General features: G+C 35.2%; 4 protein-coding genes and 2 long non-coding RNA genes across 10 annotated transcripts; 3 read left to right on the top strand and 3 right to left on the bottom strand.

Annotated features, from left to right (window-relative positions):
* The first annotated feature begins 11,302 nt into the window (after positions 1-11,302).
* LOC136034885 (E3 SUMO-protein ligase NSE2-like) lies at positions 11,303-246,368 on the top strand. 2 transcript variants are annotated; one of them, XM_065716375.1, is made up of 6 exons: positions 11,303-11,314; positions 204,160-204,291; positions 218,761-218,915; positions 227,484-227,589; positions 233,855-234,023; positions 245,905-246,116. In XM_065716375.1, exons 2-6 carry the CDS (start codon positions 204,189-204,191, stop codon positions 245,996-245,998), a joined length of 627 nt encoding a protein of 208 aa, XP_065572447.1. In that variant the 5' UTR covers positions 11,303-11,314; positions 204,160-204,188; the 3' UTR covers positions 245,999-246,116. The 2 variants fall into 2 exon arrangements, with proteins under 2 accessions (XP_065572447.1, XP_065572445.1); XM_065716373.1 differs by lacking the exon at positions 11,303-11,314 and having other exon boundaries at positions 204,107-204,291; positions 245,905-246,368.
* On the bottom strand, positions 42,015-51,497 carry LOC136034882 (uncharacterized). The gene is made up of 2 exons (XR_010619265.1): positions 51,376-51,497; positions 42,015-44,484 (listed from the first exon to the last, which is right to left on the bottom strand). It is a non-coding gene; the product is annotated as an uncharacterized LOC136034882 (long non-coding RNA).
* LOC136034886 (uncharacterized) lies at positions 58,890-61,324 on the top strand. Its single transcript, XR_010619269.1, has 2 exons — positions 58,890-58,975; positions 60,433-61,324. It is a non-coding gene; the product is annotated as an uncharacterized LOC136034886 (long non-coding RNA).
* Positions 66,937-119,577, bottom strand: LOC136034881 (G patch domain-containing protein 1 homolog). 2 transcript variants are annotated; one of them, XM_065716368.1, is made up of 9 exons: positions 119,492-119,577; positions 108,987-109,115; positions 104,177-104,400; positions 96,841-96,980; positions 87,604-87,895; positions 81,317-81,623; positions 74,958-75,094; positions 72,264-72,379; positions 66,937-67,821 (listed from the first exon to the last, which is right to left on the bottom strand). In XM_065716368.1, exons 2-9 carry the CDS (start codon positions 109,039-109,041, stop codon positions 67,044-67,046), a joined length of 2,049 nt encoding a protein of 682 aa, XP_065572440.1. In that variant the 5' UTR covers positions 109,042-109,115; positions 119,492-119,577; the 3' UTR covers positions 66,937-67,043. The 2 variants fall into 2 exon arrangements, with proteins under 2 accessions (XP_065572440.1, XP_065572441.1); XM_065716369.1 differs by having other exon boundaries at positions 119,503-119,574.
* On the bottom strand, positions 123,208-153,604 carry LOC136034880 (uncharacterized). Of its 2 annotated transcripts, none has more exons than XM_065716366.1 (5): positions 153,368-153,604; positions 150,695-150,779; positions 148,739-148,866; positions 138,804-138,887; positions 123,208-131,060 (listed from the first exon to the last, which is right to left on the bottom strand). In XM_065716366.1, exons 1-5 carry the CDS (start codon positions 153,512-153,514, stop codon positions 130,926-130,928), a joined length of 579 nt encoding a protein of 192 aa, XP_065572438.1. In that variant the 5' UTR covers positions 153,515-153,604; the 3' UTR covers positions 123,208-130,925. The 2 variants fall into 2 exon arrangements, with proteins under 2 accessions (XP_065572438.1, XP_065572439.1); XM_065716367.1 differs by having other exon boundaries at positions 150,695-150,781; positions 153,418-153,598.
* Positions 162,838-197,288, top strand: LOC136034879 (quinone oxidoreductase-like protein 2 homolog). Of its 2 annotated transcripts, none has more exons than XM_065716364.1 (8): positions 162,838-162,890; positions 168,348-168,443; positions 174,453-174,557; positions 176,272-176,499; positions 185,264-185,455; positions 187,611-187,792; positions 196,023-196,169; positions 197,092-197,288. In XM_065716364.1, exons 2-8 carry the CDS (start codon positions 168,399-168,401, stop codon positions 197,252-197,254), a joined length of 1,062 nt encoding a protein of 353 aa, XP_065572436.1. In that variant the 5' UTR covers positions 162,838-162,890; positions 168,348-168,398; the 3' UTR covers positions 197,255-197,288. The 2 variants fall into 2 exon arrangements, with proteins under 2 accessions (XP_065572436.1, XP_065572437.1); XM_065716365.1 differs by having other exon boundaries at positions 162,852-162,890; positions 168,356-168,443.
* Positions 246,369-252,586: the final 6,218 nt, after the last annotated feature.

Genomic DNA, 252,586 nt, shown 5'->3' with positions numbered 1-252,586 from the left:
AAGCTCATATAAAGAAAAATGTGGAATTTCGATTATTTTTCCAGAAGCAAGATCATGGATGTGTGTTGGATATGTGCAAGATCATGGATGTGTATTATTATTTTCTTTTTTACCAAGGCTGATCGTAAGATCGAGAGGGGGCTCATTTATATTGGAGGGCATCTGGCCCCCTTCCACCGCCTTTTTATCCAGAATTCTCAAATCAAAATTTTGAGATTTTCATTTTCTTCAGCATGGTCGAAAGATTTAATAACTGTGTCTTTGAGGATGACTTGACACACCACAGACCCCAGGGGAAGAGTTGCAAGCTCTGAAGTTTGCCCACTGCTTCTATGTAGTATTAGCTATTGGGAAGTATAAATGTATTTACGGGTACATCTCTGGCGAGGGTGCTAATGCGGGAGGATCTTTCCATGGAGGAGTTTTGCGACAGGGAATTTTCTATGGGGGAGGAGCTAGACTTCTTGGCATTTGTTAAATAACTATCATAAATTAAATAAAGAACAAGTCCTTTCAACTGAAAATAAGAAGCAACTTTAAAACTTAAAACGAACAAAAATTATTAGGTATATCAGGGGTCCCCCTCCTCAGTACCTCATTCTTTACGCTAAAGCGTTTTCTGAATTTTTAAAATAGTTTATTGTTCCAAATAAATGGGCCTTGTGTGTCAGGAGTAATTTTTAAATAATCGGAACAAAAAGCCAAACCTTACCGTAAAAAGGGAGGTACCTCCTCATATACGTAATAATTTCTGTTCGTTTTAAACTTTGATATTGCTCCTTATGTGTAGTTGAAAAAACTTGCTTATTTTGCTTAATTTAGTATACAGACCTGTCTTCAACCAGAGGATAATTACATCCCTTCCCTTCACAATCAAATAGTTCGTGGTAACGAACTGTAGTAAGGAGCGACCGGGCTCAATAGTAACCGAACCTCTAAAAAATGGAATTTTGATACCAATAGTTACATCAAAAGAATCGAATTTTAATTCTGATTTTAAATATATAAGTTTACTCAAGATCAGTTATATTCATCAAAAGTTACGAGCCTGAGAAAATTTGCCTCATTTTAGAAAATAGGGGGAAACACCCCTAAAAGTCATACAATCTCAACAAAAATCACACCATCAGATTCAGCGTATCCGAGAACCTTTTTGTAGAAGTTTCAAGCTCCTATCTACAAAAATGTGGAATTTCGTATTTTTTGTCAGAAGACAGATCACGGATGCGTGTTTATTTGTTTTTTTGTTGTTGTTTTTTCGTTGTTTTTTTCCCAGGGGTGATCGGATCGACTGAGTGGTCTTAGAATGTCGCGAGAGGGCTCATTCTAACGGAAATTAAAACTTCTAGTGCCCTTTTTAAGTGATCAAAAAATTGGAGGGCACCTAGGCCCCCTCCCACATTCATTTTTCCCAAACGTCACCAGATCAAAATTCTGAGATTGCCATTTTATTCACCATAGTCGAAAAACCTAATAACTATGTCTTTAGGGACGACTTACTCCCCCACAGTCCCCATGGGAGGGGCTGCAAGTTACAAACTTTGACTTATGTTTACAGATTATAATGGTTACTGGGAAGTGTACAGACGTTTTCAGGGGGATTTTTTTGTTTAGGGGGAAGATTTAAGGGGGGTTACGTGGGAGGATATTTCCATGGAGAAATTTGTCATGGGGAAGATAATTTCAATGAAGGGGGCGCTGGATTTTCTAGCATTATCTGAAAAAACAGTGAAACACAAATATGAAAAGTTATTTCTACTGAAAGTAAGGAGCAGCATTAAAACTTGAAACGAACAAAAATTATTACGCATATGAGGTGCTTACTTCTTCGTTATACCTCACTCCTTACGCTAAGGTATTTTTAGTAATTTCAACTGTTTATTCTACGGCCTTTGGGATTCAGAACTCATTCTTAATGAATTGGGACAAAATTTAAGCTTTCGGGTAAAGAGCGAGGTATTGACGAGGGTTGAACCCCCTCATACACGCAACAAAAACATACGAATGTAGAAGTTCGTTGCGTAAATTAATTCATAAGTGACGTATATTTTTTACCAATGAAAACGTTTGTAAAACATTAAAAGTTCTAGTTGTTTTTTTAAGTAATCAAAAAATTGGAGGGCAACTAGGCCTCCTCCCTCGCTCCTTTTTTCTCAAAATCTTCCGATTAATTACAAAAAATTAATATACAAATTTCGTTTTAATTATTTATGTGCGGAGAGCCAAGATCAAAACATGCATTAATTCAGCATTAATTCAGCAAGGAGCAACATTAAAACTTAAACCGAACAGAAATTACTCCGTATATGAAAGGAGCTTTTCCTCCTCAGCGCCCCGTTCTTTACGCTAAAGTTTCTTATTGTTTTAAAAATAGAGTTAAGAGAAAGAGTCAAACTTTAGCGTAAAGAGCGGGTTGTTGAGGAGGAAAAGCCCCTTTCATATACGGAGTAATTTCTGTTCGTCTTAAGTTTTAATGTTGCTCCTTACTTTCATTTAAAAAAACTTGTTTTTTTATTTAATTATGTAAAAGGCTACTGCGATATGTCTGCAATAGTCCCCAAGATGTCATTGTTAACCTATTAAGTTGGGAGAAATGTTGCATAAGAGCCTAGTATATTCATCTGAATGAATGGTATGTTCATTCAGTAGAGATGGTTAGAAAATTGGAGGCGTGTTACATCTTGCTTGAGGTTAAATTTCGCAAAGATGAACAACAATGTGTAATGTAGAAGAAAAGTGGGGCTGACATAGTGTTTAATAGTATTTGAATAAGTGATAATGGAAGTCTATGTTTTGGAAGTATGTTTGATATTTCATAACTGGTTTATACCTTGCATGTTGCGAATACCTGGGCTGAATACCTTGCATGTTGATGAAAATGCAATTTATTTTCGAAATGTTTTATTGAAAAATCATTTTTATTTGAAGTTGATTCCCGAATGGTGACTAATTTTAGTGCAAATTATATAGTAATTTGAGAGAGAGAGAGAGAGAGAGAGAGAGAGAGAGAGAGAGAGAGAGAGAGAGAGAGAGAGAGAGAGAGAGAGAGAGAGAGAGAGAGAGAGAGAGAGAGAGAGAGAGAGAGAGAGAGAGAGAGAGAGAGATGCCTTTAAAGATAACATGACCCCAACAGCGCCTGGGAATAGGTCTCTAAGTTATATGAATTGCCCATAGTTTACGCATAATATTCGTCATTAGGAAGTATACAGACATTTTCAATTAGGGGTGGATTTTGTGCTTGGTGAGGGCTTCCATGGGGATAATTTTCCTTGGGGAGGGAAATTTCCAGAAATAAATTTTACAGGGGGAATTTTACACTGAGGGTATTTGACAGAATTCCTGTACGAAATTCTTTTTATTTGTCTTCATTTTTCTTGGCCAACTCAATTTTGCATGTGGAGATTTTCTGGCGGAAATGTCTCGGGGAACATTTTTCAGCGTGTTTTGATTTACTGGAAAATTTTCCATGGAAGGGGGATATCTGGAGTGATAAAGAAACAATTTAGAGCTTGGAGTCTTTTTTTCAAATGAAAAAATGCTAAGGATAATTTTTCAGCATAAATCGTTTGCAAAATTTTTTACGGAGGATGGATTTTTCCTAAAGCAATCTTAAAAAAAGTTTGTTTTTCGTGGGTGACAATTTCTGTGGGGGAGTTTCCCACAAGGGAAGGGAATATTTCATTGAGGGTGAGCTAGGTTTACCGGCATTATTTGAAAAAGGATCAGAAATTAAATAAAAAAAACACTTTTTTCAACTGAAAGTAAGGAGCAGCAATAAAACCCAAAACCAACAGAAATTATTCCATATATGAAGGGGTCTCCCCTTCCTCAAATACCTTGCTCTTTACGCTAAAATTTTACTGTTTGTCCTAATTTCTTAGCAATGACTTTTGAAACCCAAGGGCTTTTTAATGAGAATAGGAAGCTTTTTTTAAAAGTTCTAAAAACTTTAGCGTCAAGAGTGAGGCATTAAGGAAGGGGGTTACCCTTTCATATACAGAGTAATTTTTGCTTTGAGTTTTAATATTGTTCTTTACTTAGTGTTGAAAAAACCTTTTTCGTTATTTAATTCCTTACAAACACGCACAAAGTGCTCTAAGTCCTTATTATCCCCATTTTGTATCAAAATAGGAATCACTCAATGACGAAAACCTACCGAAATACTTACCTCTTTCTTCGAGTTGCATAGGGGTTACTCCATGGCCAAAACCTACCGAAATACTTACCTCTTTCTTTAAGTTGCATAGGAATCACTCCATGGCCAAAACCTACAAAAATACTTACCTCTTTCTTCAAGTTGCATAGGAATCACTCCATGGCCAAAACATACCGAAATTCTTTATTTTTTTCCCCAGGGTTGATTGTAAGATCAGGAGAAAGCTCATTTCATCGGAAATCAAAAGTTTCAGTGCCTTGTTACGTGACCAAAAATATTGGAGGGCAAGTATCCCTCCTTCCCCCTTTTTTACCCAAAATTGTCCAATCAAAATTTTGAGACAGCCATTTTCTTCAGCATGGTCTAAAGATCTAACAACTATATCTTTGAGGATGACTTGACCCACCACAGCCCCCCGGAAAAGGGTTGCAAGTAATGACCTTTGCCCATTGCTTATACATAGTATTAGCTATTGGGAAATATAAAAAAAAAATTGGGCGGGGATTTCTGGCGTGGTAATAACGTGGGAGGATCTTTCCATGGAGGAGTTTTTGTGGAAGGGATTTTTCCATGGAGAAAAAGCTGGTCTTCTTGGCATTAGTTAAAAAAACTATCAGAAATTAAATAAAAAAACAAGTTTTTCTTAACTTAAACCGAACCAAAATTATTACGTATATGAGGGGGGTTACCCCTCCCCCCCTCAGCACCTCGCTCTTTACGTTAAAGTGTTTTCTGAATTTTTAAAATAGTTTATTATTCTAATTATATGGTCCTTGTGTATCTGGAGTCATATTTAAATTTTCGGAACAAAAAGCCAAACTTTAGCATAAATAGCGAAGTACCTCCTCATACACGTAATAATTTTTGTTCGTTTTAATTTTTAATGTTCTTCCTTACTTGTAGTTGAAAAAACCTGCTTTTTTTTTACTTAATTTAGTATACAGATCTGTCCTAAACCAGAGGATAACTACATCCCTTCCCTTCACAATTATGTAAAAGGATATGTGTATAAGGAGATATGTAACTTATTAGCTTAGTATATTCATTTAAATTGAGTAGAGATGGTTAGAAAATTAGAGGCGTGTTAAATCTTGCTTGAGATTGATTGCCCATAATTGCCCATATCCCGAATTAAATAAAAAAAAAACTAATTTTTTCAACTGAAAGTAAGGAGCAACATTAAAACTTAAAACTAACAGAAATTATTCCGTATATGAGGGGGTTTCATCCTCCTCAATTCCTCGCTCTTTCTGCTAAAATTGTCTTTGGAACTTTTAAAAAAGCTTGTTATTCTAATTAAACGGCCCTGGTATTTCAGGAGCCGTTATTAAGGAATTGGGACAAAAAGAATAACTTTAGCATAAAGAGCGAGGCATTGAGAAGGCAGTAACCTCCCTCATATACGGAATAATTTCTGTTCGTTTTTGGGTTTTAATATTGATCCTTAATTTATGATGAATTTTTTTTTTAATTTAATTTCTGATCGTTTTTAAAATAATACCAGTAAATCTGGTTCACCCTTCATTAAAATTTCTCTCCCTTTACATAAAACTCCTCCGCGGAAATTTTCTCATATTTAAAAGACACCCCCCTCCCCAATCAAAATCCCTGCGGATAACTCCATTCTCGCTGAAAATATCCCCCTCCCCCGACATAAAATTTATTTTAAACGATTTAGCCTGAAGAATTCTCCCTGGCATACTTTCATTTGAAAAAGACTTTAATTTCTAATCGTTTTCATGATCATTCTGGAAATCCTACTTTCATGGAAATGTTCCCGGAAATCCAAAACAACTGAAAAAAAATCTCCGGATAATTCCTCCAGAACATCTTTACATGGAAAATTGATTTAGCCATTCTCCCTCCCTAAGGAAAATTCTCCCTATAAAAACCCATACAAAGCAAAAATCCCCCCCCGCAGAAAAAATCGGTGTGTTTCCCAATAACAAATATTGTCTGTTAACAATGGATAAATTCTAAAACTTGAAGGTCTCTCTTTAGGAGCTGTTGGGGGTCATGTTACCCCTAAGGACATAGTTAATTGGATTTTCTAAACTATGCTGAAAAAATTACTATCTTAAAATCTTTATCGGACAACTTTGGGGAAAAGGGGTGTATGAGAGTCATTAATTGTCCACAAATATTTTTGGTCATTCAAAAAGGGCCTTAGAATTTTTGATTTCCGTTTTAATGCATCCTCTCCCGATCTTCTAGGACCACTATTTCGGTACTAACACCCATGCGGAAAAAATTAATAAAATATACAGATGCTTCCGTGATCTTTTTTCTGGCAAAAAAAATGCAAAATTCCTAATTTTTCTATATGGGAGCATGCAATTTCTGCAGTAGGGCTCTTTGGTCCTTTGAATGTGATGTTGTGATGGTTCTTATTCAGATTCCTTGAGTCTTAGGGGCTCTTCCCTCCTTATCAAAAACAAGAAAATTTTCTTAGGCTCTTAACTTTCGATGGGTAATACTAAACTTGATGAATCTTATATATTTGGAATTAGTATATTAAGGTGATTCTTTTGATGCATCTACTGATATTAGATACCAAAACAATCTAAAGAAAAATTCTGTTTTTTAGAGTTTCGATTACTATTGAGCCGAGTTGTTCCTTACTCACAGTTCCTTACTACGAAGTGTTTGATTTCTTGTTCACAATTCTTCCTTGATATTTTAACCATCCTCTACTTTTTTACCCCAGTCCCCAAAAAAAAGATCCCTCAAATTCTTCAGTCAAACAGTTCATGGTAACGAACTGTAAGTAAGGAGCGACACGTCTCAATAGTAAACGAAGCTCTAAAATCGGAATTTTGATATCAGTAGATATATCAAAAGAATTGTCTTAATATGCTGATTCGGAATATATAAGATTCATTAAGCTTGGTGTATAAGATTCAACAGTATTGAATCTTGTACGCTTCGTTAACCTATAAAAAACTTCGAGCCTGATAAAATTTTCCTGATTTTCAAAAAAGCGGAAAAATAGCCCCGAAAGTCAAAAGTTTTCATGAAAATCACACCCTCAGATTCAGCGTATCAGAGAACCCTACTGTAGAAGTTTCAACCTCTTATCTGGAAAATGTGGAATTTTGAATTTTAAGCCAGAATCAAGGCCACGGATACGGATTTATTTGTTTTTTTGTTTGTTTTTTTTTCCCCAGGAGTGAACTAGAATATCAGGAGAGGACTCATTTGAACCGAAATTAAAAGTTCTAGGGTTCTTTTTAAATGACCAATAAGATCAAATGGCAGCTAGCCCCCCTCCCACGTCCCTTTTCCCCCAAAATCACTTAAATAAAATTTTGAGATAGCCAATTTGTTCAGTATAGTTGAAAGGTCCGAAACTAAGCCTTTGGAGGTAATATGACCCCCACAGCCCCTGGGGATAGGTCCCTAAATTATAAAATTTGCCCACTGTTTACGTATAGTGTCCGTTAATAGGGTGTATACAGACATTTTCAAGGAGGGGGATTTTGGGTATTTTTCTCTTCCGATTATTTATTATAGAGTGTTGAAATAATATACAGAATGTATTATAGTCTTTGTATTGGAAACGCCTTAGCGATTGCTTATTACTGAAATAGATTTTGTTTTTTATCTGCCTCAATCCCTAATGATCGGTTTTCCTTTCTTAACGCAATTTGTTAAGAAATGCTAATAAATTCTAAAGCAATGTTAACAAAGCAGTAATTGGATCCTAGGACCACATACATTCAATAGTCTGCTTTGAACAATGTGAAAATATCAAGCATGAGTTATGGCCTCTATCGAACTTGCAAATGATACTGACAAAATGTATTCAAGAAACGATTTAATCGTAGATGCATCAACAAAATATCTATTAGATAAGCAGAGTTAAAACTAAATCTGAGTCCGTTAAATGGACATTGAAATGCACGTTATATATACGACACATTTGCTTTGAAAGTGCCACAAACATATCGCCTATCTTGATAAAAAAGAAAAGAAAAAGACCACCGGCTACTGTGTCATCACCTTTGATCTGGGATGTCATTTTTGGTAAAGGAACTTCTCATATTTGAAAATAGAAAGCGTATTAGCAATAAACTTTAAATCACGTATTGTTCAAGGGGATACAGATCGAACTTAGTCACACATACCGCTTTTTTGAAATAAATTTTACTCTGATAAGTTACTCCACATGTAAGTTACTTTTGTTAAATTATCTGTATATGAGTTATTAACCTGGTGGAAGTGACGAAAGACTTAGAGCCATGGCTACCTAGAGTAAAGTCAATATATATATTGAAAAGGAATGCGCTTGGAATAATACAGTACTCTTAAACATATCAGGAACTCTAAGCTTGAACCAGTATACATGCATATTGATACAATGAACAGTATTAATGTAGTTTTGTTTGTATATGACATAATTTGCTCAATTTCATTGACATTAATAGGCTGTTTTTGCTTGATTAAGGATTTGTATCTAATAAAATTTGGACTTGACAATAAAAGACTTCGAGTCCACATGAAAATTTCATTATCATGCTCCTTACCTTTATCTATAGCTTATTTGATTTATTATTATGTTGGTATTTTTGGACAGGATTGTTTGACATTAGCAGTTTATGGACGGTTTGTGAGTGCAATAATTGCAATTACGTATAGCACTTTCATTATTGTTGTTTTAGTTTCTGCGTATCATTCCAAAGAAATTAAATGGAAAATTTTCGTTTTTATATTTCTGTGCTGCTCAATTACTTGTGCTATCCCGTTTAAATTATATATAAGTAGGATAAAAACAAATCCTGTGTATTGTATGTGTTCCAAACGTATCCAAAGTTGTGAGCAGTCAGAATATCAGAAACTATTCTTCCTTCTCTTTCTATTGTCTTTTGTCTTTATAGTCATAAGCTGTTATTTAGTTGCAATTGAACAAAGAAGTTACAGAGCACATGAGCCTGATCTTCCTGTTTTCCAACGCTTTCGGTTGGCATTGCCGCTGATTGCTTGGTGTCTTTACGGTGTCTATGGTGTTTTTCAAAAGAAATTACAATTAGAAGTGATAAGAACATTTAAAATTGAAGACTCAATTATTGTTTTTCATTTAATAACTCCGTTCCAATATTTTTTCGGTTCATTTGGCTTCCCATTCTTCGTGTATTTAATCAACAGACGACTAATATCTCCTATAGATCTCCAGAGAATATCTCCAGAGAATCTCCAGAGAATATATCCTATTTTCAGTTGAAATTCCTTATCCACCTTCATTTTATCTTGGAATTTTTCTTCAACTCCCAAAAATGGGTTCAATTATCACTTGGACAAGCACTGTATAAAGAATGAAGATGAAAATGTATATGATACCACTGCTACAAACTCGTCCTAAACTGTAAAAAAACAAGTTCGAGATTCAACAAAAATTTTTGTGATGTTTGTGAACAACAATAATTTTAGAGATAGCACCAAACATCTGATCTAGCCAGTGCTACGTAACAATACCAAAAATGTCTATCCACGATAATATTTTGATTTTTTTTCCTTTTTTTTATTAGAAGTCAATTACTTGTTCTCTCTGTTCTTTTCTAGAAAGTAAAAGAGAAACTGAACGATCCTTTATCTTGAAACAAATGTGTCTAGAACTTTCAAAAATACTATATCTAGGATTTTCACCCTGTTGAAGAGGATACGACAGCTCCTTATTTTTTTCTTTCTTTTTTTTCATTAAAGATTAGTTGAAATCATTCCTATTAATTGTGCTGCGAAATGAGTTCTAGGGGACGTCTTTGGACCATTGTAGTAGTTGTAAGCTTATGTTGCTTATTTTAGATAGTTTGAGTAACTCTTTGGGCAATAACAATCGGCGAATCGCCGCGCAGTCTGGTGGTAAGTGTCGTCGTGAAGACAATAAATAAAATTTTATTTGAACTGAATTATTCATAGAACGAATTCGCTGTTAAATTTCTTGTTAAGGTGATGTAATATCTTAAAGAATCACCTTATGTAGTCCATTATAAACATTTTTAGTTTTTGTGGTGAAACTATTTAGACTTGATAGAACAGTCTTAACATAACTTGTAGAGCTTGGATAGAAGATACATCTTAACGACACAATTCTGAAATCTGTCACCTACATTCCTGCAATTTTTTGAAAAACAATTTAACTTGTCCCGTTTTTTGTCGGAAATTTTAGGTTTTAGTGAAACTTACATCATTAGAAAGTGTGAATTTTGTTGTTTCTTTCCATTAAATGGAGCATAATTTTCTTTTTTTTAAGTCCAGGAAAGGGTGGTCCCTTAGGATATTCTAGCATACCTGCTGGAAAAACACTAAAAATCAATTAAAAGGAATTATTATATGATCTAATTGATTTGGGAGTTCTGTGTGGTGTCATCTGCTTTGACTAACATAGTGACAGAAAAAAGGAAAGCAAAATTTAACCGTCTTTTCTGTGAAACCTCATTGTCAAATCACAAATTTTGGACGGCTTTCCGTGATAGCTAGTCCCCTTAAAAAAATTCGTTCATGAATCCTTGTCTTTGAAACGATCAGCCGACATTGAGGCTCACAAAATTATTTGTAGTTATCACTTCCCCTTAATAAGGAAAACTCATTTGAATAAATGGTTCAGCTGATTTTGGCACAGAGAAGAAAAAAGCCATATCTATACCTTACCACACTAATCATTTGTTCGATTTCTACTTCCTTTTTCATTAAAAGGACTTGTCTTTTCTTTCTTTGACTTGTCTTTTCTTTCTTTCTTTTCTAAATTTTGAATATGGTTGTGATAAATGAACAAAACAAAATAAATGCATCTATGACACTTCTTTTTGCATAATTTTGTATAATTTTCTGCATGAAGTTTCGAGAACACAAAGGCTAATCTTGACCATACAATCAATGTCTCTATACTCACTTACTATTAACTATCTTATTTTTTTATTGTCCTTTGTTTTAACGTTTGAAGTAAATGTAATAGTTGTGTGCATACCAAGGCCAGTTTGGAAATAACTCGAACCGTGTTAGGGACAGATTTCTTAATTCCATATGGGTTTCTACGTGTATTCTTGCAATGGTAATTGCTTGTGATTAAGCTACATTTGAGATTCTATTTCTTATCATCTACTTTCTCAAAAATGCTGTTGATTTCTCACGTTTACGAGCTAGAAATTTCATGAAAAATTTAAAGTTAGAACATCACACTAGCCTCTCTCTTTACTACTGACTTACTGTAATACTATTCATTTTTATTTAAGTTTTGGTGTAGACAAATATAGTTACTTTTTTGATTATCAAACCCTCCCCCAGTAATTGCAATTTAATTTTGTGTAGTAATTCATTTTAGGTCTCCATGATTTTCAGAAATCCTTGATAGCTGACCTACCGTCTGATTGGCTCGATTTAAGTGTCAAGGAAAAAATTGCTCCTGTGTTGCAAATCCGCGATGAAGTAAACGCAAGTTTAACAGGAATGAATACTGTTCTTTTAACTCTAGACCTTACTGGGAGGGAGTTTACTGATAAAATTCAAGAGGTTAGAGTCCTTTTTATAATATGTGTGTAATGTGCCTGCATATGGGAGAAAAGGGGCACACCATCCCCCTCATTCACAACTCTCACAAGAGTTCCTCATATGGATTTTGTAAAAAAAAAATAAAGAAAATATGTGCAGGTTTTGGTTTGATTTATGCATCAAATCCTGAGCCTATGAAGAAAAGATCATCTTATCATCCCTGAAACTATAATCTTCCGTTTCTAGGGGCAACAGGGGTCAAGGGCTCAGTTTTCTTTATTGAAATTAATTTTTTTCGGGTTGTGCAATCAAATTGGTAAATGGACTGTTTGTAGGACGTTCCGTGACTACTTCAAAATAAAGTTTATCGACTTCTCCAGTATTTCATCCTATTATTTGAAGTGGCTCTGGAACTCTTTAACATTGATATCAACCAACGCGTACCCCAAAGCTTTTTGTACAGCCCAAATAAATAAAAAAAGAATTTCTTTTAGATTTCTGTTTACTTCTCATGAATTGATAAAAAGAATAAGTCTGATGGGTCTAGTCCTGGCAAATAAAGATAGAAGACAAACAGTACCTGAATTTTAAGAGGTCTGTTAGTAGAACACTGATAAGGTAATGTGTTCTGGGGTGTTGTCATTACGAATAGACAAATACCTTTGGCACGAACTTTAATACACTTCTGTCTCTCCTAAAAATTTTCTATATATTTCTCCGTATTTATTACACATACTATTCTACATCAATTTTTCTACATATTTATTTCATTATTTGTCGTTTCTTCTTAATTAAAGATCTCCAGAATAAGCAAGATTTTTAAAACATTTTGCCAAGTTTATAGCCTCCAACCCCTTCATAACCTTTGGTAAAGGTGACAGCATTCATTTTGGAAGCTATTCAAAGCGCTTCATAAGCTTCTTTAAGTTTTTGTCGGGTTTCGTAAGCTTTCACCATGTCTCTCTATTGTTACACTGGTATTTAAGAATTGTTTATTTTAGAAGAAAAATAGTGAATTTTATTTTTGATAATTTGTGGAAGACCTGAGACAGTGAACCACCCAGTTAAAGCTGGATAAAGTATTCCCAAAAGTGAAATAATAAACGATTTTACAAAAAGTACCTTTAGGGCTTTAGAATATTATTTTAGAACATAGTTTCTGAAAAAAACATAACTTTACCTAGATATATGTTTGGGGTCTTTCCTTGAGACATTTAACAACGAATTAAATGTTGAAATATTCTAAGTTGAAATTCTTAAATTTTCTGTTTCAAACAACACTGGACATGACAACATTCAAGTCGCCATGTGTTACCGCATCCCTCTGCAATATAAGTAAATTAGAGCAAATATGGAATAAACATAGGTAAAAATAAGTCAATTGCTTGGGATGAATAATCTGATTTATTAAAGGGTTGACTCGCCACTATCAGTCGGCGTTCCACAATCTTCACAATGAGCTGAGTGAAATAAATTGATTTCTATAAATTCTAGTAAAATTGCTGTTGAGTGCTTTAAAATATTTCAGTTAATCAGTGGTTTATTTCCAATAATTTAGCTATAAATTTTATGAAAACTAAATTTGTTTTCAGATAAGTTGCGCCTGTTAACCGCCGGATAAGTGAGGATAAATGACGCCAATAAATTTGTCAATATGTAAATAAAATTGGATTTTTTCAAAAGCCAAAAAAGTATGATATTATATGCAGAGAGCTAAAAGGGACAGTAATTGTGAAACTTGTCACATATAAAGGAATTTATAAATAATCCGTGCTTTCAGTAGATTACACGTGATTAATATTTTTTTTTAGTCTAGTTACCCATAATATTTTAGTTAAAAAGCTGACTGATAAGTACTTGTTATTACCCTTTTTCTGAATATATCTAAGGAATTTTGTGTTAAGCCGATAAGTTGGATAAGGGATAAGTCGAAGGAATTTTTAACTTCGGTTGTCAAACGACCCTCCACATCTGCCAGTTTTAAAAGAAACATTGTCGCCTTACTGGTTGAAAGGGTTCTGTAAGCTTGCTCAAAAGATCGTATAATCAATCCCCTAACTATGTCATCTAAAAGATATTCTTTTCTGGAAGGGTCGTGTTCTTTGTCTATGTGGAGTTTCTGGGTCTAGATATAAAGTACATCTCAGAAGATGTTTCCCAATTCAGTTTTAAAACTTCTGTTACGTTGAGTAGAACGTTCAAAACTAAAAAGTCGTTGCGAGAAGCGCTGAAAATAGTTGTTAAACAGTGACACAATTTGTTGGTCTAAAGCCGGTAGAAAATACTACCACATTAATGAAGTACGAATATACCTGCATAGAGGGACAAGAAAGGAGAGGAACCAGAAAACTAGTCCGAGAGATATAATTTTTTTCAATTCTGTTGAGTTCTTTTCAAACTTTAATGACAATCGTCTGTACTTTTAAAAACTTCTCTTTTATTTCATTGCTGCTTGTTTCTAATGAAACAGTTCGTGGTAACAAACTGCAAGTAAGGAGCGATGCGGCTCAATAGTAACCAAAACTGTAAGAAACAGAATCTTGATAATAATAGATGCATCAAAAGAATCAAATTTTGATATTTATTCAAAATATATAAAATTAATAAAGTTTAATGTTGCCCTTCAAAAGTTATGAGCCTGAGAATATTTCTTCAAGTTTTGAAAAAGGTAGGAAACACCACTAAAAGATTAAGAGATTTCAATAAAAATCACACCATGAAATCAAGTATATCAGAGAACCCTACAATAGAAGTTTGAAGCTCATATAAAGAAAAATATGGAATTTCGATTATTTTTCCAGAAGCAAGATCATGGATGTGTGTTGGATGTGTGCAAGATCGAGGATGTGTATTATTATTTTTTTTTTTTTACCAAGGCTGATCGTAAGATCGGGAGAGGGCTCATTTATATTGGAGGGCATCTGGCCCCCTTCCACCGCCTTTTTATCCAGAATTCTCAAATCAAAATTTTGAGATTTTCATTTTCTTCAGCATGGTCGAAAGATTTAATAACTGTGTCTTTGAGGATGACTTGACCCACCACAGACCCCAGGGGAAGAGTTGCAAGCTCTGAAGTTTGCCCACTGCTTCTATGTAGTACTAGCTATTGGGAAGTATAAATATATTTACGGGCAGATCTCTGGCGAGGGTGCTAATGCGGGAGGATCTTTCCATGGAGGAGTTTTGCGACAGCGAATTTTCTATGGGGGAGGAGCTAGACTTCTTGGCATTTGTTAAATAACTATCATAAATTAAATAAAGAACAAGTCCTTTCAACTGAAAATAAGGAGCAACTTTAAAACTTAAAACGAACAAAAATTATTAGGTATATCAGGGGGCCCCCTCCTCAGTACCTCATTCTTTACGCTAAAGCGTTTTCTGAATTTTTAAAATAGTTTACTATTCCAAATAAATGGGCCTTGTGGGTCAGGAGTAATTTTTAAATAATCGGAACAAAAAGCCAAACCTTACCGTAAAGAGGGAGGTACCTTCTCATATACTTAATAATTTCTGTTCGTTTTAAACTTTGATGTTGCTCCTTATTTTTAGTTGAAAAAACTTGCTTTTTTTGCTTAATTTAGTATACAGACCTGTCTTCAACCAGAGGATAATTACATCCCTTCCCTTCACAATCAAATAGTTCGTGGTAACGAACTGTAGTAAGGAGCGACCGGGCTCAATAGTAACCGAAACTCTAAAAAATGGAATTTTGATACCAAAAGTTACATCAAAAGAATCGAATTTTAATTCTGATTTTACATATATAAGTTTACTCAAGATCAGTTATACCCATCAAAAGTTACGAGCCTGAGAAAATTTGCCTCCTTTTAGAAAATAGGGGGAAACACCCCTAAGAGTCATACAATCTCAACAAAAATCACACCATCAGGTTCAGCGTATCCGAGAACCTTATTGTAGAAGTTTCAAGCTCCTATCTACAAAAATGTGGAATTTCGTATTTTTTGTCAGAAGACAGATCACGGATGCGTGTTTATTTGTTTTTTTGTTGTTTTTTCCCCAGGGGTGATCGTATCGACTGAGTGGTCCTAGAATGTCGCAAGAGGGCTCATTCTAACGGAAATTAAAACTTCTAGTGCCCTTTTTAAGTGATCAAAAAATTGGAGGGCACCTAGGCCCCCTCCCACACTCATTTTTCCCGAAAGTCACCAGATCAAAATTCTGAGATAGCCATTTTATTCACCATAGTCGAAAAACCTAATAACTATGTCTTTAGGGACGACTTACTCCCCCACAGTCCCCATGGGAGGGGCTGCAAGTTACAAACTTTGACTTATGTTTACAGATAATAATGGTTACTGGGAAGTGTACAGACGTTTTCAGGGGGATTTTTTTTGTTTAGGGGGAAGATTTAAGAGGGGTTACGTGGGAGGATATTTCCATGGAGAAATTTGTCATGGGGAAGATAATTTCAATGAAGGGGGCGCAGGATTTTCTAGCATTATTTGAAAGAACAGTGAAACACAAATATGAAAAGTTATTTCTACTGAAAGTAAGGAGCAGCATTAAAACTTAAAACGAACAAAAATTATTACGCATATGAGGTGCTTACTTCTTCATTATACCTCACTCCCTACGCTAAAGTATTTTTAGTAATTTCAACTGTTTATTCTACGGCCTTTGGGATTCAGAGCTCATTCTTAATGAATTGGGACAAAATTTAAGCTTTCGGGTAAAGAGCGAGGTATCGATGAGGGTTGAACCCCCTCATACACGCAACAAAAACATACGAATATAGAAGTTCGTTACGTAAATTAATTCGTAAGTGACGTATATTTTTTACCAATGAAAACGTTTGTAAAACATTAAAAGTTCTAGTTGCTTTTTTAAGTAATCAAAAAATTGGAGGGCAACTAGGCCTCCTCCCTCGCTCCTTTTTTCTCAAAATCTTCCGATTAATAACAAAAAATTAATATGCAAATTTCGTTGTAATTATTTATGTGCGGAGAGCCAAGATCAAAACATGTATTAATCCAGCATTAATTCAGCAAGGAGCAACATTAAAACTTAAACCGAACAGAAATTACTCCGTATATGAAAGGGGCTTTTCCTCCTCAGCGCCCCGTTCTTTACGCTAAAGTTTCTTATTGTTTTAAAAATAGAGTTAAGAGAAAGAGTCAAACTTTAGCGTAAAGAGCGGGTTGTTGAGGAGGAAAAGCCCCTTTCATATACGGAGTAATTTCTGTTCGTCTTAAGTTTTAATGTTGCTCCTTACTTTCATTTAAAAAAACTTGTTTTTTTATTTAATTATGTAAAAGGCTGCTGCGAAATGTCTGCAATAGTCCCCAAGATGTCATTGTTAACCTATTAATTTGGGAGAAATGTTGCATAAGAGCCTAGTATATTCATCCGAATGAATGGTATGTTCATTCAGTAGAGATGGTTAGAAAATTGGAGGCGTGTTACATCTTGCTTGAGGTTGAATTTCACAAAGATGAACAACAATGTGTAATGGAGAAGAAAAGTGGGGCTGACATAGTGTTTAATAGTATTTGAATAAGTGTTAATGGAAGTCTATGTTTTGGAAGTATGTTTGATATTTCATAACTGGTTTATGAATACCTTGCATGTTGCGAATACCTGGGCTGAATACCTTGCATGTTGATGAAAATGCAATTTATTTCCGAAATGTTTTATTGGAAAATCATTTTTATTTGAAGTTGATTCCCGAATGGTGACTAATTTTAGTGCAAATTATATAGTAACTAGCTGTTGGGGTGGCGCTTCGCGCCACCCCAACACCTAGTTGGTGGGGGCGCTTCGCCCCCCCCCCCCCCAAGCCCCCCCGCGCGCGTAAGTCGTTACGCGCCATAATAGTTACGCGCCATTGTAGTTGTGTCCCTATGTCCCACCTGTGAATATAGATAGATAGATATATATATATATATATATATATATATATATATATATATATATATATATATATATATATATATATATATATATATATATATATATATATATATATATGATTTTAACTACGTAAAACTTGCGAATATACAACATTCTTTGCTGTCCCATTGTCTTTGCATATAAATAGATTGTCAGGTTTACCGACTCTTGAACATGCAACATATAATGGTCCATGGGAAAACAATCTGTATTCAGATCTATACCTCATGATTCTAATGATTGCCCTTGAGCTTTGTTGATGGTGATTGCTAATCGACCATTCCCTGTCCCGGTGTCCCGGTCGTCATTTATATCCCCCTGTTTCCCCCGGTGTCCCCGTTGTAGTTGTGTCCCTGTGTCCCGGTCGTCATTTATATTCCCTGTGTCCCGGTCGTCATTTGTATCCCGGTGTCCCGGTCTGTATATACATTCGTTTTTTAGTTTTGTTTTTCTCCTTTTTTTTTCCTTTTTTTTTCTTTTTTAGTTTATTTAGATTTTTAGATTTTTTAGTTTTTTTATTAGTTTTTAGTTTTTTTTTCTTTTTTTTTTGTAGTTTTTACCTTCTTTTTAGTTTTGTTAGTTTTTTTTTTACTTATGTCCTGGTCGTCATTTATACTCCCTGTGTCCCGGTGCTTTGTTGATTGCTAATCGAACATTCCTTTTGTCCTGGTCGCTTTCTCTTTGAGTGTCGTCATTTATTTTTTTCTTTTTTAGTTCTTTTAGTTTTTACCTTTTTTAGTTTTTTTTTTAGTTTTTTAGATGAAAATTTTTTTTTGTTTTTTCCTTTTTTTCTTTTTAGTTTTTTATTGGTTTTTACCTTTATTTTAGCTTATTTTTCAGTTTTTTCCTTTTTTTTAGTTTTTCTTTATTTTTTATTTTTTTTAGTTTTTTACCTTTTTTTAGTTTTTTTAGTTTTTTTAGTTTTTTAGCTTTTTTACTTTTTTTATTAGTTTTTAGTTTTTTTTGTAGTTTTTGCCTTTTTTTAGTTTTTTCAGTTTTTTTTTAGTTTTTTATTGGTTTTTACCTTTATTTTAGCTTATTTTTCAGTTTTTTCCTTTTTTTTAGTTTTTTTTAGTTTTTAGTTTTTTTAGTTTTTTACCTTTTTTTAGTTTTTTTAGTTTTTTTAGTTTTTTAGCTTTTTTATTTTTTTTATTAGTTTTTAGTTTTTTTTGTAGTTTTTGCCTTTTTTTAGTTTTTTTAGTTTTTTAGCTTTTTTATTAGTTTTTAGTTTTTTTTGTAGTTTTTGCCTTTTTTAGTTTTTTTTTCTTTTTAGTTTTTTTGTAGTTTTTACCTTCTTCCTGTTTCCCCCGGTGTCCCCGTTGTAGTTGTGTCCCTGTGTCCCGGTCGTCATTTATATTCCCTGTGTCCCGGTCGTCATTTGTATCCCGGTGTCCCGGTCTGTATATACATTCGTTTTTTAGTTTTGTTTTTTTCCTTTATTTTTTTCCTTTTTTTTTCTTTTTTAGTTTTTTTAGATTTTTAGATTTTTTAGTTTTTTTATTAGTTTTTAGTTTTTTTTTCTTTTTTTTTGTAGTTTTTACCTTCTTTTTAGTTTTGTTAGTTTTTTTTTTTACTTATGTCCTGGTCGTCATTTATACTCCCTGTGTCCCGGTGCTTTGTTGATTGCTAATCGAACATTCCTTTTGTCCTGGTCGCTTTCTCTTTGAGTGTCGTCATTTATTTTTTTCTTTTTTAGTTCTTTTAGTTTTTACCTTTTTTAGTTTTTTTTAGTTTTTTAGATGAAAATTTTTTTTAGTTTTTTCCTTTATTTCTTTTTAGTTTTTTATTGGTTTTTACCTTTATTTTAGCTTATTTTTCAGTTTTTTCCTTTTTTTTAGATTTTCTTTATTTTTTATTTTTTTTAGTTTTTTACCTTTTTTTAGTTTTTTTAGTTTTTTTAGTTTTTTAGCTTTTTTACTTTTTTTATTAGTTTTTAGTTTTTTTTGTAGTTTTTGCCTTTTTTTAGTTTTTTCAGTTTTTTTTAGTTTTTTATTGGTTTTTACCTTTATTTTAGCTTATTTTTCAGTTTTTTCCTTTTTTTTAGTTTTTTTTAGTTTTTAACTTTTTAGTTTTTTACCTTTTTTTAGTTTTTTTAGTTTTTTTAGTTTTTTAGCTTTTTTATTTTTTTATTAGTTTTTAGTTTTTTTTGTAGTTTTTGCCTTTTTTTAGTTTTTTTAGTTTTTTAGCTTTTTTATTAGTTTTTAGTTTTTTTTGTAGTTTTTGCCTTTTTTTAGTTTTTTTTCTTTTTAGTTTTTTTGTAGTTTTTACCTTCTTTTTAGTTTTGTTAGTTTTTTTTTTACTTATGTCCTGGTCGTCATTTATACTCCCTGTGTCCCGGTGCTTTGTTGATTGCTAATCGAACATTCCTTTTGTCCTGGTCGCTTTCTCTTTGAGTGTCGTCATGTATTTTTTTCTTTTTTAGTTCTTTTAGTTTTTACCTTTTTTAGTTTTTTTTAGTTTTTTAGATGAAAATTTTTTTTAGTTTTTTCCTTTTTTTCTTTTTAGTTTTTTATTGGTTTTTACCTTTATTTTAGCTTATTTTTCAGTTTTTTCCTTTTTTTTTATTTTTTATTTTTTTTAGTTTTTTACCTTTTTTTAGTTTTTTTAGTTTTTTTAGTTTTTTAGCTTTTTTACTTTTTTTATTAGTTTTTAGTTTTTTTGTAGTTTTTGCCTTTTTTTAGTTTTTTCAGTTTTTTTTTTAGTTTTTTATTGGTTTTTACCTTTATTTTAGCTTATTTTTCAGTTTTTTCCTTTTTTTTAGTTTTTTTAGTTTTCTCCCTTTTTTTAGTTTTTTTAGTTTTTTTTAGTTTTTTAGCTTTTTTATTTTTTTTATTAGTTTTTAGTTTTTTTGTAGTTTTTGCCTTTTTTTAGTTTTTTTAGTTTTTTAGCTTTTTTATTAGTTTTTAGTTTTTTTGTAGTTTTTGCCTTTTTTTAGTTTTTTTAGTTTTTTAGCTTTTTTATTTTTTTTATTAGTTTTTAGTTTTTTTGTAGTTTTTGCCTTTTTTTAGTTTTTTTCAGTTTTCAGTTTTGTCACCTGATCCAGTTTTTTCAGGTGACGTCACCTGATTCATCCACAGATCCACACACAGACAACTTATTTTTATATATATAGATTTGAGAGAGAGAGAGAGATAGAGAGAGAGAGAGAGAGAGAGAGAGAGAGAGAGAGAGAGAGAGAGAGAGAGAGAGAGAGAGAGAGAGAGAGAGATGCCTTTAAAGATAACATGACCCCAACAGCGCCTGGGAATAGGTCTCTAAGTTATATGAATTGCCCATAGTTTACGCATAATATTCGTCATTAGGAAGTATACAGACATTTTCAATTAGGGGGGGGGGGATTTTGTGCTTGGTGATGGTTTCCATGGGGATAATTTTCCTTGGGGAGGGAAATTTCCAGAAATAAATTTTACAGGGGGAATTTTACACTGAGGGTATTTGACAGAATTCCTGTACGAAATTATTTTTATTTGTCTTAATTTTTCTTGGCCAACTCAATTTTGCATGTGGAGATTTTCTGGCGGAAATGTCTCGGGGAACATTTTTCAGCGTGTTTTGATTTACTGGAAAAATTTCCATGGAAGGGGATGTCCGGAGTGATAAAGAAACAATTTAGAGCTTAGAGTCTTTTTTTAAATGAAAAAATGCTAAGGATAATTTTTCAGCATGAATCGTTTGCAAAAATTTTTACGGAGGGGGGATTTTTAGCAAGGATGGATTTTTCCTAAAGCAATCTTAAAAAAAGTTTGTTTTTCGTGGGTGAAAATTTCTGCGGGGGAGTTTCCCACAAGGGAAGGGAATATTTCATTGAGGGTGAGCTAGGTTTACCGGCATTATTTGAAAAAGGATCAGAAATTAAATAAGAAAAACACTTTTTTCAACTGAAAGTAAGGAGCAGCATTAAAACCCAAAACCAACAGAAATTATTCCATATATGAAGAGGTCTCCCCTTCCTCAAATACCTTGCTCTTTACGCTAAAATTTGACTGTTTGTCCTAATTTTTTAGCAATGACTCTTGAAACCCAAGGGCTTTTTAATGAGAATAGGAAGCTTTTTTAAAAGTTCTAAAAACGTTAGCGTCAAGAGTGAGGCATTAAGGAAGGGGGTTACCCTTTCATATACAGAGTAATTTCTGCTCGTTTTGAGTTTTAATATTGCTCTTTACTTAGTGTTGAAAAAACCTTTTTCGTTATTTAATTCCTTACAAACACGCACAAAGTGCTCTAAGTCCTTGTTATCCCCATTTTGTATCAAAATAGGAATCACTCAATGACCAAAACCTACCGAAATACTTACCTCTTTCTTCGAGTTGCATAGGGGTTACTCCATGGCCAAAACCTACCGAAATACTTACCTCTTTCTTTAAGTTGCATAGGAATCACTCCATGGCCAAAACCTACAAAAATACTTACCTCTTTCTTCAAGTTGCATAGGAATCACTCCATGGCCAAAACATACCGAAATTCTTACCTCTTTGTTCAAGTTGCATTAAATTACTCCTTGCTGAAACAGTTAACCCTACATCTTCCCCGTCAAGCTCAAATTGTTAAAAAAGCAGTAATTGGATCCTAGGACCACATGTATTCAACATTCTGCTTTGAATCAAGTGAAAATATCAAGCATGAGTTATGGCCTCTATCGAACTTCCCAATGATACTGACAAAATGTATTCAAGAAATTATTTGATAGTAGATGCATCAATAAAATATCTGTTACATAAGCATAGTTAAAACTAAATCTGAGTCATCTTAATATATATGTTACATTGGCATGGAAGTGCACGCTGTGTATACGACATATTTGTTTTGAAAGTGCCACAAACCCATCGCCTACCTTGATTTTTAAAAAGATAGTTTTTGAGTGTAATGAATGCTGAGGAACATAACAGATAAAGATCATGGTAATTACCTTTATAATATGGAGCTTATCTACAATGGTGCTCCAGGAGAAATGCCATCGGACACTGTGTCATCACCTTTGATCTGGGATGTCATTTCCTGACACCTTTGATCTGGGATTGTCAATTTATCTTGGAATTTTTCTTCAACTTTCAAAAATGTGTTCAATTATCACTTGGGCAAGCACTGTATAAAGAATGAAGAAGAAAATTCCTATGATACCACTGCTAAAACTCGTCCTAAACTGTAAAAAAAAAAGCTCGAGATTTAGCAAATTTTTTTTTTAATGTTTGTCAACAACAATTATTGGAATTTCAGCAGCTGAGATAGCTGAAATGGAATATTAAAGACCCTATTGAAATTCCCTCATCGTTATCGAATATCCAATTTATTGTAAAACAAAAATGTTGGATTAACATACCTGAATTGTGTTTTCAAATTGTGGAAAATTAAACTAGTTTTCTCTAAAGCTCTTTAATTTTCAGTTTGTTGGCAAAATTTCATGTTAGATCTTTATTGAATTTCTATCTTGTTTGTTGGATGCTTCATTAGGTTTTCATTACTAGCATTGTTCAATTTTTTAGGCCTGTTGTTGGATTTTCAGCTATTTTCCCCAAGTTTTCTATATTAATGTAATAAAATCTCCTAGGTTTATAATCTTATTTCTAGTTGTAGAGATTCGACATCCATTTTTTAATCTTTAAACTAAACAATAAACACCAAATAAATAATCATTTATTTGCAAAAAACCAATGTCTTTCAGAAAAATACGATATCTTTAACCTCTTGGGCCTCTCAGGCTCGCAGCCGACACTTTTGTAAGAAATTTATGAGCGTCAAAAAAGGCTGGTTTACCTTCCATCTGGAAAACAAACCTGAAAAGGAAGATGAAATTAAACTAAGGCACAATTAAGATGGAAGACACTTCTTCTTATTCCCTTTTCCTATGTCCTTTTTAAGAGACATAGAACATACATGTTTCAATACTTATGATACAAATCCAGTCTTCTCCGGACACCTATGATCTATTGATCCAACAGTTCTAGATAGTTATCTTAAAAGTTACCTTCCCCTGAAAAAAATTTTTTTCTTTCAACTGATATTAGGGAGCAACATTAAAACTCAAAACGAAAAGAAATTATTGTCTATAGGAAGGAGTTGCCCCTTCTTCAATACCTTGCTCTTTTAGCTAAGGTTTCTAACACCTTTAAAAAAGCTTCGTACTCTAATTAAGCGGCTCTTTTGTTTCAAAAGTCGTTCTTAAATATTGAGACGAACAGTAAAACTTTAGCGTAAAGAGCAAGGAATATGCTGATAAACATGGCTATCCGTAAATTTCGATCAGAAGTTTTTGGGGAAAAGACCTGGGAATTAGACCTTTAAGGTCTAAGCCGGCGGTACTTATCTCCATGTCGTGCCCTTCAGCTAGGAAGTGCAATTGAGAGGGGAATTGGGTCCAGCCATCGTGTGCATCCTGGGTGGGGGAGGTGGGCTAGTTACTCTCAATCTTTTTGGTCAGGACACTAGACTTTTAATTTCCGTTCAACTGAGTCTTCTCCGAACGGCCTTGGATCATTTTTGCCCCTAAAAAAAAAAAAATTAACAGCAAGTAAACTTGTATCCGTAATCTTTCATCTGATACCACGAAATTCCACATTTTCGCAGACAGAGCTTGAAACCTCAACGGTAGGTCTCTCTGATACGCTAAATCTGATGATCTAGTTTTGAATGTCTCTTTGACACTAAACATAATGAATCTTGAATATTTCGAATCAGCATAATAAACCAATTATTTTGATGTCTTTACTCAAAATTCCGTTTTTTAGAGTTTCAATTACTATTGAACCGTACCGTTCTTTTCTCACAGTTCGTTACCACGAACTGTTTGGTGCTTCCATAAACGTTAAAACGACCATATTAAGGGAGATGTGTACCTTACTCTTATATTGATAGCATCCTCTCACTGCTTTTAAGGATGACCATAGCCACTTCCCGTTTCTTCCTTTAATTACTTAAGATTGCAAAGAAGGTTTAACAGCAATTCCCTCAGGACAAGACACAGGTGCATGTTATATCAAAGGGAATGTTTTCTAAAATAAACAGGTGTTAATAACGTAATTGAGAGGGCTTTCTAAGCGATGGACATGTTTATTACCTACTAGTTTTTCTTTGATTCTTTGAACAACCTTCAGGAGGCCGCCACATCAAGATTTTTATGGTTGTTATGCATTAAGGTTTGGGTGTTACTTAATAGAGGGTATTTAAAAAAAAAAAAAAACCTACGAGAGCCCACCAAATCAGGATTTCTATGGTTGTTAGGAAATAGGGATTGTGTATTACATAAAAGTGCTTTCTCTTAAAAAACCTAAGGGTGTAGAGAAAAACCTAAAGAGGTCCCACCAAATCCTCTTTTCCTTTATAATTATGGTTAAAAAACTAAGGGTATAGTAAAAACCTTCAGGGCCCGCCAAATCAGGATTCCTTTGGTTGTTGCATAATAAGGTTTGGCTGCCACCTAATAGAGAGCTAAAAAAGCCACGAGGGCCAGGGGGAAACCTTCAGGGTCCCGTCAAGTAAGGACAGGGTCCTTATATTACCAAACATTTTTGTTTTTAACCCACAAAGAGTCTTTGCTTTCAATGTTGGTAACAAAGAAAGATAAAATTCAAAACCTTTATCTATGATGCACTTACTCAATTTATTAACATATTAATTGAAACAAAACAAAACACTATTGTGGTTTTGCTTTTAAGCGCTACCTAGACAGTCATTTTGCAAGGAAAGAGAAATAAATAGAAAAATCATGTGTAAACAGGTTTGGTAACGTCACTCGATTGCTCCTTCTCCTACAAGACATTCATTTCATTGATAGTAAGTCAGTTTCTTTTTTAGCAGTGAGATAGTCTACATTGAAAATGTTTTACACAATGTCCATTATGTTTATATACATTGAACAGTTGGTCATCCTTTGAGAATTGCACTACCGTTGATAACTTCAATGAAGCACGCAATCCATATAAATTGTATAGCAGATAAGGAATGCAAATTAAAGACTGTAATTTCTGTCTTGAAGAAATTTATTACTCTCATACTAGAGGTTTCTTCTGCTCCAATTGCCACTATGATATATGCGATCAATGGGACAACACTCACCCTGGCAAGATTGAAAAAAAAAAATCAAAACTCTATTTCAGTTTACTTTTAAGAGATATTAGTGTGAACGGACATATCATCCAAGGTATTGGCCTAATGTACAATATAGCACCAGTCAACCTCTAGAATCCGGGACCTCTAGAATCCGTCACTAGGGACCTCTAGAATCCGTCCAGCGCTCTCCCAACTAAGCTATTTCGGCTTATTCAATTCAATGTTACAAATAGTTTATGGAGAGAATGGTTAATTAGAAATAAATCATAGCTTAATTTCGAAATTTTAAATGTCTTGAGCCTTTATTTTGGGAGGATCCAGTATTATTTTGGATCTGGGAACCCAATAAGGAAAGTGTATATAATTTTCGAGTATGGTTTTGCTGTTAGCTAAGTTTGGCTGTTAGCTAATAGAGAGTGCTTAAGAATTTACAAGGGCCGGGAAAAAACCTTCTGGGCCTTCGAGTAGAGACATCGTCCTTATATTACTCAATATTTTCGTTCTTCACCCGCACAGTTTCCTTGTCTTGAATGTGGGTAACATAGAAAATAAAATTGTCCGCCATTTTGTAAAATGCATTTACTCAATTTATTGACATATTAATGTAAACAAAACAAGATGATATTGTGGTTTTGCTTTGAACCACTTCCTAGATTGCCATTTTGCAAGGTAAAATGAATTAAGTCCAAAAATCCTGCCTAAACAGGTTTTTGGCGTCACTCGATTACTCCTCCTCCTAGAAGACATCCATTTTATTGATCGCGGGTCAGTATCTTTTTAGCAGTGAGATAGTCAACATTAAATTTTTTTAAACATGTCTGTTATGTTTGTATACAATGAGGAGTTAGTCATCCTGTTAGAATTTTGCTATCGTTGATGACTGTAATGAAAAGCGTAGATTACTCAGTCCATGTCAGTCGCATAGAGGATATTAAGGACTGTAATTCCTGTCTTATGGAGATTTATGACTCTCATACTAGAGGCTTCTTATGCTCCAACTGTCACTGTGACAAATGATTTTAATGGGAAAATACTTACCCTAGCATGATTGCAAAAGTCCCTAACCATGATTTCAGTTTATATTTAAGAGACTAGTATCGTCGTGGTTTTAAATTGTTTTGGGAAGAAGAACCTGGTCTAAGCTCCAATCGCTGTGTTTACAGTCTGTTTTTTACGACATAACTGTGAAGATACCGCCTACTATGATCATAAGCCTACTGACTTTTATTCAGGTGTTACAGAGAATTATTGTTCGTATCAGAACTCTTCGTGTGACATTGTTTCAAATATGTAAATTGAAACATGTGAATTTCAAAATTTGAATCAAAATAGTTCCCTTGACTTTACGAAGCGATATAATTAAAATGAAGTTAGATTATGTTGTAGAAATGTGACCCTCACCGTTTTACGTGTGCCCATAAATTAGAATTTTTCAGGCAAGCATTCATTTCGTCTGCAGGGGTTGATCCCTGTGTACCACCTATGAATATAGCTAGATTTATATATGTGTTTTGAACGACATAAAACTTGCAAATATACAACATTCTTGGCTTTCCCATTGTCTGTGCATATACAAAGCCTTATGTACTTATAATGACGTCATATGCAAACGCTCTTTTTACAAACAAACAAACATGCATACACACAACTCGTTTTTATTAAAATGATAGCGATGATGATTGGGTTTGGGATTTTGACTTGGATAAGGTCATTAATGCCTACAAGATTTTAGTTAAAAAAACAAAGGTTCGACGATATGTATTTACGTCTGAGAAATAAAGAAGAAAAAGAAAACTGAAACTATAAATGTAAAAACTGGGAATTGCATAAATATTTCAAAATATTTTGACAATAGATTAAAGTAATTCGAAAACCTTAAAACAGATACTTAAAATTTTGAGGTTTATTATGAATTGTTGAACTTTAGCATGCTTGGCACGTGAAGATTTTTCCAACTGTCAATGTTAGAATGAAGATTGACAAATTGAAAAACATTGAAAAAGATAGAATGTCACCAACTGAAAAAATTAAACTGAAAAAAGAAAAAGGGTGAAAAACTAAAAAAAAGACTAGAAAGAAAAAACTAAAAAAAGAAAAAACTAAAAAGAAAAAACCTAAAAAAATAAAAATATAAAAAAGGTAAAAAACTAAAAAGAAAAAAAACTATTAAAAAGCTAAAAACTAAAAAAAAAACTAAAAAAAACTGGGAATTGCACAAATATTTCAATGTATTTTGACAACAGATTGAAGTAATTCGAAATTCTTAAAACAGATACCCAAAAATTTGAGGTTTATTATAAATTGTTGAGCTTTAGCATGCTTGGCACGTAAAGATTTTTCCAAGTGTCAATGTTAGAATGAACATTGACAAATCGAAGAAAACAAATGAATAAAAAGAAGAAACTAAAAAAAAAGAAAAACTAAAAAAGAAGAAACTAAGAAAAGAAAAAACTAAAAAAGAAAATAACTAAAAAAGAAACTATATCTATCTATATATATAAAATAAATTGTCTGTGTGTGTGTGTGTCTGTCGAGTGACGTCATGTTTGTGTGTCGACTGACGTCATGTTTTCGACTGACGAAATTACAGACCGGGACATCGGGACACAAATGACGACCGGGACACGGCACATAGGGAATATAAATGACGACCGGGACACTCAAAGAGAAAGCGACCGGGACACAAGGAATGTTCGATTAGCAATCACCATCAACAAAGCACCGGGACACAAATGACGACCGGGACACAGGGAGTATAAATGACGACCAGGACATAAGTAAAAAAAAAAACTAAAAAACTAAAAAAAGGTAAAAACTACAAAAAAACTAAAAAAAAACAACTAAAAACTAATAAAAACACTAAAAAAGCTAAAAAACTAAAAAAACTAAGAAAAAAAAAGGAAAAAAATGAAAAATAAAGGAGAAATGGAAAAAATTAAAAATAATGAAAATAAAAAAACTTAAAAAGAAAAAAAGGGGAAAAATACAAAAATTTATTTCATCATATACCATTTCAAAAACGAATGCATATACAGACCGGGACACCGGGATACAAATGACGATCGGGACAAAGGGAATATAAATGACGACTGGAACACAGGGACACAACTACAACAGGGACGCCGGGGGGCACAGGGGGATATATAAATGACGACGGGGACACAGGGAATGTTCGATTAGCAATCACCATCAACAAAGCTCAAGGGCAATCATTAGAATCATGAGGTATAACTAAAAAAAACTAAAAAAAGGTAAAAAACTAAAAACTAAAAAAAAAGACCAATTCAAAAACGAATGTATATACAGACCGGGACACCGGGACACAAATGACGACCGGGACACCGGGACACAAGGAATATAAATGACGCCCAGGAAACTCAAAAAGAAATCACAGACTGGGACACAGGGACACAAATGACGACCGGGACACAGGGAATATAAATGACGACCGGGACACAGGGACACATCTACAACGGGGACGCCGGGGGGCACAGGGGGATATATAAATGACGACGGCGACACAGGGAATGGTCGATTAGTAATCACCATCAACAAAGCTCAAGGGCAATCATTAGAATCATGAGGTATAGATCTGAGTACGGATTGTTTTCCCAGTTTGTTTGTGGGTTTGCATTTGACGTCATTATAAGTATATAAGGCTTTGTATATGACGTCATTATAAGATGACACTACAGAACGGGACACCGGGACACAAATGAAGACCGGGACACAGGGAATATAAATGAAGACCGGGACACTTAAAGAGAAATTACCGACCGGGACACCAGGACACAAATGACGACCGGGACACCGGGACAGAGGGAATATAAATGACGACCGGGACACTCAAAGAGAAATTAAAGACTAGGATACCGGGACACGAATGATGACCGGGACACAAGAAATATAAATGACAACTAGGACACAGGGACACCTACGACGGGGACGCCGGGGGCACAGGGGGATATATAAATGAAGACGGGGACACAGGGAATGTTCGATTAGCAATCACCATCAACAAATCTCAAGGGCAATCGTTAGAAAAATGCGTTATTGATCTGAATCCGGATTGTTTTCCCATTGACAATTATTATGTTGCATGTTCAAGAGTTGGTAAACCTGTCAATCTATTTATATGGACAGACAATGGGACAGCAAAGAATGTTGTATATTCACAAGTTTTACGTAGTTAAAAATATATATATATATCTATCTATCTATATTCACAGGTGGGACAGAGGGACACAACTACAATGACGCGTAACTAATATGGCGCGTAACGACTTACGCGCGCGGGGGGGCTTGGGGAAGGGGGGTGCGAAGCGCCCCCACCAACTAGGTGTTGGGGTGGCGCGAAGCGCCACCTCAACAGCTAGTATAAAAATAAGTTGTCTGTGTGTCGAGTGACGTCATGTCATCAGGTCGTCATGTCGCCATTATGACGATGACGTCATTAAAGGTATTTAAGAGATTCGTTCACGGGAAAATGTTTAATTGTAAAATGACTGAAGAACCTACAATGTCAACAGCCGAGGAAGCTGCTCAAAGAGTCTATGCCAAAAAACTTGCTGCTAATAGAGAAAGTAAGAAAAGAAAGCGTTTCGAGGAATCACAAGAGCAACGCGAAACCAGACTTACTGCTAAAAGAGAAAGTGAAAAAAGAAGGCTAAAAGTATTTAAAAAAATTGTTCGAAGACAAATTTTTAATTGTAAGAAGATCGTGGACGGAAAAATGTTTAATTGTAAAATGACTGAAGAACCTACAATGGCAACAGCCGAGGAAGCTGCTCAAAGAGTTTATGCCAAAAAACTTGCGGCTGATAGAGAAAGTAAGAAAAGAACGCGTGCCGAGGAATCACAAGAACAGCAAGAAAACAGGCTTGCGGCTAAAGAACGCAAAACCGCGCAGTTAGATGAAAATCCACCTGGACAGCGAGAGTCAAAACTGAAAATGATAGCGATGATGATTGGGTTTGGGATTTTGACTTGGATAGGGTCATCAATGCCTACCAGATTTTAGTTAAAAAAACAAAGGTTCGGAGATATTTATTTCATAGTGACGCTGAAAAATAAAGAAGAAAAAGAAAACTGAAAAAAGAAAAAAGGTAAAAAACTAAAAACAAACTAAAAAGAAAAAACACTCAAAGAGAAATTACAGACCGGGACACAAATGACGACCGAGACAGAGGGAATATAAATGACGACCGGGACACTCAAAGAGAAATTACAGACTGGGATACCGGGACACAAATGACGACCGGGACACAGGGAATATAAATGACGACCAGGACACAGGTATTTGAGAATATCGTTCAAAGACAAATTTTTAATTGTAAGAAGATCGTTGGAAGAGAAATTTCTAATTGTAAAATGACTGAAGAACCTACAATGGCAACACCCGAGGAAGCTGCTCAAAACGAATGTATTCAAGCCGAAGTAGCTGAGTTGGTAAAGCGTTATGTTTCAGGTTCTAGGTCCGAGAGGCTCCAAGTTTGAACCTTGGCTTTAGCAATAATACAAAAGAAGAAAAAAACTAAAAAAGGTAAAAAATACAAAAAAAAACTAAAAAGAAAATATTAAAAAACTAAAAAAGCTAAAAAACTTAAAAAACAAAAAAGGTAAAAAACTAAAAATTAAAAAAGAAAAAAAACTAAAAAAACTAAAAAAAGGTAAAAACTACAAAAAAACTAAAAAGAAAAAAAAACTAAAAAAAGGAAAAAACTGAAAAATAAAGGAGAAAAAGAAAACTAAATGCCGGGACACAGTGAATATAAATGACGACCGGGATACTCAAAGAGAAATTACAGACAGGGGCACTGGGACACAAATAACGACCGGGAGATATAAATGACGACCGGGACACAAATAACGACCCGGACACAGGGAATATAAATGACGAATGGGACGCTCAAAGAGAAATTACAGACTGGGACACTGGGACACAAATGACGACCGGGATACTGGGAATTTAAATGACGACCGGGACACAGGGAATGTTCGATTAGCAATCACTATCAACAAAGCTCAAGGGCAATAATTAGAATAATGAGGTATAGATCTGAATACGGATTGTTTTTCCCATGGACAATTTTATGTTGCATGTTCAAGAGTCGGTAAACCTGACAATCTATTCATATGCACAGACAATGGAACATCGAAGAATGTTGTATATTCGCAAGTTTTACGTAGTTAAAAATATATAGGCCTATATCTATAACGAAAAGAGAAATCTTTTCTCTTTTATCTATATTCACAGGTGGGACACAGGGACACAACTACAATGGCGCGTAACTAATATGGTGCGTAACGACTTATGCACGCAGGGGGGCTTAGGTGGTGCGAAGCTCCACCCCTACAGCTAGTTTTTTCATAAGTTTAAAGGGTCAATTTTAATGTAAACTAATATTTTACCAGAAAATGCCCCAAAAATTCCATATTCGCGATAATACCTGCTTGAGGGTGCCACATGTCAGCCATTCAGTGTCACAGGATGGGAATTGCCATGGGACATAGCAATCTAGCAATGAAATAGCAAGTTTCCACTGTTCAAATAAAAAGGCCATTTTTAATTAATGAAGTTATTTTTGCGAGAAAAATGTTACAAAACCCTAATACGTGGTAATTTGTGCCAGTTGGATCCCATTTGCCAGCCATAGATTACCGCAGAGGCAGCCATGCACAAAATCTTGGAATTTGTGGAACTTGGAGTGGAATTGACGGAATCAGAATTGTGGAATCGGGGTGCAGAAGTGGGGAATCCAGAACTGACGCAACCAGAGCCGGATTTAGAGTTCGTATTGTAGGGGACATAGTGGGAGCTGAAATCGGTTGAACTGGGGTGGAAGTCATTAGAATCGATGATGGAACCGTTGCAATCAATGGTTAGAATCGGGTGAAGTCAAATTAGTTATCACCTTATTAAAAAATATTTAAAAATGTCTTAAGATTTATGAAGGATGCCAGAGAATCACAGATAAGGTGAATTGACATGGTTTATCACGGAGGGCTGGGTGGCAAAAGCATGAACCAATGGATTTAATGCGTGATTTTTAACAAGAGAATAGCTAGACAATGTCATAGGAATGATGAGGGGTGCTAGAGGATGCCAGTGAATCAGTAATAGTGTGGCATGGTGGTGTGAATTGACATTGTGTATCACGGAGGGTTGGGTTCCTATAACATAACCTATGGATTTAATGTGTCATTTTTAACAAGAAAATTTCTGCAAAATGTGTAAAGAATGATCAGGTGATGGTAAAGGGTACCAGCGGGCCAGTGATAGTGTAGCAAAGGTTAGAAAATTGTCGGAAAATTAGATCACCAAAAATACAAGAATATATCTATCGGGGTATTCAAATGGCAAAGAACGCTTAAATGATAATGATGGGTGCCGAAGGGTACCACGAGGGGTTTTGCTTATAAAAACACGAGCCAGCGAAGTTAAAGGATTATTTTTATCAAGAAAATGTCTTAAGAATGACGAGGAAGTGTCAAGGGACCAGTCATAGTTTGAAACGGTGGCATCAATTGACAAGGTGTATCACAGAGGGTTGGTATATGAAAAACATGAATCATCGGATTTAAATCATATTTCAATATGAAAACATCAGGGAAATTTCTTTCAGGGTGCTCTGAAGTAGCCACATCTTACCACGGTGGCGTGAATGGCTTGGACTGATATGTTCTACAGTTTCAAATTAAGGTGGGAGGTGTTAAGTGAATTTTTCGGCGGTAGGGTGACTGAAATCAAACACCCATTCAATGATATGAGATACTTTCATTAATACCCATCAGAAGCAACTCTTTATAAGGTTCAGATCTATCTCTAATAGCAATCCTCTCCCTCTTGTATTGGTTGTTAGGGTGCATTACCACATATTGTCATGGTGGCTTGAATTGTTTGGATTAACATTTTCTAAAGTCTAAATTTAAGCTGAGAGGCATTAAAAGAATTTTTCGACTGAGGGGGGGGGGGAGTGAAATTTAAGGCTCAATCAAAGAAACAGGTATTGTCATTAAAAGCCCTTAAGATATTTTAATGTGGCTCAAATTTACCTCCAACAAGATTATGTGAAACTTGAAGAGAAAATATTATTCAAATAGGCATTTGTCAATCGGGGATGCATAGTCTTGGCTCAAAGAGATAAGGCATTTTTATTAAAAGCCCTAAAAAAATTGTAATGTAACTTAAATTTACCTCTAACGAGATTAGGTGAAATTGTAATTGAAAATATTATTCAAATGTGCGCTTGTCAACCGAGTGTACATAGTCTTGGCTAAAAGAAACGATACATTTTAATTACAAGCCCTCAAAAATACCTTAATTTGGCTTAAATTACCTCTAATAAGATTTGCCAAATTAATTGGGAAAATATTATTCAAGTCAGCCCTTTCCAACCGGGGGTGCACAGTCTTGGCTCAAAGAAGGGCCGCAATGTCATTAACAGTTCTCAGAAATAGCTCTTAAAGGGCTTAAATTTAACTTTAACAAGAGTATGTAAAATTTGATGAGAAAATATTATTCAAGTGTGTGCTTATCAACCAGGGGTACATAGTCTTGACTCAAAGAACGAGGCAATATCATTAGAAGCTCTCAAAAACATCTTCGTGTGGCTTAAATTTACCTCTATCGAGATTATGTGAAATTTGAAGATAAAATATAATTCTAATTTACGCTTGCCAACCGAGGTTGCATTCTCATACAGAATATTTACATACAAAAGTTTGTATCCCTTAGATTTATTGATCGTAGATAAAACTGCAATATATTTCGCTTTGTTTCTGTTCAATATATGTTCACTCTTGTAGTTTATGCAAATAGGTATGCTCATTCAAGAATGCCCTTAATAAAAGTGTAAATTCTGTGTAGTAAAGAAGAAAAGAAAAAAGACTTTTGATGGCTAAGAAAGGTGTAATATATTCCAGTCTCGTAGCATAGTCCATGCTCTCGCTTATATTTCATCTCTAATAGCAACATTATCTGATAACACTCTCTAAAGCATTACTTAACATGTATGTGCATACCAAATGTAAGCAATTTCAAGTAATCCATTTTCCCTCTGTTATCAATTATTGCGGCCATAGTACTATTCAATAGCTTAATCCTTCTAGTAAGCGGGACAGGAATTTCTATATGGGTCAAACAGGTTATCAAATAGTCAATTGGCAGATGTCACTTGCGCCGTCCGGCTAGCAAAACATCTTACCACAGTTTAGCTTTATATCTGTGGGCGAAAGTTGTTTATTCATGGTGAAAATGATATTGACTTCTGTATTTTTTTTCCGCTCTATTTTTGAGTTCTAGAATCACTCCTGCTGAAGCCGTCGCTGTGCCAAAAACTGACCTAATAAAGTTGCGTTTCCTTTCCACCGTTTTGGCGCCATATATCTTGACTACGCTAAGTGCATTTCACTTACTGCGAGAAGTCACAGATGGTGCATCGTCCACCAGTGGAAATAAACCGACACGAAGGAAACGTCAAGAAGGCATACAGAATGTGCTATTTCTGTACTAATGAAAAACCGTGACAATTGGGATTTGCCAAAACAAGCGTTTGAGCAGAACCGGGTGAAAATCAAGATATCCAGAACATCTAAAATACCCAGTTTGAAGAGATTTGACCAAACTTCCCTGCGCCCCATCTAAGACAATCCGCCTGTTCTTAAGCCGATAGTGTCCCATAGGCCCACCATGCCTAATTTCCTCTTGGCTAACTGTCGATCCCTTTTTAACAAGATGGAAGACTTCGAAGTCCTGCTCCGTAGCAGCAACACAGCTGTTGCTACTGTGACGGAAATTTGGAACCTCGATGAGACTACAGGACGGATTGCTGGATAAAACTCATTTCTAAGTACTCGAAATAGTCGAGGTGACAACAGGCTTGGTGGTGGTGTGGGAATCTCTGTGAGGAAAGAAATTTCGTGTAAACTCCTACCTGAGCTCACAAATCCAGATCATGAGGTTATATAGGTAATGCACAAAATCGTGGGCTTGTCTTGTCGATTTTCATGCGTGATAACGGCATCTGTATATTACCCTGAAAGCGCACAAAACAGGAGTGATCTAGTTTTCTATCTCCAAACAACGATTGATACACTTAGAAGCCGATATAGCAGTCCTGCTTTTATAATTGCTGGTGATTTTAACCAGACAAAGAAAGCTTGGCTAGCCTCCAGTCTTTTTCATAATCAGATTGTGAACATTCCCACTTACTCGTCTGGCAGTACCCTCAATCCGATTCTTACAAACACTGAGGACCTATACCACCCCCCGACATCGCTTGGACCAGTTGACTTGTCTGATCACTACCCCCTATTTCTCAAAGCCAAAAGTTCTGTGAGAAAACCCAAGCTCTCAAGGATCACTACTAGACCAATAACTGACTCTGCAATCCGTGCATATGGCCGCTGGATTGCCAAATATGACTTCCCAGAGGTTTCAATGGACGATTCTCTTGAGCAAAGGGTGTGTTCTTAAATTAAAAATTTTACTCCAAGTACCTTGAGATATTTCCAACAAAGACTATGGTTAAAAGTGAATACGACAAGCTATGGATTACGCCCACTATTAAGACCCTGATTCGTGAACGCAGCCACCTTTACTCGAACAGCAAGGGAAATCAAGGAGTGACCAAAAGAAGCTAATAGGTAATATGATCAGAAATGCAAAACGCAAGTATGGTCGTGAAAAAGTTGACCCCCTGCTCAGCATTGAGCCTGCAAAGTGGCATCGCTCGGTCAAAGCGATGAGTGGTAATGTTTTGAAAACCAGTGTCAAAATATCTGACGATAATGGGCCGAATACTGGGGTCTAATGACGTTAATGCACTTCTCACCTCCATTTGTACCACTTTTTCAGCCGTTACCCCCCCCCCCCAGGAGAAAGCCTCGCTTCTTGATGATTGCCTCAACGAAGGCACAATAGCGCTCAGTGAGTTTGAAGTGTATAGTGAAATCAGGAATGTGAAGACAAACGTTTCTCCTTTCCCAGGCGAAATCCCTGCAAAGCTTATACGTGAATTTGCTTTGTTCCTAGCCATACCACTCTCGGTTCTTATAAACCAGTGCTTTGCATCTGGGACCTTCCCTAGATCGTGGAAAAAGGCCCACATCCATGCAATTCCCAAAGTGAATCCACCCAAGTCGTGTGATGATTTAAGACATTTCTTACCCCAATGCCCAAGCAACCCTTGAACTCCGAAGTTTGGAACTCCGTTTGAGGTTTGGCGAAACGCTGCTGTCTAATCCTGCTCACCGTGATATTTTACCACCATAAGCCTTGACTGTCAGCCGTACGAGTCAGAAGCTAAAACTTGTGCCTGAGCGTGCTCCGACAAACCGCTACCAGAACTCTTTTGTCCCTTTTTTAGGTCAACATATAACATTGCATAATAACATGTTTTGTATTTCAACATACAAAACATGTTGAAAACGCATCCAGTTATGGATGCGTCATAACTAAAGGTATCCCTTTTACATAAAAACTAAAGAGATCATGAAGAAAAACGCCTTAAAGGAAGAATATTTTAGAAAATTTCTTGAAATGTCTTGAAACATCTTAAAAAAATATTGTGAAGAAAAATGTCTTAGAAAACGTCTTGGGATATCTCGAAGCGTCTTGAAGAAAAATGTCACCTTCAGATGTCTTGAAACGTTTTGAAAAAATTTCTTGAAAAAAAAAAAAAAACTTCCCTGCTTGACTAGTGGGCCTTAACAAATCATATTACACAACACCCCAAACATTATTGTTTAACAACCAAGCTAAATTCTCCCTATTACTTAACAAAGAAAGTAAACCTCCCTATTATGTAACTGACTTCTGTATCTCTTAGAAAACATTTCCTATTGCGTAACATGCACCTGTTAACCTTACAAAAAAAATCCCTTTTAAATAGGTGTTCTATAGTATTGCGTCAGACCTCAAGTGTGTGCTGTCATTACGTAACACCCACGCCCCCCTCGTCATTATGTAACACACACTTCTCTGCCGTCCTTAGTTACAGGCTGGGATTCTCCACGGACCCCTAAAGTCTAGCAGTTCACACAAGATTGCTTCACTCCTAATAAATCCATCAAGTCACGCAATATTGCGTTCCCTCAACTTGAATTACGTAACAGACACCTATTTCTCTTAGTAAACATTCCGTATGATGTAACATGCACCTGCTGACTGTCATGGAGTGACGAAAAAGGGTTGCGTTTAAAATTTGCTGATAGGTCACTGTTTTTGGGTTCTTAATCTCTTTTGCATTGGCTCTAGTTTCTAGAAGTGCAGTTCCTAGTTTTGTCCAAAATTTTAAATATAAGTTTAGAAATCTTTAAAGCCTCCAATCCATATTGAACAAAGCCCTAAAGCTTCTTTTATGCATGATTTGAGCAGCACATTTGAGAATTTTTCTGGTTTCTCTTCTCTTTAGCATAAATAACCCTTTCCCGAGGAAAATTCCTTTAATATTTTAAATCAAGCAGATAAGCAGCTCAATTAAACTAAGGTTTCGATAAATAGAATCTGAGCAGATTACTCAGCTTTCTACACCTCAATCGGCTGCTTTCTTGAAAGTATTGATAAGGGAGGACAGAAAACGATTCTTGTTACGTTATTACCCATTTTTAGAATCACATAAAATAACATATAAAATCTACAATTCAATTGCTCTGCTCATAAATGTGGCAAAATTAAACTGTCTGCAGTTTAGACTGCGAAAACAAATTTCATCAAATAATTGATCAGGTATCACAAAATCAACTAAAGCCAAAGTATATTACTAGGTGGGCGCTACACCTTAAGCACAGCAATTTTAAAATTTAGAAATAGCTAAAAACTGTTTTGATAGGGATGTTAACATGAACAAAAAACACATTGTGCGTTCACTTTATCAAAAGGGTGTATATGCAATATCAAGGAGCGGCTAAGGTTATTAACTTGAAACTTTCAGGGCCACTATTGCTATTGCAACTGTAAGTATAACTGCTTTTGACTACGACTAATAGGGACTGTGGCTATGACTACATGTAAGTGTGACTACTCACGACTTCGACTACCTGCTACCAGGAATACATGTGACTACGACACCTTGTGACGGAAACTGCAACTATTTGTGACTACGAGTGCACCAGCTTGTGACTACAAATGCAACAACGGATAATTGCAACTGCTAAAACTTGCAACTGTACTGTAACTGGTGCTATTTGTACTGCTACTATTACTGTAATTGCAAATTTGGCTGCAAATATACTATTGCGATCTCAACTCTTACAACTTAGAAGTGTCCCTAGGCCACTCAGCACGTCCCCAAGTGGTAGATAGGGGACCAACTGACAGATATGTAGGGTACCTCCATAGGAGGCTTGGACGAAGGGGGGACCTTGTCCCTGGTGCTTCACACAAGCGACCAGGGTAGTATCACCCGGGGGTCATAAACACAGGCGGAGGAGGAAGAAGATCCTAAAATGTACGCTTAAAAGGCCCAACGGCGATTGTACACGTCCTGTGAGTTACACACATTCTCCCAATAATGACTCAAATTGCATGGTGACGTAGAACAGTTTCGTAGAAGTATCTGCTATGGGAGGACAACTGAGGAAGGGCGTAAGATCCATATCTTTAATTGATAGCCTCTGCAAAGGGCTACCTTGACTAGTTATAATAATGGATGGGTCTTTGCGGGGATTATAAAGACATTTTAGGGTCTTAAAAACTAGCTGGTAATATAGTGTTAGTAGAATTGACCCTTTTTTGATTCTTGTAAAGGATATCAACAGGACTAGCCTAACTTTGTTTGTGTTGGAAATAGATATATGAAATTTGTGCAAAGAAGACTCTAGAGAAGAAATTAAATCTGCCACAGGAACTTGTTTTGGAAAAAAAGAGATTTTTGGACTTTTTTCGAGAGTTTGAATTTCCAATGGTTCGGCGGTCTAGAGTACAGACTAACAACAGCCATTCCAGGAGTGAATCTTGGAGTATAATTAGGGTTATTCATCAAAGATTGATATCGTAGGTTTTCCAGTTTCTTAATAACTCGTTTTCTTGATAAGCAGAAATCATGATTTCAGCTATTTACTTGTCACATCAGCAAGGCTAAAAGAGCTGTCCCTGTTCCAAAAAATTTTGACGACACAAAAAGTACCAACAAATTGGAAGCGCAGCACGCTCATAAAACTCTTCAAAAAAGGCAGGCTACTTGGCAGTCTGGAAATGAAGAGGAATTTGTCTCTCATTCATACCTGATAAATTTCTTGTACTAATAATCCTCCACAGAACACAGAGTCCAATCGACAAGTACTTGAGAGAAGAGCAAACACGGCTTTAGACCAGGACTTTCATGTGCCAGTTTGATCTTCACCCTAAGTGTGTTAATAGATGATAGTCGAAAATTGCAAAGAAAATTGTGTATGGCATTTTTAGACATTAAATAGGCCTTTTAATCGCTGTATCGCGGGACTCTATGGAAATTACTAACCTTTTATGGGATCCTTAGAAGTTGGTAGCCCTCATAATAACTCCATACGAAGACTGAATGTTTTATTACAAAACGACAGAAGTAAGGACAAGATACTTTCGTGTCCTTTCCGGGGTTAAGCAATGCTGTGTCTTGTCTCCTCTCCTGTTTGCCCTAGACATTGACCATCTGCTTCGTAACACTGGCACCGTAAGCATACATTTAAATATAGAACACCAAATTAATGATTTAGACTTTGCCGGCAAAATCACACTCATTGAGTCTTTGAGTCCGCTAATTGTATTATTACTCAATAATATAGTATATTCAATTCCGAAAAGACTGTCCCTGATAAAGTTTAGTTCTACTGTGATGCAGGAATCAGAATGAATATTTTAACTTTATATTTAACTTTTAACAAATATTTTAACTTTAACTTGTGGGGGGTGGTTTGATTTAAAAGACAAATATCAATTTTTTTTGTTTTGGATTTCAGTAAACGTTAAAATTGAGTTTATCTAAGACGTATTATTAACACATCTAGGAATGAGATTTTATTTGCAATTTCAATTTCTAAGGTAAACTATAAATTTTTATCATATGTATTATGGTGATCTAATTTTTTGATCACTCCTGAAAAGTCCACTGGTATCTTTTCAGTGTAAAAAAGATGTCTTGTACATGCCCTCTAAGAAGGGAATTCCTAGTCCTCATTACCCAAGGAACATATTCGTAGGATATTGAAGTTTATCGTATCTAGAATTCACATTTAAAACGAGCATTTTATCAAGGCGAGTTCAATAAAAAAATGTTTTTCCATCTCTCATTTAACTAGGACGAACCCAAGGCGTAGAGTCTGTAGTCTAGGCAAGCTTTAGTGCCTAAATAAGGATGTACTCTCTGCAAAAAAATGTCCCCTACGCTACTTTCATTCACGTACATTTCCTTGAAAAGCAACTTACACTAATATTTATCTAATTCTTTGAGATGCAACAAACATTCATGCTAAAGCTGCTTCATTGAAAATTCAGCTGAAATCAGAAATCTAGTCATCTAAGTGCTTGTGTTGATGACCAGCTCCTTAAAATAAACTTAAACTGGATGAGTCACTGCTAGCTCAAGAAAGAAACTCATCAATACAGTCTAACAAACTAAAAACCTGAACGATTAACCATATCGATTCAACCCATGGCAATTGGAAACAATGAAAATACTGCTACTACTACTACTACTGCTAACCACTTATGGCAGCACCAAGCCGCCTGAAGCCGGCAGAGCTACTTACATCCGTCTTCCATCCAGATCTATTCAAAGACTCCCTCTTCAAGCTCTCCTAAGAAGTATCATTTCCCTTAAATCTTTCCTTTCGACATCTTCCCACTCTATTCGGGGATGACCTACTTTCACAGAACATATATTATCCATGTTGACGTTTCTCTCCTTGTAGTCCTAGGAAGCATGATCGAAGCATATTTTTCGTAAGACTTATTGTTAGATGCACGGTCATTGAAGTGGAAACCCAAAACAAACTGTAGGAAATTTCTTTGGGAAACATCCAAAGAATTCTATTCTGTCTTTAAGAACGCCCATGTTTCTCGAATACACTTCATCATAGTTATCACTGTGGCTTCGACTATCATAATCTAGGTTTGTAGACTTGTTTTCATATTCTTCAAAACTTTTTTCATCTTTGAAAAAAGATGTTTCATCTTTTTTCATCTTTGGCCTTGACTATTCTACTTTTAGCGTCTTCACTATACCAGCTTTCTATTCTAATAATACTACCTAGGTAAGTGAAGCTGTCCACTTGATTGATCTTCCCGTTACCCAGTATCACCTATTCACCTTCACTTATTCCTAGTTTTAGCAACTTAGTCTTTTAAATTTTCAAACCTCTTCTAGCACCCTGAACTCTTGAAATGTTCAAAAATGCAATTATTATGGTATCGTCCTCATCTAGAATGGTTAAATCATTAGCCTAATCTAAGTCAAGGAGTTTATTTTTCATTTATTCAACAATAAGTCATTCAAAAATAAATTATTACAAAATACACCAGAAAGCACATACCCCCTCCCCATCTAAAGAACCTATGGCTAGAGAAACAGGAAATAAAGGGAAAAAATCGTAAAAAAAGATCGTAAGCCAATTAATTAGCTGCCTACATTTCATTAATTACTTTTAGACCACACGACGTGAGAAACCAAATCACAAAACCCACACCTTCAGAATAAGATGAATCCGATCAGCACTGGTCAACAACTTTATCTTCACGATGTTAAAACATAATCATAAGAATTAAAATACATCGCAAATATATCAACAATAATAATTATAAACAACAAAACGTTTACTATTTAACTGATACAATCACTTAAAACTTATAAATTAAACTTTTCTAAAAGGATAGCCATCACAACGTTTTGAAAGTCCTAAAAGAATGACTACCTCGTGTTGCGGCTGGTATCGAATTCTACTTCTTTAAGATTGCGATTACTGGATTACTGGACGAAAAATGAGAAACTAAACATAAACTCTTGAAAGCAGATGGCAGTTGCTCGTGGAATAAAGAGAAAGGAAAATATGTACAGGATGCGAGATACAAGGACCAAAGAGACTTGATTGAAGAAGCATCCGTCTCTATAATAATCTTTCTGGCCCTCTTGTGAGCAGATGAAAGTGAACGTGTAGAAGGCGGAGACATAGGCATCCAAATTAGCACAAAATAAGAGACATACAATTGGGTCAGTGAAGAAAAAAGAAGTCTAAGAATAGGAATTGAGTGTTTAAGTTTCCGGAAAACACCAAGATTTCCTGCCAACTTCAGCTTGATCATAAATCATTATGGTCTTTACATGGTGGATTTTCAACTACCAAAGTTCTCAGGGAGCGTACAAAATTGTCATTAGGCCTAGAGATGTATCCTTGAGAGATCTACTTTTCTTTTAAACCATGGCAAAATTGAAAGACTCTAAGGCAAACTAGAAGCTGTGATTTGTAAACATTTAATATAAGATGGTTCACCTCTAACCGAGATAAAACACGCTCTAAGAGTCTAAAGGAATGACAGATTCAGCAGCAGACTACAATTTACTATTTTTAACTAGAGAAAAAGGTCGTTATCATAAATTAGAAACAACAGTGGACCCGAAAATTGATCCTTCTGGTAATCTATAGCCTAAGTGGTGAGGCTTAGACAATAAACCATCGTCAGATCCAGACCTGCGCCTTCAGATATCCTGATTGACTGATCGGCTTCTTGACAAAGATGACGGCACACTTTTGATTTACGATGTTTAACTACAAAGAAAAGGTCATTAGCATAAATTAAAGACAACGTTGGATTCAAAATCAATCCTTGAGGTACTCTGTATTCAACCTGATAAGCATCATGAAAAGATTTACCGATCGAGATAACACATCCCGACAGATATGACGAAAAATAAGAACGAGCATGTGGCCGTACACCGCAGTAAGAAAGATTTTCAGGAAGAATCAGATGTGTCATAGAATCAAAATCTTTGGAACATCTAAAAATAAAGTAGACTAGAATTGAGAGCAGAATGACTAAAATCATGAAAAGAAACAAATCCAGTGGAAAGTTAACCCTGAAAACCAAACTGGAAAATTGCACTCTCCCTTCTCTGTCTCTTTCTATGTTGTTCTCTTTGTGCTTCTCTGCTATCTGGCTTTATCAATCAAAAATGTTCAATCAAGAGTAACACTTTAAAAAAAGTGTTACTTAAAGTAACAAAAATAAAAAAAAACACTTTTAAAATGTTGTATCTTATACCTAAGTGCCTACAATAGAAAAAAACAAAAATATCAACAGAATTTCTTTAAAAGTTTTGGAACAGGTACAAGGGATAAAATAGGGCAAAAAACAAAAATCAATAACTATTGTTGAGTTTTTCCCCAACTTCATTTAACTTTCTCAGATAAACTAAACCCCTCCAGTTATTTAAATATTTCTTAGAAATAAAATGAACACGTCTTTTACTTTCAGTATTTCTTCTACAGGCTATAAGTAATGAGAATTCACCCTCAAAACGTAAAAAAACTGTTTAGTTTACTAAAAGTAGAGCTCAGCATAAGGAGGAGGTAACACTTCGTCCACACAATCTTTATATTCCGGTGGATTGTCCAGTTGAACACCATTTGTTGAAATTATTATAATTGTAGTTGAACGACTATTCTCTTGCTCAGCACTTAGTCGCTGCCTGGTGTCGCTAGCTCGAATGCAAGGACCTGAGGGAACAATGGTAGATTGGTGATATTTTTCAGCCAACTTCAAAAGCTTAACCATCAAGGTCATAAAAGAAATTCCAGCGACAATTCCACCGCAAAGTAGTAACAACTCATTTTCTCTCCATATTGCCATGACAGCAACGCCAGTTAAGACTGACAGAGTTGTGAAACAGCAAGATAGTATATACTTTTGGTTTTCATTCATCCTGAAATATGAAGATATTAAAGAAATGAGAGGTTGAAGGCAAATTTGTCTACCTTAATAACGTATTCCTATCACAGATATGTAAAATATAAATATAAATTGTCTACTTAATGTGGATCCCAAATCTCAGTACTTATACTTTTGTTCCTTTTTAGTTCAATAGGAAATGGTCGTCACCCCGACTTACCCGGAAGACCAATTGAGAAAGGGAGGTAGGCCCTAGGCCAAATTTTTCTGAGTAAGGCTTTCTTGTAGCTTTTTATTGGTTTCATTTATTTTCATTTGTTCCATTACGAATTTCTCATATTTTAAAAATAGAGCCCGTGTAACTGAACCCTCGTTTCACTCAACCCCACCCCCATGCACCTCAGCCCTTATTCGACACAGTCCTTAGGCAACATAAATTTATTCAACTGAATCTCTATTAATTCTACTCTTCTTTAACACAGCCTCCTTAGCTGAACCCTGCTTAAATCGACAATATAACTAGGAAATGTAATCCAGCCCGATTTTTTGGAGGTGATAAAAGGTGACTCGAATGGGATGGTCTTTATTCATTGGCGAATTCTTATAAAAAAAAGTATCCTGCTTTAATAATAAATTATTCCTCCCCTTCTGATAATTTTATTTTAGTTTTCAGTTCAGGATTGCTAAATTTGTTATTTAAACTGCAAAAATATTAATGGTGTCTGAGAAATAATATTAATTTTTTAATTAAAACTACTAAAAACCCTGAAAATTTTAAAGTGAGTTTTTTTTTTTTTAGGTTCTAACTACCCGAAGTGGGATTTAATGTGTATTTCCATAAAAATAATTCATTTATTTTTTATTTTAGTTTTCAGTCCGGGATCGCTAAAGTTACTATGTAAACTGCAAAAATATTTATGGAGTCTGGGTACTAATTTTAATTTTGTAATTAAAACTAGAAAAATACTTGAAAATTTTTAAATTAGTTTTTTTTTGCTAGATTCTAACCACTCGATACGAGATTTTATGGGAATGATTTAAAACATTGACAAAGTGTCAAGAAATGAACTGAAGAAAAGAAAGTATGACAGAGAAAAGTATCAAAGTCAGGAAATCCCAATATCTATTTAAAAAAAGGAAACTATAGAAAAAATAGGGATAAAATCCTGAAATATCAGAATATATCAGAAAAGTCTATTTAAAAGAAATGAAAAGACCGCCGAGCGGAATAGAGCTTGAGCACACTTCAGGATGCCTAATAAGTTGAAATCTGACCCAGGTTTTAGGAAAATGAAACACGATATAGAGAAAAGGAGAGTTAATTGACAGAAAAGGGGAAATACAGATAAGCGAAAATTGAGAGAGCCAAACAAGAGATCAAGGACCATTATCATAATGATAATTACTGTAAAGAACGAATATAGCCAACAGTAACTAAAATATTTAAATAAATAATAAAATATATGATAATACAGCACATCTTATTTAACGCTTATTTAAACTAGGTTCCCGATTTACAATCTGGTTGAAATGACGACCAGTATTTAGACTTAAGACCAAAGACTGTAGCTGAAGATGCAGTCATGGCTGAGCATGTCTGCTTGATTTGCAGTCAAATGAGTGACCTAGATGTTTTGTATCATACTATAAGCTGGTAAAGGTCTAGAACACAGACTATTGACTAGGAAACTTGTTAAGGGAACAATTCTTAGTTCAGAATGTGGAAGATGATTTTTTTTGTCCTGAGACAAAATAATTTCACGAGCGAATAACTTTTAAAGGTGGAACTTTTGATAGGAGAAAACTTCCATAGAGGGATGAGGTGGATTTTATAAGACCGAGAAATCCATAAAGAAATTTATACGATCAGAAATAAAATTTAAAAAACAGGTTTTTCAACTAAAAATAAGGAGCGGCATTAAAGCTTAAAGCAAACAGAAATTATTCCATCTATTAGTGGTCATTCCCCTTTCTGAATTCCTTGCTCTTTATGCTAAAGTTTTACATTCTGCCCCATTCCTTTGAGAACAGCTATAGCACAAACTAGGAATTAATTAGTAACTAGAAGCTTTTGTAAAGCATTAAAAAAATTAGCGCAAAGAACGGGGAGATTGAGGAGGGGATGACCTCCCTCATATATTTTACGCAATTATTTCTGTTTGATTAAGTTTTGTGGTTGCTTCTTACTTTTAGCGTGCTAGTTTTTTTTTAAATTTTAACTAAGGTATAAAATACAACCTTGGCTTTATCAATTCACTATCTATCTATATATATAAAAATAAGTTGTCTGTCTGTCTGTCTGTGGATCAGGTGACGTCATGTTTCTGTGTTGACTGACGTCATGAAATTAGTTGTCGTCATTTTTGCTTTGACGGTGACGTCATTAGACCGAGACAGACGGAATATAAGTGACGACCGGGAACCTCAAAGAGAAATTACAGACTGGGACACCCGGACACAAATCACGACCGGGACACAGGGAATATAAATGACGACCGGGACACAGGGACACAACTACAACGGGGACGCCGGGGGCACAGGCGGGATATATAAATGACGACCGGGACACAGGGATTGTTCGAATAGAAATTACAGACCGGGACACCGGGACACAAATGACGACCGGGACACCGGGACACAGGGAATATAAATGACGACCGGGACACTCAAAGAGAAATTACAAACTGGGACACCGGGACACAAATGACGACCGGGACACAGGGAATATAAATGACGACCGGGACACAGGGACACATCATTAGAATAATGAGGTATAGATCTGAATACGGATTGTTTTTCCCATGGACAATTATATGTTGCATGTTCAAGAGTCAGTAAACCTGACAATCTATTTATATGCACAGACAATGGGACAGCGAAGAATGTTGTATATTCGCATGTTTTACGTAGTTAAAAACATATATTTATATCTATCTCTATTCACAGGTGGGACACAGGGACACAACTACAATGGCGCGTAACTAATATGGCGCGTAACGACTTACGCGCGCGGGGGGGCTTGGGGGGGCGCGAAGCGCCCCACCAACTAGGTGTTGGGGTGGCGCGAAGCGCCACCCCAACAGCTAGTAATATATAATAAATATATTTAAGGCAATTGCACTAATGGTACAATAAATGTACGACAAAAAAGGGTAGACCCTGAAAAAATTGCTACAGAAATGTTTTGATTGCCATTGAATAGAGAAAAATGCGCTTATTAACATATCAGATTGGCATCACTACCCCGAGACGAAATGAGTTAAACTATTCCTTAAAGTGAGGAAGAAAGGGCAAAAAGAGGAAATGTTTATTTCGTAATAATTTATAAGACATGTCTTCTATGGAGCTATTGCGTCTTCTATGGAGCTATTGAGGTTGCGGAAAGCAAGAATGAATGTAAAAAAGGGTCCATCACCTGTAATACAATTTTTTTTTTCAAACTCTCCCTTGGAGTTTAAAGTGTGAGGATTAAACTTCAGTAGTATGCCAAGGATGGGTCCAACAGTAAGACCCCTGAGGCACTAAAGCCTGCCTATATTCAAAATATTGACCAACTAAGATGACCATACTACAATAGAGATCCATCATTAGCATAAAAAAAGAAAGTAAACCGCTTCATTTAATATCAAATTGGACTAATGGAATTTATTATATAGCATTGAACTGTACATGAGAGCATCTATAACACGGGTATAGTGTAACCGCTTGTATCGTCATATTCATGGGAATGAGTGCTTATATCAACACTTCTTTTGAGGGAACTTACGATAATTCTTGCCCCACCTCCAAAGGCCTCGATGCTCTTTCCCCCCAACTTTTGCCCCCTGCCCCCCAAAAATAAAATTTTAGGATTTCGAATTTTTTGAACTTTTTGGACCCAGATGTTTTTGGTCTCAGAATTTTTAGGACTCAGAAGTTTTGGGATTCAGGGCCTGGTGGCTGGTAAATGCAAAAATATTTGTATATATGTTAACAAGGGCGTTATGGAGGATGAAAGGAGAACTGGAAAATGTGAGTTAGGGTATATAGGGTGTCTAAGTGAGGGTTACATATATTTTTCTATCTACGTTGCTTATCAATCTATTTTCGGTGTTTATAGCTGATGTAAAATTGAAGCTGCCAGACTTTTGAACATATTTAATCAATCCGATTTCATCCCCCCCTACCGTTAATTTGGAGTAAACCCCCTTTACACACTTCACTGGGCTTAGGTCCAATGGAATTTTCTTTACATTTCGTAGAAGGTTTATGGGCTAAAGTTTATTTTTCTTAACGACATACTAATACAATGGGAAAGAACGATATTGAATGCATCGTTGGTTATGCTAAGTGGTGAAACCAAGACCAGGGGATTTTTGAGATTTTTGATTGGCCAGAGTTTTATTTTCTTAATGACACTCAAATGCAATTGAAAAGAACGATTATTGAATGCACCGTTGTTTACGCTAAGAGATGAAACGAAGACCAGAAGATTTTTGAGATATTTCATTGGTCAGAGTTTTTTTTTCTTAATGAAATTCTAATACCATGGAAAAGAATGACTATTAAATACCTTCCTATTTACACTAAGAGGTGGAACCAAGAGCAGAGGATTTTCGACATTTTTATAGATATGAGTTTCACTTTTCTTAATGACATTCTAATACCATGGAAAAGAACGACAATTGATTACGTCGCTGATCCATTTTCAATTTTTAGTAATTGTGTACGCAATACAGATCGAAATTGAATATTTAAGTAAGACAAAACATGCGTCAACAAAATCTGATCGTTACAGCATTTTTCAACAAAATTTGTCAACAAAATTTGTCAACAAAATTTGTTCAACAAAATTTTGTCAACAAAATTTGTCAACAAAATTTGATCGTTACAGCATTTTTCAACAAAATTTGTCAACAAAATTTGTCAACAAAATTTGTCAACAAAATTTGTTCAACAAAAATTTGTCAACAAAATTTGTCAACAAAATTTGATCGTTACAGCACTTTTCCTAAAATTCATTTTAATTCCACTTTTTAAATTTATCAATTTTGTGTGCAATACAGATTGAACTTGAATATTTATTTTTTTCAATTTTGTGTGGAGGGGGACTGGATATTCTAATATTTTTTTCCTTTTTTCACTCTGTGGAAATATCGCCTTATCAATTCAGAAGAAAAACCTCATAAAAGATGTTTTCCAGGATTGTATTTGTTTTCAATTTATGATTTAATAAAGCTTAGGACTGAAAGCAGAAAAACTGAATTTACTTAATTTCAGATTTCGGAAGCATTCTCTAGAAAGACACAACGCATAAAGTTGGTAAAATGTACATCTCTTGGACTCTAATAGGATTAATGGGGGGGAGTGGGAAGTATTTGTTTTTCTTCTTGTACTATGAGGAAATATCGTTTTATCAAACCAGGAGAAAAACCTCATAAAAAATGTATTCGGCCACAACGTATAGAGTATTTATTATTATGAAATACATAGACATTTTTTGAGGGGGGGGGGAGAGGCTTGTGCTCGGGTTGGGTCTTCATTGGGAGAATTTCTCTTGGGGAGGAAAATTTCTGTGGGATGAACTTTCCAGGGGAAATTTTACACTAAAGGCATTTGACAGAATTCCTAAGCGAAATCCTTTTTATTTGTCTTACTTTCTCATTGTCATCTCAATTTTGCAAGTAAAGATGTTCCGAAGGAATTATCCGGGGTCAATTTTCCACGTGTTTGGATTTCCAAGAAACCAATTTTCACGGGAGGGGGGAATTCTGGAGAGATCGATAAGACGATTAGAAATAAGAGCCTTTTCAAACGAAAGTATTAGAAGGAAAATTTTTCAGGCTGAATCGTCCGCAACAAATTTAATGGGGGATTTTCAGTGAGGATGGAACTGTCCAGAGGGAATTATATGGGTGGGTTGTATTTTATTAGGGAGTCAATTTCCGTGGAGGAGTTTTCCCAGAGGGGCGGGGTCATAAAGGGTGAGCCAGATATACCGACCGGTATTATTTGAAAAATGATCAGAAATTGAACAAAAAAAACAAGCTTTTTAACTGAAAGTAAGGAGCAACATTCAAACTCAAAACAAAGCGAAATTATTCTGTATACGAACGATTTGCTCCCCTCTTCAATTCCTCGCATCTTACGCTAGAGTTTGACTGTTTGTTTTAATTTTTTAAGAACGGCTGCTTAAACATAAGGACGTTTAATTAGGATAGGAAGTTTTTATTAAAAATACTAAATGCTTTAGTGTAAAGAGAGAAATATCGAGGAGGGGGGCGGATGAAACCCTTAACAAACAAAATAATTTCAGTTCGTTTTGAATTTTAATGTTGCTGCTTACAATCAGTTAAAAAAATCTTGTTTTTTTTTATTTAATTGAGTCAAAGAAAGGAATGATTGGAATAAAAGTAGACCAAATGGGGGCTAAATTGGATGGAGGTTGAGCTAAGCAGGGTCCGAGTTTCAGGGGGGCTGAATTAAATGGTTTGAAGTTTTATAGCGGTTGAGTTTAATGGATTGGACTGAAAGGGGGGTTGAGTTGAATGAGGGCTGAGTTGAATTGTGGTTGAGTTCAACGAGGGTTGAGTTTAAATGGATTGAGCTAAGCAGAGGTTGGGTGCAAACCACCGAATTCCTAAGCTGAGGTGTCACTTACAACAAAATGAGCCGGCAACTAAAGTGGTGGCGCTGGGGGTCCCTGCTTGGCGGGAACAGCTAGTTTATTATCATCCCCATCCACAAGAATGGTCCTTTCGATTTCGATTAGACACGGTAGGGAATAGTACCTAATGTTTTTGTTGCGCCTTCGGAAAAAACAATAAAGGAAAAAACAATAAACAATGTTGATTGCACCCTTCGGCAGCTTTGCTAAGATTGTTTCAACACAACAGTACTTTTGCACTAAAGGTCTAGTTATATTCGATAGGAAAAGGAACTGTACCTCTATGCGAATGCTTGATTTTTCACTTGGACTTTAAAACTTAGAGTGTTGTTCAATCTTATGAATTTATTCCTCGTCTCTACTACTCTATTCAATTATATTGCTTGCATAAAGTACTTTACTGTGATAAGAGTTATCAGTCTTAATAAAAAGACTATCATATATGACGTCTATAATATTGAGAAATTTACGGAAATCACTTTATAACAGCTTTATTTAGTGGATAAGGATAAATAAAATTCTTGTAATTTTAATTTGTATTATCAGATTACTTAAAGAAAAAAAACTTCAAATTAAAATTATAGTCGAGAATCCTTTTTACATCAGTTATTTAAAAAGGGACATTTTGAACAATATTTTGAATAGTATAAAAAAAATTAGACCGTAAATCGATTATATCGAACACAGTGGAGATATTACATTAACTGCTATTAAATCTCCTAAGAATTTATTCACTCACCCGAAAAAGAGAACACGAAAGCAACAAAGTATAGAAGTAAAAAGCTATAAATAGACAAAGTTCGGTAACGAACAGCGATTCTTAGCTGATTCATGAATGGTAATTATTCTTTAATTAATTTTAATAATGAATTTTTTTCAAGCGATAATAAATTAAGTTGATTAGAATCGTTCTTTAAAAATTTGCATCAAAAAAATTTTTAACTGATGACTATGCTGCCTCTGGTATTTTTGCCGCTCGGAATCCAACATATTTAGAATTTATAAGACGGTGCTGGACTATCCATCTTAATACTCTCCCAAGAGCCCATTCCGAGCATGACCGCTATTGACTATGATGGCATACTTAGGACCTAAACAGCACCTACCATGCTCTAAACACCACCAATTCCAGAATGCTTATTCCATAAAGTAAGCATTCCAACACTCTCTTCTTGTAGAATTGTTTTCAGCTCTGCAAGTGTCACATCTACAATAAATCAGAGTAATCGTAAATAAAAAGATGATTAAAAAGGTCTTTAAAATCCTCAGCTCGTTTTTCGTCCGTTTCATCACGACAACCCAAAACAAAATTAAGCCGAACTCATTCTTTTAACTCAGCAAGGACAGCCTGCCACTTGCTAAAACACGACATTATCATCAAAGCAAGGTCACCCCCACAAGACTTGGGCCACAACCACAACCAAAGATTGGGCTACAACCACAAAACTTCTCATCCGCTTATGCTAATCTGGAATTTGTTTTATTTTCAAAAATCCACACACATTACATGGAAAATGAATTCTATTGATCCTAAGAGATATGTTCCAGATAGAATTTATACGATTTTCAGCCCAGGGGGAGTTTACCACAAAAGTATCAGCAAATATTCCAACAAATCTATTTAATTTCACAAAAAGTCTTTAATATCCAAGTCTAAGGCTGCTAAAATTTTTGCTACGGGCAATTGCTTCCTTGCTGTTATACGTTGGGAAGTTTATGGCAACCCTAGCCAGCATGTCTGTACTAATTATAGGGTAATGAACAAAGTACCTGATTTTTGCTCAAGAATTTGAACAGAGTAAAAGTAAACGAATAGGCCCATCCCATGGTGTCTATTAACGCATCTGGTATGTGTACAAACAAGGCCTCAAGCCCAAGCCAAAAAGAACCTAAAGTCACACAGTGTCTGAACGAGATGTTTCACCGCTTCTACCTCGACCCTTCTGTTTAGATATTCGAACTTCATCGATTTTCTATTTTGACTTTAAATTTTCATTCTGTATTTGAAAGCAATATTTCAGGAGGAGCAGGATTATCAGTATAGAATATTATGAGGTCATTCCGATTCTGTTAACCTTCCTCAGTCACTCTGATTGCACACCACAAGACTCGTTTCCCTCCTCCTCAAGCACCAAATTGTTCGTGGTGGCGATGCTAACAGACACTTTAAAAAACAAAGAAAAAACTCTCGAGACATCAATCAATCCTGATTAAAATCACACCATTAGGAAATCACGCCATTGGGGGTGGCGGTATTTCCAAGAAAAATTTTCACGGAGGGGGGGACATCCGAATTGATTTGGAAAATGATCAGATATTAAAGTGTTATTCATATGAAAGTATTTTGATGAGAACTCTTCAGGCGGAATAATCCCCAAAAAAACTCCTTGGGTTTTATTTTAGCGAAGATGGATTGACCGGGGGGAGTTTTTCGTTAGGAACTTTATTTGGTAGAATTTTTTTCTAGGAAGAGTGAATTTTATATGGAGGGAAGCTGAATTTCCCAGTATTATTTGACAAACGATTAGAAATCAAAATGAAAAACAAGTTTTTTCAGCTGAAATAAAAAGCACTAAAACTTAAATGAACAGGAACTTGAAATGAACAGTCCGGTTCTTGCAGCTTCTTCCAGAAGCGTGTTCAGAGCCATGAGAACTATAACTTAGAGTTGGCACCTAGTGCTATGTCATCAGCAAAGTCATTATCAGTGACAACTCTATCCCGTACTTGAGTCCAAAGCTTAGCTATGAGTCGTGCAAGTCGTAAAATAGTCTTTAAAACAGTCAAAGAGTTCAAGGGCAACTGTGCATCCTTACCTGATTACTATTCTTACGAAAATGAGCGTGCTGCATCTACAGTTCACGTGCATACAGCTGTCAGTTTCTTCATGCATGGGCCAAAGTAGGGGCATATATTTTGATAGGAAGGCAGCATTCGAAAGGACATTACATAGAGAAACTTGATCATCAGAATCGAATGCTGCCTGTCGTTCGTCTTCCCAATGATTTGTCATATAGAGAATATCTGCTCTGTCGTTGGTCGGCTAGGCATAAGACTAGCATGTTCAACTCAGTACTTTCATCGACGTGCTGAAAACATCGCTGCAACAAAACCATAGAAATGAAATTGTTTTCATTTCTACTCCAGGAAAGAAAGTGACGTAATTTTGATCTTGCAATGTATACGAATTTGAAGTCACTCACGCGATTTTTTTTTTTATCCAAATTTATGGCTCTAAGCGATTTTTCTCGAACTATATTATCTAAATTGTTTAATCATGCAAGAAAACCCCAGGGCGCAAATCTTCAAAAATATAGATGTATAAATACAGAATATTATTCTGACCAAGATTCGAGACCAGGCAGTCATTTACAAGTCAGTCGACACAGTTCTGGAATCAAATGAAGCGGTTAACTATCCATCAGAATTTTTAAATTCCCTGGATATCCAGGAGATCTCTAGGCGTCCCAATAATACTGTCGCGAAATATCAACCCACCAAAGCTTTGCAACGGCACGCGACTTGCCGTAAAAAAAACAATGGAAAATATAATAGAGGCAACAATCTTGACAGGGCCTTCCGATGGTGAGGCTGTTTTTATTCATCGCATTCCCATGATTCCAACGGATCTGCCTTTTCAATCTAAAAGATTGCAATTTGAGGTTCAATTAGCATTGGTAATCACCATCAACAAAGCTCGAGGGCAATCATTAGAAAAATGCGGTATAGATCTTAATACGGGTTGTTTTTCCCATGGACAATTATATGTTGCATGTTTTAGAGTCGGTAAACCAGACGATCTATTTATATGCACAGACAATGGGACTGCGAAGAATGTTGTATGTCCCCAAGTTTTACGCAGTTAAAACGTATTACCTTGCATACGTGTTGCTTTAGGGGAGGGGGTTTAGGCTTGCGACTCAGAGAGAAATTATCAAAAGAAAGCGTGTCGATGTATTGCAAGAGCAACGAGAAACCTGGCTTGCGGCTGAAAGAGAAAGTAAAAAAAAAAGCGTGTCGAGGAGTTACCAGAGTATACCCGAGGAATTACCAGTAGTATATCCGCAAGTTTTACGCAGTTGAAAATTAGCACCTTGCACACGTGTTGCATGGAGCTGAAGGAGAGCAAGTTGTTAGTATGATTCCAAACAATGCACGAATTTGACTTGGAATTGACGTTTTGCACTTGTCATTGATGCAGTTATCCCAGTGTTGGTCATTCTCCAATAAATTTATATCTTGGAATGCACTACGGTAAGTGTCATGTATAGTACCGTTTACAGTTCTCAGATACTCAAAGGACGTCGGACCGGGTACATTCACCAAAAGCAAGCGGAGAAAGAAGCATTCTTGTTGATTGGGGTGAATGGTGTAGAGTCTTTCTATCATGATATCTTTGAAGATGGTAGGCTGGCCGTCGACTGACTTACCCTGTTTTTGACGTTCAAATAACGTATTTTTAGCATTCCACATTTAATACGAAGGCACTTCAGCATACAGCAGTTTTTTGCAAAAGAATTATTTTGACATAACAAAAAGAAAGCAGTTAACGTTGTATCCGGTGGATTCAGGCCTCTTTGTTGCACGTTGGATTCCGAAAAATAAACACGTTGACCATTCTGTAAATGTACCGCTAAGTGAAAAACAGCTGGACTTCGTTCATGTATCGGAAATGAAAGAATTCGCCAAACACCTTCATTACTGCTTATGTATCTTCCAGCCTGATATTGTACGATTTCGTCGAAATCTTTGATTTCGGGCTGCAAGCCAAAAACTGCCATGTCACTGCCTTTGTTGACGTATTTAAATATGTATTTGATTGCCTTTACGGAGTTACAGTATTCAACGTTTATGTATGCATTAAATGTTTTTGATAATAAAGGTGAATATGGAACAACCCACTGGTTATCTACTTCGACGGTGGTACCGTTACGCTTATTTATTATTGCTGTTTTACCGCCATCTTCAGTAGATCTTGTTCTTTATAGTGGGTATTCATCATTGCCGGTAATTGTGTCGGGTACTAAAAGTCGAGGATATTGCTTTGTACACCTTCCTTTGGCCACGCATGATGATTTTTCATTCAGTGCACCGCAAGGTCCATGTATCATATTTTTTACCACAATATCATATAAGGCCTTATCGACATTTTCATCAGGTACTTCAGCGGAAATCACATCGTCAATTTCATTAGAAGTAATTTTATCATGTAGCCAGATTAGTATATATGCGTGTGGCAATCCTCGTTTTTGCCATTCCACTGAGTACATCCAGCATCGCACTGACCCAAACACTTGAAGTTTTACTATATAGTTTATCATTGATTTCAAAATTTGCCGGAAGACATGGGCCGTAATGTCATGTCTATGAACCGCCGATTGTCCTTGAAGTAAAAGCTGCTGTATCTCGTCCAAGATGGATTACATGTAAATGTACTAAATAAATCTGGACGACCATAGAGACGAAAATACGCAATAGCATCTTGAGCATATTCATGCATATGACGGGGACTACCAGCATATGATGAAGGTAAAATCGTTAATCTTCCAACGTTTGTGGTATTACCGTCATTTACAACTGCATCTCGCAAATGAATGTATTGTTCAGAGCGGAGCTTGGTCTGATTCATACGGATAAATAGCAAACGTTCTGATTCAATCTTTGCATACATATCAACGATGCATCGGTGAAACAATTGACGGCATTTAAAAATATAATTATCTTCATTGTGACGAATCATTAGTCTATAGGAACAATAATTCATTGCGCTGCATTTCTTATCCGTTTGTTTGTTAGTGGATGGATCTATCAATTCATTACTAAAGTGATAGCCGTCAGCTCTATCCCAAAAATGATAGGATATTGTAGGGCGTCGTAGCATCGATGAGTTTCAACAATTCTTACCAACTGAGCGTTTCGCTTATGAAGAATAATATTTCAAGGTAAAAACTGATCACCGACCATAAGGATTGCGACTTCGTTGATAGTTGGAGCATTGTATCTACCCACATGTTCGCCAGTAGGCGTTTTGTCAACGGAAATAACAATTTTATGCGTATTTGTAGGCGTCAAATCGATTGCTGTTTTGAACATGCGCACTAAATCATTATTTTCGTGGAAAAGATGTTGCAATTGGGAAACGATAGTCCTTTCAACCTCGGGAGGAATTTCGCAACGTGCATTCAATTCAGAATTGCTATCACTGATGAAGTACAGTTGCAAAAATTTATGATTCTCACCTGAGAATGATAGAAAGGACCCTGCTCTATGATAAATTTGCCCTTTTATTTTCAAAGTAGGCACAAATTGATCTTGATTTTCGATTTGGGCATCAAACGACGTCATTTGGAAACATAAGTTATATTTTGTGATGTTTAATAAAAAAACGCTTAGATTCTGACGCAGTTCCAGTAAGCAAAGTCTTCAATGGCTCTGGTGGTTGCAGCCAGTTGAGAAACGCATTTCCATTGTGTTATCTTATAATGGCGCCCATTGTGTTAGCTTATGAACCGCCATTTAGATAAGATAAGATGATATTTATTTCAAAAGACTATCCCAAGCTCTATAGAGCCGAATTCGCTTAAAATTTAATTCAGGATAGTTGTAAGGTCCAATAACTATGTCTTTAGGAATGATATGATCCCCCGTGGTCTTCGGCGAAAGGGCTGTAAGTTACGCAATTTACCCATTGTTCGCACATAGTATTTGTTATTGGGAAACATACGAAGATTTTGTGGGGGCGGGGGGATTTTCTTACAGGGAATAGGATGGAACGTGTTTTAGGGGCGTCAAGCTCTCTTCTCTCCTCTTAAAACAAAAACAGTAGTTTATTCTGGAAAACCAAACTAATTTCGAAAACCAATCATGATAAATAAGTTATTTTGTCGAAACTGCGTTCAGCAAAGTTAAACCTTGGCGTAAAGATTGGGGTTTGAGGGACGGTAACCTTCTTCCTAATTAGGGTAACCCTGAGTATGGTATTAAAAACAAACGAGGATGGAAAAAACACAGTTTTTCAAAAGAAAGCGAAGAGTAATATTAAAACTTAAAGTGAACACGAATTTTTTTTTGTATCTGAAGTAGCTACCACCTCCTCCACCCCTCGCTCTTTACTCTATTTTTTTGCCCCAAATTATTTTAAGAAAAGCTCCTAAAGAACAAAGACGATCGGAACGGGATAAATAGTATTTTTCATGTCTCACTCCATGCCTCAAGACTGGAGAGCAGATTGATGTGTAGGCTACTCGCTTTAAACATTAAAAATCTTAGCTCAAGCGTTTTAAAAGACAATCAATAAATAAAACACTTTCAATAACCCATTAAGTGCATTTGCTGCGCTCATAAATATTTTCAGTAAAGTACTATAGAACTTTGGGTGAAGAGCAAGGGGTTGAGGAAGTGGTAGCCTCTCTCATATATACGGAATAGTTTTCTAGTTTTAATTTTCATGTTCCTGTGTAGTTTCAATCAAAAAGCTATTTTTAGTTAAATTCAGTTAAATTTAAATTTTACTTGCAAACTATGCTCTTTCATCAAACAATGATGCTCTTTCACACTACTTTCATCTGACAATGTCATTGTCGTTCGAGATGGGGCCAAATTCATCGTTAGTAGGCTAGTAACACCTAATGAGATTTGAATTAGCTTTATTATGGGAGAAAACCGTTGTTATTTATTTCTGCAAATTTCGCAACATAAAATACGTCATATGCGTTAGTCCTTTTATTAACATGATAGCTCTTATCAGAGGAAAGTACTTTTATGCCGGCAATATAATTGAACAAGATTTATATAGAAAAGAACGAGTTTCTAGAAACCTAACAGTACTTGAAAGACTAAGTTTTACATCTCACTTGAAGAATAAACCGTAAACATAAAGGTATTTTTCTTTTCTGCTGACGCAAAGAGAGAGAAAAACAACAAAAACGATATTGATTTATCATTCAATGAAAATTACTTGTAATGAATATATGTGTCAAGTGGTGCCAGGTTGAGGGTGACAGGTGGTGCCACCATACCAAGCCCCCCCCCCTGCAACTAACTAGGCTAAATATATTTTGAATTACAATCACGTGTGTTATTTTGGGACTTTGCGAGGGGTCTCACAGAAAAAGCCGTAGAATGCACGGCTGGGAGCTCTCTTTTATGTTGAGCGGGGCAAGCGGTTGTAAAATTGTCAAAACTCCGTAAGACTTTAAAATCCCCTTTTACCCTTCAAAACCCCCTGATTAACAGATAAATGTCCTCTTCTTTAGTGTCTATAGTTAATTTGATTTATTCCCACTCTGGGACACACTGTGGCAGCCCGCCCTCCATTTTTCTTCTACTTTATAATCTCTGGCTTTTCTGTTTAGTATATTATTCTTCTCCAAAATGAATTAATTAGCTTATACCCTAGTAATCACATTGTTACTGCTCCTGCTGGAGGCTACATTATTACTGCTTCCATTACACTATGACCATGACGCGAGACACCACGCACTGGTGGCTACACAAACCCCCGCAAACACTAGTTCTTAAGACAACTACAAAGGAAAGCTGCCTTTTATTGGGCTTTTTAGTGCCATATGTTCTTAGGTCATTTTCTCCATGTTTTTTGACCAGACTACTTTCTTTTAATTTGATTGCAACTGTATGCGAAAACTGCTTAACTGCTTATAAACGTTTTTTTTGTTAAATACTGAAATCCCAAATTCCCTTTTTTTTAAGATATGTATGATTGTGTGAGTTCTTCTATAACTGGTTTAAGAGATTCACCATATTTTGCAATGTCCAGGGTACTTAAAGGTCTGTTCGCAATCATAGTTACTGATACTGAGACTTAGCAAGCGTTAATTTGAAGCAGTCTAATTTTACACGAAATTCTCTGATTGGACAATATATCTTTGTGAAAAATTCTGATTGGCTTAAATTAACGATACCTAATCCTCAGTAATAGCAAAATCTCATTGTGAATGGGCTTCAAATTTAATTGTGCTTGTCTTGTTAAACACTGTGCTGAAAGAGCTCGCCGCAGTCGTAAAACAATTTTCTAATCGTTTGTGTGTGTGTGTGTGTATTGGGGTCTGCTTAACCCAGGTCCTTGGGGTTTTTCCTTTTGCACAGAGGTATCTTTGACACGAAAAGATATAAGTTCCAAGCAGATCAAACAGAGCTTTTTCTGGTCTTTTCTGGCTCATCTTTTTAGGGGGCCCTGCCCCAAACCAAGTTTTTTGGCACATTACGGTTCCCTTCCAAAATTATTAAGTATAGGATTCAAATTGATCTTTTCTGTCTTTTAGCAAAAGTTTGATTTAAGATACGTTTCCACGTAGTTAATTATTTTTCTCATTGCAGGATGCATGAAAGGCAACGATATTATATTATATCTTTCTCCTTAACTATTCTGTCACTGTTGACTGGCATCGCCATCATGGTAATATTTGGAGAAGATGCATTTTTATTGCTTTGCGGTGGGATTCTGACGGCAAGCTCTTTAATTATTTTGATTGTTAAGTTTATAAAGCTGGCAATTATATTATATCAATCTCCCACCATGTTATCAGAGAACCCAACTAGCGTGAATAATACAATGCAACGCTTGAACCCTGAGCAGGAACACAATCATTTGACCACATATTTGATAATCTCGACGCATAATGTTTATAAGGACAGCCCACCCACTTATAAGGATTGCGTTGATGAAATGTTGCCCCCTCCTTATGCCGAGCTTTACTTTTAGTTGAAAACAATGGTTGTTTTATTGTTTGGAGGATTGATCTCATCTATATATATAAAAATAAGTTGTCTGTGGATGGATGGATGGATGGATGTGTCAGGTGACGTCACCTGAAAAAACTGGATCAGGTGACGTCAAAACTGAAAAAACTAAAAAAAGGCAAAAACTACAAAAAAAACTAAAAACTAATAAAAAAAATAAAAAAGCTAAAAAACTAAAAAAACTATAAAGGTAAAAACCAATAAAAAACTAAAAAAAAAACTGAAAAAACTAAAAAAAGGCAAAAACTACAAAAAAAAACTAAAAACTAATAAAAAAAGTAAAAAAGCTAAAAAACTAAAAAAACTAAAAAAACTAAAAAAAGGTAAAAAACTAAAAAAAATAAAAAATAAAAAAAAACTAAAAAAAAGGAAAAAACTGAAAAATAAGCTAAAATAAAGGTAAAAACCAATAAAAAACTAAAAAAAAAAGGAAAAAACTAATAAATGACGACACTCAAAGAGAAAGCGACCAGGACAAAAAACTAAAAAAAAAGGCAAAAACTACAAAAAAACTAAAAACTAATAAAAAAAATAAAAAAGCTAAAAAACTAAAAAAACTAAAAAAAGGTAAAAAACTAAAAAAACTAAAAACTAAAAAAAAACTAAAAAAGGTAAAAACTAAAAGAACTAAAAAAGAAAAAAATAAATGACGACACTCAAAGAGAAAGCGACCAGGACAAAAGGAATGTTCGATTAGCAATCAACAAAGCACCGGGACACAGGGAGTATAAATGACGACCAGGACACAAGTAAAAAAAAAAATTAACAAAACTAAAAAGAAGGTAAAAACTACAAAAAAACTAAAAAGAAAAAAAAACTAAAAACTAATAAAAAAACTAAAAAATCTAAAAATCTAAATAAACTAAAAAAGAAAAAAAAAGGAAAAAAATAAAGGAGAAAAACAAAACTAAAAAACGAATGTATATACAGACCGGTACACCGGGATACAAATGACGACCGGGACACAGGGAATATAAATAACGACCGGGACACAGGGACACAACTACAACGGGGACACCGGGGGAAACAGGGGGATATAAATGACGACCGGGACAAAAAAACTAAAAAGAAATAAAAACTAAAAACTAATAAAAAAAACTAAAAAATCTAAAAATCTAAATAAGCTAAAAAAGAAAAAAAAAGGAAAAAAATAAAGGAGAAAAACAAAACTAAAAAACGAATGTATATACAGACCGGGACACCGGGATACAAATGATGACCGGGACCCGGGACACAGGGAATATAAATGACGACCGGGACACAGGGACAGAACTACAACGGGGACACCGGGGGAAACAGGGGGATAACCTGACAATCTATTTATATGCAAAGACAATGGGACAGCAAAGAATGTTGTATATTCGCAAGTTTTACGTAGTTAAAACCATATATATATATATATATCTATATTCACAGGTGGGACATAGGGACACAACTACAATGGCGCGTAACTATTATGGCGCGTAACGACTTACGCGCGCGGGGGGGCTTGGGGGGGGCGCGAAGCGCCCCCACCAACTAGGTGTTGGGGTGGCGCGAAGCGCCACCCCAACAGCTAGTACTTTATATTTTACACTAGAAGCAAAACAGAAAAATGAGTGAGAAAAGAATCACCTTAGTGACCTCAATGGAACACCACAGATTGACATTTAGTGTCTATTTCTGAATAAATTTACTTCCTATTATTCAAATAATGTTACTTCTATTTCTAACGTACTTATACACATGGATTTAGGCAAAGAATACAATTCTTATGAATGTCATATTTTCATAGTAATAAAATTAAAAACTGGTTATGCACTCCTAATTTTTTTAAGTTATGCTCTTCTTCTTCTACACGAGTTGATCCCCTCAGAATGTTATGCATAAAATAGCCTACCTCATGGCATTGGTACTGCCGGAAACCTTGTTTTCCCGATTGACTTCTTGAAGTTTCAGCAAAAATTCTTTACGGATGCCAGAAAATTCATAAACTCTACATAAATAAAATCTGCTGAAATAAGAATAAAACTTCAAATTAGGATCTTGGTTATAGTGTCTTTCAGGCTCCAAACTGACAGGCTCCAGGCTCCAAAAGGATCAATTTTAACGTAATTATTCCCATTCTCTTTTTCAACACTTTCAGCTTTTCCTCGGCAAACTACAAGGCATACGTTTAACACCATTCTATTTGAAAACATCTATATGCCACCATCTGAACTAGACTTCCCGTACGACTTTTCCCTGGTGTAGACTTTTCCAATGTAAACTTGCTTAACAGACTCTATTTTTTTCCTGACGCTAGTCTTCAAGGGCATTTGGCTTTTTCAGGTTGACACAAAAACATCTAACTTTGCGTTTTAACCAATGCTACATGTTGTTTGTGTATCATACACACATTTTTCATTTTCGCAGAAAAAGATAATTCAACATTAACAAGACAATTTTCCCGGGAGAATGGGGGAAGTTTGACATAGATTTGTAGCATTTCGAGTGGAACCTTTGACGACTATATTTTTACTCATATTTCTAACCTTACCTTCAGAGCTTTTTAGATTGACACATTCATGCCTTTGCATTTCACAAATTAGAAAATTCATTCTAATTCTTAGTATATTTAGTCTATTAAGCTACAAGATGAATCAACTAACTATCAAATATTTTGAGGATGCGTTTCTCTTTAATTCTCATGGTGCGCTCCTGAAGGGACTGTTTTTAAATTTGAATATCACAAAGAATACAATAAACATGATTCAAAGCTTATTAATAATACTAAATCGCATCATTTCAACAATTATTTATGAGAAAAGAAGATATACAAGAAAAAAAACTCAAAATGCTTTTTCCTTTTATCTAAGAGATATTTTTGCATAAAAGGGATTGTCAAGAGTCTACATGTTTGTTGCTACTGTAGTATCAGTTTTGAAGCAATATTGTCGTTTTGCAATATGTCTGTATTAGAAATTACTCTGTAGAAGAAGAGTAAATGTGGCGTTTCGTGACATTTCCTATGCATTTGTTCAACAATATTTTTTTATAAATATAAATTAAATAAATAAAAACTTTTTTCAACTAAAAGAAAGGAGCAACATTAAAACTTAAACGAAAAAAATTAGTACGTATATGAGGGGTTCACTCCCACGTCAATACCTTGCTATTTACGCTAAAGTTCGAATTTGTCCCAATTTTTTAAGAATGACCCCTGAATCACAAAGACCGTTTAATTAGAATAAATACCTATTCTGAAAGTACTAAAAAAAAAATTAATCTAAAGAGCGAGGTATTGATGAGGGAACGAATCCACTCATGCACGTAATAATTTCTATTCGTTTAAGTTTTAATGTTGCTCCTTGCTTTCAGTTGAAAAAACTTGTTTTTTATTTATTTAATTTCTGATCGTTTTTTAAGTAATGCTGGGAGATCCGGCACGCCCTTCATGTAAAATTCCCTCCCTCCTAAAAAACACCTCCATGGATATACTCTACCCCATAGCCCCTGCCCCCAACCCCCTCCCTCCCCCTCACCAGAAAAATCTCCCCTGAAAACGTCTGTATACTTCCCAACAACCAATACTAAATGTAAACTATGGGCAAAATTCATAACTTGCAGCCCTTCCTCCGAGAACTGTGGGGGATTAAGGAAAAAAGGAGGATGGGAGAGGGCCTAGTTACCCTCCATTTTTTTGTCACTTATAAAGGGAACTATAATCTTCAATTTCCATTCGAATGAGCCCTCTCGCAATATTCTGGGACCGATCACCCTGGGGAAAAAACAAACAAAAACAAATAAACACACACCCGTGATCTTTTTTCTCACAAAAAATACAGAATTTCACATTTTTGCAGATAAAGCCTTGAAACTTCTTCAGTAGAGTTGTCTGATATGCTGAATCTGATGGTGTGATTGTCAATATGATCATATGACTTTAAGGAGGTATTCCCTTTTTTTCGAAAATAAAGCAATTTTTTCAGGCTCGTAACTTTTGATGGGTAGAACCAAACTTGGTGATATTTATATATTTGAAATCAGCATAAGAATCCGACTCTTTTGATGTATCTATTGGTATCAAAATTCCATTTTTTAGAGTTTCGGTTACTGTTTAGCCGGGTCGCTCATTACTTATAGTTCGTTACAACTAATTGTTTGATAAGCGTCAAAAAGTCTTGTCACAATGTTCAGTGTCTTGAAAATGGCATAAAAAACATGTATAACCACAGGCAAAACTTGCAAAGAATACTGGCTTTCAGACATTATCTAAGTTTAAATGCTGTAGTGGGAGACAGTCTTTCACAAATGCTGATTGCTCTTCCACTCGAACGTCCTGTTTAACCATAAGAGGATGCTGTGAGAAGAGCTTGAAGATCATCATACTACAATTTGTCATGCGAGTCCAATGCCGAAGGAGATCTGCATCTTTTAGTGGAATTATTTCAGAAAAGAAGTATTGACTATACCCATCACGCATGGTTGCTCGCACTGCCTACAACGGCCTTAACCCCTTCGAAGTAACAGACCTTTTAGGTTTGAATTACCTGCAAAAGCCTCCCATGATGTTTATAGCATTCGACATACAAATGCTTCCCCAGGAAGAACGACCATGGAGAATAAGGCTTCTACAATTACATCACTTTTTCTTCTTATAAGTAAGTCTGAAAGGTGCTTAACAAAAAAACTACACAAGTAGTCTGCTAGCTTTGTTTCTCTTTAACTGCGCTTAACCACAAACAATCCCTAATTAATAGTTTCTCATACTAGCCCAACTGATAATAATTCACTTGGAATTCCATTTATTTTAGTTTCAATAGCCGGTTGAATGATTTTGCATATTAGATTGACAAGGGAATAGGTATAACTCGGCTTGTCTCACTACCGCTCTCTGTATCTGTGCCATTTGATTTGGGAATGACATATCTGTCATTAATTAATCTCTAATTCCTTCGTTAATTAATCATTATCCATATTAATTATGTTATTCATTGTCTACGTTTATGTAACACGGTTTGCAATACCAAACCTCAACTTTACAGCGGTCTCCTGATATCTTCAAAAGGGATTGTATAAATGGAATGTGAAGGAACGAATGTATTCCATAGATGCTGTCACTAATGTCTGCAAGAAGCCAACTTACAGGAGATAATATTACTCCTTAGAAAACAAGGAGAGTATTGAGCAGCTAGAACAAGTTTTTTGATCGTCAAGTTTGAAAAATTCCTAATAGGCTGTATTTTAGGGAATAAAGGAAAAATTTATTTAAAAAATGAGAGGATACAATTTTAGCCCGTAAAATTATATTTTAAAACACCTTCCTGCTCTTCTTACCCACCATCTGCACCTAATGAATAGAGAACATTCGAAAATTTTTCAAAACCGCATTGTACCACCAGAGAAAGAAGCCACTTCTTCAGTCAGAGAGTAGTCAACCTATGGAAAGAGCTCTTAGAAGTCATAGTGTCTGCTGAGTCAACAAACACGTTCCAGTGTAAAATAGAGTCGGTATGTTAAGACATTCAACTGAAAGACAGCCGAATCTTCAGCCAAGACTTAACAAGCAACGAGATGCGTAAAACAGGGCAAAGAAATCATCGCAGAGCATAACAAGGACGGATATCCTAATTTTGCTTCAAGCTGCGATTAACGCAAACATGATGTAATTAAATAGAAAAATATGGGGTTAATCATATCAATTTCAGTACTGTAACTAGGATTTGTCAGTAACAGAAGAGAAATTATTGCTCAAATCAAAGCTGTGATAGCGATGCAAAATGAAAAAAGGAAACAGTCTTTTCTTGAATTGCTAGATACTCAGAGTTTCTTTTTGTGCACTACAAACCGACGTCAGAATTATCATAAAATACAAACTGTAAGTGATTTCTGTCAAAATATAACGATAAAAATATTTTTTTTTACTTTCGATAAAATTTGGAAATTTATTTTCAGGATTCTTTTCAATTGAAGCATTTGAAAAAAGTGATTTTAAATGCATTTTTTTTTTTTTTGGTAGCCCAGCCCATGTCCAGAAAAAAAACTCTGGCAGTCTTCCATCCTTCCTCAATATTTTTGGCTGTGTGAATCTATCCATACAATTTAAAAGAAAAAACTACATTTTCTGAAGTCATTTAATCAAGCAAACAAGAATCCATCAAAGACATATTCACAAGAATAATTCACAGGGAACACTTACACATATTTAAAATGAAAAGGTGCCAAAATTAATATTTTTTCTTTTTCTCTTTTTTCCTTTTTTTCTGTTTCTTCTTTTTCTTATCAGATCGGTCTATTTCCACCCACTCATCTTCACTTTCTGATGTAACAACTTTACGTAAGTCATTGACTTCCTCCAAGTCATCAAACTCTTTCAGTCGTTCCAGTATTTCCAATCTCCTCAATTCGTCTGACTTCACTTTCGATTTTGAAGTTTCTGCTAACTCCTTCTTGTCCTTCATTTTACCTTTTTCGATCAAAGCATGATCCTCCTCTTCAACTTTATGCATCTGCTTAGAGAAGGTTTTTGTGAATATTGGTTTTTCTGTAATAGCTGGTAGATTCTCGTCTATAGTTTCTTTTTTCATTTCTTCACTGTAGGCTTTATCTTGTCCCTTTCCTACATCTTTTTTTTCTTCAATAGCTGGTACAAGTGTCATATTTTCATAAGGTCCACCAACTTTAGATTCGACAGTCCAGCTGCCTAATTCTGCTGTTTCTGTTATAGAAGGCTGAGTAAGAGTTGAAACTTCATCTTCAGATTCTGAATCTGCAAATATAGCTTTAAATAAGTCTATTGGAGGTCTTTCATGAAATTGTGCGGTCACTAAATCTGCTTCTTCCGTTTTAGGGAGCTCCCTTTCAGGTTCACGCTCAGGAGGGGCTTCCTGTGGGGCAGGAAATGATTCAACTCCACTGGCTTGCTGTTGTTTTTTCTCTTTTGCCAAGGCTAAAGCAGTGAAAAGAGGCAAGCTTGTTTTCCTCTCAGTCTTTTTCTCAGGAACACTATAAAAAAATAAATACAAAAACAAGAATAAAAAACAGTAATATGAGAGAACCGTGAATATGGCTAAAGAGATATTTAATGATATTTTCAACATATATAACACTCCCCAAACAGTTAATCACTTTATGTACCAATTAAAAGGTACCAGGGATGGCGGGGTAGTAACAAGTTAAAATCATAGTAGTAACAGTTGCAAATAATAAAAACGAACCTCGGCAAATAGTAGCTTAAATAATAAAAAAAAACAGGTTCTAAAAAACAGTTAACCAAACTTCTCATTAAACAATATTTTAAAATAGTAATTTTCATCCAAATTCAATGGAATAAAAGTTTGTAATTACGAGAGCAAACATTTGAGAATTTTCAAAAGAGGTTGAAATTAATCAAAATGAGATCCAATTGAAATGGGAAATTCACCATTGAGATTACCACTGTCAAAACCCTTGACTGAAGGTTTACAGCCCTCACGTTCAACAACATGGAAAATCATATTTTGCATGGGTAGCACTTATGTGTCCCCCTTTTCTTTTTGTGTCACGGAAAGAGAGAGAGAAAAAACATCATGTTCGAAGAAACTTTGTTGCTAAGAGGGATAATGTGTGCTAAAAATTTTGCGCCAGAAATTAACATGTCTTCCTATATAAATAAATCTTTTTATTAGTTTAACCGATAAACCAAGATCCAATTTCATCTCAATGACATGATAAAAAATTGAAAAAGTACCGATTAAAAATTAGCAGCGGATTCATCTCTTACAGCTTTTTAATCAGTTTCAGTACTCTAGTCAATTCCAAAGAATCTTAGTCGAGTATTCAATTTAAAAGAATTAAGTGTCTTCAGTTAAAAAAATAACTGAAAGAATTTATCTTTGGCGTTAAGTAGGTTCATTTTATAATTTATTTTTACACATCAAGATCTTAGCAGTTCAACTTCTTTTAAATAAGGGCAAGCAAATTTTTCTCATTTACTGACAATTTTGCAACTTCTTAGACTAAAAACTCTATATTACGCCCATTGCAGCCGGTCTTTCAATAAGAAAATTATAATAGCGGTGATTTATAACCTAATTTTTCTAACTAAGAAGCTCAAATTTTTCCCAGTCAACTCGTTCTAAACTCCTTACAGAAAAAAGCTTTCTTAATTATGATTTATATACTCTGCAACGGTCTATTCAAACTCAAAATCATATAACAATCTTTAATGATAGTAAATAGGCGTGACTCATTTCTAATTTTTTGAGCTCTTCAGTAAAATATGCGACTCTATTTTGAACTGCAGCAGCTGAACTATACGAGCCATAAGGCTCGGCTACGTTAGCCATATAGGCAAACAATTATAGACTATGACCATACTGAATTAAATGAACCACACATGGAAACTACATATGAATTACATGCAGAATGTATATAATTCAGCAATAAAGTTTGTTTATATTTTGTAAGTTTTGCACGAAAAAAACTAGCACGAAAGAAGCAAATTTTGCACGAAAAAAGAAAGTATCTTGCACGAAAAAAAAAAATTACACGAGAAAAATAATCTAGAGCACTACAAAGACAAATTCATTCTCCTGGTTCAGATCAGCAAAACTTTGGCTTGAGAGGACATAGGGATCAAGGCGAAAGGTGCAGGTAAGGTTATATTAAAAGACTACCAATGGGTTTTTTTTTTAAAGTCCTTTATATCAAATGGAAAATAACATGTTTTCAGAAAAAATCATTAAAACCGATTAAAAATTCATAACAATTCAGATTTTTTTCGATCAGAATAGGTTGTCAGGCAAGATCTAGGTTTAAGCGTCGTGAAGTAAATGAAATACAAATGATGTCCAAACTCAACACTCAGAAAACTTACCGAAACCCAAGTCGGCCCATGCATAACTCAACTTAGCGAAATTCCCTCAACTCGAATGTGTGGTTGTTTTCAGATATTTTACTTTAATAATACTTGTTCCCTAAGGTATAGAATTGAAAAAGTTTATTTTGAAAATAAAATGAATTTGATTTGCAAGAAACCTTACTTTGATGATATTCGCAGTTCCGTACTGACATCATCCTGAGCTGTCGGCAATTCAAAAGCAAGAACTATCTTATACATTAGCAAAATTAAATCCCTTTACACAAACAAACAAATTCAAAAATAAAGTCCAAGAAGAATTTGTTGAAATCTACCACAAGTGCCAAATCGAAAAGTTTTTGATTTTTAAATATCAGACTACAATTTCTATAGCATTTAACAACTTAAAATGTGCTTTTAATTGCTATTTCTTGTTTTTGTCTTCTGTAAAACTTAATAAATAGATAAACTGAAAAATTTGGGATCAAATTGAAAAGTCCAGGCAACTATTTATAGCATGTCAAGAACGATTTTTGGTATGAGAAATATCCCAAAACAAATCAAATAAATTAACAAACCAAATTTAATTTGAATAAAATCAGAATCAATTAGTTTAACTAATTTTAACTACCTTAATTGGTTTAAAGTCCATCAACTTAGGAATACCGTATAAAAACAAAAAAATTTAGTTAATCAAATGAACCAATTAGATCATTAAATGGCTGGGTTAGTGCAGAGTTGAATTAAGGAGATAATTTGTATTTTCGACGTAATACCTTTAATTAGGTTTTTTTTCAAAAACATACTGCCTTTCCATGACAAATAAATGGGGATAAGTCCATTTATTAGAAAGTGAAAACAGATGCAAAAATCTGGATATTTCGGCGATACTTTCAGCGATCGTCATCATCAGATACCTGCTGATGACGATCGCTGTATATGTAGTCGAAATATCCAGACTTTTGTATCTTTTTTCACTGTCTAATAAATATACTCATCCCCATTTGAACGTTTATTTGTTTGGAAATCAATAAAAAAGGAATTCACTCTCCAATTGGAACATAGAAGTTATTTTTGACACCAAATGACACCATTATTTTTGACTAAATTTTTTTTATTACCATTAAAAATTTTAAATTATAAATTTAAATTATAAATAAAATATAATTTTATTTTAAAATTATAATTTTATTTTAAATTTAATTTACTTTAAAATTATAAATTATAATTTTAATTTAATTATAATTAAATTATAATTTTTAAATTATAAATATTTTAAAGTTTATATATTTAAATTTAAAAAAAACTATTTTTTTTTATTTACCATCATATTTTTGACTAAATGACACCATCAAACGACCAAATTTGAGTCCCACACTTAAAAGTTAGAATTTCACACGAACTACAAATAATCTGAAGAGTAATTACAAAATTACCCTTACTATTATCACGAAATTAGCATATTATATGGGGTTAGGTGGCACGTAGTTGAGTTCTGGGCCAATTTATTAAAGGGTAGACAAAATGAAATTGCTCTTTAACTGAATTTGACCATTACGATCAAGGAAACAATGAAAAAAGGGACTCAATCTTCAAGTGGACAATATCTAGCAAAGTCATTCTTAATTTATAAACTAACAAATCTGAACGAATAAAACGGAATCCCATACATTGGACTATAATTTTGTGAGAACTGAAAAAATTGGAAGAGTAATTTGCAGTTAAGAGCCATACATGACAAGACAAGTTGTCAAGACAGCATTGCAACTTTCAGGTAAACACAGAATAATATGTTAGAACTATCCCGTGTGCATTTGGTTTATTCTTTTAGGTGAGTATATAACGGTGAAGATGTAGAAGAACGTGGAATATTCACATTAAAATCAAGCTGACAAAAGAAAGGAGTTAAAAGACAAAAGAAGGTTACAAAAGAAAAACCGATTTGAAAAAAGAACTGATTTAAGTAATTCAACGCGGAACCACCTCAGAAAAGTTTCCAAATGGCATAAGCCATGGCATATCAGTTAATACCGGTAAGATTACTGACCGTCACTACTAGTCTGGTAATTATTTTTTCTTATCCCAAAATAATTATTCTAAGTTCTCCTAAGGAAATTAAAAGAATGGGAGGTTATTTAACATGGCGACTGGTACGTCGAAAAAAACCTTCTCGTTGGTACACTTGGCGAAAAAATTAATGACAACCAGTACTATAGCGAGTGGTCTCATTGGCAATGACCAGTAAGGTCTGACCTCCGACGGCCCTCCAATGGAGGGTCTATCATATAGAGATTATAAATGAGGACCATCTGGCCACCACGTGATCTTTACATAGTATTGCATCCCTTAATATCCAAATTGTAGTTGATGTTTAGTGGTTAAATATTAAATTGTAAGCAATTCAATTGATCAATGAAATTAAATAGTATACTTTAAGAGGAGTTAAGAAACTGCAGAGATAAATAAGCCAATGCACAAATTAGAAATTAGTTCATGAATGGTTAGTTCAGTTCATGAATTAGTCCAATTTTACACAGAACCCTTCAACTATCCCAGATTGTAAAGCCTTATTTTTCTGAAATAATAAAAATGAGACAGTCAGGATTACCTTAAATAAGGACAAGGAACGTTAAAGCGAGTGCAAAGGAGCTTATCAGGAAACCAATCTACTGTAATTCGTCCACCTCTCCTTGCTTTTGACAGCGACGTCGGTAACTCAGTTTCCTGAAAGAAAAACCTAGCATTGAGATCCTTTCAATACGTTTCACACTTAACTTACTCGCAAAATAACTTAAATTATTTAAAGAATTCAGCTCTAGTCAAATTTCAAAATACAGTGACTTATTTTATCTACTTCCATGACGCTTTCAGCAGTTACTGGTAATTCAGTTAGTACTAAAATGTAAAATTTTTGTCTTTTTTTAAATGGCGGACAGAGGTTTTTCGTGATAAGTTAAAATTAAAAGTAATTTGATTGATAACACTGCCGTTCCATTTATGGATAAAACAGTAAATATTGGACGAAACTCCCATATATCTTTAGCTGTTTTAATTCAAATACCAAGGATATCAAAATAAAAGCATTTTTTACCCCTCAGACTCCTCATTTTGGGTATATTCATACCTGAAAACGACGGCTTTTTTCATTATTTCTTTTTTACGAGTTATCAGATTTTTAGGGAAGGAAAAGATTTTTGTCAGTGTTGCCACGTTAAATCCTGAAAATAAATAAGCAAAACTAATTAGTTAAATTTGACAACGCCTGTAGTTCGTAAAAATTCAAACATTAACAGTATGTTAATTCCCAAAGACAACTACATCTTCAAACGAAAGTCGCATCTTCTTAAGCTGTTTGGTGCCGTATGATTTTAGCTGATTTGTTGCTGATTTTTCTTCTACGTTTCTTTTTTTTTAATTTGGTGCCCGCAACAATCAAAAACAACATAACTACATTTGGGAGGTCTTTTTCACCAAATATATATGGTTCTATACATTCCCATTTATCCAATTAAAAAAATCAGATTTCATTTTCATTGTCTTTAAAACTTTAAAAGTTTCAACCATTATTTATATATCTTCATTACCTGCTACCTAAAACTTGAAACAAGTCATAAAGAATCACAGTTTTCGACTGGATTTATATAGATTAAAATTAAAATTTCGATTATAACTTAACAGTGTCATAATACATGTTATAATACTAAATTACGTTAGATACCAAGTCATAGCCTTAAAACTTGGAAGTAGCACTACAGCTAAAAGAAAAATTACTGATTCATTTGAAGGATAAAGATTTACTAATAATATTGATAACCCCAATAAACTTGTAAAATACCTTAAAAAAATGTGTAAAATGAATGATTTACGAAATAAATTAATTTGTGAAATATGTTGTTTCCGCAAAAGCTTAGTTTCAATTCTAACTGTTAGGCAAAAGATTTGGTTGATTTTGATGAATTTCACCTTAGAAGAGGATAGAATGGGATTCTAAAGAAAGGCCCTTTTTTTATTAAAAATTGTGATATCTGACTAAACTCCGACGTTCTCAGCTTGGAAACAACTTTGAATCCACTTTGATATCAAATTAGTACTATCATTAAATCCCTGATAATATGTTGCTTATTACAGTAATTCAACAATTATCAGTTGTGTTGGTTGTAAACCAATTCAAAAGACAATAATTTTCAAGACACAAAATTGATTTACAGCTTAAGGGATGGTCGGTTGACAATGTCAGTAGACAATATCAGTAGATATTACTGCTACTACGCAGCCTTGTGCCAAACTTGGCCACTGGACTAAGTCCAAAATGAAAGTGCAATCAGTGTCTTCAGTTCACTAAAATTTAGAGCAAGATGCAAAATACATTTTAAAATTCCAGTTGGGGGAAAATTTGTCGTTTTCAATTGTTTCAGTGAAAGTACAAAAACAGTATTTTTCTATACAATGAGGTGTTTTCCAAAATATATAAGGGGTTGGCAAGAAAATCTATGAAACACAATAATATCATTATTATTCTCTTTCGAGTTATTCTTAAATTGACTCGTGTGTCTTACCAATCGTTTACAGGCGAAGGAACCTTTGCGAGAATTAGTGTCACCGGTACGTAAATTGGAGAGGGGATATGTACCCTTCCCTAGAATCCCCCTTCCATAGATTAAAAACACCATTTTCTTAGTATTCGTATCGAAAAAAGCCTTTCTTCAGTGTTTTCATTGAAAAAATTGACAAAACAAGAACATTGCTCCCCCCTAGATTTTTAAAAAATGCATTTTGTCCCCCCCCCATATTTTTCGTGAATTGACACCGTTTAGTACCATGAATTATGGTGTCTTCAGTATATTATGAGTTTAATACATAATGGTTCATGTTCTATAGAATGTCTGAAGAAATTTTCTAGAAAGCGAAAACTTTCTAGTTATTTTACTGTTATAACCCTAAGATTACCGAAATACACAACACCAGAAAAAATCTTTTGGGGTGCCAAGAACCAAAGAAATCCCACATCGCATATGCGAAACAATGTTTGGCCTCTATTTATCAATTTCTCTATTGCTACAACACGCAATATTTTAATATGGGCACAATTTTTCAGGTATTTTTCTTAATTTACAAAAGAGTCTCGCTTTATAGAAATTGCCAAGTACCATAATGCACCGCTTATATTGCCTGAGTATAACTCTAATATACCAGTAAACAGGAGGGAGAGGACTTAACGTCTAAGGGTCAAACCAATCTACAACTATGAACACATCACATCATAATTCACAATTTAAAAACAGGTAGAAGATAGAAATAATACCTTTTCTATTCCAGTGGCAGTCTGATCAGTACCTTTGGAGACAAAACGAGATGAAAACAATTTCTGAAGAAAATCCTCTTCTTTTGGTCTTTCCTTTGCATCAACTTCTTTTTCTTCCCATTCAAGGCCAACGTTCCCTAATCAAAATAGAGACCATAAATTGTTCTTACGCAGCTGTAGAGTCATATAGAATAATAGCCCCCTTGATTTTTCCTGTTTTTTTTTTATAGAATGAAAATAGAGGCAACTAACCTATATCCCAGTCAGGATGGATTAGCCACTAGGCCTACTAGGCCCAGGCCTAGGGGCACACAATGCCAGCGGGCGCAATAAATTAGCACTGAGTGATTTTCTTTTCTTAATAAAACTGGACTGACGTGATTTATCATCAAAGTGTCAAGTGCACTCTGACGCCACGATGATTATTCACAGAAAACCGATCTTAAAACACAGGAATTCCGTGGCCATTTAGAAACTGTCAGATCTTTCCCAAAATGGCACCTGACAGTTCGGTATCACCTTTCTCTTTCATTTCGGCTATCAATTGCGTTCTGTTCAGTGCTTCCACTAACCCCGAATTTTCGGGGAATCCCTCGAAAACCTTGCAAAATCACTCTGGTCTAGAAGCGTCAAAGCTTAAAATCCGGCCCGATTCCAAGTGTAGTAGATAGTGCTTTAATTTCATTGGATCATTTTTGTGAGGTTCCTTGTAAGCCATTCACGTTATTTCTCATTTCCAGGATGAATCCGGCTTGACAAAGAAATATAGTTTCTAGAGAAACCAACAACAACCTTTTTTAAAATCTGATTGGTTCTTTAGCAAGAAATATTAGTCAATAAAAAGAAGGAAAATTTTATGAGGCATGACATTTTTTACAGGTAAGCTCTCTATTGTCCTACATTAAAAACTTAGTTTTCTTGTTAGAGTGGCAATTCCATTACTGAAAGTATCAAATTTAAAAATTATACTTGTTCAGCTAAAGTGGCATAATATAAATTTGTCGTCTTACATAGTCTAAAATAGTTCTTACTGTCACAGTGTGGTTTAAGAAAGGATCTCTTAAGAATATCGGATCCGATAGAACGAAATGAAAAGAAAGAGAAAAAAGAGAAAAAACATCTGCAAAAGGCATTTGAAGGATTTACTTTGAGGGAAAACGAATTCGGGAGCTAACAAAAATTGGGCATATGACCGTTTAACATGGCTCATTTAACTAAGATATTAAGCTAATTTCGTTATTTTTTTTTCTTTCGATGGGGACCTGCCATGTCCGACACCAAAGGACCCTGGAATAATTTCTGAATACCATTTTATTCGATCAGCTATAGCTTCTTCGTCAATCTTCAGTCAGTCTTTGTCTTAAGGTTCTGCATCATTGTATTAAGATTCACATATAATGAAATTTAGCTATATTGCTTAATTTTTTTTTCTTTCGATGGGGTACTTGACCTTTCTGACACCAAAGGACCCTGGAACAACTTCTGGATACCATTTTATTCGATCAGCTGTAGCTTCTTCGCCAATCTTTGTCTTAAGGTTCTGCATAATTGTATTAAGATACACTTATAATGAAATTTCGCTAACTTTCTGAATTTCTTCTTTCGATGGGGACTTACCCTTCCCTGTCCGACATAAAAGAACCCTGGAACAACTTCTGACTACCAATTTATTTGATCAGCTGCAGCTTCTCCGCCGATCTTCGGTCAGTCTTTGTCTTGAGGTTGTGTATAATTGTATTAAGATTCACTTATAATGAAATTTCGCTAACTCGCTTGATTTTTTTCTTTCGATGGGGACCTACCCTGCCCTGTCCGACACAAAAGGACCCTGGAACAACTTCTGACTACCAATTTATTTGATCAGCTGCAGCTTCTCCGCCGATCTTCGGTCAATCTTTGTCTTAAGGTTCTGCATTTCTGTATTAAGATTCACTTACAATGAAATTTCGCTAACTTGCTTAATTTGTTTCTTTCGATGGGGACCTGCCCTACCCTGTCCGACATCAAAGGACCCTGGAATAACTTCTGATTACCATTTTGTTCGATAGGCTGCAGCTTCTCCGCCGACCTTCAGCCAGTCTTTGTCCCATTTTTGACCATATTCACCCCCCTTCCAAAACTGCTGATCTTCATTTTGTTTTTACCACATGTTCTTCTTTTGACATCTTTATTTTCGTTTCAAGGACGATTCTTCTTCGTAAACAAGGAAGTCTCGACTTATTGTGCCAACAGGATGATGCAAGTTGGGGCCAAGGAGCTTCAGGCGAAATCTTTTGATGTAATTAGTGAGAGTTCTTCTGATTGGGCACAAAGCCTCCCAACTTAACCATTTATTGGTAAGGAGACTCCTGCCTCTTCTGCTTTTATCGGTCATGTCCCACAAGCATATAGTAGTGCAACTTAGATATTTTCGGTATAAATAAGAAATTTGTTTTGGTTGAGATAACTCGTAGAGTTATGTAGATGAGATACGTAGTGTGTTTTTTTTTTTTTTTTTTTTTTTTTTTTTTTTTTTTTTTTTTTTTTTTTTTTTTTTTTTTTTTTTTAGAGGTAAAACCTCACTGGCATTTGCTATGCGGCTAGAAAATTCTCTTTCCGCTAGACCTTCTGGTGTTATAATAGAGCCAAGATACTTGAATTCAATGATGGTTTCTATTCGATTGGCAACAAGGTTAACCTGGCTAGAATAAGATTGGCTGAGAGCCATTAACTTATTTTTAGGACTACTAACGGAAAACTGTTTAGATTATGCTGATGATTTAAGCCTCCTAGGTTTAATTATTATTTTTTTGGTGTTCCTTATTCATCCTAGAAGTAAGTGTGAGCAAAATGAATGAAATTTTAGAGGTTTTGCGAGTTCAGGGTGCTAGAATAGGTTTGAAAATTCATGTTAAGAAGACTAAGTCAATGAAAAGATCGATGAAGTGGACAGCTTCACTTAACTAGGTAGTATTATTAGTAGGGACGGTGGGTTTAGTGAAGATATTAAAAGTAGAATATTCAAGATCCAGGGCGTTTTTTTCACATTCGAAAAAGTTTGTCTGAATAGGAAGAAAAGTCTGCGAACCAAGATTAGAATATTAGAAGCTACAGTCATGACAGTGGGCAAGTATGTTTCTGAACCAAAGGCACTCCGAAAAACAAAGGGAGATTTGCTCGATGTTTTCTAGTGATTACATAAAAAAAACTAGTTTTTTTAACTGAAAGTAAGGAGCGACATTAAAACTTAAAACGAACAGAAATTACTCCGTATATGAAATGGGTTGTCCCCTCCGCAATCCCTTGCTCTTTACGCTAAAGTTTTTAATTGTTTTAAAAAGCAGAATTGTGGCAAAGAGTCAAACTTTAGCGCAAAGAGCGAATCAGATAAATTGAATTGCCTTATCTGAGTCATACAAATGTTCAAATTAATTGGTCTTTGCTGCTCGCTCTATCAAGCATAGGAATTAAACCAAAAGTTATTATGGATGGGAGGGTGTCTTCGTCCCGTTGATTGGCTAATGTTTTCAAAAAAGGACCAATCAGATCTCAAAGCGCGAAACTATTAGTCTCTCAGGAAATTGCATTTCTTGTCAGTCTTGTTTTTTTCTCTTTAGTTAAACTAATAAACAGTAGATAGACTGAGGAGACTGATAGGAATCATTAGATGGCGTCGATTCCTTTTTTGATTTGTTTTCTCAGAGACTAGTTTGAATTTTCATTTTGTTTAAAGATACTAACATACAGGAAAAAACATACAGTAATTGTCCGAATTTTCTTAGCCAATTTAGTTTAACTCTTACTGCTAGTGGATCTACACAGAGAAGAATGTAAATCTCTGCCTCCACTACAAACAATCCTGTACCACTGTATTGGCTTGTTCTTGTTCGCTATCACTTGAAAACACCACTAAATATTTACAGTACCGTTCAAATGAGTCCCATCCCGATATTCTACGACCAAAGGTTCGATAGGATCATCCATGGGAAAAAGGAAACACATCAATAAGACCGATACTATCAAAAGAGGACTTCAGTCTCTTTTTTGAAATTCTGCAACATTAGTTTTCGTAATATCAGATTAGAGTTTAGTTGAACCTAATTGACAATTACTCTCTTTTTTAAATATCATTACTTTAGAAATATATATATCACTGGAATGTTTAATGGGGAATTGGGAAACAATGTCATTAAGGAGTTATTTTTTGAAGCCTGTTTTTCTACAAAATTATGCTACAATGGGTAGTGGTTCGTGCTTTACTTGGTTGCACTAGCCCACAACTGATTTGAACACACAACTGAGATTTTGCTTCGATTGAGTCAGGCCTAGTATGGAAGCAAGGGATAAAAAAAAAATCTACAGCTTTGACTGTGTGAATAGGTATGGAGAACAATGAAATTTGCCACTGCGATTTTTTACATCCTAAAGATTGGAATATAGTTTTTATATTTAAAGATAAAGATGACTTTAATAAAGATTTCTTGTCCTGCCTGTGTAAATATTTTCAATAATTTTGATTTGATCTGAGGTCTGCTTATAGGTGTATCATCATCACTAGAAAGCATAGTTTTTGGCCTAAGAGAGCTCCATTGTCGCTTTAATGCATCTTTTATAGTGAATTTGAAAATCCCACCGATTTTTTTTTGTGACTCACGGGTTTTGAGCCAATGACTATTTTTAAGTTTGTCTATTTTAGAAATTGTTTCAAATGTTCGTGACATTTCAGCGTTTTTTTTTTTATTTTTGTGACGTTTAATTACGCCTATCAAATTGTATAGCACTTGAAGAGTTAAAATACATATTTTTAATTTAATCTTCCCAATCCTAAGCAATTAGGAAGTATTTCTTGGAATTCCTTTTCCTTCCAATATTCAGTACTAACGAAAATACTTCTAGGAAATCTTTCTTTCTCTTTCTTTAATTTCGTTCTATCAGCTCTGAAATTTTAAAGAGATTAAATTACGAGTTACATTAAATTGTCGATATATTTTTTTTTATCTCGAAACAATCCTTCAAACCGATAAAAGAAAAGCCAGAATAAAAACAGCAGGAGTGCGTAATGCCTAGTTAACTTAGTTGTAACTAAGCATTAATGCCTACCGTAACTATTAGCTACCATTAACGGTAATGCCTAGTGACCTTGTTGTAACTAGGCATTAAACGAGTGCGTAATGCATATTTGTGTTCAGTTTCGTCACCAATGTTTGGTAGATCGTCACGAGGTAAATATCTGATTCCTTTTCTTATCTAAGGTTCCCTATTATCACTACTAAACAGGGATTGACATAACTGAAATTTCAGATTGCCCGACTTGATATTAGATCCAACTTTTTATACCGGTCAGGTGAAATAAAGGAACTGACAGGATTCAGTACCATTCATCATGATGAATGGAAATTGCGTTAATAATCAGAAATTGCATCTGTAATAATAGTAACGTTATATTCATAATTAAAATAAATTGTGTCATAATACTAGCCGGAAATCGAATTTAATATTCGGAACAAAAAGACACGAGTTTTTGCTAGAGATCATAACTGACATAACTGACTTCGAATTATTCTTTTAAATTTTTTTAGCTTAGTTCCAGCTCCTTCTGACAATATGAGAATAGCTACGTAAAAACGCAAATTGATATTTTGTTTGCAACTTAGACACACAATGTCAAATATCACTAATATCTTTCACCATTCAACTAATATCATTCAAGAGCTAAGTAGAACATTTTTAGCCCACAGCGCGATAGGAAATTAATGACAAATTCAAATTTTCAATCTTACGTGATATTACAAAATTTAAATTATTTCACAAAACGCAAGCTTAAATTATCTAACAAGTGGCCATGATTTTCAATCAATAGAGATTATCACTTCATTTACTCATTTATTCTGCTACTTTAGTTTAAAATTAAAGTGGATAATAACTTATAATATTTCATTATTTTTAAAAAGGCTGCTTTAAAAAGACCAGGGGAAAAATCCCTTTGGAACAAAAGTGAAAAAGCTAATTTCTTATTTTTACTTCTTTTTTTGTTGACTTTCGTTAGCTTATTGCCTTTAATTTCCCTTCCTCGCCTTTGATTTTCCGTCACGCCCAATAATATGGAAATGCCTCATCAAAGGGTAAATTTTAGCGGTTTGCCAGCAATTAATGTTCATCTTGTAATTGATTTTCATCTTGGTAAGTAATATTTAATGTAATTAATGTGCCAGTAATTAATATTTATCTTGGAAGCCTTGACCAAACTCATTTTGACCTCCATATTAAAATTAGAATACAACTAATCGGATATACAGGTAAATTATTTAGCCTGGGAATTTGAGGAATTTGAGCAATCGCTGAAACTACTATCAGAGAAATATAACAAATCCGAATTTCACCTTTTTTTAGTAGATTAAATCTTTCTTTGCGCCCAACTAGCCCTTCACTACTAATCGTGTCCTGTTTCACTTCAACTTCTTCTAAATGTGGTTTAAAATCCTTAGGTACATCAGGGGGCTTGTAGTATTTTTGAAAGAGCCATGGCTTGGATGCCAGCACAAACCTATCCTCCAGCTTTGTACTGAACATTTCCTTTTTCCTAATGTCCGGTTTTGCAGGCGCCAATTCAAAATCATACTGTGACAAATCTTCTTTTGAATAAACGTCCATATCTTCATTGTCCTCGTCCATGCCAACTCCGAATGCCTAAGAGAGAAAAAATACGGCTTTAACTCCATACCGTTGGCCAGAAAGGATATGTACAGGTTTTGGAATTAAGAAAAGACCACGTATTATTTAAATCTTTAACAACCGTGAAGTATATTTTCCCTAACATTGATTGAAACGATTTTCAATCCAGGAATAGGTGTGAGATTTGGACCTCAAAATTTATTTTTCATGTGAATATAATACTAGGTATGTATGTAATTAATATGTATCATAAATAAGGTATATGCGCGATAAACACAGTAACATGCCAACAGGCACCTAGCATGTTCGATATTGGACATTTTTTTTAATTATTATTAATAAAATCTTAACTTATGTAAAAAAAAACATAGGAGTCGTTTTTTCTCTAATTTCAATATTGAGATAAAGGAAACTGGGTAAAGGAAATGTTCCACTATTTGGATTTGTCAAATAGTCAAGAATCAAATAAACTAACCGCATCACAAATATGGAAGTACACTGAAGGCTCTAATTCATTGATATTATTCTAAGCAGAGAGCTTTGATGTAAAACGATGATTTACGCTTGGTAGCTCTACCTTCCGAAGACCAGCCGACCTCAAAAAACAATAGTCAATCGAACAGACTCAAAATGTTCCTGTTTCATAGCCTAGTCATCCACATACTCATGTATGGATGTGAAATATGGACACTCAAGACCAAAGACGAAAGACAACTTTCAACTAGCATTCGATATTAGATGCCCCCGTCACATTACCAGAATAAAATACACTGATGACATCACGTCTATGGAAGTACGCTAAAGGCTTTAGTCCATTGAAATCATTCTCAGCAGAGTCAACAAACAAAAGCAGGGCTGGTTGGGCCTCGTCAGGCGAATAGAGTCAACCCGCCTCCCAAAAGATCAACCTTGAAAGATCCCTACATGGCCTTCCTCCAAGAATCAGGCAACGAAAAGAATAGACGGAGAGTTTCAAGTGAAACCAGAAAATTGACAACTTGAATTATTGAATAAACAAAATATTGATTTTTTAGATGTTAATTTATCTACTTACCTTCACTTATTTATTTTAGTTTACATTTATTTCATTTATGAAACAATAAATTAAGCATTGAGTCGCAAAACAACCAAAAATGCGAGTGTCAAACATTCCAGGTTGTTTCTGAAGTCCATGGCATTCTGTTCAAGAATCTGTTTTATTCAAAAAAAAAAAAAATAATATAAAAAAGACAACTCAAGTTCAGACATTCAGCCACCCTTTGTTAAAAATATCAATTTATATCATTTTCGTATATTTCCAGACCATGCCTAGTTAAAGTACCAAGTGTATTAAAAAAGGAATCTAATAGTTTGAAATAGTCAATTGAAAGCTTACAAGCCATATAGGTTTTAACAAATTTGAAAAAATAATCCAGAATTAAATCTTAAATGAAAACGATATTCATACGAATGTTTTGGTAATTTTGGGTGCATAATTAAAAAAAGAAATATGGGTGAAAATTCAGCAACAAAAGATTTGGCTCCAAACAGCTGTATAAGGTATAGCTTTCGTTCGACGGTGTAGTTCTCTTTGGCATTCAACAGACTGTTAATTTTTGACTCTTCAACGACAAAAGATATGATCAAATTTAACTAATCGGTTTCGCCTATCTATTTTCATTGTTCAACACAACAAGGCTGACAAAATGAGGTATTGCTCTTGAAACTTCATATTTTGAGATAACCAAGAAAAAATCGTAGGAAACTGCAGTATTCACATACTAATAGACATAAGACGAGTCCATGGGGATAAAAATGTTAAACATTTTAAAACCTTCTGGCAGTATTTGGTGGTCATCAACGTTATTTTCTAGTAAAAGCAAAATAACTCGGCCTTTTCTAGCCGTTGTTGCATTGACTTATTTTTGCTATATCTTATTTTAAGTGACTAAAATTCAAGTCGGTCAAATATTAGGTTAGTAAAAGTCAGTAAAATTTTCAGATCTGAAGAACTTAAAGGACGAAAAGCTTTTGAGCCAGATTGTTCAACAAGTAAACACTCTGCTTCTTCGTGCTTGATTATACAACTGATTACATAACGACGTAGTTATGTATTCAGAAATAGCGGAAAGACAATACAAATTTCGAATCGAAACAGGGGTCTTTGGTCAAAACTAGGATTTCCAATAAGAGTCACAAGGATCTCAGAGACCCAGGTCTTCTTCTCAGACCTTAAGGTCTGAGAAGAAAACCCCAAGATATTAAATAACAACAATCAATGTGCTTAATTTACTTTTCACTGATACCTTTTAAAGTATACACTATTCCCAAACTCCAACCTTAGGACTAAAATTAAGAAATCCTAGTAAAATCACAAGGAGCGGCAGCCCTGGTCGGAAAAGTCTAAGAGGCAGCGGGCTAGCATGCAAAACAAAAATACATTTGCAGGAAAAAACCAGGACTGATAGCTCCGGTCGGGAAAATCTAAGAGGCAGTTGGCTAGTATACAAAACAAAAATACAATTGCAGAAAAAGACCAGGAATTCACTGTGTACCGTTGTTTACCGTCAATACCCAGAGCTACTGCTACATTCAAAACGCATAGGTATTGCTCTGGAAGCCGTATCCAGGGGGGAGCCCCCCCCCCAAATGTTTGTCTGACTCGTAAAGACGTAACAGAATTGAATATAAACAATTTTTGATGGGATTTGAAGTTTTTTTGTACACCCCCCCCCCAAAAAAATCATTTTGTACCCCCCCCCCCCCCAAAAAAAAAAAAAATCATTTTATAACCCCTCCAAAAAAAATCCGAGATCCGACCCTGATTGCTCTAAAAAAATATCGAGGAAAATATGGAGGGAAGGAATGTTTTTCCCCAATATGTCAAGGAGCATTCTGTCAGCTAAACCCACGATCAGCTTTCCACGGCCCAGGGTTGCTCGTTATAGCCCCGGTGACGCATCGCGTCCTCCTACGATGTTACTCTACGTGGTTTTTGAAAAAAAGGCGATAGTAGTAAAATGCGCAACAGATCGCTCAAACTAATTGGATGGACAGAACTATATGAGCATAAAAGTATTTTACTTTAGTTTGCTATGAAGTTATCAGTGTCTTTGTTCATTCATAATAAGTGAGGGGGAAATGCATGTATTAAAAGACCTATTTAAATACCATTCTGCCATAACATAACAAATTGCATTTGACCAGTAGATGGCATACCATTCTGAACAACTTCTGAAGGGGTTTCTGCTTGTTGGAATAATGAATATGTTTGACTTGCGATGAAGCACGATGCCAAAAATTTCAGTAACTATAATTCTTGACAGAAATATTTCAAAAGTAAGATAGTTCAGCACCCAGCTTACTCTAGCACTTGAACGTAATGTATGTTAGCAAAAGAAGTCTCCGTACAGGCTCTATAAGGATTATTGTACATCAAACAGTTCTAAGTAACAGCTCGTGAGTAGAGAATTGGAAACCTTTAGAAAATCTAAAGAAACGAATTTTAATAATAATTAATCCATCAAAAGAATTAGCTTTTGATGAAAGGCCAAACATGGTCTTTTCTGGCATTTTTAGATGCCAACCTGTGACTTTCCCCCAAAAAGGGACGATTCTGAGATAGGAAATCAATTTATGAGTATCAATAAATATATCTTGAGCTTCTCAGTTGCAGAGAGAGTAGTGCCGCACTGTTGGGCATTTGTTCCTAAAAATTCATTTAGTCTAGTCCATATAAAACGTATGGTAAACATAGACATCTATTATTTTTACTCTTGTCTGCTAATTCACTTTATTTTTCATACAATTAAGTGCGTTGGAACATAACAGTGCATCAGCCATTGTGAAGTACAGATGATGGGTAGGGCATTTGGTAGAAGGGGGAGGTCTTACATGCATGAAATAGCGCATTTCAATGCCTAAATTGTCTAGCCCTCCACGAACCTCCACATAAATATAGGTATGGGTATGTTTGCAGGGGGGATCCCACAAAGAATACATTTCAATGGCCTGATTTTCTAGGTCTCGTTGAGCCTTCAGACAAATATAGAATGAGTTTAGAGTAATTGTGTTCCAGTATCTCCTGATTTCCACGGATATTTTGAGTCTATACCTTTAGTCTATCCCCACAGAACTTTCCATGGGGGAAGTTTTCTTGTAAAAAGAGAATTTTTCGTAGGAAAGAATTCTCTGGGTGAAATTTTCCACGGAGGTGGAAGGGGTTTTTTGGAATGATTTGTGAAAGCAATCAAAATTAAGAGAAATCAATAATCAATTAATTCAGCAAAAAGTAAGAAATATCATTAAATCTTAGAATGAACTATAATCACTCCGTATATGAGGAGGGTTTTACCCTCTTCTACCACTCGCTCATTAAACAAGATTTTTTAATGCTTCAAAAAAGCTTCCTGTTCCAATTAAATGGCTCCTGTATTTAAAGATATTCTAAGAAAATTGGGAAAAAAGTAAAACTTTGGAGTAAAGAGCGATGGGTAAAGGAGAGAAAAAGCCCCTTCGTACACGGAATAATTTCTGTTCGTTTAAGGTTGCTCCTTACACTCGTTTAATATTACTCCTTACACTCAGTTGAAAAAGTTTTGGTTCTATTTTATTTCAATTTGAGTCAGCTACGGTCAAGAATAAATGATTATTTTTTAGCCTGTGATGCTCAAGATTTAGTTTCGGCTGTTTCTATCGGTTTCCAAGGTCCATTACGATTAAATGTTCTAGTTTCTTAAAACAATACCTCTCAGATCAGAAAACCTTGTGTAGAACACCACTCTTTAACGAAGTCTTAGTCCAAAATGTTATCTTTCATAATTTTAAATAAAAGTAAACAATAGTTCCTAGAACTGAATAAAATTTTCAAAACTTGCGTTTACCGGCTAAAATAACGCACCCGCCATTTTCTGTGTTTACTAAATTTGATTGCGCCAATTGCAGTTTTGGAGTCCATATTGCTTTTCTTTTTATCTATAATTTGCTATTAAAACAATTTCAACCATGAGGTACACCAAGTTCTTGCTGCTGTTACACATCATGTTTATTAATCACGTTGAAAACAAAAAGGACGAAGTAGATCAGCAAACAAGCATAAGAGCCTACACAAATATGCCTCCATCCTGGTTTATAAAGGAATGCATTTGGTAAAAGTTATTTCATCTACTTTTAATTTATACCTCTGTGTACGGAAAGGCAACCTTATCTCTCTCTTTTGATAGGCGAGTTCTCTCTGATGTCTAGAGAAACACGACGAAAAATTCAAAATTCCACATCTTTGAAGATGTGGACAAAATTCCACATCTTTGAAGATGGGAGCTCGAAGCCTCTACAGTAGGGTTCTCTGATAAGCTGAATCTTGGATCAGGAATCTGATCTGAATCAGGGAGTGTTTCCCACCTTTTTGACAAAAAATCAGGCAAACTTTCTCAGGCTCCTATTTTTGATGGGTAACAATAAACTAAATTAATCTTATATTTTTGGAATCAGCATAGTAGACCAATTCTTTTGATCTATCTAATGGTATTGAAATTCCGTTTTTTAGAGTTTTGGTTTCTATTCAGCCGCGTCGCTTTCTTATTTACATTTCGTTACCACGAAATGTTCGATGATTCTAAAAATGTTTTATAAATTTAACGCGTTAATCTAGAATTTAACGTGCTAAAAAAAAAACGCGTTAGTCATTTCATGCTTTTGTCAAGCCCCATTTCTCAGTTGGAAGTTGGAAGCGCCAGTTTGAAATGCAAGAGAAAGCAATTAGAAGATGATAGAATTAGAAAATGATGAAAACGAATTGATGTTGAAATTGAAAAAGAAACCTATTAGATTATGAATGAAACCTATTGTCATCGTATACACTATACACATACGTATACGTATACACATAGTATACACAAAATACAATAGTGAAAAAAAGTGATTCTTCCATTTACTTTGCTACGCCCTCTCCATCTTATGCTCGAAATTATGACACCAAAGTATATATTAATAAAAAAAAATCTGAAAACATCAGTACCTGTCCAGATATTCTAATCTTTTTTCCTTTCTCCAGCGTACCAAACACGTGATTCTGGGAAGATGGTGCTACAGAAGAAAAAGATGGCTTTTCTAGTCCTTGATATCCAAGACCAAATGTATCTTCCTTGAACTTAGTGATGATGGCTTGAATATCTTCAGGTGAAATCGTTGTTTGATTTGAAGCTACCGAGCTTAGTAGGGGGTTCTTTCTCTGTAAAGAAATCTTCTTACCAATTCCTTGACCTGGCTTCCACCCCAAACTCTGTAGCAATCGTTCACCAACTGTGTTGCTAAAAAAAATTGTTTGCTTGAGTCAACTGCTAGGTCAATTCTAATGCTTAGCTAATTAAAAACAAATAAAAGACAGAATGGGCACCCATAAGCTGAATTTTAGGAAGGGGGGCTTATCTGGTCTAATTGGCACTTCCAATGCTGTATAATAGAAATCTTAAAACAAAACTTATCATTCAGACAGGGGGGGCTGCCCACTGACCCCTTATGGGTGCCCATGCAAGAAAGGGCTAATCATACGACCATATACACATAAACTGTACAATTCGCAAAATACAATTCAAATCGTAAAATCATCATTTCGTAAAACCTATTCGGTTTTTATTTATCCAGCAAGATTTTTCCATAAGATACGACATAATGTCTGGATTGCGAGCTTTTTTAAAGTAGTTCCCAAATTCTTCTCGTGTCATTTATCGGAGGAAGATTTTGGAATTTTTAAGAAAAAATAAGAAGAAACTTCGTGTTGCAATCCAGTTTTTCCAATAGGCCGATTGTTCCTGTTTTATTTCCAAATTATTTATATATAGGCAAATTTGTGAAGAAAAGGCACTGAAAATACAGAAGCCTTACACAATACCATTTTCATGTTTTGCATCTCAACTATTTAAGTTTCTCTTTATTCCTAAGGCTTTTGAGGACTTAGGTCAAGAACTCTTCCAATTTGTCCCTAAATTTATTTTTTGTGAGAGAGTGACGGAAAATAAATTTTTACTTTAGGGTATAAAATTGTATCCGCATAAATGTTGTAGTCTAATATACAGATTTGTAGGGCTAATGCACAATAGAAAATATGAACAATTTGGCTATTACAAATGAGAGGAACAAGAGAGAAAAAATATGGCTGTAAAATCGAATGGCTTGGAAAAAGTTCTTTTTTTACCATTGTTGAAAACCTCGGAGGAATTAACACATATTTATATATATACATATATATATATATATATATATATATATATATATGTATATATATATATATATATATATATATATATATATATAATACTAGAAGATCGGCGGCGGCGTCGCCTGTCCGTGGGACGGCCACTCGGCAAGCTTTTATATATTGATTCGCAGTGACACTTGTCTTCTAACCGAGGCTATTGTCCCAGTAAATCAGCAGGTTGATTTTCATCATTCTTCAGTGCTCGCATTTTCATATAGCCTTTGGTATATTTGTTTGTGTCTTGCAATATTTCTTCTAGGAGATCCGTTAGGTTACAAGAGATCCCATAACTTAAAGGATATGCAAGGTGTTCTTTAACACCTTTATTGGGTCTGAAAACTACATTTGACTATACGAAGGTGGTTCAAAATCATCTTTAGGGGTTTGTGATGGATGTGCCGCTGAATTGGCTTGGTGAAAAATTTGTCCAGCTGCTTTGAAGCTGAAAAAATTACGATTATTGATCGTTCGATCATCGCTTACGTTGAATGAAGATCAAGCAAAACACGAGTTCAAGTTTCAGATTTGTTTGTGGGACTCTTTAGAGAGCATGTGACGTCCTATAAAAGGCCAAACAAATTCATTTGTAAATTGTGGAGGTGGCAATGCAATTCGCCCAGGCAAGCAGCAACCTCAAACTTTTAATTAACATTTGCGTAGTTTCCTGCATCTTTATTCACTTTTACTGGGTTTTACGCCCCAGTTTGTTGGAGTCAAAGATTGCGATGTCGTTGTTCTTCTAACGTCATATTTCTTTCTACTTCGCTTTCATTTTTGATTCGTACTAATTCTCACTGTGGCTTCAATTCTTTGTTCTTCCCTTTCACTTTATACGCGTTCTGATACTCGCTTTCGCGTGTCTGCTGAACGCGCAATTCTTTATTCTTAACTTTCATTTTGACACGTTCTGATTCTCGCAGCTGCTTACCTTCTAACCACACATTTCTTTGGCTTCGCTGTCGCATATCTTCTATTATGCTGAGAAAAGTGAACCATATATTTCTTCCTTCTTCATTTTCATTTTGGATTAGTTCTGATTCTCGGTGTGGCATGCCTCGCAACCGCATATTTTCTTGTGCTTCACTTTCGTTTTTGACTCGTGGTTCTCGCTGCCGCTTATCTTTTAACAGCATTTTTCTTTGTTCTTCAATTTTGCTTTTCGATCATTGTAATGTCGTTTTCGCAAGTATTCGAACCACATACTTCTTTGTTCTTCATTTTCGTTTATCATTACTTCAGGCATTTTTTCAATTCCCTTTACTTTAGCAGCTCGGATTGATCTAGTCACATTTGATGGTCTAGGTTGTTCATTTGTACCCGTGAATTTATATTTCTCAGGTCGTCCTCTTGATCCTGTCTCATTTGATGGTCCAGTTTGTTCATTTTGAACAATTGTTAATTTGCGTTTTGTCCTCTAGGTATTATGAAACTTCTTAAAACGCCTTCTTTATTTTTCAATTTTATTTTTGATTCGTTCTAATCATCTTTGTCACATGTCTTACAATCGCATATTCCTTTGTTCTTCTCTTTCGTTTGTGACTTGTTGTAATTGTCGTTTTTGCAATTATTCTACCGCAAATTTCTTTGTTCTTAATTTTTGTTTATCATTACTTCAGATATTTTTTCAATGCCCCTTGCCCTAGCTGCTTTGGTTAGTCTTGTAACATCTGATGGTCTAGGATATTTGTTTTCACCCATTGTGAATTCACATTTCTCAGGTCGTCCTCCACTGAAAAGGTTTATCTCAGTTGATTTCTCAGTTTGTTAAATTTAAGCAATTGTTAATTTTCGTTTTTGTCCTCTAGGTATAATGAAACTGCTGAAAACACCTTTTCCAAATAGAATCATTAAACTTGGTTTTTTGTACTTAGTTATATTTCTTATGTAATTTTCGATGCGTCACAGACACTAAAAATGGTACAACCACTCCTAAGGCAAAAATGACATTTTCATACTCTTGAAATGTGCTCATAAATATCATGTCGCTCACATGAATTTTTTCGCGTGGTTTATATATATAAACATATATATATATATATATATATATATATATATATATATATATATATATATATATATATATATATATATATATATATATATATATATCCATACTGGATCCATACTCTTGGTACAGCTTATCCTTTTGGGCTAAATGATCGTGTAGCAAAATATGGTGACATGTCTCATGTTGTTGTTAAATGTATTGATGGTTTTATGGACCATCCTTCTTTTACTTGTCCTACTAAACGTAAAAAACGATCGAGAGGACATAGGAAAAATAATAGAAAAAATGAATTAGATGTACATATGCTTTCTATAGATCTATGCCAGCTACTTGAATCTAGGGGTATGATTTCTGTAATAAAGTGTCTAAATAATTTATCCAAGAGGAATTTAATCAAACTTTTCTGGATTGTTAAGAATAATACAGCTCTTGATTATAATTTTAAAGTAATATGTGATACAATTTGCATTCTAACTAAAACGAAATTTATTTCAAAAAAGAAAAAGTTCGATAAGATTAGTAATAAGGATAACAGATTATATTTACCTATTAATTTTACTTGTAAGCAGATTGAAGATATTAATTTACCAGAAATTTTAAATCAGCGGCATGTGAAACAGGCCCTTCCTAGTAATTTAAATTATAATGATAGTCCAGTTTTAACTTATAAATTTTCAAAAACTATAGGGCAAATTATTTTTAATTATAATTTAATACTAAAAAAACTAGATAGCGATATAAATTGGAAACCGGTTTGTAATTGTAAGCAACTTGGCCCATTTGTAAATCCTACTTACAAACATGTTATAACAGGGGACTTGTCAATAATAAAGCAAGATGATCTTCAAATTATAATGAATAAAGGGGCTAATTTCCGTCTTTCTCATCATCTGAAACCATCGAGTGTTCTTGATGGCTTGGAAAATGATTTTGATTTATTTATTGATAAGTGGTGTAAGAAAGAGAATAACAATAAAGAGAGTTTTCAAAGTTGGAAGAATTTAATTATTAGTAGAGTAAGAAATAAAATATATTCTAACTTAAAAAATAGTAACACTAAATCATTATTTTATAATGCGAAGATTAAACAAGCAATTGCTAATCTAAAGAATGAATTTGTAATTGTGCCAGTGGATAAAGCTAATAATAATTTTGCCATAATTTGTCAGAAGCTGTATTGTGATATCTTAAAAAGGGAGTTATGCACAACTAATGTTTATGAAAAGGTAAATATAGAGGATGAGAATTTAATTGAAAAGACTGAAGAAATACTTTTTAAAAATTTTAATATTAAAATAAATGACAATGATAAAAAGTTCCCTTTCCTATATTGGACTGTAAAATTTCATAAGAATCCCCCTAAACCACGGTTTATTGCTGGAGCAGTTAAATGTCCAACCCGCATTGCTGCTACTGACCTCTCTTTAATTTTAAAGGAAATTGTAAATAAACTTAAAACCTATTGTCCTGGTATTAAAAAATTTTCGAATTTTAATCCATATTGGAGTGTTAATAATTCACTGCAGGTGATAGATTCTTTAACAATGGTTTCAGCTAAAAGAATTGAGTCTTTCGATTTTGCGACAATGTATACTAATTTATCACTTAATTTAGTGTTTGATAATTTAAAAACTGTTATAAAGAAATCTTTCCTCTTATCTAGTAAAAGGTTCTTGAAAATAGACAGTTATAATAAAAAAGCCATATGGACAAACTGCTTTAGTACTACAGTTAACTTGAGATGTTACAGCTTGGATATGATTTTTGAGTTATTGGAATTTGTTTTATACAATACTTATATAAGATTTGGGGGTGATTTGTACAAGCAAATTATGGGAATTCCCATGGGGGGGAATGCCAGCCCATTTATAGCTGACTTGTTTTTAAGTCAACTAGAATATAAATATATGATGGATAAGAATAATCCAATTAATTTAAAACATGCTTTGTCAAATAATAAAAGATATTTAGATGATATTTTGGTCTTAAATTGTAAGGATTTCATTGATATTTCTAAAAATATATATCCATCAGAGCTTATTCTTGAGACTAGTCATGGCGCTGGTCATGAAGATCATTTCTTAGATTTAAATATTAATATTTGTGATAATAATAAATTAAGTTTTAAAATGTATAATAAAACGGATGATTTTGATTTTGAAGTGATTAGTTTCCCATTCCCTGAAAGTAATATACACTCAAATATCACATATTCAGCGTTTTTCTCACAGTTACTTCGTTATGCAAGGATTTGTAGTAATTATATTGATTTTAAAAATAGATGTAAAATCTTAAGCCAAAAATTGATATCAAGAGGTTTTTCTGCAAATAAATTAACTTGGCAATTTAAAAAATTTAGTTTTTATTATAACGAACTTTTAAATAAATATCAAAAGAATTATCTAGAAATACTTAAAGAAATTTTTAACTAATTTCGGAGGTTCGAGAAATGTTGTCACAGCGCCATTTATTTTGAATTGTGTTTCTAATTGAGCAGATTTTTTAAAAAATTAGCCACATGGTAAAGATGAATTCTATAATTGTTTAGTTCATTCAGGTTTTTTGTAATGTGTTAATATTTGTGATTTGGTAAAATTTATAATATTTAGTTTACCTATTGTTGCTAATGGGAGGGATATATTAACAAGATAAGCTTGTTTTGGTTTTACTTGGTTGTTTTACATTTGCTGTTTTTTTTTTCATAGGCATGTATTTTGGGGGTGATACCTGACGCGGGGATGCCATGGATATTCTGTGGTAGCCACGACACTGTGCTGGGTAGAGAATTTAGAGTGGCGAAACCCTATATAGGCCAGTGTATTCTCCTAATGAGCCCTTATGTTGGGTGTTGCCTCTGAATTATTTGTCTATATTATTTTTTCTATTGTTCGGTAAATGACGACTTATACTTATTGACGACATGACTGCCTGTCCATGGATTATTCTTTATGGTTGATTGTGTGTGGCTATGCTGTTTGACCTATGTGATTGTATGGATGAGTAGGGTTAAGGCCTCATTCAAGTGCTGGTCTATATTAATCACTAATTTAGGAAAACAGTCTTCCTTTTCTCCTTCTGTCTCTTTTTTTTTTTTTTTTTTTTTTTTTTTTTTTTTTTTTTTTTTTTTTTTTTTTTTTTTTTTTTTTTTTTTTTTGTGTTTGTGCTGTAGCATTGGTGATTTCTCTTTTCATGATATATATATATATATATATATATATATATATATATATATATATATATATATAGATTAATATAGATTGTGAATTCGTAACATAAGTTGTTACTTAGGTTAAACATAGGTTAAACATAGGTGTGTTACTTGGTTGTTCTAAATTTGTTTTTTCATAGGCACATATTTTGGGGGTGATAGGGAATTGGTTGATAGGGAAACTTGCCTGGGTAGGGAATTTAAAGTGCCGAAACCCTATAGGCAAGTGTGTATTCTCCTGATGAGCCCTTGTGTTGGGTTGTTGCCTCTAAATTATTTGTCTTTTTTTACTGTTTTTAATATTTGGTAAATGACGACTTATTGATTGTGTAGGGCTATGCTGTTTGACCTATGTAATTGTATGGATGAGTAGAGAGAGGGAGAGAGAGAGAGAGAGAGAGATCGGTGTATTTAAAAACTATTGTAGCATAGCTAAATTCAGTTTTTTCACAAAAATTACACATTTAAACAAAAATCACACACTACGACTCAGCATTAAAAATTGATGTGAAGAAAGGCACAAATGAGTTGGCGTAACGATTAGTTCGTACTTTAGGCGGTACAAGTTTATTTTGTAACCGAGTTCGGCTCTTGGGAGGGGCTGGTTCGGGTAGTATTGATCGGTGGCTCTTATTGGCTAGGAAGGATTTTCCAAATTGCTGAATAAGGTGTTCAAGCCGGGCTTTAAGTGGAGATAAATTTAATTTAGCGAGGTCTTGATCATAGGGTATGTCGTGGTTTCGGAGTATGATCCTTGTTGCTCTTTTCTGGACGCACTCTATGTCGCGTACGCTGTGCGGATAGCAGATGAACCCCACACCGGGCACGCGTACTCGAGCAACGGGCGAACATAACACATGTAGGAATGGAGAAGACTTTCAGTATCACACCCAAAACGCCTTATTTTGGTAAGTGTCTGAAGGCTTGCATTAGCCTTGTGGACGGTTAAATTAATATGGGCACTGAAACTACAGTCACAATTGAAAGTTACTCCTAAGATTTTTATTTTGTTCACAATCGGGAAAGGGACTAGAGGCATATCTATATTCCGCTTCAGAGGGTTGAAACGAATTATCTTCGACTTGGCTACGTTAATGGTAAGATCATGACTTGAGCATTCGGTATTTAGCTGATCAAATAACTGGTCTGAAAACTGCTTTGTTATGATAGTGTTTTCGACCAGGTAAGCGATGGACAGATCATCTACATACTTGTAACGGTTGTCGTGATGATTAAGTAGGGAATTAATTACAACCAGGAAAATTATTCCAGCTAATTTCGTGCCTTGTGGGGCCCCGCAAGAAGTATCAGACCATGATGAATCCGAATCGTTTTCGTGGAGTGCAAAGACTTTTTGTTTTCGGCCAGTTAAGAAGTCAAGTACAAGGCCAAGGGTGCGTCGTTTGGCCCCCATTTCCTGGAGATTCATGCCTGCAGTCAGGTGGCGGATTAGGTCAAAGGCCTTTCAGAAATCCACTGCGCAAATGTCGACGAAACAGCTACCTTTTTCAAGCCATTGGAGGACACAGTCAAACATCCGTACTAGGTAGATTGTAGTACTACACTTGGAGAGTCCACCGTACTGGAATTTATCAATGAACAGTGAATTTGTTTCAGAAGAAACTTGAGTATAAAGGCCTCAGTTACTTCCGCCAAACAAAGTGTAAGTGAGATCGGGCGGAGATCGTCACATGCACTAGGGGCGCACTTTTTTGGAATAATTCTAATATAGGCCCTTTTCCACTGTGACGGGAAATAGCCAGAAGCAAAACACTCGTTAATGATGCTGGACAGTGGTAATGCTATGAAGGCTGCATATTCACGTAGCAGTTTGGCAGGTAATTCACCAGGGTATGAAGATGTATTCGGTTTGGTCTTCCGTAATTCCGTGTAAACGTTAAACTCACTGACTATTATGTTGTTCTCAGGTTCACATTTTTCAAGTATGGTGGACTTTTCATGAGCCGTAATAGTTGGATAGGTAGTGCAGATCTTGGTGAAGAATTCACTCAGTTCTTCTGCACTGATTAAGGACCCACCATCATTGCTAATCTTTACACTGCTGTCAAAAGCTTGGCCGGCCACTTTTTTCACAGCGTTGTGCCACTTTTTGGGGTCTGAAGTAAGTAATTGGGAGGGCATGGTTTCACGACCATAGCGAGCTTTGGCTTTCTTTACCAACGAGACTATTTGATTTCGCAATTTCTTGCCGTTGATAATATCACCACGGGAGTAGAGGCGAGACCTCTCTTTTATTAGTGATTTAATAGCTGGAGATATCCATGGTTTGTCGTATTCATTAAAAACAAATGATTTTGTTGTAAAGATCTTTAAGTATTGACTGTATAACTTGGCACTGAAATCGGATACCTTATTTTCCAAGAGCCCGGTATTGTACACTTCGGGGAAGTCATATGTGCCAATCCATCGACCGTATTCACGGATGGCCGACTCCGTACAAGGACGAACAGTGACACGGGATAGTTTGGGCTTTGGTAAAGACTCTCTTGCTTTCCAAAGAATTGCGTTGTGGTCTGACATGCCAACGGGACCAAGAGAAAAGGGAAGGGAGTAAAAATCATCACAATTTGTGAGTGTAAGGTCCAATATGCCCCCCAAAGAGTGGGTGGGTATATGTACTACTTGTTTTAAAGACAAACATGCATTGGTGATTTTCTTTTTTTTCATTATATATTTTTATTGTCTGTAATCTTGTTAGTTTGTAATATCTGTGATAATGGCCTTTCAAAAAAGAAGTACTTAATGATGCAAAAATATATACCTTTGTGGTGCTAATAGCTTTTCGACTGAAAAGGCCAGCAGCTGTCTTTCAGTGTGGGGGACCCGCTTTACCTCCTTCTCCTTTTCATAAGACTTTTTCATTCGAATCCTACACGATGAACTACCAAAGGCCTCTTCATCCTAAAATATTGATCAAGCAATAAGTGATTTAAATACATAGAAATAAATAGTCTGGGGTTACTTACAGGGTTGTCAAATACAAACCCAGAAAATAAACTATATATAGTCTAATTCTTCACAGGTAAGAACAAACATTCCCCCTTAAGAGAAAAAATTCGAAATTTCATCCTTTTCAAAGAAAATCTACTCATTTTCTACGTAGATTCGAAACGTACCGCAATTTATAGGGCACTAATTGAAATTTGAAATTGCATATCGTTGTAGAAAGTTTTATGCTATATAGAACTTTATTCTGAACATCCTCGTATTTGCTGAATTTTCGTTTTACCGTAGCCTACATGTTTCGGTTAAATTTTCATGGAAATAGTTTTCATTTAGTTTGAATTCTAGGATGCACACAAAAGTTTGTTTTTACAACTAAACCTTACTTCTTTTTTTTTTACACATCATTTTATTAGGGCAGCCTTTTAAAACTTTGAAGTTGCCTTCTCCCCCTAAAAGAGCATTCGTCCCCTTAGCTTGATGTCTTTTTCTCTTTTCGCTCTACCAAATCAAAAATTAAAGAACATTTTATTGGTTCACAGTAATCAAGATACTGATTCAAAAACCTTGCAGCGGACATCCAGTATATGCACAGAAGTATATCAAGGTATATGAAGTAGGCACATCAAGCTCTCCATCTTGTCAATACGCAATATGTCAATAATGGTAAGATTGATGGCCTCGATGGTTGTTTAATCTTGGAATCTGATGATTAAGGGTTCTTTTTTAAGACGAGCCTCAAAAAAAAAAAAGATTCAGCAAAAACGTGAGAAGGAGTGCTTAATAGTTGGGTCGGCTCATTCTAAACCGGAGAATTCGTCCTTGAAAAATTCTCCAAGTGTAAAATTAAGCAGCCAAAGGGACATTAAGAAATATAAAAAGGACGAAGAAAAGAATAGATCGTTGAAATTCTATATATTTGCAGAATGCATGGTATATTAGAATGCATATTAGAATTTTGATATATTATTAGAATGCATATTAGATATTAGAATGCATGGAGTAGAATGGAACAGTTCGTGGTAACGAAGTGCAAGCTAGACTTGGGCCTATGCTAACCAAACTCTAAAGAAATTAATTTTGATAACAATTAATACATCAAAAGAACTAGTTTTTTATGCTAATTTCAAATATATAAAATACATTAATTTTAATATTACATATCAAAAGCCACTAATCTCAGAAAATTTGTCTAATTTCGGAAAATGGGGAAAACACCCTCAAAAAGGCAAAGTGATCGTAACAAAAATCACACCTCTAGATTTAGCATTTTAGAGTACCCTACTGCATAGGTTTCAAGTTCGTATCTACAGAAATGTGGAATTTTGCTTCTTTTTATTTGTCAAAAGAAAGATGATGAATTCAAGGCTCTATCCGTAACATCACCCATATCAGTCGATAAAAATAGGAGCTACTCAGTAAAACCTGCCCCCCCACCAAAAAAAACGGATTTTTGTTGGTGATGTCTCTGGTCGGTACCAGACCAAATGCAAGGGAATTGCTCGTACTTCTAGGTCCCAGCCTGTTATATCGGTGTATTTCCATCATGTGGCAATTCTTCAACACTTGCCCCTGAATTTATATTTTAAATTATTTTCTTTAACTTGTATTTTACCATACTATGACAACTAAACCCCACAAATCTCCAAAAAATTAATTGAAATAAAAAATATAGAAATAAAAAATATACGATAGAAGACCTGACATTATGCATATATTTCGGAGTGTAAGTAGAATTTTCCAAAATTTCTCCTTTTCTAAATTTTTGTTATTTGCATTGCATTATTTTAGGCTGCTTAATTTTACGTGTTGAGTGATTTTTCCACTAAGAAATTTCTCGCAGAGGGAATTTTCCACGGGGGAATATGCCTAGTACCCTGAATAGTAAATAAATCAGCATACAATATTGGCCGCATAATACATAGAACTAGCAATCAAGGTAAAACTAGCGGCAGATGTAGAGAGTATTTTTGCCAACTTAGAAGGCTGGTGTAGTGCGTGAATGACACTTTAAGAAGTGGATCAACAGCACAATTTATAGCATGGAAAGAATTTTTCTAAGTGACTTTTCATGAAAAAATTGAATAAATTTGGTTTAAGATCCAACTGAAAACTCGAGAACTGAATTGTCAAGCTCTAAAGTCAAAGAGAAGTGAGCTCTACAACAAACTTAAAAAAAAATATATTTTTCAGTTTTAAAAAAGTTTTAAGCTCTACAGGCAAGGACAAGTTGTAAGTAGAAGCCAGAAAACCCACACAAAAATAGATCCACCAAATCAAAGAAAATTTTTACATTTTGTTTAAGCAGCAATAAAAAATTAAGTGTTAAGAGGTACCAACACTGTCAGTTCGTTATAAAACTTTATTGCAAACCCGAAAAGCAACAATTTAAAATTAAGTGTTAAGAAGTACCAACATGGTCAGTTCCTTATAAAATCTTTATTGCAAACCTGGAAATAACTGCTGCCTGAAGAAAAGCTGATACTTTATTATAAGCATTTTTTTGCGTAGGTAAGACTCCCCTATACTTTTACAGGCCCTTCAGCGGATACCACCTGGCCAAAGCCCAATATTTTCAGACTGAAACAGAACATCTAAACCTCGATTACCCATTAGTATCATTTGTATATTAAGAAGCTCAAGAGACTGCTAGGTAGAAGATCAAAAAGATTCAGGTTTTCAGAATCTTCCTATTGAGGAGGTATAAGAATCTTCTTATTGAGGAGGTATTTATATTAAGAAGATAATTATATTTTATAATTGCTGATACTTTATTATAAGCATTTTTTTGCGTAGGTAAGAATCCCCTATAGTTTTACAGGCCCTTCAGCGGATACCACCTGGCCAAAGCCCAATATTTTCAGACTGAAACAGAACATCTAAACCTCGATTACCCATTAGTATCATTTGTATATTAAGGAGCTCAAGAGACTGCTAGGTAGAAGATCAAAAAGATTCAGGTTTTCAGAATCTTCCTATTGAGGAGGTATAAGAATCTTCTTATTGAGGAGGTATTTATATTAAGAAGGTAATTATATTTTATATTAGCCCCTCGGGGCTTTCTTAGCAGGTGCAGCAAAATGTTTTGTATACATGTTTTTGAAATAAATTAATCTAATCTAATCTATTGAGGGGGTATTCTTCATCAATATAATTACATAGATTTAGTACTTCCCACGCGGCAACGATAACTCTCCAAGATGACCTCTCCTGCGTCTTCGGTCAATATAATACTACCGTCAAATATATCTCTAATTGTTTCTTCCTAAGCTGGATATATATATATATATATATATATATATATATATAATTTGCACATCTCAAAGATGCATGTGGTAAAATATAACCTAAATAAGATTTTTGGACGCACCTTTTTCAAATAGCATGTGTCAATCATCGTACATAAGAATAACTAGATCTACGTTGCATGGGCAACGTGAGGTGTTGCGGCAACGTTTGTTCGGCTTCGCCGAGTAAAGTGTTGCGAGAGCAACACTTTGGTTTTGTTTCCTCGCTTAGATTAAAGGCTGAAGTTGTTAATCTGTAAGGATCTTAAAATAAATACTATAGACACCTGCATCATAAAGTTATCCGTGAGTTTGTAGAGTGAAGAAAACATAGCTGCGACTCTACTGAATTGTTTCCATCTGTATTGGTTGCGTAAATAGTTGGTTTCTCCGAATAAGGATTAAAGTCAACTGCAGTATTTGCTACTGGGATTCATCTTATCCCTATTTGATATTAATCTTATCTCCGTCGAGATAAAAATAGTTCCAGTAGCAAATACTGCAGTTGACTTTAAAATCTGTATAATATAAACAGGGAAAATCTATAACAGGAAAACAGATAAAATGAAGAGGAGGTCAACATTCGAATAAAGAAGTCGGTATCTAGCATACTTTGGTAGAAATACTAAAACTGAATGAGCTCTAAAACAAAGAAATGTGGTTTCGGCTAATTTGTCTCTAGTGCTACGATAACTGAAACAAAAAATAGGTACACCAACTAGTAAGAGTTGCGAACCCCTCATTGCCGAGGATGATTATGAACTATCAGCCGACTGTTGCTTACAACTCCCCTATATGTCTCACAATTGGTATCGGCCTATTTTAGGTTTCAGTGTGTACCTTACTACTGAAGTTGTCAACCCCTTTAAACTTTCAAACTGGTATATCTCATGAAGGAATTTTTGTACAAAAAAATGGATGACATATACTTTAATCAGCTCATCAAAAGCTATCGACTGCCGTCAAAAAAAAAATCTATCTGTCTTAGTTCAAAAGTTGACTTTTTTGCCGTAGGCCAACTTTCTAACGTCATCACTTAGAAAGGAGCAAAGGATAAACTCTAATTTCTTTAGCAATGAGAAAACTTTTAAAGTTTAAGAGGCACATCTGATACCATTTCTCTACCGCAATCCCAAGTGCGAAAAACCGAATGATAAACTCAGCCGAAATCACGGCAGCACTTTCGGACCCGTGGGAAAATGCCGCTTTTTTGCTTCTCTAAATTTTTCTATTTATCACCCAAAGAAGATATATTGGCTGTGGGGCAGGGTAACTGTCGGATATATTTAACACTTATAGATTTTAGTCCATCTTCAATTTGAAACTGGTGCCTGCCTGCTTGCCTACTAGAACGGAGCTTTCCACTCGAAAGCAGAAACATGGTTTCATGAAACGAAAGCTTGGCTGCATAACTTCAGATAGTCCTCTCTGACATAGGCTATACAACTCCTCTTCACTTCACACACTAAAGGCTCTGGCTCAAGGACAAGCAAAAACCATCCTTTTTGGCCCCAGGCAAGAGTTCTACGAAGCTTTCCAAAATGTAAAGTCATATTCATCAATCCGGCCTAAGGTCCACACTTTCCTTAAAAACCGCAGAGGTTAGACCCTTACCACTTTCTAGGAATAAGCTGAAATCGGGGTGCTAGGAACAAAAAAAAAAAAAACACGACAAAACCAAAGTGTTGCTCTCGCAACACAATAATAGCTACTATACCTTTAATTTGAACCCAAGTATTGGGCCTCCAGCTTTTTTATCAAGTTTGACTTATATTATAGAAAAGTTCCTTAACTCCACAAAAAGGCAAATTCTCGACGCGCTGTTTTTTTAACCATAGAGTAACAAGGAAATGTGAACTGGCATATGGGCGTTATTTCTGGTAATTAAATAAAAAAAAACAAGTTTTTTAACGGAAAGTAAGGAGCGACATTAAAACTTAAAACGAACAGAAATTACTTCGTATGTGAAAGGGGCTGCTTCCTCATCAACGCCCCGCTCTTTACGCTAAAGTTTGACTCTTTCTCTTAACTCTACTTTTTAAAACAGTAAAAAACTTTAGCGTAAAGAGCGAGGCGTTGATGAGGAAGCAGCCCCTTTCACCTACAAAGTAATTTCTGTTCGTTTTAAGTTTTAATGTCGTTCCTTACTTTCCGTTAAAAAAACTTGTTTTTTTTATTTAATTTCTGAACGTTTTTGAATCAATGCATGTTTTGGCTCTCAACAGATGAATAATTAAAACGAAATTTGCATTTTTTTTTTTTTTTTTTTTTTTTTTTTTTTTTTTTTTTTTTTTTTTTTTTTTTTTTTTTTTTTTTGCTAAATGGCTTTCTCATAATTTTGATCGAATAATTTTGAGAAAAAAAGGATCGGGGGAGGAGGCCTAGTTGCACTCCGATTTTTTGGTTACTTAGAAAGGCAACAAGAACTTTAATTTTTTACAAATGTTTTTATTAGTAAAAGATATACATGACTTATAAATTAGCTTACGTAACGAACTTCTGTATTCTCATGTTTTTATTACGTATATGAGGGGTTCACCCCCTCGTCAGTACCTCGCTCTTTACACTAAAGCTTAAATTTTGTCCTAATTTCTTAAGAATGAACCCTGAATCACAAAAGCCGTAGAATAAATAGTTGAAATTACTATAAATACTTTAACGTAAAGGGCGAGGTATTAGGAGGAGGTGAGCCCATCATATGCGTAATAATTTCTGTTTGTATTAAGTTTTAACTCTGCTCCTTACTTTCAGTTGAAAAAACTTTTTCATATTTATTTTTTCATTTTTTTTTTTTTTAATAATGCTAGAAAATCCTGCACTCCCTTCATGGAAATTTTCTTCCCCAAGATAAATTCCTCCAAGGAAAGTTCCCCCGCATTTCCCCTCTTCTCAACCCCCCCCCCCAACCAAAAAATCCCCCTGATTACGTTTGTACACTTCCAAATAACCATTACTATATGTAAGCACTGGTCAAAGTTTGTAACTTGTAGCCCCTCCCACGGGGACTGTGGGGGAGTAAGTCGTCCCCAAAGGCATAGTTATAAGGTTTTTTGACAACGCTGAATAAAATGACTATCTCATAATTTTGATCCGGTGACTTTTGGAAAATAATTGGCGTGGGAAGGGGCCTAGGTGCCCTCCAATTTTTTTGGTCACTTAAAAAGGGCACTAGAACTTTTCATTTCCGTTAGAATAAGCCTTCTCGCAAGGTTATAGGACCACTGGGTTGATACGATCACCTCTGGAAAAAAACAACAACAAAAAAACAAAAAAAAACAAACAAACAAATAAACACGCATCCGTGATCTGCCTTCTGGCAAAAAATACAAAATTCCACATTTTTGTAGATAGGAGCTTGAAGATTGGAGATTGGAGTTCTAAATAGGATTCTCTGATGAATCCTATGACTTTTATGACTTTTAGGGGTTGTTTCCCCATGTTTTCTAAAATAAGGCAAATTTTCTCAGGCTCGTAACTTTTGCTGGGTAAGACTTAACTTGATGAAACTTATATATTTAAAATCAGCATTAAAATGCGATCCTTTTGAAGTAGCTATTGGTATCAATATTCCATTTTTTAGAGTTTTGGTTACTATTGAGCCGGCTTATTAGCTGGATTCGGATTTTAAAACTACTCCAGATAAACACTGACTTCAGCTACCCGTTTACAGCCTCCCATAATCGGCTTGATGTTACCACAATTACCAATTACCTAAAATACCAAATACCAAAATACTAAATACTTATATACTTAAAATAAATTAAAATACCAAAACCAACCCTTACCAACAAAAATTAACTCCAGTTACTTTTTAGATATCTGTTATGGTCTCAACAAGTACTTTCTAATATAAAAGGTTAAACTTACTTCTGAATCAATGAAATCTTCAACAGTTTGTCTGATACGTTCCGAATGATTTTGATCCTTTCTTGAAGACTTGAATGTTTTTGGTTGAAAGCCTTCTTTGGATCCAACAGTTCCAAAATGTCCAACTGAAAAGCCCCCTTTAAAGGCTCCATGAAACAACTGTCTTTCTTTTTCTCTTTCTTCTCGTCTACTAAGCTTTCGTTTCTTTCGTGGGACATCTTCATCTGAAATTACTGGTAGCTTTAAAGAAACAGTTGTAACCAAAGTGAAAAAATCAAATCTTTGACACTTTAGGATTGTTTATGAGAATTAAAAGCCCTTACTACCACAAATACTCTTACCAACTAAAAATGGAAAACAAAGCAAACTACATAAAACTACCTATAACAACAATCATGCAAATAGTACCCAAGTCCAAACGGGCAATTGGACATTGACTTATGGGATACCCTTTTGCTTCCTAAAAATTCTCTAGCTTTGTCTTACCCTCGGACTTCTCCAGATCTTGGTTTTAAAAGTTCTTCAGCCTTTGCATATCGAGAACAACATTGCTACCTGCTCAATTATAATTAAATTTTCTTTAAAACCTGCATGAATGGTATTTATCACTAAGTCCGTATATTTTTATTTATTTTTCCAGGAAAGAAGTAAGATTTAAAAATGCCAACTTAGGAATTTTTGCTAATTAAGAATAGATGAAATCGATTATGTTTTTTCTTTTCTCTTCTTCTAAGACTAACTTGAGCTTCTATTAGTAATAGTTTCCTGCTCTTCTTCATGTAGCTTGTCATGAAGGAGAGCATTACATTTCATGTAAATTTTAAGTTCTTGAAAAAAGAAAGGTAAGCGTTCTGAGCACAATTCCAGCAATCTGAATTCCAAGTAGGTATAATATAATAAGAGAACCTGTAGAATAAAATGCCAGTACGATGACAGAGTAAAAAAGAAATGAGAAACAAAACAAAAAGGGCAAAAAAAATGTAAGGCACTTAAAAAAAGAGCAGCAGTTAAAAATCAATAGCTAATGAAAAAAGGCAAAGTAACGAACGAAAATTGTTATTGAGGGAAAGGTGTTTGAGAAAAAAATTGCTTTACTCTTTAATCACTCCCCCCGAAAGACGGTCCCGTATTTCGTAACTGAATGTATCATAAGCGAATAAAAATTACAACAAGGAAGAATGTAACGCAAATTTTTTACTTTCTTTATAAAACAAAAAAACACAAGGAACTAACACAGATTGCGTACAGTACACATAGTATCTACTATAGTGGAGACTTGGAGTAATTGGTACGTTTATTTTAATGCGGCTGACTTCAAACGAGTTTAGCTCCAAGAGTTAATCCTTGTTGATAATATAGACAACTGTAGGAAGAACCTTTGGCCCAAAAACCCAGCTTTTTAAGTTATCTTGAACCCAGTCAAAACAGCAATTCAACTCATTTGAGGAAGCCCTCAAATGTCACAACTATAAAGCTAGTTTAGGAAAAGGGACACTAGGTTTTCCATCTCTTTTTAAATAACATTTAATTACTCATTTGTTCATACCAAATGCGGCAAGTTTTGCTGAGTTTATCACATTTTACGACGTTGCAATGAGAAATAAAATTTTCATGCGTGAAAATTTAGATTACATTGCATTCAGACATGTCTATTTGAAAAATGAAGTGACGGGTTTGATGTTCAGTTAGCCAGATGGTTCTAGCTTTGGCAGCTCCTTCGCAACTTGTTACTTTTCAAACTGGTGCTAAGATTGTTTACAAAAAAAGAAAATCTGAGGAGAAGCAAACCTTTTCCAGCAACTACACTTCAACCTAAGTCCCACCAACATTGGCAAAATTCTTACATAGTAAAATCTCTTTCCTCATTCTTCAGCGTCCATGACAAGGATAAAGTCGCCATTCTATGCCTCCATTTCTTCACTCAGATGCCCCTTAGTTTTATGACGAATTTATGAGAACCTTTTCTAGTTTTACTGCCAGCCCTTTCTTCTTCACTACTAACGCTGTTTTGTTCTTCTCAAAACATATCAGATAAAGTAATGGCGGCATATCTCCGTTTTCCACCAAACTTATTTTCTGGCAAACTATTCCATCCTTGGCGCATTCTGATTTTACTTCATTATAGATTTTACATTTTGATTTTTCATGGCCAAGTTTTCAGGAATGGTCAAACTTCAACTGGAAACACAGCAGTGGAATGGTGTATTGTTTGCTGCGTGTGGGAGTTTTAGGGGTGATTACTTCCAGGTGTGAATTTTCATTGAGTTGCGACTGTGTAAATATCATCAGCAAATTCTGCACCAGTCCTAGGGTGGCTGTGCTGCTCCACTGCCAGATCTAGTTTCAGATTCTATAGTTTGTATAACCAATAACCAACATCAGTAAATATGTCGTTTTTAATTGTGAATTCCGGTTCAAAATCCCTTTGTTATAGTGAAGCTTGAAAGGGATTTAAAAAATAAAAAACAAGTTTTTTCAACTGAAAGTAAGGAGCGACATTAAAACTTAAAACCAACAGAAATTATTACGTATATGGGGGTTCACCCCTTCGTCAATGCCTCGCTTTTTACGCTAAAGTTCGAATTTTTTCCCAATTATTTAAGAATGACCCCTGAATCACAAAGGCCGTTTAATTAGAATAAATAGCTCTTTTGAAAGTACTAAAAAATAACTTTAGCGTAAAGAGCGAGGCATTGACGAGGGAGCGAACCCCCTCACAAACGTAATCATTTCTGTTTTTTTTATTTTAATGCTGCTCCTTACTTTCAGTTGAATAAATTTATTTTTTCTAATCATTTCTGATCGTTTTTTAAATATTACTGGGAAAACCGGTGCTCCTTCATGGAAAATTAACTTCTCCCATGAAAAATTCCGCCATGAAAAGACCCACTTACGTAGCCCCCTCCCCTTTCCCAATTACCCCACCCCCATCCAGAAAAATCACCCTGAACATGTCTGTAAACTTCCTAATAACCAATGCTATATGTAAACAATGGGGAAAGTTCACAACTTACAGCCCTTTCTCCCCCCCCCCAGACTGTTAGGGATTAAGTCGTCCTCAGAGACAGAGTTATTAGATTTTTCGACAATACTGTAAAAAATGGCACTCTCAAAATTCTGATCCAGTGACGTTGGGGAAAAGGAGCGTGGGAGGAGGCGCAGTTACCATCCAATTTTTCAGTCACTTAAAAAGAGCATCAGAACTTTTGATTTTCGTTCGAGCAAGCCATCTTGCGACATTCTAGGATCACTGGGTTGATACGATTACCCCTGGGAAAAAACAAATAAACATCGGTTACTATTGAGCCGGGTCGCATCTTACTTACAGTTCGTTACCACGAACTGCTTGAAACATACAGTCTTGCCAAGTAAATGTATTTTGTGTGAAATGCTAACATGACAATGCAATTTTCTTTTGCCAACAATATTACCTAAATTAACACTTGGGATGGATTATTGTTAATGATCAAAATATTGGGATTATGCGCTTTCGGATGTACATAGTATGCATTGTTTCGTTCCCATAAGGATGATTAAAGAATTAGTCAATACATTTTCACCTCTCCACATCTTGTTTTACGAAAACAAGCACAGGGAGAATCGTGTTTCCAAAAGCTGGTACAGTATACAGTATATTTTTGATTGGGGAGAAAAGAAAGTATCAAGGGAGAAGCTAGAATCTATTGCTTATCCTATGTGTGGATCTCAGGATGAAAGTTTAATACATTTTTTGTGTGAATGTGTCGAATTGAATGATTGGAGGCGAGAGATGTATGATAAAGAAAAATTGAATGAGGTATGGATGGTAGATAGAATGAAAGAGACAAAATTTCTGAGTATTAAATGGATAGCAAGATTTGTAAGGATTGCAGCGGCACATCGGGAGCGTTTTCTTTAAATAGTATTAATTTAATTTAGTTAATTTGTTGTTTGTTTTTTGTTATGTAAATTTCCTATGGCCCACTGGCTTTTTCTGGAATAAATTATTATATTATTATTATATTATTATATATTACCAAAGCTTAGGAAAAAAAACAGAACTCGAGATTTGGTTAAAGATTCATTATATTTGGTGCTAGGGAATTGTTTCAACAACTTCTGCTAGGGTCCATGCTAAGAATAAATTGGTGTGTTGATCGACACAAAACAATACAGCTCAGTTTTCACAGTAGTTGATGCATGAAAGCTGCGTAGGCTGCTATACGTAGCCTACGTAGACTGCTATGCGTAGGCTGCTATACGTGCTATACGTAGGCTGCATCATTTCAATATTCATTGCCACTGCATAGTCGTATTTTTCTCTATATACCAGCAAACGCGCATTCACAACTAAATACACAGTTTTCAAAATCTTAGAAAATAGCACGGTTATAATGACAGCTGCAATATAATAAATCAGGGAACCTTGGTCTACAGTAAACAAAAGTTAAAAATACGTGTAGTAAAGGCTGAAACAAGAATGGCAGCTATTATTTTGACTAAAATAGCAAAATTATGCCTTAAAAACAAATTTACAGGAATTGAAAAAAAATTAAATTCTCTCTCGAAAAGAATGTGGGCTATTGAAATACAAATTTATAAAGACCTTATGAGAGAAGCTATTCAGGATTCTAAATAATAATGCAAATATTCGACAGCATCTTGTAAATGAAGGTGCTGTTCCGAGTGCTTTAAGGTCCCCCTATTGAAGAGGCTAGAGAATTTTTAGAACCCATCAAGACAAATGTACTGAAAGAAAGATGAAGAACTTAACAAAAAACAGCAAAGATATCATTCAAACATATTTGAATCAATAGCTAATAAAACTTACCATTTGGTTCATATATCTCTTTACCATACCTAGCTCCTTCAAAGAAGTCTTCCATTTAAACGAGCTCTTAAATAGTAATCTTCTTTTTTTTCAAAATACAGTTGCCTCAAACCAGAACTTTAAATTAACCTTAAAAGAAGAAGAAACATGACATAAGAGCCTTATTCTCGAATATTTTTAAAGAACACTTACAGTCAGTACCATGGATAAATCAGGAGAAAAAAATACCCAATTGCTATCTGCCTTTCATTACAAACATTTTTTTTTACCAAAGCAGCTCTAACTGAAACGTTTTCATGAGAAATTAAAGTAATTTGATTTTTGGCAGACAAACAAAGCTAGATTTGCCTTCAATAGTGGTATTTCCCGTTTCTGTTCTCAACAGCTACTTAAAAAACTGCAGTCCTGCAATTACGTTGATAAATAAGAGCTCCTCCTCCAGAACGATAAAATAATTCTAATCTTTAAGCTGGAACTCTCCACAAAAACACTAAAAGGAGCTTTGAAGCCAATCCTAAACAACAGATTCAACTAATAGTTTAACACAGTCTAACGTTTTAAATAAATTCCGTACCGTGCAGAGCAGGCAAGAAGACATGCTCTCTTCTATATTAAAAATGAACTGCACACTAAGAAATAATGAATAAGATTTTTACTGCGCAACGATATCCTTGAATTTCTAGAAGTAACTACTTTTCTAAAGAAGATTTTCAAGGTTTTAAAGCATAAGCAACATGTAACCTGAAAAATTAAAAAAAAATTCACTGAAAAAAATGCAAATAGGTTTTTAACACTATGATTTCTATATAGGTCATACAAATAGTTCTATTCTCTCTATTAAATAGTAAAATACGCAAATAATTTGAATTAGAAAACATAAAAGTAAATGATCCTTCTTTTAACATACAGCTTTGAGATGTCCGTGAACCACATGCCTGCACTTCTCAAACCCCTTAGTGGCAAGGGGTTGCGGTCAGGTGAGTAACTTTTTATGAGACAGAGGGGGAAATTTCACCTCCCACGCCTTAATCTCCCCGCTCAAACCCCAATTCCCCCCTTTCAAAAATTTAGTTTCTCCAAAAAATACTGTCAAAACTTAGATAAGCCCATATAATGTAACCATCGGTATTTGTTTATTATTAATTAAAAAAAAACTTTTCCATAAGACAAGTTTTTTTTAAAAAAAGTCAAGGGCTCCATTAAGCCAAGAATGAGTAAAATTTGCGCTTTACTGAAAAAAAAACAGACAACTGACCGTGGATTGTCAGTTTATTTGACATATACTGACATTTCTTCCTTGAGGTTTTGATCATTTTTCATTTATGAAAGTAAGAAGGCTGAAAACTTTTCAAACGTATTTTGTTTTCAGTAAAGCGCACATTGTGTTCAGGCCATGAGTAGCCATAGGTGTTATCAGCCCTACACTCATGTTAATTTTTGCTCATTTCGAGTTTGACTCGGCTATTTATTGTAATTTCTAATCGTTTTAGTTTCATTTATTTAGTGAGGGTGATTTGCGGTAGTTTCACGCTTGGACTGAAAAATAAAACTAATATCATTCCCAAAAATTCTATCTATGCCCTATGACAGCCTGGATACACTTACACTCTTTTCATTTATTCAAATTGTAAGAGCAGAGGTAGTAATAGTAGTATCCGCAAAAGTTTCAACGTAATACCCCCAATCGTTCTCGATATATTTCTGAGATGTGTTATTGGCAATCATAGACACAATGCCTTTTGATTTATTTTGAAGCAACATTTAGTTTCAAAACATAATAGAACAATTGCATAATTGTGGGGGGTTGACATGCCTAATATCCCTAAAGATATAGTTGCTGGACCGTTCTACTATGCTGCACAAAATGGTTGTTTCATAATTTTGACTACGAGTTTGGAAAATGAATGGGCTTCAGAGAAGGATTGCTTGCCCTCCATTCTCTTACTACTGTTAAAAAGAGCACCAGACACTCGCGCTGTAATTGGAATGCAAGGGGGGGGGGACTTCTCCCTTCATATATCTAGTAAAAACATTTTAAACAGGTAAAAACAGAGTGAAAACATTTTAAATGTATTTTGTTCTCAGTAAAGTGAAAATTATGTTCTGGTCTTGATAAGGAATGGGGGCTGTCAGCCCCACTCATATTAATTTTTGCTCGTTTGGAGTTTGACTCAGTTACTTATTGAATTATTTAAATAAATAAATACTTTTAAAATGTTTTAACCTTTTTAACTTTAATAAATTAAAAATGATTAAAACTCCAAGGAATAGGTTTTATATCAGTATATGTGTACTAAACTGACAATCCATGGCCTTTTTTTCAGTAAAGTTCAAATTATGTCCTCGTCTTAAAAAGGTATGGAGGTTGTAAAAGACATAATGTTCAAACATTTCAACTACACTGAACAAAAAGGCTGAACAAAATGGCAAAATGACACTTTTGACTAATAAAAAGGGCACTAGCCTTTTCAATTTCCAATCGAAGGAGCCTTCTTTGATGTTTCTACGATAAAAAATGGCCATCACAAGATTTCTATCAGATACATTTTGGGAAAATACAAGGCTTGGGGGGAGGGTTTATCCACCCTCTGATCACTCTGAATCTTGAAAAGGGCACTATAACTTTTGATTACCAATCCAACGACACCCTGAAAAGTTTACACGATAACCCAGGGCATCCCAAGGGCATAAATTACCTTGCCCTGAGAGCTGTGTGTGTGGGGGGAATTGTCATCCTCAAAGACACAATTTCCGGTCTTTTTAACTACGTTGAACAAAATGGCTATCTTAAAATTTTAATTAAATGTGTTTGGGGAAATAGCGAGCGTGAGAGTGGGGTTAGTTGCCCTCCAATCACTTTCGACTATTATAAACGGCACTGACCCTTTCCAATCGAATTAGCTGTTTTCAAAGTTTCTACGACAACAAATGGCCGTCTCAAAATTTCTATCAGATGCATTTCAGGAAAATAAGAGGTTTAGGGGGGTATCCACCCTCCAATCGCTCTGAATCTTAAAAAGGGCCCTAGAACATCTAATTTCTAATCAAATGAGAAAATTTTGGAGATTTTATGATCACACTTTCTACATATACCTTATATTCCCCCAGGACATGACATATAACCCTTGCCCTGAGGACTTAGAGGGAGGAGTATCATCCTCAAAGACATAATTTCCGGATCTTCCAATTACGGTGAGCAAAATGGTTATCTCAAAATTTTGATTGGATGTGTCAGGGGAAATGGTGTTCATGGTAGGGGGTTAGGTTGTCCTCCACTCACTTTTGACTATTAAAAAGAGCACCAGCCCTTTCAATTTTCCATAGAATGAGCTCTTTTAGAAGTTTCTAAGACAACAAATGGCCACCTCAAAATTTCTATCAGATGCATTTCGGGAAATACGAGGCGTGTAGGCATACACCCTTTCTAATGCCCCCAGGGCGAAACTTACAACTCTTACCCTGAGGGCACGGGGGGGGGTTATCCTCAAAGACATAATTTCTAGACCTTTCAATTACATTAAAGAAAATGGCAATTTTTATTGAATGTGTTTGGGGAAATGATAGGCGTGGAAAGGGGGTTAGTTGCCCTCCAATCACTTTCGACGATTAGAAAGAGCACTAGCTCTTTGAATTTTTAATCAAGTGAGCCCTTTCCGAAGTTTTTACGATAGGTCCTTTGATACAATGTCCCCTTTTCTAAACAAAAAAAAATTTAATAAATAATACATTGTGCCCACATTGCTCTTTACTTAGGCAGCACTATTGCGCAGCCTATGATATCCAAAACAGACTCAAGAAAATTTGATATGTAAGATCTGAGAAAAATCGGTTTAGCTGTCTGTCTGACAATTAGCTTAGGTTCAGTGGAAAATCCATGTTGTAGGTATATTTTAATTAAATATCATAGGCAGCCTATGTAAAGAACAATGTTGACAAAATCTTTTTTGTATTAGATCAGGGCACTTCGTATCAAAGGGTTGTCATAGAAACTTCGAAAAGGGTTCATTCGATTGGAAATTGAAAGGGCTAGTGAAAAGTGATTGGAGGCCAACTAATTCCCTCTCATGACCACCATTTTCCAAAACGCATTCAATGTAAATTTTGAGATAGCCATTTTTTCAGTGTAGTTAAAACGTCCGGGAAACGTCTTTGAGGATGACAGCCCCCTACAGCCCTCAGGGCAAAGGTTGTAAATCATGCCCTGGTGGCATTTAAGGTTTTTATAGAAAGCACTGTCGTCGAAACTTCAAAGAGAGCTCATTCAATTGGAAAATGAGAGGACTAGTGCCCTCCGAATAGTTGAAAGTGATCGGAGGGCAGATGTCCAACCCCACGCCCATTATTTGTCCGAACACTTATAATCAAAATTTTGATATAGCCATTTTGTTAATAATAATAATAATTAATATTTTGTTAAATGTAATTGAAAAGTATTAAAATTATGTCTTTAAAAACAGCATTTCCACAACCTTCAGGTCAAGGGTTCTAAATTATGCCCTAGGGGGCAGATAAGGTTTTTATAGAAAGCGGTGTCGTAGAAACTTCAAAAAGGGCTCATTCGATTGGAAATTAAGAGGACTAATGCCCTTTTTAGTATTCAGAACTGATAGGAAGGCAAATGCCCCCTGTGCCCATTATCCTAAAACTCTTCTGACCAAAGTTTTGAGACAGCAATTTTGCTCAACATAGTTGAAAGGTCCAAAAACTATGTCTTTAAGAATTTGAGTGTCCCAGGGTGAGGGTCGCAAGTTATGTCCTGGGGACATATAAGTTTTTATAGAAACTTTGGTCATACAAACTTGGGAGGGGGCTAATTGGATCGATAATCAGAAGATCTAAAGCACTTTTTGAGAGTCAAAGTGGTAGGAAGCCCCCCCACACACACGTGTGTCGTCTTGTTCCAAAATGCATCTTACAGAAATTTTCAGATAGCCATTTAATTTAAAATAGTCCAAATATACCATAACAAGGCTTGTGGGGCTGAAACAAACCCCCAGAGCCTGGGGACAAGGGTAGTAAGTTATGCCCCAGGGAAATTTAAGGTTTTTATGGAAGGGATGATTGTATTAACTTTAGATGAGGCTCATTTTGTTGAAAACTAGTCTAGTTCCCACTTAAGAATCAAAAGTGATGGAGGGCAGCTAGCCCCCTCCCCCCCCCCCCCCACACGCCTGTCATTTCCCAAAACCAACATCCAAAGTTTTGAGACATCAATTTATTTCAGCATTGTTGTAAGTTAAAGTAGTTCGTTTGGGGATTTCGACACCCCTCCCCTCCCCTGAGGCCTTAGGACAAGGGTTGTAAGTTGTGCAATTTGTTTATTGTTTGCATATAGTATATATTATTGAGAAAAGGTATGCATGTTTCACTTCTAATTTCTCAAAAAATGAAGGATATTAAGATGAGTCTTTCAGGGAATGTTGAGGGGAGTGTAGAAATAAATCAAAACATGTTGTGAGTATATGGGTTGTCAAAAGGGTTTAACTCAGGAATGACTGAGTATAGTAATTTGGAATTTTCAGGAAATGATAAGGGAGATGATCAATTTACCTAAGAGGCAATATTTGAACACTACTACTGCTACAACTACACCTGCTTCTACTGCAACCACAAGTACTATTACTACTACCACTACTATCACTAAAACTACTACTTCTGTAGCGAGTACTACTAAGGCTGAGGATATTGAAAAAAAAAATATCTGAGTAAACGTTGAGGGGAAAGTTAAAATAAATCAAAACATAATATGAGTCTACAGATTGCTAATACGGGCGGATCAACAATATTTTTGGAACGGCTTATCATATAAAGAGAATACTTCAGGGGCATCATGAGTGAGATATTTAGTTGACCAAAAGCCAAAATGTACATGCTACTACTGCTATTAATAGTGCTATTACTAATAATGATACACTACTACTGCTACTACTGTTCCTAGTACTACCATTACTACTATGATACTAGTACAATTAGACTACGCGTGTGAAGGTGAAAATTTGACAGAATATTGAAGAGGGATTTAGAACTAAATCAAAACACACAACGCGCATGCAGATTGTCAAAAGCTCGCATCTCAGGAATTGATTTGGGTAAGGACTTGTAAGGCTTAGAGTCTTGAGGCGAAAAGGGCGTCAAAAACGCGAATCTATAATATTTTTGGAACGGCTTAATGTCTTAAAGTGAAGCTTTCAAAACATCATTAAAAGAAGTGTTCAACTGACCAAAAGGCAATATGCACATGCTACTACTGCTATTAATACTGCTACTATTACTGCAACAACTACTACTACTGATACAGCACTAACACTGTAACTGCTTCTACTACCACCGAAACTACTGTGATAATAGTATTATTAAGGCTAGGTCTATGAAGGTATTAAATAAAAAAAACTAGTTTTTTTAAATGAAAGTAAGGAGCGACATTAAAACTTAAAACGAACAGAAATTACTCCGTATATGAAATGGGTTGTCCCCTCTGCAGTCCCTTGCTCTTTACGCTAAAGTTTGACTCTTTGCCACAATTCTACTTTTTAAAACAATTAAAAACTTTAGCGTAAAGAGCGTGGGACTGCGGAGGGGACAACCCATTCCATATACGGAGTACTTTCTGTTCGTTTTAATGTCGCTCCTTACTTTCATTTAAAAAAACTAGTTTTTTTTTTATTTAATTTCTGAACGTTTTTGAATTAATGCATGTTTGATTTTGGCTCTCCGCACATAAATTATTGAAATGAAATTAGTATATTAATTTTTTTTGGCTAAATTGCTTTCTCTTAGTTTTGATCAGATGATTTTGAGAAATAAGGGGTGGAGAAGGAGGCCTAGCTGCCCTCCAATTTTTCGGTTACTTAAAAAGGCTACTAGAACTTTTAATATTCAACGAACGTTTTTATTAGTAAAAAATATACGTAACTTAAGAATTAACTTACGTAACAAACTTTTATATTCTTATATTTTTATTATGTGTACGAGGGGGTTTGTACCCTCGTTAATACCTCGCTCTTTGCACTAAATCGTAAGTTTTGTCCCAATTCTTTAAGAATGACCCCTGAATCAAAAAGGCCGTAGAATAAATAGTTGAAATCACTAAAAATATTTTAGCATAAAGAGCGAGGTATTTATCTCCTCCTAAATACCTCGCTCTTTATGCTAAAGTATTTTAAGAACCCCTCATATGCGTAATAATCTCTGTTCGTTTTAAATTTCAATGCTATTCCTTACTTTCATTTGAAAAAATGTTTTCATGTTTATTTTTTCATTGTTTTTTTTATAGTAATGCTAGAAAATCCTGCGCCCTTTTCATTGAATTTTTCTTCCCCCATGACATATTCCTCAAAGGAAAGATCCTCCCACAAAGCCCTCTCCCATCAACCCCACCCCCAAACCAAAAAATCCCCATGAAAACGTCTGTACACTTCCCAATAACCATTACTATATATAAACACTGGTCAAAGTTTGTTACTTGCAGCCCCTCCCTCAGGGATTGTGGGGGAGTAAGTCATTCCCAAAGACATAGTTATTATGGTTTTCGACTATGCTGAAGAAAATGGCTATCTTAAAATTTTAATCTGTTGACTTTTGGAAAAAAATGAGCATGGGAGGGGGCCTATTTGCCCTCCAATTTTTTTGGTCACTTAAAAAGGGCACTAGAACTTTTCATTTCTGCTAGAATGAGCCCTCTCGCGACATTCTAGGACCACTTGGTCGATAAGATGACCCCTGGGAAAAAAAAAACAAACAAACAAATAAACACGCACCCATGATTTGTCTTCTGGCAAAAAATACAAAATTCCACATTTTTTAGATAGGAGCTTGAAATTTTTGCTATAGAGTTCTCTGATATACCGAATACGATAGTGTGATTTTCGTTAAGATTCTATGACTTTTAGGGGATATTTCCCCCTTTTTTCCAAAATAGGGCAAATTTTCTCAGGCTCGTAACTTTTGATGACAAAGACTAAATTAATTGAAACTTATATATTTAGAATTAGCGTAAAAATTCGATTCTTTTGATGTATCTTTTAGCATCAAAATTCCGTTTTTTAGAGTTTCGTTTACTATTGAGCCGGGTCGCCCCTTACTACAGTTCCTTACCACGAACTGTTTGAAAAGAAAATAATTCGGTATTTCGAGGCTTCTGACATTATTACTCCTTTGCGGAAGTTAGGCTCAAAAATGAAAAAGGATTATATTTTTTCTCTGGGCCCCTTCCACCTCTTAGTTTGCTTATTTTCCCGTTAGTTTTTCACCTGTTTCTGCTTTATAGTTGTGTTATCTCTTAGCAGTTCTTTCATTAGTTAAGTTATGGTTGTGGTACATGTGTTTTATCGCTCGTATAGTTGTGTTATTTTCAAATTATAGTCCATAATAGAGAGGCTCCGAACACCCAGCATTGTATATTAAGCTCTTAATTTGACGTTTTTTTCTAACGTGACCAGATTCGTCCTGCGCCCTTTTCATTGAATTTTTTTTTCCCCCATGGCATATTTCTCCAAGGAAAGATCCTCCCACATTGCCCCCTCCCTCAACCCTACCCCCAAAACCAAAAAAAAATCCCCCTGAAAACGTCTGTACACTTCCCAATAACCATTATTATATGTAAACACTGGTTGAAGTTTATAACTTGCAACCCCTCCCCCAGGGACTGTGGGGGAGTAAGTCATCCCCAAAAACATAGTTATTATGATTTCCGACTCTGCTAAACAAAATGGCTATCTCAAAATTTTGATCTGTTGGGTTTGGGAAAAAAATGAGCATGGGAGGGGGCCTAGATGCCCTCCAATTTTTTTGGTCACTTAAAAAGGGCACTAGAACTTTTCATTTCCGTTAGAATGAACCCTCTTGCGACATTCTAGGACCACTTGGTTGATACAATGACCCCTGGGGAAAAAAAACAAACAAATAAACATGCACCCGTGATTTGTCTTCTGGCAAAAAATGCAAAATTCCACATTTTTGTAAATAGGAGCTTGAAACTTCTACAGTAGGGTTCTCTGATACGCTGAATCTGATGGTGTCATTTTCGTTAAGATCCTATGACTTTTAGGGGGTGTTTCCCCCTATTTTCCTAAATAAGGCAAATTTTCTCAGGCTCGTAACTTTTGATGGCTAAGACTAAACTTGATGAAACTTATATATTTAAAATAAGCATTAAAATGCGATTCTTTTGATGTAGTTATTGATATCAAAATTCAATTTTTTAGAGTTTTGGTTACTATTGAGCCGGATTGCTCCTTACTACAGTTTGTTACCATGAACTGTTTGAAAATTTGAGGGAATAATGATGGCAAATTCGAAGTGATAAAAGGCACTAAGTACATTTAGAATGTCAAAATAGCATATCTTAAGAGTTGATTGTGTATTAAGTTGGAATTCTCAGAGAATACTTAAAGGGGAAGATGAATTGACCAAGTGGCAATATGTAAACATTACTACAACTAATACTACTTCTATTACTCAAAAATTTACTAGTTCTACTACTACAATTACTATTGCTCCAACTACTACTTCTACCCCAACTACTTGTAAGGTTAAGAGCATTAAGTTAAATATTTCAAGAAGTATATGAATATACAGGTTATCATAGCACTGCCTAAGTAAAGAACTATATTGGCACAATGTGTTATTTTTATGGGAGTTTGGTCTGTCTTCACATTTCGTATCAAAGGAGTTGCCATAGAAACTTCCAAAGGGTTCACTCAATTGGAAATCAATGCCCCTTTAACAGTTAAAAGTGATTAGAGGACAACTAACCCCACTCCCATCATTTCCTCAAACACATCCAGTCAAAATTTTGAGATAGGCATTTTGTTCAACCTAGTTGAAAGGTCCGAAAATTATGTCTTTGAATATGACATCCCTCCCCACAGCCCTCAAGGCAAAGAGTGTAAAATATACCCTGGGGGCATAAAAGGTTTTTCACAGAAAGCATTGTTGTAGAAACTTCAAAAAGGGTTCATTCGACTGGAAATTGAGAGGGTCAATGCCCTTTATAATAGTCAAAAGTGATTGGAGCTTAAGAGATATATACTTCTTATTAAATAGAAGTAGCAGGCCAACCAACAGATTGCTTATTTTATAGTCTTTTTCAACATAGATAATATATAGTGCTTTTATAATATATTTGTTTTGTATAGACATGCATCCAAGAAAAATATTTGTGACCATCAGAAGGGGGGTACATTTAGGCTTCATATAGAAAAATTATTATACTTGGGAAGAGCCTAGCTTGAAAAAGGTACTGAGCAGGCTTAGTAGTTAGTAGCCTACATCCACTATATCCCTATGCAATTTATTGAATTGTCTCTATGTTAAACCATACGTTTTTGGGGGGATAAGAGAGAAAACATTGCCAGTAGAATATCAGATGGAACACATTATCCTGATGGCAGCCACTTGTCTCAACCAATTTCTATTTAAAGAAAGTATAGAGTCTTGCTCGGGAATCTACTTTTTCATCAGAAAAAGTGTAACATTACAACCACATAGCCTATGAACAATATTACCTTTAACCTACAGGCTAACTCCAGTTTATCCAAGATCCATCCCAGCATTTCTCATATTTAAAAATTGCAAGCTGGACATTGCCAACTATCGACATTTAAGCGAATAAAAACTGAAGCCGCGAAAGAATGATTTTGCCCGAAAAAAGAGAATTTAAATGAGTTTGTCCTTACTAAAGTTGGAATTTTTCAACTAAAAAGATGCATTGCAGCTTTTGAAGAGAGAAAACTAGTATCACATATTCAAACAGGATAGAAACAAGACTAGGGTAAATCAGATCCTATACGCCAAAACAAATATTCAAAAGAATAGCATGCATTATCTGGGCTAGATATGCCTAATAATAACATAATTATTACTTTCTAGTTTCATTCCCCTAGGAGTGTTTTACCTCACCCAATGGATAATATTTACCTTGTTCTTAGTCATATATTAATGGACAATTTATGAAAAATATATTAAGTTTTTCAGATATATCTATTGAATAGTCAAATGAAGTTCAAGTCTAATTAGATTGATAATTCTTGTAGTATTATGTGCTTGCACTTGCTGCCATTGGTTAAAAACAGTCCAAAAGGTCAAAAATGCCTCCGGGATTGACACAACCCTCAAAGACCCAATGACAAGGGCTATAAATTTGTGCAAGTTGTCCATTGTTAACAGATAAACTATATTGTAAAGGATGAGGATACGCTTGATCTTGGATCTCCAAAAAAAAGGTTACGGTATTAAGGTGAAATTTCAACATAAAATATAAATTAAAAAAAGAAGCCGAAAAGATATAAATTAAAAAAGCCATTTGGTTCAAAATAAGCGAAAGTTGTAATAATTATGCCTCCGAGGATACCATACCCCTCCCCTTCCGCTCCAGAACTGGGGTAAAGATTATAAATATTGCAGTAACCTTATCGTTCACATACATAATCTTAAACTACTGAAAGGAAGAGCCTTGATTCAGAAATTCACGGAGTGTTGAGGAGTACGTTAAACTGAACTAAAAGACACCATCTGCATCCACAACAGCACAGAGTATGAAGTTGGAATTTTCAGAAAATATTGAGGGGATGTTGAAAAGTAGTCCAAGACAACCATCCTCCCTCTCATAGTCTTATAAGGTACCATCTCCCCAAAGATATCTGATCAAAATTTTGAAACAACTATCTTGCTCAAAATAATCTAAAAGTTATATAAGTATGCCTTCAGGGATGACAGAGAGCCCCACAGCTCATAGGGAAGGGTTTGTGAGTTATAAAAGCTGCCCTCTAATTATATTTAAGGATTATAATTAGAAAAAAGGGAACATTGTTTGATCCTTAGTCTTTCAAAATACTTAAGAGTGCTAAGGTGAAACTTTGAGGAAATGTTGAGAGGGATATCGAATACAATCAAAACACGATATGTTCATGCTAATTGTCAAATGGGTGTATCAGCAATATCTAAGGAACAGTTGAGAGTATTAAATTGAAACTTTCAGGGTATGTTACGGGGCATTTTGAAGAATGATAGGACGGCAATCAAATACCTCCTTTTTATACTAATTTTTATACTACCACTCCCCTTTACTGATTGTAATTTTGAACAAGCCATTTGGCTCAAAATGTTAAAATCTCTAATAACTATACTTCCAAGGATGGCATGCCCCCAAAAGGCACAGGGCAAAATAGTAGCAACAAATGTTTTAATTGTTTTAAAAAGCGACTGTGTTATTCATTAAATAAAAGTCACCCCGTCCCTGATAGAAGAAATTCATACTGTCACCTTTTTTTGGCGACATGTTAATTTCTGCTCGTTTTGAGTTTGACTCGGTTATTTACTGTAACTTCTGTTCATTTATTTACTAATGCTGATTTGTGATGGTTTTACGCTTAATAGATTGTTTTGATTCTACTTTTGCTCATTTTCGGTTTAATGGAGTTCTTTATTCTTCCTTGAAAAACTTATTTTGTGGAGAACAGTTTTATTAACTAATTTTTGTTCGTTTTATATTGACATTTTCTTTTTAAGGGAAACTAGATTGGAAGGCTGATTGCCCTCCACTCAATTTTGACTCTTAAAAAGGCACTAGAACTTTTAATTTCCAATCAAACTAGCTCTTTTAAAATATCAATGATATTACTAGTTATGATCGAGCAGCACTGCCTGTAAGATAGAATATATTGCCTTTTAATACGGTCATGAATGTAGTTTTTTCGTTTAATTGAAACTATCCCTGAACATACCCTAAAATTTCCAACTTATTGCCCTTGGTGGCATTAGCTACAGCAACCATAGAAATAGTACTAAAAGTATACATAGATTCTTCTGGCTGGTTCACAACTTAATCCGCCACGACTTAACCTGAAATGTCTAACTTAATAATGTAAGCCATTATTATGATATTGCTTTGTCACCCTTTTGACAATCTACATGATCATAGTTCGTTTTGATTTAGTTCAACATCTGCATAAATATTCCTTGAAACTTTCCAACTTAATAAACAAGTCAATTCTTAAGATACGCTCTTTTGACAGTCTAAGTGCACATAAAGGCTTTTGTTAGTTTGAATTTTCCATCAATGTTCTCTCAAATTTTACCTTCACAGACTCAGCCCTAATAGAGCTAGTATCACAGTAATTGCGGCGGTAGTAGAAGTTATTACAATGGTAGTGATGCTTTAGTAGCAGTAATAGCAGCAGTATTAATAGCAGTAGTAGCATGTACATCTTGCCTTCTCATCAGTTGAAAATCCCTTTCATGATGCTCCAGAAGTTTCACTTGGCACCATAAGCCGTTCCAAAAATACTGCTAATTTGCACTTTTGATCCCCCTTTACATCTTAGTACTCTAAGGCTTACAGGTTGCTGCAATTAAAGTAGCAGTTGGAGTAGTTTAGCAGCAGCAGCAGTATTAGTAATAAGTAGCAGTGGTAGTAGTGTTAGTAATGACATGCATATATTACCTTTTTGGCAATTGATCTTCCCCTTTAAAAATTCTCTGAAATTTCCAACTTAATATCCAAATTCATTCTTGAGGTACACCCTTTTGACAATCTGCATGCACATAGTGCGTTTTGACCTAGTTCAAACACCTCTTCACTATTCTGTCAAATTTTTAACTTCATACACTCAGCCTTAATTGTTCTGGTAGCATAGTAGTAGTGGTAGTAGTAATAACAGTAGTAGCAGTAATAATGTATAATTATTATTAGTATTAACAGCAGGAGTAGCAGTATTAATAGCAGTAGTAGCAGGTTCATTTTGCCTTTGGTCAACTGAATATCCCACTGATGATATCCCTATAAGATAATCCGTTACAAAAATTGCTGACACGCTCGTATTATCAATCTGTATGCACATAACATGCTTTGATTTAGTTAAAAGTTTCCTCAGATTAGATTACTTCAATATCCTCAGCCTTAGTAGTACCCGATGCAGAAGTAATAGTTTTAGTGATGGTTGTGGCAGTGTTAGTAGTAGTTTTGGTAGCAGTAGAAGCAGCGGTAGTTGTATTAGTAGCGTACAAATATTGCCTTTTTGGTCAATTGATCATCTCCCTTATCATTTCCCGTAAGTTATAAATTAATATACTCAGTCATTCCTGAGTTACGCCCTTTTGAAAACCCATATACACATAACATGTTTCTAATTCTCACCCTCAGATTCCCTGGTCTATAAAAATAATCTAGATAAGTTACGAGTTTGAAAAAATTCGATTATAGTCTAAATTTTAAAAAGAAACATTTCTCATGTACATAACGTTATATTTATTATACATTTAAAGGACAAAAATTACATCATTCTTTCCCAGGGTGGTCATATCATTTTTGGCATTTTACGATGCAGGCGAAATTTAACAAGATGACAAATTACTCCGAACAACTAAATGATCAACGATTTAAAAACTTAAGCATGAAGTTATATATTAAAAAAATACTGTCTAACAGCAAAAATATCTCCTATTTAACGAATTAACGTTAGAAACGGGAAACTTCCTAAAATAAGAATAATTAATTAACTCTTGGTGAGCGTGAATCAGCTATAGATAAACACGTATTGAAGATCTTACTTCCAAGGCAAGGGTAAACTCCTTTTTATGGGATGGGGGCAAGTGGGATATAAAGCAGAAAAAAAAAGACAAAACATACTTAAAAATTACTATGAATCCTACGATAAGGATACTTCCGCTCATGAAAGACCATGCAGGTGAAAGAATTTAAATACAATTTTCGCTACAATACATATCATTCATAGTATTTCATCAATAATAATTACTAGGAGTTATCCTACCACAAAAAACAGTTGAATACTTCAGTATTAGACCCATTCTAAAAACTAGAAACTTTGGAAATGGAAGCTCCAATATTTACAGAATTACCAATAAACTTGTTTACAAATACAATTGTTTGCAAGGACGCCTGAGCACATCTTTTTATTCGTTTCTTCTCTTTATTTCTAGCACCACAATATCTGCTACACTTGATTTTCTGTTTTCAAGAACATCAACCCACTTTCAAGATCTCAATGACGAAAATTTACAAAATAATTATTAATACAACTTACAGCTCTACAAAATACAGGTGATTGTGTCCAACCCAATCAGGATGAAGCTAGAAAGTTTCTCTAAAATGGGCTGGACATGAAAGTCATGTATCTAGAGTTAAATAACTGCAGAATACATAGTTATTTTACAACTTGAAAAAACAACTACGTATACGACTACCTAAAAATTCGAATATGAATTATAAAAAATCTCGGTCTAGAAATTGAGTGCTGGTTGAATTTTGTTGAAGTAGCGATTCTGGAACAGTTTTAATTTTTCAATTTTAGTTTTAAAGGTCCAATTTTGTTGCAAATTTTTTTTATATATGTAATTTGCTTAAGACGGCTCTTAAATATAGAGCTGAAATATTCTTAAGGTTAAAAGAATTTCACTATCATGAGTAAATTCCCAGTTGTTTTATTACAGAAAAAAGTACGGTCTTCATCGTAAACAAGAGTCAATCCGCTGTTAAAAACAAGCGTCAACTTTAAATTATAGAGAGTAGTGAAGCTTTGACTTCAAATGAGGAAAAGATCAAACGGTAGTATTAATAATCTTTTTCTTGAAGTCTGAATTATTTCTGTGCAAGTAAGGAATTGGTAGACTATAAGCTAGGTAAAAATGGTTTTTACTGCCAAGTGAAGAAATGGGGTCAGAACCCAATGATAGAAACATGTTCAATAATTCCAACCTGCGTATTTAATGGATTTCTTCAAAATGGGCAACCCATGTACATTACTGCTCCGTCATCAATGACTGGGACCCAAATTCAGATATCTCCAATCAAATATACTCCATTGAATCCCTAGCCTGATTTATCACCAACGAGAATAAATAACCGATTCCCAGAATCTTGGGCAAATGACCCAGACTTCCCACCACTAACACAGATGGAAGATTGTGATGAAAATTTAAGTGCTATCAATCCTTTTGTAGCTGAAGGAATCATTACAAACAGTATGAACCAGGGTAGTTCACCCAGGCAAAACATTCCCCAAATACCACTACGGTACAAAATTATCAGGAGAAAAGAAGCCGTTAAAGAAGTGTTAAAAATAGTAATCAGTTACTACAAAAAGAATATCTTTCTGACTATGAGATTTTTCCTATTGCAGTGAAAGTGTCCCTAAATGAAAATGAAAAGCAATTCCCAGAAGACTCAAAAATTTTCAAATTCCTAACTAGCGTGGTTGGTCACAAAAAGTTTGCATTTGAAATATTCAGTAAAATTCCGAAAGTGGTCATACATGTAGATTCCAACAATACAGCAGAGAAACTATTATCATTAACCTCAATTTGTGACCGGAATGTATCAGTTAAACTACAGGAAAAAAAAAGTTCTTGAAGTGTCATCAAAGGCATACCAAAATACTTATCTGAAGAAAAAAATTATCGAAAGTATTTACTCTACAGTAAATGTAGAATCTGTAAAAAGAATGAAACGTTTTAATAGAGAATCCAAAATCTTAGAGGATAGTTTGTCAATACTAATTGTATTTTGTGGCAACATTCTATCCCTAAAAGTTACCTGCTTTGGAAGAGAAAGAGAAGTTAACAAATATAACAGAAAAAATCTACAGTGCATTAAATGTCAAAAAATGTCCACATTGCTAAGAACTGTAAAGCAGAACACTTTATTTGCTTGCAGTGCTCTAGCAAACATACATCCAAAGATTGTCTATTGAAATTTGAGGATGTCCAGAGCAGGGCTTCTAAATATAAATGTGTTAATAAAGGGAAATCATTCATCAACTTCTTTAACCTACCCAGAAAGACAGAAAAATCAGCAAAACTAAATATTGCTGAAAAATGTCAATTAGTGTATACAAGTGCCTCTGCTGTACACAAGACTTATGCACAGACTGTACACAAAGAAGCCTATCAGAAAATCGTCTCAACCCACTCAACATCGAACCCCACTCTTGATGCAATTATTAAAGAGATGAAAAGAGAAATCATGACTAAAATGGCTATTTCAGTGGCATTTTCTGAAGACTTCGTAAAATTTGATAAATTTAGTCTATCTAAAATAATCAACAATGTTTGCTCCTTTTTGAAAAACCTAAATGTTGGTGAAGTAGATGCTGCCCAAATCAATTCAGAATGTACAAGAAAATGACCAGTTCCCTAAAATTAATATCTTGGAATGCAAGATTAAAACAAATAAATCCTGGGTTTAAAATAAATAAAGATATGCTAGTAAATTATTGCCTGAAATGATGTAAACATCTTCTGTATGCAAGAAACACATCTTAAGCCCCATATTAGTCCAACTTTTAAAGAATACAATATTGTAAGGAAGGATAGAATCAAGGCAGATAAAGGGGGAATCTTAGTTGGCACAAAGAAAAATATCCATTTAGTTCCAATTAGAACCCAATACCTTGATAAATTTGAAAAAATTGAGGTTCAAGGCTCTAGAGTATTATTAAGTAACAATATGACTGTTAATAATTTCAATGTGTACAACCCTCAAGGTGATTCTTCCCAAATTAGAGACATTTATACTATACTATAGTCACAAATATCCCCCAAGAGACATGTTTATCATTGTTGCTGATTTTAATTCACATTCTAATGCATGGGGTAATTGTGGAAGTACAAATAGAAGTGGAAATCCTATAGAAGACCTTTGAATGAATAGTGATAATACTTGTCTCCTAACCACAAACAATTTACCAACCCGACTAAATAGTAAAACAGGCTAATATACCCCAATTGACTTGATGTTTTCTTCCCCTGCAATTTTGAATAGATCCAACATATCCTGTTATAAAGACAGCTCATCACATAGTGACCATAAACCTATCCTGCTAGAATTAGATAAAAATGATCATGTGCCAAATCTTGATAGGAATAGCGACAGCAATAGATTATCTATGTGTCAGTTAAACTTTATGGATTGGAATGTATTTAGAAATGTACTTAATAGATCTAATGTGAATGTCCAACTAGAGCAAACTGCTACCATCGATGAAAAAATTGCAATATTTCAAAATTTATTAGTAAAACCTTGAAAGGAAGCTAATCACATCAGAAGAGATGGGAAACATAAAGTCAAAATCTGGTGAAATAAAGAATGCTCTATTGCCAAGTGTAATTTATACATAGCCAAAAGGCTTTACAAGCGATACAGAACCTATGAACTATATGTAGAAATGCAAAGAAATAATACAAAACTCAAAAAGACAATAGTCAGATTCTGATATACAGGTGACGATTGCTTCTCCTTGCCCAAAAAATATTTCTGTCACAACAGAGCAGAAAAAGATTCATGGATCAAATTCTTAGACGCTCTGGATTTTTGTACACCAGTGACTAACACATACAACACCATCAAGAAACTGTTATCCAGAGACACTCAGGAAACCATAAATCCACCTTTAGTTTATAAAAACAGGCTTTTAATATCAGATACTGAGAAAGCAAATGCTGCTGCAAAGCATCTTGCAAGCACTGTTAGTGTTGATGATCCTTTTGTAGAAGGAGCCATTGCTCAAAAATCCAAGGTAAAGTGCATGTCTTAGATAGACAACAACACTCCATATAACAGCCCCTTTTCTCTCCATGAATAAACTACTGTAACCAAGTCACTCCCAGAAACTTCGCCTGGAGATGATGGTATATACCCTCATTTTATTCAAAACCTACCAATAGACTGGGTGCACATTCAACTAGACATCGTAAATGAAACATGGGATCATGGTTTGTTCTCCAAATTATGGAAACACGGTGCAGTAAAGCTCATACCAAAATAAGGTAAAGATATAAGTAAGATTGAAAACTATAGGACTATCACCTTACTACCTGTTGTTGGGAAAATATATGAACGGCTTGTCAAGCAAAGGTTGACCACAATGATTGAAATAAATAAAGGGCTACATTATTTATAGCGCGGATTCAGAAAGGGCAGAAACACAGATGATATCATGTTTAAGTTCTTGAATGACGCCCTGTATGCTCTTTAAAACAAAAAAGTTCTTGTTGCTGTGTTTCTGGATGTAAAGGCAGCATTTGCGACCATGATCCATCGTCAAAGCTTGGATGGAGTCCTCGAAGCAAAGATAAGAAGCAGATTATTGGCCTTTTCCTTGTCTTTCCTTGATGATAAAGATATGAAGATCAATTTCGGAAAAGCTACATCATCAAATCTGATACACAGAAAAAGAGGGGTGCCTCAAGGGCCAGTATTGGGTCCTATTTATTATAATCTTAGTGAGTTTAACATCCCATTGGAGCTGGAAATGTCAGAGTGGGTGTTTTTGCAGATGATAATTGCTTATGGGCTGCTGGTAAATCAGTTAAAGATGTAGAATCAATTTTTCAATATTCACTTGATCAGATCAGCCATTGGGCTACGGAAGTACATATTTCATTCTCAGTAGAGAAAGCCAAAGTAATGATAATTACTAGGAAATCAAAAATTAATAATCCTAAACTCTTTTTAAATAATACTCTACTAAATGTTGTTGATGAAATCAAGTGGCAAGGATGACACTTTGACAGGAGACTTACATTCAGAACTCATATAAATTAAACTAAAGCTGCTTGTATAAGGAGGTTCAATATAATGAAGGATTTTTCTGCCACAAGTTGGGGTCCAAAATTTGACTGCTTAATTGAATTCTACACAAAATACATTAAGCCAAAATTGGAATATGGTTCAATAATTTATCAAATAGCCAGTAAAACCACCCAGAAAAAACCGGAGGGTATTCAGAGTTCTGCCCTTCGCATAGCATTTCGTGCTCGAAAAACCACACCTGTGACATGCTTAATATCTGAAAGTGGCATGGAAAACTTAGAAGTACGAAGTCTTATAAGTGGAATTAAACACCTCAAGAAAACAAACTCGACTGAAAAAAAATCATCCTCTTTAATCTTGAGAGCTGAAACACGGACAACAGTGATTTTCAACAAATGATTGGTCAGCTGGCATTAATGCTCTAAAATAAAAAGGTGTTGAGTCCAAACTACCTGAGATGCATCATATAGAAGATCTGATACCTACCCCCATATGGGACTACCAGAGTATAGAGTTCTTCGAAGACGTTGAAAACTGAGAAGGGCTGGATCTCGCAAATTCATTCAAGTACCTTATAGAAGTAAGTTTTACTGACCATATTGACATATATACGGATGCTTCCAAAAATGAAAATGGGGTTAGAGCCGCATTTGTAGTCCCATCCAAGTCGATAGTGCCAAAAATTCAAGCTTGATAGAAACTTGACTGTACTTGAATCCGAAATAAATGCACTTGCCAAGGCTGCAAACTTTTTATCTCTCTCCTTTGCCCCTGGAGCTACTGTAAGAATCGGCTCTGACTCTAAAAGTACTACTTAGCCCTTAAAGGTTTTTACTGGTCTAAGAAACCAGCCCCAGAAACCATTCTATGCGACACATCATTACAACAAGTAATATGGTAACATTACATCAATCATAACAAGTACACATCATTACAACATGTCAATATGGGTATACACTTAAAATTTCAATGGATACCTGGTCAAACGGGCATACCAGGAAACGAACAAGCAGATCTGACAGCCAAAGATGCAACTATAACAAGTGAAGAGACATCCAGAGCTGTAACACAATGTATAGCATATGCTATTAGTTCAATTATACAAAAGTTGAAACATGAATCTTTCATAAACAACCAAGCTAAGTTCAAACTGGTTTTTTACCGGGAAGCAGAAAAGGTATTTTGAAGAAGACCTTTACAGCAAGTTACCAAGACAACAAGGTAAAATATTATTCAGGCTGCGATCAGAACATGCGAATAAATTCATACTTAGCCCGCTTCTATAATGAAAACCCAAAGTGTAGCTACTGTGATCAAGTGGAAACAGTACATCACCTTCTACTACAGTGCCCAGTCCCTGACTGGGATAGACGAAAACTTTATGATCTTATGCGTGTCAACAAACTTAAAGACTACCATGACCTTCTTGGCAGCTCAGCAGCAACTGATGAGAATATAATAGTGATTTCAGCAACAATTTTTACAGAATATCCCAAGGGATAAATCTCTATGATTATTTTTTTTTATTTCAGTAGTGTTCATCCAAAGTGCATGATCCTCAAGTCACGGCAGTGAGAAGGAGGATAAAACTCGTCATCGTCATATTTGACTTCAATTTATATAAAAGCCAGTGAGCAGGAAAGAAAATTTAAATATCAATGGAGCCAAATATTTTTATTATTTAAAATATTTTATTAATATTTTATTTTAACTTTGAAATTATTTTTCGGTACTTTACGTATAGCAGTAATTGACAAATAGTCACACCAAAAACAAATATTGTTATTTTTACAACAGGTTAGCAAACAGACCAGCTCGTTCTTTTTACTAAGTAGCGAAGTTTATTTCTGCATTATATTTTTTATTCTTAAACTTTGAAAAATTTGAACTAAAAATATTTTGATAGAGAACAAAAAGAGGATAATGTTTAAACGAAAGAAGGCAGACAAAATGCTTTGGAGGAGCCCGTTGATTGTTAGATGGAGAACTGTTATTTTGAAAAATAGAAAAGCACATCAGCTCATTTTCACCAAGTTAGGAAGTTAATTTCTACGCTGCATTTTTTTCCTAAAAATATTATCAGAAATTTTGTTTTAAAAATCATCTTGACCAAAGATTAAGCCCATATTCACAAATTAAGCAAATTACACTTCACAAAAACATTTGGATGTTAAGTAGCGCTTTTATAACCTTCAAAATTAGCTCCGGGACGTGGGACACAAGAGAGAAAAAAAAATTCTAAAAACACACAAAAAGCAACAGTAAAATAAAATCAACAACGATTACAGCGACTTTTAAATAATTGGCTAAAATCAAATGCTAGAAACTAATGGCTTGATTTTAAGAACAAGCCAAATCTAATTCCTTAACCTCAATAATACTAAACTGGTTCCTTACTCAGGAAACATTACTACATCCAGGCAAGAAGTGGCATGATTTAATAAGGCCTGGTCAGTTTGGAAGTTAAAATGACACTGAGGACAAACAAATCTTTGAGATGGCGTTGTCAATCCTCCCTCATTCGAAATCTAAAAAGAAAACAGTATTTCTGTTAACATAATAAGGAAAACATCTAGACTAGAACGGGTCTATATATATATAGGCTATATTGAATTGTTATAAATGACCAAGTCGACGAAGATTCGAGGAACCAGCCTCATCTTGTCTGATATCAAGAAATTTCAGCTAGCGATTGATAGTTACATGTTTTATAACAACTGCCAATACCGATCCTCTAAAAATCGTTAGGTACTCGAAAGGCTGAGATTGAGCCTCAACATCAGCAAGAGAAAAAAGCTTTTGTATTCTGTAAAAAGCTAATATCTACATGGATAACATAAAATCAGCTAAAAAGGGCTATTTAAAGCTACTCGGATTTCTTTAACATAAACTCTGCTACATGGGAAAGTTTGTCAAAGTTATTAGTTTATTGAGATTGAAAGTGTTTTGAAAGCCGTATATCAAACAGTTCGCAGTAATGAACTGAAAGTAGGGAGCGACACGGCTCAATAGTAACCGAAATTTTAAAGCAGAGTTTTGATAACAATAGATGTATCAAATGAATCGAATTTTTATGCTGATTCCAAATATACAAAGGTCACTAAATTTAATGTAGCCCATCAAAAGTTACGGGCCTAAGAAAATTTGCCCATTTTGGGTAAAAGGGGACCCCCCCCCAACAAAAAAAAATTCAAGGAATCGTGATGAAAATCACACCATCAGATTCAGTATATCACACAACCCTGAAGTAGATGCTTCAAGCTCTTATACACAAAATTGTGGAACTTGTGGAACTGTGGAAACTATCTGTTTGTTTTCCCGGGAGTCTTGGGATCAGACCTTCTGATATCAAAATACTGCCGGAATTCTAATGGGAAATTCTTTTTCCGCCACGGAAGTATTTTCTCATACGAAGATATTTTATAAACATGCTAAATTCTTTTCATTTGTTTTACTCTGTCTTTGCCGACTATCTTTAACATGTGGAGATGCTCCAGGGGAAGTTTTCAGCGTATTTATTTGTTTTTCCCAGCGGTAATCGTACCGAAATAGTGATCTTAGTAGATGGAGAGAGGGTTCATGTTATCGGAAATCAAAAGTCCTTGTACCCTTTTTAAATAGCCAAAAAGTTTGGAGGGCAGCTTCCACGACCATTTTTCCTTAAAGTCGTTCAACCCAAACTTGGGATAGCCATTTTGTTCAGTATAGCTAAAAATTATAATAACTATGCCTTTGGAGATGATATGACTCCCAAAAAGCCCCGTGGAAAAGGCTGTAAGTTACGAAATTTACCTGTTTACGTATAATATTTGTTATTGAGAAGTATAAAGACATCTTTTATTTTAGAGGGGGATTTTGTGTTGGGGTGATGTACTATGATAAAAAATTCCGTCGGAAGAGAAGTTTCCGGGTGTGACTTTTGCAGTGATACTTTTACACTTGGGAATTCCTTTATGAAATTCCTCCTTTACGAAAAGAATTTCGCAAAGGAAACGTCTAAATGATTTAGAATTACCTAAGTGCGCTAAGTACACTTTTAAGCGGGTCAAGTAAGTTTGCAAATGTAATTATTTGTGCATTTAGCTGTGCTTATCGAAAGGAAGCGATGCTATGATTAAACATTGAAGAAACCTAGGGTTTAAATTTGTAAAATACCTTTGAGCCCTGATTCATTGCGGGGGTGCAGGCAGGGATTCGGTAAAATACCAGATTTTTTATTAAAAAAAAAAATGATAATAGTGACTAGATTTTATGACTCAATTTGCGTTCTAGTTTCCCCCGACAATGGAGTTTTTTTTTAGTGAAGTAGTTGGGTTTTGTCGTCCATGAATTCCTTTACGAAATTCCTTTAGGAAATTCCCAGAATTCCTTTATGAAATTCTTTTCATTTGTCTTATTCATCTTTGCCAACTGAATTTAAAACGTTGAGATGTTCTGGGGGAAACTTTCTGCGGGGTTGGGATTGTCGGGAAGGGGTTTTCCACGGGAGGGTGGATTTTCACGGGACAGATTCTACATGGGAGAATTTTCCACAAGAACAACTTTAGATTAGGGGTACGGCATTTCCGAGAAAAATCTTCCACAGAGGAGGGAGAGATTCTACATGGGAGAACTTTCCGCAAGAGCAACTTCCCACTAGGGCGGCATTTCCGAGAAAAATTTTCCAAGGAGGAGGGATATCGAAGATGATTTGAAAAAAAATAAAATAAAGGCTAATAAAATAAAAGTATGTTAAGAAGAATTTTTTAGGCGGAATCGTCTGCAAGAAATTTCCCTAGGGGATTTTCAGCGAGGATGGAATTGTTCATGGGAAATTTTCCAGGGGGGGGGGACGGATTTTATAATTTAGTTGTGAAGAACCTTAATTTGAGGAATTTTCTCTAAAAAAAAATATTTTTTTTACAGAGGGAAGCTAGATTTCCCTTCATTATTTGAAAAACGATAATAAATTAAACAAAAAACAAGTTTTTTTAGCTGAAAGTAAGAAGCAACACTGAAACTTAAAAATGGACAGAAATTACTCCATATATGAGGGGGGTTACCCTCTCCTCAATACTTTACACTAAATTTTGACTTTTGTCCTAAATCTGTATGAACGAATCCTGAAAAATAAGAGCCGTTCAATTAGAATAAGAAACCTTTTTAAAAGGTCTAAAATACATTAGCTTGAAGAGCCAGGCACTGAGGAGGGGACAACCATCCTCATATACAAAATGATTTTTTGTTCGTTATAAGTTTCAATGTTGATCCTTACTTTCTGCTTATTTTTTTAAATATAATAGTGAAAACGAAGAAAAATTGGAAAAACAGATTTTTTGGTTATGATGCGTACAAGTTCGAAGAAAACTGGTTATATAAATAATAGATATTTTGTATTGCTTTAGACATGTAGAATCTAATTATTTATTTTAATTGCCACCATATTTTTTTTTTTTTGTCTACTTTTCGACAGTGAAATTTATTCTTCATTTTCACCATTACTACAAATGCATTGAAGAGTCAGCAACACGCAGTACAAATGTTATTTGTTGATATTCCTATTGAAATTAGCCAGAGTTAGCCGGAAATAAAAAAGAGAGTCAAGTGTGAAACATGGCTTAAATTCAGTCTTGAGTAAACAATCACTTCATTAATCTTAAACTACTAAATGTCGCAAAACATTTTTCCATTGCCTATTTCAAAAGGCCTGCTAGTTGAACAAAGAGATTACACAATGTCAACAACATTAACCAAATTGTCAAATACAAAATAAAACACTTTAACAGCGCACTTTCTTGAAAAATAAGCAAGAAAGTGGGGAAGATCTTTCTAGTGAATCTTAATCTACTATTAATTTTGTGGAAATATACCACAGTTTGTTAAATACCTTTTAATTGGCAGTATTATTGCAGAGGTATTTTAAGGTATATGGTACGAGAGACGAGCCATATCAGTGGAACAAGCGTTCGTTTAATTACTTCTAGCTGAAAGACTAACAAACAAACCTTATTTAAATATACACTAACATGAAGCCATATCATTTGGATATACAGTCTAATGCTTACAGATTAATTTTTAATTTTGAACCAAAAAACAGTACGTGCAAAAAGCTAGAAAACCCTGTTTGCGGTTTCTTAAAAATTGAAATTCACCCTTTTTTGTGTAGTGCAAATTTTTGGTTGAGATTGGAACAAGACTAATGTGATCATCCCTCAATGAGCTGTGATCTCTGGCTCAAGATCGTCCGGTATGGAGGTCAACCATTACTGCCCTCTACGCCACTAGGCGTTGGAGCATCTAAGTTTAATTAAGTGTGTTGAGCCATCTAAAATAGTAAAAAAAAGATATTTTGGCCATAGTAGCTAGCGGTAAATAGAGGGCAATCCTTGTTAATACGAGCCAAAACTCCGGAAATACAGTTTGAAATAGAAATAAATACATAAAAAAAAATACATTTTTACGCTCATTCCAAAGAACAAAATTCAATATATTTTAGGTTATCAATAAAAAAGTTATTAACATAATCCAGCTTGAATAATTTCAGAACAATGGTGAAAATACGCCAAAAAAAAACTTCAAAACCTTTGATCCGAGGCTTCAGCCCCCTACCTATAGAAACCCAATAGTATCTGTTTTCCTGAAAATGAAAGTTATGTACCCATATTTACTTGTTTTCAGGGCTGATCGGACCAGTGGCCATAGAGTATCGAAGTAACGGATCGAACTGAAATTTAAAAGTATAATCGCCTTTTGCGCCAATAAGAGACTGTACCGTAACAAACTGCAGATTTCAGCCATTCCGTGCCGCAAAGCAACAATTTTGCTCCAAATAATCCCAAAACATCATCAATCGAAAACTTTGACTAAGTTAATCAATTTAGGGCTCTTCAAAAGCTATTAATACATCCTCCGATTTTTTGAAGTTGTATTGGCTTGCTGTGGCACATTCGTTTTATGTGGATTCCATACGATTGTTGATTCCAAATTCCATACAATCGCTATCTGAGTCAGCTAAAGAATTTTTCAAGTTTAATACTTTCAAAAGAATCATACAAAGTTTTTTAATGTCTTGATGACTGATGTTTTGAAAAATGTTTTTTTTATTAATTGACGGTCGACTCTGGGCTAGGTTAGGAATTTTTGTTGTGAAGGGTGTTTGACCTATGCTCAGCATTTCTCGTGGCTTGGTTTCAATTATGTAATTTGAAATAATTTTATTTCATGGGATAGTCCATGCAGAATAAATTGATTGTTGTATTGCTTGGTAGTCTCCTGCTTAATTTGTGATTTTTGGATTCTTTTTTTTGTGGATAATTGCATTTTTTTTAAATTATTATTTTATTTATTTTTATTTTTTATGTGTTGAGTCTCTTAAAGATGTAAATGCATAATGTTAAACATGCTTTTTTATGTATCTGTTCCATTTTTGTTTCTCTCCTGTGTTTTTCTTGGCCATACGGGCCAGGACAGGGGAAATTACACTTAAGTGTTTTTTTTTAGTGAGTTAATTGAATGCATAAATTGGTTAATTGATTGACAGATTGCCTCGAAAATTGTATTTTTAGGCCAATATTTTCAGCCTCAAAAATCCTTTAGTTAAAGTTTGAAGGTAGAGTCACGCTCACCCCTCGCCTTACTTACAGGAACAAATTTGGGCTAACTGCACACAATATGGGTACCGAGAAATGAAAAAATCCCCTCTTAATACATAAAAAGTAGTTTCGATCGAAAGGCGCTGGAAAAAAGCTGCTCTTTTTAGAAAAATTTTGAAACTTAAAATTAACAGAAATTATCCTATATGCGTGTGGAAGAGACTTTTGGCCATTTCAACCTTTTATTTTTCCGGTAGAGTTAATTGCTCTAAGAAAATTTATCTTAACAAACAAGAATTTATGGAATACTTAGTAAACAAAAATTAAGTAAATAATTAGTAATTTTCTCAAAAGAATACCTATGAAATGTGTATCATGGCTTTTAAGATAGCATGGACAATAAATCTCAGGGAATAAGATGATTAACTTAACGATAAATATAAAAAAAGGTTTCCTGATGAAAGAGCAAAATTGAGACTTAAAAGAATAAATTACTGCTTCTTAACCTGAACAATACGTATCTATTAGAATAAAACTGCATGAAATGCAGTATCTACTGACTCCTGAAATAGTCTTACATTTGTAGAGTATTAACTTTTTTATTTTACTTGAACTGAAATCAATATAACGGAACTTACAACCAATTTAAAAGGTCGATTTAGCATAATAACTGCCCAGGTTTCGTAGCCGCATTCTAAAATGCTTTTTTGAAAACACTAGTCAAAGTTTAGCATAAAGAGGGGGACAAGAAAGAGACCGGTCTTCTTATAATTTCAGTTCAATTTTAATTTTCAGTTTAATTCTCAATTTTATTTTCAATTTTAATCAATTCAGTTTAATTTTCAATATTTCTAAAATATAAACTTTAGATGTTATTTGTTTTTTGGATCTTTAAAATGCTACAAAGAATAATAGGTTTCTGTCGGAGGATTTAAATGAGAAAAAATAAACAAAATTTAAAGTATGTATCTAAGCAGAATGGAGCCTCTAGGCCCTATGAGCATTGTCATAAGATTTGCAATCAAAAACTGCCTCAATTCAATCGCTAAATAACTGCATAAACAATTTTCCTGACGATTGAAACTGATGATTGTTTTAATTGTTTTAATTTCTTTTCAACTTAATAAATTTTCAAGTGAATAAAAGGGTTTCAAACTCAAAAAGGAGCAAGTAAGCAACTGGACGAGCAAAAAATTCATATAATTTGAGCCTTTACCACTGGGCCTGGTCCATTTTCCCCAAGTATACTAAATTAGATGGGAGATTATTCAGACCTTTCAACCATTCTGAGTAAGATTGTTATCTGATATTTTTCTCCAATATTATGGTGGCTATGGACAGCCACGGAGTAGGAAGGGCACGAAAAAAGATCAGAATTAACTACTAATACAGCGATTGAACTGCCTATGCATGTGCCTGTACTGAAGATCTGCTTATAGAATGCCTCTACCAAAAATTTGGTTTATTCCCATTGGCAACACCAGCAATTAAAGAAAGTTCAGTAAATTAGTACTAATTAGCCTAAGTACTAATTTTCATTAAAAACGAACTAATAAATAAACTGTATACTACTAATAATAAAAATGAACTAATAATAAAGTTCATTAAAATGAACTAATTAAGTACTAATTAGTACCATAAACGAAAGTTCAGTTAATTAGTAGTTCAGGTAATTAAAGAAATTTCAGTTATTTAGTACCCGTTCCATAAACGAAGGATTGGTGGCAATGCAAGACGGTTCCAATAGTGTACTTTGTGTTTCGATCTGACACGTTTCTTAGGAGCTATAGGCTATTGTATTTCTTACTATGGGATGTGATCGCCTCTTAGTAGGTAACTAGGTTTTATTCTGATTGAAATGATACAAAATGAAGTGCAGACCCTCGAATGTAACACAAAGAAGGTGTAACAGAAAGAGGTTATTATAACAGAAGATTCGATAGAAGTCAGAATATCATAAGGGGAAGCAAAGAATGAAGCTCAAATAAAATTGAGATGGATGAGGCATGCACGGTTATTTACACAGCAAGTAACTTTGTGGACAATCTCGCAAATCAATAACTGAAAAATACCGAATTTTCATGGAACCCCAAAGAAATTGTAATTCTCTTGGGTTTCCATGAGACTCACTACCAATTTGTAAGTTGAATATAGCACTAGAAGCGAGGTTGATTTCTGTTATTGGCCTTTTACTCTTTATTCGATGTTTTATGCCAGCACTTCCTTATTATATCGATTTTATGCCTTTTCCTAATGGTACACCCCTTAGAAAAGACTTTAATCGTTCAGTACCCCTTCCAAGTAGTCATACTACTTAGTTTTATTTTCTTCATTATCTTTACAAATACTGAGTTTTAAAGGCACAAATTAAATATACAACATATATGAAAACAGAGTATATTCGCAATAATGGATAAAATGACAAAATAACTGAGTATGTTGCTAACGTAACCTCCATAGCAAGCCTGTCCAGATTTTGATCCCGCCATTGTTGATGTTTTTTTCGTGTACCCCCTAAAAGACTTCCACATATCCCTGGAGGTACGCGTACCATATGTTGGGAACTCCTGTTTTATGCTCAATAAGCTCATATGTCGGCTTTCTTTCAATTAATCTCACAAGTGGCATTTTTTCTTTTCGCTAAGACGCAGCTTGTTTCGAACGTTCCGGTTAAAGAGGAAGGTTCAATTGTATTCTAACCTTTTTTGGGGTATCTCTACAACATTGACAGATGCATTTTGCTTCATTCAACTGTTTCCTTAAAGACTGGTTTTCTGCTTCAGCCTAGAAGAGAGAAAAACAATTAATAAGTAGCTTTAAAGGTCATAACCTTTTTGATCAGTGAATTTGTATCATCAGAGACTTATATCCATATAGATATAGTCTTCTGATTAATTTCCCGTCTTCTTTACATAATTCATATTATCTCAACTCTGTACAGATCCGCGAGTAAGCAGCATGAACCATATTCTAAACCTCAAGATAGTTGCCAGCCCAAATTTGAATTGAAGTTGTGCTAACTTTTATTTGGATCAATTCCACATTATGTTCTATACTAATTCTAAATTATTCTTTACTAGCTGTTGGGGCGGCGCTTCGCACCACCCCAAGCCCCCCCCGCGCGCGTAAGTCGTTACGCGCCATTGTAGTTGTGTCCCTGTGTCCCACCTGTGACTATAGATAGATATAGATAGATATATATATATATATATATATATATATATATATATATATATATATATATATATATGCTTTTAACTACGTAAAACTTGCGAATATACAACATTCTTTGCTGTCCCACTGTACCTCATTATTCTAATGATTGCCCTTGAGCTTTGTTGATGGTGATTGCTAATCGAACATTCCCTGTGTCCCGGTCGTCATTTATATATCCCCCCTGTACCCCCCCCCCCCAGCGGCCCCATTTTAGTTGTGTCCCTGTGTCCCGGTCGTTATTTATATTCCCTGTGTCCCGGTCGTTATTTGTGTCCCGGTGTCCCAGTCTGTAATTTCTCTTTGAGTGTCCCGGTTGTCATATAATAATAATAATAATTTATTTTTAACCCACATCATAACAAGTTATGGCACTTGTGGAGTAACAAAAAGAAAAAAAAATGAAATACACTACAAGTAAAATACACTACAAATAGAAAAAACATTACGCTACAATGAGATTAACCAAACAGACGGACCAAAGGATGATGAGGCGATAAACGATAAAAAGCTGATTCCGACAACCTTCCATACATGAGGGCCAACTTTGCACTTATATCAGGGACATCAAACTTACGAATTATCTTCCTATTGCTATACCAAGGGGGGAGATAAAGTAAAAATTTACAATATCTGAAATAAAAAATCCGAATCTGATTAACATCTTTTTTCTTTAGAAGGGGATAAAGACCAGAAAGATAAAGAACAGAATGATCACAAAATGTAGCATATAGTCTACCGAGTGCAAGTCTATTATACTTCCCTCGATTAGCAACTATCTTAGAATAGCCCGTTTTAATTTTCTTTTGAACATTACGAACAGTGCACTGCCGTAGGCAAGAAATTGAATTCGTAACAGTAATACCCAACCACCGAAAGGTGGAAACAAAGGGTATTGAAAAACCGCGACAAGCTAAGGGAGCATTAGAGGAAGTCGGACCATTAAAAACTAGAAATTCACACTTCTCAACATTAAGAGAAAGACCAATATTAGAAAATAGACGTGAAACTTTTGAGACCATAAACGAGAGACCTTGCTTATTTTTACACAAAAGTAAAAGGTCATCTGCATAAGCAAGATAAGAAACATCTGAGAGTCCAATAAAATAATTTGATCTAATTTCATCTAAAATACCAGAAATGCACATTTTGAACATACTAGGTGATAAAACCCCTCCCTGCTTGACACCTCGACATAAACGGACAAACGGAGATCCAGATTTATTAATTCGGAGAAAAGAATTCTCATACCAAAAACGAAGAAGAAAAATGACTGAAAGATTTACACCATTATTAAAAAGGAAAAAAAAGCTTGACTGTGAACTACATTGTCAAAAGCTTTAGAAAGGTCCAAAGTACACATATAAAGTGGCGACTCCTCAGCCATGCTATTCTTAAGGGCGGAAGAAAGAACACGGTCTGCATGTTGACAACCAATACCAGCTTGAAACCCGAATTGATTCGATCCGAAATTTATATTTTCATTTAAATGAGGAATTAAAATATATTCAAGGATTTTACTCAAGTTACACGTAGTGGTTATAGGGCAATAAGATGAACATTGAGAAGGGAGTTTTCCCCGCTTTAGAATTGAGGTGACATTTCCACAAAGAAAGCTATCCGGAACCAGAGAAGATGTTAAACACATTTGGAACAACAACTGCAAATGAAATAAAAGAACAACACACTTTGGATTTATATTATTTACACTAATACCATCAATATCAATGGATGAAGATTTCAGTTGCTTAATTGCATTTTCAACAGCAGTTATTGATACTGGAATAATATGGCCCTGATGAAGGCGGTAGAATTTTAGAAAGTAACCGAGAATAATGTGACTGCACAAAAAAATTAATTTTGGAAAAAATTCCCGAATAGTAAACATACCAGGTTGAACTAGAAATCGAATCACCATTATAAAGATCACTTTTATCCAGCTTCACAGAATTGATCAATTTAGACCAATCCTTTTTATAGGCTGGAAATTCCATACCCTTATAATGAATAGATTTAAGGTACTTTTTATAATCATTCTTTGTTTTCTGCTTTATATCCACAACAGACCCCGTTATAGGTCTACCACAATCAACCCAAATTCGAAGCCAAAGTTTTGCCTTATTTTTAAAATTCTTTAATTCAGGATCGGCAGCCCATATAGATTTCCGCGTTTTTATACGAATACGTTCCTGGGGAACCGCAATTTTTTCAGCTTCTTTCATACATCTAATTATATCATCATAATATCTATCAAGATCACGCTTACTACCCTTTACTTGCAATTGGAGTAGATGATAAGGCACACGAATACAATTAAGCAGTGTAGATAAAGACAATATATATAAAGCAATATCGGCTCTTTTCCAATTACTACATTTAAACCATTTAGAATTCCCAATAGGGGCAACATTGCAAAGGTTACGTTTCAGTTCAGTAGTAAATGAAAGCGATAGATGGTCAATGTCATCAGACTCAATATCAACATGAATAATCGAGCATTTTAGCTGTGATGAACTGATTATATGATCAATATTAGAAACACTACCAGATTGATGGATATAGGAGTATGATAAATCTTTCTTCAGAATCACGTAAGGAGGCATGCACTCCAATATTTCCCGGGATCGATAACTTTGTTCATCCAAATCCGTGTTAAAGTCACCAAGAACTATAAAATCAAGTTTATTTTCCTTGACACGATTCATCACGGACTTTAAAGACTTGCATGTAATAGCAAATTTATTTATTGACTCCACTGTATTATTTTTATATGGAAGATAAACATTAGCAAACACAGTACTATTTACTCTAACAGCAAGAATGTGCTTATCCGAATAAAAAAGGGATGGGTTCGAAAGATCAATACTTTTTTTAAAAATACAGGCCAGGCCTCCAGAAGGGCGGCCACGCGTGGTAACAGCATCAGAAGTAAAAACCGAATGAACAGAGCTTCGATGAAGGAAATTTCTGCTAGAGGCAGTTAACAAAGTTTCTTGCAGGCAGATAACGTCGAAGTTCTCGTACAGATCGTCAATATAAGCATCTTTATTTTTTGTGCCATTGATATTGTGCGATATGATTGAAATTTGTAAAGTCATTTAGAGGTTTGTTGACTAGAAAAACCACGGAGAACGGAGCATGACATGCTAAAGGACACGTGTTCACCATTGCAATTGGCACATTTTGGTGAGGCATTGCATGGATTTTCTTTTGAACTAATATGAGGGCCGGCACAACGAGCACATTTGGGCGCAGGACTGGGACAAGAAGACTGGAAGTGATGGGGCGATCGGCACTTAAAACAACACTTTGGAATTTCCTTAAACTCACTCAGTCTAAAGAATTCATAACCAATTCGTACACCGTCTTTGAAATAAGCTGCTTTAGCAAAAGAATCCACAAAATCAAGCTTAACTGTTTTCGAAGAGCCAAGCCTTTTGGCAGCAACAATACCGCTACAATTTGTGAAAGACTGAATCGCATAATCCTCTGGAACACCTTTTATAATGGCCGAATATGTCTTAGAAATTTCTTTGGTTGACGTACGGGCGAGAATGACGGGAACAGATGCACGGAAGTCTTCGGCAGCAGATTTATCAATATTTACATACCACTTATCGTGAACCGGGCGAATACTGGATACAATTTCATGGCCACTGATTTTATCAATAGCGTCTTTCCTTTTAATTGGATCCGATAGATGAGACGGCACTTGAGAGACGACAATAGTGGTTGACTGGCGTTTAGAGCCTATAGGTTTTGGTAACTGAGGGTAATTGAGGCTATAATTGTCCAACTTTGCTGACACAATTTGAACAAGTTGATGAACTTTAGAAACTTTAGAGGCCAATTGTGAATAGGCAACAGCCGGCAACACTGGAACTTCAGTTGGAAGTTTAATAACATAAGTTGGCATAGAGATACTAGCTTCATCACACTTCTTCAAAAGATCGAGCATGTCTTTAATATTACTGGTTGCAGACTTTGCACCACTGCGGCAAGGGGGAATTTCATCAGGCGCAAGTTTCGACCATAAATCAGCCTTAGCTTCAACTATTTTTGGTGAAGCAAAAAAATCCACTCCATATTCAATAATTTCCTTCTCAGAAATCGAATTCTGCCAATTACTTTGGACAAAATTTAACACAGGCGAATATATAAGTTCAAAGTCATTCAGATCCTCCGATTGTTCGCTAATACTTGGCATCTTTTCAATGCACCTGTTTTCAACCACCACACAATTTAAACCGTTCAATTTATAAATATAGGTCACTGATATATGACATTACAAATTCCAAGCCAATTGTTGCGAAATAACAAGGTTACTGAATTAATTATGAAGCATAGGTCAGGATTAAAAGTCTCTATAATTCCAAGGCAATTGTTGCGAAATAACAAGGTCACTGAATTAATTATGAAGCTTAGGTCAGGATTAAAAGACTCTGTGATCCCAAACCAAATATTGTGAAATGTTAAATTAATTCACTTGACAAGAAACTCACTGATTTAGCAGTGTTCATAAAATATCCAATTTTAGCTGTTAACGCATTGAACTCCGAAACAAGACTGATATATATCCCCTGTGTCCCGGTCTGTAATTTCGTCAGTCGACAAACACGAGGTCAGTCGACAAACAACTTCATGACGACATACAGCTCAATCCTTATAATGACGTCAGTCGACAAACATGACATCAGTCGACACACAAACATGACGTCAGTCGACAGACACACAAACAAACAACTTATTTTTATATATATAGATATTCAATGCTCAATATTTTGCTAATTTAGTCACTATTTTTATCTTTCATTTCATCAAAATTTTCGTCTTGCCTTTTTTTAAATTTTGCACATGCCCAAAAAATTACTGTTGTATGGAAAGTCCTTATATTGCTAGACCTCCAATGTTGGTAAAAAAGCAATACGAAGCTGCCGGGTAGAACGATTTGATGCTACAATAGCAAGAACAACAGTCGTAGGAATTGTATTGATTATTTTTTTTGTACTTCTGATGTTTGAATAAGCTAGATTAATGTGTTCTTTATCCAAATTTAGAGTTGATTTCTTTTACGTTCAAAAGGATAGATGAATCTCATCAAGTGCATATTTTTAGGGCTTAATAATTGTAAAAATCCACGTGTCCAAAACTAAAGGGTCTGTATTCTACTTTCTCTAGAAATCAGTTATTCCACTCCTAAATATTTTATAGTGGTGATAACTACTGGTCACATTTGCAAGATATGTTTACTTCATATATACCAGTAGACGTGGCCATAATCACTATAAAAATGATTCGGTACCTCTAGATTTGACTGCCTGACATAATTTTATATAATAAACCTAAAATAAAATCACTTTGTTTAACCTAGCATTATTATTTTTTCATTTTACCATTCGAGAACAACTATCAAATGCCGAGAAGTTTCAAGGCAAAAATTGAGAACTCTGAAGGAGCTCTTTGATGCTTGATACTCAACAAGAACTTTGATACTCAACAAATAGATTTGATTAAAGTCTCCTTTGTAATTAAAAAACTATTTCGGCCTATCTCCAACGTTCTGCTAAACGAAACTACACTCAGAATTTTGCTTTGAGAGAGGGGGGGGGTACATTATATAAAATTACTTAATATGAAAACAGTAAGCAAATCAATAGCTGCTGATTCCATTGAAAGAACATTTGCAATTTTATATTTAACTACAGCAATAATTTCTACCAAAACATATTCAAATGAACATGTGTTCATTTATTTAGATAAATTTGTCTAAATGAAGAATTTCATTGGTATTTCTCAGGACCAAATAATTAACAAGCAACTAATTAACAATTGAAAAAGCTTGTCGAAGCAATGACATAATTATTTCTGCAAAAGATGGTAGAATTGTAATGTTATCATCAACAGCAGTATTAAAACCCTAGCACAGCTATAACTTTAACATAGCTGAAAGTTAAATTAAATCAATTACTTTTCTAAGTATACAGAAACTAAGGTTTATTTCGTCCGTAAGTCTAAATATGATGGTAGTTTCATAAGTACATGTCCCTCGCAGGAAATTTTATCAGAAACACGCAATGAATATCATTTCTGTTTCATTTCATCCTTTAAATGAACATTTTAAGAGTGTCAATTAGCTCTAATCTAGTAGTTTATTAGTAATTAGAAGGAAAATCCAAGTTATCAGCTATAAAACACAAAATAATTTCAAAAATTCATGTGCAAACTGCATTTAAATGTTTTAAGAATTGTTTTCTTTTTTTACAAAAACGAGGTGACAATATGTATTTTAAAAGGCTATCGCATGGTTTATTTTTCTATTTTTGTTCTTAATACAAATAATTAGCTTCCTACAAAAGTTGAAAAAGCTCCAGCAAGTTGAAACCATTTTGTTTCGTCAAACAAAAAGTATTATAAAATAGTAAGAATAACTACATACTATATGAAATTGTATTACTGCAAGAATAATTACAATAATTTTCTTTTCCAATAAAAAGCCTTAGAAAGTTACCAAGATACTCTAGGGTATCTGATTTGAGATGGAATGTCATATTTATATATCTTTGATTTCATTTTAATTAATTTAACATATTTTAATTTAAGTAGGAACATTTGTATAATTTTTGCAATTTTGGACATTATCACTATACGATTGTACAAAAGTTTTTTTTTCAAAGCAGAAACTAGTCAGCTGGTGATCATATTAGTTTAGTATTTTTAATTACAATAATTTTCTTCTCCAATAAAAAGCCTTATAAAGTCACCAAATATACTCTAGGGTATCTGATTTGAGATGGAATGTCATATTTATATATCTTTGATTTCATTTTAATTAATTTAGCATCTTTTAATTTAAGTGGGATCATTTGTATAATTTTAGCAATTTTGGACATTAACACTATATGATTGTACAAAAGTTTTTTTTCAAAGCAGAAACTAGTCAGCTGGTGATCATATTAGTTTGAGTATTTTTAATTACAATAATTTTCTTCTCCAATAAAAAGCCTTATAAAGTCCCCAAATATACTCTAGGGTATCTGATTTGAGATGGAATGTCATATTTATATATCTTTGATTTCATTTTAATTAATTTAACATATTTTAATTTAAGTAGGATCATTTGTATAATTTTAGCAATTTTGGACATTATCACTATATGCTTGTACAAAAGTTTTTTTTTTTTTCAAAGCAGAAACTAGTCAGCTGGTGATCATATTAGTTTGAATATTATAGCATATGAAAAACGCTAAAAACTTTGAAAAAAGCTACACAAATAATTGTTTAGGTTGGATAATCAACAAGGGCAAACCAGATTTAGACTTTTCAATAGTATCAAACATTCGATGAATTACTCTGTGAATATCTCATATCCTTTTGTGACAACATGAACACAAACAAATGGATTGTTTTTTCTTGTTATTCTGAGCAGTCACTATGAGTGACAATACATCTGATTCCAAAACTTAAAAGTTGAACAGTTTATAAAATTAGGACTGGTAGAATTAGTTTACTTTCCAACCACTTATCTTGAGGGTCTGTACCTAGAAATCCACTATTATGAAGTATAACATTCCGAAAATTTACCACAAAAATTTATTAATACATTAATCAAATTTACTGGTAATTTCATAACTATTTCAAAGTTGCTTTTATACATATAAATACTATACAGACTTCACTGATATGGGCTGTAATATTAGCTAAAATTGCCATGGCGATTTAAGTCATGGTTTTTGTGTAGTAATATTTGCACTGGACAAAATTAAATTGACATGCCACTAGTTGAGTCAGTGATATTTTTTAAAATGATTGGAGAACCTCCTGATGGAGCTGACAGAACGTCTTCTAGGAACATTTGTTTCAAGTCTGCTTCACATGGGAACTGATTTCTGGGTGGATCATTATGACACAGGAAGCTACTACAACAAAGGTACTTGGCAGTACCTTTGGCACAACAAAGTAGGTGATTTGGGCAAATTGTATTGGCTTCAAAGTAAGAACAGGGAAGACACAATTTATGGCAATAGATCACACTGATCCTCTTTTGCTAATTGTAAATCAAGTACAGTTGGATCAGTTCAACAGTTCCACATACCTTAGCTCTCACTTTGTACTGATGGATCTTCAGGCGTCAATATTCAACAGCGATTGCAGAAAGCACAGACAGCCTTTGCCTCCCTCAGAAAACTGTTGTGGAACCGGCATGAAATTAGCGAACACACCGAAGATTGAGCCTACCTGGCTTTGGTTTGAACAATCCTTCTTTATGGATGCGAAATTTATTCAGTGAAGCAACTACATGAAAATGTGCTGAAGGTGTTGAGCATACCTGTCTATATAGAATCCTCAGGATTCCCCTGAGTGATTGAATATCAAACGTGGATATATAACAAACGTGTGATATCAAGATATGTGTTGCCATCACAATCAAGGAACATTGACTGAAATGGTTGGGCCATGTCTTACAGAGGCCACCAGAGTACTTGCCTCACTAAATCCTTTATGTTGATCCCTTCAGCTCACAGAAGAAACACCAAGGAAGACAGCAGAAAGATTGGTAGAACTTGGTTAAATTAGATAGTAGAACTTGCAAAGTAGCTGGTAGAAGACCTTTCTACATGGTTCAAACAGGTCTCAAAGATCCTTGCCTGATTCCTACCACAAGTAAGTAGTACCACAACAAAGGTTACAACAAGCTGATTTCTTAACCTAGACCTGACAGGAACTATAAAATAAATTCCTTGAAAGGGGAGTCAGATAGCGTGTGGACTCTTTACTTCTAAATATTGACACAGTAGCCACATCCAAAGACTTCAAAAGTAACATAAAGAGTTTTGAGTGACTATTGTTAGAAAACTACATATTTATTACTAGATGATGTAGGAGTTCAAGTAGATCAGTAAGAGCATTTGATCTGGTATGACCCTTTCAGAAACCAATTGAGTGAAAAAAGCTTTTAAAAGCAAAATAAATCCTTCAAAAAACAAGTCTGAGTGATGGATGTTTAGCATGAAAGCACTTGATTATCCCTTACTGTTGAAAGTTACAAAGGTATCCACTACTGTAAACATTAACACAAAAATGACAATACATTAACTAAATTAGTTTTAGATGTGGTAAAGAAACATACTTCACCCTGAAGCCCATAAGCCAACACTATAAAATTGTGAAAGTTTTTTCCTGCTAGACAGTTGGTGCATCAAAAACAAACCATTTATCATGAAATTGCATAGTCCTGCAAGACAACTGATATATATTAAAATCAAATCTTTGATTTTTTTTTTTTTCAAACTGGCCTACAAACAGATTTTTTGAGGTTTGGGCTCTAATGTTTCTTGAGTGAAAATAGAAAACGTTGGTGCAGTGCTTTGTAGTATAGTAGGCTGTTGTACCAATGACTATTTGTTTACAAAAGAAATACAAACCTTTTCAAGGGATTGGGTTATTTCTTCAATCTTTTGTATGTATGTTAGATTCAATCTTTCAAAATTGTTTTGCCAACTTGATAGAAGCTCTTTTTGCTCCATCATTACCAAACTTGTTCTATTCAATTCTGAAAAAAACAAACCTTCAATAAAAAAAGTTAATTATTCCTGAAATTAACAGTTTCATCAGAAAAAAACAATATTCCAAAAATTGATATCAAGAGGTGAAATTGATATGTAATTGAATATATATTAAACACCTGTTTTTGAGAGGCAACATAACTTATTTGTTAGCAAATTTGATAATAATAATAATATAAAAAAATTATCCTTGGCACCAATCAAAATTTTTGTTGTTGTTTTATATTTCCTAATAGGTTAAAGCAGGAGATACAAAAACTGACAATGTTCGTCTATTTATTACCAGTTCAAACTTTACCTGACTTTAATATTTTAGAATATAAATTGACTAAATCTGAAGGAATAGCTGTCTCTACCAAACCCTCCACTCTATACACAACAGCTTAGCATGCACTACTTGAAAACTTATTTGAATGTGACAAATGTAGCAACTTGGTAAATGCTACTCCATCCCATAGCAGTGACTTGCAGACCATTTGCTTTACCAAATTTCTGTCTTTAGAGTAATTGAACTGGTTGCAGCAATCTCTATGAACAACTGAAGAAAATTACATAAGAAATTGGTAAAAATATTTTTTGCAAGCATTCTTTTCTGGCAAAATACCTTTAATCAGAAAACCACTTCCACCTAATGGCATTTTTTTTATATATGCTTGCCCACTTGAGAAAAATAAAGGCAGTCATCTATACTGATATGTTGCTCATCTTGACAACTATCAATTAATCTAAATAATTAGGCAATTTAGCAAGAATAAGTAGTTGGCCCTAACAACACAGAATTAACACAGCTGAGATGACATTGCTTCAAACAAGGCAAAACGGTCAAAGATATTACATTTATAAACAGTGCCATCAATTTACAGAAATGCGGAGGAAAGCCAAATGTGCTTTCTAAATCTGTGGGTGGAGGGGAGGGTAGGTTTTTGCAGTTCTTCCCAATAAAAATACCAAAAAAGACATTTCCAATAAAAATATATCAAAAAAGGTAATTTTTCAAAATAGCCTATAGGGGATAGGACAAAAAATCTAGGGGGAAGGACAATGTCTAGATGAAAGTCTCATCATCAAATTTATAATATCTGAGAAGCCTTCAACACAAATTCCAGCTCTTTGCCTACAATATTATATTAGCTTTTAATGATGACACCATCAGGTCAACCTGAGAGAGGGAGAAAGAAATTTACCACTTGCTATTTTTTTCCTTTGAAGGAATGTATTTAGACTAAATATTAGGAATAAGGACTAAGGGGCTACTCATGTTGTTATTAGGAATAAGAAACAGGAGGGGATAACCTTAAAGGCAAAACATTTTCTTTACCTGTCCCTAAATAAAGGACTGCAGTTTGGACTTCACTGCACATACAATGTTGAAGCTTTATAGGCAAGGTTGCCAACTTATCTCCAGTAGACCGAGAGCAAACAATAACAACACTATAGCATTATCTACATTGTCTTTTTGCAGGATCAACCTAATGGACCTCTCCCTCCCCCATAAAATCTGAGCAAATTAAATAGAAGCATCAAGTTGCTACCCCCCAGAGAAAACCATTGAGTCTGTCTTCTCTCTTTAGATACCACTTGTGTGTACTTATGGTAATAGGCATGACTGTGTTTGGTGGTCAGGGGTAATATCAAGTCTCCTCCAGAACATTTCAACATCCTTTGCATAAACCTATTTATTCCTCATTCAATCTATCTATTGTATACCTTATTTACCCCTCTTAAATTAAAAACCAGGATAGATGTATGAAAGGTAGACTTCCATTAAGCTTTTTAATGGCCTAGAAAGAGTGGCATAGACAATTTAGGAAATACCTTCCAAATAAATGTTTTCCTCATTATCTGTCTCAAAAAATTCATCAAGACCTTCTTGTAACTCTTCTGGCAACAATACAGACTTCTAGAATAAAACAGAATTTTAATGGCAGCATGTTTTCTACAACAGCTGAGAAAGAATAGGACAGGGGAGTCTTTGATTGATACAATTGTAAAAAAAAATAGCTTCTTTCATTTCAAACATACCCAAAATAGCCAAATATAAAACATTTGTCTGACACCTCTCTATTTAAATTAGCCTAAGAAAATAGTTCAAAATTTGTTGATAACATATTGACTCTTAAAGTTCCCTGTACAAACAAAAGACACTAGTAATCAATCCAGTAGTAATAGATGGCAGCAATCTAACACATGTATACATGTGGTAAAAACCTAAAAAAAAATTATGGATTTTATTTTAAAGGAGATTGGGTTTGAAACACCAAGTAAGTTTTTGGCTAAAGCATCCATGATTTTATAATGAGTCCTTTTGGAACCACTTGTTTCAGATTACACCTGTTCTTTGTTTTTACCAATAGGATAATGTGGTTAATTAGTAGGATAGTCAATAATCTAGAAAGGGATCCAACACAAAGCCAAAGAGTAAATAATAGTTATAACAATTAACTGCAAGTAATTTCTTGTTACTATTTACTTTCATCAAGTTTAACTTTTCTTACTTTTTTATTTAGGGTTTACAGTGTTTTATATTTAGAAGATGCCCAGGATTGCTCAACTCTGCAATTTGACTTTTCTACACTGCGATTTCCTTCCCCACCTTTTCTTGCTATAATTATTTTGAAAGTCTTTCACTATAACAAAGCAGAGAAAAACAAAATTTTTAACAATCCAAAAACAGGTTTTAGAATATACAGAGAAATCAGAAAGCTCATCCTTCAGATCAATTCAAAGGAATCATCCTTCATATCAGTCAAAAAGATCCACTCCTGGCAAAAAAAAATTAAAAATAGGTGACCAAAAAGGTGCAACTCCTGATTTCAGATGATCAGCCTATAGAGATACAAGGTATAAAAGTGCTTTAAAATTAACTCATAAGACTGAATAGAATCAATCAAAACTGCATGATAGTTTTATGGATGAATGGAATGACACTATTTATGTTTATTGATCCAAAAGGCTCTACTAGCTGCTTTAATAGAAATAATTTATAGTGTTTAAAACAATTCTTGTCTTCCATGGCTTATTTTACCATCTAAGACACTTACAAACTAAAAGTTTCTCACCTTTCCAATTGATCTACTTTTGCATATGAATTTGTCCTTTTCTTAACCCTCTTTCAGGGGGGAGAGGGTATTTGATTTAGCCTTTGATGATATGTGCTGCAATTGATAAAATTTTAACTGTTTGTCAATGAGAACTACTAGGTCCTTTTCATCTGAACTAGTTTTCAGAAAATAGAGTCTGACTTTGATTCAAACATTATGTTTGAGTGGCAAAGATTATATTTGCCAAAATGGAAGACACTGCACTTAGATATGTTATATTCTGGCAGCCAGTCTGCAGCCCATACTTGAATTTTGAATATATCTTATTAAATACTAAATCTCTGACCAGATCTAAAAATTTTTGAAATATCAGCATAAAGAGTCATACTGTTTTATGTTCCTTTATTTAGTCATTTACATAAATGAGAAAAACACTGGGACCCAGTGCTATACCCTGAGGCACACTGCTAATTACCTCACATTTACAGGGGGGGGGGGCTGGAGACTGTGCTGATTGGGAGATAAAAGATTATTGTTGAAACAATAGGCTAGAAGCTATAATTATCTCTATAGCCTTGGCAACAGCAGATATTAGAACAATAGGAAGATAATCCTTGGGCTTTTATATAATCACATTTCTTGAAATTTGATGTTACATGTGTTTCTTTCAATTCTGAAGGCATTTTCTCAACTATTGATGATTCTTGAGGAAAAGAATTGGGTGTGGACTCTGATTAGTGTAGACTGCTTAACAAGTTTTTGGGAGTGTAAGCCTTCATTAACTTAAAGGTTAGAATGGCATCACCTCTATTTATCCTGTATAAAAGTGTTGAAAGTTTCAGCTTAGGTAGTCCTGAAGGGTAAAAAAAAAACTCCTGAATGCCAGATATTGTATTGGTGGCATGTCTCTACACATCTTCCAAAAACTTTTGTCTATTTTAAAATATTGGGAGGCTAGAGACATTCCAACATTGAGCATGGGTTAGACTGGTCCCTTATGCAAAAGACTGATGACTTTGGAGGAACAAGTAGAAAGAGTACACTTTGTAGGCTAGTTCTAGATTGCACTCATCCAGTTCTAAGTGGCCTAGCCCAGTCTCAACCATCAGCAAATTTTAAGAAGGCTAGCTAAAATTATCTACATCATTTCCCAAGATAAAGAAATGTCAAGACAAGACAAAATTAAACATAGCCTACTAATGAAATTGGCATATTGTCAAAACATTTGGGTAAATACAAAGTTTACAACACTTTATAACATGTGTTAATATCCTTCAAATTAGACAATACATGGACTATAATATAAGACTAGCATTTATAATCAGCCTAGGCTATGCTTTCCAGGCCACAGCCTAATTTTTACTAGTCTACTTAGAAAATGATGAAGAAAAACAAAGCAGTTTTTGATGTTAGAATCGAATGAAAATGACATAAATATCTTATTAACCCCAAATGTGTCACTCTTGCAAAATGAATCAAGGCTAGTTAAGCTTCCCTCATTTACAACAATGATAGATGATGATGGACTGGTCTGATAGTTAAATTCTGCGGCTACTGGTTGGTCTTTTTCATCAAACAGCTTATTCGATTCCATTTTCAATGCAAAATTGTTGTTATTCTAACAGTTGCAAATGTCACAATTGCAACACTAGGCAATAGACACGTTTCAAAAATATGAATTTTTATGCTGTCAGCTATAAAGCTGCGTCTACATAAGATTTGTGTAGCCGAAAGAGAATTGTTAACAAATAGAAATATTTGGCATTAAATTCTTCAACAAGTATTCGATTTGTCAAAGATATAAGATATTCTTTAACAATGATAGCTAACATTTTTTTTACTGAGGAAAAACCCCTATGGTGTCTTTTGTTAAACTCTAGGTACTTACCAAGGACAAAAAGGATGATATATATTTACGTCTATGTACCCTTTCTCACTATGTTAAAAAGAATTGGGTATCTGTGTGGCTTTAGGCTATGCATGATGATGTTCATTCATGCTAGCAGCCTGAAATACTTAGGATAGACGAGCATAGGGACCAAATTTACTGTTGCCATAAAATTATTTCACTTCGATGTCTCTATTACACACATTTTGCTTGTGTCAATGATCAAGGCCTTTTTAGCATCCGTTTCCTTTCACACACATTTTGGATTCACTTGTTCAAATTTTTTTGCACAGTATGTCTAATTGAAATTCTAAAAGAAACTGGCAAGGCGTTCATTTTTGTTATTTTTATTCCTGTTCCTCCAAACGAACTGATTCCTTAGCTTTGTGGTGTTCTGCTGCAAAAAAAGAAATAGCACGTTAGGCAGCTTGTAAACCAAACAGTTTGTGGTAACGAACGGAGAGGAGAGACCCGGCGCAACTGTATTCAAGACTCTAAAAAAGCCAAAAGATACATCAAAAGAATCAGATTTGTGTGCTGATTTCAATATATAAATATCATCAAATTTAGTCCTACCCAACAAAAGTTAAGAGCCTGGAAAAATTTGCCTTATTTTCAAAAAAAGGGGAAACACCTGGTAAAAGCCATATAAACTTATTGAAAATAACACCATCAGATTTAGCGTATTAGAGAACTCCACTGTAAAAGTTTCAATGTCCTATCTGCAAAAATGCGGGATTTTGTATTTTTTGCGAGAAAAAAATCGCAGTTACGTGTTTAATTGTTTTGGTTTGTTTTTTCCCCAGGGGTGACTGGTCCTAAAATGTCAGGAGAGGCCTTATTCAGCATAAATTAAAAACTATTGTGCCCTTTATAAGTAACCAGAAACTGGTGGATAGCTAGGCCCTCTCCCATGCTCTCTTTTCCCTTAATCCCCCACAGCTCTCGGGGAAGGGCTGCAAGTTATGAACTTTGGCCATGATTTACATATAGTAATGGTTATTGGAAAGTATAGAAAGTTTTCAGTGGGATTTTTTTTTGTATAGGGGTGGGGGATTGGGGGGGGAAGGGGGTAGGGGGCAAGAGTTATGGGGGAATATTTCCATTGAAGAATTTTACAGCGTGAAGACAGTTTTCCATGAAGGGTGTTCATGATTTTCCAGCATTACAAAAAAAAAAAACGATCAGAAATTAAATAAATAAAAAACAAGTTTTTTTAACCGAAAGTAAGGAGCAACATTAAAACTTAAACGAACCGAAATTATTACGTATATGAGGAGGTTCTTCCCCTCATCAATACCATGCTCTTTACACTAAAGCTTTTTTTAGAACTTTCAAAATAGCTATTTGTTCTCGTTAAGCGGTCTTTGTGATTCAAGGGTCATTCTGTTGCAGTTCCGAAAATTATAGGGAGGTATATGGACTACCAACAAGTCCTTTCACCTCTTTGACATCTTCTCTAGAAAAACTAGCTACTGGAAGCGCTATTCTCCTCCAATCTGCAAACAATGGATATATACGATTATGAAGAATAATACACTATTATTGATTGTGGGAAGTACGAGTACCTGAGCTACCTGTCCCCAGCAGTTTAAGGCACTAGGCACGCCAGTGCCAATACGGCTCTTCCTACTCATTCCTGCTCTCTTCTGCACAATCAAAAACTATGGATAAATCGCGTCCCTTTAAAAATTGACTTCTTCAAGCTTTAATCTTTATTAAACAATATTTCTCTTCTTTAAGGTATCAATTGCTGTCTTAAATATCTTACGATCAATTTCCCATGGTAGGTTAGAATCCAGGATAGCTGTATAAGTATTTGGAATCTTAGCAAAGGAGCAGAAACGCTTAAGAGCAACAGTCTCCTCACTCTGAGCCTGACAATCAAATAAAATATGCTGGATTGTTTCCTCTGCTGAAAAGCAGATTCGGCATAAAGGGGAATGATGTAGCTTCCAATTAAATAACAAGCTATTTAGAAGTAGGGCACCTGATTTCAGCCGGTAATATAGCACTGTATTTAATCTTGTATGAAATGGAGATAACATTAATTTACTGTGATTAACTTTGGATCTTTGCCTGATAATATCTCGTGAATTGAGGTCATAGGAAAGACTAGGAGATAACAAGGAAGCCTTTGCTGCTAGAGAATCAGCCATATCCTTAATAGAATCAGCCATATCCATAGACATTAACCTTCCTTAATTGCGGGGTAAGGGTTCAATAGCCAGACGAAATTTCGAGCTCAAAACACTCGGCGCTACTACTTGATTTGCAACTAAACAAATGAACCAACCACCATGTTCTGTTTGCAGTCAAAATGTAACCAAAAGCAGCGGCGGTGCAAAATGCACGAAATGCCATAAGTGGTGCCATCTGACGTGCGGAAAGACAAAATACTCACGTGAACTAGCAAGCATCTTTGTTTGCCCTAGCTGCAAGCCTGCGAATACAAGCTCACCTGCATCGGGAGTCAAAACCCGATCGAACCCAGAAGTAGCCCCTAGTCCAAATCTACCGCCGAAAAACAACTCAATTCCGATCAGCAAAAACAACGATATGCCAACAACATTCAGAGACAAAAACAACATCTCGGATCAGAGCTTGGGACAGGGAAAAGCCACCTTACCTGAAGCGGTCGAGCTCAGCGCTGCAAATGAACTATGCAGCTACTGTCATCTACAGACAGAAAATTCCACGGCCATCAAATGCTTTTTCTGTGGTGAATACGAGCACGCGGGATGTAGACAATTAAACGCCGATCTATTCCTAATAATTAAGAGCCTAGATCCTGATTCACGTCTTTTCAAATACGAATGCGAGAGCTACAACAAAAGAAACGTATCGTTCCTGCAGCTAAAACTGAGGGAAGCGTTCCAGTTAAATGCACCCAGTCCTTCGCTCCCAGCTCCTGTTCCAACGGAAAGCACCATCCAAAGCTATGATACTACTGTTGATGTGATACTGAAGGCTGATAAGGAAAAACAACTTAGAGAAGGAAAACGGACAAATGTTGCGATCTTTGGTCTCCCGGAGTCAGAAGACACCTCTGACAAAGACTTGGTGATTAACCTAACTACAGAGAATGATTTGGGAGCTCACCTGCAGGACGACGACATTCGTGAGGTCGTACGCGTGGGGAGTCAAATAAATGGCAGTAAGCCACGCGTCTTAGTAGTCAAACTGAAGGACTCAATCGACACAATCAAGAAGCGACAGAAGATTCTCAGCGCAGCCCCAAATCTAAGAAAATCGACCAACGAATTTGTAAAAAACCAGGTCTACATAAACCCTGATCGAACACCAATGCAAAGGGCACAATTGGCACAACAGCGTCGAGCAAAGTCGAGCCAAGGTCAGCAAGCACAGCAACACTCTAATGTTACTGGAAGCACCAATTCCAGGTCCAACGGGAACCAGAGAATGAGACAACAAGCGAGACCATCAAATGGTCCCAGCCAACGACAGCCCCAAAATTGACGAGAAAAAGGCCTAAGCCATACAAATGAATCCGAAAAAAAAATGAAATGCCTCTATTTCAACGCTGACTCTCTCTTAAGCAAAATGGAGGAAGCAAAGCAGGTTATCAAACTGGAAAATCCGGATATTGTGGCAATAGTAGAAGTTAAACCAAAAAACTACAGATACTCACCTACCGTCACAGAGCTCAGTATCGAAGATTATTATCTGTATGAACAAAATCTGGAAGAGAATACAGGTAGAGGGATAGTCTGCTATTGTCGAAAAGGCATCAACGTGCATCCAATATCGAGGTCAACCAACACGATCGAGCCCAAAGAAAGTCTGTGGATCTGCATTAAGTCTAAAACGACCAGCGACACTGTTCTTGGGATCTGTTATCGTAGCCCCAACAACACTGACACATCCGACGAAGCTCTGTTCTCGCAAATAGCAGCATTCGCTAAGAACACCAACCAAAAGCTTGCTATTATAGGAGATTTCAATCTCCCTAAGATAGACTGGAATAGGCGATACACCACGGAATCTACCGCAAGCTTGACGAGTAAATTCCTGGACGTTATTAACGAACACTTTCTAGAGCAGCTAATATCTGAGCCAACAAGGATGTGGGGATCTGACACACCAAGTATCCTCGACTTGTTACTGGTAAGCGATGGAGACCTGGTATCAGATATTAAGCAGTTGTCACCAATCGGTAAATCGGATCACTCGGTAATTGTGTTTAGCTTGGAAACGGAGGTTTTGAAGACACGTGTGGCACTGAAACGTAACTACTACAAGGGAGATTACGTTGCTATGAGAAGAGAGCTTTCGGATGTCAACTGGACTGAAGAATTCAGTGGGTTGGAGTCGTTAGACACCATTTACACAAGGTTCACTAAGATTGTAGCCTCAATGGAAGAACAATTTATTCCTATGCACAATAAATACACCCGTGTTGCATTAACTAAAGCCAATATTGAACTGATTAAAGCAAAACAAAAAGCATGGAGAGACTACAAAAGTAATCGACTAAGTAACGACCGAGAGAAAACATTCAAGAGGCTCCGCAACAGGGTTCGAAAAGCAACAAGAAGAGAAGGAAAGCTTAGAGAACGTAAATTAGCTTTCTCCTTGAAAGAAAACCCAAAAATTTTCTGGAAATACGTGAACAGCAGAAGGAAAAACAAAGGTGGAGTCTCATCTCTTTACGATCCCGTGAAACAAAACCTGGTACACGACCCCATGGACAAGGCAAATTTTCTCAACAGCCAGTTCTCTTCTGTTTTTACTCAGGAACCTGAGAACGAAGACCACTTTAGCCGCGAGGAACCAATTCAGGGTATAAGCGAATTGATAAGACCGATAGAGATCAAACATAGCGATGTTCTAAAAAAACTTAGAGAACTTAACCCAAGCAAGTCCACAGGCCCAGACAATCTACATCCAAAACTGCTCAAAGAACTTGCAACGGTAATAACAGAGCCACTAGTCTACATTTACAGAAAGTCTCTTGAACTCGGTGAGCTTCCCACTATTTGGAAAAAAGCTATTGTCGTCCCAATATACAAAGGTGGGAAACGAGAAGACCCATCAAACTACAGACCGATAAGCCTCACTTGTATTACGTGTAAAGTACTCGAGTCTCTCATTGCAGACCACACCCTAGAACACTTAAAACGAGAAAAAATACTTACCGAAAAGCAGTTTGGTTTTCTTAAGGAACGATCTGCAGCGATCCAACTGCTTTGTGCCACAGATGAATGGAAGAAAAACATCGACAAGGGGTTCCAGATTGATCTCATATACTTGGATCTCAAGAAAACCTTTGACAAAGTTCCCCATAAGCGTCTCGTCAAGAAGCTCAGGAAATACGGTCTCTCCTCATCCGGGTCCTCATTCAGTCTTCTTAAATGGATTACGGACTTCTTAACTGGCAGAAAGCAAGTTGTGTGCGTAGAAGGTTGTCTCAGCAATGCCGAAGAAGAAGTTCTTAGCGGAGTACCCTAGGGGTCAATTCTCGGCCCCCTTCTGTTTAATCTCTACATCAACGACCTAGTTGAGGGCATCAAATCTGACATCCTTCTCTACGCGGACGACACAAAGCTCTATCGCGTCATCTCGTCATGTGAAGACATTCACCATCTGCAGGCGGATCTCCAACGAATCGATGACTGGATGAAGAAGTGGATCATGGAAATCAATACCCAGAAAAGTCATATCCTCACTCTGGGTCCACAAAACTTTTCGTCCTCATACTTTCTTGGTTCCGCTGCACTCACTCTTAGTAGAGAAGAAAGAGACCTAGGCATCTTAGTGAATTCTGAACTGAACTTCAGTAGCCACTATGAAGCTGTCGTCAAGAAGGCTTCCAAAGTTGCTGGTATGATCAGAAGAAACTTCTCGTGCGAGGACGACAAAATGCTTGCTACGCTCTATAAGTTCCTTGTCCGCCCGATTCTTGAGTATGGACATTGTTCTACAAGACCATACTACAACAAGGACATAGATGCTCTCGAAAATGTTCAGAGGAGGATAACTAAATTCTCTCCCAGGTTACGCTTCCTTCCCTACGAAGAGCGGCTTAGAAAGCTTGAAATCCCAACCCTCGCATATAGATTCCATCGTGGTGATCTTATTGAAATGTACAAGCTCTGCAATGGAGCCTATGATAACGTACCAGCCCAGAGAATCGTGCAGTTCAATAAAAATCATCTCCGAGGACATCAGTACAAAGTGAGTATGGAACGTTTTTACAAGGACATGGGCCGATGGACTTTCGGCAACCGAGTTGTTCAGCATTGGAACAACTTACCAGAAAGAGTAATCTGCTCCACAAACCTACGGACATTCAAGAAGGAAGTTGATGAATATTATTCAAGTGACATTTTCTCCTTATGCAAATTTAGAAGAAATGCAAATTAATATTTTTGTTTTGTAGAGGCTTAACGGCCTGCCATCAAATTTGCGAATATATTTTATTTATTTTATTTTATATCATTATATTTTATACCTTTATGACTAGGAACATGTTGAAAATAAACTTCATTTTCCTTGATCTTAAGATTAAGAAGCTGTCTTCTAATATTATATAAATCTTTGCCATTAGCAATTCTATTAATATTTTGGATCAGTAGTAATGCTGATTTAGAGTCGGAGAGACAGAATATGTTTTCGGATTCCATGTTATAATTTATAAGTGCATCCAAGGCCAGGCGGATGGCACATAATTCAGCAGACAAGATAGAAGATTCCAATGGGAGAAGAGAATAAATATTCAAATTCAGGGATGGGATACATGCTCCTGCTCCAGCTCTTTCCCTCTGGACAGATCTATTTGTATATATTTTTCTATAGTTGGGTAAGCCCTTAAGATGTGTTCAGCCAAAATAGTCTGGATATCGTAATTAGGAATCAAATCTTTACTAATAGAGATAAGTTCTACTTGACAGCTTGGACGACTCATTTCCCATGGGGGGGACTCGGTAAAGGGATTTGCATAAAGCGAATGTTGATTCCAATTTGGGACCTCCAGTTGAAACTGATTCCGTGATGAATGGGTATTGGGACAGGCTGACTTCTCAGCAAAGGTGTGTGCATATACAGCATGCTTGGCTCCATAAGCCTGGATTTGCGAGAAATACTTTATCCTTAGACTAGATGCTCTTTCACTTAGGGACACCAATCCCGAAAGTGTTCTTAACTTTGACAGAGGAGTATGCTCATGCACACCCAAATCTATTCGAATAGCAGAATTTTGTAAAGATTCAAGGATTTTGAATGAGGATGGGGGACGAGCTGAAAAAATTTGAATCCCATATTCTATATTTGAACGAATATATAATTTGTAAAAATCCAAAATAATTTTTGGGTGACATCCCCACTTACTTCCAGCAAGTCTTTTTAGAATACAAAGTCTCTGAATAATCAGAGATTTCAAAGAATTAATATGTTCATGCCACTGCATTTTAGAATCCAATAATAAACCAAGTAACATCACTGAATTGCAATATGGGATCTCCCTTGAGAAAATTGTCAGTGGATTAGGAGGATCTAGAGTACCATTAGTAAATATAATGGCTTTAGTTTTACTGATTGAGATTGGGAAGCCAAATGCTAAAGAGAATCTCTGGACTAGACTTATATCCTGTTGAATAAGGCTTTGAAGAAGGCTAATATCCTTTCCTGACTTCCAAATGATCAAATCATCTGCATAAAGGCCAAATGATGCATGGGATGCTTGTAATTCAGAAACATACAAGTTGAATAGAAGAGGATTCAATATTGCACCTTGAGGAAGTCCTCTCGTAATGGGGCATTGCTCACTTCTAGACTGTTTTACTTGAACGTAAAAATATCTATCAGTTAGAAAAAACTTTATAAAACTTATAAAAGGATACGGGAAGTCAAGATTTATTAGGATTTTCAATAATTTGTTCTGGACTACATTTCCATAGGCATTCGACCAGTCAAACAGAACAGCCATTGTGACATGTCTTATTTTGAGAGAGTTACAAACATCAATTTCTAGCCGGGTAATGTTGTCTAAAGAACTATGTCCTTTTCTGAAACCTGTTTGTTCACTAGGAAAGAGATTGTTGACTTCAGCAAGCCACTCAATTCTTGATAAGACAAGCCTTTCCAGAACTTTACTAAAGGAAGGTAATACCGATATAGGACGGTAAGACTTGAGATCATTAGATGAATAAGAAGGTTTTAAAGCTGGGAATACCTGAGCAATCTTCCAGGCATCTGGGAACTTTTGACTTGACCAAATAAGATTTTAAAAACTTAAGAGGGCTGTATTAACCACCTTTGGGGACTCAAGAATCCACTTCATATAAATACCATCATAACCTGGGGAAGACTTGATGTTAAGAGAATTAAGTGCTACGCAAAATTCATCTTGGGAAAAAGGTTTCATCAGAGTACCCTTATAAGAACAAGTAAGAGGGAGATTACAAAAAGGAGGTCGGCTGGGATGAAAATCTGAGCAATCATTTTTAAAAACGTTAGTAAACAGATCTGCCTTCTTTTTATCTGAGACAATTGGATATCCATCCTGAATGATATCATATCTACGGTCATCATTAGGCTGCTTTCTACTATTTAGTTGGCTAATGAAATTATGGACCTTTGCAACGGGGGTTCTAAAACTGATACTTGAGCTGAAATTCAGCCATGTACTCTGTTTAGCTCTCTTACAAATTAGTTTCACCTTAGCACATGACTGCTTAATTCTTAGCACATGACTTAATTAATAGCGCATGACTGCTTCATTCTTAAAGAATTGGTATAAAATTTAAACTTAAGCGGAAAGAGCGATGTACTGATGAAGGGCCGAACCCCCTTATATACGTAGTAATTTTTGTTCGTTAAAGTCAAAATGTTACTCATTTTTTTCAGTTGAAAAAAGATAGTCTATTGTCTAAGTTTTGAAAATCCTTTGTAGGCTAAATAAACACCCAAATGCCATTTAACTAATCTAAGCTAACCCACCTTACCTTACTTAACCTAAATCATCAGTATTTGTCCATTAATGTGATATTTGTAGACAATGTTGATGCTGTCTAAGTATGAATTTAGATTATTTGAAAAAGGAAAATGCGGTCAAATTCATGTTAGTTTTTCAGATTTTTTTAACAAAAATTGTACATCAGTTAAAGAAGTAGATATAGGTTCTCCCCTTGCTAAATATGTTAATTAGGGTTGTTCTGCATATTATGAAGCAAAAAAAGTTATGTTAACATGTTTCCTTATGTAGTGGACTGATCTTAAACATACATCAACAATTTTACTGTTTGATTATAGTTTCATTTTGTTAAAGTTATATAATCCACAGGCATTGACTCATCATAATTAATAGGAAAATAATTTACAGGCCTAGACCTTTAAAAATGGTGTCTTTACCATAAGCTGTTAGAATCACTCTTTTTTAAATTTATGCACATAGGCTATAAATTGAATTGACACTGACAATATCAAGAACCAGAAATAACTTAAGAAATATATAATTTGGCCAATATATTTGCACATTAGGGGGGAAGGTAAAGTAGGCTATTGTGAATCTGCTGTCAAAATGTGTTAACTATAATTATTCTGCATATTATGAAGTAAGAAATATTGTTTTTACCCCTTTTCTGTAGCCAAAAATTAAAGAAGATGTATCATCTTCAATGGTAAAGAAAAGGCTTAAAATTGAATTTGTAAGTAAAACCAGTGGCAGATCTAGGGGGCAGGACCTAAGCCCCCCTTCATTTGTTTTCTGGTCCCCTCATTCCTTGTTTTTTTTTACTCTTTTTCTTAGAATAAATCTGGGTAAAATTTATAGTGTTTAAAACAATTCTTGTCTTCCATGGCTTGTTTTGCCATATAAGACACTTACAAACTAAAAGTTTCTCACCTTTCCAACTGACCTACTTTAAGCAAATCTGTCAATTTTGTGAATTATTGGCACCTTTGTCACATTGCTCCCACCCCAAGAGTTTGCTCATTAGTGCCATTCTCACATTAGGCCTCCCCCAAGACTATTCTGTAGCTCCACTTCTGGTAAAACTACTATTATATTAGGATATAAAACAAAAAAAGACATTGATTTGTCTGGTCACCAAATTCATAGCTCAGATGCTATTTATTGCTAAAAAATTCTAGTTCTTTTAATTCTTAGTTGTAAAAGCAGCTGTAATACTTTGAGCAGAAGCAGTAGCATTTGGTTGCAAATATATTCTTTTGATTAGTTCAACACCCCCCACAACAACTCATGTTAAATTCAACTTCATGCACCAGCTGTTCCTAAGATAATTCTGTTTCACCCTTATGACAACCTACATGCATACGAAGTGTTTTGATTTAGTTCATCTTCCCACCTCATAGTTCCTTGAAAATTTCACCTTCATTATATTATGAATAGTTGTAATAGTAGCCACATTAGTAATAATGGTATTACTAGTAGGAATGTTAATAGTAATAGCGGTAGTACTAGTAGCATCACTATTATTAATGCATTGCCTTTTGGTCAGTAGAGCATCCCTCTCATCAAATCCTGGAAATTTCAACTTAACAAAATTAGCCATTGCTATGACATTGCTGATATGGCCTTTTGATAACCTGTAAGTTATTATATTTCTTGAAATTTTCATTCCAGTACTCATAGCTTTAAAAGTAGTTGCAATAGAAGTTGTAGTTGAAATATTAGTAGTAGTAGTAGTAGTAGTAAATAAAGCAGTGATATTAGTATTAGTAGTAGCGTGTACATATTGCCTTTTGGTCAGATGATCTTCCCCTCTAAACGTTCTCTGGCACTTCCAACTTAATACCCAAACCAATCTTTGAAATACGCTCTTTTGACAATGTATATGCGCATAGCATCTTTTGATTTAGTTCAAATTCCCCCTCAATAATGTAAATGGAGTAGTGTGGTAGTAGTAGTGGTAGCAGCAATAGCAGTGATAGTTGAAATAGTATTGGTAATATGCAAATAATACCTTTTTGGTCATACCCCTTATCATTTCCTGAAAGTTCCAAGTTAATGTACTCAGTCACTCCTGAGTTACACCCTTTTGATAATCCATATGCGCATAATGTGTTTTGATTAAGTTCATCACTCGCCTTAACAATCTCTTAAAGGTTCGCCTGAATGCCCTTCGTCTTTTTGAAAAGTAAAGTTTAAACATGCATACCTTTCTCAGTAACTTATATACTATATGTCAACATGATCGAATTTCCTAGCTTACAGCCCTTACCCTGATGACTTTGGGAAGGTTGAAATCCCTGAAGACATATTTACTAGACCTTTCTACAATGCTAAACAAAATTACGCTTTTAAAATTTTGATCAGATGAGTAGAGAAGGATAGGCTGGGGGAATGGCTTCCCTCCATTCACTTTTGACTTTAAAAAGGGCACTAGAAATTCCGATTTCCAATCAAATGAACCCCATCTGATCCAAAGTTTATATGACCGCACGTTCAATAAAATATGGCACAGGGCATAAAAAACCCTTACCCCTGGACTCTGGGGGGGGGTTGTGTTCACCCTGAAGACATTGTTATCTGCTCTTTGGACTATTGTGAACAAAATGGCAATCCCACAATTTCGATTGGATGCCTTTTAGGAAAAGCAAATTTTGGTGGGGGGCTAGTTGCCTTCCATAACTTTTGAATTAAAGGGAACTAGAACTATACATTTCAAATCAAATGAGCCTTTTTTAAGTTCACACGACCACCCCTTCCATAGAAACCTTATATACTCATGGGGCATAACTTACAAGTCTTGCCCTAAGACTCTGGATGGTCGTGCCAATCTCAAAGACCTTGTTATATGATCTTTGACCTTTTTTCAACAAATGGCTATATCAAAATTTATGTTGGATGTATTTGGGGAAAATACAACGTGGGTAAGGGGGGGGGGTGTAGCACAGGATTGCCAACTTGCACACTTTATTTGTAATGTACTCTTCCTTTTTTGCTGTGAGGTAGCATATCTTTTATTTTTGCTGTGAGGTAGCATATCCTTGTAGTTGTAAAAGTGTAGTTGTTTACAACTACAATCCCTGTAGTTGTAAAAAAAGCTGGAAGTAACTCGTGATTTATTGTTGACTATTTTTTGAAGATATAATAAAGAATTTTGTTTAATAATTTTATTATTGTTTGTAAAATTTGTGTAATTATTGGTTGGCTCTGACTTCTCCTTGATCGACATTGCAATTGCATCAAAATAAAATGTTACGTCACTTGTATCATTGAACGTTCTTGCAAGCTATTAATGTGGTTTTTATACTGAAAAAAAAATTAAAATTTACACTTCTGTGTTGTTGGGATAAACAACGCAGAAAAACATTTATTTCTGATTCACATGATCTTAAATACCCTTTTTGCAGGACTGTTGTCTCATTCACATTTATTTACATTCATTAACTTGCTCAAACTTAATGTACTCAAAGCAAAGCAGTACATTCGCCAAACAAGCAGCTATCCACTTTCTAGGAATGTCCCAGAAAACTACTCATTTCACATAAAATTGGACATAAATTTATAAGAGAAGAAAAGAAGGAGAAAATCCAGTAGAGGAAGAAGAAGAATTATTTTGTGTGACTAAGAATGTTTTTATCATTTCTTTTTTGCTGCTAGGGTGTGGTACTTGACTTGTCTACGGTGAAGTCAGCTATAGTTCATAACTTGTTTCTTGGACCTCTTATATTCCTTTTAAAACATTTGGACAAAATGGAGATAAAACTTTATTTAAACATTTGATGAAGTCAATTATAGTTCAGTTAAAGATTCGAGCAATCGAAATAAACACCTGCAAATTTCAAGCAGAGCAATACCTTTCAAGCCAAAAAAAAAGAATGATAATCATTATCTAAACCATTATTTAGAGGTTGATTCAAAGGTAATATGTCTATTGATCGAAGGATAACTGGTAACTATTTGTAAATGGCGTAAGAGTGGTCAGAGCAGTGAAAGGGGCGCAAATTTTTTTACTTGCACTCGTTTTTGGCCTTGATTTGCACTCTTTTTAGACGTCAGCAGTTGGCAAACCTGTTGTAGCCACCCTCTGATCCTTTTGACACTTAAAAAGGGCACTAGAACTTCTGATTTCTAATCGAATGCGTACCCTTCGAAGTTTATAATGACCACCCGTTCCATAAAAACTTTATATGTCCCCAAGGTATAACTTACAACTTTTGCCCTGAGGGATATTTGTGATCATCGTTAAAGATATAAATTTCTGACCTTTCTTGTAAGCTGAACAAAGTGGCTATCTCAAAATTTGATTGGGTGTGTTTGGGGAAATGATGGGTTTAGGGGAGCTGGGTTGCCGTCCAATTAATTTCGACTATTAAAAGGGACACTAGAGCTTTTAGTTCCAATCGAATGAGCCTCTTCCAAAGTTTCTAAGACGACTCCTTCTATGCGAAGTGCCATGGCCTAAAAAATAATAATAGATTGTGCCCCCACTTAGGCAGTGCTATTGTGCTGCCTATGATTTCTGATCGGTTTTTGAATAATGCCAGGAAATCTTGCCCCACTCCCCATGTAAGTTTACCTTGGACATTCACCCTTAACATCTCCACGCGTAATATCGATTCTGCAAAGAGGAAATAAGATAAATAAAAATAATTTTGCATTGGAATTCTGGCAAATTCTCCCAGTATAAACATTTTTATGTCAAGTTTGACCACCCGAAAACTTTTGTCCCCATGGAAAATCCTCCCAGCAGAAATCCCCCCACCCCAAAAATTGAATGCATGCTTCCCAATAGCAAATACTATAAATAAAAAACGGGCAAATTTATGAATTTCCAAGGGCTGTGGTGAATTACCAAAGGCATAATTATTGGGCCTTTCAACTATGCTGAACAAAATGGCTATCTTAAAATTTTTATCAGATGATTTTCGGGAAAAGGGGCATGGGGGGCCTTGTTGCTCTAATATTTTTGGTCACTTAAAAAGGCACTAGAACTTTCAATTTCTGTTTTAATGAGCCCTCTCTAGATATTCTAGGACCATTGAGTTGATACTATCACTCTTGGAGAAATCATAAAGATAAACACGCATTTGTTATCTTTCTTCTGGCAAAAAAAAACATGAAATTCCACATCTTTTTCAGATAGGAGCTTGGAATCTCTACAGTAGGGTTCTCTATTATGCTGAACTTAATGGTGTAATTTTCATTAAGTTTCTTTGGCTTTTAGATGGTGTGTCTCCCCTTTTTTGAAAAACGGGTAATTTTTCACGGGCTCGTAGTTTTTGATGTATAACACTTAACTTAATGAATCTTAAATATTTGGGATCAGTATAATAATCCAATTGTTTTGATATATCCATTAGTATCAAAATTTTGTCTTCTTAGAGTTTTTGGTTACTAATGAGCCGCGTCACTCCTTACATATAGTTTTACCACGAACTGTTTGATAAAACTGTAATAAAAGAATCTGAGGTGCATTTACTAGCAAAAGTAAAATCAGTTCCCTATTAGTTTTCAAAATTATATAGCTTGTTCTGCTGTTGAGGTCCCTAATAGTGTTTCTGTGTTGTTTCTTCCTGTAATTGATAACAGCCAAACATTTATTTTTAGTTTTTCAGATAAACATTGGATGAAACAACTTAACAAATAGAACTATCGAAGATGAGTAGCTTCTGCCAGCCTGTAAGTCGCTTAGTAAGAAAGAAAGTAAGTATTGCTCTATGTGGCAAAACTATTCGAAGCATCACAAGCTACATGTAGGCTACATAAGCCTGTTACTTTTCAAATTAGTCTGCATTATAATACAAATAATGCAGCTTAAAGAGAACACAGAGAGAGATGCCAAAGCTAAAAGAAAGAGAAAACTAAAAATTGGCCTTCATTAGTAATTTGAATTCTTGCATTGACTGCCTGGTTGATATTGTTTTTTTTTTTTTATTATTATTTTTGGCTTTTAGGATCGACTACAATAAATGTGTTTTCATGCATTTTAGCATTGAATCGTCAGTCTTCTAGAAAAGAATTGTTTATTGTGGGCAGTGCCTAAAATCTTCTCAGATTTAGAGTGCTGGTTCTCATTCTCCTATCTTATTGTGAACATGCTTAGTTAAATGTCAATTAAGTGCTTTGACAAAGAATTTTTTTTCTTTGTCAAAAAGTTTCTGCTGTAGAAGCCTAGTAATGAGAAACTAAACTTTTTGTTACAATTCTCTAAATCTATGGTAATAATAATTAAGTTCTTAATAAGATAATGTTAATCTACTTTTGTCGAAAAATAAATAGTTAAAAAGTAAACAGTAAATAAATGAAAAATAAAGAAAGTCGCAAAGATAAATTTTAGCTAAATCTCAATTTGTGTACAAGGTATTAATTAGTACAAAAATAAGACACAAATAAATATATATCATGCAGTCAAATTTTTAACTTTTTAAAAAGTGGTAACACTATCCCTTTGCAGGGTAAATACATTCTGAAAGAACAAATCTTTGAAAGAAATTAATGTGTTGTTTATTGATGTTTAATCGACTTTATGTAAGTTTTTTCAGTTAAGTTGCAGATATTTTAGTATGAAAATGCTGTTTCAATGCTTAGAAACTGGGAATTTATTCTGTATCATTTTATATTGTTGTAGATTAATCTTTACCAAGTATAGTGTAATATAGGGCTTTGCATAATGAAAGATGACTTGATCAGGTAGTGTCTCTCTATTGTCATTCATTGACTGTATTTAATCCACAGCCTTTGTGTATGGATCTAATCTTATCAATGACTGTTTCATGTAGTTCAATGGCTATTTATTGGTATTTAACTTAAATACCTGAATTGTATTATTGGCTTTGCCTAATATGTTGTGGATTTTTTAGTTTATAAGAAATGAGTCAGAATAAATCACAACAGTTAAACCTTCATATAATACTAACAAGACAAAAATAAATATTGCCACGTTCATATCGAAAATAAGTCCAGACACAAGTTCGGGATCATTGGCAGTGCAATAGCGTTGCCTAAACATGGAGCAACGTGAGTACAATTTTTTTCTTCTTTTTGATGAGGCCACTTTATATCGAAGGAGTTGAAACTTCGAAAAGTACTTATTCGATTGCAAATTGAAAGGGCTAGTGCCCTTCTTAATAGTCGAAAGCGGTTGGAGGGCAACTAACCCCCCTCCCACGCCCACCACTTTCCCAAATACATCCATTGAAAATTTTGAGATAGCCATTTTGTTCAGTATAGTTAAAAGGTCCTGAAATTATGGTTTTGAGTATAAAACTCCCCTCCCCACAGACCTCAGTGCAAGGGCTGTAAGTTATTCCCTAGGGGCATATAAGGTTTTTACTGAAAGAGTGGTCATATAAACTTCTGAGGGGGCTCATTGGACTGGTAATCAGAAGGTCTGGTGCCCTTTTTAAGATTCAAAGCGATTGGAGGTAGTTCCTCCCCCCACCACTCGTATTTCCCCGAAACATATCTAATAAAAATTTTGTGATGGCCATTTTTTGTCGTAGAAACTTCAAAATAAGGTCATTCGATTGAACATTGAAAGGGCTAGTGCTCTTTTTAATAGTCAAAAGTGATTGGAGGGCAGCAAGCCCTCTCAAAAATGTCTTTTAGGATGACAACCCCCTCCCCCCCAGCCTTCAGCGCAAGCGTTGAAGTTATGCTCCGGGTCATATAAGTTTTTTATGGAAAGGGTGGTCATGTAAAATTCCGGAGGGGGGCTCATTGGATTGGAAATCAGATGTTCTAATGCCCTTTTTATGCGCCAAAGTGATCAGGGGGTAGTCACCCCTCCCTGTCACTTCGTATTTTTACAAATGCATACGATAGAAATTTTGAGATAGCCATTTGCTCAAAAATAGTCCAAAGATCATATAATAAGGCCTTTGGGGCTTACAGAATCCTCCAGAGTCTTGGGGTAAGGGTTGTAAGATATGCCCCAGGGATATATAAGGTTTTTATGGAAGGGTTGGTCGTGTAAACTTTAGAAGAGGCTCATTTGATTGGAAATGTATAGTTCTAGTTCCCTTTTAAGAGTCAATCATGATGGACAGCAACTAGCCCCCCCCCCCTTACATCCTCTTTTCTCAAAACACATTCAATTAAAATTGTGAGATAGACATTTTGTTACCAATAGTCCAAAAATTATATAACAATGTCTGTAGGGGGGACACAATCCCCCAGAGACCATGAGCAAGGGTTGTAAGTTATGCCCTGGCGCATATAAGGTTTCTATGGAACGGGTGGTCGTATAAACTTCGGATCGGATGAAGCTCATTTAATTAGAAGTTGGAAGTTTTAGTGCCCTTTTTAAGAGTCGAAAGTGAATGGAGGGGAATCAGCCCCCCCCCCTCATCCAAGCCTATCATTCCCCGAAACATATCCGATCGAAATTTCAAGAGAACTATTTTGTTCAGTATTACTGAAGGGTCCAGTAATTATGTCTTTGGGGAGGGTAATCTCCCCACAGTCTCCAGGACAAGGGGTGTAAGTAAGGCAACTCGTTCATTGTGTACACATAGTTTATTTTATTGAGAAAGGTATGCATGTTTGAACTTCACTTTCTAAGAAGGCGAAGGGCATTCAGGTGAGCCTTTCAGATAATATTGAGGGGAGTGTTGAATTAAATCAAAACACATTATGTGTTTACAGATTGTCAAAAAGGTGTAACACAGGAATAACTGAATGTATTAATTAGGAAAATTCAGGAAATGATAAAGGAGATGACCAAAAAAGCAGTATTTGCATGCTATCAATACTACTGCAACTAACACCACTACTACTACCACACTACTCCATTTACAGTATTGAGGGGAAATTCGAACTAAAGCAAAAGACGCTATATGCTTGCACATTATCAAAATAGTGTATCTCAAGAATTGACTTGGGCATTAAGGTTGAATTTTCAGAGAATGCTTAAAGGAGAAGATCATCTCACCAAAAGGAAGTATGTGCACATTACTGCTAATGCTACTATTATTGCTACATTTAATACTACTATTCCCCTTTAATATAACTACTTAGCCTTACAATGTAGCCTTATAACTACTTGTAAGGCTAAGAGCGTTGAGATGGAAATTTCAAGAAGTATATGAACCTACAGATTATCGAAAGGATATATCAGCAATGTCATAGCTATGGTCAATTGTATTAAGTTGAAATTTCATGGACGTGATGAGAGATATGTTCTACTGACCAAAAGGCAATATGTTAGTACGACTGCGGCTAATACTACTATTGCTATTCAACACTATTACTAGTAATACCAACACTACTAGTAAGACAACTATTATAACTACGCCTAAGGGTATGAAAGTGAAATTTTCGAGGAATTTTGAGGGGGGAAGGTGAACTGAATCACAGTATACAGTCTATATGCAGGTTATAAAAAGAGTGTAACAGCAATATCTTAGGAACAGTTTGCTGTGTGAAGTTGAAAACGGAGTTGTTGTGAGGAATGTTGAACTAACCGAAAGAAAGTGTTTGTAGCCTAATACTACTGCCCCTACTCATACTACTACTACTATTACTATTATTACTATTTCTATTACAACTACTGCTAAGGAATATTTAGGCAGATGTTGAACTAAATCAAAACAAACTCTGAGGATACAGACTTTCAAAAATTTGACAAAGGAATGTCTGAATAACAACTTTTATTATTAAGTTAGACATTTAAGGCTAAGTTGTAGGGGATTTTGAACTATTCAGAAAGTACTATGTTTATACCTTATTATTATCGCTACAGTTACGGTAACTAATGACACTAAGGGTATTGAGGCGAAACTTTTTTTTTTTTTTATTCCACCTCCACTCCTTTCTGTGGCACGAATAATTCAAAACAAATAACTATTTAATCGTTTACACAAAAAAACTAAATGCCACCTACACTTTAGATTACTTGAAAATAGCAGCCGAAGAGGGATCTTTGCATTATTGTACTGCTACCTGTAAGCTACAATTAAAAAAAAAAATGCTCTCCCGCAGAGAGGAGGTCCTCCCACTACAGGAAATACCCGCTTACGGTGGACGCATTAGACCATAAAAGAACAAACTTTCTTAAATTCCAATTCTACGAAGAGGCCACTAAAAAAATAAAATAATATTAATTATTCCTCCCCATCCAAAAACATTACTGTATCACTTCACCTTATTCTTAAATTACATAAAATAATCACACTATCATATACTAATCAAATAAGCTGAAATGACGACACTCTCCCAATTATAGTATTCATTGTTTTCCTTTTCTTTCCATTTTCTCCATTCTGGATTTTCTGCTGCTATTTTAAAACAAAAAATATTTAATGTAATTTCCATTTACCTAACTGGCAACACTGTTATCACATTGAAATTTTCTATATCAAATTTCACCAGCTTCTTCTTTTCTTCATCACTTTGAACCTCAATTCCGTAAGTTTTACTCAAATTAAAAGCAAACTTAAAAATTCCTTTTTTTTTCTTTACACTTGACGAACTCATGGTCTACACCACTACTTCCAAACAAAAGGACCACTTTTTATCTTCGTTTCTCATAAACGTGACATTCTATTTCGGTATGGTAAGATTATATGTATCACTTGAAACATAGGCTCCCTTACTTTTGGTACCGTACGAAATGCAAGTTCCTGGATGCATGTACAAATGGTAGTTTTCTTTTACGTGGTACCCACGATTTTCCTCTCCGGGAGTTAAGAGTCTGGTAAATAACTTGAAATGTGCATTCAGGATTATATACAAAGGAACACAAATTTCCTCAAGGGCCTTTTTGCCTTATACTTCTGCTGGAAGTCTGTTCAGGACTTCAAGGACTATATACATTATTGAAAACTTAGATCTGTTAGTACTGGCCAGTTCAACATTTTTAGTTCGTAATTATGTTTACTTTCCTTATAAAATCCATAGAACATGTGTGTGAAAATTTAGAAAAAGGTTTATACATATGTAGATTTGTATAGTTTTTAATCAATTTAAGAAACGGTAAAGTTTTTTATTGGTGATACTTAGATCTTACTGAATTCCAAGACAAATCATCGGTCAAAATTCTTATAGCCTTATTTTGTAACACCCAATGCGGGTATAAATGTCTATCAAGCACCACTTTTGCTGCAGACTTCTCGCGAATGCTCGGCCTCTATTTAATTGGGTTCGTTATCCCAAACCTTTCGAAACGGGAATTTCGATGCTGCTTAAGAAAAAACAGTAAAATTTTTGCTTATCTAACATAGCCCCTCTTGATTTTATCGGTGCCCCTCTCTGCAATTAGATTGGACACACCGCCGAGGTAAATAATATAGGATTATCACAGTGAAAGATGAATGGAAGCCAAAAGTTTCCCGGAACACCACCCCTGGCTTGACACAAAAGTTCCCTTAGCACACTTAATGGCGACCGTTGTTTGCTTTGTAGTGGTTGGTCTGGTTCTGCAGATCTTTTCTACACTACTTATGCCAAGACGTTTCAAATCTGACAGTGCAGGAATAATTTGATAATTTATTTCAAGTTTCAACAATTGGCTTTAGGGCTATCTAGATTGCTAGATTTTGAATCATGAGGTAATAATAGATGGCATTGGCTGTTTTTATTTATTTTTTTCTTAAACTTGAATGTCTCTCTGGTAAGTCTCATGAATGAAAACATAAAATGATTAATTAAAGTTATTGTCAGTATCACTTTTGGAAAACGGAAAAATTAATTTCAAATTGAAAACTTTTCTAGGCCTTTCTTATCCAGAGAGAATATAGAGCAGCTATTGCTCGTAGCCTTGGTCAACCACTTATTGTTGAAGACATTTCAGCTCTGGAGAAAGTAGAAGATACTGAGGTAAAGTTTTTTTATCTTTTTCGCCTTTTTTTTCATTGTCACTCCTTTATCTGATTTTCTTTTCCTCTTGCGGTGTATGCTCCTATGTGTTATAGTTATTTTTTATATTAGCCAGGTATCATCTAATTCATATGTTGTATAAAATCAAAAAATTCATCCTCAAGTTATTCACAAGCTGAGATATATCGTAATTTCCAATCTGCAAAAGTTGAAATAGACTTTTTGAATGTATAAAAATGTGGTACTTCTTGAAGGTTTCGAGATTGTTATATGTTTCTTCTGAAATGTTGAAATAGCTTTACTGAACGTGTAATAAGTAGGATCCTCAGTTTTGAATATAAATTATTAAGACTTATGTCCTCTTTGGAGCATGGGCTTTTGCGACGAGTCGACACCTTTAAGTTGCACACAAAAAACGAGTACTTGTACCATAAAAAAAGGAAATATTAAACATTTTTTTTGACCAATGATGATGGAATGTTAAAATATGTTCTATTTGTTTTTGTGTGTGTGCTTACTATAGTGTTTCGATGTTGGGATGGCCCCTACGCCCTTACCTAGCATTACTTTGTTTTCTTATGTTTTTTTTCAAATTAATTTTTGACCAGACTCTATGAACTCTACTTTCCCTTGGGTGCTAATGATTTTTGTAGTTTTAAGTGAATGAAATAAAACAGTTAGAGAAAAAAAAATTATTGAATTTGTTAGTTTTAGATCTATCTATTCACCGAGACGATATTATCATATTACTTAGATGTGTCCTTAGAGACGATTTAAAATTGCTTGAAAATAAAGAGATTTCCTTTTTCAACGGTTTTCAGTAATTTTTCAACACATTTATATATTTAAAAAACTTAATACGGTAGATGAGTGAAACTGAATTTCAGCTTTCGAATTTTACGAAAATTGTTGCCTGTGTTGTGCAATTACTACGGAAAAACTAAAAACAAACACGATGAACTTGAGCTTCCATTGTGACAATTCTATACAAACTCACATTTACTATCTATTCTTGCGTTTTTATATAAGGTATTTTGTATGGTACTTGCCAAAAGATAAGTTTGTAAATGATTTGCCTCGCTTCGAGTTAGTCTGGTATACACTTTATCCCTGTAAGTACCAAATCCCTTCTTTTTAAACACTAAATTATTGTGTCTAATGTTGTCTAAATTGCATGAATAAGGATTATTTCAATACGAACTAGCAACCCATCCTGTTTTGCTCGCATAGTAGAAGTTACCCTGGCTTAGCCTTAAGGTTTTTTTTGGAAACAACTCAATCTGTCATGCCTGGCTTTTCCTGTATTTTTCACGGCTTATTCTCCGTTTCAACTTTAAAAAAAAAGAACAGATTTGTTGATTTGCCTCAACAAGTGAAACGAATTTTGTTTCCCATAAAAAAATCTTTGGTTCTACCTTTATTTTTTGGCCTTTGTACAGATGTATTTGTCTATTTATTTTTCTTTTTTTTTATATCTCTTTTATATCTTTTTTTTTCAATATCTCTTTCTGAACTCTGTTGTAGCACAGTGGATTGATGCTGTGCTTAGCTATACGGGGCCCAGGTTTCGATCTCCACCCCAGCAAGGTTGGGCGAAAAGCTTGCTACTTGGCCCTGTAAAAAAGACCCGACAAATGCAACGCCAGGTCGACCCTGTATGCCCCAGCAATAGCTCTGGAGGATATTTATCCTTTTTTATATCCCTTTTTTGCAGGTTATTGTTAATGTTGAAGCTTGTGGTATAAATGCTTCAGACATTTTAAAGTGTCAAGGTGAATATACCGAAAAGCAAAAACTGCCATTCATTCCTGGTTTTGAGGTGTGTGGTACTGTAAAACAAGTTGGAGTGAAGGTAGAAGATTTTAAACCAGGTGACAGAGTCATTGGTCTTAATAAAGAAAAATTGGGAGGTTTTGCTGAAGAATGTGCTTTAGACCAATCTGTAAGTTTTGGAATCAATTTTGAATGAACTTGAAATAGATCCTATTGTGGTTCAATTTGACCCTGATTTGGGTGAATTTTACAGTAAAATTCACCTATTTCAAATAAAATTCGCCTATTTTCTGGAATTGAGCAGTTTTTCTATGAATATGATGAAAATCTACAAAGACCTTTCATTCCAGCATTTGAAGTTTGTGGTGCCTTTAAAGAAACTGTAACTTCTGTACTAAAATTTCTGTAAAATCTTAAAATTTCATCTTTGATTATACTATCAATTAAACTTGCAACTTTTTGTAAAACATTGATTCGAGCCTCAATTTAGTATAACTTTATAAAAAAAATGTTCTTTAGAAAAAAGATTAGTGAGTAGGGTTAGTACCCAGCGTTACCCAGACCTCGCTATTTCTTCCTTAAGATGTTTGGTTCGGTTGATAATGCTCATGCAAGCGTAAAGAAAACTCTGCTCTATCAGTAATCAATTCAACAGTTTTTCGTTTGTCTTTTTTCAAGGGATCACTACGTAGATAAGATTTATTGACAAACCACAGAATACATCGAAGTAAATTTGATTCCCCTAACTTGCAGCTGCTTTGGCTAGAGCTTAATTCTCAGAAAAGTTAATAATACAAATGCTATAAAAAAAAAAGAAACAAAAGGAAACACCGAAAAGAAAAATAACAATCAAAATCCAAAATTATCAGATATATGTATTTAAACAAAAAATTAGAAACAAATAAATAATCCAGATTTCAAAGGAGGAGAAGGTATCCCACCCTTGGACAATTGAAAAAAAAAAAAAACAACAACATAAGTTCAAAATAAACAACTGTTTTACTCCTTTCATCGGAGCTTTTTGTTAACAAACAAATACAAAGTAGAAATAATAGGGAAAATCTTTTCAAGGCAGGTTTTTCAAATTAGAATTTTCCCTATTTCTACTTTGTATTTGTTTGTCTTGGAGAGGCAGTGTGGTCTTCGTCCCTATTTTCGTGTAGCTTTTTGTTCATCATCTGTTACAAGTTTTTTAATGCATTTTGTAAATAAGAAAATGTTAGAAAATATAATAAGAAAATAAGAAATGTTCGAAAATCATTCTCTCAGATTATAAAAGAAAAAATTCTCTCACATTGTACTTGTGAGGACATTGCACATTGAACACATTAGGAATAATGTACCTAATAGAATTTCTTAACCTCTAGTTTTTAATTGTAGAAGGATTACAATAAAGTAAAGCTGCATGGTAGCAGAAGAAATGCATGATAGCAGAATAGCAGAAACTTTATCGTAAGAATAATCATTAGGCCAGTGGATAGTGAAATGCCATGTCGCAGCCTTACTTGTGATTATCTGCCTTGAATTCAGAAGCTCAAAAATTTTGAAAAAATGGCCCAGATTTAAGATATCTGACAGATGACATGGACTATCAAAAGGATTTTAAAAGCAATTTTAGTCCTTTATTTTGCCGAATTTGAAAAGGTTTTATGCTTAACAAAAAGTACTCGTATGAACCGTAGGGTAACGATTTAAATGCGATACAATCAAAGAATGGCAGTGATCTTCAAAATTCCAAATGGAAAAACATGCTTCAGATAACACTTGTTAAAATGAATTTGAAAAGTAAATGATTCTTCATTAATAATAATTTTTGGATAAATGACATAATGCAACATTTTTCTAGCACTTGCTGGACGACCAAAAATCATGAATTCGGTCAGAATTTATTAGGTGAAACTTGTTAGATTTCTAGTAGCAAAATAGGTGAATTACTTACAATTGTTAATGATGTATCATCTGCAAACAATAATGTAACGTTATTTCCTTGCAAATGGCCGGGAATATCACCTAATTTGGTACATCAATACTCTCATTATTTATCAAATTTGAAAGAAAACCATCTACCTCAACTGCAATTCTCCGGTTAGAAAGGTGTAAATAAAATAATAACAAAAATTAAATAGGAAGTAATCAGGCTCCATAAGGCATCTAACTTTGAGTGAACGTAAACAGTTATGACCATAGTACGGAAACCAGAAGCTAATATAGATTATAATGAACAATAAAGTCCAGCTTAATACGAACTTGAATTACCACTTTTAAGTGTGGTCCCCCCCCCCCGCTCTCTCTCTCAAGCCCTTAATGATAACGCTGTACCTTTGTTTATTTTAGATATTTAATGATTTAAGATAATTTCAGAATTTTTTTCTGGACGGTCATAAGTCAAAGAGGTCCCGTGTGTCTATGTTTATGCAGCTTGGGATGCAGGGAGTTTGGGCTCTTAGATCCTGCAATCATGTTGACAGTACCTATACTTCCCCAAATTATAATTTGCTCACTCTTCTCATAGAATTTGTGTCATTGTATTGTGATTTGATGCTGTCATTCTGATTACTTAACTCTTCTGTAAATGATCCGTGAACAGTCATGAGTTGAAAGAGCTGACACCTGTCAACTGACATTTATGTGGTTTGGGGGGGGGGTGGATCTCAGTGCTCTGCAAGATTTAGATCAAATTCCTTTTTATCTAAAACTTACTGTAAAGTGATCTAAAACTTTTTCCCCTTGAAATGTCACCCATCTAACAAAATAAACGTCCGTGTTTGTACGCGACTGATAGTGGGCCGCATTGTCGCTTGAAATAATTTTACGGGCCACAGAATTTATTAAATTTCAAGAAATATGGGTAGATAAAGAAATATTAATTACACTTTCTCTCAACTTTAATGAAGTATGTGTTTTTTGAGGTATTGGATCTAACCAATGCCTAATTTTATATATATTGAACCACGTTATTCAGGCTTATAATAAAAAATGAAAATGAAAAAGTCTTGAAAGAGCACTGTATGGTTCAACTCTCAATGTCAAATGAAAACTTTTCAAATAAAAGGTCCAATTGTCGAACTTCCACAAAAAATTAAATTTTTCATCTAGGCGTTTTATGTTTCATTTGTTCATTATGGATTTCTTCCAATGCTTACTGTGAATTTGTAATTATCACTTTGTGGGGAGCCACAAGTTTGAAAATATGGCGCCATAAATTTCTAAAGAAATTCCCCGTTAAGCTTTTCATATATTATAAGTGTCTTACAGATGAATCCAGCCAGACATAAAGATAGTTACTGCTTTAGCATTGAAAGTGAAATCGTTCTTACTGTGAAAAGGTCTTTGATAAAAGAAAAAATTTGAAATATTAATTTCTTTGTAAAAATCCGAACTTCTAAACCTCCACTGGTAAACCCTATCACAAACATACTTTTTTTTTCAAACTTAAGCCTTTTTAATTTAGTACCAGTAGGTGTAAGAAATTTTCTAGGAGCCATGCACTTTCATTAAAAAAATATTTCACAGACCCAGTAATATTTCTTTAGAACAACAATAGAAAACTCTTGGAGGTTTTGTCGGTATTTTGGTATAGCTATGAAGTCGCTAAAATTAAAATTTTAAGAATCTGGGGGAGACTAGCGGCACCTTTGTTTCTTTTGGTCAATAAAGCCTCTATCATTCTTCTCGCAAATAGTCGATAACATTTTATAGCACTTGCTTATCAATGGCTTTTTTTCTTAATTTGCATTTTTATTATCAATTTTATTTGCATTTTTATTATCAAGTATTATCAATCCAGTAATTTAAAACAGAAAAAGGTTTTAAAATAAATATACTAGAATTATTTCAACACAAAATAGTTTATTACCTTAATTACCTTAATTTGCACTTCAGAGCAAATTAAGATCTGTAGATCTGTTGAATGCTCCTGAGTTGAGTCGGTGATGTCTCATAGCAGGTATGAGCAGGACGGAATGTCCCACTCATACTTCCAGTCTTTCGTGGCCCACTCTTTATCCAGTGCCTTCTTGAATGCTTCGGGGGTGGGGGCTGAGACTGTTGCTTCACACAGTTCATTCCAGGGGTTGACGACTCTGTTGGTGAAGAAACTTTTTCTGGCCCTGGTTCTGACTGACTGCTTGAACAGCTTCTTTGAGTGTCCTCTGGTGCACTGTGGGGGGCCTGGGTGGATGGGCAGGATCTTGGCATATGATGAGTTCAGCAATTTGCGGGTCATCATCATATCGCTACGGTTGCGCCTGTACACGAGGGTAGGGAGGTTGAGAGCCCGTAAACGATCTTGATAAGGTTTGTCTCCAAGGTTTGTGATGGCCTTGGTTGCTCTCCTCTGGACTCCCTCAATTAGCCTGACATCTCCTTTGTATGTTGGGAAGGCAGCGCACATGCCAAAATCCAACTAGTGCCTTGACTAGTGCCTTGTAAAGTTTCAGGAAAACTAGTGGGGATCTGCTGGTAACTGTTCTTTTGATCAGGCCTAAGTTTGTGTTGGCCTGGGACACGCTCTTGATGGTGTTGGCATGGAACTTGAGAAGGCTGTCAACGATGACCCCAAGGTCGCGTTCCTCTGTGCTGGTCTTGATGGGTGGATCGGAGTTGGAGGCATGTTCATGCATATGGTATTGGGCGCATGGGTTTGAGGATCCAAAGTGTAGCGTGCTGCACTTGCTTATATTGAACGATAAGAGCCATTTGTCTGCCCACAGCTGGATTTTCTGGACGTCTGTTTGCAGGGATTTTACATTCACTGCTCCAAATAGCTTTGAGTCGTCAGCATAGAGAGACAATTTGTTTTCCACCTCGCTGAATATATCATTGATGTAGATGTTGAACAGTGTAGGACCAAGAACAGTTCCCTGCGGTACTCCACTGATGACATCACAGGGCTCGGAAAAGACCTTTTCACCTCCAGCACCAAATAGCCTGACTCTCTGGGTTCGTCCTGACAGGAAGTCCATAAGCCAATTAACCAGGTTGGGGTGTAACTGGGCAGCAGTAAGCTTTTCTCTTAGCCTTTTGTGTGGGACTTTATCAAAGGCCTTAGCAAAGTCTAGTAAAACTAGGTCCACTGGCAATCCTTTGTCAAGCAAATCTGTAATGATGTCATATGTTTCCAGTAAATTTGTTTCAACTGACTTTCCTGGTTGAAACCCATGCTGATTAGGGGATAGGATATTGTTGACTTTCAGATGTTCCAGTATTGTATCATTGACCACTCTTTCAAGGATTTTTGCGACTACTGATGTGAGACTTATAGGTCTGTAGTTTTCTGCTTTAAGTCTGCTGCCTTTTTTGAATATTGGGGTCACAAAAGCAGTTTTCCAATCAGATGGGACAGATTTGGCATTAATAGACTTTTGGAATAGGTCAGACAGTGGTCCTGCGATGATGGTTGCCAGTTCCTTCAGCAGTCTTGGGTGTAAGTGATCTGGTCCAGCCGATTTATTCGTGTCAAGATTTTGAAGCCGTTTGAGGATGTTGGAGGGGTCGATGCTGACTTGCTCCATCGTTGTGGGGGCTTCATAGCCTGGGCAGTTTGGCAGGGGGCCTTCCGGTTCACAGGTGAAAACTGAAGCAAAGTGCCTATTTAGTTCGTTTGCTACATCAGTTATGTTGGTTACGGTAGTGCTACAGGGTTTCACCAGTCTGGAGATAGTTCGACGGGAGTGGTTCTTGCTAGAGACATAATTCCAGAATTTTTTAGGATTTGTCTTACTTTCTTTGGCAAGATTGGACTCCAGATTTTCGTAGAGTTTTCTGGTGAGGTTTCTCAGCTTGTTTCGTGCCTTGGTGAATTTTGTGTGTTGCTGCAGGTCTCCTGACTGCCTGAACTTTTTCCATGACCTCTTTTTCCTGTTTATTTCTCTTTTGATGTCTTTTGTCATGTAGGGGAGGGATCTAGGTTTTGGTTTGAAACTGGTCTTTGTGTGGGCATCCTGAGCTTTCAGTAAAACACCCTTGAATTTGGTCCATTGTTCGTCAACTGTGCCACTTAGTACATTCGGCCAGTCTGTAGTGGATAATTCATTTCGAATAGCAATGTAGTCGACAAACACTTTTTTGACTAGCTTGTTCTTAAGTACCTTCACTTTCAGCATGAGCTCTATAGTTAGGTGATCGCTTTTACCAAGGGGTGGTGAGTAATCAATACTTTGAACTAAGCTTTTGTCATTCAAGATAACCAGGTCAAGTATTGTTGGGCGCTGAAACAATCTGTATCTAGTTGGTTGGTCAACTATCTGGTGTAGGGACAATTCACTGAGGCAATTTAGGAAAGGCTGTTGCTTGTCTTGTTCGGTTGGAGCCATATCCAAAACCGTTTATCCAGTTTATAGATGGAAGGTTGAAATAGCCGGTAATAAGCAGATGTCCTTTGAGGTTCGAATTTAGTGTGCATATTATTTCTGCTATTGCTTGTTCGGTTACAACTTGGGATGGGGCTGAGGGACTTCTGTAGATGCATCCGATTCTGACTGTCTCTGACACATGGCTCCCTGGCACACATAGATCAAAGCAAACTGCCTCAACAAAGGGGCAAAGGAGAGGAACATCAATTATCTTTGTATTGTATCCTGCTTTAGCGAGGGCTAGTGTTCCTCTTTTGCAACCCTGGGACGAGAGATTTGAGAGAATTTGGTAACCCGGGATTTTCACATGGGAATCGTGAAGTTTGTTACTACTGTTTTTAGGGCAGACTTCAGTCAGTAAGATCACATCGAACTTTTTTGAGTCAATTAGGGTTTTTAGTTCATCAATTTTGTTGGGCAACTGGTCAACATTAGTAACACATACACTAAAGTCAGAACTTACGGTTGCTGGTTCTGGTTGGCTTCTGTCCAGTATGGTTTGTCTGTTGTTATTTTCACTAGAGTCACTTTCTTCCTCAACAGAAACAAAGCTCACGTCTTCTTCTTCTTCCTGGGAAGCCTCCGCAGTTACAAACGAGTCTGACGAATTGTCACTAATAGTGTCACTAAGGGTTACATCAACATTTTTATTTTTACCAGGAAAAGCAGAACTAATTACACTATACACTAATGGTGGGGTGAAAATTGGAATCACACCACCATTGCTTCCGGGTTTTTTTGGACGATTTTGTTGCCCCTGATAACCAGATCGAGTTCACCGTTGGAGACACGATCACGCAGTTCTGCCAATAGTAATTTTCTACTGTCCCTGTCAGCTTTAACTTTGTCGTGGCGGAACTGTACAGCGTCTTTGTTATTTCTTCTTTCGTAAGACTTGTTCACGATTTTCCTGGGCAACGAAGGGTTGTTAACCGTGAAGACAGTTGGTACCGTGGTTTTGGGCGGATCTTGAGCAGACGCTGAAGAAGGTCGCTTATTCAGCCTCCTTACATTTGTGACAGTAACAAGCATGCCGTATTCTTTCTGTAGGAATTCCTCGATGAAGGCTTTGTCGGCTGTGTTTTGCGCTTCAACTGACAGAGAAGGGTTGATTGGGACCCCGAATGCGATAAGATTGTTTTTGCGCCTTTGTCTTTCTCTGTCAGTTTGTAGCGCTTCGGCTACCTTCTTATCTATTTCACTGGCTAGTGTCTTTGAGATAGCTTGCAGGCCGTCGTCTAACTGCTTTTTTACTTCAGTCCGCATGTCATCCGTTGTGCAGAGTTTATCCATTTCTCTTTCCATGTCCCCAACTCGTTTTGTAAGACCAGACAGCATGTCTTCCATGTCGCTTTTGATATCCTCCTTGAGTTGCTTGGTTGAGTTTGCAACTATGGTACTGACAATGCTGGCAACGTCCTCCTTGCTTATGCCTCGCTTTTGGCGTGGGTCAAGTTCACATAGAGGACAGAGCCAGTGGAACTCGTTTCCCTCGCTAAGGTTATTGATAAGCTTGTATTTAGTCATTGGCATCTCGATACACTGAGTACACAACCACTTCGAACAATTGTCACAGTTCAAGGCGGTGGATTCCGGCGTAAGTGCTACCTTACAGGAGGCACAAATGTCCTCTCCGCTTTTCCGTGGCGAGATCATTTTACGTTTCGCTACACGGTACTGTTCTGCCATCTTCCGGAGGATTTTCGAGTTCGGTGAACAATAGGGATTTTCTCAAGTCCAAAATCGCGACTCGCGCCTAATTCAAAAATCAAAAGCAAACGTGGGTGCGCAAGATCCAGTGCGCATGCGCAGATGAGAGTGTCAAGTTTGTGGGCACGGATTCAGAACTTGGGGGACCTGTGGGAAGCGCGGATACTCAAATCACCTATCCCCAGCAGTTTAAGGATGGATATCCCGCCGGTACCAATACGGCTCTTCGTGTTTGTTATCGCTCTCTTCTGCACAGGTTTTCCCAAATGCAGAAAATAAACGATTCAACTTACGTAATCTGTGGCTTTATCAAAAAAATAAATACTTCGCAAATTTATTGTGGCAACACTGTATAGGTAGATAAGGAAGAACGGGAAGATGCGCAATTCCCTGGAGAATTGAAAACAAAATGAATTGCCCAAAAGTCTAAATATATCAGTCACAGCACTGAGGTAAGTCCCTTAAATCAACACCTAGGGTAACACAAGACCAAGGAAAATGCAAAAAACAAAGAAAAACAGTTTTATCTCACAGTTTAATACATATATATCCAGGGTTCAAATTTATTCAGCCACATGGATTTGTTATTGTTGTTAATCGATGAGTTAATCTTATTTCTTTAGAACTAAACTGTAAATAATTCAGAAGGGTCTCACATTGCCCTACATATGCTTTATTGTGCTAACATCTAAAGGACTAACTAAACTCGGTCGCCTCCCCATATATGCAGTTATAGTTTTAGCGCATTAAATTACTCTCTGTTTTCATTTTAAGTTGAACTTTAAGTTTATAAGTTTATCTTATAAGTATTAGTCTGTAATTTTTTTAAGTTTATCTTCTTCCATTTCTTGATCAAAACCTAACTTTCAGGATGTTTGGCCAATTTCTAAAAAAGTAAGTTTTGAAGAAGGGGCAGCCCTGCTGGACACATATGCCACTGCACTACTGTGTCTCCATCGACGTGCAAAGATAACAGCGAAAGACACGGTATTGATAACGGCCGCTGCGGGTGGACTAGGTCTTGCTGCTGTTGATCTGGCAGCAAATGTTTATAAAGCTAAGGTACAGATTTTGAGTTCTAAGACTTTCATTTTTCTGAATTTCTTTTCAGCCGTGGTGGTACTAACATCTTTAATGTTATTTCTAAACCAGAATATAGGGAGGATAGAGGAACCTTTCCCCCTTAAAAATTTGTCCTTAAAGCCCCTGCTTCTAACCACTAGAAAATAGAAGTCTAAGATGCCCTTATTTCAAATTATATTCATTCGGATATAACACAGCTATGTACAAAAATCAAAGTTATTTGTGCAGAAAATAATAATTTCTGTCAGTTTTTTAAAAATTTGGATGAGCGAAAATTAAATCATAATTAGAGGATTGCAAGGCACATTCCATAGGTGCGCACAGCTCTGCCAATCACTAGGGGTGAAACCTCTTCACTCGCTGTTGTGTCTGTAATGTCTGTTCAATTATATCTTTTACCCTCTTTTTGGGGAGATTTCTAGTATGATTCTCGCTAGAGCTGATGTGATGAGAGTAGCTTAACCTCACTCGCACTAATTGTCTACACTAGGAAACTTATAGGTGAAAATGTCTATCACGAAGCTTCATTGGGTTACCAGTTGCCACGAAGAACAAACTCTCAGCAGGAGTAATCCCCAGAAACCGGTTTTTAAAATTCTTCAGCAGGGGTTTGAGCGGTTTAAGTCAATTAGGCAAATTTAACATGATAACTATCAAGACATATCAGGTTTACCTGACGTTGAGAATCTTTGAATTAAAATGGAATAGTTGCGGGCATCAAGTCATGGCTAATTGTAGAAAAAGCTAAGACAGATAGTCCAGTTGAGTGAGAAGCAAACCTGGCATTAGTTCCCCCCTTATTAGGATTGTATAAAAAGGAGGTTGGTTTATTTGTTAATAGATATGTCTATATATTATCCGTCCATGCGTCATTGCTAGGGCAGTAGAACCAAGGTAGATAGTCATAGAGGTAATATAGTGGTAGAGCCTATAGTTTTTCAAGTGTTTGGTTAATTTGGCATGGGTAAATAGCGGGAGTATGCGGTTGCCTGACAAAGATAGGCTTCAGCTAAATTCAGGCTTGTGAAAATAATTCATGAGTTTGAAATTGTTTTCCTATAAACTTTTAGGTTTTTGTTAGCTTCTCAGTATCCTGTGAAATTTATCTACAAAATTGAATATTTGTCGAACCAAAGGGATTGATTTTTTGTTGTTGTTGTTGTTTTGTGTCATTCTTTTCAAAAACTTCAGTTTCGAACAACATGCAAATGTAATTTTAAAACGAGAATCGGTACTGGTAGTTTAAGATTTTGAAGATCAAACGCAGGTGGGGTCTATAGAGCCCCCAACCCTAGATGATTTTTTAGACTACACTGTTTTTCCATTTACGAGAATTTAACAAAATTTAAGAGAGAAAAACGGGTTTAATTTAAATCAGGCAGTGAACAAAATGTAATACAAACAAACTCACCAAAAACACGTTAAATAATAAAATATTTTGAATATTTGGAATTTTTGGTTCATTAATGTTTTTTAGTATGTTTGTTTTTAGTAGGTTTTATAAAATTCTATTCCACAACCCTGTGAGATTGATGTAAATAACTCCCCTCCCCTTTCTCCCATTAAAATACTTTTTTTGCATTTTTTTTAACCCCCTTTTTAGAAGAATCATTCGCCCCCTCTCTTGGGCCTTTTACTCTTTTGGTTCTGTGGTGTCATAAGGACACAACTCTGCAATTTCAAACAAAATGTCTATATTTTAATCTTGTGAAAAGTGTGAATTAAATCAAACGGTATCATTAAACAACAGAAAGAGAACTAATAACACTGCTCTAAAATTGACATAATACTTTAGTTTAGTTTCAACAATTGATTTGTCTTCTTATGTTTTATTCTATGCCTTTCATTTCCTTTTCTTGTTTTAAAGTCTAATCAGTGTCCAACTGTTCCCATTATGTTTTTTACCCCTCCCCCCCTAATATGTTGAAAGAAAGAATGTTTTAATCAGTGTATCTAACGTTTGGCTATTTTCAACATGTCATATACATTAGTATTCCGCTTTGTGTATCCTATCCCCATTATGCTGCTACTAAAATTCGTCGAGTGAACTATACCCCCTACCCTCCTGTTTTTCTATTAGTTGGGTCTCGTTCTGATTATGCCCAGGAGAAATATTAGCTGATTCATCTTGTAGGTTATAGGAGTTTGTGATACCGAAGAAAAGGCCTCAATAGTTCGTGATAAAGGTGCATTTGCTGCTTTGAAGTTTGATCCTAAACATCTTCGCGATAAAATCAAAGACTATACTGGAAAAAAAGGGATCAAGATAATCCTTGATGCAGTCGGAGGTGATTTATTTAAAGAAGCTTTGAAATAGTAAGTAGGCTTTATGTCTATATTGACTAAATTACCATATATGAGTCGTAAATAACTTTAAGAGGGCTGATCATAAAACCGGAATTTACCCATAAGACGTATTTAGGTGCTCTTTTTCATGAGACTCTGAGTTTCGTCATCATGTTCCGAAGCATCAGACATTTCGGAAATGGGGGGCTCAATAATAAAGAATCGGGAGGAGGGAGGTAATAAAAAAAATGTTTGGTAATTTGATTAAGATTTGCCGTAGCTTGAGAAAATTTAGGATTTCAGTTGGGGAGGGACTCTATCTCGATCCTCTTCTCGCGTATGTACCTGCATCAAAATTTTGTACAGTTCTTTATAATATGGATTGCAAAACTAAATCCAAATCTTTACATTGATTCTAATTTGCAGTGGTTGCACTAAACCTTGTCCCTAGTTCTGTTCTATTATTTGAAAGTAAGCTCCAAGTCTAATCTGAAAATAAAGGGATTTCACTCATTCTAAAGGACTAAACGATCATGAAAATACTTTTTTGCACATTTTTTTTTCTTTCTACTGTTTAGCTTGTGCTGAACACCATTTTTTATATTATTATTTCGTCATATAGTATTCTATACCTCCTTTCATTTTTATTATATAGTTTAACTTGTTTTGTATTAGCCATGTCTCCTTGTTAGTTTTTCATATTTATTTCTTTCTTCCCGATATCTTGGGACTCGGACCCTGGGTTTGCGTTCTCAAGTATAGGATCAGGAGCAGTCATGAGATGTTTAAAGAAACGTAGTAACTCCATGGCTCGGAGTGGGAGGTGCAGCTCTAAACAATGTGGGGTGGGGGAAGACCTTGTGCAGCTCTGTTAGTCCCAGGTGACTTGGCACTGCGAAAATTTTCTTAGTTTTAGTATTGCCAGTAATATTTAAAACGTATACAAAGTTAAAAATTAGTTTGACGTTCGATAGTTTCGTAAGCTTCATTTTGAGTGTGCTGTTTCAAAGTCTAGTTAAAATTGTTTCCGACAAAGACTGTACATACCATCTCCAATTACTTAGTAACAGTATAGAGGAGTGTAATCGTGGTCATGATAATCTAAAAGGCGTTCAAGGACATGCCTAATCAGACTTACATGTCTAGACACATGTTTGTCCATATATTTTTCGCTCATATGTGAAATTTAATGCTTGGCTACAACGAGTTGCCAAGCACCCAGTTTTAGAGTCTAGAATTCTGCGTCTAAGATTTTTAATTCTAGCAAACTAAAGTCCATTTGCACTATATTTACCTCTGGGCTATATTTATCTCCAGGCTCTATATTTATCTTCTAATTTATCTTTAGAAGTTGCTGCACAAAAGAAAACTAAAAAGAAAAAAAAACTAAAAAAAAAGGTAAAAACCAAAAAAAAAAACTAAAAAAAAGGGGAAAAACGCAAAAATTTATTTCACCATATACCAATTCAAAAACGAATGTATATACAGACCGGGACACTGGGACACAAATGACGACCGGGACACAGGGAATATAAATGACGACCGGGACACAACTACAACGGGTACGCCGGGGGGCACAGGGGGATATATAAATGAAGACGGGGACACAGGGAATGTTCGATTAGCAATCACCATCAACAAAGCTCAAGGGCAATCATTAGAAACATGAGGTATAACTAAAAAAAAACTAAACAAAAGGTAAAAAACTAAAAAAAAGACCAATTCATAAACGAATGTATATACAGACCGGGACACCGGGACACAGGGAATATAAATGACGACCGGGACACTCAAAAATAAATTACAGACTGGGACACCGGGACACAAATGACGACCGGGACACAGGGAATATAAATGACGACCGGGACACAGGGACACAACTACAACGGGGATGCCGAGGGGCACAGGGGGATATATAAATGACGACGGCGACACAGGGAATGTTCGATTAGCAATCACCATCAACAAAGCTCAAGGGCAATCATTAGAATCATGAGGTATAGATCTGAATACGGATTGTTTTTCCCATGGACAATTATATGTTGCATGTTCAAGAGTCGGTAAACCTGACAATCTATTTATATGCACAGACAATGGGACAGCGAAGAATGTTGTATATTCGCAAGTTTTACGTAGTTATATATATATATATATATATATATATATATATATATATATATATAAATACTAGCTGTTGGGGTGGCGCTTCGCGCCACCCCAACACCTAGTTGGTGGGGGCGCTTCGCGCCCCCCCCAAGCCCCCCCGCGCGCGTAAGTCGTTACGCGCCATAATAGTTACGCGCCATTGTAGTTGTGTCCCTATGTCCCACCTGTGAATATAGATATATATATATATATATGGTTTTAACTACGTAAAACTTGCGAATATACAACATTCTTTGCTGTCCCATTGTCTTTGCATATAAATAGATTGTCAGGTTATCCCCCTGTTTCCCCCGGTGTCCCCGTTGTAGTTGTGTCCCTGTGTCCCGGTCGTCATTTATATTCCCTGTGTCCCGGGTCCCGGTCATCATTTGTATCCCGGTGTCCCGGTCTGTATATACATTCGTTTTTTAGTTTTGTTTTTCTCCTTTATTTTTTTCCTTTTTTTTTCTTTTTTAGCTTATTTAGATTTTTAGATTTTTTAGTTTTTTTTATTAGTTTTTAGTTTTTATTTCTTTTTAGTTTTTTTGTCCCGGTCGTCATTTATATCCCCCTGTTTCCCCCGGTGTCCCCGTTGTAGTTGTGTCCCTGTGTCCCGGTCGTTATTTATATTCCCTGTGTCCCGGTCGTCATTTGTATCCCGGTGTACCGGTCTGTATATACATTCGTTTTTTAGTTTTGTTTTTCTCCTTTATTTTTTTCCTTTTTTTTTCTTTTTTAGTTTATTTAGATTTTTAGATTTTTTAGTTTTTTTATTAGTTTTTAGTTTTTTTTTCTTTTTAGTTTTTTTGTAGTTTTTACCTTCTTTTTAGTTTTGTTAATTTTTTTTTTTACTTGTGTCCTGGTCGTCATTTATACTCCCTGTGTCCCGGTGCTTTGTTGATTGCTAATCGAACATTCCTTTTGTCCTGGTCGCTTTCTCTTTGAGTGTCGTCATTTATTTTTTTCTTTTTTAGTTCTTTTAGTTTTTACCTTTTTTAGTTTTTTTTTAGTTTTTAGTTTTTTTAGTTTTTTACCTTTTTTTAGTTTTTTTAGTTTTTTAGCTTTTTTATTTTTTTTATTAGTTTTTAGTTTTTTTGTAGTTTTTGCCTTTTTTTTAGTTTTTTGTCCTGGTCGCTTTCTCTTTGAGTGTCGTCATTTATTAGTTTTTTCCTTTTTTTTTTTAGTTTTTTATTGGTTTTTACCTTTATTTTAGCTTATTTTTCAGTTTTTTCCTTTTTTTTAGTTTTTTTTTATTTTTTATTTTTTTTAGTTTTTTACCTTTTTTTAGTTTTTTTAGTTTTTTTAGTTTTTTAGCTTTTTTACTTTTTTTATTAGTTTTTAGTTTTTTTTTGTAGTTTTTGCCTTTTTTTAGTTTTTTCAGTTTTTTTTTTAGTTTTTTATTGGTTTTTACCTTTATAGTTTTTTTAGTTTTTTAGCTTTTTTATTTTTTTTATTAGTTTTTAGTTTTTTTTGTAGTTTTTGCCTTTTTTTAGTTTTTTCAGTTTTGACGTCACCTAATCCAGTTTTTTCAGGTGACGTCACCTGACACATCCATCCACACATCCATCCACACATCCACAGACAGACAACTTATTTTTATATATATAGATAGATATATATATATATTCACAGGTGGGACACAGGGACACAACTACAATGGCGCGTAACAACTCGTGCGGGGGGGGCTTTGGGGGGTGCGAAGCACCCCCACCAACTAGGTGTTGGGGTGGCGCGAAGCGCCAGCTCAACAGCTAATATATATATATATATATATATATATATATATATATATATATATATATATATATATATATATATATATATATATATATATATATAAGCTGTTTGTCCGCATATGACTTATTTCATCATATACCAACTCAAAAACGAATGTATTCAAGCCGAAGTAGCTGAGTTGGTAAAGCGTTATGTTCCAGGTTCTAGGTCCGAGAGGTTCCAGGTTCGAACCTTGGCTTTAGCATTAATACAAAAGAAGAAAAAAATAAAAAATAAAAACTAAAAAAAACTAAAAACTGAGAAAGAAAAAAAAATAAAAAAAGGAAACAAACTGAAAAATAAAAGAGAAAAATAAAACTAAAAAAAATAAAAATAGAAATAAAAAACTAAAAAAGGTAAAAACTACAAAAAAAACTATAAAGAAAAAGAAAACAAATAAAAAAGCTAAAAAAAAGGTAAAAACCAAAAAAAAAACTAAAAAGGAAAAAAACTAAAAATTTATTTGTAAAAACTACAAAAAAAACTAAAAAGAAAAAAGAAAAAAAAGAAAAAAGCTAAAAAAAAGGTAAAAACCAAAAAAAAAAAACTAAAAAGGAAAAAAACTAAAAATTTATTTGTAAAAACTACAAAAAAAAAACTAAAAAGAAAAAAGAAAAAAAAGAAAAAAGCTAAAAAAAAGGTAAAAACCAAAAAGAAACTAAAAAGAAAAAAAAGAAAAAAACAAAAAATTTATTTCATCATATACCAGTTCAAAAACGAATGTATATACAGACCGGGACACAGGGAATATAAATGACGACCGGGACACTCAAAGAGAAATTACAGACTGGGACACCGGGACACAAATGACGACTGGGACGTGTGTGTCTACTGACGTCATGTTTGTGTGTCGACTGACGTCATGTTTATCGACTATAAATGACGACTGGGACACAGGGACACAACTACAATGGGGACGCCGGGGGGCACAGGGGGGATATATAAATGACGATGGGGACACAGGGAATGTTTGATTAGCAATCACCATCAACAAAGCTCAAGGGCAATCATTAGAATAATGAGGTATAGATCTGAATACGGATTGTTTTTCCCATGGACAATTAGATGTTGCATGTTCAAGAGTCGGTAAACCTGACAATCTATTTGTATGTACAGACAATGGGACAGCGAAGAATGTTGTATATTCGCAAGTTTTACGCAGTTAATTTGTATTAAATGGGCCCACATTAATTGTGGGCCCATCGCTGTTCAAGGTACTCCGCTGAATCATTAATGTATAAAGTGAAGAGCTTCGGTGACGGTGTGCCTCCTTGACGGACTCCTTTAGAGGATCTGAATGGCCTAGATACTCCCTGTTTAGTAATGATAACTATCGATAAAGTAATTTCATACATGCTAATTAACAATCAAACAGTTCGTGGTTACAAACTGTAGTAAGGAGCGACCAGGCTGCATTTTTAGAATCGCATTTTGTGCTGATTTTAAATATATAAGTTTCATCAAATTTAGTCCTACCCATCAAAAGATACGAGCCTGAGAAAATTTGCCTCATTTAGGAAAATAGGGGGAAACACACCTAAAAGTCATATAGTCTTAACGAAAATCACATCATCAGATTTAGCGTATCAAAGAACCCTACTGTAGAAGTTTCAAGCTCCTATCTATAAAAACGAGGAATTTTGTATTTTTTGCCAGAAGACACATCATGGATGCGCGTTTATTTATTTTTTTTTTTTTGTTCTTTTGTTTTATTTTTTTTTTCTGTTTTCTCAGGGGTGATCGTATCGACCCAGAGGTCCTAGAATGTCACAAGAGGGCTCACTCTAACATAAATTAAAAATTATAGTGCCCTTTTTAGCGACCAAAAAATTGGAGGGCACCTAGGCCCCCTCTCACGCCAATTTTTCCCCAAAGTCACCGGGACAAAATTTTGAGATAGCCATTTTGTTCAGCATAGTCGAAAAACCTAAAAATTATGCCTTTTGGGACGACTTAATCGCCCACAGTCCCTGGGGGAGGAGCCGCAAATTACAGACTTTGACAATTATTTACATATAGAAATGGTTATTTGGAAGTGTCCAGACGTTTTCAGGGGTACTTTTTCGCGTTGAGGGGGAGGGGGGTACGTGGGAGGATCTTTCCATAGAGGAATTTATCATGAAGGAAGAGAATTTCCAAGAAGGGGCCACAGGATTTTCTAGCATTATTTAAAAAAAACATGAGAAAAAAGTTTTTTCAGTTGTAATTAAGGAGCAGCATTAAAACCTAAAACAGACAAAAATTATTACGTGTATAAGGGGGTTTGTCCCTCCACAATACCTAGCTTTTTACGCTATAAGTATTTTTGGTAATTTCAACTATTTATTCTATGGCCTTTGTGATTCAGGGGTCATTCTTAAAGAATTGGGACAAAATTCAAGCTTTAGTGTAAAGAGCGAGGTGATCGAGGGGGCGAACCCCCTCATATACAGAATAAGAATATACAAGTATAGAAGTTGGTGACGTAAGGTAATTAATAAGTTACGTATATTTATCACCAACAAAAATGTTCGTAAAAAAAATAAAAAGTTCTAGTTGCCTTTTTAAGTAACCAAAAATTAGAGGGCAACTAGATCTCCTCCCCCACCTCTTTTTTTTTATCGAAATCGTCCGGTCAAAACTATGAAAAAGCCATTTAGCAAAAAAAATGCAAGTTTCGTTTTAACTATTCATGTGTCTTGAGCCAAAATCGAAACATGTATTAATTCAAAAACGTTCAGATATTAAATAAAAAAAAAGGTTTTTTTAACTGCAAGTAAGGAGCGACATTAAAACTTAAAACAAACAGATATTATTCCGTATATGGAAGGGGTTGTCTCCTCAACGCCTCGCTCTTGACGCTAAAGTTTGACTCTTTCTAACTGCTCTACTTTTTAAAACAATAAAAAACTTTAGCGTAAAGAGCGAGGCGTTGAGGAGGAGACAACCCCTTTCATATACGGAATAATTTCTGTTCGTTTTAAGTTTTAATGTTGCTCCCTACCTGCAGTTAAAAAAAACTTGTTTTTTTATATTTAAATTTGATAAATGGCCGAGGTGGCCCTATCTTAACTTGATAACAAAACAAAATTGGGCTATCAATGCTATCAAATGCTTCTTGAATGTCAAGGAAAGCGACATAGAGCTTAACCTTTCCCCTACAATATTTTCCTATGAGAGGTTGATGTATGAAAACCCGGTCTTGTGTTGAGTACCCCTTACGACATCCCCCCCTGCGTCTCACGTATAATATTTCCCCTATCAAGCCATATAAGCCATACATATATTTCCCCTATCAGGCCATGTAAGCCATATATATCTAATATCAGGAACGGTTGAAGGTTTAAGTTGAAATTTTCACGGAAGGTTGTGGGCGGTGCTAAACTAAGTGTAAACACACTATGTGTATCCAGATTGTCAAAAAGAGCATATCTGCAATATCTCAGGAACGGATAAGGGTATTTCTTTGAAACTCTTAGGGGAGGTTGAACTAAATCAAAAGACATTAAATGCATCCAGGTTGTCATTATGGTGTATATTTAAAATTCTATGAATGGCTAAGAGTATTAACCTGAAACGGTCAGAGAATGGTGATGGAGCTGTTGATCTGAATCAAAAGACGGTATCTCCAATACCTCAGAAACGGTCGAGGGTAGAAAATTGAAATTTTGAGGAAGATTTTGAACAGAGTCAAAAGACACCATATGAATTCGGATGGTGAACAGGGTGTATCTGCAAGATCTCTTGAACGATAAAGAGTATTAGGCTGAAACTTTCTGTGGATTCTGTGGATGATGTTGAACTAAACCAAAAGACACTCTGCATGTCCAGGTTGTCAAATCGGTGTGTATGCAATATTTCAGGATCGGTGAAACTTTTAGGAAATTCTGAGGGGGGTTATGAGCGAAATCATATGGCACAATGTACATCCAGGTTATCAAAATGGCATCCAAATAAATCAAAAGACACTATGTGCATCCAGTTGTTTAAAGGGTTTGTTTGCAATATCACAGGAAAGGTATAGTCTATTAAGTTGAAACTTCTAGGGAATGTTTTGGGGAAGTAATTTACTAAATTAAAAGATACTATCTATATCCAGAATGGCATTAGACTGAAATAAAAGACACTACGTGCATCCAGGTTTCCATAAGGATTTATCTGCAATCCTGGATTTGCAGATATCTTTGGGTTGGATTTTGAACTGAACACAAAGACATTATGTGCATCCAGCTTGTCAAAAGGGATTAGCTACAATGTCTCAGTAACGTCTAAGAATACTAAATTGAATCTTTCAGGGTGTTTGGAGGGAATGCATTCGATCGCTATTAATCAAATCTCCTTTTTGTTCTTTTTATTTTAGTGTCACTCACGAAGGTAAAGTAATAGTGGCTGGTTTTGCCTCTCGTCAAATCCCTCAGATAATGACTAGTGACCTTCTTCCGAAATCATACTCTTTGATTGGTGTTTCACTCACTCATTACAGATTGGCTGACCGTGAAGTCTACAGGTTGTATTTTTTTTTTGCTCTTATGTTTAAGTATTTTAAAGAAATATTTTCTGCTTTTTTTCTTAGCTTTTTTTTGTTCTGTTGCAAGTGAAGAATTTTGTACGTGAATCTGACTTCTAAGAACTGTGGGACCCCGATTCGAGCTCGATACTTCAGCGGGTTCCAGATCCAACAAACCCAGGCTAAATGAAGAAAATACAGTAGCTGAAAATGGTTTGTAGCGAATCCATTTTTGAACCCGGAGCTATGAAAGCGTATAATATAGTGTTGAGTGTCAATCCGTGTCAAGACCTGCTGGATGAAAGTGAGACTTAGGATTGATTATACGAATTTTAACTCTGACATGTTTACGTATTCTGGAATGTTGTTCTTTCAGCGCGTATCGAAACTGATTTCAGAATCAACTCGCATTCTGAATACTTTTACATCAAATTGAAAATAATTAATTGGCTATTTTTAAGAAGTTCACTACGAGTTTTGACTATAATGTTTGAGGAGCATCAGAAATGAAGAATTTAAATGCAATATTACTAAATTTTAAAAGTATCGACGAAAATTTGTCATGGTGCAGGCTTTTGCTGCTATTCCTTCGGATATATTTTGTAATGTTTCATTTAATCTTAAGCTAAGCTCAGTCCAGGCTTTTGAGTTTTCATCCAGCGAAAGTTCGACTTGCTGGGACCTTATCTCCTCTGCTATCTCTCTCCCTTCTTTAATTGAAAGTATGCTCTGTATATTTAATGGGTTTTTAATTCAGTTTGGGATCCTCGAAGATTTTATATCAGAGTTGTCATCCCCTTTTTCTATCCTCTTTGACAGCCTGTGCTTCTCCCTTGATTTACTAACTGTTTAAGTATGAAGTAGACATGAATATGCTAGCATGATTAAGTTTATGTGTCCCTAACCGACGATTTCTTTTCAGGCAAGTTTGCAATGACGTGATTGAGCTGTATCAGGAACGTTTGATATCTCCACACGTCTCTAAGGTCTTCCCTCTTGACGAAGTCAACGAAGCTATGGAATTCATAAAGCTAAAAAAGTCAACGGGAAAAGTTGTACTCTCTCTAGCAAAAAATTCGACCTAATTTATTTTAAAATTATATTATTGTTCTTTTGAAATATTTGTTTTGTAAACATAGAACATGCTGTCCAAAAATTTACGACAGTGGCTTGTGTGGTAGTGTCTAAATATTTATAATTATGGTCCTAAAAGCTCTTAATGGGGTGCACTACTAGGGCCAAAATGCCAAGGTGGCAACCCTGTAGCATCAAATATAAAAGTCTAAGTAGTAGTGAAGTAAAAAAAAAACCTAGCTTTATTTTGCTTGCTACCCATTTAGTACGTCAAATCACCAGCATAGACCAAGAAACAAAGTTATTTTACAACCCTCATCAGGTAAACTTTTAGTTCTCCCCAAAACAAAGAGACAGTATATAATCTTAAGTAAGCAGAAAAATACTTAATCTTATAACGATCACGATCCCTAAGCATTTCAACTGATATCATTGTGATGAATAAATAGACTAGTTAATTTTCATATAAACAATACAAATAGTGATGTCACTTAAACATTAGATAATGGTATAAACTACGGGGATGCAGAGTCCTTAAATCGCTAACGCTGACTTTGATTCCTAATGCCCCATAAATTTTCGCCAATTTTCAACCGGAACAACTTCACACAGAGAATCTGCTGTTAGAAGAGAAACAACAGCGAGGATCACAACAAACCCCGTAAATTGCATGTTTTTGTGAAGGATAAATAGAAGGAGGAATTGAATCCATGCCAGAATTTCCTAATTAAATTGAAGTTGCTGATTTGCCACCACATGATTTAAAACTAAAGAATAAAACGATAATTTTGCAAATACGGGATTCCAGGATTGTATATATGCAAGCCAGCTGCATCCCGAGTGCCAGGGAAAGAGCGAAGTTCGGTCTCCTGGTACTATTCACTAAACCGTGCGATTCGTTCGAATCAGCATAGTTTCAGACATTGTGTAATCGCACTATGAAATGATAGACTCAGACAATGTTTCCTACAAAGTAGCCTCCAACTAAATATAGATATTGCGTGTGTTATTTATCCAAATATTTGTGTATTCATAATATTAATTAAACCATAGATCAAATTTTCTATGACAATATATCACATTTTCAAATAACTAAAACATCAATTTCACAGGCTACAATTTAGACCCAAAAATTTCAAAATTCTGTTCCTTTAAATTTATTTCAGTTAACAGGTATGGTGCAAATTGACTAGCAGCTAAGACTGACCAGAATCGGATCCATTGTTTATTTGCTTTCCCTCAATCTTACCGTCGATCATGCAATATCACCTTGAAAACTTGTTCAACTTTCTTCATTTTTAGTATTTCAGACGAAGTCGTCTTTTCTTACTGACTTTCTCGGGGAGTTCCAGTCCCTTAGTCATCCTTTTCAATACTCAAAAGGAAAAATAGGCGCATTTGAAGTGATTTTTCCGGGTAAAGCAGTATCTAGTGAGCGTAAAGCTGTTTTTTACTCGGCCGAGTTAGTCGGAAAAAGTCACAATGAAGACAGGGTTTAACGCTGATGGGATATGCCATTGAAACAGTACGTTTGTTTGACATGCATAAGTGAATCCCGGTTTTTGCTTTCAGACGATTTCTCAACTTAGTTTTGATGTTAGTCAGTTTAGATAAACTTTATCTCTCAGATAAGCTTGTTTAGTGTCCACGTGGTACATATTTGTAATTTCTTGGGTCATAGTTAAACTCGAAACCTTCACTGATGTTCAGTACTTCTCGTCTGACGAATGCAACACATAATTGTATTCTTGGTCGACATAAAGCTTGCTGTCAGGCTGTGTATCTTTGTATCCTAGACTGAAACTGGAAGTCCAAGATGATTATCTTATTCAGGACAAACCCAAGGAACCTGATCTCTGGTTATTTAGTATGCAAAATTATCTTGGAGGTTGTATTTCAACTCCATATCTGCAGTGAAGGGCCCTTTGTAATGTATGTGAAAAAGATTAATCAGAGGAAACCACACTTCTAAAGTATGTTTCATAGCTGGCTTTGACGAAAGCTGCCATATGTTGATTATGTACACAAGTTAATGCTGAAAAGATTACATACGTTTCTTTACCTGTTTCAACAGAGTTCCGCACCAGATTCTACACAGCATAGTTTTAAGAGCCATCAAAAACGCTCCAACACATCAGGAAGAAATCTTGACTCATAACTAGCACACAGTGCTAGCGAATTCCTTGTGCATCCAAGAATGAAAAGTTGAGGTGGTTCCGCCTTGAACAGTGAACCAAGGCCACTAAAAACTCGAGAATGTAGAGGGGTGTTGTCGCAAGCCATCGTCGTCATCTTAGCTATGGGAACTGTATTATTTTTCTGGTTATTTTCCAGCCCAAGAAACCAGTTCACACAAGCAAAGCTTCTAGACTCGTATATTTTACCTTTTTTTCTGATTTCCTCTTTGGAATGTATGTGAAAAATATTAATCAGAAGAGACCACACTTCCAAAGTATGTTTCATAGCTGGCCTTGACGAAAGCTGCTATATGTTGGTTATGTGCAGAAGTTAATGCTGAGAAGATTACATACGTTTCTTTATCTGTTTCAACACAGAGTTCCGAATCAGATTCCACACAGCATAGTTTTAAGAGCCATTAAAAACGCTCCAACACATCTGGAAGAAATCTTGACTCATAACTAGCACACAGTGCTAGCAAATTTCTTGTGCATCCAAGAATGAAAAGTTGAGGTGGTTCCACCTGGAACAATGAACCAAGGCCACTATAAACTCCGGAATGTACAGGGGTGTTATCGCAAGCCATCGTCATCATCTTAGCTATGGGAACTGTATTATTTTTCTGGCTGTTTTCCAGCCCGAGAAACCAGCTCACACAAGCAAAGCTTGTAGGCTCGTATATTTTACTTTTTTTGTTATTTCCTAAATTTGTGGTTTCAAGTATAACTAAATATCTGATTTGCCACTAGTCTTTTATCAAGGTTTTATATGACTGTTGAACCTTCTTTTGAAGGAATCAACAAAAAAATTTCAGGGATATCGTCCCTAGGAAAAGTATTCACAATCGAGATGCAACGTCAAATGAAACTCTTTTTTAAATGCTCTGTTTCCGGTGTACCAACCTCAATACAATTGGACTGAGCTGTGTACCTTGGGTAACGATTGAACCTGCCATATTAACCATATCCCGAATCTTTTAGAATGGTGCTAACAATGTTTTCGGAGCATCAGCATAAAACAGGCATCCATACTTGGCGACGGGTCTGATGCAAGACTTGTAAAATGACATGATCGAGTTGAGTGGTAGAAGGTTTTTGAAGCAAAAGGGGATCCCCAGCTCTCTTCCGCAGAAGGTTCTCACCCAATAAAGGTGGGTTCCCCAAAAGAGAGATCAGTGGACAAGTGAAAGCCAAGGAGACGTAGCTCGTTGACTGTCTTTATAGCTTCGTTCATGAAGATGAGGTTAGGGTGTATGCATGGCACTTTCGATATGGCGATCCTCAGCTCCATTTTTTTCAATCCATTGAAATTGACCATCCAGGCATCGGACAAATTTTCAGTTTCCAAAATATCCGTCTGTAGGGGCAGGGAGGCTTGGATCGGGTCTTCATGTTTTGGGATGACTACATGTGTCACGGTATCATCGGCAATGTGATACAGAGGGGTCGTTAATTGTCTCCCGTGTCATTTAAACAGAGAACGAAAAGCGTAGGTCCCAATATGCAAAGTTGGAGTACGCCTGCATTTATTGGATATTCTTGGGAAGGAAACATGTCAAGCACAACCTCTAGTAAACGATAAGAACAAAAACTCTCAACCACCTTGAACAGACGTCCTCTGACACCATACGTGTAAAATTTCTTTGGTAGACCGCAATGCCATACTTTGCTGGAAGCTGTGGCAGTGTCGAATGACAATAATTTGTTGCCATATCTTTTTGCTAGAAGTTCGATCCAGTCTTGGGGTGTTTGGCCGTTAAGCTGTCCAGCTTTGAACGCTCCCGGTGGAATCCACATTGGTGATCGCCAAAAGGTTATTTGACTCCAGATATCGATACTATTACAACTTTACGGAGCTCCTGTTACTCTATTTATCGTCTATGATAATATAAAAGGTCTTGATAGTAGGTCAATTAATCTCTGGTGTTTATGTGGTGCCCTCAGATCATTAGTTATTCCTTTGTTTTGGTCCGTTTCAGCTTAATCTGCTCAACAATGTTCGAGTTGACAATGGAGCTTAGTACCGGTATTAAAGAATCAACCTTCTTTGAAGATGTATCCTCATGGACAAACCATGCAGCTAGCCGCATATCTATCGAAGATGTATTTTTTTTAATTAAGACTGAATAAAAGGATTAAGGGGAACATAACTCCTGTCCATTTGTAACCCTCTCTTTGATTGTATTTCTTTGGCTTCGAGTGAGCATACAGTATTTAGAACCACGCAAGGATTTGCAAGAAAATCTAGACTGTACCAAATTTCTTTCATTTGGTATCACCTTACAAAATGTTTTATCTGGTAGTCTTTTTCCCACATGCTGGCAAAGTGTCACTTTTGGGAGCTCTATTTTGGTCACCACCATCTGATGTGCTTCGTATCATGTACAAGCCCTTTTTGTTTGTTTTCGCTACTGAGATCTGTATCTAGGGGTGTCATGTACGGCGGGATTTGAGTCGGTATACTAGCGGTGCGAAATCCCACTGTTTTAGTGGCTTTTTTTTCATTTCTTTTTTTACTGAGGTAAACGGTCTGATGGAAGTATATGACGTAAAATCAGTGAAAGAAGATAAGTTTCAGTTGGTAAAAACAAAATGAAGTCAATAGCAATATCAACCAAATCGATCCGTAAAAATGACCAGTTAGCCTGTAAAATCTATTTCCCACCACTCGGACATTCGGCTTGTGACGCCTCTGTCTGGAACAGCAGAATGAACTACTTCTCAGACTTTCAGCTTTGAGGGGGAAGACTAAGCTGTTTCAGAGATTTTAAAAACAAAATCACCATTGCTCTGTTGCTTTTTCTTAGCTTTCACTCATATCTCTTAAAAGAGAACAAAAGAAGTATTTTTGATACTGATTTTGCCGAGGTAAAAGTTAAGAAGCACAGCCTAAGCACTTTATAATTAGGCCAAAATTTACTAATAGACCCACTGGGGCCGGGCCTATGCGTGCATAATGCTAGAGGGCGCAATAAATTGCCACTGAGTGATTTATTTTCTTAACAAAAACTGGACCGATGTGAATTAAAGTCAAAATGCCCGGTGCGCTCCGTCGCTGCACTGCTTATCCACAAAAAAAAAACAACAACACCGGAGTTCTGTGGCCACTTATAAACTTTCAGATTTCTCTCGGGAGTGGCAGTTGAGAATTCGGTATCACCTCTCTATATCAATACTTTGGCTCATCAGTTGCGTTTTTTTCAGTACTTCCACTATCCGAATTTTTGGGGAATTCCTCGAAAATCTCAAAAAAAAAATGCTTGGATCTAGGAACGTTCAAGCTTCAAATCTGGCCCTGTGTATGCTAAGCATTGCTAATGCCGTGGCATATGATTCCTGAAAAATAACTTTTTTCTTATCAAAACTTGCAGCTTAAACCAGCTCTTAACAAGTGATAGCAGAGACAGAGCCAGGGATAAAGCACTTGCTTAATGAAGGGTGACACGTCTTCAATTTGCTATTGTTGTTGTTGTTGTTGTTGTTTTGTAGTTATTCATTTGCTAACCATATCAAATGGAAGAGGTGGTCGTGGAAAATTTGAAGCCAGACTGAACAGAATACAAACTGAAAATTCCTAGCAGCCATTTCAAAGCCAGAAATGGTTAGAAAGCAACTTGACCATTCTCCAAGGCGAAGTAAGCTTCTGGGTACTTCCACGCACATCGTTATCAATCAAAAGTTTTAAACAACTGTTTTTTTTAAATTAATTTAAATGTCTAATAAGTATGCATTCTAAGTCAGCATGACCTTTCGTCAATGCTAGGAGACCTAAAGTATGCTCATTATTTACTCTACGTAGATGTGTTTTAGTTGAGCAGACAGGCGTGTTTAGTCTCGCCTGCCCGATCGGCTTGAACCTCTTCGGGATCGTTACGTTGGTAAATATCTACCAAAGTTTTACAAAGATGTTCTCATGAAATAACCCTCATACCTGAGTAAATCCAAAGATGTTATGTTCATCCGACACGGTATCAAAATGCAGCATCTGTATATTCTCGGTAACAGGAAAGGGAATCGACTTGAAATCTCCATGTACTGCACTGGGAACAAAGGGACTTCCAGTATTGTTCTGGTGAGACAGAATTGGGGGGGGGGGCTTAAAACTTTTATTCTCGATTGATCTAAATTATAATTGTCAAGGGATTCCTTTTTAGTAAACTAAAATTAGAGTTATTTCGGAATAAAACATAGAAAGTGAGGAAAGAACTTAAATGTCACTTCATTTATAAGACAACCTTAACAATAGAAAGCTAAGAAAGTGTTCATATTCTGTGTTTTGGTAAAAACTGGGAAACAAGTCGCAGTCTACTTTGGCAATATAGATTGCCACCTGTCTTCCAATTGTTTGGTCAACAAGCTTACCCTTTCAGATTATAGTTAGTGAGAAATTTTCTTCTTTTTGTTGTTTTTAGGAGATTTTAGAACCTTCTTTATGTTTCTTTGTAAACCCTATGGCCTCCTTTTCAAGTTTACTGCTTGATAAAGCTCCCATAAAACAGGACGATCCATATTCACTTCCTAAATTTTGGCATGCTGGCCAATTGGCGTCTTTTTGTGCTGTACCAAGAAATGGGAAACTGGAGCGGCAGTAGCGTTCTAAGTTACTCAGATTACCAGGTTTCCGACCCTGCTTTCGAGAAAACGCTAAGTGTACACGCGGCTTTACTTTTCAGCGTCTGTGAACTGTGAAGTAACCTTAAGGCCAATGGAAGAGGGAAAGGAAAAAAATTTATAGGCTATCTGAAAATAATGAATTTTAAAGAACAAAATGGAACTTAACTATCCATTCAACGCTTGCAAAAGCTTGTTAACGGACACTTTAGAAACTATGAGTGATACTGTGGCTTTGATATCTGATTTTTATACAGAAGGTAAACTAGGCGTGTATGCTATTTAGGGTTCAAGTTACAGGCTAGTGAAGGCTGTAGCCTACATAGATCTAAAGGAGATAGTAAATGGTAGGATCATGGATTAAGATTTTGGTTATAGTTATAATTATTGTTCTTCAGAAGGATACACTAGAAAGTTCTGAGAGCAACAAAGATTTTCTAAAATACTTGGAATAAGACCCTCAGAACTCAGACAGTGCTCTACCTTGACTAAAATGTAGCCTATCTTGGTAATAATTTACAGGTTAAAATACCATTTAGCTTCTCTACTTTTTGTTGTCTTGGAGAGAGGTTAGATTATGAAAACAAACCTTTCATATATAGGTCGAGCCTAGAGACTAAAGCATGTCCTGGGAAGGTATTTTGGAGTACCTACCTTGGTAAAATTCTAGTTGAGTGACTTTCTGCTATCTCAGAAAGGGTTTAGATTAGGAAAATGAAACTTTCAAAGATTGGTCTACAGGCTAAAGTATATCCCAGGAAGGTATTTTGAAGTACTCACCTTGGTAAAATTCTAGTTAATTGACTTCTTGCTATCTCAGAAAGGGTTTAGGTTAGGAAAATGACACTTTCAGGGATGAATCTACAAACTAAAGTATGTCCTGGGAAGGTATTTTGAAGCAACTACCTCCACTCCTTCTCCCTCTAGAGGGCCCTGACCTTTGATGACCTTTAAAAATAGGTGTATTATAAAACTGAAACCCTGCAAAATAGATCTTCTTCTTAATTGAAGTACAAAAAAATTGTTTTCAGCTTCTTAACTTTGCTCAATTCCATTTTATATGGTTTTAAAGATATGCAAATACATTTCCTAAATTTTGAAAAAAAAAAAAACACATTGATATGGCTCAAAATTCTACTCAAATAAAAGGAATTGCATTTTCAGAACTAAAGGCTGAGAAAAAGCAACTAGTAACTGAACATTAATGTAAAATGTTGTTTTGTCAAAATTTCAATAAGTATAGACCTATCATGTAGGCAAATTTCAGAGCCCTCTAGAGGGAGAAGGAGTAGAAGTGGGTACTTTAAAATACCTTCACAGGACATACTTTAGCCTGTAGACCCATCCCTGTTTCATTTTCCTAACATAAACCCTTTCCAAGATAGCAAGAAGTCAATTAACTAGAATTTTACCCTCACCTCCACTCCTTCTCCCTCTATAGAGCCCTGAAATTCACCTACATGAAAGGTCATCAAAGGTCAGGGCCCTCTAGAGGTAGAAGGAGTAGAGGTAGGTACTTCAAAATACCTTCCTGGGATATACTTTAGCCTATAGACTCATCCCTGAAAGTTTCATTTTTCCTAACCTAACCCCTTTCTGAGATAGCAAGAAGTCAATCAACTAGAATTTTACCCTTACCTCCTCTCCTTCTCCCTCTAGAGGGCACCTTTGATAACTTCTAAAAATGTTTGTGTTGTGAAAGTGAAACTTTGCAAAACAGATCTTTGGCTTAGGCTAAATGAAGTAGGCAACAAGAAAACTTTTTTCAGCTTCATAACTTTGCTCAATCTCAATTTATGAGGTTTATGAGATCTGCAAATGTCTTTCCTAAATTTAGAAAAAGAATCATTAAAATGGCTTAAAATTCTACTCCAATAACAGAATTATATTTTCAGAACTAAAACCATAGAAAAGAAACTAATAGGGTAAAGCAACTGGTAGTTGGACACAGACCTAATCTTGGACAGAAACTTTGATTGGATTGCAACATGTCCAATACTCAGACAAAAGACTTTAATCTTGGACACAGTATCTATACACAGTCTCAGCAAGAGACTTGCTTTTTCTTGGTTGCTTCCAAAAAACCTGTTTAGACATTCTTTTCTGAGATCTATGACTCAGGCTATTTGTCTTGTTATTAGACATTTTAATGTCTTGAAATTTGTTATTCTAAATTGGATTTTCAGAGAGAAAATAGTGGATCCATGATTTTTGTTGGGGGAGTGGTGTGCATAATGGGTTGCTTAGATAAATTTGCAAACAAAAAATACCCGCATATTCAAAGGGAACCTTGCCAATTATGTGTTGTAGATAGGTAGTGGAAATGGTCTAAAGTGCTAAAGAGTTTGGCCTTAATTTAGTGTTCTAGGATGAACAGAGGAGGTGATATGTCATATAATGCAGAGTTTTAATTGGATGAAAATAGGCAGTAAAGTGGCCACCATTTCCACACAAAAATCCAAAACTTAAATCAATAATCTTTACACTACTCATACATTTTCTTCTATTATGCAAATCCCCTAAAAAACTACTAGGATATGTTGTAAAAGCCACCCCTCTTTGCAAAAAAAAGAGCAAACCCAAAAAACCAAAACAGACTGCCAAAAAAGTAAAATAGGCCTATCAATTTCTTTGCCTCAGTGCTGTAGCAAGACTCAATAACAAATTTTTTACAGTAAAAACAAGTAAATATTGTGCTTTTCAGTCCTGTTGTGACAGCACAATCCTGAAATATCATTTTGACAGCCTAAAGAAGTTAGGATTTTAAATTTCTCCTCCTTGTTATTACAAAATGAAGATTTTCACCTTGCAGTTGGTTTTTGCAGTAATATGGACAGATTCCATTGATGAACCTAAATTTAATTAAATACTTTTTGGCAGTATGCAACATTAGTCAAATCTAACAGAGACCATACAAAGTGACTAAAATCTTGTTTCAAACCTGTTTGCAAGAAGAAACAGTCTTAATATTGAAAAATTTATGAAAACTCAACTATTAAAAATCAATTACAAAAAAAAAATTACTTTTGTCCAGACCCAAACCAGAGCAAGCATTCCTAACCACAAATCCAACACCATGTCATGGGGGGCTGTGCCCCCATGCCCTCCTTGGATCTGCCCCTGTTGAGATTGAAAGATCTAGCTGTCATTTGAAGACTCTGCTCTGAAGGCTGCTTTGAGGTGAAGACGCTTACATGAATGAATTTCAGATGCTTAAAACAGTTTCATTTTTCTTAAAACCATATAACAAATATGTCTACTCAAATTTAGGAAACATCCATTGCACTAATTCAGCCACATCAAGGAATTCTGACCACCTGCCAATGATCTATCTTGAAGATGCAATTAAAGAGATTCAAACAAGAAATAAAACCTAGTAAGAGTTGGGTCAACAACTTATAGTTGATAGTATATCTTCCTTTTTAAGTTTTAAAACTTAAAAGGAAGCTCTAAAAAGAACAGAAAATATTCTGTATATGAAAGGAATTGTCCCTCCTTCAATGCCTTGCTCTAAAACTTCATATAAGAATTCTAGCAAATTCCCCTGGTGTAAAATATCTCATGAGAAATTTACCCCCTAGAAACTTACCTCCCATGAGAAATTCTCCCCATGAAAAATTTCACTAGCAGAAAATCTCCCCCCACTCAAAAAATGTATGTATACTTCCCTATAATAGGCTATGTAAGCAATGGGCAAATTTTATAACTTAGACCTATTCCCAGGAGGATTGTGGGATCTTGAAAGGTATAATTGCTTGGCCTTTCAACTATTGTGAACAAAATAATACTTCTACTACTAACAAATTATGCAGCACCAAGCCGCCTGAGGCCAACATGGCTAAGCTCAGTCCTCTTCCATCCCAATCTATTCAAAGCTCCCCTCTTTACACTCTCCCAAAAAATTCCCATTTCATTTAAAGCTTTCTTTATGAAATCCTTGCACCCTAACTGTGGATGACAAGCTTTCTGTTTAGCCTTAGATGGCTGGCCAAAAAGGACAATCTTTGGTAATCTGTCATCCTTCTTCTGCAGAGTATGTCCTAGCTATCTTAACCTTTCTCTCATTACAGCCATAGAAAGCAGGATGCTACCTGAAAATCTTGATTGGACCATTCAGATAAAAAAAAATTCTAGTTGTGGATTCCTTCCAGATTTTTTTTTGCATAGGCTATGATTCCACCTCAAAAGTAGCACACTTATATTTGAAGAAAGATCTGTTTTCACTTAAGTTGTGATCCTCTTTAAGATCACAAGGCATCCCAATGTGCAGCAAATATTTTCAGGAAATCCCCCCCCCCTCCAATGAAAATATTCTCCCACAGAAATTTTCTCTATTGAGAATTTTATTAAGAACTTAAATGTTTGGGTGGTTCTTTTTCAAATTGTCACATACAACTTTTTATTATATTTAGCTAATGCCCAAACTTCTTTGTTTTTTCCTACTTAAGAAAAACAGAAAAACCTTTTTGCTGAAAGAAGTAGGTCTGGTCCTTTTTTTATAAGTCAGAAGTGATTGGAGATCAATCAGCCATGGGGGTATTTCCAGGGGTAAATACCCCCCCCCCCCTCCCCCAAAACAAAAAATAGAATCATCATTTAAACACTTTCAGAAATGCTTAGACTTATTTTGCCTATTCATAATAAGTAAGCAATATGGAGCAACCTCCCTGACATAATAGGCTAATTTATGTTTGTTTTAAATCATATATTGTATCTTACATTCTATTGAAACAAAAATTTTCTTTGTCCTCTTTCAAATTTTAAGTTTAAATTAACAACACTAAAATTAAGTTAGTTACTCAGACAATGCTAACATTAAAAAAGATGTTTTCAGTTGCTAGCTAGCTAAACAAATGAATTTATAATTAACATTAAAGGAAATGACAACAAGCTATTGTTGTCTTCTAATGACAGGTTTTGGTTTTAAAGGGACAAGACTGGAAAGATACTTGAACCTAACTACCAAGATACTACAAAGATACCAAGACCGGAACCTAACTGGAAATTTAGACAAAATGTTGTTTTGGTAAAATTTCAATAGCTATAGACCTTTCAAGTAGGCAAATTTTTAAGACTTAGAAATCAGAAAAGGGTTTTCATAGAAGCCTGGCGATACCTTCCCAGAGTATGTCTTTGGTCCTGGATTTATTACTGAAAGTTCCACTTTCCTAACCTTCCCCTTTCCAAGATAGTGAAAAGTACCTAAACTAGAATTTTACCATTTACAGTTTGCCCTACTCCAAAGGAAACACTATAAAAAAAATTTTAGTACAGCTTTAAAAAAAACAAACTATAACACTTATTTGGGCTAGGAAAAAAAGACCTCTTTATGGGAAAGACCACTATTCTTTGGCTTTCAAGAAAAATAGAGACATGTTTTTGGACTGCCCCTATTTTAATACAGCATGACATAATGTGAGTGTAGTTACAAGATCCCTGCCTTTTATATGCCTTCTTGGTAAAATTTTCACCCATAATTTGTCATCATAAATTCAAAATGCAGTCTCTGTTTCGACAAGCAATTGAAGAGAAAAAAATATTTGTGATTTATAGAATAAATATCAAGCTATAAAAGTTGCATTTTTAGAATCAGAAGACAAACAGCTTTCTGTGAATATGTGAACAAAACTGAAACACTGAAAGAATATGTACAACAAAATAGGATAATTGGTAACTCCAAAAAGGCCCTTCTAGGTAGGTCAATAAACTTGTAATTTCAAGTGTTTGATCTTAAATGACTTTAAAAGTAAACATATTGATGCATAGCTTAGATTTTAGCTATTCATTGATACATACAATTCTTCTCAATTCTTATTTGGTAACAAGATGTGAGGGTTTGATTTGATTTTTTAAATTGCATAGGCTACTGGGTTTTACCCTATATCATTCCTAAAAGCATTATTTTGCCCCCATCTTATTGTGTAAACATATAGCTCAAAGTATGTATGTTCCATGCATCAGGCCTAGAGAGGCCTCCATGCATTAGACCTACAGAATATTTAATTTGGATAATAAATATATACATTGGCCTCATCACATAATAGGTCTATTCAAAGAAAGTGTATACGTCATTTGACACTTTTTTATACTCCTTCAAGATTCAATAGTTGTATCTACATCAAATTGCATTTTAGTTCTTAGTAGGGCCCCAAAAGGTAACTTCTCAGCCTACCTTGTCTATATTTTTTTGACCACAATATAAATTTATAAAAAAAATTAGTTAAAATCTAATAAAATATTAAAATTAGCTTTTGAACAAGACCTTAAACAGCTCAATGATGATTCCGTACCCTGACAAGGAGAAAAAACAATACCAAAAAGAAAATGTATCAATGATAATTATGCTAAATTGTCAATTTCAAGGTGTGAATTTCAACAAGAATTTCATTCTTGTTGTTCAAGGTGAGAGCTGTAAGTTTTCTATTTAGGGTTTTCAACAATCACTATTCAAATGGTTTACTATTTGCTTTGATGCATATAAAGGGTGTCTGGCTTTTTTTAAAAATTTCTGCAAATTTGTTTTCAAAATAATATTGTACTATCAAGACCCATTAAAAAAAAAATCAGCCAAAAATGTCAATTTTTCCCACTAGACAGTTTCTTAGAAACACGTTTTTAAATTTTTGTTTATCATGTACTGTTGAGCCCCTTTAGGGACTCAAAACAAAATTAGCCTCAGAACCAATTATTAAATTTAGAAAAAGCCTAAAAAGGTATCAAATGATGTATCCACTTTCTTCCTAGCTAACTTATGTGATTATGTAAATATTTACCATTTGGGCTATATATTTGCACATTGCCTCATTCACCAACTGATGAGGGAGGAGCAACTCTAAATAAGTAACTGTAAACCAGTAAGCTACCTATAACTTTCCTAAACATGGACAACATGTTCCTTATCTTGGATATAGGTTTAGGTATGGTAGTTGGGATTGGCTGACCACAATCTTAGAAAAATTTGGTTGTCAACATGTAAATTTTGATAAAAATTGTCCCTGTAGCCTTGCCTAGTTATATATAATTGTTCTGCTTCACAATACTTGTCTTGCATTAAGCCTGTCTGCAGTAGCAACTTTAGGCTTTATAATCGGGGGGGGGGGCAAGATATACAATAGGAGTGGAAAACTATAAAATAAAAGTAATTTAATGTCAAAAGACCTGGGGGGGGGCAGCTGCCCACATGTGCTGGCCTGGAACCACTACTGCCTGTCTATGACCAAAAATTTGTTGAAAGTTTAAAACCTGTTGTCCAAGATTAGATTCTACTATTGAGTGTGAGTGCATTCAAAATATTCAGCATTGTTTAAAGCTAAAATATTTAAGCCTATCACATTCTTATTGAGAAAATTTAGACAACTTCAATGGTGAAATATTTTTAGGTCGTATAATAGAGATTTGACTGTAATAGATTTAATATTTAGATAATAGGATTGACAGAGTAGATTTAGTCTTAACAAAGTAGGTGTAGGCTTGGAATATTAGACTTATGTTTGACTTAGTAGATTCAGACATGATATAATATATTTAAGATCTATATAATAGGATGGATAAAGTAGATTTAGGCTTAACATAATAGATGTAGGCTTGAAGTATTAGACTTATGTCTAAAATAGTAGGTTCAGGTATGATATAATAGATTTAAGATTTAGATGATAGGATTGACAAAGTAGGTTTAGGCTTAATATAATAGATGTAGGCTTGGAATATTTGACTTATATAGTAGACTGAGGCATGATATAACAGATTTAATATTTAGATAACAGGATTGACAATGTAGATTTAGGCCTAATATAATAGATGTAGGCTTTGAATATTAGACTTATGTCTGAAATAGTATATTTAGGCATGATATAATATATCTAACATAATAGGATTGACAGAGTAGTTTTAGGCTTAACAAAGTAGATGCAGGCTTGGAATATTAGACATTGGTTTTGCCAAAGGACAACTGAGCTTGTATGTGTTATCTTTTTTCCTTAGTGTATAGTGTAAATTGAAAGAAAGTTCTCTCTCTCTCTGTCTCTCCCTCTCTCTCTCTCTCTCTCACTCTCTCTCTCTCTCTCTCTCTCTCTCTTATGTTGGTCCCCTTCCTGCACTGGCATCTGGGATAATTGCTTTTCCTGAGGCCAAAATAGTTTCAATGATTTAAATGACATGAAAATTGGAGCTAGAAATGTTACGACGTTAAAAATGACTATCGTATTGACTTTTGACAGACAAATTCAGATGATTTGAAACGGACTTATTAGGAGTTTCAGAAACTCATCCCAGGGATAGGAAGCATGAAATTAGGTGATATAGAATTTTTTTATTCAGGCAGGAAGGATGGGGTACACAGGCAGGGAGCAGGGCTCGTGATGAATGAGGAAGCTGCTAAGTCTTGTTTAGGCTGGGAAGGTATTAATAATAGAATACTAATTGCTCATTTTATGACTAAAAAGTACAGGGTATCCGTTATAGTAATATGTACCCCTGTTGAACTGACTGACAGACATACTAGTGACTCGGATGAATTTTACATACAGTTACAGGAGCAAATAGACAGGGTACCAGGTAGAAACATGGTATTTTTACAAAAAGATTTTAGTGCCCAGGCTGGTTGAAATAGGGATAGATGGTATCTTAGCCTAGGCAAATTTCGCATAGGAAAAGAAAGCAGTAATGGCTACAGACTTTTGGAATTTTGTAGGTACAACAACCTAATTATAACCAATACACTGTTTGGTCATAAAATGGCCCATAAGTTGACATGGTATTCATGTGACGCTGAGACAGCAAACCTTATTGATTATGCCATTGTAAACTGAAGACTAGCAGGATCAATACAAGATACTATGGTACATAGGAGTGTTGTTATTAATGTTAAAAGTAAAGGTCACCATCTAGTGGTGTCTAGGATTAATTTAAAGCTTAAATTTTTCGGAAGGGTAACTACCTCCCAGGAAGTTATGATGTTGGTAGACTCCAGGGTGAAAATTTGTAGGGACTTCCCAGGAACAGTTGAATACTAAACTTGAGAGTTTAAAATTTGACAATGTGGAAGATGGATGGAATAATTTTAGAAAAACAATTTGTGAAGTTGTTGATGGTGTCTTATGGAAGAAAGTTAAGAGTGCAGCTAGGAATATTAGTTGAAAAGCTTTATGTTCAATAGAGAGTAGAAGGGGTTTGTACAAGAATTATCTGAGTGATAGATCATATGAAAACAAAAGGAATGTAAAGAAAATGTAGAAAACATTAAAATATGAACTAAGGAGTCTGAAGTGGAGGCCATGGATAAAATTGTAGAGGATCTGGAAGATGCAGCTAGACAGCATAATAGTAAAATATTATACTGACATGTTAATAAATTGAGAGGGAGTAGTCAATCCGGACTTGTCCCAGTTAATTATAGGAATGGGGCTACAATTAGTGATAAGGAAAAAGTTAAAGAGATATGAGTGGAACATTTTGAGAATGTGCTAAACAAGATACAGTTGCAGGAAAAGACATAGAGGAAAATTAAAAAGTTTGTGATACCTTGGATGTGAAGGAGGATTTGTTTTGAGAGGAAGAATTAGCAACAGTACTAAAAGGATAAAAAGTAATAAGGCTCCAAGTGTTGCTAGTGTGGTAAATGAGTTTCTTAAATATGGTAGCTCGGAGGCTTGAATTAAGCTACTGAAGATTATTAATATTATTTTTGAAAAAGGGGAAGTACCTAATGATTTTATGAAAACCTTAGTTAAACTTTTCTATAAGAAAGGTGATAAGAGTGAGTGCCATAATTATCGCGGCATTAGTCTGGTCTCTGTAGGTAGTAAATTACTGAGCAATGTGATACTTTTTCAGACTGAAAGATGCTGTAGACAAAGTTTTAAGAGAAGAACAGTGCAATTTTAGAAAAGGTAGAGGATGTGTTGACCAAACTTTGACTCTCAGATTAATAATTAAGGAGTGCCTTAGTTGTCAAACACCTTTGGTCCTCAGTTTTATAGATTATGAGCAAGTGTTCAATTCTGTTGATGGAAAAGCTTTAGCAAAGGTCTTATCCTTATATGGTATACCAGACAAATACATTAAAGTGATTAGTGCTATGTACAAGAATAATACTGTTGCGGTTAAGGTAGGAAATGAGGTTAGCAGCTGGTTTTGTATTAAATCAGGAGTTAAGCAGGGTTGTGTTCTATCCCCCCTTATTTGGATAGTTTTGATGGACTTTGTCATAAGGAGCACAGGAAAGGCAATGGGCCAACAAAACCTATTTGACTATTTCGGCCCTATATCTAAGGGCCGCCTTCAGCAAAGAAAAAATAAAAAACAATAAAACACTTACAATAAAAGTTCTCAGTTAAAAATCCATTTTTTATTTTAAAATAGCTTTGGCATCATTACTTCTTAACGAAAAGTTAAGCCAAGACTGTCTGATAAAAGCTAACATTTTACAAAATAAAAAGGTTCATTCATTTCACTAACTGTATTTATTAAAAATTGGAATGATTTCTTATTGCGATATTTGCCTTCTCTGCAGCTAATCTAATAGTTCTTTTGATATTGGGCTTGTTTTTGTTCGTTCCTATTTTTGTTTTATTTTGAATTAGATGATTTTCTATAATTAATTTTGTGTACATAGGGTTGAGTGTGTATTCACCCAAGTCTCTATTTAGGGATGTATTATTATTTAAGTTTCGTTTGATTTTGATTGCCTCACGGACAGTTTGTTTGATTCCTAGGTCATTGCCAATTAGAATTGTTTCATCAAATAGAACATAATGGTTTGGATTTTCAAAAATATGATTACTTAAAGCTGAATTGAAAGATATGGAGTTATTTTTAGATTTTAACGCTTTTTCAATACTTTCTTTGTGTTGCTGTAATCTTGTTCCTAAATTTTGGTGGGTTCGACCAATGTAATAATTTCCACAACTACATGGTATTTGATACACCCCTCGTAGGCTGAACTTTTCGTTAAGAAGTAATGATGCCAAGGCTATTTTAAAATAAAAAATGGATTTTTAACTGAGAACTTTTATTGTAAGTGTTTTATTGTTTTTTATTTTTTCTTTGCCCCACCAAAATTTAGGAACAAGATTACAGCAACACAAAGAAAGTATTGAAAAGTGTTAAAATCTAAAAATAACTCCATATCTTTCGATTCAGCTTTAAGTAATCATATTTTTGAAAATCCAAACCATTATGTTCTATTTGACGAAACAATTCTAATTAGCAATGACCTAGGAATCAAACAAACTGTCCGTGAGGCAATCGAAATCAAACGAAACTTAAATAATAATACATCCCTAAATAGAGACTTGGGTGAATACACACTCAACCCTATGTACACAAAATTAATTATAGAAAATCATCTAATTCAAAATAAAACAAAAATAGGAACGAACAAAAACAAGCCCAATATCAAAAGAACTATCAGATTAGCTGCAGAGAAGGCAAATATCGCAATAAGAAATCATTCCAATTTTTAATAAATACAGTTAGTGAAATGAATGAACCTTTTTATCTTGTAAAATGTTAGCTTTTATCAGACAGTCTTGGCTGAACTTTTCGTTAAGAAGTAATGATGCCAAGGCTATTTTAAAATAAAAAATGGATTTTTAACTGAGAACTTTTATTGTAAGTGTTTTATTGTTTTTTATTTTTTCTTTGCTGAAGACGGCCCTTAGATATAGGGCCGAAATATTCAAATAGGTTTTGTTGGTTCACTGTCTTGGGAAAAAAGTCCTCATTATTCTCTCTTTTGTTGTTGTATTATGGAAAGGCAGTGTGGTCTTCGTCATTATTTAAAGGCAATGGGAGACGGCGGAATCAAATGGGGAGGAAAAACTCTCCTGGACTTAGATTATGCCGATGATTTAAGCATATTAGATGAAAGTGTGAGCTAAATGAATTAGCTTATAGAGTTTTTGCGAGCTCAGCGTGCTAGAATAGGTTTGAAAATTAATTTTAAGAAGACTAGGTCAGTCCTAAGAGCTGTCCTGGCCAAGTGAATTGGTGTGCTGGATTCAGGATCCTTTGTCTGAGAGGACACGGGTTCGAATCCCAGTGTACCCAATTGTTCAGTTTAGGATGGGGGTCAGTGGCGTGACTCCGTAAGCTTAGCCAGAGTCGACCCAGCTCTAAATGGGTACCTGGAGAAATCTGGGGAAGGTAAACAGGAAGGGTGCGCGAAAGCACAGGATGGTTAGCACCCAACCCCCCATTGCACTTCCTGACTGAAGGGCCAAGAAACGGAGATCAGCACCGCCGGTAGGGACTGTAGAGTCTAGTGCCGTATCCTTTACCTTTTACTTTTTTAAGTCAGTAAGGCTAGGAATAAGTGAAAATGAAGAGTTGACGTTGGGTAACGAAAAGATTGATCAGGTGGTCAGCTTCACTTACCATGTTAGTATTATTGTAAGATGGTTGGAGCAGTAGAGATGCTAAAAGTAGAACAGCCAAGGCTCGTCTTTCCACAGTTAAAAAAAGTTTGGAAGAATTAGAAGATAAGTCTGCAAACCAAGATTAGAATATTGGAAGATGCAGTTATGACAGTGGTCAAATATGGCTCTAAAGCATGGGTAGTTTGGAAAGTGGGTGAAAATTTACTAGATTTTTTCCAGAGAAATTGCCTATGGATTGTTCTGGGTACCTGGCTAACTGGCCACATTTCAAACAGTAGACTTTATGAAAAATGTGATTCAATCCCACTTTCTAGGGCTATAATAAAAGAAAGGTTGAGATTGCTAGGCCACGTTCTGTGGATGAAGGATGACAGATTGCCCTTTTTGGACAACTGTCTAGGGCTAAATGGAAAGCAGGCTGTCCTAGTCTGGGGTAGGAGGATATCATAAATAAAGATTTAAAGGAAATGGCAACTTCCTGGAAGGATGTAAAGAGGGAGGCTTTGGATAGATTGGGTTGGAGGAGGAGCGTGCATAGCTGTGTTGGCCTCAGGTGACTTGGTGCTGTGGTGAGTTAGTAGTAGTAATAGTAGTAGTTTTGAGGAGGACTAATTGTAAACTAAAACTGTGGGCTCTTCTGGAGAAATATTATAAAGTAACGATAGTAGCACCTTTTAGTTTCTCATTTTATGTTCTTTGTAATGTTGATTGTCACATTTTGACAGTTCACCCCTGCTGTTGTCCCTAATGATTTCAAATTTCACCAAACTGATAATCTCAAACTGAAATTAAAAATAATGAAGTTCTTACTTTATAATATGTAGCAAGTTTTAGTTAATATAATAAACACACTAATCACTTTATTCTTTCAGTTAACATTCATCTTTCTAGCCTAAATAATTTTCAATGGTATTAGTGCTGCAACTTTACTCTTCGGAAGAAAACAATATAAAATTTGTTAAAAATATCTAAAATGTTTACTAATATCATTCATTGAGGTTTATCAATAATATGTATACCCTCCCCCCTTAAGCGTCAAATATATGCCCCAAATTTTATGTATGCAATAAATTGTTTATGCCTGAATCTTTTCGTCAAATTGATTTAATTGCAAACAATTTATGTAATGGCATATAGAAACATTGTTGTATATTCACAATTTAAGGTTGGATTTGGTTTTACAATATTTGTCTTAGATTAAATCTGTCAAAGCTTTAGTTGGTTTGTGACTTGGGCTTTGTTCTAACTTTAAAGTGTTGTGTCAAAGGTAGCATTCTAAAATTAGAATCTACTACTGACTCAAGTTCATTTAAAAAAAATTTGTATTTGTCATGGCTTTACCCGCCTAGTTGCAAGTGCTTTTTTATATCTTTCTTGGGGTGGACACTTGCATATTAGTTTAATGTATTTGATTTATAAATAAAGTGAATTGAACTAAACTGAACTGAACTGGCTAAAATATTGTAGCCAATCTAATTCTTGTTAAGAACATTTCTACAAAATCCATGGTGAAACAATTCTAGATGGTATTATAGTGTTTTTCAGTGATTCAACTGTTGGAAGTGGTGATTAGCTATCTAACTACTGGGTATATTACCTTATGTATTTGACCATTGTGGGCTTACATGAATGGACTAAATTTGAATGAAAAACTACTTATAATAGATAGGTGGAGCAGATTTAGAAGTGTGCACAAATGTTTCTTGTCACTGAAAATGTAATAAAATTAGCAAAGTCTGCTAGAAACAGTTCAGTTTTTACCTGGAGCAAAACCCAAACCATTAGAGTAGACAATAGAAAAATAATATATAGAAAGATAAACATTAGAGATTCTGGGAAAATATTTAAAAGAAAAAAAAAGAAAACTTTAAATTCCAACAAACTGACTATTCTAATCTGCTAAAAGAAGCCCAAATCTGGCTGAAAAATAGTGTTAAAAATAAGAAAATAATAGATATAAAGATGGTACAGGGTATGATAGTTTGGCTTAGTCAATGCACACTGAGTAAAATAGGTACAAACTACTATCAACACCGCCCAAATGTCCATTTTGTCAAATAAGTTGCTTATTGAATTGCTGTTCTTGCAGAATGTAGTACATAAAGATAAGAACTAGGGTGTATTTGGTACTTTCTGCTATTTTTATATTTATTTGCTTTTGATGAAAAAAAGAGGTCAAATGTTATAATAGGATTATTGTCCAAACCATGGCTTTGAGAATGGGATGCAACCAACGCATTGGCTAAACATCTTCACTAAGCAGCCGCCACAGGATAATACCTTATTGGCGGGACAATGCAATTTAAGGTAATGTATGCACAACTTTTGCTTATAATTTACTTGTTCTTGTAGATGAGCAAAAGGCAGTGCTAGAGAAAATGCTCCAAAATGGGAAAGAGATTGCAAACATTGGGAATTTCTTGACAGCAAATAAGTCAGCAGGGGAAAATCTTCTTGAAAGAACACAGAATGGTGATGTTTCTCTTACAAAAAGCAATATTTCTGAGGTAAGTTATTAAATAAAACAAGAGCTAAGAGCTCATATGGCACTTGTGATGTGGTCGAAAGAGCCAAGAGCTCGTATGGCATGAGCTCTAGCAAAATTCTAAGAATCAATAGATGGATTTAAAAGGAAAACCAGAGGCTTAATGCCAGTCGGGATTTAAAATACGGGCTCAGAGACACAAGATCCTACTAAATGTCAAAATTCATTAAGATTCGATAACCTAAGTTTTCCTCTCCCTTCATCTTCCCAGCTGGTCGAATCGGGGAAAACGACTTTATCAAGTCAATTTTTGCAGGTCCTTGACACGCCTACCAATTTTCATTGTTCTAGTACGTCCACAAGCACCAAACTCGCCAAAGCACTGGACCCCCTCCCCCTCTAACTCCCCCAAAGAAAGCGAATCCAGTCCGGTTACGTCAATCACGTATCTACGACATTTGATTATTCTACCCAACAAGTTTCATCCTGATCTCTCCACTCTAAGCGTTTTCCAAGATTTCCGGTTTCCCCCTCCAACTCCCACTAATGTCACCAGATCTGGTCGGGATTTAAAATAAGAGCTTTGAGACATAAGTTCCTTCTAAATATCAACTTTCGTTCAGATCCAATCACCCGTTCTTAAGTTAAAAAATACCTCAATTTTCTAATTTTTTCGGATTAGCCCCCCCCCCCCCCCAACTCCCCCAAGGGAGCAGATTCAGTCCGGTTATGTCAATCACGTATCTTGGACTTGTGCTTATTCTTCCCACCAAATTTCATCCTGATCTCTCCACTCTAAGCGTTTTCCCAAGATTTCCGGTTTCTAAGATGTCTGTTTCACCCCTCAAAACCCCTATGTCCTGGATCCGATTCGAATTGAAAATGAAGCATCTGAGACATAAGATCTTTCTATATATAAAGTTTCCTCAAGATCCGATCACCCATTCGTAAGATAAAGATACCTCAATTTTCACGTTTTCCAATATTTTCGGTTTCCCCCTTCAACTCCCCGCAATGTCACCGGATCTGGTTGGAATCTAAAATAAGAGCTCTGAAACACAAGATCCTTCTAAATATCAAATTTCATTAAGATCTGATCACCCGTTCATAAGTTACAAATACCTCATTTTTTCTAATTTTTCCGAACTATCCCCACCCTCCCCCCAACTCCCCCAAAGAGAGCGGATCCGGTCCGGTTATGCTTATTCTTCACACCAAGTTTCATCCCGATCTCTCCACTCTTAAGTGTTTTCCATGATTCCCCCCCCAACTCCACCCAATGACACTGGATCCGGTCGGGATTTAAAATATGAGATCTCAGTTACGAGGTCCTTCTAAATATTAAATTTCATTACGATGTGATCACTCCTTCGCAAGTTAGAAACACCTCATTTTTTCTAGTTTTTCAGAATTAACCCTCCCCCCAATTCCCCCAAAGAGAACGGATCCGTTCCGGTTATGTCAATCATGTGTCTAGACTTGTGCCTTTTGTTCACCAAGTATCATCCCGATCCCTCCACTCCAAGCGTTTTCCAAAAGTTTAGGTTCCCCCTTCAATCCCCCCCCCCCCCGATGTCAGAGGATCCAGTCGGGATTTAAAATAGGAGCTCTGAGACACGATATCCTTCTAAATATCAAATTTCATTAAGATCTGATCACCCGTTTGTAAGTTAAAATACCTCATTTATGCTAATTTTTCCGAATTAACTGTCCCCCCCCCCCCGCCCGATGGTCGAATCGGGGAAACGGTTATTTATAATTTAATCTGGTCTTGTCCCTAGTAGGCCTGCCAAATTTCATCGTCCTTGCTTATCTGAAAGTGCCTAAACTAGCAAAACCAGGACATACAGACTGACAGACCGACAGAATGTACAGTTGATATATGTCACCTGGTAAATACCAAATGCCATAAAAAACTCCTACTAGCTTTTATGAAAACTTTTATTAAAACTTTTATCAAGACTTCTGTAAACTTTTATAAACTTTAAAAAATCTTATTAATTAAAAAATTTTCTCCTCAAAATGAGTTTTTCAACGAAAAGTAAAGAACTCCATTAAACATAAAAATGACTAACAACCCCTACGCCTTCTCAAGGCCAGAACATAATTTTATTTTACCGAAAAAAAAACAAATGAATGTACATTCTCAGTTTAACATACATATACCCATATTTATTCTTTAAAATCTTGACACTTTTTTATAAGTTATAAAAGTAAGAATATTTTTTTTTTTCAGGAAAGTGCAATTTAATTTCTTTATCAGCAGTTGATCAATTTCGATAGATATTTGATTCATGCTTTGAAACATCAAAACAAAATAAAAGATATACTGTTTCAAAATCATTGTAACTTCTGTTCTAACAATTGATCCACAATCAGCATTTTTAGATTTATATCCTAACTGTAAAAATTGTTGATAAGTGTTAGAATAATCTTCATTAGCATCACTGAAATCACATTTAAAATCTTCTTGTGGATATTTATATCCATTTACTCTCACTTCAATTCTCTCAGTGTTCGTATGGTCAGATACCATAATGCTTTGCGTATAACTGTTACCTTTTCCGGATTTATGTAACACAACAATAGTTTGAATTGTGTTATAACGTTCACTGATTACCCTCCATATTAATTCTTTATCCGTTTTATTATCACTTTTATAGGTGTTACATGCTTCCCATCTTAATTCAAATGAGCTGCCCTTTCCTAATCTAGCTTTTAATTGTTCCACCCTCTTCATTAATCCAGCTTCTAATGAGTCGCTATGGGTAAACTGGGATATAATACTGGTAACATCAATGATAAATGTATTGCATCAACTTTAAGATTTTGAGCTCCTGACTTTATAATCATATTGGAAAAATCGTTTCGTTTTAATATAATTTGATGTGTAATGCCTCTAAAAACACGATTAATATCTTGACGAAGTCTAAATAATCGTGATAATGGTAAATACATACTAACTGCGTGATTTTCTTTTGTTTTATTCAATCCTTTAAAAAAATTACTATTAAAAGCGCTATTTCGTCTTGTTTTAATGGTTCCACCACCTGCTGCAACTGGTGTAAAGGTGCTTTCAAACTCATTTTTTGCTTTAAAGGAATCAACGGATGTTATACCTACATAATAATTACTTTTAATGCGTTTTTCATTGATAATATATTCAGCATATCTGAGCAAATTAAATTCACTATTTGCTAAAGTAGCTTCATATTATTTCGCATATTTGTTCCATCCAACGTGTTATTTAAGAATCCAAGATTCCGCATCTTTTAAAATGAAATTATAATTTAATTTTTGAGATAAATTAAGATTTTTTTCTCTAAATTCTATATATTCATATTTGGTTGTAGAACCATCTTAGGCTTTGCTAATATTTCTCAATAAGGAGCAATTACTTGATTCACTGCCATTTATTTACGGGAAAACTTATTAAATAAACTTTAAAAGATTTTCAAACAGTGGAGGCAGATCTTCGATTGTCACTGAGGGTTTCAATAAGAGCATCACTTGGATGTAGTTTAAGTCGCTTCCCTAAAATCACTGCATCCAATAAGCCTCTGTTCATCAAGATGTTTATTGAAATATCTCTTATTATTTGAAACTATATCTTTTAGAGATCTCACATCATTTGACTCTCTTTGAGTATAATCTATCTAATCTTTCCCATATTCTATCGCTCTATTTTTAAATAATTCCAGTCGAGGTTTAATCATGGTGTTATACACGGAACAAGCTTCATCTTTTATATTTTTTATCGACGTCTTGAATAATTGAGAGTTGGTGATATTTTTAAAGAAACTACCAATTCTGCTACCATACTGTGTTGTATACAATAATTGTTTCTTATTGATCTACATTTATTATAGATAAATTCTATTAAATAAATTCATTAAAATTTTTCCAAATCCAAACGTAAACAATATTCTCTCCATTCAGATCAATTAATCTACCTAATTGATCACATATGGTCATTTTTAGAGTGTTGATATATTCGTTTCGATTGATTGGAAGATATTTCCTTTCTAAAGAAATCGAATAGAGTAGCGTTCCAGGTTCGGTTTTTGGAGCAGAACTCTACATCACACCGGAAGTTGTATTCCCATTCACTATTGAACTATCCGCTAATGAGCAGTGAAATTGTATTTTATCAACAATCCTTGTAATATTAGGAACTTTAGCACCTTCATTATATTTACTGCTTAGTTCAGCTTCATTTTCAAATCCGAAAATAAAATATAAATCACTATTAGACCGAAATTTGTAATTCTCTTTAAAAATAATAACAAATTTCATTGTTTCTAGATTGGATGATATACTGATTGGGCATCGATCTAGGAATGAATTGAAATGACAAGTTAAGAAATAACTTAAACCCTCTTCATCATACAATCCATTGGGTATAACAACGTTAAACTATTCGTCCTTATTTTTTCCCTGTACTCAAACGTATTGTTTTTAAATTGATCCCTAATGTCATACAATGAGTACCATAGTGTAAATGGATTTACAGCTATTTCATAATCAGAGTTTCGATCTAACGTGGTCTGATTACTTGTATAAGACTATTCAGTTTCACTTTTTTTTACCACTAATAATAATCAAAACCATTCATTTGAAAAGTTTTTTTTTCATAAAGTTGAAATTCTGAGATAATTGTTGCAAATAGTATTATAGTCATTTTTCTTAATAATTTTGTTTTTGAATAATGAATGGAGCGGGTCAGTAGTTTCATTTCTCACTTCATCAAATGTATTTCCAACAGCTCTACTACCTAGAACTATATAATTGTGTTGCGAGAGCAACATTTTGGTTTTGTCGTGTTTTTTTTTTTTTTTTTTTTTTTTTTTTTTTTTTTTTTTTTTTTTTTTTGTTCCTAGCACTCCGATTTCAGCTTATTCCTAGAAAGTGGTAAGGGTCTAACCTCTGCGGTTTTTACGGAAAGTGTGGACCTTAGGCCGGATTGATGAATATGACTTTACATTTTGGAAAGCTTCGTAAAACTCTTGCCTGGGGCCAAAAAGGATGGTTTTTGCTTGTCCTTGAGCCAGAGCCTATAGTGTGTGAAGTGAAGAGGAGTTGTATAGCCTATGTCAGAGAGGACTATCTGAAGTTATGCAGCCAAGCTTTCGTTTCATCAAACCATGTTTCTGCTTTCGAGTGGAAAGCTCCGTTCTAGCAGGCAAGCAGACAGGCACCAGTTTCAAATTGAAGATGGACTAAAATCTATAAGTGTTAAATATATGCGACAGTTACCCTGCCCCACAGCCAATATATCTTCTTTGAGTGATAAATAGAAAAATTTAGAGAAGCAAAAAAGCGGCATTTTCCCACGGGTCCGAAAGTGCTGCCATCTATTGTTTCTACCCATTTCTGTTCGTGATTTCAGCTGAGTTTATCATTCGGTTTTTCGCACTTGGGATTGCGGTAGAGAAATGGTATCAGATGTGCCTCTTAAACTTTAAAAGTTCTCTCATTGCTAAAGAAATTAGAGTTTATCCTTTGCTCCTTTCTAAGTGATGACGTTAGAAAGTTGGCCTATGGCAAAAAAGTCAACTTTTGAACTAAGACAGATAGATTTTTTTTTCGTCGGCAATCGATAGCTTTTGATGAGCTGATCAAAGTATATGTCATCCATTTTTTTGTACAAAAATTCCTTCATGAGATATACCAGTTTGAAAGTTTAAAGGGGTTGACAACTTCAGTAGTAAGGTACACACTGAAACCAAAAATAGGCCGATACCAATTGTGAGACATATAGGGGAGTTGTAAGCAACAGTCGGCTGTTAGCTCATAATCATCCTCGGCAATGAGGGGTTCGCAACTCTTACTAGTTGGTGTACCTATTTTTTGTTTCTGTTGTATTTGATGGTAAGACCAATTTGGTTCCAGTGGTAAGACATGTAGGGGACTTGTAAGTAATAATCGGCTGTAAGGCTACAATGATCTTTAGCAATGAGGAGTTTGCAACTTTTGCGAGTTGGTGTACCTAGTATGTATTTTAGCATCCTTACAGATTAACAACTTCAGCGTTTAGTCGCAGCGAGGAAACAAAACCAAAGTGTTGCTCTCGCAACACTTTACTCGGCGAAGCCGAGCAAAGGTTGCCGCAACACCTCACGTTGCCCATGCAACGTAGATCTAGTTTCTCAATCATATCATTTGCATTCATGTAAATCCCAGTTCCTAGATGAGGCTGTATAACATCAAAATCATCTTTGATAGCTTTTAACCTTCTTCTGTAGGTATTGACGAACTGAGACTTTTTTCTATTTCTTTAGACCTCTCACCTTTTATCTATCCTCCATAACTTTGATTAACTGTTCCTGATTCACCTATTGCTCCTTTTAAATGTTGATAATTTTCTAAATGAAAACTAGGCACTTCAAAATAGAATCCCTTAGGATCATAGTCCTTATTGATTTATCTCAAAAGTGCTTCATATATCCCAGAATGGACATTAGCAATGAAATTTGGTTTATTCGGGGGTAAAAAAGCTTGTCTTGAGAGAGTTTGTTTGCTTGCTTAAAAGCTATCTGCGTTGTTTAAAGATTGATCCAGTCGTTGAAATCGTCTTCTTAAATTAGTGTCACTTTTATGTAATTTATCAGTAATCATATTTGCATTTTTATGTCAGTGATTGGAGCACCCAACTTTTCAGCATAGTCACGAAATCCAGCTTGCTGGAATGTTCTTGAAGTATATTTCTTTGCATTTCTTTACTTTTCACTCCACTCGCTAATAATTTATTATGAGTGAAAGTTTTTATTGAATAACCTTCAAGCATTCTTTTTTGTAGAAACCACCAATGCTGAGTTCACCAGTTGTATCCGACAGTTCATACATTGTAGGGATTTTATGTTTCACTGCTGCTTTTTCAAACACTTCAGTTGTATAGTTTAGTTGGTAATCCTTATCAAAATGTAAGGGTAATCCCTTACGTACTTTTATTAATTCTAATCAAATCACCAGCGTTGAATTTGTTTGTGGATGGTTTTTGAATTTCGACATCAGGAAATAAATTAGTGTACATCTTGTTTTCATTTCCTTTTTTACTCGCTTCTATTGGTTTCATTTGATGGATCGATGATAAGAATTGTTATCATCGATGATAATTGTCAACTAACGATGATAATTATCATGGATCGATGATAATTGTCAACTAACGAGGGTACTAAATCTATCCAACGTTTTGTGTTGTTATGAGTAAAACATTTCTGTAATTTCTCTTTGATTGTTCTATTAAACCGTTCAAAAATTTGAGCTTTTGAATCACTTTCAGATGAGAACCAATGAATTTCATGACTCTTAAAAAATACTTAACGTTTTTCATTACAAATTCTTTACCTTTATCTGTGCGTAATTTCTTAGGTTTTCTATTTTTAAATAAATCCTTAAAAGCATTAATAATTTCCTTGCCCGTTTTATCCTTCAAAGGAATACACCAAGTATATTTGCTAAAACAATCGGTGACTGTACGAATATAATTAAAATTATTATTTTCACTTTTATACTGATGGATATCAACCATTCTGCTTGCCACTGGCTATGAACACTATGAATGTAAACGCTTCTTGTTTTAAATGTATGATAAGCTGGGTGGTGTAAAGAATAACTAGTTGGATTTTGCAACACTTCTTTGATTTTAGTTTTGATATATTAGAACCATGTTCTATCAATTTTCTATGTAAATCAACAATCCCTGGAAAGTTTTATAGAGTTCTAAAAGTTTGTTTCTAAGCTATTTTTGCCAGTACAAATACCACTTCCTTTTATCCGGGGTTTTCGATCATTTCTTCCTTTTTTAAAAACGATTTTTTTTTTGCAACCACAAAATGTACAAATACTTTTAATCATTGGCACAGCATTTCTTTTTTAAACTGCCTTAGTTAAAGACTTGGTTGCAGTAACCTTTTTACATCGCATACAATAAATCTCCATTTATTACAGATCTAAATTATTAAACAAATTTAAACTTAATTTGTTTTCCACAACAATTGGCAGAAGATAGTGATTTTTTAGCAACCCCTTACAAACTATAATAATATACTTGGGCAAGTTTAAAAAAATGGATCTGCTGCCTAACTTAGACCCTATAATATGCTTTAAAACTCCTCTCTGCATCCCAACTTATTTATAAAGCTTGAAGATTCAGTGGAAGTCTTCACTTTAAAAAACAAAAGCCAATTTCTACTTAGAGTCTACTTCTTTGTGACTGTAGGTTTTGCTAAAGTAGTTGCTATTATGGGGGTTCGCTCTGGATTCAGAACGAAATAATTAAAAAAAAAATTAAAAAAAGATCTTTAAAAAAAAAAATTATCAATCCTTGCGTGTAGGAAAGAATTAAATGCATGGAATTGCAGACACATTACAGGAACCTAACTCAGGCTGTAAAATTCATTGAAAGTATCATATACTTTATTGCATCAACTTTCGGAATTTGTGAGAATTCACTATTCTAGAGGGAGAAGGGACGAGGCGTGAGTAGATTCATTTTTATATAATTGCAACTTTCAGAGTTAGTAAAGAGTTCTTACTAGTTTCCCATCAGTCAGTTCTAAGAAAAAGTATTAAATTGTTATTCTTGTAGGTTTTCGATGCCATGTACGAAGAGTACCTTTCAAATACCAATTTTACAGAGTTCAGTAAATATTCCAAGTTTGTTGAGGCTGTTCAGTCACTTTCTCAGGCAAATGGTACTGTATTTTTTTCTTCGCTTTTTTAATAATATTATTTGTCATTCTTTAAATAGGGACAAGATAAAAATGTCGCGTAAAAGAAAAAAAATGATGTCTGTCATCAAAAATTTCAAGTACAAGTAATTAGAATTTCGAACTTTTGGTGATATAAGAATTAATAATTGCCAGAAATGTACCGTGTTCTTCATCAAACCAAGTTGAAGTTTTTTCAGGTTTTTATGGCACTTGCCCATCGGCCAAGTGCCATATAGCGGTCGTAGTTTCTGTCCTTCGGTCTGTTTGTCGGTCCTGCTTTTAGTAGTTCGGGCACTTCCAGATAAGCTAGGGCGATGAAAGTTGGCAGGCATATCAGGGACCGGACCAGATTAATTAGAAATAGTTGCTTCCCCGATTCAACCATCTGGAGGGAAGCGAACGAACAAGTTAGTTGAGAAGAATCTTTATTTGTGATAAAACAACTGATTGTTCTTCTTAGGTGTGGCTCGTTGTTCTAGGGGTATGATTCTCGCTGAGGTTGTGAGAGGTTTCGGGTTCGAGTCCCGGTTGGCCTTTTTTTTACATGAAGAAGATCCGAAACTAGATACGTGATCCATATAGCGATCGCTGAAAGTTGGCAGGCGTATCAGGTACCGGACCAGGTTGAAATAGAAATATTCGCTTCCCCGATTCGACCATCTGGGGGGTGGGTGGTGGAGGGACGGTTAATTCGGGAAAATTAGAAAAAATGAGGTATTTTTAACTTTCGAACGGGTGATTGGATCTTAATGAAATTTGATATTTAGAAGGACCTTGTGTTTCAGAGCTCTTATTTTAAATCCCGATTGGATCCGGTGACAATGGGGGGGATTGGAGGGGGAAACCAGAAATTTTGGAATACGCTTAGAGTTGAGAGATTGGGTTGAAACTTGACGGGAAGAATAAGCACAAGTACTAAATATGTTATTGACATAAGTTGACCGGATCCGCTCTCTTTGGGGGAGTTGGGGGGGGGTCCAGTGCTTTGACGAGTTCGGTGCTTCTGGACGTGCTAGGACGATGAAAATTGGTAGACGTGTCAGGGACCTTACAACTTGACTTGATAAATAGTCGTTTCTTTGATTTGACAATCTCGGGGGGCTGGAGGGAGGGGAAACCGTGGAAATTGAGGTATGTTTATCTTACGAATGGGTGCTCGGATCTTAATGAAGCTTGATATATAGAAAGATCTCTTGTCTCAGATGCTCCTCTTCAATTCGGATCGGATCCGGAAAAATTGGGGGGTGAAGGTGGGAAGTGGAAATCTTGGAAACCGGAAATCTTGGAAAACGCTTAGAGTGAAGAGATCGGGATGAAACTGAACGGGAAGAATTAGCAAAAGTCCTAGACACGTGATTGACATAATTGGACCGGATCTGCTCTCTTTTGGGGGAATTGGGGGGATCTCCAGTGCTTTGGCGTGTTCGGTGCTTCTGGACGAACAGCAAAATCGATAACTCTAGTACCGAGTCTACTTTTAGGTTCTTACCTCGTCACAAGGGCCATATGAGCTCTTTGCTCTTGTTTTTTGTGTTATGCTTCAGTTTTTTATTAAATAACGCTTTATTTTAGTCAAGTTCGTGGAATCGACTCTTGGTATAATGTAAAATAAGTAGATCCCTTTTTCTTACCAATTCACCTATTTATGTTTGTTTTTTTTTTGTTTTTTTTTGTACAAAGTGGGGTCTGAAGTGCCCATAAGAGGTCAGGGATGTAAGTTAGGTTTCCCATTATATCAATCATTTCTATTTTACTACCAAGAGCTCTGTACAATAACAGTACAAGTCTTTTTTTTCTACAAGATGCTTCTGTTACATCTATGGGTTTTGTCAGGTTGAATAGTATTTATCACTTTTTAATGATAGTGACAGATGAAAGCACATTCTTGTTCAACCGTCATTACTCCATTAGGCAAATGTCTAACATAGGTGCTTTTGAAGCATGCTACATGGAGAAATTCCTACAAAGGAAGCTAACAAATTTTCTCTTGATGGTATTTCCTTTTTCTTAGCCTGCAGAATTTTTTTTTCTTTTTGCCAAGAATCTCCACTAGAACATAGTCCCCCATTGACCCTATCCTTTTCAGCACTATCGTCATATATGTCTTTATCATGGCTTGAGTCATCATGTAAGATCATGTTGTTTTCAACATCAGCGATTGTTTTTCTATCTAGGGTTGCCTGTTGGGTTTCAGTCCATTGTTAAGGTTCTGGCGTCCCTGTCCCTAGCTCAGCCAAAGAAACTGGCTTGACGTTGGCCTAGAAAGCTATCCCCGTAAAACTATACCTACTATAGAAATGTCAGCGATAAGGCTTGGATCTGAAGCTGTCAATCTGATGACAACTCGTGCAAGTCCCCGGAAAAGATTATGAATGCGAATAAACTTCAACTAGTGGACCCTCTCTACCGCGTCACCTCTGTTGCAGCTGATGTTAATGCAAAAGTTGGCCAAAACAGAATCACTGTCCCGAAGTGGTAGGACTTGGCACTATTAGCGAAAATAGGGAATGATTTTATGATCGGCAATACACTGTTTCAGCATAAAAACATCCGTAGATACACTTTAACATACCCAGATGGTACCAGAGAAAATCAAATCAACCGTTTCCTAATTCGTCGGAGATTGCAGACGAGCCTAAAAGTCTTTCGAAGTTTTAGAAACGCCAAAATGGTTTCAGATCGCGAACTAGTGGCCGCCACCTTGAAATTGAAACTATGGTCGAAAAATGGTAGAAAAATTTATGGTAGAAAAATTTATGGTAGAAAAATTTTTGGATTCATATACAAAAAGTATGTCAACAGTGGGATTTGCATCCACGCAGTCTAACTAGACATCTCCGTTGTGAGACAGCGAAAACGGCGATACCTTGATAATTTCTCCCCATGCTAGACCCTAGACTTCAAAAAATGCTCCTCCATCCAAACGTAAGGCAACCGTCTCTGAGTAAGACCAGAGAATCGTACAAATGGGACAGAAGAGCCCTTCAGACGAGTCTCATCTCAATGTGGAAGGACATCTATGCAGCAGCCCACGTGAGTGAAGATTGGAAGTTAATCACTTATGCTCTGTGTGCCTCTGAAGGCTCAGAGAAACTGAGGTCTGAGATTGTTTTGCTTCCAATAACGAGGCATTGCGTTGTTTCTAGTCGCTTCCATGATGGTATTTGCTGGATGTATTGAAACTCCTCTTCCCATTTACAGTGGGTCTCTGATTTTTTTTTTTTTTTTTCTGAGCTGATAGTTGTTCGACTAGAGAACTTTTTAGTAGCATATGGGTGAGTTTGCATTTGTTTTCGATGTATTTGATATAGTTTGTACTATTGAGCATCTTCTGAGGCCCTTAGCATCTTTATTGAGCAAAGTTTGACTGATCATGAGTTCTTTTTTGCCAGACTAGATCTACCCTAATTCGGCCTTCTGCGGCTGATAAAAAGTATCAATGTATGCTTCTTGATGACGTTAATGCGTTTGTTTTTGCCAATGGACTCTCATTATAACTCTTTGTCCCAGAATTATATCACATTATGTGCTTTGATGTCTAAAGTTACCCACCCGATATGGTCGTCTGGGAAACTACTGACGATTAGTGTTGATTTCAGTGTTGATCTTTTAACTGCTGCATCTCTCTTTTCTCGTATTTTTACTAGTCATTTTACAACCGTCTATATGTTTGTCGTTCTGAAGGATGAAGATTTCACTTATATCCATTACTCTGGGTCCACCTCTAATTTAAACTTTGTGGTCACCGATTCCTGCCCAGTAGTGAACGGACCAATACATGTTCGAGTAATTTTTTGACCGTTGACCCTTTTCATCTCGAATTTTCCTTGCCAACATCAATAACCTAAAATAAAATTTTAATTGATAAACAAAAAATTATGAAGAAGCGCTGGAATAATGCAAATATTGGATTCTACCGCTATGTTATTAATTTGCACTCACCGAGATAGTATATTTTATTGAAAATTGTGTAGTCCTTTGGATTACCTCTAGGGATTGCCAGAAAAAAAGAACTCTTAAAAAAGGTTGGTTAGATTTTCCTCATCATAAAGAGGTTATGCTCAGTAACCAGAATTATTTGTGGTTGGGGTATAATAGGCCTCAGTCTTGAGTTGTATTTGAGATCATGAAATCTACAAAACGCAAATTCCGTGAGGTTGCTGGAAATTAATAAAAATTTCTCTGGAAACAAGTCTTTGAACTAACTTGCTCGTATCATCTACCAAGCGACATAAAGCGATCGCAAATTCTGTCGGTCTGTGTGTCCCGGTTTGGCTACTTTAGGCACTTCCAGGGAAGTTAGGACGATTAAATTTGGCAGGCGTATCAGGAACCAGACCAGATTAAATTAGAAATTGTCGTCCCCCGATTCGACTATCTGGGGGGAGTGGGGGGACGGTTAATTCTGAAAAATTAGAAAAAATGAGCTATTTTTAACTTACGAAGGAGTGATCTGATCTTAATGAAATTTGATGTTTGGAAGGATATCGTGTCTCAGAGCTTTTATTTTAAATCCCGGCCGGATCTGGTGACATTGGGGGAGTTGGGGGGGGACCTAAAATCTTGGAAAACGCGTAGAGTGGAGGGATCGGGATGAAACTTGGTGGGAAAAATAAGCACAAGTCTTAAATACGTGATTAACATAACCAGAACGGATCCGCTCTCTTTGGGGGAGTTGGCGTGGGAAGGATTAATTCTAAAAAATTAGAAAAAATGAGGTATTTTTAACTTACGAAGGAGTGATCGGATCTTAATTAAATTTGATATTTAGAAGGATCTCGTAACTCAGATCTCTTATTTTAAATCCCGACCGGATCCAGTGTCATTGGGGGGGGGGATCTTGGAGAACGCTTAAAGCGGAGAGATCAGGATGAAACACGGTGGTTAGAATAAGCACAAGTTCAAGATATGTGAAGGAAATAACCGGACCAGATCTGCTCTCTTTGGTGGAGTTGGGGGGGAGGTAATTCGGAAAAAAATTTAAAAATGAGGTATTTGTAACTTACGAACGGATGATCAGATCTTAAGGAAACTTGATCTTTAGAAGGATCTTGGCCGTAGAACTCTCATTTTAAATCCCGACCAAATACGGTGACATTGGGGGGGAGCTGGAGGGGGAAACCCGAAATCTTGGAAAACGCTTAGAGTGGAGAGATCGGGATGAAACTTGATGGGAAGAATAAGCACAAGTTATAGATACGTGATTTACATAATTGGAACGGATCCGTTCTCTTTAGGGGAGCTGGGAGTTGTTAACTTGGGAAAATTAGAAAAATTGAGGTATTTTAACTTAATAACAGGTGACCGGATCTCGATGAAATTTGATATTTAGAAGGAACTCGTGTCTCAGAGTTCTTATTTCAAATTCCGACCAGATCTGTTGACATTGGAGGGAGTTGGAGTGGGAAACTGGAAATCTTGCAAAACGCTTATAAATGTCGTAGATTGACGTAACCAGACTGGATCCGCTCTCTTTGGGGGAGTTAGGGGGTGGGTTCAGTGCTTTGGTGAGTTTGATGCTTCTGGACGTGCTAGGACGATGAAAATTGGTAGGGGTGTCAGGGAGCTGCACAAATTGACTTGGTAAAGTCGTTCCCCGATTCGACCATCTGAGGGGCTGAAGGGAGAGGAAAAATTGAAGTATTTTTAACTTACGAGTGGGTGATCGGATCTTAATGAATTTTGATGTATATAAGGACCTCGTGACTCTTTGGCTCTTCCGACCTCGTCTCAAGTGTCATATGAGCTCTTAGCTCTTGTTTCTTGAAATGACGTCACCACGAGTTCCTTTTATTCAGTAAAAGCTCTTAATTTAATGTTTGACTGACGGGGGACTAGTAGCTTACTGTTGCCCTTCCTTGTTTTATGTTTCATCACACGTTAGATTGAGCTGTCCATACTTCTTGTCACTGAAAGTTTCATTGTGAAAATGGATTAAGTCTAGAAAAGTAGGTCTTAGAAGCTAAATGACACAAATTTATGACTGAATTTAGGGTGTAATTATGTAAGATCAGTGTATGATAATAAATTGGTATAATAAGTATGGTAACTGTTGGGTGGAAGCTAAGAACAACAAGTAAAAACAAAGCAAGGTAGATTTGGTGACCTCTCGCTATGACGGGAAATGTGACATTTTCCAAGCAACTGCTATAAAAATATGTCGTAAATATAGTATATGCAATTATTGTCATAATACGTGTAATTGTGGATTATAAGCTTCAGTTAAATGTTTATTCTTTATTTTTAGTTGCATTTGGTGCAGGCATTGAAGCTGTAATTACAGAAGCTATTGTTAGCACATTTGATCCTATTACAAAACAGCCAATGGTCGATCCCGTGAAAGGGGCGAAGTGTGGACACACATACGAAAGATCATCCATCATTGAACTCATTAAACGCAAACCCAAAGGGACAAGGTAATGCTTACCTTTCAATTACTGGAAAATATTGCTACTGCCAACCAGCCAGATCAGCTGGTCTTAAACGTTGTTTTGTCGAACTTATTACGTAAAAATTTCGGATGCCGGTCAGAAGAGTTTCAATAAGCTCAGTCTTAAACAGGTTGTAAGCTGCTTGTATTTCCACGGTGAAAGGGGTGCCCTATGGTGGAAGGGAACCCTGAAAAACCAGCAGTGGTATTTTTTTGGTTTGTCAATTTATATTAGTATACCTTGTCTTTCATCAATTATCTTTGGCTGCCCAAAATAAAAAAAAATTTAAATTAGTGTAGATGACATTAAAGGTTGAAATTTTGAGTGAAAAGGATTATTTTGTCACCGAGAGGAGGGGGGTTGGGGTTAAAAAACAACAGCTTGTAAAGAGCGATCGTATGTAATCTTTAGGAATAAAACCTCTTAAAATTAATGAAATTCGCTGTGAAAAACGTCAAAGGACTTTTTTACTGTGATGATTAGAATTATTCTCTAAAATACCCTGATCAGCTTCAAAAAGGCTTAAAGGTGTGCATTTGTGGCTTATTTTCCATTTATAATGTTCTGAGCTTGTTCCAGTGGCCAAAAGTGATATTCTGTTGAATACATACGAACGAATTTCTATTATTGAACTCATTAATGTGAACCCATAGAAAAAAAATAATACTAAATAACAATACTTCTCTGAGCTTATTCCAGTGACCGTAAGATATATTTTGGATACTAATACTTTTGAAAACGAAAAGCATTATGACAATGATGCCAGTGCTACGCGTCCAACCAGTTTGTAAAGAAAGACATTTTTTGTATACTATATGACTATCAGAATTTATGTAGTCTAGATACTACAGGTAAAATTCGCCATCTCCCCTGTATATCTGTTGAGCTTATTACGTTTAAAAGACCATGTATATTCACCAACAAGAAACGTATTGTTTATTATCTAGGTATTGTATAAATAGCTATCTGTATTTGACGAGAAAACACACAGACCTGGCCTTAAAATTGGGTGACTGCGGCAGTTGGGAAGTTACTCATTATCTTATATCTTAGATAAGATATCTTATATCTTATAGTATATCTCATTGACAAAGTCAGAGGAGTTTTAAGGGACTGCCTGTCCATGGATTACTCTTTATGGTTGATTGTGGCTTTGCTGTTTGACCTATGTGATTGTATGGATGAGTAGGGTTAAGGCCTCATTCAAGTGCTGATCTATATTAATCACTAATGTAGGAAAACAGTCTTCCTTTTCTCCTTCTGTCCTTTTTTCTTTTTTTAATGTGTTTGTGCTGTTGCATTGGTGATTTGTCTTTTCAATATATATATATATATATATATATATATATATATATATATATATATATATATATATATATATATATATATATATATATATATATATATGTATATATATATATTTATATTTATATGTATCTGTATTTCCATGATGAAAGGGGTCTTATTGATTATCAGGACATGATTATAAAGTATGCAATAATATTAATGCCATTAATGAATTAATACGATTGATTGAAAAATATCCGATTTATTCGACGCGATATATATATATATATATATATATATATATATATATATATATATATATATATATATATATATATATATATATATATATATATATATATATATATGCGTCTGTACTTCCATGATGAAAAGGGTGCCCTATTCCCTATACGAGTAATTGTGTATTTATGTATCTGTGTATTTTTTTTCCTATTGAAAATGGTTCCTTTTTTCAATTGGCAACCTAGGATTTTTTGACCTTGAAAGACGGTCTAGATGGGTCACGAGTTGGAAAAAGTTCGTTTAGAACCTTATTGGGAAACACGCATTTCATTTAAGACAAAACCAAGTATAAAATAGTAAGTGTAACATAGCAAGGAATGCCTGCCTTTTTTTATTGTTAATATTGTTTAACAGTAAAAAAAAAAATTCTACAAGACGGTCCAAAAACCCAAATTTACAATTGTCAAAAACGATAAACCGTTTGAACAAGAAGAAATTTTGTCTAATCACCTTAACCACCCTAACTTGATAAGACCAGACATGCAACAGCAAGAATCACAACGAGTCAAAAACGACATTATTTTGTCTGGAGACTAGAAATAAAACTTATTCTAAATAGCTGTTGCGAATACATTCTTTGAGGCTCTTGGAATATTTGAACAGTTTGTTAGTCTGCCATGTTCACTTAAAAAAGGTTAAACCATATTGAACATCACTATGTATAAAATACTAAGTATATTGTAGTAAGGAATCTCTATTATTTTTTGTTAATTTTGCATAACAATAAAAAAATTGCTTAAAGGACGACCCAAAAAATGAAAATTTACAATCAGACGCTATAGCGCTTCATAAGGAAGGGGTGATCATATAAACTTCGGAGGGGGCTCATTTGATTGGAAATTGGGAGTTCTAGTGCCCTTCTTCCGAGTTAAAAGTGATCAGAAGGTAACCACGCCTTTTTTCACCAATGCATCTGGTAAAAATTTTGAGATAACCATTTTGTTAAAAAACAATTCAAAGATCAGATAACGAAAAATTGGAGGTCGGCACAACCCCCCAGAGCCTGGGAGCAGGTGTTGAAAGTTATGCACTGGGGGCATATATGGTTCTTATGGAAGGGAGGCTCGTATAAACTTCAGAGGCTGTTCATTTCATTGGAAATTGAAAGATCTAGTTCACTTTTTAAGTTTCAAAAAGATCGAAGGCAATCTCCCTCCTTACGCCCTTTTTTCCCAAACCCATGAGATAAAAAGAGTCAAAATAAATGAGACGACAACTACCCCCCTCCACGCTTTTTCCCCCCAAACCCATCCGATAAAATTTTGGAGATAACCATTTTGTCAAAAATATTTCAACGATCAGATAACAAAACTCTGTGGTCGACACCACCCCCAGAGCCCGGGGCAGGCGTTGTAAGCTATGCCCTGTGGGCATGTATGGTTCTTATGGAAGGTTGGTCTTATAAACTTCAGCCCATTTCATAGAGAATTGGAAGTTCTAGTTCACTTTTAAGAATCAAAAGATATCGGAGGCAACTAGCCCCCCCCCCCCTTACGCCCTTTTCCCCCAAATTCAACCGTTAACAATTCCAAGATAATCATTTTGTTAAAAATAGTTCGAACATCAGATAATAGAAACTCTGGGATTGCCTCAACCCCCTGGAGCCTGAGGGCAGATGCTGTAAGTTATGCCTTGGAGGCATATAAACTTTTTAAGAGTTAAAAATTTAGTTACAAACCGATATATGCTTTATATTATATATCTTATTATATAAGAACTTTTTAAATATTATGAATAATATGTAAAGAGTTGAATATATATAACTATTCTATTAATATATCTTTGAATAGTATTCGAATAGTTCAAAAAATATTGCCATGATCAATTCTCGACATTTGCATTGATTCATTAATCTTAAATAGCTTATTTTCATCAAATGATTGTTTAGTTATGAAACGAATTATATTACAAACAATCTGTTTGTACAGCATTGAAAATAAAAATTACAAATCTTGAACTGTGGAGTCTGTGGAGCTTTCAGCAATTAAATCTTATCATATATCAAATGTTCAGTTTCATTTTATTAGTTCTTCCCAGTCCTCGTGGCAAGGAATGTAAGAGGCAGGGTTTTTCATCGGCAAAGGGGGACTATTTGATCACCGGTGCGTTCGAAAACACTAAGGTTTTTAAGGTGGATATTTACGAAATGTAGAAGGGAATGTTGAGGGGTATGCAACGACTAAGCGTCAGAATATTCAATCAAAAAATACTATGAGCATCTATCTTGTCAGAAGGGCATATGTAAAATATCCCAGGAACGGCTGATGAGATTTAGTTGAAATTTTCTGGGAATGCTCGGCCCTCCAAAGGTAAAAGTACGTATCTACACTTTTCATTATTTCGATAAATCACGGCTCAAAGTTTGAGTACTTTTGAGAGCTTCAAATACGGTTTACGGTGAAACTGGACACTGGCTAATTCTGGAAATTAGTTAAATAGGTAAACAAATATGGGGATTTCATATTTTTAAGTAAAATTTTCTATTATTACTGCCCCGAAGCCTGAAACAGTAGATACGTACTTTTACCATTGGACCGTTACTCATATAAAGAGGCGCTCTCAAAAGGTAAAAGTGCGTATATGACATATACGTACTTTTACCTTTGACTCGAGACTCGAATTCGAATGAAGTCCCAAAGGTAAAAGTCTGTATAAAACATAAAACGCACTTTTACTCTGCCCAAAACCCCGTATCTATGACGTATACCGAAGGTAAAACCACGTATGAAGCATGTACAACAAGTCATTTTTTTATTCAAATAATTAGAAGTTAAAAAATAAAAAAAATCAAAAGAAATCACTGAAATACTGCAGGCAGCTAAGAAACACAGCCGTGCTTCAGCAAATCGACAGAAGCTGTTGATGAAGGCATAGTGCGCCAAAATGTACGGCGATTCTCATTCATAAAAGGTACAAGTTTTTCCAAGATGGCCTTTTTCTTTTCTGGCTTTACCCCCCTTGCGCCAAGAATCGAATCTGGCAAAGGATACTTTGCCTCTTTGATTGTACTAACCAGCTTTTTTGGCACAAAACTTAGACTCTTTTCTTCTCCCTCAGGGCTAGTTTTATAGAACAGTTCTGTTTTTCCCTTCTTAAAACAGACCTCACTGAACTCATCAATGGTCACGCCCAAGTTCTTCATGACGATGCCAGGAGCTTTTAAGCTTTTCCACTGGCAAAAGTCTTCTATGTCCATTTTCACGGCTTTCGTGAATTTTCTACTTTTTTCTATGGTGTCGCACAAATCTTCAAAGTCAAGAACATCCCTTTTTCGAATTCGAGACTCAATCGATCCGTGTATGGAGTCAGCCCCCATGTGCGTATGGCCTTTCACTAGATACTTGATACGAATCGTTTCAGGTCCTCCTTCACTGTTGACTATCAGTACAAATTCACTAAAAATTGTCCAATTTTTGTTCTGGGCACAGCAATTGTCAGTATAAAAAATGAAGTGCAAGATATCCCTATTCATCTTTAAGACCTTGTGGAAGGCACTACCTATATCAGGTGCATCACGTCCTTGTCGAGATTCGTTCCAAACAACGCAAAGGTTCTGGTTTTGTTGGGTGGCCTTAACGGGGGCAAACGTCTCATTAAAACACACGAGTCTTGATAGAAAAAAGGCCTCCTTTCTGCTGTGCATGATGGGAAGCAATAACACTTTTTGTAGGTCCACGGTGAACAACATGGTAGTTGAATCTTTTTCGTATTTCTGCTTATCTTCAGAAAATGCTTTTGAAACCTGTTCAACAAGATCTCTGTGCTTTCTGTACAGTTCAGTCTCTTTCTCGGTTGCCTCACCATTTGTACCAGGAGTTCTCGCAGCCCCTACTTTCTCTTTTAATAGTGTGCAAATGTCACAGCTGTCACTTTGGGGCATGCACAATGATACTTTCATACCATTAAGAATCTTCCTATATGTCCCATCACAGATTTTATTTGCTGGAAATTTTTCATTAAAGTCTTCTGCCATAAATTTGTAGCTCAAATCACGAGAAAGGTACCGAACATTTGGAGCGTGAGCTCGACGATAGTGTGGAATTGCTGGCTGAAAGCTTTCAATGTGCTGCATCACAAGGCTTCGATCAACTTTGTTTGGTGGCCCTGCCACTTTATGGCCCCTTCCGTCCTTGAGCTCATTCCCAAGAGCATCCCTTTCAATTTTTGACTTGATTGTAAAAATCACTCTGTCATTCTTGCCAAATCCTAGACAACCAAGGAATGTAGACTTGCAAACTGGCAAGTTTTCAACTTTTGGGGTAAGTGTGGGGTATTCATTCAAATTTCTGGGAAGGCTGTACCTAACTGTAGTTTTTTTTCTACACGCAGCTTCTGGGGCAATAGTCCTTCTTTTAACTGGTAGGAATGTCAGCAAAGAAGCGAGCCACATTTGTCTTGATTTATATTCTTTGCTCCAACATGTGTCATAAATTTTCCTGAATTCTACACTGGAAAACCTCAAACATGAGTTTGTACATTTGTTAGATTTACAGCCAGGTTCGTCAGGAAATGGATACTTCTTAACATCTCTTTCAAATTTATCTTTTTCTGAGCGAACTCGTTTTGGAGTAAGGTCAACAATAGACCTTCCTTCTCCTCCACCATTTTCTTCACGTCTATTTTCTCTATCTTGTCCCACAGACCTTGCTGCTACAGCGTCAATTACACACATGACATGGTCTGAGGAATCAGGTTCACAAACAGCATTGTTGCTTTCATTAGATGGTTGATTGTCCAAATTTAGCTGGTCATCTTGGGTCTCATAAGCTGCTGCATCCGAAGCCGAATCTTCCAAGGGCAGGAAAGGATCGGTAGGAAAATGGATCAGATTGTACTCTGGATGATCTGATGTAAGATCATTACTGACCGAAAGAGGAACTAAATCTGTAAAGAGCTTTCTCCTCTTCTTCAAAGTTGTCTGCCTTTCATCATCAGAAGACCCAAATGTCCCTTCAACGTCCTCCCAGTCAATATCAGACTCATCACTATCACCTCTACTTAAATCTTCTTTTTCGAATTCTTCATCAGCAAAGTGTTTTAACTGTGCCTTAGTTTTAGCTTCTCCATCAGTGGTGTCCCTTGATCGAGAATGTCCAGAAAAATTGGGTGATATGTCTGTTGTTTGATTTATCTGGATGATTTCTGGGGGGGAACAGGAACTAGCTCCTCGTTGCTCTTCACTGGAAGATGGCAAGTCGGTATTTGAAGTTGATGCCTCATTTGTACTTGCTTGACATGCCAATGTCCTGAAAAATTGGAATTCTAAGAACTTGTTATCAACCTTGATTATCTCAGATGAAAGAGGGGGTTCTAGGGCTATTTTGATACATTTTTTTTTGTTTCTAAGGTAAGCAATATTTAGAGGCCCTCAATTTTTTCTCAATGTTGTAATAGTTGACCAAACTAATCCCTGATTATCTCAGATGACAGAGAAGGTTCTAGGGGTTATTTTGATGCATCCCTTGTTTTTTATTTTATTTCAAAGGTAAGTCATGTTTGTAGGCAATACTAAAAAAATGGCTTTAGGTGGTTGGTTGGTAATTTGGTATGACGCTGCTCTCCTGTACTAATTCGACAGCTACATAGCTAGCTGTGTAAACTGGTTGTAGCGGGTCTGTTGTACCTACCTGGTAGTACAGATGGGGTTTTACCAGAGGGTTTAGGCCTACTTGGAGAAAAGGTTCCAAAATAGCATGAAGCAAAATTTTCTTACCTTAAATCTCTTTCCTTTTGTATAACCAACGCTCTCTGTAAATTTAGAAAGCCTCTTGACATTCTATGCCAGTACTCTTTAATAGCTCAGAGTTGGCTGGTTGTTCAGCTCTGCTCTGGTAAACAAACAATGATGATTGTGCTGAATCATGACATATACGTACTTTGACCTTTGGTTTCCTTTCTCATTTTAATGTGCCGGCCAAAGGCAAAAGTACGTATCTACACAGATACGTACTTTTACCTTTGGATGCGCCCAGAAATTTTTCAGATACGTACTTTATCCATATGCTATTTCCGTTAATATTTGGACTAGAGCCTTCTTACATATACCATTCGATTCAGCACATTTTTTTTAGTATGGTGGTGGCATTAAGTCGAGAAGTGAAAAATTGTGCATATACGTACTTTTACCTTTGGAGGGCCGTGCTAAGCGGATATTTAAATAAATTAAAAACCAGTAATTAAAAAAATAAATGAGAATTAGACAACAGAGTGTATCTGTAACATGTTAAGAGTGGCTGAGGGTTAGAATATTCAATCAGAAGACACCACGTCCATCTAGGTTGTCAAAAGGGTGTATCTAAAATATCCCCGGAACGGCTTGTGGTATTTAGTTTGAAATTTTGTTAAAACTAAATTTCTTCTAGCTTATTTGATTGGAAATCGAAATTTCTTGTGTTTTTTTAGTCAAAAGTGACTGGTGGCTAACCAGCCCCCTCATCGCGCCTTTATATTCCCAAATGCATTTGATTTAAAATTTTAAATATCCATTCTGTTCAAAATAGTCAAAAGGCCAAATAACTATGTTTCCGAGGTTGAGTCTCCAAGCTCAGCATGGTTGTACATGGTTGTGAGTGATGCAAGTTTCTTATTGTCTCTTAGATTAGAGGATTCAATGATTTTACGGTAGGTTAAATTTATGAGGCAAGGGCTGTAAGTTATGCAATTTGCTTATTGCTACGTTAATTCTTTGGTATTTTCTTTACTTTGATATTGGCACTTTGATACTAGCTTTGATACTTCGGTGAAAGTTTGATGCTAAAAAAAAATTATTTTGAAATATGAATTGTGAAAAAAAAATTTTTGGCAGTCAAAAACGAACTGGAATTAATTAAAAAAAAAAACAAAAAAACTTGAGATTAGAAGAAATAAAAGTGTATAGTAAATCAAACTCAAAACGATCAGAAATTACTATTAAAGAATAAATGGAACCCAAAACGAACAGAAATAAAAAAAAACAATCATAGCAAAAAAAATACCCAACAGGTACTAATATAAATGAATAAATAAATCTTAAAACTAGTAAAGCTTCAATTGAATATGCAAATCAAGCTTAAAACGAGCAAAAATATTTTACTGTTGGAGTATAAATGAAACCCAAAACGAACAGAAACTAAATTAACAACCATAGCAAACAAACATGCAAAAGGTACTAATATAAATAAATAAATTTTAGAACGAGTGAAACCTAAATTTGTATGCAAGTTAAGCTTGAAACAACCAAAAATCCCTACAAACAAGAGTTTGGGTACTGCCTCCTTCTCTCAGTGTAAAAGTCTAAAACCTACTGTGTCATTGCCTCTCTACTGAAAATGAATTATATAAATATTTTCTTTTGTACTTATTGCAACATTGAAAATAAACGTACGAATTAAAGTAACTTCAATTTTGGATTGATGAGCTTTCAGCAATTAATACCATTACATATCAAATATTCAGTTTAATTTGCTAGTTTTTTCCAAGGCTGTTCAAGACAAATCTTGTTTCACTACAAACAAGAGTTTAGATACTGCCCCCTTCCCTAACTGTAAAATTCTAAAGCCTACTGCGCTATTGGCGTTTCACTGAAAAAGAATCATATTACAAACGTTTTCTTTTTCAGTTATTGCAACATTGAAAATGAAAATCAAAATTACAGTGAAATAAAATCTTGAACTGATGATTTCCGACAATTAATATCATTATATATCAAATATTCCGTCTGATTTTATTTCTACTTTCCAAGACTGTTCAAGACACATATACTTTCCAGTAAAGTGCCAATAAGGGAGTAGATTTTACAGTGAGAGTAGGAGGCAGTACCCAAAATCTTGTTTTTTGTAACTTTTGTTCATTTTAAGCATAATTTGCACTCAATTTAAGTTTCATTTGTTTAAAAGTGTATTTCTTTATTTATATTAGTACCTATTGTGTATTTGTTTGCTATGATTGTTAATTTAATTTCTGTTTGTTTTGTGCTCATTTATACTTCAATAGCAAAATATTGTTGTTCGTTTTAAGCTTGATTTGTATACTCGATTGAGGCTTTACTCGTTTTTTATTTATTTATTTATATTAGTACGTGTTGTATATTTTTGCTATGATTGTTTTTTTTATTATTCCTGTTCATTTTGGTTTTTATTAATTCTTTGATAGTAATTTCTGGTCGTTTTGAGTTTGAGTTATTGTAGATTTTTATTTCCTCTTATCTTAAGTTAAATATGGCCTTTACTTTTCTTTGGAAAACTCCTTTTCGGAATTTTTTTTAATTAATAATTAAAGATGATAATTTGTTTGAAATAAGAAATTTTTTTTTTGTTGAATCTCCTAAACCATCAAACTTGACAAGATCAAGAGCACGATCCTAAAAAAGTTGATTTTCAATGGCTGGAATTAAACAACTTTAACCATCAAATGCAGCAAGACAAATCTTAGCAGCTAAGGCAAAGGGCATTGAAAAAAATGTCTGAAGTAATGATAAACGAAACTGAAGAACAAAGGAACATGTGGTTAGAAGATATGTGACAGTGAGAAGTGCAACGACTGAAAATCGAAAGTAAATAAAAAAAAAATTGTGGTTAGAAGATAAGCGACAGCGAAAACCACAACGAATCAAAAGCGAAAGTGAAGAACTAAGACATCTTGGACCTGGGAAACGGAAATCTTCCTAAAAATGACTCCAATTAAATCGAATTACCTAAAGATATGATTTCCAGCGGTAATTTAATTGAGGAAGTATTTCGAGATTATCAGGCAAATCAAAATTTTGATGTATTGAAGGAACGCGCTATTTTAGCTTTGCTCAACAAAGAAGCTGGTGAAAAAAAAATGCGAACATTATCGATCGCCCTCAAGGTAAATACAAATCTCACAAAAATTATGATTCTTTGAAGGAAAGACAAGAAGGAGGAATTGAATTCACTCTACAAAAACGGAAATCAATTGAGACAGATTTGCCATCCCATGACTTAAAATAAAGAAAATTACTCAATTATATAGCAGAATAATTAAACCGCATTTTTTTCCTGAAAACGGTATACTGATATTTCTGGCATTGAAAACGATCTAGATGGTTTACAACTTTGAAGAAGAATTCGTGTTTTTTCCAGGGTGGCTGTATCGAACCTATGGGGACGCCATGACATCAAGAAGAAGTGCGCATTATCTGCGTTAGAAGGAAGTGACTGTGAGAATCGAATATATGCAAGCCTTCCGAATGCCGGGGCCTGGGTGAACACCGGGCTTCTGGTACCATATATTGGTGTATTTACTTGGTACAGCAAAGGAAGACCAGCCATGATTTGGACCAAAAGCACGTCTACCTAACATGATTTTCTGAGCTATATAACAAATTGGGACCTTATTGAACGCGAAAAGACTCGTTTTGTTGAAAATTCTGAGTTCTATTGTCCTTTTAATGGCTGATATTGGTTGTGAGGACAGGTTTACGCCCTAGATGCCCGCCCTAGACTCATATGGAATCCGAGTGAATTTTCAAAATAACTATCATTATTATTATTAGTTATTGAAAACCTGTCTTCATAAAGAAATAAAATGACAGAGCGTTACGAAAAAACAAAAAATCAAAAGTAAAGGGGCATTATACTTTCTTAGGACGAAAGGCAATTCAAAAATAAAAGAAACAAAAAAAAACATACAAAAACAGAAGAACATGGGCACTTGTAGCAAAAGCGGCGAAGAAGAGCTATGACAGTTTAACTAGATTGCACTGTCTGGAGCTATAACTGGGTATGTTAATCACAGCAGTCAAAATTTTCATAAGAGTTGCACATAATAAGGGCTGCCCCAGGGGTAAGTGCCACAGATTATTGAAATTGCCTATTCTTCATAGATAGATTTTGGCAGAATGGTGGTAATTACTTGCTAAATTAGAATCATAAAAGAATTCTTAACAAATGTTACTGAAATATACAAAGTAGACCTTTGCTCCTTCTTTCAAGTGTGTACATTGTTGCATTGTATTTCTTTTGATCCATTGTTATTCTGGAATTATATACGTAATGGTATGGAATGTTTAGTTGTTAATGGTTGATTGTAATATGACTCTACCAGATCAAAATAGACTTAGTAAATATTTCACCAAAGGTGTTGGATTTTTACAAAAGTTTGTATTTACTGGTTTTTGAGCTTGTTGATCACACCATAACATTGTAATACCGAAGCCCAAAATCAGTACATACTTTTGGCTGTTTAAGTTTTAGATCTAATGGAACTGTTACATGTGTTTTTAACATACCATATACTTTTTCTAATATAAAATATTCATGTTTCCATATTTCAGGTGTCCTTACGTGGGATGTCATGAAAAACTGACTCTAAGGGATCTACAAGACGATGAACAGATGAAGCTTTATCTTAGTCAGCAAAGAAAGTAGTCGTATTACTATGTGAAAGCAACGTGGAGTAATTCACTGTGATAAAAGCAGCGTAAATTCTCGTATACGAATTGTTTTAGATTTGGTAAAAATATATTACCAGTTCGTGGGAAAAGAATACTTGAGGAACCGTTATAGTGTTTTATTATAAGGTACGTAAAGAGCCATCATAAAAAAACTTTGAAGGCCAAAAGTACATGAAAAGGCTAAAAGTTGATCGTTTTGTAAGTAGTTATGTAGAAACAGTAATGATGGCTACCGAAATGGAGACCCCTAAGAAATTCATGTCTGTGCCAAATGTTTTTTTTTTCTTTCAAAAATTACTCATTCAATTAAATTCTTATTCATTCAATTAAATTTTTTGATCCCATCACCAAATTCTCTGAAAGTACTGGAATAGTTCCGCCATAGTAGGAGTTCTGGATCATAAAAGTGAATTACTATATATACCACTCACCTTTTCGAACCTGCTGTTAGTGTAAACTACCGCAATGCACAATTTATGGTTCTAACCTTTGCACAAATATTGAGGATATTTATATGAGACTAACCACTATATTGCAAAATGTCTGGCCTTCTGTTTTTTCTTTCATGTTTCGCTTGATTAAAACTTTAACATGAAACCTTAACATTTTGTTTGCAAGTAAAAATCATAGACTTAGGTTATTTTCTTTTTTTTGACATCGAGGATAAAAGAGATTATTTATCCTAATCAAGAAAAAAGTTTAATCAGACTGTTGAATTTCAAGCGTCATTGCTTAATTCTGAAGTTTTATTATCAGTCAAAAGAAAAACTATTCGAAATGGCAAAAGGATTTTTTTTTTTTTTTAATTTATAATAAGTGCCTTCTCGTATAACTTACTCAGAGTGTAACACTTAAATATTTTAACAAATGAAGCTTTGGTTGTGTGGTAATAAAATCGTGTATTGTTTCAAATTAAAGTCCTAATACCAAAAATACAACTTAGGACAAATAGTGTGAGAGGACAAACCTTCATTTATATTAAAGGATTTCTGTTGCCCATAGTTCAGATTAGAGCTATAAGTAGCGTAATACACCCTCCAGTCTCAATTACAATTTTATCAACAATTCAAAAAATCTAATTAATATTTTCCCTAAACACCTGCTTACTTTTTGTTGCGTAAAAAATTAAATTAAATCAGCCATAGAGCTCTGAATTGCACCTTTAGTTGTATAGATATATGTCAAAGGAGGATCTTTGTAGAATTACACACTGACTATTATGCTCGAAAAGTCCGAAATCTCTTTGCAGCCAGTCATTCCTTTTTCATGGCATATTGACAATCACGCTTGTATGTTTCATAATTCTTTTTTAAGATTAAATGGTCCCTAGGTTTTATATTTGAAGAGCATGATATAAAAAAGAATGTTTTCTTTTCATTTTTTTTTTTTTTTAGTTTTTCTTCCTAGAATCCCTGCTCCATTTGCAATTATTTGTCTAATTAGTTGCTTGATAGATGTTGCTTATGGTATTACATAAGAAGCGGAAGAATTTAGGACCTGGACTTTGCTATGACATTGAGCTACTTAAGTTATGCAAGCAATAGGTCCAAGAGTACCTTATTTGCGTAAAGAAGAAGTCATTGGGATAGTTTGGCCCGGGAATATTCTTTGATAAAACAAAGGCATGGTGAATACTGGCTCCGCCCTTACCATCAATTGCGACTTCTAAACTGTTGAACATGTGACTGAATTCAAATACCTTAGAAGAATCAAAACGCTGGGGGATGTGAACACGATGTAAAGACTGGCATTAGCTTAGCAAGCTACGCTTTTAGAAGACACCTGTAAGTTTTTAAATTCCAGGAGAACTCATTATGTCTGGGAGTTTTCTTCGTTATTGTAACAGTCATTATAACGAGTAAAACATTTACTCGTTTTGCATTCTAAGCCTCCATTAGATACAGCAAGTCATGAACCAGACGTTGAGAGAGCTCACCTCGCAACAATTAATCACAGACGTGACAAAGCACCGCAAATGGGGGTATCTAGGACATACCATCCAAAAGCCTGAAACTATCCTCCAGTGACAGCCTGTAGAAGCTATCCTCCAGTGACAGCCTGCTGGATCCAGATGAAAAGGCAGGCCGAGGAATTCCATCAAACACAGCTATTGTGAAACCTCCATGGATATCCCCACGTGGGAAGACGTGTGGGCACACACAACAACAGACATGTGGCTCTTCTTGGATGCCCTAAACACCTCAGGAGGCACAGATGGGGCCTAAGGTAAAAAGTGAATGACGCTTTAATGGCTTATATTCCAGAAAAAATTTATATTGGTAGCTTATTTTCGTCAGCCCAGACCTTCAGAAAAAAGGAGAAGGGCTTGATGCAAGAATTTAAATTTTTCTTGGAGCCTCCTTTTACCTCGAAATGGGCGAAAATTTTTGTTTTCCGCATGTTCAATCGGCATGTATCTAGTGTGGGTGCAGAGATACATGGAAGCTAGGTGCCATTTCAATTTTCTCTAAGCACTCTTGATTGCCCACTTTGCGATTTTCCTTTTCTTATTTAAAAAGAAGTAAAAGCGCCTTAACAGGGTAGAGAAACTAGCGCACTGGATTTGATCTAAAAAAAATACAGAAATAACAATATTTGTCTGCAGAAAGTCCAGATTGGCAAAAGATTTGGATATTTTCTGTCTCATATAAGCTTCTATAGCTGAGGCGTTGAGTCGGGTGATCCCAAAGCCTGGGAGGGACTTAGCATCTCAGGGAATTTACCCTTCTAAAAGTGCAAAAAATTATAGCGTCTTTCTGCGGAATGTTCAAAAAACTGCATTCATCCCATCGCTGAACCATAGTCTTTCTACTTACTTCGCATTTGGCTAATCTGTTTTTGTGATGATACTTAAAGCACCTTTTTTTCTAGTTAGCTCTTAATCTAGAATATTTCTGCTTCAAAAAATATAACATAAATGCTTATGACAAAGACTTAAAAACGATCATAAAGTAGCTCATTAGACTGCTTTCCAATGATAAGCTGTTGTATTTTCGACATATTCCTACCCATTGATGTGTTATCTATAATGTAATGGAGAATCTACTAGCTTATAAGACTGCCTCTATAACCACCAGCGATTCTATGAGCCTCAGTATCAGGGATATTATATCAGGCAGTACTATATTTCATCGTAAAATTTAGTAACCCTTTTCTAAGCAGAGACTTATTTAATTGGGGATCGGCAGTTCCCCACTATGTTGTAATGGCTCCTCAGTTGATGGATGGTAATGACCCGATATCTAGTATTCGGATACCAGGTCCTATGCCAGAAAATTATTGTCTTTGAGCATATTTGCTATAAGTAGCAATTATATAAAACATTCGGTGTAGTTGTGAAATATTGCTCTCCTCCTCAAAAGGATTTTTCCTCTTCGTTTTTTACAGTGTTTCCCCGATAGTTTTGGTTTATTTGGAAGGACCATATTTAAAAAAAGAATCAAACTAGAATAAATTCAGATCACAAAAGCATATCATAAAAAAAAACGAAAAATATGTTGTAATGGCTTCTCAGTTGATGGATGGTAATGACCCGATATCGGAGTGTTCAATCATATTTGCTGTAAGTAAGAATTATCTAAAAAATTCAGTGCAGTTCAGAAGTATTACTCTCCTCCTCAAAAAGATTTTTCCTCTTCGTTTTTAATAGTGTTTCCCCGATGGTTTTGGTTTATTTGGAATGACCATATTAAAAAAAAAAAGAAGAATCAATCTACAATAAATTCACATCACAAAAGCATATCATAAAAAAAGCGGAAAATATGTTGTAACGGCTTCTCAGTTGATGTATGGTAGTGACCCGATATCAAAGTCTTTAAGCATATTTGCTATAAGCAACAATTATCTGAAACATTCAGTGCAGATCTGAAATATTGCTCTCCTCCTCAGAAGGATTTTTTCTCTTTTTTTTTTACAGTGTTTCCTCGATGGTTTTGGTTTGTTGGAATGACAATATTTAAAAAAAGAGTCAAACTAGAATAAGTTCAGATCACAAAAGCATATCATTAAAAAAAAAGCGAAAAAGTCCACATTTCCATCATGTGAATCCTACCCTGTGAAGAGAAAGACAAACTAAGGCTTTGAAGCTTAGTACTGAAAACAGGGGGGTAATAATTTCAGTAATTATTTTGTTTTAAAACGCAGATGAAAATTTCACCTCAGATGAACGATTCGAAGTTAAGATTTTTTATTTTAGTTTGGAGTTAAGGATTATAAGTTTCCGTCTGTCAAGCGACTCAGTATCTCATGGAGTGGTAAACTATTTGGAAATTAGAGAATTACAAAGTGTCCCTTTCCGTAAAAAATTTCTTCCTTCATAAAACATCCTCACAATGCCCTGTATTAACAAAAAAATTGAACTGCTTTGATCTATGATAGTATTGAAATAGGTACAATAATTTTGATTTGTTTTGAATCTTGTATACTAAAACTGGGGAGATAACACTTCGATTTTTTTTTTTTTTTTTTTTTTTTTTTTACGCAGATCAAAACTTTACCTCAGATCAACGATAATATTTTTTTTTTCTTTTAAGAAGCCGTGAGTTAAAAGTATATTGTTGAATTCTTGCAACCTAGGCCATATTTTTTTTAATTTACGGTTCATTCATCAACTGTGGCGAAAGAAAAAAATAAAATAGGTCAAATCAATGCAAAAGCGGTAAATTCAGTTAGGGAATAACTTACTTTAGGTCAGAAACTACCAAAAAGCAAAGTTATGGAATTTGGTATTTTACCATATCCGTTCCGAAAAGTTCACTTGGATTTCGAAAAGAATAGAGGAATGAGATTTAAATTTTGGGCGAAATTCAACCAAATTATCAACTTTTTTCAAATTTGTGGAAAAATTGTAGATTTTGGTTCGGCTTTAACTGTATTAAATAAAAAAACAAGTTTTTTTTTAGCTGAAAATAAGGAGCGATATCAAAACTTAAAACGAACAGAAATTACTTCGTATATGAAAGGGGCTGCTTCCTCATCAACGCCCCACTCTTTACGCTAAAGTTTGACTCTTTCTCTCAACTCTGCTTTTTAAAACAGTAAAAAACTATAGCGTAAAGAGCGGGGCGTTGATGAGGAAGCAGCCCCTTTCATATACGAAGTAATTTCTGTTCGTTTTAATGTCGCTCCTTACTTTCAGCTAAAAACACTTGTTTTTTTTAATTTAATTTCTGAACGTTTTTGAATCAATGCATGTTTTGATTTTGGCTCTCCGCTTAGGAATAATTAACACGAAATTTGCAAGTTTTTTTGGCTAAATGGCTTTCTCATAGTTTTGATCGAATGATTTGGAGAAGAAAAAAGCGGGGGAGGAAGCCTAGTTGCCCTGCGATTTTTTGGTTACTTAAATAGGAAACTACAACTTTTAATTTTTACGAACATTTTTATTAGTAAAAGATAAACGTAACTTATAAATTAGCTTACGTAACGCACTTTTGTAATCTCATGTTTTTATTACATATTCACCCCCTCGTCAGTACCTCGCTCTTTACACTAAAGATTAAATTTTGTCCCAACTCATTAAGAATGACCCCTGAATCACAAAAGCCGTAGAATAAATAGTTGAAATCACTTTAAAATAATTTAGCGTAAAGAGCGGGGTATTAGGAGGAGGTGAGCCCCTCATATGCGTAATAGTTTATGTTCGCTTTAAGCTTTAATGCTGCTCCTTACTTCCAGTTGAAAAAACTTCACATATTTATTTTTTCATTGTTTTTTTTAATAATGCTAGAAAATCCTGCGCTCCCTTCATGGGAATTTTCTTCCCCCATGACAAATTCCTCGATGGAAAGTTCCCCCAACATAACCCCCTCTTCTCAGCCCCTCCCCCAACCAACAAATCCCCCTGAAAACATCTGTACCTTTCCCAATAACCATTACTATATGTAAGCACTGGTCAAAGTTTGTAACTTGTAGCCCCTCCCACGGGGACTGTGGGGGAGTAAGTCGTCCCCAAAGACATAATTATAAGGTTTTTTTACTACGCTGAATAAAATGGCTATCTCAGAATTTTGATTGGTTGACTTTGGGAAAATAATTAGCGTGGGAGGGGGCCTACGTGGCCTCCAATTTTTTTGATCACTTAAAAAGGACACTAGAACTTTTCATTTCCCTTAGAATGAGCCCTCTCGCAAGATTCTAGGACCAATGGGTCGATACTATAACCCCTGGGAAAAAAACAAACAAATAAACACGCATCCATGATCTGCCTTCTGACAAAAAATACAAATTCCACATTTTCATAGATATGAGCTTGAAACTTGTACAATAGGGTTCTCTTATACGTTGAATCTGATGGTGTGATTTTCCTTAAGATCGTATGACTTTTAGGGGGTGTTTTCCCCTGTTTTCTAAAATAAGGCAAATTTTCTCAGGCTCGTAACTTTTGATGGGTAAGACTAAACTTGATAAAACTTGTATATTTAAAATCAACATTAAAATGCGATTCTTTTGATGTAGCTATTCGTATCAAAACTCCATTTTTGGAGTTTTGGTTACTATTGAGCCGGGTCGCTCCTTACTACAGTTCGTTACCACGAACTGTTTGATTTAAAATCTAAAATTA

This window comes from Artemia franciscana, chromosome 13 (assembly GCF_032884065.1).
Source record: "Artemia franciscana chromosome 13, ASM3288406v1, whole genome shotgun sequence".
Lineage (NCBI taxonomy): Eukaryota > Metazoa > Arthropoda > Branchiopoda > Anostraca > Artemiidae > Artemia > Artemia franciscana.
The sequence above is the reverse complement of the archived record's forward strand: the minus strand, read 5'-3'. Positions and strand labels throughout refer to the sequence as shown.

Excerpts from the sequence above, each read along its gene's own strand:
- LOC136034879 (XM_065716364.1), top strand. The coding sequence starts at position 168,399 with ATGAGTAGCTTCTGCCAGCCTGTAAGTCGCTTAGTAAGAAAGAAA. Across the intron at positions 168,444-174,452 it reads GTCGCTTAGTAAGAAAGAAA|GCCTTTCTTATCCAGAGAGA; the intron begins GTAAGTATTGCT and ends AAACTTTTCTAG. Across the intron at positions 187,793-196,022 it reads TTTAAAGAAGCTTTGAAATA|TGTCACTCACGAAGGTAAAG; the intron begins GTAAGTAGGCTT and ends TTTTTATTTTAG.
- LOC136034885 (XM_065716373.1), top strand. The coding sequence starts at position 204,189 with ATGGAACTTAACTATCCATTCAACGCTTGCAAAAGCTTGTTAACGGAC. Across the intron at positions 218,916-227,483 it reads CAAAAAGCAATATTTCTGAG|GTTTTCGATGCCATGTACGA; the intron begins GTAAGTTATTAA and ends TTATTCTTGTAG. Across the intron at positions 234,024-245,904 it reads CGCAAACCCAAAGGGACAAG|GTGTCCTTACGTGGGATGTC; the intron begins GTAATGCTTACC and ends TCCATATTTCAG.
- LOC136034881 (XM_065716368.1), bottom strand. The coding sequence starts at position 109,041 with ATGGAAGACTTCTTTGAAGGAGCTAGGTATGGTAAAGAGATATATGAA. Across the intron at positions 96,981-104,176 it reads AAGATTTCATTGATTCAGAA|GATGAAGAGGCCTTTGGTAG; the intron begins GTAAGTTTAACC and ends TCAATATTTTAG. Across the intron at positions 67,822-72,263 it reads GTTCCTTGTCCTTATTTAAG|TGTTCCTGAGAAAAAGACTG; the intron begins GTAATCCTGACT and ends ATTTTTTTATAG.
- LOC136034880 (XM_065716366.1), bottom strand. The coding sequence starts at position 153,514 with ATGGAATCGAATAAGCTGTTTGATGAAAAAGACCAACCAGTAGCCGCA. Across the intron at positions 150,780-153,367 it reads GCAAGAGTGACACATTTGGG|AAGTCTGTATTGTTGCCAGA; the intron begins GTTAATAAGATA and ends GTTTTATTCTAG. Across the intron at positions 138,888-148,738 it reads TAACCCAATCCCTTGAAAAG|GCTGAAGCAGAAAACCAGTC; the intron begins GTTTGTATTTCT and ends TCTCTCTTCTAG.